This window comes from Mercenaria mercenaria, chromosome 17 (genome assembly GCF_021730395.1).
Source record: "Mercenaria mercenaria strain notata chromosome 17, MADL_Memer_1, whole genome shotgun sequence".
NCBI lineage: Eukaryota > Metazoa > Mollusca > Bivalvia > Venerida > Veneridae > Mercenaria > Mercenaria mercenaria.
In genome coordinates, this window is record NC_069377.1 from 63,135,760 (window position 1) to 63,424,117 (window position 288,358).

General features: G+C 34.4%; 5 protein-coding genes across 43 annotated transcripts; 3 read left to right on the plus strand and 2 right to left on the minus strand.

The window, feature by feature from the left end:
* Positions 1-5,723: 5,723 nt before the first annotated feature.
* LOC123536140 (insulin-like growth factor-binding protein complex acid labile subunit) lies at positions 5,724-52,126 on the minus strand. Its single transcript, XM_045318980.2, has 5 exons — positions 51,402-52,126; positions 50,994-51,092; positions 11,675-13,452; positions 9,865-9,980; positions 5,724-7,871 (listed from the first exon to the last, which is right to left on the minus strand). Exons 1-5 carry the CDS (start codon positions 51,655-51,657, stop codon positions 7,130-7,132), a joined length of 2,991 nt encoding a protein of 996 aa, XP_045174915.2. The 5' UTR covers positions 51,658-52,126; the 3' UTR covers positions 5,724-7,129.
* A 9,516-nt stretch (positions 52,127-61,642) lies between these two features.
* On the plus strand, positions 61,643-64,310 carry LOC123536487 (uncharacterized). Its single transcript, XM_053527876.1, has 2 exons — positions 61,643-63,085; positions 64,191-64,310. The coding sequence occupies exons 1-2, from the start codon at positions 61,643-61,645 to the stop codon at positions 64,308-64,310; spliced, it is 1,563 nt and encodes a 520-aa protein (XP_053383851.1).
* Positions 64,311-97,287: 32,977 nt separating this feature from the next.
* LOC123536146 (uncharacterized) lies at positions 97,288-229,346 on the plus strand. 35 transcript variants are annotated; one of them, XM_053528417.1, is made up of 42 exons: positions 97,288-98,591; positions 114,519-114,638; positions 137,156-137,223; positions 140,143-140,213; positions 142,200-142,282; positions 144,182-144,264; positions 145,212-145,348; positions 145,804-145,936; positions 147,035-147,156; positions 148,170-148,428; positions 148,976-149,086; positions 149,694-149,863; positions 150,578-150,737; positions 151,253-151,354; positions 153,657-153,782; positions 158,808-158,941; positions 159,459-159,525; positions 162,261-162,326; positions 164,176-164,283; positions 166,527-166,589; positions 168,781-168,798; positions 170,415-170,459; positions 172,544-172,684; positions 176,088-176,201; positions 176,871-176,933; positions 179,370-179,439; positions 179,898-179,921; positions 184,765-184,902; positions 186,549-186,587; positions 188,280-188,402; positions 192,748-192,822; positions 197,994-198,038; positions 202,585-202,742; positions 203,337-203,376; positions 203,731-203,874; positions 207,932-207,979; positions 208,469-208,549; positions 209,539-209,737; positions 213,928-214,033; positions 217,184-217,813; positions 222,399-222,612; positions 226,106-229,346. In XM_053528417.1, exons 1-42 carry the CDS (start codon positions 98,426-98,428, stop codon positions 226,246-226,248), a joined length of 5,007 nt encoding a protein of 1,668 aa, XP_053384392.1. In that variant the 5' UTR covers positions 97,288-98,425; the 3' UTR covers positions 226,249-229,346. The 35 variants fall into 35 exon arrangements, with proteins under 35 accessions (XP_053384392.1, XP_053384366.1, XP_053384356.1 ...); XM_053528391.1 differs by lacking the exons at positions 97,288-98,591; positions 114,519-114,638; positions 137,156-137,223; ... (3 more) ...; positions 145,212-145,348; positions 145,804-145,936 and adding an exon at positions 146,364-146,477 and having other exon boundaries at positions 222,399-222,673; XM_053528381.1 differs by lacking the exons at positions 97,288-98,591; positions 114,519-114,638; positions 137,156-137,223; ... (3 more) ...; positions 145,212-145,348; positions 145,804-145,936 and adding an exon at positions 146,364-146,477.
* An 8,376-nt stretch (positions 229,347-237,722) lies between these two features.
* LOC123537175 (probable splicing factor, arginine/serine-rich 6) lies at positions 237,723-250,579 on the minus strand. Of its 4 annotated transcripts, XM_045320788.2 has the most exons (7): positions 250,494-250,579; positions 247,908-248,117; positions 247,429-247,572; positions 245,407-245,457; positions 244,621-244,674; positions 243,504-243,541; positions 237,723-238,972 (listed from the first exon to the last, which is right to left on the minus strand). In XM_045320788.2, the coding sequence occupies exons 2-6, from the start codon at positions 248,108-248,110 to the stop codon at positions 243,520-243,522; spliced, it is 474 nt and encodes a 157-aa protein (XP_045176723.2). In that variant the 5' UTR covers positions 248,111-248,117; positions 250,494-250,579; the 3' UTR covers positions 237,723-238,972; positions 243,504-243,519. The 4 variants fall into 4 exon arrangements, with proteins under 4 accessions (XP_045176723.2, XP_045176721.2, XP_045176722.2 ...); XM_045320786.2 differs by lacking the exon at positions 243,504-243,541; XM_045320787.2 differs by lacking the exon at positions 243,504-243,541 and having other exon boundaries at positions 247,908-248,114; positions 250,494-250,547.
* On the plus strand, positions 250,465-273,262 carry LOC123537174 (uncharacterized). Of its 2 annotated transcripts, none has more exons than XM_045320785.2 (7): positions 250,465-250,578; positions 255,735-255,861; positions 257,172-257,242; positions 260,242-260,330; positions 263,730-263,830; positions 265,275-266,032; positions 268,017-273,262. In XM_045320785.2, exons 2-7 carry the CDS (start codon positions 255,811-255,813, stop codon positions 268,105-268,107), a joined length of 1,161 nt encoding a protein of 386 aa, XP_045176720.2. In that variant the 5' UTR covers positions 250,465-250,578; positions 255,735-255,810; the 3' UTR covers positions 268,108-273,262. The 2 variants fall into 2 exon arrangements, with proteins under 2 accessions (XP_045176720.2, XP_045176719.2); XM_045320784.2 differs by lacking the exon at positions 250,465-250,578 and adding an exon at positions 250,941-250,960.
* Positions 273,263-288,358: the final 15,096 nt, after the last annotated feature.

Sequence of the window (288,358 nt, forward strand, 5' to 3'; positions counted from 1 at the left end):
CTTCATACAGTTCCAATATGTACGCCTTTACACTTAGACTATAATTATGATTGAGTAACGACATTTTCAACTGACTGCTTTGGCAAACTGCGTGTATATAACCAGGCCGACCGTGTTATTTTCAAAAGTTTCTATTCCTACCGATCAAAACATCTTTCATTGCATTCATGCTTGCTTCCGTTGAGGTCGCCATGGTTTTGTCGATCAAACAGGCCTTTATTTGCTAAAGATACTTTCTTGTCCTTCATGATCATGGAGTTAAATTCAATATCTGTGAAATAGAATTCCGCTTAAGCCAGTGATAGGGTACGTGATGGATATTGCACTTTCCATTACCTGTCGTGAAAAGACTCAGGCAAACCGAGTCTGCTATCATTTTGCTTGGTTGCATTCTATGCTCCCAAAAGACAGAGTTTATCATTTTATTTCCATGTTTGTATCGATAAAAAAGGCGTTGCATTGCTTACTTAATACTTTCGCTGTGATCGCCATTTTTGTATCGATAAAACTTTGTCGTTACTAATGATACTTACTTCTGCTGAGGTCACCATGTTTGTATTGGACAAAACTTCCTTTAAAAAGGCAGTAAACAGGGGTTTTATTTTCAGCTGTAGGTTTCGAATTGGCCAGGGAGGGTCAAATGTACTAATAAGAGGCAATTTTCAGGTTAAAGCGCTTATTTGTATTTTACAATAATATTCTGAATATTGAGGTTCAGGTATTGAGTAAAATTAGTTGATTAGCCTTGAAATTCTGACGTAATGACTTGCAAGTGCGAATACGTGGCTTAAAAAAGGAGTTGTAAGGAAAATAGAAATAGTGAAAAAAAACAGTACGGATAGCACATCGTTCAGATTCAATTTTGTTGAAATAAGAAAGCGTGTAGCAGTTGGTGCTATCATTTGCGGGAATTTTCTGTAGCGATTTGAAATTGGCGAATTTAGCATTTTTGGTCATCACATTTCGCACCCTGGAGACCACAGAATTTAAGGCTTGTAAACTGAAAACTAGATGTTAGACTTGTATTGCTGATAATTTTTAATGAATTACTTATAGTCATGTCAATTTTTTTAATTTCAGGTATGTTGATACAGACTTTTGTGCGAGGTTTTGGTATCAAGAAGGTGACCGTCATCTGAGAAGTTCTAAACAACAATTTATTGCCTTACTTACTTCCACGGCTGAGTCTGTAAAAATGTCCGCCTAGGTCGCCAAAATAATGTATCATCAGGTTTTCTAAATTCAAAAATACATTGGAATAAATAATTGGATTTCATGTAGAATTGAAATGCAAGTGGTAAACGTATTGTATAATTCAAAGCAATTATGGTCCAGTCGTAAATTTTTTGTTACAATGTGATGCCAAACAAAATTGATACTGTTATCTATGTCCTTGTGACTTAAATGATTACGTTTCAATCGTAATTAAATTCAAATGCTTAGTATAACATGAATAATTCGCATGGAACCTAAACTGAATACATTGCAGTCATTTTAACTCGTCTGATACTCATAACAATACGTCTTATAAAACCTTAGATCAATTCAGGTTTAACCTGAAATGTTTCGATGTTTTGATTTGCTTTATATTTCCAACAAAGAGCTGCTTCTGTTATGAAAAAGCCATTAAATTAGGTATAACTACTAGTTATAAAACTTTGAACAACGATACGTTTCCACGTAAATTCTGGTGGAATATTTAAAATGATGTTTGCCTTTACTTTTTATCCAGAGTACAATCCGACATAATGTCATAATATTATCATGTAATACACAACTATAAGTTATTTCACCTACTCTGTTTTTTCAATTTTTAACAGGATTCTAACGATATCTGTCTGTATGCATCACTAAGTAAACTTAGAAAATGTACTTTTAAATTTGTTTTGTCAGAAAAAAACATTAACAGGGCGTTATTCTAACAATTACTTCGTCTCAGGTATAGCACTACTTGTGCAGATAGTAACAAATTTATATGCCAGCAGCTGCCAGGCGAGATTTCTAGTCTTGGCATGCAGGGCAAAGTGTCATAAAAAGACTGAGATAGAGAAAAAATAGGATTTTTAATTGATACCAGGTTATATTTTCTTTTGTTTTATTCGTTCCCTATTTTTTGATTTTGACAAATATCCATGTTTACTCACATTTACAAATTCCTTACTAACCACATGGTATATTGGCAATTGACAGTTTAAATCCGCGCGATCATGCAAAAGCGAAAATATCTCACTGTAGCATTTTTCAAAATTACTAGAAAAAATGGGGTTATTTGAGTAAAATAATATCCAAAGGAACATGTTGGCCTTTATGTGGATATACTGTCATACCATAGTACATTTATCTCATTCATTTCTAATCCCCAATTATAAATGCCCTATCTGTAACCACTTTATGAAGCATTTTTAAATGAAGGATGCCGTTAATTTTGTACCCACTTATTTAAGTAATTCTACACTTTTCGGCAAAATCTGTGAATAAAACTTACCAGAAAATATATCCGGCTTAAAGTTTACTTGAAGGAGCATTAGGATGAAACTTTATATTTCAAATTGTCTTTATCCTTTAGCCTGCTGGCGGCAATTGATTTTGCCTTTGCGACTAGTGCTGACCAAGATCAGCCTGCACGGTTCATTTTCTGTACTGTTCGATATTCAATTAGTAAATTTGCAGTGAACACCCCTTCAAATAAGAAATGGTATTGCCCAGATTGAATGACGGACCAGTCCGTGTTAGAACTTAAGCAGACTAAAGGTTAAAAGCATCATAACATTTTCATAATTGCGATGGGCCATGTTGTTGGTAAGAAGGTAGGACAATTCATATTCCCGGTTACCTGTACTTGTCACATCATATTGAAAACTGCTGAAAATACCACTATCATGCACCCCCCCCCCCCCCCCCCCCCCCCCCCACTCCCTTCCCACCAACACACACTCACAATTGTAATTTATTTTCAAAATGGGGTTGCCTGTATTCCAGTGGAACATTCGAGGAATCCTGTCCGTTTTATAGCCATACACTGAGACATTTTACTTAGCAAACGTAAATACAAAATGGAATTCGATGACTGACTGACATATTTTCACATAAAATAGTTACATGTACATTAAATAACATTCGTGCAAAGTACCTTTATATACAAAACATTAACACCAGATAGTACAAGTTAAAGCAGAGCAAAAGTTCCTTCTAGGGCACATCTATAAATATATATAATGATTATCTTGTAAAATAGTGGTTGCAATGTCTGTTTTAAATATTGGTCATCAGTATGTGGAACCCCAAAATTGGACGCAAAGACAAGACCATTCTGAAACTGAAACTACTTGATCAAACGCCTAATTTTACACATAGTATATTCACTGGTACATTACGTTAAGAAAATATGATAAAATATATACATAATGATATCAAAAACCACATATTTGACAAAACTATTATACAGTGCAAATTACAACATTGCGTATTAAACATACGTCGGTCACACTACATGGCAGTATACTCAACGTTTCTTCTATATTCTACCTTATTGACATAAAGATTAGCTTTATTTTTTCTGTTTAACATCCTAATGTAGTGATTTGATGCGCTAACAGTCTACGTCCTCGCACACAACAGACTTAGTGGTCATTGATCAAGTAATTCATGGCTATAATTTAGTAGTATCTGTCCTAAATCTCATGACTGTGACTTCCGGCCATTCGAAGCGTAAATTTGTTGCGCACAATGAGAGGGTCGCAATGGGGTTTGTTTTCACATATTGGCAATGCATTCGAAGGTAACGACAAATAAGATGTTTGCCGCATGTTTCAACAACGCCACATTTCCATCCTTGGGTTTAGTAATATGTAATCCGCGGAGCGCGATCAGTCAGAGTCGCTTCAATTGGGAAAGAATAGTTTTAACGTCAGAGGTTATTTCTAAGGTCACGGAGTTTGATTGGCCAACTTGTAATGACAACAGTTTGCGAGGTCAGTTGTTCAGCCAAGTGTGACTTACCAATTCTAAGTGTTCCTCCCCAAGAGAAGAGAAGGAACAATGACAAATTGAATTCATGACAAAGATTGTTACATATTTTGCTATAGGTAGCAGAGTATATTGATAATTGCATTACTGACGGGTCTTTGAAAAGTGCTTTCGTTTTGATAAAAACAACAATTTTACAGTTTTTTCAAAATTAGAAGATGCGATGGTGTCACTAAGCAGACTCAAAACCAGTGAGAAGAAAACCACAAAAAAAACTATGATTACTAAAACATTTTGTACACTGTGTTTGTTTAAAGAGTCATTATAGTTATTGGATACTGATATTCACTTACATTTAATCTTGTTCGTTTTTCATAAGTATAGATTAATGCATCGTTTGTTACCACTCTGTTTGTCATTCTGAAATGAAAGGTGCGTTCATTTTTTATATGTATTTACTTCTTAGGAACCACTTACTTTGATAACGATGTATATATTTTTTAAACATACTGTAAATAAAAAAAAATATCATGAAAATACATCTAGACGAAAATGTACTCGTGTGAATGTTTACGAGTCATACTTGTTGTTTTATCAGCTTCCGTGACAATTGCGTTGGACCATGTTTTTATTATAATGTTGACAATTCATATACCCAGCTTTGATAAACCTATACACAGTGAGGAAAACTATTTCATTCGAGAATGCTTACTTCGCGTATACTAACATCAGAATTTGTGAGATGATTTATACCCATGTCTTTACGTTCTATGCATTTTTCAGTATGGTGTTTAATAAACAGTTTATGAAGTATACGTCATTATTGTTTAGAATAACATAAGCTGGAATTAATTAACTCTATGTGCGGCTTACTTCGCCCTCAAATATTTAAAACTGGGATTAGTCAGAAATCATTTATTGCTATTGGAAAAAAAGGAGTTTAGAGTCGAAATAGGAGCGTGGTTTTCCAGAATGTAACAGTACAATAAGCAGTAATCATTTGAAGCTGAAATCGGAAACATATGTATCAATTTTGAAAAAGGGGCGTAAATAAGAAAGTATACTCACTAGGCGACGACAGTGTACATACAATACATAATTCCAAAGCCATTGTGTACTATTGTGGGGATAACTTTAATTTACAATGTCCAGTTACTCAGGGACATATTGGGGAAATATTGGGGATAAAGGGGCCTCCGTGGCCGAGTGGTTAAGGTCGCTGACTTCAAATCACTTGCCCCTCATCGATTTGGGCTCGAGCCTCACTCGGGGCGTTGAATTCTTCAAGTGAGGAAGCCATCCAGCTGGCTTACGGAAGGTCCTTGGTTCTATTAAGGTGCCCGCTCGTGATGAAATAATGCACGGAGGGGCACCTGGGGTCTTCTTCCACCATTAAAGCTGGAAAGTCGCCATATGACCTATCATGTGTCGGTGCGACGTTAGATCAAAAAAAAAATATTGGGGATAAAGAGAGTAAAGAGGTAAAGAGAAGGGGTTTGGGCTGTTTGACCCTTCCAATGCGTCCCATTGTTCATTAATGTTTCTGTTTTCTCGTTGTTGTCTTTATGTTATACTTACGCCTACGTGTTTACGTGTATATGTATATAGGTAACACATACATACATATGCTACTGTGATGTTTTGTTTTGGGAGGCTTGGAATGGACACTTGTTCTTGTTTGTTATAAAACAGTTGTTAATCCTGACGCAAGAACTATTGCAGAACATTAAAAGAAATATGAAATCGTCAAAAAAGAGTAAACTCAAAACTTATATATTTATTCATATCTTATCTAATATGTACAAGATATGCGTCATATACAAATCAAAAATTGTTTTCAACATAAACTTATATACATAAAACACTTTCTGTTGAACATGCATATTATATACAAAGTTCTTTCTAGAGAAATAACGACGGATAATCTGTTTCACTTGAGAAAAAAATATATACATCTTGCCGACACACAAATGCTCTGTGTGTTAAAATCAGGGTACAAAAACATAATTTTGCTCCAAATACATTTCAAACTTAACATTGTATTTGGCCCAGGCATTTCTAATTTGACAGAAAGGTTTAATTCACAAGAAATGCCATTGACAATTAATGACTTAATTCGATATGATTTTGAATTGGGAGGTATTATTTTTTTTTAAATTTATATTGCAGTGTAACCTTTCATAGTTAGCTTCCAATTTACCAGTTTGTAACTATTTTGTTAGCCTTGTTGTTCCTTTCGATTGGTTATGTATAGTCCGCATGTACGTCCTACTGGATTTGAATAGTTAAATAGTTTAAATTCTGCATTACAAATTATATGATGTTACCCAAATTGTATTGAATAGATCAATCAAAATTTCATAAACAATTTCGATACAATATACACCATAACAAGGAATATGTTTGTGGTTTAGGTTAACAATAGTAATAAAAAAAATTAAAAAGATATTTATTTGTCAGCAAATTTGGGTCAATGGGAATCTTATAAATGGTGGCATCTGCTGCACTTTGGGTTTTAACTGAGGCACTGCAGACATCATTGTGGTAGAACACCCATTGTAGTTCAAGCTCGTAAGGTAGGTCCGTCCAGGAGGGGTATCCACCTCCTGCAAGGGTGTCAGGGAGTCTCCTCTTGGAAGTTTTAGGAAAATAGGTATAAAACGGTGGCATCTGGTACATTTTGGTCTAAATACAGAGTACAAATTATCTGGACGTAGGAACAGACCGAGGAATATAACTACCTCTCTGTAAACATCATTTTGGTAGAATCTCAAAATGCTGTTCTACCTCTTTAAGGTACGTAAGGGAGGGTGTAACACCTCTTGTAAGGAGGTCGGGAAAATTTTATAATATAGATGTATATGTATGTTGTTTACACAAGAGAGTTAGTTACCCAGTAACATTACCAGGCTTCAAAATACATATGATGTATACAATTGTACTCATACTTATATCAAATATGTTTATGTTTTATTTTAAATATGCCATCACATATCTGTGACAGAATCCTACCATTATAGAGTCGGCAATATGCAGTAAATAAAACGTCTTGTAATAATTTGCATTACAATCTTGTCTTGTCAATTTTTCCATAGTTACTGATGGGTGAGCTTATTCAGCTTTCTTTCTGAATAATAGTTTAAGTGAATGCCATTAAACTCACTTAAACAGACAGAACTTGATCAGTTTTCACGACTCCTTTCAGATTTAAATTCTCGCACAAAACGTTTGTCTTTTTATGTTTTGTATGGAAGCGACATTTAGTGTCAACTTCGTGTATAGTTGTTGCTATCCACTCTTTCACTGTCCAAAGCGGTGTAAACCTTGGGAATTTGACCTCAGTTGAATTTGCTGTTGTTCCTAACCCTGCTAAATACCAGACCCCTTGATAACGAATAGACAAAGGTGAACCCTGCAGGTTTAAATCGGATGATGACTTAATGTTTAAGCAAATGTCTCCGTTATTATCACATTTCTTAACCATTTTTCCTCTTTTCGCAAGAAGTCGCCATTTTCTAGTCTCGTTTACATATCGCCTCGTTGTGAATACCGCTTCCGGTATTGCGAGAGATAACTGATGATATTGTGAATGTGTAAGAATACAAGGTAGAAGGTCAGACTCGGACTTTTTGCTCGAAACCAGCCTTACTAATCGTAAATCAAAGTCAGCAGCCATTGAATCTGATGCATGGTCGATATTTAGTGCAATTTCTCGTGACTCTTTTCTTCCTACTTTTGCTATAACTTTTGTAGTATTATAAGGTATGTATGACTGTGAACAGGCACGTCTCGTCAATACCCAATCGTTTGATAGGAGCATCCCATAACAGACACGACTCATATTACTCCTGTTATCGTCTGATCGGAACGTTACATGCCAGTTTCTTGTCTCACGTTTACTCTTCCTGAAATGCAGTATGATATATGTAAAGTATCTTGATATCTAATTGGTAAAATATGCATTCCATGCACTATACATGACAAAATATTGATGATATTTGTTTGTGGAGAAGGACTATAAATACGAATTGATACACAATTTCACTTAGCATACAACTACGAAAAATTAGAAAACGCAAGTGAATAATGCAATAATTTTTTTTCATATTACTGAAAGTTCACAGCGCAAATGCTTTCGTTTTGCCTAATTTACGTACTAGTATTACATATCATTTTCACATATCAATAATTCCATTAACTTAAACATATTAGGTATTTTCCGAAGGAAGTGATCTTATGTCTTTATTTATGTTCATACGCTGCATACAGAGGGCAGTGCAACTTTCCTGACTCTGGCTAAATTTTAAAGTAATCTCAAAGTAAACTGTATTACTTATAAAAGTGTTTTGGAGCGCCGAAAGTATTAAGAGTGATAAATATAACATTATTCTGATATTGTCATAAAATTGCAACCCGAAAAGTCTTGACTTGTGTTACAAGAGCATGTTTGCCTACTTCGAACCAAGGACATCAATGTTCACATAAATAAAACTTTACTGCTATATTTATGTATTCACGGAAAATGTTTTGTGTTCTCCATGCATATATTCTAAATAATGTAATATACAATCATTACGCATTTAATGAAGGCAAAATGCCACCAAATTCCAACATATAAAAATCTGTATATAGTAACGTTTCTTTGATGTATATTGTCAATTGTCACTACTAAACTTTCTAACAGGGCCTCACTACAACTTATAAAATAACTGTCAGTGTAAGCCATGAGAAAAGTGTGCATGTTGTATACTGAATACAAAGAGATTTAAACAAATTAATGTAGGTCATATTTTGTCTGCCTGGTCAGTTGTTGGGAAAAGGACCTATCTGATTTTTCTTTCACTTTTAACCAATGTTTTATTTTGGCTTCAGTTTATTGGTCAATTCAGAGTTGTTTCCCTTAGATTTTCTTGGGTAGGTACCATCTCTACATTGTGTTGTATTTATATCTTTTTTATGTGTTTTATATTGCCATTGTGTGAGTTAGGGGTTCACGTGGCGGAGATAATTTTTATTTACAAAAAGTCAAAGAGAAAAGCTCTGTCTTACAGTGATCTATGTTTGTATTAAGTTTCATGAAGATCCATCAATGGAATACTTTGTTATCGTGGAATTTATGAATTGTGAAATAGTTAAAGGGCAATAACTTTAGATAATGAATTGATCCTGACAAAAATGCGCACGCACCGCAACGCTATAGTGATCTACATTTGTGTAAAGTTTTATGAAAATTCATCAATAGGTTACTTAAGATACAGTCAAAAATCCCTTTTTACCAAATCAAAGGGGATAGCCCCTGCTTTTACTAGGTCAAGGGGGTTAATACATAATGCAAGCAGAGGTCACGTGCTAATTAATAATTATATTAGGTTTGGTGACTATAGCAGAATATTTTTTGAATTATAATCATTTTCATTTTTTAAGCAAATCAAGGGAAAAACTCTGTTTTCTAGGTCAAAGATAATAGTACTATATATGAGCTACGGTCATGTACTTATTAATAATTATGTGAGGTATGGTGATTCTAGCTGAAATATATTTTTCAATTGTTTTCGAACAAATCAAGGGAAATATTTCTGCTTTTACTGGGTCAAGGGGCAATAATACTACATGTGAGCAAAGGTCATGTGCTAATTGATAATTATGTGAGGTGAGGTAATTCTAGTTTAAATACTTCTTGAATTACAAGCACTTTCAAGTTCGGTCGAATGCACGGACGAACAGCGGACCGTATAACGCCAAAACAATATCCATCTTCCTTCGGCGGGAGATAACAAGACTGTGACATCGCAAATACGGCCTACACCAACTGACCCTGTACGTGGCTGGAGGTATTAGAAGGTGGTGTTCTCTAATAAAGAAAAGTTGTTATAGTGGGGGTAGTGGAACAAAACATACCTTATTACGCTTGCTTGAGCTTTCTTGGAGTACCGAATCTGTAGATTCTGACAAGTCAACGTTTTTGAGACAGTACTGTTATCGCAGCGGAAGTTATTGATAGCAACGTCGGTGACCTGAATAAAAAAATGAAAGTGAGTGATTTAGATTTTACGACGAATCGGCAAAAAAGGTCATATATCGCCAGGAAAAATATAAGATAAAAGAGTAATATTAGAATCAATGGCAGAAATGGAAATATAAAAAACGTAACGTGAGTCAGCCAGACAAATAAAGATTTTTGTTTAAATTATGTTTTAAAAGTGAGCTATCGGCTATTTATAAATCACTGCATTTTACATTGATATTACATAGACTCGATTAGCGAACAATTCAAATCAAATAATTTGGGAACTTTAATTTCGCGTGTCTAAGCTATTACAGTAACAGAAATATGTGTACCAACTCAAAGAAAGTTCCAACTTAACAAAGACATTTAAAAGAACATTTCTCTATTTTTTTAAAAAAGAAATAAAGATAACCATTAATCATCGAAGAATGTTTTAAGGTCTAAAATGGTCTATGCTTCGGGCAAACACAACGTACCTAGCGAATACCCGAGGGTTTTAAAGTAATTTAAGAACGGTTTTTTTATAATCATTATTTTACTTTTACTATAATTCCCCTTGATATTGCAATAATATTTAGTTAGATTAAAAAACGGCCGTCTTAAAGGCCTAGATTCACTACTATATAAGTGCCCCCCCCCCCCCCCCAAATCCAATATACAACTCCCATCTTATCTACTGCTTATCAGCGATTATGTAACAGTAACTGATTAGAGGACAATTAGCACAGCAGGGACCCCAACTAGACCATGAAGATGTGTGCAGTGGAGTTGAAAGAAATTAATTTTTCTTCAGTGTGTGTGGAATGATGATAATAATAATTATTATTTTGACATTACATAGATGATAATAACCATTACTTTAATGTTATAATAATAATAATAATAATTATTATCATAATTATTATTATTATTATTATTACTATATTACATATAGGATGATAAAAGATAAGTAATAATATTGAAAATAATAATGATAATAAAACACAAGTATAGTGAAAACTTCACGAGTTCTTTGTGCTGACAAAAAAAATTAATATAAAATTATTGTGTTCCATCTATACTCAATTTTCATTTTCAGTATATTGCCAAAAGTGTCTTTTTTCATGCTTTGCTTTGTAACTTTGAAATGCACATACTGTTTTTAATTTTAGACAAATGTTACATAAAGTATTCTGCCAGCTTTAGATGAGTGAAAGTCACATTTTTCTAAAATATCACAATTCTCCAGACAGAATTTGAAAAAAATAAAAACTTACACACTCCTTTATGAAAGTTTCTCATTATTTTACTATTGTAAAAATAAGTTTCTGATTATTTTATTATTGTGTTTGATCAACAATATTTTTCTTTACATAGAAATGCCAAATAAAATCTAGTATAACTTTAAATGTTATTAATCATTCATTAATTTAAAATAAATTACATTGTTTCACCTTCTCACTAATTGATACACTTGAAAGGTAGACTGACTCTCCAATAAACAATGACCCTTGTTTATTGGAACCATACTGTGATGGTCATTAGCCCCCAACTGTGCTGGTGAAGACAGAAATCCCTTGGCCCACTGCCAAAATCTAGGCCTTTAAGAATTCGCGAATGGTTTCACTGATCTGACATGAATAAAATATTTAACCCTCAATTCCTAACCTATCTAGCATTTTTGAGATCGTTCCCGTAAACAAAGAAATATTCTGGCTATACCTTTATTCCATGGAGTGATGACGGCGCCTTACAGACTGTGTCATAACTAGATCTTCCTAGGCGTAGTCTGTATTCTGAGATATATCTTGGTAACCAGTCCAGCCTACAATCACATGACCACGGATTGTTATCGAGATAAGCACTGCTACTTGGCGCCAAAATGTTTATGATATTTGAGGTGATCGTTTGCAGTTGGTTGTAAGACAGTATAAGCTTTCTAATTGTGTGTGTCCTCTGTTCAGGAAATTTCGATTGAAATAGACGATTATTCCCAAGATCTACGCTTTCAAGTTTCTTAACCAATATCAAGTCTGCAAAGGTGAAGGTTGACAAAAGGTTATTGCTAAGATGAAGGTGCGTCAGTTCTGATAAGTGTCGAAAAGCGTTCGGTGATATGGTTTCAAGTCCATTCGATTTTAGATTGAGATCATCTAAATTTCTTAATCCAACAAATGTATTGTCCGAAATCACGGACAGTTTATTGTTTTCTAACGAGAGTGAGTACAAATGTTTCAAATTTGTAAATAATCCATCTTCCAGTGACGAAATTCTGTTGTCGTTCAGCATAAGATTTTGTAAGCTATTCAAAGCATAAAATGATTTCTTGTGGATAGACTTTAGTTTGTTATGACCAATATTTAGAAATTTCATATGTGGCAGACCATACAGTGAGTACGCGTTAAGTGATTTGATGCGGTTATACTGTAGACTAAGCCATGTGATTTTAGACAATTGATTTAATGGTGCTACAATAAAAGCATCGTTTTTGACTTCTGATATAATGTTATGCTCTAGATTTACTTCTTTCAGTTCCATCAAACCAGTAAACGTTTTACTCTCGACGGCTTTCAGTTTGTTATACGATAGATCCAATTCCTGAAGAGCTGCCAGAGGATGCAAAGCTGCCTCTTCAATATCTTTAATTGAATTCTTTGACAGGTGCAGTGCTCTCAGTAACGGGGTAGATGTGAATGTTTTATTGTTTATGAACGAAAGCCTGTTAACGCTAAGGTCAAGGTTATCCAAAGCATCAAGGCCAGCAAAACACTCTGGTTCCAGTTTGTTAATATCATTTGTTCCAAGGTCTAAATTTTTCAGTTTTGACAGGTTTCTAAATGCCTCATTTGAAATGATATTGATTATATTTGCAGACAGGTAAAGGTCTTCAAGGCTGGTCAAAGTGTTAAACGAACTTGGATCTATACGTGTTATTACGTTAGCTCGAATTTCAAGTCTTCTCAGTTTGGACAGCTTCTCAAACCATCGCGATCTGATGTACCAAATTTGATTCTCATTAATTAACAGCTCTTGTAGATTTACAGCACCGTCGAATACAGAATCAGAAAATGTTCTGAAATTATTCCTTGACAGATCGAGGTATTCAAGATGTTTAAGCCTTCTCAACACAAGAACGTGCAATCCTGACAACTTATTGCCGTTGAGGAAAAGATATTCTAAATTTACAAGCTGGCTAAACACGTTTGGTGATAAGAATCGTATCATGTTGTCTGAGAGACGTAACTCTATCAATTGATCAAGAGATGAGAAGGAGGCGGCTGAGATATGACTGATGTTATTATTCTGTAAAGCGAGATGTTGTACACCAGGTAGGTTCCGGAAAATGTACGGATATAAAATCTGGATGTTATTTCCAGAAATGGTTAACTGACCCACACCTCCTCCGTTGTCAAATGAATTCTCACGGATAAAGGTTATCTGAGCGTGCATGTTACCATTCATATTACTGCTATCACCGAAAAGTGTGAGTCTCTTTACACCTGAAAAATAATAAGAATCAAAATTATTATTCTTTATGTTAGAATATACAGTGCCCTTTCAAATTTAGCGTTGAATGGTAGGTGTTCTACTGAATGAAAATGTAAGGAAACATAATCAAAAAAAAATGATACGAATGACTCTATTAAAGGATATTAAATAACATTGCCGAATCATCAATATGCCTTTTAGTTTAACAAAATTATTCTCCTCTGTGTCCCATAAAATGTGTCAAAATTGTTGTTTTTCTTAGAACCTAAGTGAAACCAATGGAGATATTGCATTGTAACTTCCAACGAGGTTGTAAGGATCATTGGCCAAGTTCACATAGCAAGGTCAATAACGCTGACTTTTGATAAGACAAAATACTTTCCCTCTTGTACTTTGAAAGTGTCCCAAAAACACATTATCCTTCAATAGTCCTTAAACCTATGCATGGAAAGAATTGGAATTTACATAACTCTGGGATAAGTATGCATTTGAAATTCAAATATTGCTTACGGACTTGCTAATGCGAAAATGTAACAAAAATATTGTTTTCCTTAAATAGCTTTGAAACCAATTTAGCTATTTCATTGGATCTTTATGTAAAAATGTAGGCTCCTACAGCAAGTTGACATAAAATCTTTTATAATTCTGACTGCTTTTTTGTACAATTTTTGTCTAATTTTACAAACCCTGACAATATTATAGAGAATTATATTAGAACCACTGAAGGGAATTTTACATGATTTGTAGTACGTAATCTTCCGCATTTTATTCACATTTTAAAATTTTATACAAGAGCTTTACATCTGTTGACAACAATTCTATTAAATCGCACTGTCTCTGTTAGAAGATAAATGGTACAGTGAAAAGTTAATGTAATTTGATACGATTATACATGTCAACAGCCTAATTTCTGCCCTGAGTAATGGTGTAACTATCTTCTATTTGTACTAATATTTTAGGCAGTATCTTTGACTGATGAAGAGAATTCAATATGATTTTACACAAAGACAGATGATAATAATTGGTATTCTAATATGCTTGTCTCTGTTAAAACACGCTTACGCTAGAATGACGTCACGTTAACGTGCGGTGACGTCAAAGTTTTTGTTGCGACCAAGAAAGAGCGCTACTATATTTTATCTATTGTTTTAGATTAAAGGCATATTAGAATTGAAATAATTTATAGCAAACCCGTCTTTAATACTATTTATACACTCGGGCGCTCTTTCTTGGTCGCAACAAAAACTTTGACGTCACCGCACGTTAACGTGACGTCATTCTAGCGTAAGCGTATTTTAACAGAGACAAGTATATTAGAATACCATTTATTATCATCTGTCGTTGTGTAAAATTATATTAAATTTTCTTCATCAGTCAAAGATACTGCCTTAAATATTCGTACAAATTACACTATTACTCAGGGCAGAAATTACTTATAACCGCATAAATAGTGTTAAAGCACTCTTTTGCTATAAATTATTTCTAAAATGAAGAGTAAAAGAACCTTAATTTTATCTAATTTTATCTATTTTAAAATTAACTCTCCTTTATCCTTTCTTAACACTTTGCATTTTTCAAACATTTTACAATTAATGACAGTAACGTTTAATCCACTGAAAGCATTTTGTATACATTAAAGTTGTTATTATAGACTCGGTTTCAAACAAACGTATTTGTGGATGTACGAGTCACCTTCAGTGATAGCTCTTGTTGACGATATGTATTCTAAATCTACCTGATGTTCAACATTTTGGCAACTCAGACAGAAAGGGTTTGTTCGAAACTAAATGACATGTTAATGCCCAAACACTAAACTGTTACAATCGGTTTATGATCTTGGGTTATCTCAACGATGTTTATATCAAAGACATACACGATATGAATGTCAGGAACACCTTACAGTAGGATTAGCTGTAGTATAAGGTAGGCTATAGAATTGCTGGAAAATATGCATGCTATGTTTTCGTGAGTGTATTGCTGCAGAATGGATTACAACAAGTGGATAATTATTGAGATCAGATGCTAATTAGTGGATCTTACTCAAGTATTTAGGGTTCCTGTATGTTTTGCTACTAACAGAAGTGTATCATTAATTTATTATTATTCCTGGCAATTCACATTAAACGAATACCTTATCTTGTCTCCTTTATAAATTGGAAAATAAGTATAAGCATTTTGCCAGGTAGAACAAACGTTAAGTGGGCTGAATATAATACACGAATGGTGTGATAGGGATAGTTATTATTAAACATTAGCATGTACTACAAACATGCAACAAACAAAACTTTAAAATATTGATTATCTGTTGAAAATTCTGAATCGTTATTTTCGCGCATTGATATTATAGCTGATTCATAAAAAAAACTTATTGGTTATAATTAGTTTTCTATCTTTTATATTCTTTTTCGTCATTTTTATGAACAATGTTCTTCAACTGATCGTCAAATTATTGTTTTTCACGTGAAATATATTTAGGTTCGGTGACACTGAATGTGGAAATTGCAAATGAGTTACATTGATGTTATCCTTAGATGTTTGATGTGCTCTGTGTTTCTTGTAAATACCACTACCTTTCAATTTTCATAAATGTCTTCAATGCAAGCGTTTTATATTTAGAGTACTTGTGTAAAACGTTCACTACTGACAGGTAACATGTGTACATAGATATTGACTTCCTCAATACAGTCTTTGGATAACAATTTTTATCCTAACACAATCTGCAGCAATTGGTATATAAATATATAGCGAAATCGCCTATACATGAATCTACGACAAAATATGGTTGGCTGTTACATTTCACCCCCTATGATTGTGGCATAACAGATTCTACTTCAGTTCCATTACATACAAATTATTTTGGGGCCAAACGGTTGAAAACAGCATCTTAAAAACATAAATATGATAAAATGTCATACTGACTTTTGTGTAGGACCGTAAAACACGTTTCGATCTCTACGAGCGAATTCAATTAGCTTAATTAAGATTCAGCGGTGACGTCATAAATGTATGACATAAAGTACGACGTCATAATGATGTGACGTCATATAAAGTAAAGCTAGTAACTTTAACACAGGGTCAACTCGCCTAATTTGATGATTCTCTTCATAATTAGTTTGCGAGCTGTTAGATTACTAAATTATAAATACTTCTCAAAATTCTGATAAAAGATAACAAATATCTATACGTTCCATTGGCTATGCAACTCTTTCTAACCATAGGGGGTAAATTGTAACAGCATATGACCCGAATGACGTATTACGCTGAAATGTAGTACTGTAAATTGCGAATTATTTGCATTGTTAGAATCGAAATAATAAATATGTTTCAATAATTTTATCAATTAATAAAACATGGGCAGTCGTTTGGATGCGAATAATCTCCTGCCCATATCTTATTAACTGATAAAATATAGGAACAGATTAATTATTTCTTAAATAAAAACTTAAAACTTTCCTGTAATTAGTTTTACGTTGGATGAATGTGAACATGGAAATTCGCCTTAACTTACTGCTATGACTTAATTTTTTATTCCTATCGGATCATGGGATCCATTAAATTTTACTGAGCTAGTGACTTTAGTACCTCTGGCGAACCGAATCTGCTATTATTTTGCATTGCTGAGTTCTATGCTTTTAGCCGATTTTCTTGTATTTAATTGATGAAGTAGTTCTTTGTGCATTAATAAATGACAGGAGATGATGATGGCAATATCAATTATGCTCAACGTTTTTAAAAAGTGACTGCTTAAAAAATAAGTAATTATGTTATAGATCTACTTAAGATATACACTTTTGCTAATGGTTTAAAACACGTAACACCTAGTGCAGAAAAACTTGTATCCATTAATATTAACTGCATATTTCTGAAAGCTTCAAACCTTCTTACAGAGTAGATAATAAATCAGAAACTTTTTGTGTTTCCAGCACAAATGCACCCTATGTTTTGTTTTGCAAACATCCCAAAGTCTAAATGGATTTTCACAACATTTTTGGAAGGTTGATGTTATACTTATACTTTTATATTTTCGTGAACAGAAATGCATCCGTCTAGAAAATTGCATCAATATTATGGTTATATGCAAAATAATTATGCTAAGTTACTACATGTAGTATGGGTCAGTTCTTTTCATCAGGCCATGGCAAATTGGTATTCATTGATTAATTTAGTTTTTCATATACAAATAATGTGAGAAGTAACCATAACTTGAGCTAACACTGACACGGTGGTCATTCTTGCAACTGTGATAACTGTGATACCACAACGACCATAGAAAAACTGCACAGATACCGCCAATGATTATTATCTTCTTTTTATCACATGAATGACTAGTGCATTATCGTTTTACGAAAATGATCTTGGATTATTTCAAACCAGAAGCCCGACAAAGTTAAACCAAGAAATAGTAGTGATGAAAGTAAATATTGTATGTAAGACTCTGAAGCGAGGTAAAGGAAAACTTTTCACGAAAAAGTGAATTTTGATTCACTAACAAGCTTCTACATTTAGACAGTACATCAACCTATACGTTTTGGAAAGGTATGACAAATCTCCAGATAGATAAAACAACACTGACTGTGCTTATAAGTATAAAAAAGATATAGGTCATTAAAATAATGAAATACCTTATCCATCGTCAATGTTCAACAAGGCTTACAGATAATAGTAACATCTATACCAAAAGGTCCTATTGCATTTCATACACCAGTCCCCGTTTTAGGGAACTGTGTCGCAGATGTTAGAACACTATTTTTTTCAATTTTGTGGCGTTTTTGTATAGTAAATTTGGTACAACCAAATATTACTGCAGATATCAGAGTGGGAAATGTATCTGGAGACAAATATCATCATTCTCTTACACGACCTGTATGCAATTTTACAGTTTTAAAAGACTTACATTTTTATCAACAGTTACAGTCATGATAATTTCAAATTCAAATCTAAACTGTAAAACCACTGTACAACAGTTCGAGTCATGTAACTTAGATACAACTGTAAAAGCCTCACAGCTGTATAAATGAAACAAATACAGCTGTAAATATGCCTACAAAGTCACAACTGTAGAATGCTTTGAAAAAAGGATATTATTTTAGGGGACAAAATCAGAGGTACAAAATGTTTAGGATGAATAGCAATTCTATAGAAATGGCAGCAATTACTACAATCAAGAGGGTCATGATAACCCCTAGATTGCTAGCTTTGAGGAATTTGTTAGAGGTATCTTCATTCTCAGTATTTGCGACGGCTTTTTGTGAGTGCAGTGCAGTGTATGTCGTAAATGACGATTTTTCTCCTTTCGATTTGCAAAATTTCAAATTTTTATTTTTAATGTCTGATCTGGCCCATAATAATGGCATCAGATTTAACAATACAAACGAGAAAGATAATACTAGAAACAAAGAAGCAGGAAAGAAATCAAAGAGCAGAAAAGAAAACAATTGGTGTCGGACATCACGTGGAAAATTCCTTTCGTTTTAAGTTTGATGAATGCGCCAGAAAAAAAGGTTACCTTTTTCGTATGTAATAATCTTATTTTATTTTTTTTTAAATATTGATTTATTAAATTGTAGGCATAGTTATTTGCCACATATATTTAATTTGAAAGGGGGTATGGGCCTTTTATTCCAACCGAAATTCCGGATATTGCTTTGTAAAGTAAATTTATGCTAATTTTTCAACCCACTGTACTGTGTTCCTTTTATTGGTAGGTATATAAGTAAGATCTGTATAAGTATTTGTTAAGGATTGTTGTATGCTGTGTTTCGTGTTGTTTCTATGTATTCGGACATCTTAATGTAGGCTTGCTTTACCCATTCCTCTAAACTTATTACACAAAAGCCTACGTAAGTCTGGAACAAACATCAGAGGTGAAGAAAACAACAACAATATTACCCTCTAAGTAAATACACCAACGTAATTGTGAACATATAACACGTGGCTTATAATTTTCTTGTTCCTTTTAAACTGAGTTTCACGCCCCTAGGCGGGATAAAATTATGTTTGTTGTGTTTCATTTTAATCTTCTTACAGTAAAACATTTAGTGTGTAGAATAAGGTCTCCTGCAGGGGATCATCTGATAGTAGCATGGCCCTAGCGAAGCGCGTCTTATTGGTGCTTTTATTTTCTGTTAAATTTATCGAAATCAGTCAACGTCATCCACCTACACATCACCGTTTACTTATAAAAACAAATGGTAATTGTTAAACGTTACATATTGTTTCCTAACGGCTAATTTCTTTTTTGCTTTGTACAAAACTACAAGATAAGCCGTAGCTAAAGTTGTTGATATGAATAGTTTAATACAATTATCTGACCTCATCCAAGCGGTCACTCTGACGGATGAAAACGGATTGTACAGTCACCGTTTAATACACTTGGAACTAAGGTGAATTAAGATACGGAAACTCAATTATGAAATTATTTTATTGCTAAACAGATATTACCTGAAATACTAGTACAGAATTAAATTGCTTTAGCTGTCATACCAGCAAACATAGCGGACAATAAGCCAGAAATTATCTTAATATAAGGAAATCAGTTATGAATCGAAATTAATGTCACATGTGGTTGAACCTAACGATTTGTAAGGTAAATTGTTGAAAGTAACGCCATATAAAATTACAAAATCCTAGTAACTAAATAGCTTTGTAATGACAAATTCAGACATTTAGCTTATATGTTATTAAGGATACAAATTAATGACCCGTGATCAAATTTTAACGACTGAAACAAAAAAAAAACCTTGATTTGTAAAATAGTTCGTATCATTACTGAAACTACCGCGCTTGTAAAAAATATAACTGATTGCAGTTTTAATTTAGGGTTTGTTAATCGTTCACTAAACTATGTTTATCCTAATGACATTAAATAAAGACAAATATGTTCTTTGAAGTTTTCTTGAATCATGCATTATGTATTTATATTAAATTTTACAATTATTTAGGGGAATAAGTGGTATTTGCAAATATCTAAATGACTTTTAAATAATAACCTTTTGCACGTCATTTACAGCTCGCTTTGGGTGTTTAACTCCCTTAGTATACTAGTAAAAAGAAAAGGTTCACCATGTACCATTACGCGGTGTTTCAAATCTAGACATTTATAGAAACAAGTTACTGTGATGTTTTATTGATTCAATATCTGATTAAACAAATTTTGTTTGAAAAATAATTTAATAATCATTTAAAGCTTTACTAATGTTTTCCTTTCACTAAAATACTTTATCATTAGATATAATCTAAATCGGGAAAATCATCATCAATTATATTTAACCTGCTAAACATATAAATTCACTGTGTATACAATTTAATGTCATATCTAACAGCCATTTTTTAAAATACTTCTAGGTATTTTAATAGTTTAGATATTGATGCGAATACGTATAAGAATCAAGCGGTAAATCAAGACCAGTATTAGTTTCTTGAAAGATTGCATTATTCGTTATTCATAATAAAGAAGATCGAAAGGTATACATGCTTATTATATAAACATAATCAAATTACATAACCGCACTTAACAGGACACGAGAAGCCTTATAGGTATAAAAGATAAAAGGTAAAGGTAGATTTCCCGGAAGCACAGAGCACCCAAACACAGCCATAGAGCCATGCATATAAGTTCTATATGAGTAATTTAAAATATGACCAAAACAAAAATTGAATCTGGTCAAAAATCTGCTTATTTCGCTTGTAGAAATGTATGGCAAGGGTTCTTGCGGGGTAAATGCCATAGAAAATATTGATTTGAAGGTGATATGGAAATTTATACTAAAACAAAATGCGGGATATATGAAAAGACTGTGCAAATATTCCACGATTACAAAATGCCCGAATGCTTAGTTAAAGTGCCACACTATTATACACTTCATCTAAAGTAAGCAAAGTAAACAACATAACTTATAATAATACGACAAGGCAAGATAACATTAGAATCACAATTAATTATGCAATCAAACAATATAATATATTTTGTATGAAGGAAAAGACTAAAGTTAAGTTCGTTGTTCAACCTACATTACTTGTTTTTATTTTGTTATGTCCGTTTTCAAATGCTTTTATAACTGAAAGTAAAAAAAAATTGTATCTGTTAATAACTTAATTTCATTACAAATTTGAAGTACAAATAAACACGAGGCTTGCGTGAATTCTTGGCGTGTGTTCTGCCCTGACTTCGATATAAGAGCATATTTTATACAGCTTTTGCATAAAGTATGTATTCATCAATTCCTACAATTCAGCACTTTAATAGCATAGACCTAAATCTTCTTATATAAAAATAGTATGAACAAAAATCATTTGAAGTCAGACTGTTACTGAACATATGTTTGTTAAATCGTGAGGAAAATATTATCAAAAGATTCTCCGATAAGTAATGTATTAGCCTTTTTCCTAACAGTTTTACAGCACGAACACGTAGTAGATCAAATGTTAAAGAAGTGCACTGAATAGGTAAAATATGAGATCCAAATCAGAGGATTTAACATGAATATCCCGCAGTCTTAACTGTATTTAGATATTTTGGGCAGTATATAGGTCTACAAGTACTTGATGTCAGAGATATTCCAAGCGCTGCTAGTGTAGTAAGTCCTATAAATTACATACAATCAAACTACAATATTAGTTACTTTATGTTGAATGTGTATTTACAATCTATCTCAGTTTTACTAATTGGGTTAAACTGTTTTTTCTCATTCGTTTAGTTGCTACTGGATTGGAGAGAATGCTACTACAAAAACAAGTATATAGATTAATGTAATATTTCTCCTTAGCTGAATTAACATGATGCTACGTTGCTTCTTTATTTATAACTGGTTGTTCGTATTCAAACAAAATAGCATATTGAAACAATACTGAGAGATATTTAAGAGATATCATTTCATTTGGACCGGGTATCTGATTACTCTATTAAAAAGCTATCTGGAAGCCTCAGCACGTAACAAGGTGGTACATTTGATCATCCTAAAGCATGCAGGTATGCCTTTTATATGGAAGGTACAGCTATAGACCTGAATGCCTTGGTTTATCTATATTCTTTGCTGCTATTTGATATTATGTCTTACAATTCATTTGACTGCATTCACCGCAAGCCTATATACCATGTTTCACGGCATGTATTCTTCAATGATGCTCGTATACAAAGGCATATACATATTGCTTAGTGTACATACATGTTGTGCATCTCGTTTCATCATAGTGAAATAGTACAACAAGCAATATAACTAATGGTTATAAAACGAAAAGACTTCTATTTTAATAATAAAGACATTTTACTCATTTTGTAAATTTATTCAAATGTACCATACCTTAACTTCACAAACTTTTAAAAGTTTTATCATCCTAAACAATCGTCCAGCCTTCCCTAACCTATACTTTACACATATTGTATAATACATGTGTACACAACTTCGTGCAAAATGATTAATTTACGTATGAGGGAGACTTTATTACTTTACAAAATACGCTGATTTCCATAAAACTAGCAGTAATAATTACAGCCTATACTTTCCTCTAAAAAGATATTCACAAAATAACTATGAAATAAAGAAACAATATACTTCCTCGGTCGCGTTTAACATTCTTGTCCGACAGTCAACAATCGTACTTAATAGTTTAATGTCTGTCAATATGTTTGACATTAAAAACTTAAAATCAGTTTTTATAACGAGATCGGACTTAACTTATCTAGTAGATTACAGGTCAGAAACCGGAATTCAGTATCTTTGGCAGTGAAGTTTCAAGCAATATAATGCATGGAGGCAAGAGCCATTCTAATGCACACACGCAGACACACTGTACATTGTATAATCAGATAAGCACTTGACAAAATTATCTTCTTCATATGAAAAGTAATAGATGATCAACAAAAATAATGTCTTGTTTAATTCATTCTTAAATGCTCATTCGAATATTATGATGAAATTATGATGAACATATGTGTAGTAATGAACCGGACGTCATGTGGAAATTGTGTTGAAATGCATTGTCCAAGTAATATAAACCGGATGTCATGTGGCAATTGACGTCAAAATGTTCATATAACTGGACATGAAATGTGCTCCAGAAAACAAATACGAAAATAAGCATTATGAATTTAACAGTGATCACATTCCAGCTACCAATAATATAAACGACCAAACTTGTTAATGTCAGATAAAACCGGTCTTATGTGTATTTCGCAGACATTTCCGCCCAGCGTATAAAAATGATTTTTTGTGAGAGGAGACTTGTTAAGGATTAGGAAACGTCTGTCGTAAGACGTCTTTATTAACTCGTGTTATTTAGTGGCTTACTGAACTTCGTTTGATACAAAGCAAAATACCACTAATGATTTTTTTAATACACCTGTGAAAGAAATCAAAATTTTGTTAATCAAGTTAAAATAACATGTCCCTGTCTAATCAAACGATTGGCCGATAAGCAGGTTCTTAGACGTTTTCTAATAGCCTGAGTGCATAGACTTAGTAGATTATATCTGTATGATTTTCCAAAACTTTCAGATTACGTAGAAGATAACAAACTGATTAGATAGATAAATCATTCTGATAAGTGATTTTTAGGGTATAAAAGAATATTTGATTTTTTTCTGTACGCTAAAAAGGCGTGGTATATGCTGCGGACGGGTGAGAAAAACATTTCGTCAATTGTGACGTACAACTGCAACATGACGTGCCGATTATCGCTACTACGATAATTACAGCTCATCATATTTTTCATCGTAATATTACATTAATATAGGGCTGGAAGTCGTGTTTCGATGTATGAAACTCGTTTCAGTTTCGAAGGAAAGACAAAAGTACTTATTTTGCAAATTGCGAAAAGGAATATGATATGTTTACAAGTTAAATAATTCAAAAAAGCTTGAAAACAAAACTGTGAATTATATTCGTATACTAATGAAGGCCTTTTGGCAAAAATAGCTTAATATATTGAGTAATTTAACAAGGACACTTGCCTCTATCTTTCCTTCGATTTAGTATTTATCACAAGTTTGACGTCGTGGGAGTGAAATAAAAGAGGTATTACAATAATGTTATAAAGCTTCAACGTTTACACCGTTTTTAAGTAAAGGAGATGTTGGTCGTACTGACTTAGTCTCTAACATGTGATAAAATGTGTATTACATTTGTGTCTTCTGACTTTGAATTTATTAAACCGGTTGAATAAAATCTATAAAATGTTGTTTAAGAAATTTAATATGAAAAGATTCTCTAAGTTATGTCCTCTCTCTATATAAGTTATGTATCTCAGAAGGGGTGTTGTTTCGCCATCGCGTTGTCCGAGTTCCCAGCTATGTTGCAATAAAGTAATTCAAACAGAAAGCTGATATGTTGTATAATGGGTATGGACCCCCGCAGTATCAAAGAAGACACGTTCTTGATCAATCTATATATTATGCAAGGCGACAAATTAATGACAATTACAGTAGGGTACAGTGTCACACCTGAGTCAGAATAAATATGAGAAAATTCATTTTTTAACAAGCCAACACAGCTATCTTTCCGTTTTAACGCCACATCGAATCGAACTCCAGTAATGTAGGGGGGTTGCCAAAACTAAATTACAATACATCTTAAATGAAAGTATCAGACTCGCTTGTTAAATAAAGTTTAATTTAAACAGCATTCAAAAACAAATTGTAAAATATTCATTCATCGCACTTGCTTCGCTTGTAGGAAACAACATAGAAAATAAGTATCTTGGGGGTCGTAATAATGAAAATTTAAAAACGACCAATTTAACCCATTAACTCTCTCTAAATGTTTTATACAAAAATAAAAAGTAGATTACCACAAGTCACGAACTTTACGGCATTGCCGTGCATAGTTTAAACATTTTTTAATATAAATGTCATTCCAATTCCGAGCTACTTTTGCTATTGCAACATTACAAATATATATTTAATGTGATTGCATGGTGGCTATTCCGACTGTGGGAATCTGCACACTCTACAAAAATATCCTTACAATATCAAATAATTACTGATTGATCCACTAAATCAGTAAGTGGGTTTATCGGGTATAGCAACAATCATTTTCAGTAATCATTATATCACATATTTTACATATGTTTGATATTTCATTTACATAGTATAAAGTATAATTAAAAACATTTTATAACCTCCCTTTATGACCCTGGCAGTGTATGCGAAGTAATGAAAGCAGTGCTTTTCTAACAATGTCATTATTCGTCCGAATCTTACAAGACAATTGCTTTGGAATTGTCAGACGCCGAGACGTCATATAGTGCAATGTCAGTGTTCAGTATGAATGTTTAATTATACAATACGATTTGAAGATATTTTAAAAGTCAAGTTTTCTCATTCATTTATATTAATTGAGTGAGTTAGCATGCAATTTCTGTAGCATTATCCATGCCAAAATAGTAGTGTAAGCAAAACATAGTTGTAATAATAAAACACTTATTGCTGTCCTTATGTCATATTTCCTCTCGTTTTAACGGTACAATTTTATTTCTTTACGACCAGAGTTATTGCTCTTGCACATATAAAAAGTATATCATTATCATCTTGAGATGTACTAATGACTTGCAAGCATCAAGTAACTGTATTAAAATATCATAAAGAAGTCTTAGTATTTATGTGATTCATCCTTTTTTGTTAGCATGCAGTTTATGAGATGGAATATCTACTGACATAGAAATGCTAGGCACTCATCATATAAAGATTCCACAAAAAGATGTATGTAGTACGTATAAAATACGCATAACATTGTTTAATTGTGACTCACATAATGAATAAGTAGAAAACTTCGAGCGGGTATTATATTAGGAACTTAAACAATATAGGGAATAAATATCAGTGTATGCTCCGGACAATCACCCAAGAAAGATTCCGCATGCACATTTTACAAGCATCTGTCGATTAAGAGCAATCGCTTTGTGTTTTGTCGTTAATTTGCAACTTACGCAAATACAGAATACACTCTCCTACAGATCATGCTTTTGTAATATTTTGTGTGTTTTCTTCCAAATGTTTTTTCTTGCTATATATTTATTTGTTTTGTTACTTTGTGATCAGAAAAGTGATACCATAATGTACAGTCAAACTTCGTTCACTCGAACTTGAGGAGACCGGCAAAAATTGTTCGAGCTATCAGTAGCTCCAGCCATCGAACATTTTACGTTATACAGAGACAAATTTTGACTGTAAGTTGACAGGAACACTTGCCGATGTATTTAGCAAAAATCTTGTCTGGAGTTCTGGTTAGAGCAAAACTTAAACACAATGACCTTTCAAAATAACATGTAAATAGATGTACTTGGTTTGTATTTACTACTGTCGGCCTAGTGACCAGGTTTCATGAAGAATTATGATTCGTATCTTGAACAGTAGGTTTTAACAAAGTAATGGCTCACAGGTGCAGTGTTATCAAACATGTTGGCTTCAGTTTCTGCCATAATTAAATGACTTGGCATCAACAATTTCAGATGCATTCTTCTTTTTCAAACAGTGTTGCATAATTAATTATTCTGTGCTATGATTGATTTGGCTGCTTCAGCTACTGTCAGGTGACTCCCATTTCCTCTACTTTCCTTCAATGAAACAAATTATTTAATTTGTTTGTTTTACTAGGGAAAATCAGCGAAATTTTGACATCCAGGCAAGTGTTTTAGGAAAATTCCCAATTAAGATAATGTTTTCGCCTAAAGAAATAATTCTAATGTGTTGAATTTGATTCCTCACAGTTGTAAAATCATGGGTTTGCCTAACATGCATAATTACTTTAAAAAAATTATAAAGTGCCTGAAGTTAACCAAAAGTGTGGATCAACACCTTAATTTTCTACAGATCATAGCTTCATTAATTCCTTCTGACAAATCAAGAAATATACGTGTATTACATATAGATTTGCGTTAAAGCGTAAACTTGTTCATGTTTATTCAGAAAACTTTTATATTGTTTGAAACAGTATACACTCATAGACATTTATAATGGATCACCTATGATTTTCATATATTTCATTAAAACTACGCTGAAAATAAAACAATAAAGTATACCACGCATGGTTGATTTAAGCCATTTTAATGGAAAATTACCCTCACGAAAAAATAGCGTATGGGAACAAAGGTGATCGATTGTAATTTAAATATTATCCAAGTTATCGCAATTACAACAGTGCCGATTATAAAAGTTATATATACTATGAGTGTAAATATCTTGCTTTAGGCCGTTATCCTTAGAACATATTTTTTATACTATTTATGGATCTAAATGTGTGATGAGAATGAATAAACCACATACGGTAATTAGAGTAATGAAATAGCGTTAATTCGTGATGCAGCACAACATTAAGTCACAATTGCAAACAAAACTTACGAGCAATGATAGCTTGTCGAGTTACCCTTCTAGAAAGAGAACTACTGTTGATAAGAACTAAATATTGTTAAAAACATTAACAGCTTGAGAAATCCTGAAAAGTGTAAATAAATCTGGAAAATACTATTTATATTTAACTGTAATATATAACTGAAATTTCTCACCCTTCATAACTGTTACGATTTACACTGAGAATAAATTACTACACCTTTTAACAGATGTATGTTGTAGAACTGATGTTGCGAAAGGGTGCTTCCAAATCTACAACTTTTACTTTCCTGATGCATTTGTAGACATACTGCTATATGGTTTCCCAGCGATGTCAGTAGTTTAAAATGATATCTTAATGAGCTCATTTTACTTCTAAATAAACGTGCTTTCTTTTTTCAAGTGTTTGCAATTATCAAAAGATAGCACGAGTGCAAACATATTTACACATCAATATTCATTTCTGAAAACTTTCCCGGGCAATCCTGAAAGACATGTACCAACAATAAAAAGCGCTTCTGCTGCCTATGATAACAACATTAACGAATTTGGGTAAGTTTTCATTTTTAGCTGAATTGTAACGTAGTGACAGGGTGAGCTTTTGTGATCGCATTTTGTCCGTCGTCCGACCGTCCGTCGTCCGTTCACAATTTCTTGTGAACACGATAGAGACCGTATTTTGCAATCAATTTTAATCAAACTTGTACACAACTTGTATTGCCATTATATTTTGGATCCTCTCGAAAACTGGCTAGATCTCATCATTGGTTCCAGAGTTATGGGCCCTTAAATGACCAAAATTTGCTATTTTGGTTTGCGAACACGATAGAGACCACATTTTGCAATCAACTTTAATCAACCTTGCACACAACTTGTATTAGCATAATATCTAGAATCCTTTAGAAAACTGGCCAGATCCCAGTGGGTTCCAGAGTTATGGCCCCTTAAAGGGAAGGGCCAAAATGTGCTCTTTTTGGCTTGCGAACACGAAAGAGACCACATTTTGCAATCAACTTTTATCAAACTTGCACACAACTTGTATTGGCATAATGTCTCGGTTCCTGTCAAAAACTGGCCAGATCCCGTGGTGGGTTCTAGAGTTATGGCCCCTTAAAGGGCCAAAATTTGCTATTTTTGCTTTTGCAGCCATATAGAGACTTCATTTATGATTTGATTTGATACAAACTTGCAAAATATCTTCAGCAACATTATATCTTGGATTCCATGATAAATCTGTCAGATCAAATCATACGTTCCGGAGTTACGGCCCCTGATTTACCCCTGAAAGAGCCAAAATTTGTTAATTTTTACCTTTTGAACACGATAGAAATTACATTTTATAATTGATTTTAATCACACTTAAAAACAACTTAAGTCACAATAAGATCTTGTTTCTTTCGAAATCCGGCTAGATTCCTTTATGGGTTGAAGAGTTACTGCCCCTGAAATGTGCAAACTTTTCTATTTTGGCCCTTTCAGCCATATAGAGGTTTTATCTATGTTTTGATTTGATACAAACTTGCACAGAATGATTATCTTGATGATCTCTAGGTCTGAATCGAAACTTGGCCATTATGATTCCTTCACTTAAAGTGTTACTACATTTGCCGTGGATTTTGAGCCTCGCTATTACCTTTACCTGACTGACAATATTTCTAAAATCCGATAGAATATATTTCTGCCGTTAAATAAAGCACACAAATTGGGATAAGGTCAAAACAAAACACAGAGAAGAACCTAAAAGTTATGTCACACTGAGATAATCGAAGAGTGAGTGAGTGAGTGAGTTGGGTTTTACGGCGAATCGACACAAAATGGTCATATATCGCCGGAGATAATCGAAGAAGATAATCGAAGAAGACTGTACTGTTTTTGAAAACTTGTTGCATGTGCTTACGTCTTAATGCATAAACACGGGCAAACTTGCACTTTGACATAGGCGCAACACGCTACGACACGTAGGGCGTATGTTCTGCTCTGAGTAAAACAGGGTTTAGCAATAGCCCATGGGTTACATTATGCTGGAAAACAAAATTTAATGCTTTGCCATTTAAAATGATGATTATAAATATCTTGAAGTGAGTTTGATACAGAATTTGTATGTTCTAATTGCCGAGTCTGTTAGCCTGGCAGTATTGTCAGATTTATATAGCAATACCTAGACTGATACGGAAATAACGCTTTTGATTTCAGTTTCATACACAGCTCTTCATTCAAATTTGAGGAGTATTTCAAATCATTATGTTTTATTATAAAATTGCCATAACGATATTTTGCCAATTATATTATAAAAACAATAAAATCTTTGGAATGTTAAAAAGAAACATCATCACCTCTCTTTATTTTAGTAAAACGATAAGTGAAAATTGGTTGACAATTTGCTTAGCAATTTATAGACAAAAGGTCCTTGACTGCATTAATACTCAGCTGTTAAGAAGACATATGTAAGCTTGAATATAGCAGCAACCATGATTGCAAACGGAAAATTCAGTGAAAGAAAAACACGATTTATTGTCGAGATGTGATTAAATTTAACACGTTTTGCGGTAATATGTTTACGCCATTGAGGTTAAGTTTAGTGCTGCCGCATTTTCAGCAGCGAACAAATAATCTGAAAACAATGAGTGAACTCAGACAACATTTTCTCTATAGTACCTATAGATTTTCAGAGAAAATGATAACCAAAATATTTATAAGATCGGCGAAAATGCTAATATCATTTATTATACTGAACATAAGACGCCACACAATTGTGTGTATCTCTTTTTTTTTCAAAATAGATTTTTGGCTGGGTTTTATTTTGGTGCAGTTTTGAATATACGACAAATTTGAAATTAGCGCATTCCAAGAGTTTATTAAGCTCATATTAGTAGTACTGCGCAAAATGTAAGCACCATTTATTTATTTTTTATTTTGTTGGGTTTAACGGCGAACCGACACAATTATAGGTCATATGGCGATTTACCAGCTTTGATGGTGGAGGAAGACCCCAGGTGCCCCTCCGTGGATTATTTCATAACGAGCAGGCCCCTGGGTAGAACCACCGACCTTCCATAAGCCAGGATAGCTGCCTCACATGAAGAATTCAACACCCTGAGTGAGGCTTGAACCCACATTGATGAGGGGCAAGTGATTTAAGGTCAGCGACCTTAACCACTCGGCCACGGAGTCCCCCAAATGTAAGCATCAAGTGACTTACTTTATTGATAATAATAAAGTAACGCTGTACAAACTTTTTCTCTTTTTTATTTCACTAAGATACATTTGTTATGTGAGTTGCTTTAATATGTATTTTATAACTAAATACAAAAACATGAAGTGTTGTATTTTCTGTAAATATATTTGAACAAAACATATATTGAAATCTGTGCTTTCGCTTCGACCCTTACAAATAAAGTTTCCAGGCAATATAACTGCTTCTAAAATTAAGTGTTATACAAAGCCTTTTTTATAGAAGTTCCTATGTTTTTTATAAGTACAATCAAATCGCGTATGGAGATTCTGATGAATAATGATTTCTTTTACAAATATATATACCAGTTACATTGGAGTTTGTTCATCAGTTTATATTGAACATTTTTGTTACGAACAGTAACGTGTAAATCTCTTAAACCATTCTTTACTGTATCGAAAATTGATCAAGGTTTTGCAAAATAATCTCATCTCATCTGTGACAACCTTATAATGGTGTTATCGTATTTTATGACTATAAAAAGGGAAATTTAATTTCGAAATGATGTTTAACAATCGTAAAACTGTTAACACATTAACATGGGGCAGGCAAAATATGTTTCAGATTGTTAGTATAATGATTTGTAATCATTTATGAATGGTATGGGAAACTAAAAAAAATCATGAGCTTTACAAAATCATGTACTAGGAACATACAGTGTAATAATTATCAACCAAAGTAAGACAAAAAATCAACACTTTGCTGTATTCACAAGTGTTGTTCTCGTCGTTCAGTCTGAAGTCAGGGTTTATCAACAGGATCTTTTTTGCTTTGCTGGTGAATTCTAAACAATGTAAGGCAACAACGAGATTTACTGGGATTGTATCATTTCTTTTCTTAAAACTGACACTAATCTGATCACAATCAGCGTGAAGTTGGCAGTACAGCAGTAGCAGCAGTAGGAGCAATTAACTGCTGCTACTGCCAGCAGTTACAGCAGTTAACTGCTGCTACTGCCAGCAGGTATACAGCAGTTAACTGCTGCTACTGCCAGCAGTTACAACAGTTAACTGTTCATACTGCCAGCAGTTACAGCAGTTTATTGCGTATCGCAGTCAACTTCCAGCAGTGACAGCAATTCATCGTGTGTACTAACACCAGTTAACTGCTACCACTGCCAGCAGTTACAACAGTTAATAAAGCTGTATTACCAGTTAGGTGATGAGAATGGCATAATACAGATGTATAATAGGCCGTCAAACCTACCCTTCACACATACATTTGTCCGTATCGTATACTGAAGCGTTCTTAATCTATTTCTATCTTCAGACTTGTAAACGAAGTCTCGTGCGCGTTCAGTTGTTCTTTTAAATTTAATGTTATTGGATCGCGCAAGTGCAACGTCCAAGGATATTCATTTTTTTTTTTGTTACAAAATTATTCAATGGTCTTTTCTTTTACGGACAAAAACTTGGTATGTTCTGTTGCCAAGTGTTATGTGCAATGATTTTTACATCTGTGCTTCTTCCACGATAATGAGGCGGGAAAAGTGCCGAGTCGGGATTCGAACACTCCTCAGCCCGTTACAGATGTTATCGCCAGCAGGTAAATGATGTTTCTACGACATGCTTTATCATTTCTTTGTGTATGTCACTGTCAGCAGTTACATATTGTCACTTACTACAGTTTCAGCTGTTTTCTATATGTTTTTGACAGCTGTTAAAATATACGAATTTTTGAGTTTTCTATATTTCCTATAAACATTATAATTATTATATAATGATAGCAGTTAAATGACGATATCTGGTATCAGTGTCAGATAAATGTTACTGTCAATAGTTAAAAGTTGTTTCTGCGATTACCTTCATCAGTTTCATGTATATGTTACTACAGGTAGTTAAATGATATTTTTAAGAGCAGGATATGCAACACCCAGCAATAAAACAGAATTACTAAGTGCAGTTTTCGTCATTTTTCTTACTATTTTACTCTCAGCAGTTAAATAGCTTATAAGAACGTTTATTTGAACAGATAATCAGGTTTTTATGTCTGTTATTGCTAGCAGTTAACTGGTATATACGAGCAGTTTAAAATTCTCATGCAAATTATGTAAGACCAGCAGTCTCAATTATGTTTATGCCAGCAGTTAAGTGGTCTATGAGAGCAGTTTACCAGACTTCTGTTACTTCAAGCAGTGTAATGACCAATGAAAGCAGTTTCCGAGTTTTCTTGTGTTACTGTCAGCAGTCAAATGGTTTATAAGAGCAGTTTACCAGTTTTCTACGCGTAACTACCAGCGGTTAAATATTTTATGAAAGTGATTTACAAGGTTCCTGTTACTGCTAGCAGTAAAATGGTTTATGACAGCAATTAACAAGGTTCTTGTTACAGCCAACAAGAGCAATAAACAAGTTCCGTATATATTTCTGGTGTATTTACTGCTGAAAGAAAGCCACTCCAACCACACTCCGCCCCGATTTCTTAAAAACAAGAGTTTTCCGGCAAACACCGCCCGACCTCGCCTCGAGTTTTCCCGGAATGGCGGCCACCCGTGCCTGGTGGGAAAAAACCCTCTCTACAACGGCCACCCAGTCCGATCCGCTAATAAAGGTCTGGGACGGAGCTGGGGGCGTCCAAACTGGAAAAATTGAAAAATTCCGAAAATGGCCTGAAACCAACTTTGAGACCCGCTCGCGAGTAAACAAGAGTTTTCCCGGAATAGCCACTATGCTGGCCCCCCATAGACCGCCACCCTCTACAACGGCCGCCCGGTCTCAACCCTAGATAAAGGTCCCGTAGGGACCTCCTATTAACTGCTGGAACGATTTTAGGCCACCCCCGACCCACCCCCGCCTCACACCTCGACCCGGGTTCCTCCCAAACGAGTTTTCCCGGAATGGCGGCCACCCGTGCCTGGTGGGGGAAAACCCTCTCTACAACGGCCACCCGGTCCGATCCGCTAATAAAGGTCAGGGGCAGAGCTGGGGACCCCCAAACTTTGCTCGTTTCCTAAATCTATCGTGTGCGTAGGATTGTTTCATTGTAATTGTCTATACGGAGCCAGGAAATCCGATTTTATCGCAAGCAACTTTATGTCAATATTTATTCATATCTTCACTTCAATAATCATTAAAGATAATCTAATGAATATTTATGCCTATAAAATACATTTATTCATTTTATTAAGAAAACATACCCGGGCCACTTACGAAACCATTTACATGTAACTGTCTGGAAAATCGCGATTTTTCTACTTTCGTTTTCATAACGAGTAAATCAGGGGAATTAATTACATCAAACTTGTTGAAACTTACTTTATCATGTGCGTAGGGGCATGGGTGTGGGGACAGGGAGCGCATCCCTCGGTAAAATAACAGTAAATAAAGGGAAAATGGCAATATGAGACAGCATTTTGATGTACTGATATGAATGTCTATTGTGAAGAAAGGGAAACAAAATATCTAATGTCAGTAACATAAACTAGTGTAACAACTTTTTAACTGCTGGCAGTAGCAGCAGTTAACTGCTGTAACTGCTGGCAGTAGTAGCAGTTAACTGCTACTACTGCTGTTACTGCTGTACTGCCAACTTCACGCCGATCTGATCACAGGGTCAGTATCTAACTTCTATAGGGACAAATAGTCTGCATATACTATATAAAATCAAAACAAGAGTTTGATACCGGATGAAGACCCATAAAGTCGAAAAGCGTCGTAAGTGGGATTTTGTTTTCCTTTCAATTCTGAGGAGATACTGCATATCGGCGGGGCCACAGGGAATTTAAAAAGGGCAATGGATTCGCTCAATTTAGTGGCAGCGATTTGATCAACAAAAACGAAATAAGTGGAAAAATGATTGTCTAAATTTTACTATTATATCTCACAAGTACCTGATCGCATTAGACATAAAATAAATAAATAAATAAATGATAAATTATTAAAAACGAAATTCACCTCCTTTATAAACTGAACTAATCACCGCGAGAACCTCGTGTCAGAAGGTTTAATATCTGGATGAATATTTGTATTTATAAAATTCAAGTTGCAAGTGAAAGATCATTTCGATAAATATAATAAAAAAAGTAATAAAAATGTTCAACTGCTTAATGGTGATATTGTGAATCAGGTAATGGACTTGTTATAACTCTGATATCGTATCATATTTTATTACATGAATTTATTGTAGTTGTTTTGTTGTGTTTTGTTTATGTTGAGTTTCAAGTCGCACAAACATAATTATAGGTCAAATTACGACTTTTCAAATGAGACCCTATGTGTCCATTCAAGGGCGAACACTGGCCTGGATGGCTTCCTCATATTAAGTAATTTTACACACCATGCGAGGTTTAGAATCCACAGCGGTGAGCGACAAGTGATTGTAAATTTTAAACTATATAAAAAATTAACGTCGTCTCATGTGTTTATAAATAAACTGTCACTTCTAGCAAAATGAATACTAAAAGCCAAATTTCAAATTTGGAATCAATAAACGTTTGTGATTATCACATAACTGAAATGTTGTTACTCTGTTTTTTTTACATCGGCCATATATAACTTGAAATCTTTTGCACGTGTATCGGCTATCCGAGGAATATGTAGAGCTATTGCATTCACTCATTGCCGACCTCGGAGTCCCGATTTGGTTAATTTTTTGTATGCAAGTTTGTATCTCTGTAGCCATTGAAACTTCGAACACTTATTTACTGTGCAGTGCACAGGTTCCATAACTCTATTGTTTACAAAGTTATACCCCTTTTACGACTTCGTAATTTTGATTTTTTTATGTCAGCTGGTGTCTCAGTACCCGCTTATGGGAATTAATAGAAAATTTACATACGTGGTTCCTACAGGTTTCATAGCTCTACTTTGCATGTTTACTAAATAATGCCCCCTTTTTTGACTTTGCAATTTTTGTTTAATTTTTGTATGTTTCTCAGTACCGACTAATGGGAATGAAATGAAACTTCACACCTGTCCACTGTGATAAACTGACATGCATTGTACAGTTCCATAACTGTTTTGCATGTTCACTAAATTATGCCCCTTTTTCGAATTTAGTGTATATTCAAATGAATTAACTTTCTTTATCAACCAGTCTGTTGAAATGTCAAACGTTGCTGTCTTCCGAATGTTCTTGTTAATATTTTTTGTAGAAACTTTATAATTTCAGAAAGATACACATATCTGTATTGTATCAATGGTGGCCTGATTTAAAACTGGTCTTGTATCGTATTCTTGACATTTATTTTTTTCATTATCGTTGTCTACTGTTAGTCTGTTGAGAAGCAGACATTCATTTAGAGTGTGGTTTATTGCTCTATTGAAACAGTCTTAAATATTTATTGTGTTTCAAATTGCTTTAATCTATCAGCCTTCAGCAAAAAATGTTCATAAGCTGATATACCTTAATGAACAATAATAATTGCTAAATTTATCTGTTTCCCATCAACACTGATTTATGTTTATTGGTTGATTTGTGTTTTACTGCGCACAGACACGGTGCAGCTTATTAATCGAATGTTTACGTTTCGAATCAATTTGATCAATAAATTGTCAGATAAAACCCAACATATAATTACGAAGCAGCATTATATATCGTATTTGTGACGGTTGCTTTACTCGTGATTCAATATAGCAGTGATTTACAGAAGAGGACTTCTTATCTGGTGGTCGCGGGTTCTAATCCCTGCGAGAGACTAATTTTATCATTGTACTGGTTTTCGGTGACAGCAGGAGCGAAGTTAACCTGAACTATTACAATATTCGTAAGCACGATTTCAATAGAAATTACATGTTATCAGGTGCAATAAATTAGATTTATGAAATAATTTACAGTTTTGACGCACAAAAATAACGGATGTTATCCTTGATACTAAGATAATGTGAAATGTCGCAACATGTTGTTCCGCAAACCAGCAAAAGATAACACCAACCCGACCCTATTAGCCCTTATGAAAGATCGGTTTATGAGTTATAACTTATGGCTTGCAGTATATCAAATTTAACAAAAACTGCTTGCAATAGGTTATTTAGTTTTTCCAACCGGTGAGAACAAATGTGATTACAAACTTTGAACGTATTTTTCTATAATTTTGTTTCATTATTTTCCAATCGTACTCAGTTTCCCCTTACTAACGAGCACATAATACTAAATGTCAAACATAAGTTATCTAAATTGATATGCCTCTTTATGACTCGTCATATGATATGTTATGTTATACCGACTTGCAAAATATTTTTAAAAAAATAACCTTATTCTTTCTTATTACATTTTTGGCTTAACTAATACTTGTTGTTTTTTTTGTACAAAAACGAATCAAGCTGTTGGTTACATAATACCGTCCCATAAAAATATTGTAATAAATCAAATTATCGATAATTTTTGTGTTTCTGCATGGAAGAGATGGCCCATGATCATGATTGGTTATATTAAACAACTCTACACAATTCTATTATATCCTATTTAAGCTAATGGGTCATCACAAACGGCACAGGCATTAAATAACTACTTATAACATTTGCCTATAATAAAGTTACGTTAAAGTGAAATCTCAGATTGTGTTGACATTTAATGTCGGGGTGATATAATGGTTGCAGTTGATGGTATAATACTTTATACAATGAAGTTAAATAATTATTTTCCCCTCCTTTTGTAATATATTTGACATAGCTTTGCAAAGGCGGGGAATAAATGCCGAAAAAACCTCCTAATCAGAGTACCCGTACATGTAAAGTAAATTTGCCCCATAATTCGACGTTTGCCCTCTTCTTTACTCCTGTGAAAATTTTTTGTTACATTTTAAGTCATTTCCCTTTCATAATTCTGACGCTATTAGTATCATTTTGAATACGTCCGTATGCTTCCTCGCAAGCAGATTTACATAAACTGAGCTCAAAGTTATTGTGCTTTAAAATACCAACTTAAACAGCACAAGGCGAAAGTATTATCTGCACGAAGTTCTTATCAGTCGTGAATGATACAAAAGCCTCCTCTGTGTGAATAAAACAGTTATGGTTGTTACAAAAGTTAGGTATCTAATATATACAAGATGCATACATTGCAATACTTATCACCCTTCCATACACCTCCCCCCCCCCCCCCCCCACCACACACACACACAAACAGAAAAAAAACTCGGCACAGAATCTATAAGAAGTGCCTTTGGAAGCAATTTCTTTTTTTCCAGTGACTCTTTTCTCAGTCTCCTTTTTTTATTTTACATGATGTAAGGCAACAAGGACACTGTCGAAATTTGTCATTGCAGACCTATTTACACACTGACCTCTAAACCATCATTTGTAAGGTGATATTTTACGCATTGAAATGTAGGACCCATGTGGGAATGGAAGCTTCGGTTGATGAATTTAAACCTAATGCAAGTAAAGTAACTTCCATAACAAAAAGAAGATGCAGTAGAAAGATTTTATATGACACCATCATGATTCAGAGTTAAGCTATTCCCTCTTCTATGGATAATTACATTTCCCTCGAATTTGTAGGCAGCTGCTGAACAAGCACACAAGATATTACTATTTTTGATGGTGTTTTAATGTCGGGTTTTATCATATACGTCTTTCTTACATAAAACATAATCAACAAGCTTTTTTTCCATATTAGAACCAGAAAAATTAATATCTAAATGCATACGATTATGTCGATTCTGTATTTTACTTAAGAAATAATTTATAGCAAAAGAGTGCTTTAACACAATTTATGCACGATTGGCGGTTAACGTCGGGCATAATAATTGCACGAGGGCAAAAATTATTTGTACAACGTATTACCGCCCGAGTGTATGAATAGTGTTAAAACACTCTTTTGCTATAAATTATTTCAATTCTAACAGTCCTACAGTAAATCTAAAACAGTAGATAAAATATAAAAGCGCTCTTTCTTGGTCACAACAAAAACTTTGACGTCACCGCACGTTAACGTGACGTCATTCTAGCGTAAGAGTGTTTTAACGGAGACAAGCATATAATATGAGAATTTACTTTGCCGAAGTCATCAGTTAATCGACAAGATGCATACTTCTTGAAAAAAAATAATTTAAGCTTTTCATGAATCATAATGTCGCCATGATACAGATCTACATTCTTTTTTGTAAATAATGACACATTTATATAGCACTATCTTCATCACAAACGCGTTCAAAGGTGCTTTACATTCATACATACACGTATACAACGATAGCCACTCAAGATCGCCATTTCATTCTTTAAGACTTTACCAGTGCAGATATAGTGCAATCTGCATAGAATAGAATAGAATTTAATAGAGAAAAGGAGAGAGATAGAGAGATTTGGGTACAAGCATGTCCGGCTAACTTAGCTTAGCTCTTTGTGAATATTTCACGTGCCTTGTGTAGAACACCTGGGAAGAACCAGTACCAGCCTCTTACTTGGGTGGGACATACATGTTTACTTTTTTATTGTATTAATCGAAATTATCTCCACTCATTAGCTGAATTTTATAAATAAGACAGCAATTCAGAACATAGGGATATGTCATTCTTATAATGGTCCAAAATTCAAGTTTAGGACGTTTTAACATAACAAAATAATATTCCTGAAACCCTTATATCTGATATTTTTTGTTATACCCAAAGCATAATGAATTGTAAAAGTAATTAGGTGATTACAACAGTTAACGTGTTTGCTTGCGGAACTCTACGCAAAGGAGTCCTGGAAGATCTCTTAACATAGATAACAGCTTTTTCAAAATTGGAATCAATTAGCTTCTCATGTTTTTGCTTAAACTTTCTTTTCAGGTGAAGACAGAACAGAACCTTTGTTTCTCCGTTTGTCTTTGGGAGCTTAAGGGTAATTAAAAAATATTTAATTGTTTGTGGCTTAAAATCGTTGGCACATGCAGCGCCAAGTCTTACAACTATTTCTCTAGAGCAACTCGAAGATTTATGCTTGTGAACTAATAAAGCATTTAAAAGTCTCGGTTTATAGCAGTTATTCCGTTTGTTTGACTTAAAGCTGGCCTTGTGTTCCTATTTATGATAATCTCTTATTATGTTAAGGAATCGGAAGCAATCTAGAGTTTCCACTTTTTCTATTTTATCTGTAACTTTTTATCTTTATAAAAAGTCAAACTTTCGTATTCGTTGTCCTTTTAAGTTACATTACAGAATATTTACCTTACATTTATGATTCTGGTGTCATCGATATCAGTTCAATTAACTTTTGACTGTCATGATTAAATCTTTTATCAGTAGATAAACTGAAAACTTACACCTTATCCCTTTTCTCAGATACATATTCGTTAATAACCAGTGTTGTACAACTACAGAACATCTTATAGGACCTATGCAACTAAATTTGAAATCTTCTAACATTTCATACAAATGGCAAAACCTTTAGCATAGTTCTTCATAAAACTCTAGTAATAATCAAAGACAGAGAGGGCTTTAAACTGTATTAAAAGATAAGCTGTCTGGCACTGTCCTTGCATTTTATTCCATGTATGTTTCGAATAAAGAAGTGTCATTCTATAATTGCCAACGTAAAGTTTACAAGCGAAACATTGAACATTATCCACTATAAATATGACGAGAGACTAAGTAATTCCGCAAAATTGATTTGGATTTATAGCAGAGTGACTGGAAGTTCATATTATCAACTACAGTGTTTAAGTGTTGCTTTGCGGTCGAAAAAAAGATGTCAGTACTTGGTCTCTGTGTCTCTTTAGGAATATGCAGTGTATAGAGGATATTACATGAGTGTCTTTTCATACTGAATTTATTAAACGAGTTGAATAAAATAATAAAATGCGAGGCTCTGCCGAGCATTTTATAAATTTTATTCAACGAGTTTAATAAATTCAATGTGGAAAGTCACAAATGTAATATTCTTTTTATCACATGTTAGCCTTTTTTGTCGAAACGTCAAAAATTCGACCTTCTTTTACTATATAAACAAGGCAATTTGGCCGGCGTCGCCTATAATATTAATGACGTCGACGTCAAAGCTTTATTACACTAGTGTATTATCATTTTTGAGTCGGCTAAAGGCTGAAAGCCTTTTGACGAGTCCTTGCTATCCAACGATTCTCTAAATGGACCAAATAACACAGTGAAGGGATGTAGTTCCATTAGATTTCTCAGACTTCAAACAGTTCACTGCATGAATGAAGTTAAGTTGTGTCAATTCCCTTTGCTATGACCAATATACGATGTAATCTGTCATATTTATGACTTGTAATTGTACAGTTCTCGAATGTAACTCATTAAGCATAAATGTGCATTTTAAGAATTGCGCAGGCTTACAAAGCTTGGGTAACATCCAGCGAAAGACAAAAAATAGTTCCAGCAGGGCTCCAGATAAGATGCGTATTAGCGTAAATTACGTATAGAAATAATGCAAATACGCATGTCTAATAATTTCTAAGCGTATAAAAACGTATATAAAATTACAGAAACGCACACAATGCTTTTTTAAAAACAAAATCTGAATCGTCTGGATGCGTTAGGTAACATAGCCGATCAGCCTTAATTCTCCCACATTGAACGTAAACACGCATCGTATGATTCCTATAAACTTTGCGTGGGTTGAATTTTGCAGTCAGTAAACGGATAAATTATCGGAAGAAGAAGCTCTTACTGGTTTGTTTAGTTACTATTGATATCAAAAATGATTTTAATTCTTATTTTTCGAGAAATAAACAAATCGGCGAAACATTAAATTGTATTTTCTTGTAGTTTTTGAAATCGAAAGTAGATCGTCTATGTTTGGCGAAACGAAACAACTTTTTTATGAAAAGATTTAAATAAGAGGTAATTTAACCGTAAACTTCAATGTCAGATACTGCCAATTGCTGCTAAATGTCTTCGTATCATCACAATTTGTAAAATATATTGTTCAAACTGGAGAAAAGTGTAATCGTATCCGGATATAATATTTTGGGTAAATATCGAGCTGTGTTATGAAATTTTAAGAAAAAAACTAAAAACAAACTGAAACTGGTAGACTATACTGTCAGTACATCAATCATTAGCCGACTCAGGCCATTCAGGCCTTTGATTATTTAATGGCTTTATTACACTCCTTGGTTGGTTTCTATGCTTCCAAAGGATTTTCATTAGATTTGAAATAGCAGTTATGAAGTGCCACGTTGTGAGTAAAGATTTGACTCAGTGATGTTATACTTTCTAACGTGGAGTTCGGTTATGTATATCTGAATAATGGAATTCCATTTAAACCGGGGTGTTAGTGGAGCGTTTACAAGTTGTGTTGCACATTTTATTACCTTTCATAACCGACGCTTGCTTGTGTTCTATGCTTCCAAATTATCTTCCTTAGATTTTATTAACTACCACAAAAAGGGTCTTCAAAGACATTTCCTAGAACGTTTCTATCAACATATTTTTTATATCTTTTTTTACATATATCTATTTTAATACATACGTTATAAATTTCAACGATCATCTGGGTATTTCAACATGTCTGGTTTTAAGGTAAAGGGCAGGATAAGTGCATTACCATTTTGAAATTAGTATTCGAAACTGAAGCAAACTACGGAGTACATTTTATTACAGATTCATTTAATTTTCTTAAATTTTCATTTCTGTATATAGAATATTGCATGTTTGATACAAATAATTATATGAATTGCAAAACTAACATGAAAAAGGTGTATTTCTGAGAACAATTTTCGGATATACTAAAATTGCATACACTGTATTTATGTATTAAAAATAATGGACAGCTCTTTTACTGTATAAGTAAGTTTATATCATGTACAACAGAAAAAATATATAATCTGTAACTACATTCTTTGGAAGCCTAGAACGCATCCAACCGAAATAATAGCAGACTTGGTTTGAAATTGCATCTATTAACGATATGTTGTACTACTAGTATCCCTATGGATATACATTATTTTTATCAAATATTTGTTGAATGTGTTAGAAGGTTTATCAAAAAGGGTACAATGCGAAAATCGTAAAACACAGACCATGTTTTATGACTGACCATTCTACAATAAGTCAGTTCGATGACTGATAAAGTGCAATGTAATGCTTTTCTCCTAACTCCTTCTAAAACGGACTGAGAGAGTGGAATTTTGTCCTGCAACTTGCTTAGTCGTGCCCTTAAAAATAGGTTATTGGTGTTCTGACCTCCCTCAGACAAGTTGTTGAGTATACTGGTGTACTTGTACCTCAGATTGGCCCTATTGAATGTTGTGCTCTATGTTTTCGGGAAGTCTATCATTGCTTTTTTTTTTTGCTTTTGACTAAAATAGGTACAAACAATATATCGTGACGTCATAACTTAATTGTGTGAGATAGCAATTAGTTGGTTGCAGTTGCCCTAAGTCTGCAGCCACTCTATTGATGATTAGAAGAAGTCATAGAACTTATGTGATCTCTTGAATAGTTTTGCATTCATTGTATGTGAGGTGTACAGCTGGAGATCTGAATGCCAATATCTTTGGCTCTTTCATTGCATCTGCTGTATACGTATGTCTGCATTTCATCAGAGTGATAATAACAGCATTGTCAGGTGCAAAGTCTAAAGGAAAGGTGCTCAAAGAATGGTTACACTTTCCGGTAAAGGTTTCGTTTAGAATCACAATAAAATGAAATCAAAAATATATATTCGGAACACAGCATTTTTTAAGTGTAATCCGGTACTGGATGTACGTAAAAACAAGTTTTACCGATATGATTCAGACATTTCAAAATGTCTTGTGAGAGAAGTCTTCACAGAGTCAATTTGTATCAATTTTCTGAATAACCTACCTACTATTCGAACGAGAACATGTTTCGGAATACAGTATCGGAGCATATAAAGATTCTATCAACAAAGCTTTAATTTTATAACAGAATGATTTGTCTGACAGAGTAAAGATTTACAAGATCAAATCAAACAATTGTATGATAAACCGAGCCGACCGATTTATTTTCATTAGATTCTAGATATATGGCCACCAAGTTTAAAGAATAAAAAAAAACTGGACATGTCTCTTCCAGTTCTTTTTAGACGGATGTTTTGAATTTTTAACATATTAACGTTTGAAGCAAATAAATGAAACCTGGTAAAGATTTCGAGCTAAATAAATCAATGTTTATAGACTGAGCTCTTTGTGTTTTAGATAACTAAAGTTCGCAAATCGCTTATGAGTTTTTCGCTCTCATTTCTATTACCGATGTATAGTGAAGTATTTTTTGTAACGGACTGTATCAAGAAAATCTCTATGGTACACGGCTTTATGAAATCATTTCATCTGTGGCAAACTCATAATGGTGTTATGTGTTTTGTCGATAAAAAAGCAAATTTAATATCATTCGTTAAACTGTTAACACATTGGCATAGGTGTTTTAAGTCATTAGTCTGATACATTTCATTATCTGTTATGAATGAAGAATGCAATTGTAGATCAGATGCCAACTATTAACATTAACTATATATTTTGTATGATTGTATGGAAAGGAAAACCCAACCCCGTTTATTTTCGTGTAAACAACATTGATGTAATGAATGATTACAAGCGAAATCAAAACATTCTTTCAAGGTCAGACGCCAACATTTCAAAAGAATATCAAATTATAGCGTTAACTTGACGGTAAAGGATAAAAATTGAATAGACACGATTATATAATTTTTGTTTGAATTCACAATATATTAAATAAAAACCAGGAACTGTATTTTTATTGGAAAGCGAATTACAATTTGAACATGTGCGGATTTTGTAGACTGTTTTATTTGGATGTTGGAAAGATCAATATCCGGACATCTATTTTGATTTTCTGATACTCATTGACAAAACAACTATTTTGTAGCAAGCTTAATGTCAATACAAGAAGTGAATGCTATTTTTGTGCGTTTGTACGAGTATAATCACATTTGGAATTCTTGCAAATCTTCCAGGAATCGCTAGCGCAATGTGGTTTATTCCCACATCAATGCACAAAAATAGCATTTAGTTCTTAAATGCATTCATTGTTACACCTCAAGCAAGCCATATTGTGTTCCGCTTTTGAATTCTATATGCTGTAAGGCAACAATATGTCAGAACAAACCTCCTTAGTGGGAGCCTAAACACTTGTCAACCCACTTAACTTGTACCAGCATACTCGTTTGTAATAATGACATAGCGAAAGATATCAATTGTTCTTTTAAGGTTTTCAATAAAAACTTACTTCCTTTTAAAATTTCTTATATCTCGGTATGGCAGATATGTCCATTAGGTTCCAAGACAAATGGACTAAAAATAAAAAGTCAAAATTAACTTAACGGTTAGCCAATTATTTTTAGTATTTTACTCTACAAAGCAATTGTCAATTACCAGACATACACATTGAATTTCGGAAAAGGAATGCAGGAAATGATACCTTTTCGGACTTCTCAGTGCCTTTAGAAACTCACCATTTTCAAAGAACTGTAACATATCTTCTTTCTGGTGAATTTGCAATAATGTCCCAGTGCTGAAATTTCACATAACTAGATGGAACGTAGTTTTCAGCAATTGCCCTTTTTTATGTCTTTAAAAAAATGACACTTATCTTAAAGAGGGTCAACTTTTTGTTTTTGAGAATACTAGTATTTTAGGCATCCAGTTGTAAAGGACAGAACGGTGGAAGATGTAACGGCCAGGTAGATTGTTGGTAAAGATATTGTTCATTCGAATATTTCTCGTTTTGAAGATATACTCCTAATCCTTAATATGCTACATCACCAGCTAAAAAAATACTAACCCTGCCAGCAAGAGGAGAGTTTTGTTACTTTCATTTTATGTTGTTCGTGAGTAACTTGGGACTTAACAGAATCTACAAATAAATATACGGGCAAACACGTACAAATAAACTTCGTAAACCAGTCACCAGGTGCAATTAAGCGGACTTATGAAATAATTTACGGTTATGGTTTTCAAGAATAATATGTTATGATCTTTTACAAGAAGATAATGTGAAATGTCATAATGTGGTGATCTGTAAATCAACAACAAAAACACCAACTCCACTCTGTTAGTCTTTATGTTTTCTGTCTTTTGAGTTATACCGAATGACTTACAATTATATGTCTAATTTCAGTTTTTCTAAACAATTTTGATTTAAAACACAGAACGTGTTTCATATAACCATGTATCATTATATTTTTCCCATCCTACTTCACCCCCAATCCCACGTCTCAGTATTTGGAAGCTTAATATGATTTTGGTAATGTAATAGCGTGCTTACAATGAATTATTGAATATGACTTTGGGATTTTTAGAAGATATACATGTACCATGGTTTCCTCGCGAAGGACAACTTGTCTTTGTCTTCACTCGAGATTTCTGTTTTCTCAGTACATACCATGTTACCCTCTCACCCCCCCCCCCCCCCCCCCCCCCCCATCCCTCCACACACACACACACACACACACAAACACTTTTCATTGCCACATTTATGTTCTAACAATTGATATGTATGTTTTGCATTTATTTAAGAAATATTATGAAGAAACAACTAAGAGAATACAACAAAGATGATAAACTCGCTGACGCTGATGATAATAATCAAGATGAATTATACGTGCAGTAAAAAGATGATGATGATGATGATGTGTTCATACTATATATTAAAAATACGTCTCGGAATATTTGCAGCTCAAGTTCTACCAAAAACACATCATCGGGCACGGATACAGATTGTAGCGCCGCAAATCAAGTTTCATTGCATAGCTCAATATGTGTCTGCACGTACAATATTTTTTGCTCATGAAGCCATATCTGTTATTTTTGAATAGAGACTCGAACATAAAGGGAGCGAAGTAACATTATAATGAATTGATTCATTGATCATTTTGCATGGTTCATGTCTGGTTTTAATAAAATACTCTATTCTATTCTATGCTGTTTGAGTTGATGGAATTATTAGGTAACGACACAGTGACACGTATAAAATTACTACCAACTGTCTATGATAAAGTTACTTTTAAAGTGACATGTCAGACTGGTTTGACCTTCACTGTCGGAACGATATAATGGTTGGTGCAGTTGATTTGATTTGATTTTATATATAATTTGCTCTTGTACACTTTTCTAACATATTTGAAATCTATGTGATAAATATCAGAATACACTTCCTTAATCAAAGGACATGATAGGATGGTGTCATATTGGAGTACTGGTACATATATAATACATTTGTCCCATAAAAAGTACTTGTTACATTTTAAAGGTATCCAATACCTACCTTTCGCTAAAATATTTCCTCTTTTTATATATACTTCAACACGCATAAATTCCTCATCAAAGGTGTTACTTAACAACGTTAGTATGCAAATTAATCGTGTGTAGTAGAGCTACATACATCACTTAATGCCATAAGGTAGGAGTCGTATGTTAAAAAACTTCCAATTTTTTAGTGAAATAACACACCTGTACTGTGTTTAGCTATACATGTATTAAATATGTATTTGAAACCAAATGCTTAGTACTGTTAATTAATATCAACATGTTAACTTTATGTTTACAACAACTATATTTAAGTAATTGTTCATATTTTCAATTATGAAATTTTGATCTAGTATAGACTAGTTCCAAGACTATGATATATCATTTTTTATCTCATGGAGAGTTACTGTGATCACGCTATGTTCGTCTACAGTCGTACGTGCGTCCGTTCGTCCGCCCTTCCGTCGTCAACAATTTCTTTAAACGACATCTCCGCAGAAACCACAGAATGTAGCTTATCTTTCCCCTAAGGAAAAGTTAAGAGATCTCCTACCCGGATAACCTTGTCTTTCCTCGTGTGGTAGCCAAGAAAAATTACCTACGTATTGATAGTACCACTTTTTTTCTAAAATAGAAAAAGTGGAAACTCTACAGGTCGCTCAAAATATTGCAGGCTCGGTTTGACTGAGCCTGTTCATGGATGGTAGTAGAAATGCATACTACCAATTCTCATATGCAGCTGACCATGTACACATAAAATTAACCTTGTTTTTGGATAGTTTGAAAGCAAAATTCAGCTCAATCATATATTTCTTTTTATTTATATCATTATTACATGACTAATCACGACATTTTTTTGTCTTGGCCTATATCTTTATTTCATCAATTAAACGATCAGATGCATAGTTTTTGCAAAATTAATACAAGTGCTTCATCACTAATAATATCGCCATTAGGCAGTTAAACATTTTTCTTATTTTTTATAATATATATCGACATGATCTTTCACTCGTAACTTGAATTTTATTAAAAAATGTTTATCACAGGTGGGGAATATTCCTTGGGGGTTATGTATTTACCCCCATATTGTTGGAGAATGCGAATTTTATTAGGTTTTAATGTAATAAAATCACATCGCTGCAATCTTTTAATCTTATTTTCTTCCCCGTTATATAGTTTTTCTTAAATGCTGTATTGTAATGACTTTCAACAATGTTAGGCAACTACAATATGAAACAAATACGAAAGATGCTAGGTGACATTTGTAAAAAGTTTGACTTTAATTATGCATATCAAACATTAAACACATAAATACTTTGAAAAAAAAGAATATTTATTATGTTCAAACTTGCTTCAATATACCATTAACTTTTTTGTAAGTTTCGAAACTTTTAGCTAAATTTATCTTTTGTCTAATCAGCAATTTGTGAGAATTAATCGAACGTTAATGTTTCATGTGATTAAATTATATCATTTAGTTCAATAATTGTCGGATAAAAACCCTTAGTAATATTCATTGCCACCCATAATTACAAAATAGCTTTATAATAGCAATATCAAATCATTGAACTGTTGCGATATTTGGGAAAGATGGATTAGCCGTGACTCAGTAGTTTAATAACTAAACAGGAGTAGTATACTGTCATACAATGGTGCAGAAGTAGTATTTTTATACAGTCAGCAGTCGTCATGCGTAGTGTATAAAAATGTTAGAAGTTTCTTACAATCGAAGTAAAATAATTGAAAGTTTGTTACAATTAAAGTAAAATAAGTATGTTTTAAACTAATTAGGTATTCCTAATCACTTAAACAAGCAGCATGATTGGCGTTATGTACCGTACCATTAGCGAACCTACCATACTTGTACCACAATTAATGGTGACTGAGGTTTTCATTAGGGATAAAATCATCTTTTCAACCTTAAATTTGAAACTTTACAAGGTGATTACGGCCCCTGGGGCTAAAAGTTAAGTAAACAGTGTTGCAGTTTCAAGATTTACTAAATTTGAAAGCAAAGTCATTCATATATCACCAAAATCAAATTCTAACCCGAGCCTCACAATCAACTACCAAGTCTATAATAAACTCAAAACATTTTCATACAAAGTGCAGGTGAGTTCTTGTCATATTATTTTGTTTATAGTGCATTCCATGGCGATATCGGTAAGCACGCATTTTTATCACAGGCAGTAAGTAGCTTTAGACATATCTGAGACATGTCAGAATTCTTTTTTTTTTCACAGCACAAAGAAACAGAGCAGGAAAACATTTATGAAAACTCTTACTTAATTTTCTTTTCTTAAGAAAAAGCTACCAGGTGCATAAAAGCAGATTTATGAAACAATTTACAGTTTTGGCGTACGAAAATAACTATTATTATCTTTAACGCTAAAATAATGTGAAATGTCATAATACGGTGATCCGTAAATCAACAAAAAAATAACATCTTCCCGACCCTATTAGTCCTTATGATGAATAGGTATTTTTTCTCTCTTGATTTATATCGAATGACTTGCGATACAATACACTTGTATCTGAAATAACCAACACAATTTTTCGCAGTAGGTTGTTCACTTTTCTAACCAGTTAGCAAATTTTGGTTTTAACTTGTATCTATTTTTCTATAATTTTCCTTTCATACCCAATTTACAATGTATGCAAGCTCAGAAATGAGTTTAATAGTATCATTATCATACTAAATGACAAACATAATTCATGAAAACATAAATGACTTTAATATTATTTTTCATATAAAACATTTATTATGACGCGTATGGTTTGAATTGTATCAGTGTTGTTGCATTATCAAAATTTGTTACTTGTACATTTTGGTAATGCATTAGCGTTGTTATATGAAATCAAGCTTTCGGTTTACGTAAAAGATAGTTTTGCTATATGAAAACAAACGTTTTGCTACCTAATAGTGTTGCTGTATGGAATCAAACTTTTGGTTAGCTAATAGCATTGCTATATGACATCAAAATTTTGGTTACCTAATAGCGTTGCTTTATGGATCACGTAATAGCATTGCTGTATGAAACCAAACTTTGGGTTACCTAAAAGCGTTGCTACATGGAATCAAGCTATAGGTTACGTAAATTTTAATCACATTACTATAATAAATATTTACTGTATTATTTATTGTTAGTGTTATTAACATGCCATAGATGGTTCATTATTGGTTTAACTAAACTATTTTTTTATCTGCTTCTATTTCAAGGAATAACCAAATAACGACACGCGTATTAAATGCATATTAAATTTGTAATAATGTTACTTTAAAACAAATGTCGGAGTGATTTGATGGTTGCACTTGATGGTAACGTATTTTACATACAATTCGCCTTTGTACACTTTTTCAAAAATAGTTGACATAGTTTTTTCGAAAAGCGAATGATATATAAAAGTCGGAAGAGACTTCTTAAATCAAAGGACAAATTTCCTGCTAGGAGCGTGTCATTTATAAGTACAAGTAATACATTTGTCTTCTTTATACTTAGGTATCAATTGGTGATTGTTCTCTTTATTTGTGTACCTTTGTACTTTGTTACATTCTAACGCAATAGTATACGTTTTCCTATAGGACCATGTCGTCCTTAAATACATATTTATGAAAGGCTTGCAACCAGTAGTAAAATACTAAACTGTTGTGTGTTCTCTTTTTATGTCTTTGTATAAGTACTTATTACATTTAAAGGCATCCCCATATTACCATTTCGAAGTTATAACAGGAGTGTATTTCATAATGACAAACAGAGTTGTCCGCTCGTGAGTGCCTATCATGTGCAAAAGAGATTTCGAATTAAACATAAGTCAAACTTTTATATCTGAAACAATAAAAGATGGAGAATACACTTATATACATAAAACTGTTTCAGAAGAAAACTTACTGTCAGGTAGTGGTCTGGGAACTTTGTTGAGGCCCATACACACTACATCCCGGCCCTGGAGATTTTCAGGCTCCTCCTTCCATACTGGGGCCTCCGTTCCTGCAATTATGATTAGACGTTAGTAGTGACAGGCAATGTTTCTCGCATGAAAAAGATAACCTATTCAGTTTTATAAACGTTTAGTTAATTTACATATTTCAAATTAGTAATACCAAGTCTTCACACAATTACAAATTTTCTATAGTTAGGCCAACGAAACCCTAAAGTATATATGCATGACTTCCAAGACATACATGGGAACATGCTTGTTTTGTTTTTTTGTTTTTTGTTTGTTTTTTTTGTTGTTTTTTGTATAATTTGTATTTTCTTATTCCCTTTCATCATACATTTCACAAATAATTATGTTACCTTTAAACGTATTTTGTACACCGTGCATGCGTCTCATAGATAACCATCGTTCTGCCATATCCCTGTAACTGAGATGACTAAGGGCAATACATCTGCACTGTAATGGGCAGTCATTTTGGGCCTGGCCCATTTCACCTCTAGGTCCGTGTCCCGCGTGCCGCACGGGCTCACTATGGCGGTAATAACGCACGCCATTCACTCCAATATTAAACAGAAGCACGATAATTAACACTAAATATTTCGCACACATTCTCATTTTTACTATCTTAATTTCGAAAATGGCTACATAACTGTTTCGCTTTATTTATATTTTTCAATCACGAAATATTAAACCATAATCATATAAAATAAATTATTTTCTTTCAGCTCTATAACACTCCCAGCCTATTTGCTTTTAATTTTGCTGAAATAAAAAGCACACCAGTTTGTAAATATACAAGCAAATTTCTATTAAACTCTCATGAAAGAAATTATCCCGAATCTGCAAGACGTGCTGTATCCTTAGTTAATTCCAAGTTACAGTGTTTTAATTATCCACCAGTTACATATACAGCTCTCTACTAGAAAACCAGAGAGAGAAAAAAAAGCAGCCGCCAACTGTTACATAGCGAAACCAGATTTTTGGATGAGTTTTACATTTTTTCTCACCAGTGGTTAAATATCTCCGGCTGTGACGAGCACCAAAGCGTATCAAACTAGTGTCAGCCGCAGCAACTTTAAACACAAGATCATCGCTTTGAACAATTACTTAAACATCGATAATAATTGGATTTATGTTAGATGTGGTTAATTGGTATACTTCAGAAAATGGAATTTAAAGACATCATAACCATCAGACGAACTATTTATATCAAATATAATTATGTGAAATGGTATATACCAGTACAAGTGAATGTAGTTTTGATGGTTACAAAGAATATAAGGAGGCCATTTTATCATGAAAAGGTTAAAAAGTTTAAAATGACCAACTAGTTATAACTATGTATATCACTTCGTACGTATCTAAAAATGCTGAAGGCGAATATGCCATCACGGCGAAAGTACTGAAGCTTAAAGGCAATATTACCAGTAATGGACCAAGGAGGTTTTATTTGGTCACTTTTTTACATACTAATTGCTATAGCAGTTGCAAAACAGCCTAGCTTGAACGCACCACAGATGATGCAATCGCGCTGTTAAACTGATAAATTTAAATTTAAAAGTAAAATAATGAAACTGACTCCAAATCAACTCCGCAAATCAAGCCTCCCACAGTAGTCCAGCAGAAATGATAAAACAGCAAAATCAGTACCATGCTTCCGTGCCACGAACAGCGTTCATCTACCTGCAAGACCTAGATAAAACAAGCACTGGAGAATACAATAAATGTGTTTTAAACAGAACCCAGTTTTAACAAAGGTCTGCACACATCGCTACATTTACCCTGCACACCGAATTAATTTTATGATAATCAAGGCCTGTTTTACTGTAAGAGTTTTCCATAAAGAAACCGTCTGTGGTTCCCACTTGCATATTTTCGGCGAGCAATGTCTAGTTTTTGCACCGTACATCTATTACAGGTAATTTACTAATTGCTTCTTATATTTACATCATTCCTGTAGGAATGTTAGTAAACCAACATAAAACCTAAGTATAAACTGGCGCCAAAAGACAAACACGCTTATCTTCCACTTGTTCCTTGTCGACGAGAAATGTTTAGGTCTGGTTCAGAGTAGAAGTAGAAAAGTCAATTAAATTTCGAAAAAGAAGTAAAAAATCCGTGTATATGTTCATGGGTCATAATACTTTTGTTTGTAATTTGGTTGCCACATTTTATGTTACGGACATACAATATACTGATTTCTTGTTATACATATTTTCTCATATATTTGTCAAATGTTTAATATAGTAGAAAGTACCACCGAATCCATTGTTTTCTTACCTTCTTTTATGACTCTTTAATTAAACTGTATTAGTTTATGCGCAGCATTGAAAGCCGAATTTTTCTAAACAAGTAGTTATGCATAAACCATCTATTTGGACAGCTGCTTTTTTCTGTTTCCAACATATTTAAAGACTTATGGAACTTTAGAAAAGATAATATTTCGAACAAAAATGCTAATACTACTTTCCGTCACGATGATGACTCTTATTTTCAATTTAAATGTTTTTGTATCAGTACAGTCAATTATAAATTCATAAAGTCTATTGTTACAATATCTTCTCATATAAATCACCTGTTCATATAGTTTGTGCTTTTGGCCGGCGTATGTTTTAACCTAGGTTTCAATCATGGTTTGCCGACTTATAGTCAAAACTGGCGGAAAACTCTTTGAAATTCATTTATTTTTTCATGTGATAAAAGATTTATGGAATGTTTTGCACGTCAATAAGTGTATACTGGTTCCACATTTTTGTTCGGAAGTAAATAGAGACTGCACGCACACACGTAAAACTGCTAACCTAAAAATCATAAAGTTTAAACAAATTTACATAGAAACATTTTATTGTTAGAATTGTTCTTTTTCAGCAAACAACATTTCTTTGTAAGGCTGTGTCACTCTAAACTGACTGTATTCCTGAGACTAATGCATTCAATTAGCGCCCTGTCTCAGATTCATGTTTAAAAAGCAAACCATTCCGTGGGAAAACAGATCAAATTTTAACCACAATAGCTGAAAAATATGTTAGACAAATTGACCATCGAGTTTCTCTGTATTAGCTTTCACGCTATCTGTATCGGTTTTCATGTTTTCTGTCTCGTATCGTCTAAGATCTCGTATCAGATCTTGAATTGTTTTGTTTGTCAGTTTAGATCGCCTTATTGCTTTCACACTGCACGTGTTACTGCTGGGTGGAACAGGTCAGTCAGTAAATGTGATTTCTTCAAAATATGTGTAATTTTTCAGCTTACGAACTAAATTCACTAGAGATGAAAAATAATTCTATTTAAAATTTCATTAATGATGAACGAGCTTTACGAGTTACACTATTTTGTTTGTAGTAAGAGCTATACATTTATTATTTGCATTAAAACGATTGTTAAAATGCTATCAATATACACATGAAAAATGACGAAAAATATTTAATTGGGATGTATTTGAAGTACGCGATTTCATATTATTATTTAAAGGAGGTTTTTTCGAATCAATTAAGATGTTTTCCATTATTTTAATATTTCAGTCAGCGTCATAAAGGCTTCATTGCAATTATTTAAACTGGCTGGTGCTGCCGTTGCTACTGCTGCCAATAATGTCGCTGCTGCTGCGGATGATGAAGAGGAGGAGGAGGACTATTATCATTATCATTATTGCTTATTATTATTATTATTATTATTGTTATTATTATTATTATTATTATTATTATATAAAATGTGCAAACTCATATCATTATGATGAACATTTATATATACTCATTATTCTATCAATTTTATTATCATTAATGCGAATCTAAGTGTGATGTCTACTTAAACTTAGTTGAACAGAACAAAATATCAAAGCCAACACGTGGTCATTTAAGAGAAAATATATCATATTGGTCACAATTCTTTTGAAAGAAATAAAAGCATTATTATATTACAAACTTTTTTTCAACCAATTAACAGGACAATCCCCTCCTGATGCATATCCATCCATGTCTAGATGCCCATGATATAGGTGAGTTCTCTTATAAACAATTTTATCACTCCTTATAAAATGTCAAAGGCTAATCAGCCGACGAAGAAACCGTAGCAATGACAACATTAAATTTGCTATGACGAATAGATTTGAGTCAAAATTCCGGACATCTTAAATCCATTATCGTAATTATATACTGTGGCGTATATTCATTGTATTAATCAAGAAGGCTAACAACGTCATTTTTTCAATGATGGCGGACATTTCGGAAGATAAGAAGTAAGTATCTAGCATAATTGCACAGTAAAGTCAGATTCTCATTGTAATTTAAATGACCTGTTAACTGATTTCCTATATTTATGACATCTTATTAAAACTACAGATATATACATGCTAAATAAACGACATTTGAATACGTTTAACACACCTAGGGATGGGACATTATAGAATAAGATATTGTTGGTACTTTCGTGCACATCATTTCATATGGTGGTAAAAGCCGTACAAATATACTCCTAAAGCAGAAGCTATGTTGCCGTGGCAATACAAGATTAGATCTCAACATAGAAGCGACTCAACTTCAATAAATTGGTAGTTTGCTCTGGCTTTGATTGTCTCCCGTAACAACCGTTACAACGGCCGATGTTTACATCATGTTTTATATTTCAGTGTTTAACAGTTATCAATATGCTTGGGGTGTTTTATTTCTTTTAATCAAACTCAATCAAACATAATCTGCTTTTTTAGTTCAGTAGTATATAGGGTTGAGATACGGATTTGAAAGACGGATTTGTTCACAATTGTTTAAACACTGATGCAATCATGATAATTTTAAAGTGAATGAATAAAGCAGTTCGGAAATGTCGCCCGCTTCTAATAGATTTGATTCTGAAAGTGGATTTGATCATTTATACATGCAACATTGAAAGGTATATTAACCGCCCCTCCTTCCACTGTTTAGCTACCTGAAAGGTATATTTTGTTTGTCATCCATTGATATCCTTAGTGAAATGCAACCTCAAATACAGAGGTGTTCTTTTTAACTGAATCCAAAGCAACCAGCCCTCAAGCTACCCCAGCTGCCCCAACCTCAAGCCTTAGGGAATAAAATGTTATAAAGCGTTATATGCCAAAACGTTCGCAAAAAAAAAACAGTTGTAAGTAAAGTGTTTCTTAACAACATATCACACTACACGTATCTGGATTATATATTTGATATGTTGCGTTTAAGCTGCTCCTACATCCTCGACAGCTACAGTTAAACAAAAGTATCCCTTTTGCATTTTTATTAACATCGATTTATTACAATGATATTATTTATACGAGAGGTGGTATGGATTTTAGTATTGTGCACTTCCCTCGTTTATGTGGGAATGTTAAGAGGTGGAGGCAGGTTTGGCAATACATATATTTTACCCCCGACTTTTGGCCATGAGTCTAGATCATCATCATGGACATTTTGTCTACTATATTTTGGCTAAGGGGTGTCCGTGGCTGAGTGGTTACGGTCGTTGACATTGAATTATTTACTCTTTCACGCTGCGGTGTCTTCCTCCACCATGAAAAGCTAGAAAATCCTCATATGCCGTACAAATATGTCGGCGTAATTAGTGTTTTATAGTTCCACTTAGTAAGGTTACTACCCATCTGATTTGAAACACACTGCATGTTTACTCTTTAAATCGGACGCTACGCTGACCTTTTGACTGGGTTTGAACTGCTTTGTTTTGATAATTATGTCCTGTAGAGATTCACCTGGTGGGATTACTTTTATTTACACCGTCCTGTAACTTTTGAACATGTTGGTGATAAAGAGTGAAATCTGGTGCATCCTACAAATGTTTTAAAGTCCCCAGTGGTGTTTTTGCCATTGACTGTTCTATGCGATTCCCCACTGATTCCTTCATTTGCTTCTATTGGCTTAGTTCTATGCGATTCCCCACTGTATTCCTTCATTTGCTTCTATTGGCTTAGTTCTATGCGATTCCCCACTGTATTCCTTCATTTGCTTCTATTGACTTTGTTGTCTGTAAGTTTTACTTTGTATATTTATTTTTGGGAATATGTTAAAATGTACACATCATTACATATACTGTTGTGGAGTTTCGATTTGGTGGTACAGCGCTAATTTGTCCTGTTTTAATATTTATTCTGCCTATATAGCAAAATGCATAAGCATAATCTATAATGTCCTTGCCATGCAGTGATCACTTTAAACAATATTTGTTTTGCTAATTAGCTCTGTGATTCATACAATTAAGATAAGTACACACAAACATGTATCTTTCCAGCCTATCATCTATGACTAATTCAACGTGTGTTCTTGTATATCGGTGAAATCGTTATTTGTTCGTATGTATACTTAAGTTAACATTTCATCTTATAGTCTATATTTTACTTTGTCTACGTTTTACGTGTATTTGGCTATTGTTCACACATACAATGTACGTGCATACATAAACTGCTGTAAGACTTTGTGCTGAGAGGCTGTATTCTTGGAAATTGGCAATATCTATGGTTTTAGGTTGAAACCGCGAATCGGTTGAGCTTTATAACTACCGTATTCTGGAGCTTGCAAGAATATCATACTGGCAGTTTTCACTGAAGGCAGATTAATCCGCCGTCCGAAAAACATAAATGCTTTTACCCATTTTTCAGGCTAATCGACAGATATTTGTTACTGATATAAACTGTTCTCTGAACATTGTTCTACAGTCTTTGGTATTTTCATACACATGTAAATATAAAAAGGTTAAAGAATACGTCATTTCACATGAGAAAATATGTTTTTATGTCTGTTGACCAATCATGGCTAATTTGAAAAGTGAAGGTGCATTCCTTTAAAACATTTCAGAAAACCCCGGATGGGACCGAAGCGCATGGAAACATGCCGATAAAAATAGTTCGAAACGTATTATAAAGATTTCTCTTATTTAGCCTTAATATTACATATTGTGGTCTTCCTCCACCATCAAAGCTGGAAAGTCGCCGTATGACCTATAAGCGTGTCGGTGCGACGTTAAACCCAACAAAATGAATAAATAAATGTATAGACATGCGATTCTCCCTACCTGTCCCTGGCTTTATACAAAACTGTTTGATATTTCGTCTAAAAATAGATTTGATATTTTTGAATTACTTCCCTTTATTCATAAACTTTCCTTATTTTTTAGAGCTTTTATAATGATAGGTTCATGTTATTTATTTCCTATATTTAAAGGGAAAGGCAATGTTGTTTTGATGTTACTTCTATCTGCTGGGTGATTTGCAGCTATATAAGTACAATATATATCTTCTAAAAAAACAGAGAAGAGATCCGTGTTCCTAATTGTCAAAACATTATATATTTAGCTTTACAGTAACAAGATTTTCATGTGCATAGTTCTTTTTTTATCTGAAAACTGTACGGAAGTCGAAGCAGCAAGATTTTTGGGTAGATAGATCTAGTTTGGTGTATCCCACTAACTTCTACTGTTGTTTGAGCAGGCTCGGTCGTTTGTAGAAACTGTTTTAAGGTAGCGGAGTTTAAAGGAAACAGCCCATGAATTAAAGAAGTGGAGTAGCAACACTAATGTAAGTCGTGACATCAATGCATTGTATTTCTAGGGTCGGCTAAACTATAAGTTGAGTTTGCAGAAATGTTTGAATCATATAACTCGTTGCTCCAAGAATTTGGAAGGTTGGTGGTATATGTGATTCGGTTGAAATTTTGAAAAACAATTAGATTTTTCTATTCTACTCGATACTTTCCACCTAGCTAGATAGAGCTACTTGTAAAATTATATCTTCTAGCTTCTAGTTAATAATAAGAGAAGGGATCCATGATAAGTAGCCTTATTTATTTGATACATAACGAATTGTCAAGAAAACATTCACTCAGATATGTACAATAGACTGGTGAGCATGTAAAATATTAAATATTTGGTAGTATTGATTACGTCAAGAATATATATTATTTGTTGTGAACAACTTTTGCTTGATGTAGCCCGCTGCCAACTGTAGATTTGTTCGTAAGTTTGCGAAACGCTATAACATACTGTAATCCAACGACCAACACGCAGAGGTACATCATAGATGGTATACATGTATAGCTTTTGAATACTGAACCATTCTAGAACAGTCCTGGGTATTATGAATATTTCCCATTTATATACCAGCCCTGTTAGAACAGTTGATAATCCTCGTTTAATTTACCGAGTAAGCCTCACAATTTAGCGATTGTAGAAAAAAACTTGAAACCTGGCAAACATTGATATTCTTGGGAGTTGAGCAAATTTATTATCTTGGAGTTGAACTTTTTGAGATCTGATTACTTGGAGAATGAACTTGGAGTTGAACTTTTGAGGCGTTGAATTCTTGGAGTTGAACTTTTCTGGGTGTTGTGGCTGCAGTAAGTGCATTCTGGTACTGTAGTGCATTGCATGTAGTCGTGTGATTCTACGGTATTATTTTCAAATCCTTCTAATTTACACTTGATAATCCTTTTGATTTACTGATTTATCACCACAATTAAGCAATTCTTGGAAATATGTTTTAATTTACAATTGTAGAAAAAAAACTTGACACATAGCCCCTGGTGAGCGGCCCTTTTGTTTGATATATCTTTCTTAAATGATGAGCGCAGTTTGGGAGCGTCGGGAGCGCATTTATGTACACCATGGTTTTGTAGTTACTGTTGAATAAAATTATAAAATAAACATGGTTTGGAAAACATCGTCTGCTACTGATTAAGTCATACCTAGGCTAGTCCGTCATCTGTGCCATTGTCTAGGGTGCATTGACCTACCCTCCATTGTTTTCATTGTTCAGGGTGCACAGACCTTGACCTACCCTCTATTGTTCTCATTGAAATATAATCTTCATGTTGTCTGCCCAGATTCCAGATCGATATCGGGGAGATATTATACTACTTTATTACATCTTAAACCTAGCTCTTTGTGTAGAAAAAAGATCTGAAGAGATGCACATGACTACTTATGGGGTTGACCATAATACAGTGAAACCATGGTCACGTAACTGACACACGTGATGAAAACGCTAATATTGCATAGACAGACATCAGGAAATACCTACTTTCACTTTCATTTTACCAAACAGCTTCGACTCACTTTATAATAATCAGCAGACATTCCTCTTTACAATCAAGCATCAATGAGATTTATATTTTGCATGAAAATGGCATTTACTATGCGGGAAAATTGCACTATATATTGATATGGACTACATTCGAGTAGCATATCCGGCGAATAGCTACATCCATGCATTTAATACCTGCTCTTGTGACATTAAAGGCTACATACACACTTCTTACCAGAAAAACATGTAATTCTTCAGATTATAATTTTGTTAACAGCATATTGAAAGGTTTCAACCTTTCTGTGCTTTCAGCACTTTGATTTGTCCTTGTTTTCACGCTGACTAATTCAATAGCTGATTAGATCCATTTTAGAGGCACATGCCATTTTTGAACAACGATATACATTTTATTTCAATAAGACGCATTGTTTTGTGTTTAAAAAGTGCTATGTTTACATTGCTGTGTCACAAATATATTTTAAGAATGCAGACGCAAAACGAAAAAAAAAACGGGTTGAAAGTAAAATTATTAAAGCCTTCAAAGAATTTTGATAGGTTGAATTGGGTGAAACGGAGTCACCGAGGGAGTTAAATGAACGAAAACTCGCTAACTATGTAAAATAAGTCTTACTTTGGACTTCAGCACTTTAAATAAACCCCATATTTTAAGCCAAAGCTTCTAAAACGCTGTATACTATATTTATGTGCATCATATTAAGTATTTCCGCAATTGTTATCATCTAATAGTCATCATATATTTCGTTCTACTATTACTTCAATTGTAAAATCTGATATGAAAACACTGAGCACTAAACGTCTTCTTGTTTTTAAAGAAAAAAATCATTTCGGGTCGGTTAAGCAGATAGCAAAACAGTCTAAAATATATGTGTACGTTTGAAGTTTTGTCTTCAAAACAATAAAATAGTTTATAATATAGTTTTTCAGTTAATACAAAGAGCTATAAAAATAAATGTATTTTATACTTCTTTGGTTAATATTTGAAATGTTCGAGCGAAAGATATTTGGTAATTTTACGATAAAATATTAAATTATTTTACCAAACAATAGTATGTGTAAAATTTTGTATAACTAGTTGTTGAAAAGAAATGAAAAGGAAAATTGGATTCAAACTATCTTTAACTTTTTCTAATCTTTGGTTGCGCGTTTTGTAAAAATATTGCATCTTGGTTACTTCAATTTTACAACGAAGAAAGCGAATGTCATTTTTGTATGTGTAGCTCACCTTTAAAATGAAACAAAGGTTTAGAATAATAATGACACGATGAACCTATTATCATTTCAGACTGTGATACAACCATGATGTCTGCATGTGTTCTATAACATTCGTTTTCTTGGATTCCTTCTCTTGTACAAGAACGTATGGAGGTATCTGGCAAGAGGGATAAATCGTCCCTATCATCTTCTGTTACACTTTCCTCGACCGAAGCTTTCGAATTTTACTGTGATCCTTGTGACCATGAAGGCGACCATGTGGAGGCCAAATGATACTGTAAAAACTGCTACGAGTTCCTCTGTGCACCTTGTGCCAAAGGCCATCGTAAAGCCACGATGTCGCGAAATCATATACTACTTAAAGGAGACAAGATGCCGGCAACAAGTCAGAAACCTTGTAAATCAAAGATCGGATGCTCGGAGCTGTGTCCCCAACACCCACAAGAGGTTATCATCTATTACTGCAGAACACATGATGACGTAGGATGTCACATGTGCATTGCAGATAAACATAGCTTTTGTAAGGATGAAATCATCTCAGATATTTTGAAAGACGTAGGAATTGAAACAGAATGCAAGAACTTTATAAAAGACCTTGAAGATGTTGGAAAACAAGCAGGCCTGTACAAGAAGCAGGGACAGGAAGATAAAGGAAAAATCGACAACTGTAACGACGCAGCGATTCAACAAATGAAATCTTTCCGAAAGGACATTACCTCAAGTCTAGACCAAATGAAGTCTTCTCTAACGTCTGAAGCCACGAGGAAGCAAGATGCTAAATCTGAAATAGATAAACTCATTTCTGAATGTGATTGTGTGACCAGAGAAACCGAGCAGCTCAAAACTGAAATCGAGAAAAGTGATAGAAGCAAGATGTTCGTTTTAATGAAGTTAAACAAAGATAAAATCAAAATTTGTAAAACGGCCCTTCGTACGCTTACAGATGGCAAGAACATCAATACGATCTCGTTTGAACCTAACAAAACTTTACAAAGTATACACAGTTTCGGCGAAATCAATATCAAAACTGAAATTATGGCAACGAAGAAGAGGAACCCTTTTGATATTGTAGCAACAACTAGCACACCTGTAAGTGTGAAATCCGACAGTGATAAACGTCGCTGTGAAATCAATGGTATAACAGTTGTGTCTACAGATGAAATCGCTGTGGCGGATACCGGGAATAAAACTGTAAAATTTATTGATGTAAAGGAAAATAAGGTCATTTCAGAGTTAATATTCCCAACCGCACCTTGGGGTCTCACAATGGTGACACCTAAAACACTTGCTGTAACCCTTCCTTATAGTCAAGAGATTCAGATCTTATCTAAATGTGAAAGCTGGCAAAAAGATCATCATATTAAAGTAAGAGGATATTGTTATGGCATTGCGAAGTGTAGTGATGGTAATATAGTTGTTTCGTTAAAACCTTCCCCAAGAGTAGAGATACTTAGACAAAATGGAGCTGTCCTCAAAACGTTCAAGGTAGACTCTAAAGGATTTGACATATTCCGCGATCCTCAATACTTGGCCGTAGATGTAGATGAAAAAAATGTTTATGTTTCCGATGTTGTCTTGAATAAAGTGGCCAAACTTTCTTTGGCTACAGGAGAAATAACTGCTTTACATTCAAGTCACGGTGTAAGTCTGTACGGAATTGCGGTTACTGAGAATGGAGACGTGTTAGTCTGTGATATCAAAAAGAGCAAGAGCAATGTATACATGTTTTCAGATGATTTATCCAATTCTAAAATTATGTTGGGTAAAAACGATGGGCTGGTTAGTCCATTGGCCATCTGCTACTGTATCTGGCAGAGAAAAATGTATGTTGCTTGCTTAAATGAAAGTGTGAGCAACAATATATTCATTTTCACTGTACACGATAAGTAGACGCTGTTTGTCTTTAGAATATTTTAAGGTCACATGCTTCTTCTCCTGTTGCTTTCTTAAGATATCATACAGTAACAGCAATATGCAAATAAAAACGTTGTATCATACTCAATGCTTTATCGTAAATAAGAAACATTTATGTTTTCCTAATACAAAGAAGTTAGCATATATTTTAAAAGCTTTGAGTGGGTGTTGCGCATTTCAGTACCTTATATGAACAGACTCGATCAAACTGCATTTGTTATTATTTTGCTTGGATGCGCCTGTGATTCCAAGGGATCTTTTTTTCCGAAGGAAGTTCAATCAGTACAGCAGCTGACAGTGCTTGAGGTTTGGTTTTTGAAAAAATATTAGTCCTCCGGTAAATTTTCACAATGCTGCACTTTTGATGATATTTTCGGGTATAGAAGAAGTTCCACAGTGTAGTTCTAATAAAAATGTTCATGGTTGTAGACTTACTAATTTTCGATCATGTCACCAAATAAAATGTACAGGTTTCGCCAAATATCAATTAGAGTCGGTACATTGCTGCTTATTTTATTTTATTATTTTGAATTGTTTTACATTGTCAAAATTGACCTGAACAAAGACAGAAGCGTTGACTGTTACAATTTATACGATATGATAGATTGCCAGCAAGATTTACCTGGCTATCAGACATTATTTTAGGGTTTCCGAATAAATGATATTACGGCGTAACTTTCGATAAAACAAACGTTCAGTACAATATTTACTTCATCAATACATTTTGTACATTGCATTTACTCTCAGCAATAGACTGACTGTCAAACTGGGTTTGCTGTTATCTTGCTTGGTTGGGATGAATGCTTCCAAATGATCTTGTTATAGATTTTGTTTGATGCTGTAAAGTTCATCTGGAAGTATGCCATCTAAAGTTATAGGAAAATGCTTCAAAATATTTAAAACAAAATTTATGAACTCATTACATGTATCCAGATTTTAAAGTCTATGAATTGATCAGCTTCAATTGCAGATCAAGTGGATTCAAGAAGACAAACTAGCTGTTGATACAGAGGACGTAAACGACTTACACAATCTGAAAGGCGTATTTAATGTGCGTTTCCATACGTATAAACCCTCTACAGATCTGTAGCAAAACAAATGCTGATAAATTACACAAACTATGTGAAACAGTAAAAGCATATCGGACTTTCCAACCATCTACTGATCTAGTCTGTAGGATTTGTTATTGTATAAACCGTTCCTTTGTTAATGCTCTTTTCCTGTAGTTACATGTGTTGGAACCATTATACGGAGTACATTTAGAGCTTATCAGTACGGCCCAGCGTCTTCATCAAGATTTTATTAAATTGTTTGCTCAGTTTTTGTTATCCCACTCTATCTTTGGAATGGCTAAATGAACTACCCTATGGATTAACTTCGCCAGTAATGTCATATATGGAAAGGTTCCTTACAACATTGTTTCATGAATCATGACACATTTTTACTTAAAATAACAGATAAAGATATAGCATTTCAGACAAATTTAAAAGTATTCAATGAATTGTTTCAAGCTTAAAATACTGACTCATCAACCTCACCCAAGTCGTAAATGGCCTCACTATATCATTCGCATCAAGTTCAAATTTTAATATACTTTACCCATAATTTACGTTTCCGTAATTACACAAGTAAATTGCTTTAACTTGAAAAGGTTTTGACTTCACCATCACAGCATCTTATATGACATTGGCCATAGATATGGCACCAATATTTCAAGGATTATATTCTATTTTCACTTAGAATCTAGCATTATGGTCTAGCATATTTCAGCCTAAACATTATTACTTCTCCGCGGACTTTCTTTAAACGTACAACAATGGTTCTTTATCATCAGCCAACATTATAATTATATCAGTCCTTAGTTCTGGCTTCAATTGAGATATGCCCTTTTAACTAAAAAAGTGCAGTTAAGAATGTGTGGCACTTTCTTACTTTGAAGTTACTCAGTGGATCTATCTTAGACCTGAAGGTTGTTCTTCATCATAGCAATATCAAATTTGACAAGCTTAATAACTCAAGGAAATATGTCCGATTTTACATAGAATATTTGAGGCGCTTTCACTAAAACAATTAACACATAGTAGTTATTCAAACTTATAATGATTTGATTTATTCGTATCATATATGATAAGTCACATCAATTTTTCACCAATATTTCACGCGCTCTTCGCCGTCTGGTTAAAGCGGGAATGCATGTAAAGGTATTTGCTTCTTTTCCGGCATAGCTGTCTAAGCAAACTTTTCTCCTGCTTAATTAATAAAGAACCAATAAAAGTTGTAAATTTATAATTCTTCAACCAATAAAAACAGCGGGACTGGACAGAAATACTTTTAATTGGCTGAAACTAGTATACTTTTTTTCACCAAAAGTTTCGTTATATTTCAACAGAGTATTATATAGATCCAGTGCACACTTTCTCTAATGTAGATGCAGTGATACGTTTACTGCAGACAGGAGGAATTTATAGTTTTACCTGAATGATGATTGTTTTTAGTATACGAATCTTGGTACTCCAAATCTGTATAACTTTTTTGTGTACAGTAAGCTCGGCTATCACCGTACATTGTAACGTAATAGTAAATGCTAGTGTTTGAATAAAAAAATGTCGTCTTTTTGCGGGTATATCTACCGAAATGTCAGAAATGTTGTATTTATTTAGAATTGCACAGGAATATTCGAACTCTTTTTTTGTAAAACGTCATAATTTTGTCAAGAAGTAATGCATTTCTTATTAATAACGCGGGGTCCAACATTTCCAATACATCAAAACCCCACCAACACCGAATATCTTTCTTGTTTATTGTTTCTTATTATCAGCCAAATCACTTGATGTATAACTCTGCCTGGTAAATATATACTTTTTATTTATCCTTCAACACTGAGTTTACCTTATCCGTTACTCGTTGCAGAAAGATTATAAATACGATAAGAAAGGGTCAAAATAACGAAGACTGCGAAGTTCGCCTTTATATCATTGTGGCTTCGACACTGTTTTCATCTTCGTGGTTTCTACTTTAGCTATCGTAGTTTCGACTTTCAATTTTCACCATTGGGATTTTGAATTTCAGCATCATGGTATTCACTTGCATCACTGTAGTTTCAGTTTTATTTTTTGTTTAATTATTTTGTTTTTATTTCTTGTTGTTTCCCCCTTCAAAACACGTTTAACAGAATGTCACCAAGTCAGTCCCATACCTTTATATACACTATCCGTAACAAAGAAAACAACAAAATTCTAGCTACCTATTTCTAGATTAACGTCAGCGGCACTAAGCTTTAAGCTTGGAATGAATCATCCAAAACTTACAGGGCAACGTCTTTTCTTTTAAGTTTCTGAGTGTAGCCCTGAGCGCCAGCTACTGCAATTACCTCTCTTTCTACTTCCACGTATCGGCAATCAGCACTGTGGACATATCACATGACTTACCAGAAACCATGTTGGAGAGCAGAATACGTGTCAAAAACCCTTCAGTTCAGGAAATATTTTTTTACAAATTATTTTCTTCTAACTGGATGGAATTTATGGGGAAAAAATGATGGCTTTTTCCTTAAAAAGACCTTAATTGAACTAAACATATTTACGGAATCCGTTTGTTTGCTAAGAAAATGCAACAGCGCATTTCGATCGGGTGAAAAAAGTTATTATATGATAGAGAAGAAACCAAAACAATGCGAAAACCTACCGTTCTCTGCTGTTTTTCGTGAATATGTGCGTGAAATATAATGCAATATATTGTACTTAGCATTTATGTAGCCGAGAGAAAAGTTCTTTGTCAGTCTATGCCAGTGTTTAGGCTACAGATGAAATTTCTATGTTTGAGAGCACCCGTTAGAAAAGCTATGACTGGGAGCAGATATTTCTAATACCGCTCGGTCTTGCAATCCAGCTGAATATAGGACCACTCTTGTAACTTTCGATGTCATACACAAACCCCGTTCGTACACTTGAAATTTTCATTACGGGTTTTATACTTAACAAAACTTTTTGGAATATTCAGAAGCGAAGCCATTAAGATAGTATACTACATATGTATCGTATGTATCCGGACAAACATCATTTGTTGTAATTCTTCTTTTGATATATTCATATATGTTACGTACAAATACCTGTTTTAGATCATCCCCAACTTTGAGCGTGAAATATACGAGAACCGCAACTCTTGTCGGTATTGATTTTTTGCCTTGTGCGCCGTTGTAGTTGTTTCCCTTTACACTAAAAATCGATAAACCTGCTGTTTGGCATTTATAGGTAAACTCGGCTCTACATTTTTGAGCAACGCATCATGGTTAGATAGAATTATTGAAGTATGCTAATTAAAGCAGAATATATCATATCTTTAAGCTACTGTAATTAATTTTTATTTTATGGGCTTTGCTAGATACCGACATTGTTCCATGAGTTGTAAATAATTATATTATATTAAACAATAAGAAAAATGTACGATTTTACAATAAAAATACTTGTTTATCATGCGTATGTAATGTGTATTTTCTGTCATGTATATGCTAAGCGAAGTTATAAGTTTCGTTAAATGCATGGACCGAAAATATAAAAATAGAAAACGCCACTTTTCAGTGGTAAAGGATATACATAAAACATCACACAAAACAATTCCTTTTCTTTCAATTCCCTTCTGAAAGCTTTTTCCCTTTTTGCTGCGAAGCGTAATGTTGTTAAATTATGTTCTCGAGTTATTTATTTTTTTTAGTTTTTACTTTATCGCCCTGAAAATTTCGATTTTGACACTAAGTTACTGCATATTAACTGTAAGTGTTTTGCGCGTGATGTTTTATGGACCTTTGCGAATACACCGGATGGAGACAAGATAAACCCCACGCTATGCTAATTATCCCCCAAAATACGTCTTTAATAAAAATCATCAACTGAGACATTAAGTAGAGATGTTCTGCCATATATATCTTCTTATACCTTAAACAATAAAACAGATATTTATTTATTAAATTATTTATCGGCAAATTGATCATAGATGTACTTTTTTTACTTATTATACTTTTTGCATAAAATTTTAGATGGGTGTAGAACAATTATAAAAGAAATTTAGGTGACGTTTAAGCGGAATAGTTTCGAACAGCTGCACAACTTAAACTGAATTAAACACATATATAAATTTTGGCAATTTCTAGTGTTATGTGTGTTTTTTAAATGCCTAGATCCTCTATTACATAAGTTTAACATTTCATTTGAGTCATCTTTGTGCACATATATATTATACATGCATTTGTTAAAAAAAAACAACAACACATTTTATAATTGTCTAAAACACATATTATCTTACATTTTACAATTAACCTAAAGTATCTATTTGTTATTAAAGGTGCATTCCACAGTTCGATTGAATTTGGTGAAGAAAAAAGTTATTTTTGATTAAGGTGGTCAAATTATATAACTTTCAATCCCGACACACTGATAAAGGTTATAATAAGTATACTTTTTGATATATTAACGGAATTTGACTAACTGTCGTCGACGGCACTTAGTGATTGTATAAATAACACAGTAGACCTCTAGAAAAATCAAATTTTTCTATCAATTTTTTCTAACCAAAATCTAAATGAGATTTGAGATAAGGATTTTTTACATAAATATATTATATCGTATTTGGATATCAGTCTACTTTCGATTTCACTATATCTTAAGTCCTCCATAGAAAATAAGCTGTTACAAAGTAACGGAATGAAATTTAAACATGAAAATTGCAAATTGCTAGTCTGATACCATGATCTACCATTTTGTTGAATGTTAAAAATGACTTCAATATTTTGGAAAGTAACTTTAAAATTTATTGTATAATAAAACTTCACTGTTTCACAATATTCGCAGTAAGGCCATAAAACATTTATGAAAAGGTGTCCTACACGAAAAACCAATCTAAAATCCCCGTCTTATCTGCTGCTTATCAGCGATTATGTAATAGTCGCTAATTGACGGGCAATTTTGCACAACAGGGGTCCATGGACCAAGAAGATTTGTGCCTTTATGGAATGTAGAATAATAATATAGTTATAAAAATGTCTTGGTTTTCATAAAACATTTCTGCCAATATCATGATAATGAAAAAGGTCATATACCGGTGAAAGCGATTATTGTATTTGATAAATATATATATATATTTTTTTTTTCGATTTGAATAATAAGTTTCGTAAAGTGTACCGTTTTTCATCTTCTACTGAAATGCACGCACGGGTAAATAAATCAAATTATCATCACAGTTAATATGACCATCATTCAATAATTTGTAATTTATACTTTTACGTTCACGCAGTGATAAGTGAACGTAAAGAAGCCATGGTTGTATATAATATTTTAGGCCCATATGTAACAAAATGTTCGCGAAATGTATCAATTATTGAACAGTTTATTGTACTGTCGTCAAAAATTATACCGGCACTAAGTTTGTAAAGCAGTTACATAGAATTAATTCTAATTGCCTTTTTTTTAATATAATGCGGACTTTTTAAGACCAATTTATTTTCCAATTAAAGATGTGACTTAAAGTTTGCCAATTCAAAAAAGTTTTACTTTTAATCATAATAATAAATAAATGAAATGCACGAACAGATATGCAACACATTGATAAGCATTGCCTTGTGCCGTCGTACCGTCAAGTAAATATTTGTGAAAAGCGTGCTCAAGATTGCGATTACTTCATTTTTAAATTAAAATGGAAGCAATTTGTCATTATCTAATTTTAAAATAAAAAATACCCAGACAATGTTCAGACAATGGAGAATACTTCACGAGGTTATAAAATAATGTCATTTTGATAGAAAATGTTTTTATAGCCTTTTAAAACCTGACATAACCGATCTTTTCAAAATTTCTGTATAGAAATACGTAGAAACCATAGTCATCAATTTCAAACAAAAATGGAAGCAATAAGTTTTTGTATCACATCGATAAAAAATATATTGAAATAAAGGGCAAAACATGAAGATTACTTCACGAGGTTATAAAATTTTGTTAAATAACGATAAAAATACGTTTTTAATGTTTGAAATATATTTTCCTATACAAGTCTATAGTAAATCTGTTTATCGATAAACGTTATCGGGTCCACGATCCGTGTATATTCAAGGGAGACTACTTTTGCCGAAACTACCGGTCAATGTATTGGAATGTTGGCCATGATGGCGAATTAGAAGAGTCGGGAGTGTGGTAAAAGCTTTAACAGAAGTTTCATTTTAAATGTTTAATAATGTGGTCATTGCACGCGTAACGTTTTTTTCAAAGCAATGAAAATGTTGAGGTGCAGAATTTCAAATATATGCATTAGCTTTCACTTATCGCAGTTATTTGAAGATTGTCAACAAAAGCATTTATGTTAAGCAATATTAAATTGTGTTTATTGTGTGACGAAAAGAATTTCCGTAAATGTTTAATGCAATTCGTGTATCTGTTTAAGATGTTCCTCGTTTTTGCTTCAAGAAATTCCACCAAGTATTAAATAAGAAAATAATCTGTAAAATTGCTACCTGAACTGAAGGATTTTGACACAAAGTCTTCTCCCTAACATAGCCCTTGGTTACGTATTATGTCCACAGTAAATTAGGATGCTTTCCATCCACAATTGCTCAATGGTAGAGAGCCGCTTTGAGTAAGGGAGGTCTAATTCCCGGCCGCGTCATACTAAAGACGTAGAAAAATGGTACTGCCACTCAGTATCTAAAGGATTGTACCAGGAGGTAAAATAAGCCCAGGTAAGTATCTGTTACTGGATACCACGTAGCTTTGCAGCTCATGTTGTCTGTTGATCATATGAGGCATTAAATAAAAAGGATAAAGCTTACCAACAACGAAACTGCCATAGGACAGTGACGTTGTTTTTGGAATAGTCTGGCCTAAATCGAATATCAATTTTGACTACTAGTAGTCAGTAGCAAAACATGTCGGCTTGAACTTTTCAAATCTGCAGATACCCTATCTGAGCTCACTGATGTGACGAAGCAAGGTGTGTATGAGGTAGTCCCTGGAGACTAAATAGTGTCAGGCTTTAAACGACCTTATGAAATGGTTGCATCCATACTACCGACGTGAAGTCGTAAGATTCCTAATTATGGCTGCATTTATGTAATTGTTTGTTTGCGTGGCAGTTATGTGTTGGTACTTTTTGCAAGACCAAACAGTACGTAAGGCCTAAAAAAATCTTGTTCCGGTAACAACCAACAATAGGGTAGTAGGTTGGAAAACTTTTGGGGATTTTTTTTTTTGGGACTTTCGGAAATTTTTGTTGTGTCAAAACATGAATACAAATAAGTGGTTATGCTTTAGAGCATCAGTAAGTTGATTTCTAACATCATGGCCATGTTTAAAGCATAAAAAGTGAAGTTTTGCAATTTTTTGTTAAAAGTTAAAAAAAAATATTTTCCAAGGCCCATAAAAACATTTAGGTGGGGCCCAAAAAATTTAGGGTAGGTCGGGATACCGGAAACAAACAATTTTTTACGCCTAATCTTTAATCATGCAGATCGATCTGTGATCTTAGCAATGTCAACGTTTCTTAGTTTAGGCTGATAATCCCCTTTTTGTCAAAGATACCTCGTCATTCGAATGACTGGAAAACATATTTTGTAAATATCAGTCAAGAGACACACGTTTGTCTTATTTTGTTCATTGGTAACAATCTCATCCAGCCTACTTGTAAAGCAATAATTTTATATCTCAAATGGGCACTATGATAACTGTACCTGACTTATCCACCATGGTGTAATGAACGTGATGAGATGACTACGTTGTAGTACCCATCCCATGCATAAAACGAATTGAGCCGTGCCATGGGAAAACCAACATAGTGGGTATGCGACCAGCATGGATCCAGACCAGCCTGCGCATCCGCGCAGTCTGGCCAGGATCCATGCTGTTCGCTAACAGTTTCTCCAATTCCAATAGGCTTTAAAAGCGAACAGCATGGAGCCTGACCAGACTGCGCGGATGCGCAGGCTGGTCTGGATCCATGCTGGTCGCATACCCACTATGTTGGTTTTCCCATGGCACGGCTCAATTGTTTGCCTGACTTAGTGAAATGGGGACTGCGTCGTATTGTGTTTATCTATGACGGCATGTGTATTGAAACTTGATAGTTCGCACTTGGTAGTGATTTCCCATTCTTCTGTGGACAAATGATCATTCTATGACACCATGCTACCTAGTGGCTTTCTGTGGGTGGTTCGATCACACTTAATCTGAAATCTTGGTCCAAGCCAGTTTTCATATCATCTTGTCGGTATAGGGGACTGGCGGAAGTATGTTGTGAGTCAGCTGCATGACCTAAATGTCAACTATTAACGTTGAAGATGGAACAAAAGTGAAATTTCCTCATACGTGTTAAATATGTTGAATTTATTGAGGCTACGTAGGTAGGGTTTCAGCTACTTTCTACTTCCCTATGGCATTAATAGCAAAGTATATGATACAAATAATTCAGTATGAATAGTGAGTAGCAGTTTCCACCTGGGACAGACAATCCACAAGAAATCAGTTTTCTCTAAATACAAATGCCACAATATTTTCAGTATTTAAAGCTTTGACGTACATGGCAACATTCTTTGAAATGGTACTTGCTGGTGAAAGTTTTTTATAGTTTTTTTTTTTGTAACGTAGGACAAATTGGCGCGCTTCTCCAGATTCCTACCGAATAATCGCAAGCGATGTATCTTGACATGTGACAGTCGTGCCAGAGATATAGTTTGTTTTTAATATTAGAATTTGTCTGTGCGACAAGATCCTTTCCAGAAACTCTGCAGTGTGTTATCTCAACATATTCTTTTCATTCGAGTTGAGACATAATAATAATAATAATAATAATGCCGTCGATTTATGCATAAACACAGTTTTACAAGCACTTAAACAAACTAATTAAAGTTTAGGAAGACTTAATTAAATATATGATTTTCATACATATATGAAACACCCTATACTTTAATATTTTGACTTAAGAAATGCGAAATATACATGTACACGTACATGTATTGTATGGCTCTAGTTTTTGTACAAATACCGACACTAATCCTAGTCTTTCTTTTCCCGCAATTTGTGCAACCATCTAGTTTGTACTAATTTCAATGATATATGTACGAAGTTTTTAAATTCAAAATTCAAATATAACTTGGAAAAAAAAATAAACAATTACTGTAATATTTTCTCCCAAGTTTGGTTATAAAGATATTCTGTTTGTTTGTTTGTATGTAAGCTTATTTATGGTCGCCACCGGTAACCCATATGGGCGACTCCTCCAGAAGACTGTAGGTAATGTTAGTGGGACGATTTTGGGAAGATACAGAAGATGTTCCAATTTCAAGAAGCTCCCCTGGTTCGTGTAAAGCACATTTAAACTAAATATCTGCCATATGACCCTCTTTAAAGGTCCATTACTAAGGGAAAGTGAGTTGGCAATTTTTTTTCACAGCCAGTGCATAGACTTCTGCAAGACACTAAATAATGAAGATTGGCCGGTCAAAATTTACAGAAGGTCTTTGGAACTCAAAGAAATGTATGTGTATTATGTTGAAATTTCAATGAATCGACAGAATGACCCCCAAGGTCTTTTTAACTTTCTTCATACTTCATAGAAAAATAATTGTACATATACTGCGATTTATTTCGAATTTCTACATACCAACTTTCATTTTCCAATTAAATGAAATAGTTTCTGTGCTTTTTAAAAGAAATTAAAGAATTGTAAATCATAGTGTACAGTGAAATCAACATTTAAACATGGTTAATAACTTAACTTTATAGCTATAATTCGATTTCGGTCATTGAGCTGCCGTGACTGCCCTTTAACGTATGGAACTACGTCACGGTCCCATGTTCGAAATCCAATAATAGTAGTCTATTTACAATAGTGTACATATCATTGATAACTAGTTGTAATCATATCCAGACATAACAGAATAGAGGCCACAAGCCATTTGATGATAGTGTTTGATTAACACTGCGAAATTTTGTGCATGTAATTAAGACATGATTTCATACATTTCATGTCTTCCAGCGTAACGCCTTTTTGCAGATGACTGTGTAGTTTATATAAGACTATACGTTATCAGAATGATTCAGTTCAGCTGCAAGGGACATTGGCAGTTTTTCGATCATCATGGGAGCAGAAATGGAAGATGTTATTCAATGTAAACAAATGCCAAATACTGCATGTCTCTAAGTCCTGAAAACATAGAATTACAGTCTACCACTGACACAATCAGCATCTGTCTGCTGTCAGTTAAGCCACCTATTTAGGCGTGGAAGTGTCATTAAATTTATCTTGGTCTCCTCGTGTAAAAATTTCTAATAAAGCTAGTTAGAGCTTAGGTTTTTTTAAAACGAAACATACATTTTCTTCTAAAAGTTTTACCAAGGCAGCTGCTTATAATACTATTGTAAGGCCAACTTTAGAATACTGTTCTAGTGTATGGGATCCTTACCATCAGTTTTTTTTGCATAAATTTGTTTCTAATATGATGCTCTATGATCATGCTAAGTTTAAGAAAATTCTCTCCGCTAGTTAAAATTTTCCTTCTTTGCCTATATAAAAAAACCAACACAACTGTGGCATTTCCCCTTAAAAATTGGAATACATTGCAAATTAGAAGACAATATTGTAGACTAATTTCATTTCACAAAAATGGTTTATCATCATGTAGATGTTGATCCAAAGCAATATGTTACACCTTACACAAGACAGTCTAGACACTACAATCATCTGGCATTTCAGATTCCATCTACTAAAGCTGATTATTACAAAATTCATTCTTCCTTAGAACAGTTAAATTGTACAGTGGAACACATTACCATCTCATATAGTCAGTGTTGAAAGTATCCGGATTCAAATCAGCACTGGCTACATTGATGTTTACACCATAATTCCAGTACAAATCATTCTGCTTTTATCCTGCTTTTCAAAACCCTACTATAAATTCTTCCTTTCTGCACAACAGTCTATGTGTATATATAATTTGCAGTTAAGGGGAAATGCCACAGTTGTGTGGGTTTTTTTATATAGGCAAAGAATGAAAATTTTAACTAGAGGAGATAACAGCATGGATCTTGACCAGACTGCACAGATGCGCAGACTGATCTTGATCCGTGAAGGTTGCAAATGCACTATGTTTGTTTTCTCATAGCGCAGCTAAGTAATATGGAGATAGCTACGAATGTCACACTTTAATCCCCTATAAAAATTTTCTTCCTACGGAGTGAAGTGTTGTTTTTCTGCTATGAAATCATCAGAAATGATAATTAGCTGTCAAATGGGATAAATGTGTCAGTTATGTAGAAAATGTAAGTGCAAAATTTGATGCTCTGATTGGTAATAATGACATTATAAATAACTACATAAGTTGATATCAAACATATTTACACTTTTAGACTTATCGGATATCACCAGCACATTAAATCACATAATAATTATTCACAATAGATGACTTATAGGACCAATGGGCCCAGTGTTATATGTATTACGATATTAATGTATTTTGATTATGCAAAACACAATGTCACTTTAATAAACTCTATTCTATTCTATTCTATTCTATTTACATGTAAGTTTATGCAGAACAGATGTTTTTCAGTTTATGGAACTTTCATTATTTCCCATGTAACTGATGTAAGTATTTACAGACTTTTCGGCATTAGAGACGCCATCAAATTTTAAATGCTTGCTACAAGGAATGCCAGTAAAAATAATCAACATAATACCTAACTATAGCCCTTACTTTTATTCTGAAAACTAAAACTGACTTATTTCTAGCTTCAGACTACCATACAGCAGCTGCTTCAAAAATCCATTCAACTGAAAGCTCAACTGCCAAGTCACCATTTAATATTGACAAAAGGGACTTCTTGGAAGTGTTTGACAAGACTTTGCCCACTGCATTACAAAATGTTGCGGAAAATCAGTTTCGAAAACTTCCCAGTTTCCATAATGGAAGGAGCATCATTCAGCTGTCTAATTTGGTTAGTGAAGACACAAAAAAAGTAAGAAATATCAGTAATCTGCTCTCTTCATCTTTCTACAGGTTTTTTAAAACAGCTGAAACCCGACAAGCCCTAAGTACCAAAGAAGCCATATTTATGTCATTTCATGAGAAGTCCTTAGATACCCTACAGCCTTTGATAGACCTTGTTCAGCTCAACATAGACGAAAGACTTCCATTCCGCCAGTTTTCTGCTGTACTTTTACATCAGATATTAGAAGACCTTATTGCAAGCAGAAGTGACTTGTACCAAAAGGCCGAAACCAAATCTTCTACTGAACTGTCAAATCAGGAGCAACAGATTCTTTTCTACTTAAGTTCATTTTTGAAAGACCCTGCCCCCACGCATGGCCATAATGTATTGATGTATCAGTATTGAACGTTTGCCATAGAAAAGAAAGAAAAAGCCGCACATTTTTTTCGTTGTCTCGCAATAAATATTAGAAAATAGTCCGTTGCGGAAGGCAGTGAATGGCTACAATGAAACTAAATTTAATATCACTTAAAGATTTGTATTATTTCATGTTAATCTATAAGTAAACCATAGTTTTAGTCTCTACAATTTTCTTTAATCTGAAAAGTAGCAACATCACTCGTCTCTTTGGAATTATTTTTTGACGGATGATAGCGTCTTTTTGTGTTGTTCGGTCCAAAATTACAAGTGCTATGCAAATGAAGAGATAAAAGTTTAACAAGTGAATTGATTGTTTATTCAAGCATGGCAAATATATCTTAATACATATATCAATTAAGGATTAAGTTCCTAAAGTGGCAAAGCCATAAATCAATATGAAAGGCCCTGAGAAATGAAAGTGTCAAAAAATCAACCGGCCAAATTTATCCATACGGACCATAGCATAGCTTAAGTCATGAGAGTGTAGATAATCTGGCAGGTCTATGACCATTAGCTGTTTGAAATTTTGGCTTGATATGTGTGGATACGATATAACTTAAGCTTACACTTGTTGACTTCTGTTCTAACAAGGAAATATAGTTTCTGACATGCATAGTTGGTGTGTCCAGTGACCACAAAATATATTAACTGGACACAATTTATATTTCAAACTGTAAACTATCCTCAACTGAAGGCAAATTACAATGACAGTTGGTGTTTTTATGTATGATTAAAATGATTGAACAGGATAAAGATTCAGACTACCAATATGAGGTAAGTTAATGTTGATTGCAATACATAAACAATACTAAATAGACAGGTACCAGATAGCAGACATGCGTTGGCCCAACGTTGGGCCAACGGCAGATCTTCGTTGGCCAACGAGATTTCCGAGTTGGCCCACGCCATTTTGCTAATTGGCGCAACGTTGGCCCAACGGTTGGTACACCGTTGGCCCAACGATGGTATCCTACACTCATCGTTGGCCCTCCATTGGGCCAAAAACTGATATCTACCTACTTATCGTTGGCCCTCCTTTGGGGCCAAACAACTGATATCCTTTACATCATCGTTGGCCCCCCATTGGGCCAACAGCTTTTTTTCGTCTATCACGGTTTGGCCCAACGTTGGGCCAACTCTGTTTCTTTGTTGGCCAAAGATGGATGCCAACGCTATCCCAACGATTTTGCAATTGAAAGAAGACTAAAACTAGCATTGTTTAATACATGTTTTATTTTCAATAGTTGCGATTTTGTTAACTTTTAAAAAAAAAGAATCAAACATTTATTTAAAGTTTTTTTGAAATTTTTCCCTGAAGAAATATAACAGAATATTTCAACACTACAACATGTAAAAATTGTTTCCAGTCTTTTATAAATCTAAATATTTTTCTTATGCAGTCACTAATTAAATCCTACTAAAGTGAATTACTGTCTGTATATTAACTCATTATATATCCAAGTTCTGTTTGTTTGTTTTCTTTTCTCACTGAAGTTGCAGCTTTTTATATTTTTATTTTTTTCCTGTGCACCACAGTGCTAGGCACTCCATTATAACTCCCTTGAACAGCCCTGTAAAAAACAAAAATCATAATGTTGATTAAACCATCTACGTCAAATTGAAAACAATAACCTAATGTATGAAATTAATTTTTGTCTGTATTTAACCGAGAAAATATGTTAGAATTAACAAGAAAATGAGTTATTTTATTTACAGATTTAAAAATCAACACAAATACCATCCGCGAGCTTTAGATATTAGTATTTAACATATGTTCAAGTCATATGGATATAACGTGCATACAGGACATAAAAAGAAAATTTTGTATAGATTCCATAACTTTATCAAAAAATATTTTTTAAAAAAAATTCTACTTACATTTTTTTAGCTGGAAGACCGGGTTTTTTGTTAAACCTAGACCTATCACATGTATCATAGTTTTCCCTTTTCTTTACATGTCTAAAAGCTAGAAACCTGGCCTAGAGAGTAAAATTACCACATTTTTTGGGTTTTCTTACATAACTCGGGTTACGAGAGTTCATGCTCTGGAAAATTCAACAGATTTATTGTAACATTTTTTGATTGTATAAAATTTTGATATTTGTTATAGAGTTAGTAAGGTTTTTTTTCAAAACTTTTTCACAATTTTTTCAAGTAGTAGATTTGAAAGTTCAAAATTCATTCGGCTGCAGATAAGTTTTTAGTTTAATTAGCCCAAATTTAACTGATTATGAACTGGTGGCAGAAAAGTGTTTAATAATTAATTAAATTTGCATGTTACAGCTACACAACCTGTGTATACCTGTGGGGGCTTATGATAAAACAGTGACCTGTAAATATACAATTATTATATTATTACTTCTAATGGACCAACGTTGGCCCAAAGTTGGGCCAACGATGTTTTCTCTGTATAAAATCTTTCCCTGAAAAACAATATCGGGCCAATGCAGAGATATCTGTGACTGAAAATTTTAAAATTGGTTCAACGTTTTGGCTAACGCGTATTTACAATACTTATTAATCATTGTTGGGCCAACAGTGGCCCAACAACGATTATCCTTTGACGGTTTTCCGTCGTTGGCCCAATGACTTCATGTTTACAGGGTACATGTGTAGATGTCTGTTTTTACATTCTGTCAATTTGAAAATAAATGTTATGTTTTATATTGATAATGTGAAAAGGAGATGCAATATTATAGGAAAAACTTAAGTTTTCCATCTATGATTAAGGTATATATATGTCAAAGTAAACCATTTGGCAGTCAATAGCTTCAACTTTATACTCTCCGATGCCTCTGCATGTGGACATCAACTGGAGAGGGTAATATTTTTATGAATATTTTCTACTTTTAAAGCACCATTTTATTGTTGTTGTTTTCTGCCACTGCTGCTTTGTAGTAAATAATTTTCAGGACGACATTCAAATAAAATAAAATTTCTTAGGCCTTCCGTTAAAGAATCATACAACACTGGTTTCCTATTTATTGTAATGCTCATATTGTCTTTCAATAAAAGGTATGTTTTGATTTAGAAAATTTCAGTTTTGTTAATATGCATGAACACCTTCATGTCTTGATGAAAAATGTGCTGATGTATGTCATCAAGGTGGTCTGTTATCATGATGTTATAAGCTTGACCCTACACAGGTTTGATGTGTAAATTGTTTAAACCATTGAAAATACATGAGATGAAAAGAAACTTTGCATGCCTGGATCCTGTAATTCTTATATGTTATACAAGTTGACAGCAAAGGTGTCATCATTGAGGTACCTTAGATTAGAGGAATGTACAGAAGGGGCCATCCCTTTCTGCAATACACTGGTTAGGGGTCTCCCCCTGGACATTCTTAAATGGTAGCCTGTGGCGCATTTTGGGTCTACAGATTCTAAGCGCCCAGATATTGCTACAGTAATATCTTTAACTTATGAATACCATTTTGCATCATTGCGAAGGTTGGAAAATAATTGAACCAGGGCTAGAAATTAACTCTTTTTAGCTCACCTGTCACAAAGTGACAAGGTGAGCTTTTGTGATCGCGTGGCGTCCGTCGTCCGTCCGTACGTGCGTAAACTTTTGCTTGTGACCACTATAGAGGTCACATTTTTCATGGGATCTTTATGAAAGTTGGTCAGAATGTTCATCTTGATAATATCTAGGTCAAGTTCGAAACTGGGTCACGTGCGGTCAAAAACTAGGTCAGTAGATCTAAAAACCTTGTGACCTCTCTAGAGGCCATATTTCTCAATGAATCTTCATGAAAATTGGTGAGAATGTTCACCTTGATGATATCTAGATCAGTTTTGAAACTGGGTCACATGGGGTCAAAAACTAGGTCAGTAGGTCTAAAAATAGAAAAACCTTGTGACCTCTCTAGAGGCCATATTTCTCAGTGGATCTTCATGAAAATTGGTCAGACTGTTCACCTTGATGATATCTAGGTCAAGTTCGAAACTGGGTCACATGCAGTCAAAAACTAGGTCAGTAGGTCTGAAAATAGAAAACTTTGTGCCTCTCTAGAGCCATATTTTTCATGGGATCTTTATGAAAATTTGTCAGAATGTTCATCTTGATGATATCTGGTTCAATTTCGAAATGGGTCCTGTGCGGTCAATAATAGGTCCGAGATCTAAAATAGAAAAACATTGGACCCCTCTAGGGCCCTATTTTTTCAAGAGATCTTCATGAAAATTGGTCAGAATGTTCATCTTGACGATATCTAGATCAGGTTCGAAACTGGGTCACGTGCGGTCAAAAACTAGGTCAGTAGGTCTAAAAATAGAAAACCTTGTGATGTCTTAGAGGCCATATTTCTCAATGGATCTTCATGAAAAATTTGGGGAGAATGTTCAGCTTGATGATATCTAGGTCAATTTTTTAAATGGGTCATGTGCGGTTCAAAACTTTGGTCAGTAGGTTGAAAAATAGAAAATGTGACCCCTCTAGAGGCCATATTTTTCACGGGATCTTCATGAAAATTGATGAGAATGTTCACCTTGATGATATCTAGGTCAAGTTTAAAAGTGGGTCACGTGCCTTCAAAAAACCCAGGTCATTAGGTCAGATAATAGAAAAACCTTGTGACCTCTCTAGAGGTCATATTTTTCAATGGATCTTCATGAAAATTGGTCAGAATTTTTATCTTGATGATATCTAGGTCATATATGCTCAAAAACTAGGTCACTATGTCAAATAATAGAAATAACGACGTCATACTCAGTTCAACACTGGGTCATGTGGGGATAGGTGAGCGATTCAGGACCATCATGGTCCTCTTGTTTTTTGGGTTTTTTTGCAAATTTTTTCTAGTACTTGCAAAATATTAACTTTACTTCATCAACAATTTCTTGTTAAATTTTATTATGAACATGAATTTACCCACTATTGTGCAAAGCTATATTTTATATTCAGTGTTAAACAAGAATAAACAAAACAAATAGCCAATGCATACTGGTAGTGAAAATCCTTGGTTTACAAGAAAATGGATTCTACTTGGCATATGAAAAATGTTTATAATTATATTTAGGATTACCTTTTTCAATGAGAAAATGTCTTGTCCTTGAATATTAACAAGAATCATTTATCAGCTCATATTATTATAATATTACTATTTAATATAATTTTGAAAGGGTATGCACCGAGAACTTATTGTCGCACTACAAATGTACCTGCACTTAACACAGAATTAACCAACTATATTCCCTGTTATACTCAGTCATTCTATTTGATCTTTTTTAATATCTCATTCTTATTTGCATTCAGTTGAAGTGTGTTTGAACTCTGGTAGCAGGTCTATTAACTTCTCTTCTACAAATAATGACAAGAAGGAAGGTGTGTTTAATAATGCTTGTATTACAAGTGTCTAATAAAGCCTTATCAAACTTATTAAAAGTCGTGGTTGACTTGTTCCACAGAAACTTAAATCACTCATCATTGACAAAACTACAGGAGTACATAACAAGTCAGAAGGTTCCTAAATAACCATAATTTTCATTGTTGTTAGATCTGTTTCTTTCTTCAGAAACCTTGTATAATGCCTCATTGAATTATTGTGTCATAGGCCTTAAAGTTGGTTTGTTTCAAAGTGATTTAAACTAAATATTATATAAAATATAATATGAAATTATAAAAAATTAAACTGTGAGAGAGTGGAACACACAAATAATACAGTAATTTTTATTTAATCCAAAAAATAAATAGTTTTTATACGTTATTGAATGAAGATCAAAAGTAAAAGAATTATGTGGTTTGAAACTTTCTCTAAGGTGAATGTACCACTTAAAAGATATAATAAGATTTTGACAGACTGATCAGGCTGTTCTTTGCATATCCTGAAAAGTGTCCAAAACTGGGTCTTATGAATATAAAATTGTTTCTTTACACCCAGCCAAATCCTTACAGAATTTTGAAGAACAGCAACAAAAATATTATTTGAATTTCCATTTATTTAGTATTGCTAAGTGTCATAGTAATGTATATATATAACTTGCACAATACCGGTAACCAGAAGTGGACATAATTAATATCAATTTTTTGAACCACAAGGAATATGTAAGATAATTTGTGACAATCATTTTACCAAAATGTCACCGCAATAAAATATTTAATAATGTTGATATTTCATATGATTAAATAATATTTCTCTATATTTGTGAAATACTGTGGAGAACCTTCAGAATTTTGAGTTTGTCCTACAGATTTCCCCTTTATGTAAAACAGCTTTTTGTCAAATAAAAGGTACAAAGTACTATTGCCTATAGTCAGGTCGCTGAATCTGTGTAGAGGATGAGAGATACACAATATACAGTTTCATGCAACAGGCCTTCAAAATTTTCTGGCTAGAACCCTGACCATAAATGGTAAAAATATTCATGACATATCATCCCTACCATACTTGAAAGAGAAAGTTGGTAGATTACCTCCCACAACAGTCTGAGACAATTTTGAGATAACTGACATCATCAGAATGAAAACTAAGCATACTTGATGTTCAAACTGCATCTGCGAAATATCATTTCCATATCTAGGCACACAACAATCTGTAAATGTGCAATGACTGCCAGGCTTTGCTGACTAAATCTTTTGTTGGTTACATAAATTTTGTAAACATAACTGTAATGCTCAAAAAGTTTTAATCTAATTTACATTTTGTACAAACTTAGAAAGAAACAACATTTTGAGTGCAATTAACATATTAAGCACTGATTTAACTTTTAAACTAGCTATGTTAAAAGTATTTGTTGTTGTATTAGATACAGGAAAGTTTGAAGGTTTAAATATCAACTTTGATTTATTGACCTATTTATTTTTCACATAAGACCATAGTAGTCTGTGTAAGGTTGATTAAAACTTTTCAATAGTCTTTTGTGCTGAAAGTTAATCACCTATTCTAATACACATTTTTGTAGGATCATAAATGACTGAGTATCCAGAGTTTTAAAGCTTCATAAATCAGAATTTATTTTGAAAAGTACTAAATTAAATGCGAAATTCATTACAGCAGGATGAGTTCAAGTATTAGTTACTTTGCATTCAGTTTATATTGCGTAGATATGAAATATATTCAGCCGCTATTGAAAAGTTCCATTCATAATAAAACTGACTGTGAATGGCAATGCGTCCAAATTAAATGACCACACACCTAAAACATTGGGGGGTGGGGGTAGCAGATTTGCCTTTGTCCATATGTTCCTTCATTCGACTTTGTGTTGTGCATAAATCTCAAAAAAATATTTGACCAAGAGTCATCAAACATCACCAGCATGTGAAGTTGTGCACTTAGGATTTTGATTGAGATTTCATTCTGTAACACTGTAGTTATGGCACTTTACTTAAAAACATGTATATTCCAACCCCCCCCCCCACCCACCCCAGCTCCTCAAACATGAGGTAATTAATATCAAAGTAACAGATTACCATCTTAGTACAATGACAGCATTGTCTCATATCTAGTTTATAAAAATACACAGAGGCACAACACAAACACGGGTGTTCTCATGGCAAGAGGGTTAATATAACTAAGGCTTGCTCCTCATGTCTGGGTTTTAGTTGTCTGTTTTGTCTGAATGGGCATTTCAGTGCCTTCCACTACCTCTGATAGCTAGAAAGTCACATTACCATCTGAACTGCATCAATGTGACTTTAAACCCAACAAAAAAAAATATAAAAGAACAGATACATATAATAAATATAAGTCCAACTATATTTGGTCCATGTTCAAGAACTATGTTAAAAATATATCCCAAATTTCACTGTCCAGCATTAAAATTTTAGTCAATGAATTTTGGTCTTTCGTCTGGGATAGCGTATTGCACAGGCGGGGTCAAGGTCACTATCACTAGAAATAGAAGAATGGTGTCCTTTTTAGATATAGAAAAATGATGTCCACTTAATAACTTTGAATGAATCTAGGCTCATAGGTAGCTTACAAAAAAACAAGGTTCTTGTTGCATATGGGATCTGTGGGGTCAATGTCAGTATTACTAAATTTTGCTATATACCTGAACAAATTCACTCTGGCACAGCAGGTGTTGTCCGTGTTACTTTTTAATGGGAGCGGTTACTCTGGTGCTGACATCTTTTTTTTTTTTTTCAAAGTCATGGTTACTTTAACTAAATTTTGAGGCAAACTGAAAATTATGACCCTCTTTATACGAAGAAAATTTGTATTTCTTGTTAAATTTTTTATTTAGGTCCACTTTGAAAACAAAAAAGTGTATCATTAATAGTTGTAGGTCAAAAACCATAACCATCTCATGTATGACCGTCAGGGTCCACGCTTTTAGGCGACGTGAGTGAAGTGGACGCTTTTTTTCTGATGGCTTCGCTGTGTTTGTACAGAAAAGCGAAAAACAAGTCGCCCTAACATCTGTATTTTTTTTTAATAAAACAACCATTTTGATCTAAGCTTGACTAAATTTTGCAATTTTAAAGAAAAAAGGATTTTGTGGAATTTCCATGTCTTTTCTTTGTATGACATGTAAAAGTGAAAAGTTTTTAAACAGTATAGGTTATTAATATATGCATAATTTTCATCAGTAAGCCATTCAACCATTCACCATTTCATTATCTACCCCACATCCCGCCTCACGCGCCCGCCCCCCCCCCCCCCACCTACAGAAATAATGAAATAGAATTTTTTTTAGAAATAAATCAAACTATAATGACCTTTAGAAATATAGTTTAGGTATTAAGCTAATTTTTTCACAGTTTACCAGGTATTGAAGAAATCATTTTTTAGTTATTATATATTTTGTTTTTAAGCTTAATATAAATCAATTAATCTTTTCATAACCTGTCTGTAATGGTGAGGGAAAATTAATCCTTTCTACCATGACAATAAATATAATGGACACAAGATACTTCACTTGATCTACAAAATCGCTCATTGAACAATTAAATAAGCATAAATAACCGGTTCAATCTATTATATACAGTAATTATATAGGTGTACAAAGTATTTTCAATATATATAAGTGTAATTTTATTCTTTTGAATTGTGAAACAGGACTTTTGTGATTTTCAATAAAATTATTTATTGACAGAAGTTAAAAATCATTGTTTACAATGTAGTGATAGGAAGAAATTCACTTAACGACTGGAAGAAAAATTTAATTAAGATAGGAAATCGGAGAAACGTCAAACATTAAAAGTCTCAAGATGGTTGTTTGACGTGTACCTGATTTCAAGTTAATCTATACTTTATCAAAATGGAATTAGACGGTGTTTGAATAAGAACTTAACATTTTGAACTTTAATGAATGCTTGATATATAAGTGGAAAAGAATGTCTACGGTAAATATACATAATTTTGTCATTTTGTTTTAAAACTTGCTTTAAGTTTTTTTGTGACATGTAAATACTATAATTTATGAATGATAATTTTTCCGTTGGCAGAGTGACATGTTTTGATATCATGAGTGTCATTAGAACTTTTTCAGCTTTCAGATACTTCAAGTAAAATGTTATCCTGATAAATGTAAACAAAACTCTCACGAAAAGTACAAATGCAACATCTACTGTTTAGGTGATACTTGAAGCGTGGGCTGCGTGAGCTTTGTCACATGTGCATATAAAGCCCAGGTTTTGAAGTTCATGAAACATACAGCCTGGGTGTGAAGCTTGAGTTGCATGCATTTTAATCAAATATACAGATATTCAGTTACGGAAAGAATATCCAAAAGTCCTGACGGTGTCAATTGATTAATGAATTGACCGAAATATTCAATTATAAAAGTTTGAGAAGCTTTTGACATTACAAAAGGCTTTGTATATAATTTTGACATGACTGAAAACATTGAAGTGTTGATGTCACACTGTGATTCTAGTATGTCAGTATGCCCAGTATACTTGTGGTGACCTGACTGAATGTAATTGGTCTTCTGGCGTAACCACAAGAGTTTTTAAAAAATGACTTTTACATGTGAATAAATGTCAATAACGATTTTGATAAAAATGCTCTAAATATTAGATTGGGCAATTTTGAACAAATAGTGGTTTAGTTTTACATTCATTAACATGTAATGTTGTAAATGCATGCTATGGATTCTGTATACGTACCTACCGGTACGTGATTTACAACACGAGCTCCAAATACACATGTGACAATTAAAGGTCATGCTTCGGCAATCACAAAAGAAACTGTACAACCAATATTAGACCATATTTAATGCATTGTATTAAATGGTAGATGTTTATCAAAATATTTCCTAACAGGTTGCAAGGATGAAATATTGCCATAAATAGATAATTAATAAATGGTGTTTTTACTTTTCTTGAGTAAATATCTGAAATTATTAGAACATTAGATCGAGTGTAGTGGAGAAAACATTAGTGTTTATCCTACTTCATGCAAGACATTTTCAAAAATCTTCACAAAGTGTACAAAATTTCATGATATCAGACTGAATGTATAGTATAGTTAACCTTTAGCCTGCATTTACTGTGTATATTTTCAGAACCCCTATGACAGTTTTATGCGCAAACACTTACAGCATTATGGCTACTACACAGGTAATGTACAGTTATTTTTTGTAACAAATAGTTTGTAAGCAAGCACTAAAATCCCAAATAGGTAAAAAGTTCAATGCCAGAATCTTTTTTTATTCAGCATTCTATGTTCTTGAATTAATTAAAAGAGCCAGAACTATGTATTATTAATTATTGGGTTTGTTACTGGCCCTCTACGGAAATATGTAGGGTCAGTATGCTTTATAGAGGGCGAGGCGAAACCGAGCTCACTATTTATAGGATACTGACCCTACATATTTCCATAGAGGGTCAGTAACAAACCCAATAATTGATTTGTTTTATCGACCACCTAATTACTTCTCAAAAGGTCTCTGAAGGTGGCAGTAGGGTCCTTCTGAATTTTTAAAATAATAATGTTAATTTTATGGTCAACATCATGCAATTTTGAATTGCAATTCTCATGTAGGGTCACCCACTGACCCTCTATAGAAATATAGAGGGCAACCTCGTGACACCACTCAACCAATGAAAGGGCTAGAATCTTGTGGGTGGGGGCCTCCGTGGCCGAGAGGTTAAGGTCGCTGACTTCAAATCACTTGCCCCTCATCGATGTGGGTTCAAGCCTCACTCGGGGCATTGAATTCTTCATGTGAGGAAGCCATCCAGCTGGCTTAAGGAAGGTCGGTGGTTCTACCCAGGTGCCCGCTCGTGATGAAATAATGCACGGAGGTGCACCTGGGGTCTTCCTCCACCATTAAAAGCTGGAAAGTCACCATATGACCTATCATGTGTCGGTGCGACGTTAAATCAAACAAAAAAAGAATCTTGTGGTAGGTAAGACAAAGTCCCTTGTTTTGTAATGGTTTATATATTTGTGTATATTTTGGTAGTTTAGTATAACACTTTTGTAGAAGCCACTTGAGACATCGAAATGATTTTTTTTTTCAATTTTTATGACAATTATAAGAATGATAATGACAGGACTGCAGTCTTTCCTTTTATAGCTTTTAGTGATAACGGAAAGCTCTATAAATCTAAGCTTTGAGTGCAGATGGTTGTGGCTTAGCTTCTTTGACTCAAAGATATGAAAAATGGTACCAGTAGAACCCTTGCTTGGTCAGCATTAAGGGTGGTCATGCAATCACATTTTAAGAAACATTTTATGACATTTTTAGCTCACCTGAGCACAAATTGCTCAAGGTGAGCTTTTGTGATCGCCCTGTGTCCGTCGTCGTCCGTCCTCCATCGTCAACAATTTGACTGTTAACACTCTAGAGGTCACAATTTTGGCTTAATCTAAATGAAACTTGGTCAGAATGTTACCCTCAATAAAATCTTGGACAAGTTCGATATTGGGTCATCTGGGGTCAAAAACTAGGTCACCAGGTCAAATCAAAGGAAAGCTTGTTAACACTCTAGAGGTCACAATTTTAGCCCAATCTTAATGAAACATGGTCTGAATGTTACCCTCAATAAAATCTTGGACGAGTTAGATATTGGGTTATCTGGGATCAAAAACTAGGTCACCAGGTCAGATCAAAGGAAAAGCTTGTTAACACTGTAGAGGCCACATTTAAGACTGTATCTTCATGGAACTTGGTCAGAATGTTAATCTTGGTGATCTCAAGGTCCACATTGAATCTGGGTCATGTATATTCAAAAACTAGGTCACCAGGTCAAATCAAAGGAAAAGCTAGTTAACACTCTATAGGCCACATTTATGGTCATATCTTAATGAAACTTGGTCAGAATGTTAATCTTGATGATCTATAAGCCAACTTCAAATCTGGGTCCGGTGGGTTCAAAAACTAGGTCACTAGGTCAATTTGAAGGAAAAACTTGTAAACACTCTAGTATCTTCATGAAACTTAGTCAGAATGTTAATCTTGATGATCTGTAGGTCAAGTTCGAATCTAGGTCATGTGGGGTCAAAAACTAGGTCACCGGGTCAAATCAAAGGAAGAGCTAGTTAACACTTTAGAGGCCACATTTATGACCATATCTTAATGAAACTTGGTCAGAATGTTAATCTTGATGATCTTTAGGCCAGTAGGTCAGGTGAGCGATACAGGGCCTTCATGGCCCTCTTGTTCATCTTTAGTGTATCCTATTCTAGAGATTAATTTCATGAACAAAAAGATCCATCACATTGAGTCAGATCACTAATAGAATAGTCTAGCTATTCTACTCACCCTGGCGTCGGCATCACACTTTGGTTAAAGTTTTGCATGCAAGTACATATGGCTAACATTTAAAGGCATATAGCTTTGAAACTTATTTTTCTTTTTCTAGGTCAATTACCAACCTGACTGGGTCAAGTCCCATAACTCTGACATGTATTTTGGATGTAGAAAATTCTGGTTAAAGTTTTACATGCAAGTTACTATCTCCAAAACTAATGCATGTATTGAATTGAAACTTCATGTGTCTTCGGGGCTATGAACCTAGGTGATAACACCAAGTTCCATAACTCTGACATGCGTTTTGGCCAAATTATTTCCCCTTTTGGACTTAGAAAATTCTGATTAAAGTTTTGCCTGCAAGTTACTACCTGCAAAACAAAATTTAATGCGGATATTAAATTGAAACTTCACATGTGTCTTTGAGGTTATAAAACTAGTTCATTGCATTAAGTACCACAACTCTGACCTCTATTTTGGCAAATTATGCCCCCTTTTGGACTTAGAAAACTTCTGGTTAAAGTTTAGCATGCAAGTTACTATCTCCAAATTTAATCAAGATACTGGATTGAAACTCTGTTACTAGTCTGTAGATATTTTAACATTAGGATAATATTCCTGCTTCTGGGACAACAATTCAAATAGTCGAACACTGGCTGTCTTACAGACAGCTCTTGTTTATTAAATTTTGTAATTATTCCCCTTTAATATGAAAGTATTCAAAAAGTGGACTATTTTTTTATTCCAGTGAAATTTCTAATTTTGCATTTACATTTGATAGATATCCAATGGGATATTTCAACAACAGTATGTGGCTTCCAAATCAATTAATATCCAATCTGTCTTGGCTGTGCAACCAAGATAGGCAAAGGGAGATAATAATAATGTTACAAGCTTGCATTTCTAATAAATTTTGACTATATATATATCACTGTAATATTCTTATTATTTTGTAGGCAAAGTACCATATTAAATTAAATTTACATTGTACACATATGTTAAAGTAATTGTATCTTGTTTGGAAAACCAGGATAGGGAAGTCAAATTTTAAAAATATCTCCACCAATGTATTAAGCACTCAGTGAACACAAACAAGTCTAAATGATAATTTCTTGAACTTTTAAACAAAGGATGGTTTATACAAGTTTTACAACTTGTTTCATAATCATGATGATGACCCTAAAATAAATTTATAGAAACTAAATGACTTGTAACAAAAATTTAAAGAAGCAATTATAAGACACTTTTCTTCATCATATATTAACATGATACAACAGGATCTTTGTCACATTGTAGCTTCCACAAAAATATATGTATCTGCTAGGATAATTTTATTCACTGTATTAAACTCTGATTGCACTACTTTTCTTTAAAATTGTCCAATGAAGGAAGCAAGGTGATAATAATCATATTGTTGCCTGTTTTAGAAAATATGTTACAACAATTCATGTTTGCATCAGAAAATTTTTGCAGAATATTAAATGTTGTTGTACGTAATATAATGTACATCATTGGGACAGGCATCATTGGGAATATTATTGCTTTATAAATTTGTTGATAGAATGCACTAAATAAGTATAATGTCCATAAGAATTTAAAAAAAAATGTGTTTAAAAGTATGTTATTAATGTAATAAGAATTTTAAAGAATTTGAAATGAATTTTATAAAGAAAATCTTTACAAATTTACAGTGCTTGTGTCACACCCCTAGGAGCGATCTTTCCGGATTCTTTTTACGGATCATTAGAAATCAATATAGCGATAGCTTTCTTTATCGTTATTTGCATTTTTATCTTAGATATATTTGTTAGAAGATGGCCTTCTTAATATCATAAATATCCTTCGCTGTATGTCCTGAGCTCCTTAGTAAGAACACTTGATCCATTGAAAACCGTTATCTAAGATCTTAGATCAATTCTATGTATTGATTTCAATGAAAATTCTTTCCCAATTTTGTTTCATTTTTTTGTTATAAATTGATAGAATGGGTGAAAGAATTAAATTGATAAAAGATTATTTAAGGTAAAGAAACAAATTTATACATGATATTAAAACCATAATACATTTCAAGCACAGTTATACAAGGTAAAGGGAGTGATTTTCTGCACGCTCAGTTTTACATGTCCAATTTGACTTCCGCATTGAGGTTTTTAGTAAATTTTTTGTGTATTTTTCATAATAAGCATAACTATTTGAAATATAAGCTTACATACTCGGATTCTATTATGAATATTTTAACAAGTTTTGCAGTACAGACTGGCTTCTGAGACTTGGGGTAACATTAACGCCACCAAACATGTGGTTTAAAGCAAGTTTGTATAAAGATCTACATTTGGGTTGTTTTGGGGCTTTCTTGGGTTAAACTCAAGTTTTCTGCTACTAAGTTTAGAAGATAATTAAAAGAAATAAAAATGATTTTCACTAAAGTCTTAGTAACTTCATTTTGAAAAAAGAATGAAGCTTGGTATATAAGTAGTTTACTGGTAGTAAAAGCTCGGGATGTATTTAACATTTAGCCTGCTGCTGGTAAGTGATTATGCGTTTGCGACCAGTGCAGCCCAAGATCAGCCTGCACATTTGTATAGGCTAATCAAGGTTTGCACTGTTCGCTATTCGGTCAGTAAATTTTCAGTGAACACCCCTTTGAATAATAAGTGGTAATGCCAAAATCGAATGATGGACCAGTCAATTTTAGAAATTTAGCAGAGTTAAGGTGAAACTGATATCCATTCAGTTTTTAAAAATATATATATCTTTATTTCCTCCAAATTGAAGAGCACATTTTACATACATGTTCATAAACATACAAATGAAATAAAATGCTATACATGTATTTACACAATTATAATAGTAGGCCTGTAACCCATACGAAAGTAACAATTCAAATAATTATGCATGCAATGTATTAACTTTTAACACATTTACAAAAGCTAAGGAAATATAGAATGTCACATGTTCAACAATTCGTATATTACTGTAGAATATCAACTAGCTTCTCTAAATATCAAATTGCAAGAATATGATTTTCTGGTAAAAAAAGCAGTGAATTTACACTGCCTAATTGAGCATGAATGGCTCGAGCACCAGATTCATATTGTCCTCTACTGCTTCCCTTATAGTGTCTTTGTTTGGATCATCATCAAATCAGATAACTTCACAACTGGTTTACTATAAATCATTATAAACCATCTATTATCGCTGTAATTAGTGAATTCAATGTAGCCATTATTTCAGGACAGATAATGAAAGTCTATAGAAAAGGGAAAGATATATAAACAATAAAGAATATTATTTAACAGTGATCTCCCTAGATATATACTGACCAAAATTTATTACATTTACAAAGTGCATAAATATAACATCTGTTTGTTATTAGCTACTGTAAATAGTTTTGGAACTGTAGGATTGTCTTTTCCATCGTCTGTCACTGTCGTCATTCATCAGTCTGAATTCGTGTCAGTCCAAAGTCTGTCATTCATCAGATTTAAATTACTGCATAAATGGTCTCCTATGGACAGTGTCATTTGCAAACCCGCACCCATCTCAAAGTGAAGGTCACACTTGAGTCAAAGTTACAGGTATCAAAGAGGCTTTTTGGTCTCATCTTTAGATTCAAATATGCATAATATTTTCCCATGATCAGACAGTCTGTCATGTGCAACACCCGGAACCCTAAAGGTTAAAGTCTCACTATGGAGGTCAAAGGTCAATAGGGTTTTTTATGCCCCCAGCATCTACTGATGCGGGAGGCATATAGTGATTGTCCTGTCCGTCCGCCGTTCGTTCGTGCATCCGTCCGTCCGTACGAGGTTAACCAAATGGGACCGTTTCGTCTAGCATCAGTACCCCTTACAAGAATTAATTGATACTAATACAGATGTAAACTGTGACCATTCCTCATATTCAAACATCACCTGACCTCAGTTTGACCTTGACCTCATTTTGGACTTAGGTTGCTTTATATGGGCCATCTCTTTGTTAACGAAATGGGACCGTTGTGTCTAGCATCAATACCCCTTACAAGAATTAATTGATACTAATACAGATGCAAACTGTGACCATTCCTCATCTTCAAACATCACCTGACCTCAGTTTGACCTTGACCTTGACCTCGTTTTGGACTTGGGTGCAAAATCTATCGACAAGGATGCCACTGGGGAATTCAATACAATGAATATGAGTAAATTAACAATGGTTTTGTAGAGTAATATATATGTTTTATATGCTGTTTAATTTTCATGTAAAACAATGCTTTCTTTCTATGATTTGGTGATGTTCAAACTTTTTTCTCGGAAAAATAAATTATAACATAAACATAACTCTTAAACTGATAGTAGTGGAAATGTAATTTTTCTGATATACATTAATATGACTTGTGACCGAACATTCACCAGAATTCTGATTCATAAGTTTTCGTAGTGCAATGAAGTGTAATATAATTCACGAATGTTTAAAGTCTGTTTCAATTACTTATATCATGGGCATTTGTTGTGATAAAGTGTGAAGCTTGTAGCAAGTTTGTAGGTTTAACCTGTTCAACTTTGTAATGAAAAGATATCTGTCACACTCAATGTTCAGTAGAGTAAACTAATTATAGGTAATTTGAATTGTACATAAAATTATTTTGGCTTGAAGTTAAATGCATTTTCTTAAAATAAGTTTCATGAAGATCTACGAAGCAAGACTATTAATTTTTTAAAGACTAAAAATTTATGCTAACATTAGTAGTCATACTTTTTGATTTTGAATTTCATTAAGTAGAAACATTTTTTAAAAAATGATTATTTGCATTAAGCAGCTAAATTATAAAGATACTATAAATTAATCAAGCGATGGTGTAGTCAGTCAGACTGCGCTGAATCTTGTCCTTTAAATAATCAGTATTGTGTGTGCGTGTTCAGGTTTAACTTCTTTTTCAACAATTTTCAGTCAGTGTTATGTCTACTTTTAGCAGTGAGCACAATACCCAACTTTATAGTGCTGACTCACTGGAATATCAGGCCATAGACACGGGACATGCATGATACCACACCCGGTCACTGACATCTGGCTGACCAGTTCAAGTACTATCCTCTGAACGCCAAGCGAGGGAGCTACCAGTACCATTTTTTACGTCTTTGGTATGACGCGGCCAGGGATCTAACCCATGACCTCCCGCACTCGAAGCGGCCGCTCTACCACTAGGCTACCGACGTTAAATAATCAGTTTTAGCCAGGCTAAGTTGAATCTTGTCCTTGAAATAACAGTTATCTGTCAGTCGCTGTTGAATCTTGCCTTGTTAGTTATATCCTGCATCTGTCAGGTTTCGCTGAATCTTGTCCTTGAAACAACATGCATCTGTCAGGCACTGTCAGAGTTGAATCTTGCCTTCTAAATATCTGTCCGGCTCCACAGAATCTTGTCCTCGATATACCATGTATCTGTCAGGCACTATTGAATCTTGCCTTGTTAATATCCTGCATCTGTCAGGTTCCACTGAATCTTGTCCTTGATATACCATGTATTTGTCAGGCACTGTTGAATCTTGCCTTGATTTTATTTTATTTGCAGATTTTATTTACTTCAAGGCAGATCTTATTTACTTCACAACAGCGGGTGTTATTAGTGCTGTGTGGTGGCCATGAAAAGTCGCCCGACTTCATCTCAGTGTTGTTATATTTTCTGGTCCTTCGGGATCATTGATTTCAACTCATTTAGATTTGAAGATTGAATACTGCTTAAGCCGGTGCTAGGGGGCATGGGCAGTGTTGCATTTTCCATTACTGCTCATGAACAGACTCAATCAAACCGAGTCTGCAATTTTCACTGTTTGCCTTGTTCTCGGTGCTTCCGAGGGATCTACTTTCCAGATTCAACAGCGGGTGTTAAGTGCTGTCTGGCGGTCGTAAAAAGTCGCCCTAACTTCATCTCAGTGTTGTTATATTTTCTGGTCCTTCGGGATCATTGATTTCAACTCATTTAGATTTGAATATTGAATACTGCTTAAGCCGGTGTGCTAGGGGGCATGGGCAGTGTTGCATTTTCCATTACTGCTCATGAACAGACTCAATCAAACCGAGTCTGCAATTTTCACTGTTTGCCTTGTTCTCAGTGCTTCCGAGGGATCTACTTTCCAGATTTTATTGTTTATATCCTGCATCTGTCAGGTTCCACAGAGTCGTGTCCTTGATATACCATGTATCTGTCAGGCACTGTTGAATCTTGCCTTGTTAATATCCTGCATCTGTATCCTGCAACCTTATTTCTCTGGTTCTGCTGAATTGTCTAAGGGAAATAACTTGTTTCTGTCAGGCTCTGTTGAATCTTGCCCAAAAAGTGAGATGCATCTATTAGGCTGTGCAGATCTAGAATCTTACATGGAAATAACCTGAATTTGTCAGGCTTTTCTGAAATTTGCCAATGAAATGACCTGTATCTGTCAATTTGTGCTGAATCTTGAACCTAGTTGTGCTGAATATTGCTTTGGAAATTGCATGTTCTGTAAGTAACATGAATTTGTAATGCTATTCAGAATCTTGCTTTGGAAATTACTGATATTTTTTAGGCTTTGCTGAATCTTACCTTTGAAATAACCCACATCTGCCAGGCTTTGCTGAATCTTACCCTTGAAATAACCCACATCTGCCAGGCTTTGCTGAATCTTACCCCACATCTGCCAGGCTTTGCTGAATCTTACCCTTGAAATATCCCACATCTGCCAGGCTTTGCTGAATTTTACCCTTGAAATAACCCACATCTGCCAGGCTTTGCTGAATCTTCCCTTGATATAACCTACACTTGTCAGATTTTGTTGAATCTTGTCTAAGAAATAACTGCTCTGTCTTCAGTTTTCTCAGCTATAAGGTGGAGACTACTGAATCTCACTGAAATGGATGCAATATGTAATATTAGAAGTTTTTTCTTTCAGCACCTTATATAACTATGTTTAATGCACTATATTTATACTACTGTCAGGAAATACTGTTCTGCTGACAAATAATCCCATTGTCATTGCTCTGCTGGATTAAAGTAGAACATACTGAAGTATTTTTACTGCTGTTTTTATATCATGATAGTTTGTAAAAGATTATTAATTGCATACTTGATAATATTAAGTATTCATGAAGCATCCCTTGATTATTTGATTATTGTCTTTGATACAAATTGATTTCTTGTTATCTACATCTTACGCTTGTGTCAAACTTGTCCTCAATTTTTCTCATGAAGAAGAAGCATGTTAACTACTGCAAACCACAAATTTCTTGGTTTTGGTCGAAACAACTGTTAAAAGGAAATATCTGTTTATGAATTTCAAATTTTAAACATAAATAGAATGAGACTTTTACTTGTTCATGTGCATCTCATTTTGTAAATTGACTCAGCTACAAAATCCACAAAAATAAATACTACATGAATATAAATGATTTCACAGTATCTTTTTACACAATTGTTCACTTTTTTATAACATTATAAAGTCAGTATTAATAATCTGATGGGGTTGGGCACCAATTCTGTAGTTGTTGAATACAAAAAAATGTTGTATCAATGCATTAACCTACAAAACAACAAGCAAAAGCATTTTTGTGCATCTAAATTCAATCTTATAGCAAGGTCTGTCCATCTGTCTATCCGTCACAATATTTGTCTAGGCTATTACTTTTCCAATTACTATTATATTTTTATTAATTTCTGCTTCCTGATACGGATTTGACAGACTAGATCTACTTCTTTAAATGTTAAATGGGAAAAATGTTAAAGACCAAATGGATAAGATTCCTGCAGTCTGTGTTGCAGTTTAAATGTTCATTAAATAAAATAAAATTTGCTTATACCCTCGAGGGTGGCAGTGTTCAGTGATAATCTATCGCATTTTTACGACAGTCGTAACAAAGTTGTTAAAAACCCGAACCACAACTGTATACTTATAGTCAATCAGGGTGACCGTTTTATATAACATATCAGTTGGCATGATAAAACAGTTCTTTTGTGATTTGTAACATATATGTGTAAATTGGCTGATTTTCTAAAGCTAAATTCTAAATGCTCGATTGATCGCTGTACACATCAAATACTAATAAATGAAGTGTTTATTTAATATTGATCCAATATTTACCAATTTTGTAGAAAAGTATCAAAATTTTTAAAGTGATCATGAACTTTGTAAATATTTCAGCAAACACATTTGGATACAGATACAAAAACTTGAAAAATATTTACGATTTTAAGGTATAATTTGATCCAAGATTTTTACAACAGACTTTTAAGAATCGATACCAATGTGATAAAAACAATGGATTGATGAAACAAAATGATAGTATGGATTTTAGATACATTTTTACTTTGTAGTAGACAGAATAAAGTGTGACATATTTAGCCTGAATTTGGCTCGGTCTTGACATTTAAATGAACTAAACATAAAATTTTGACAGGAGTATTGATGAAAAATTGTGGGTTTGGACTAAAATGTTGTAATGCAGGTACAAAAATTTAACAACGAAAGACCAGTTCTGTGTGCCATTAAGCAAAGGAATTAAATGATTGTGCTGAAAATAAAGATACTTTTGTGATTGAAAGCAAAGTAAATTTTTTGGTATTCGGTAAATGCAATGCGGTTTATTTTGAAAAATCTTTTGAAGTACTCTAGTTAGCAATGCAGATAGTACAAAGTAGATCTTTGAAAATGATTTATTGTCTGTTTTTATGGTGCTGTTCTATTCTACTTAACTCTTTGACATTTTACAATCAAGTATTGTTAGACCATACTTCGGTAAACTTTTGAAAGTGATTTGACCGTGGTTCACTTGGTAAAATTGGGACATAATCAGTTAAATCATGTTTAGAAACAGCCATAGGATTAAAAGTTAAAACGTTTAAGAAGAGTGACTGTCGACACATGCAGGTGAAGTATTAAAACTGAAATAACACTATTAAAAAAAAGACATTTTTTACGTTTTTGCTTGTGACTATAGGACTAGAACTGTATTAAGGTTTTGTAGTCCTATGTGATGGATATACGGACAAAATTAGTATGAGAAATACACATTTTAACATTTTGGTATTTACTCTTCAGGTGAACAAAATAGTGTTTCCTAGTTAGTCACAACATTTATGCATAATTTGACATTAATAAACAAGAAAAACATTTTTCTTAACAAAATGGAATTCATCGCTTTGAGTTTGAACCAAGGTGCAAGTTATGGTAAATTCAGCAAATAAGGATTCCCGGCAGCTAGCCAGTATGGACAATACTCCTAAGCTGCCTCCGCTGGCATGTGCACAGGTTTACTCAGAAAATCCTTATGAGATTGACCTTTCGTTTAGAAGTTGTGATATTCTTGCTTTCAAAGAACAACAAAGGCGTCGTAAGTAACACTGAAATTTTTTGTATTGTGTTCTTTCATAATATTCAACGTTTACTGACTCGGGGTCCAACAAATTGGCTATAGGGACACAGGTATTGATCAGAGAAGTGATGACTGCTGCAGAAATGACGAAATAACCTCAAGTTGCAAGTTATGGTATACCTATTTATTCATAATGTAAATGATAACAATTAAGATTGTAAAAACTGATAACAGCTGCATCATCATAAAACAATTGACATCTTCTCTTCTTCTTCCGTTAATGTACGGGGCTCACTCTGGAGCATTGTCATACATGGTGACTGTACAAAGTAGGTGTGAGGCACGCGCAATTGATGTGCATTTAAAACAATTTACAATTTCTGCAGGTGTGCTAGTATGTCACCAAACCCCTCTTGAAAGCCTCTAAGCTGGGTGCAGTGGCAAGGTGCTCTGGCATCTGGTTCCACAGGCGTACAGCTGAGGGAAAGAAGAAGTGTCTGAGGTAGTCTGTTCTACAGAATGGCACGATGAAACGGAGGGCATGTCCTCTTGTAGTTGCCGATGTATAGTGCAAGTTCTTTGGAACTGTGACTTCAATGTGCCCATGTACTATTCGGTACATCATACATAGCTTTGCCTGTTGTCGTCGGTGTTGTAGGGAAGGCCAGCCTAGGACATTATAAATATCAAAGTACATATCAAAAAAGCTGTGCTACTATATTAAATTTTTCCATTCTACAGCATTTCAATGAGAGGAAATCCACACTGAAGCTGCAAATAAGTATGGACAACAAAAATTGAAAAACCTATAATCTTTTCGCTAAAACTAGTGCACTGTGAAAATAACACATTGTGAAAATTATAGTCATCACTTTCTTAAAGTCTGAATTGTTTAGATTATTAGCTTGACTTTTCACAGAAAAAGTATAGCTATTGTACTCGCCCAGCATCGCCGTCGCTGTTGATTTTTGATCAAGTCAAATATCTCTGTTACTATCAAAGCTATTGACTTGAAACTTAAAATAGTTATTTACTATCAAAGTCTACACCAGGAGAAACAATCCCCATAATTCTATATTCCGGGCAATGTTTTTCCATGGTATTTGATGGTTGATAAAACGTGGCAGACCATCAAAAACCGTGGTGACCGTGCACATCCATAAGGTTGTTATTTCACCGGGGAACTGAAATACTGTTGAAAAACTGTGTTAAATCCAAAACAGTGAGTGTATGTCACCTGCAGGAGCTGCTCTTGTTACTTTATGAATGTGTCTGTTGAAGCTCCCAGCCATTTCAGAAGATAAATGCATCATGCTGTATCACTTAAACAAGCAACAAAGTGTCAGCTTGACTCATCGTGATAGGTGATTTTTAATGATGAAGAACTGAATTGTTCAGCCCATTGAAAGTGGAGTGTTTTCCATAAAATTTTCAGATCAGGGTATAAGGCAAGTGTAAACTACTATTTGCACAAAGTTGTATAACATGGTTTTACATGTCAGTAAATATTTACATACTGAGACGGATACGTCATTCATCGTTAAGATTTAAATATTTTCTTATAATTGATGTTGATTCAACAGAACACTTGTCAGTAAAAAATCAACAAACTAATCTTGTGAAATCAAACAAGGGGATTTTTGAAAAGTCATAAGTTTTTATAACAATCACAAAGTGTGTTAGCAAGATTTTTGGTTAGAGTTTTGATGCACTTTGTTCCACTTATTCAAGTACATCATTTAATTATTACAAGGTACCAAATACATTGATTTCATGAATTATACCCCTTTTTACTGCTGTCTCTGTTGTTACTATTAAAGTGTTAGAATGATAGTCTAAATGTTAGTCTATGTTGATTATATTATTATTAGTTACACTGCTTGTTGCCCCTGTGAAATGTTTATAGTCATTTTTCATGAAGTACTCATGAACTATTCATGAAGGTACTTCATGAAGACTTCAAGAGAAAAAAATGTGAACAGAAAATGAGACTTATTCATAAAAAGTGCATTAAACACAGTTCATGAAGTATTCATGAAGTGGTATATGCATGAATTATTCATGATGTCATGCACAGCTCATGTTCATGAAGAGTTCATGAAGTCTGAAACAGGCAACTTCATGAATTTTTCATGAAGTGGTAATATCCAGGATTTATTCATGAAATTGTTCACAGTTCTTGTTCATGAACATTCACTACTGCATGCACATGCCATTAAAAGGGTCATGAAATTGGCCTTAAGTTTTTCAAACGTTTTTAACAGTTTTAACAGGTCACCATTAAAATTCACCCATTACTTCTTACTATTTAATGGGATTTTCATGACCATAGTTTTAATGCCATACATTAAAAAGCCATGAAATAAGTATATTAAAACCCTGGTAAAATATACCTTGTTAAAATGACTTTGATGGCCATGAAAAGCTGCTTAAAATAAACCATTAAAATAAGTTAACAGGCTCCTTAAAACTCCATGAAAATTTTTAATTGGCATGAAATTAATGTGCCATTAAAAAATACCCCTTAATTCCACATTAATTAGTAAGAACTAATGGGGCCATTAATTCTTTTAATACTCTGTTAATGCCCGTTAATAATTAAAAAATTGATTAATGGTCTCATTAAATATGCCAGATTTAATTTTAATGGGTTCGTAATATTTTAATGGTATATCAAATTAAGGGCCATGAAAATTTTGCCATAAGAATTAGACATCTTAAGATAATCAACTTCATATTTATTTTTGCCATATTGATTTAAACTATGTATTACTACACGTGTAATAGTATCTATACATATGTACTGTTTTGTAAAATGCTAGAAGAATATTTGTTCCTTCTTTTTTCTCTCATTATTATACGCCCGTTTGAAAAACGGGACGTATTATGGGAACGCCCCTGGCGGGCGGGCGGGCAGCGTCCACAGACTTTGTCCGGAGCATATCTTCTACATGCATGAAGGGATTTTGATGAAAGTTGGCACAGTTGTTCACCTTCATGAGACGGAGTGTCATGCGCAAAAACCAGGTCCCTAGGTCTAAGGTCAAGGTCACACTTAGAGGTCAAAGGTCAAATTCAAGAATGACTTTGTCCGGAGCATATCTTCTTCATGCATGGAGGGATTTTGATATAACTTGGCACAAATGTTCACCACCACGAGGCGGAGTGTCATGCGCAAGAACCAGGTCCCTAGGTCAAAGGTCAAGGTCAAACTTAGAGGTCAAAGGATACAAGAATGAAAACCTTGTCAGGAGCATTTCTTCTTCATGCATAGAGGGATTTTGATATAACTTTGCACAAATGTTCACCACCACGAGGCAGAGTGTCATGTGCAAGAACCAGGTCCCTAGGTCAAAGGTCAAGGTCACACTTAGAGGCCAAAGGTCAGATACAAGAATGACTTTGTCCGAAGCATTTCTTCTTCATGCATGGAGAGATTTTGATGTAACATGGCACAATTATACACCATCATGAGATGAAGTGTCATGTGCAGTTCCTTTCTTTAGAATTACTTCCCTTTGTTGTTACTATAAATAGCTTATATTGTAACTTTTTCATTATTAGTCGTAGGGAAAAATCGAGACCACTTTTCTGTAGTACAACATGCATGCTACATCCAATTATGAGGTGTATTTTGACCAATCTCTACCTGGTAAAGATTTTTGTGTGGACTTACAATTTTTTTATGGATTTTTTTTTTTTTTTTTTTTTTGTAAGATTATCTTCCCTTAGTTGTTACTATAAATAACTTATATTGTAACTTTTTTATAATTGACCGTAGGGAAAAAACAAGACCACTTTTCTGTGGTACAACATAGATGTTACTTTCAAATTTTAGGTGTATTTTAAGGTATCTCTACCTGGTAAGGAGATTTTTTGTGGACTTAGAAAAACTAATGACTTACAATGATTACTAAACAACCACAAAATTAAAATTCCATTTGCAAATACAGGTGCTAGAGTAAAGAAATTTGCTGTGACGGGCGTATATTGTGACAATCTGGCACTCTTGTTTTGTAATGTAAACACATGTAACGGCCTTGTACATATTGTCGTATTGTATCCTTATTCTGTCATATGTTCATATGAAATGAGAAAATAAATGGATATTGTATTGTATTGTTTTGTACTGAGAAAGGTTTAAAGGTACCGGTTTAATAGATCAAGTGACCATGTGGGTAGTTTTAACTATTCAACATTATAATATTGACTAACATTCTGACCAAGTTTTTATTGGTACAGACATTAGGCATCAGGTGTATTAAACACCTAAGGGCAAATGTTTGAGGGATTGCATCACAAGTTCCCCCCTCCCCAATCAAGCGTACCACACTCTGATTCATTGGAACGAAGAAGCGATTGATCTGCCCATGCCCCAAATGAATTTAAGTCAGACTGTAAATCTTCACAATCATGTGTACTGTTCACTTCTCTATAAACCTTAGTTTCTACTCAAGGATTGGAAAATTAATTTGAAAATCTAAACTGGTCTGAACACATTTTATAATGTAAATTCCTTACCCCACCCTTTTTCTTATACAAATGCTAATTATTTGGACAGGAAAAACAAAAAACAGAAAAGTGGAATGCATCAATACATACATGTATTTACCTTTACCAAAATAATGTAGATTGATGTTATCAAATAAATCAGTATGTTTTCATCCGACTTTCATTGAAATAAATCCGATTTTTTGTAGGAACTCAATTTGGCAAACATTTGAAAAACAATGGCGTAACTGCATCAAGGAGAAATAACTTTAATGCAACTAAATATAACATCATGATATATTATAGATAATGTGTGCATAGTATGTATTTATTGTGATTAAAGTCCATTTTAGAACAATATGGGACTGGAATTATTAAAACCAAAAAAGAAAATATACGAATCACACTTTACAGAATGAAGGATTTAATGGGCATCACATTGCTGTTAAGGGCCATTAAATTTACTCTTAAATGAAATCGTACAGAATCTGAACATTTAATGGGCATTAAATAAATTTTAAGGGCCATGAATAATCCTGTTAAATTCAAAATATACAGAATTTCACTATTTTTTCAAAGCCATTAACTTTTTTAGCTACCAAACTTAATTTTTAATGGCATGATTCATGGTAAAAAATGGGTGTTTTAATGGTATTTTAACATGTAACCCATTAATATTGTGAAACCTGTTAAATAAAGTGAAGCAAGAATTAATGGGGTTAATTAACGGTTTTTCCTATTTTAATGGGTATTTTACAGGGTTTTAAACCATGTTTAATGGTATGTGCATCCAGTAGTGATTCATGACCAAAATTCTTGATAATGTACTTCATGAAGAGTTCATGAATTTTTTTGGTTCATTATTTAAATGTCTCACTTTCTGTTCATGAATATTTCATTCATGAATAATGCATGAAGAGAAATGCTTGAAACTTAATGGACAAAATTATGAGCATTTTTTTAATATTTCAAGAAGTATAGCCAAGGCGAAAATGATGGTCAAATGCCAAGCTTCAGTTTGCTTGTAGATACAGGTATTGATCAGAGAAGTGATGACTGCCACAAAAGTGATGAAATACTAGCTTCGTGAGTTACAATACCTATCTATTTATAATGTAACATATGATACCAAGATCGTGAAAACTGATAATTGCGTCATCATAAAACTATTGCCATTAATATCAAAATACAGAAGATATATAAAAAAGCACCCACTACACTATATATTATTCCTTTCTACAGCATTTCAATGAGAAGAAATACACACTGCAACTACAAATAATTATTGGAAAAAAAAGACCTACAATTTTTGCGCCCAAACTAGTGCACTGTGAAAATAACACATTGTGAAAATTACAGACCACTTTCTTCAGGAATAGTTCATGAGTATTTTAAGAATATTAAATTCATAAAATATTCATGTTTTATTCTTTGAACATTTTATGAATATTTCAAGAATTTTGTGAATCCTTCAATAATTCTTCATATCTTCATGAAGTGGGACACATGACTCACTTCATGAATAAAACTTCATGAAGTGAGCTCTAAGAATTTATCAAGAATAGTTCATGAACAATTCTTGAATATAAGAAAAATTCATGATTTCATGCATTTCATTTCGTAAGAGTGGTGACAGGATACGGGATATAGGCTGTTGAGGAAATCCATATCAGGCGAGAGCGAAGCCTGAGCCTGATAATGGATTTTCAAGACAGTGTATATATCCTGTATCTTGTCACCAACAAGCTGTGTAATGATCCTACAACAAACTGCTGTGCAACAAATATGTTAATAATTCCTTTGCTTAACGATGATTTAACTAAAACAAAATTTCAACCTGGTAACTGCGTGTGGCCGTGTCTCCCATACAGAGTTACTGTTCTTCTATTTCCACTACTTACAGCTAACTTCATGAACCTAACTAGTAAGGAGAATGAAAACGGCAAGAAAACAGTAAAAAAAAGCTAGTATGCAGCCTGTTGTTGATTTAATTTTGTGAAAATAGTTACTTTAACATGTTTTAAACTTTTAGAAAGTTTGTTTAAATGTGATTTTATGATATGCATGAGGATTTGCTTGATTTTACCAGAAATATTTATCAACACTCATCTATTACAATATGTCAGACTGTTGCTCCCCATTACATGTGTAATAAGCATGAAAATAGTATATCGGATCCTATATCTGATACAAAATTACTCTTTTTTTACACGAATATTAAGTTGATTGTTTTTTGTTTTTTTTGGGGGTTTAACGCCGTTTTTCAACAGTATTTCAGTGATGTAACGGCGGGCAGTTTACCTAACCAGTGTTCCTGGATTCTGTACCAGTACAGACCTGTTCTCTGCAAGTAACTGCCAACTTCCCCACATGAATTATCAGAGGTGGAGGACGAATGATTTCAGACACAATGTCTTTAATCAAATCGTCACGGAGAACATACGCCACACCCGAGGATCGAACTCGCAACCCCGTGATCCGTAGACCAATGCTCTCCCTACAGAGCTAAGCGGGCGGGCGGTTGATAATTAAGTTAAAGTTAATCCTTAAACAAATTCTGCCAATTTAGACATCATGTGGTCTCCGCATCTCATTCATGTGAGATTTCGAGCTTTCACTCTATCTTTGTTTTTGCTAAATACTCAGTTGAGATAATGTTCATGAGTTCATGTACTTTCATGAAAAGTTTATGAACTGTTCATGGACATTCATGAAGTGTTCATGAATTGCTCGTGATTTGTTCATAATGTGTGTTCTTTAAAAAAAAATTCATGAAAAGTTCATGAACAAATTTGAGGTGGTTCATGAACAAAACATCTTTAGCAAACTTAATTCGTGAACAGTTCATGAACTTTCATGAACATTGAAATATTCATTTTTTATACATAAAACTTAGGTTTATTACCTTGTACAATAATAAATAAGTTCATGAACTATTCATTAACATTAAATAGGTCACGTGATCAGTTTCCATTATTTTGTTGCATGTTGGGAATTTTTTTGCACATGTGATTCAGCAGTTTTTGAGAAATTTGTGTAGCAAATAAGAAGGAAACATTTATCATGCTACAGCAAAGAATGGTTTAAAAGGAACATGAAGTACACTGAATATTAAATAAGTAATTATGGTGTTGTCATTATCGTCCATTTTAGAAAATACAGAATCCTTTTAAAATGTCGCAAGTTTTCACGACCCTGAAGCAAGGTTAGTATCCGAATTTCGATCTTGAGATTAAAGTAAATTATACATTATTTAACTTAATGTTTTGCATTTTATGCAGCAATTGTTTACTTCTTATTATGCCCCCACCCCACTCTGAGTTTACTGTTTTACTCCTGTCATTTGTTAAGGGGGTAAAAGTCATTTTCACAGTGACTGAGACTAAAAAAAAACAACAGTCTCTGGCCACTAACTGAACAACACTTTGACCTATAGCTGTCAGATTTCATTGGATGTGCCATTGGCTAAGGTCAGTCTGCTAAATAATTGTAGTTTCAAAAAACAAAATGTTGTTTGTGGCCCCTGCCAAGGTCTGAGGTTTTCCCCTCCGTGGAAAATTTCATGAGCTGTTCATGAAATGCTCATGAATTATTCATGAACTGAAAATTGGACTATATCTATAGTTTTTGATCTAATTCATGAATTGTTCATGAACACATTTTATGAATTTGTTCATGAACAAATTCTGAAATGTGTTCATGAACAGTTCATGAATAGGATATAGTCCCATTTTCAGTTCATGAAATTTTTCGACAGGGTGGCTTTGATTTACCAGTATTGTATGAATTATACCCATTTCTACATGGAAGTTTCGATACAATTGTTTCTGTAATTGAACTGAAATTAATTACTCTGCGTATTCGTCAAATTAAAGTGTCATTCTTTCTTTGGATATGCTCCATTTCACTTTTCCACATCCAAATAGCCAAATAAGTATGCAGTGTTCACTCTTAGAGAAAACAAAGAGTAAAGTGATCATACAGGACAGAAAACATTTCTTCAAATGTGACTACAGTGAAACACCACTCGCTCGAGCTTCGATGACTCAAGCACCCAGGCTCACTTGAGCACTTCAAGCAGTCCCAGCTGATATCCTTCTATTTTCTATGTGAAATTACCATGGCTGGGTCGAGCATCGATAACTCGATCACTCGAGCATGACACCTGATCCCTGTGTATAACTTTACTCTTTGTTGCTTCTGGCAAACTTGAGCAGAGGTGTCAAAATTGTTCACACCTTCCGCGGTCAGAATGTATCGGTTAATTAAAAAGTTTGCACGCCCTGAGAATTGTGTGGCCTATTCCCTGACTATCCTATCTTAAATGTTTGTTTGTCGGTATATTTGATCTGATTATATAATGAGATTAATTATTGATTAAAGGTCGAAGAAAAGTTTTGTTGATCAAATAATGATCAATTACTGTTAAACTTTGTTTTAGATTAAAGCAGGTATGTTATTACTTATACATCTTTTCTGGGGGATTGAAAGATAATTTTGAGATCTTAATATTTTAATCAGCATTTGTTTTGCATGCAAATAAAGGAAATGAATAGCCTTTTCATAAAATTGAGATGGATAATTATGAGATAAATAAAAAGTCTTAGTTGTTTCTTCACATGATTGTGCCATTTACAAATTACATGTTGAAACGTATATCGTAGATAACGTTTGTAATAGTTTTTGAAAATGCCACGAGTGTTTTATTATTATGCATCACTGTTTCCTCTGCAAATGGTCCCGATGACAATTGGTAAAACAAACTTCAATTTTCTTCGTATGTCGGTCAATGTTTGGGTCGCTCGAAACCATGGATAACTCGAGCATTTTGCTCATCCCCTTGCGACCTCGAGCGAGCGATGTTTCACTGTATTTATTCAAACTGTCTGTTGCTGACACAGCTGACTACACATTGTACAGGCTTTTTATTAGACCTCTTGTAAACAAGTAAACAGTACAAATTATTGACATAGATCTCATGAAAACTTGTTTTTTATTTTTCATTCAAAACACATTATAACTGTTTTTGACATCCTTTCTGTAATCTAGAATATATTTAGAAGATACTGTGAAAGAAGACATTAAATTTTGTTAAATGCAAATTTTTCATTATATTAATTTTTTGAATTTCACTTAGTCTTCATAAAAAGAAATTAAAAATACCTATTTATTATTCAGTCATCTTTACAGAGAGCACTCAGATCTCATAAAAGATCTACAAACAAAAATGTCACAATGATATATATATTATCTATGCAGTGTTCTGCTGTTTTCCTTTTTTAATAGGTAAAGAGATATTTGCTTAAAAAACGTGTGTTTGGATTTCATTGTCAGTTTTGTCAATTTACACTTGAGCATACAGTTACTTGTTCTTTAGTGATTTACAATCAGTCTTAAAATTACATTTTGATCATATCCTGGATTAATCTATAAAGCTTATAGTGTACAATATTGTCTGTAGGAAATTTTATTTTTTTCCAAGTTTTAACGGATTAGCAAAATGATTAGTGTCTGTTTTGTCATAATTATGTTTATAATAATTATTATGAATGGATAGATTTTGATAATTAAAAAAATTATATAGAAAATCTGAAAGCTTTTTCTGACTATTTATAAGTTTTATTTAAATGTCAAAAGAAAACTTGTTATTTTTTGTGATATTTTTGTTACTTCTTTTGGATGTTACATTTCCTTATCAACACCCATAATTCCCTGTTTGATCAAAGAAATATAAAATACACAGAATGGCAACTGGCTGTAATCTCGCGTGATCTCGTGTCAGAGCGTGAATTGGCGTTATCTTAGTCACAACAAACATCTGCGAGCATGGAGTTACAATTTGTACCTTTAAAACTACATTAAAATACATGCTAGCTTCTAAAACAACATTAGTTTAATGTGAAATAGTCTTAAGACACAAAATACACGTTTCTTACCATCAAAAGAAGCGTGATCATACGGTGATAATTAATTTGCCGATGTATAATTGACCATGCATACAAAATGACGCGTGGAGAACGCGTCACTTCCGGTAAACGAGATCTCATTCAGTTGTCGTGTTTTTTTAGCGAGATTTGCTCTATATGCCTTTCAAGTTGCCAATCTATTTATTTTTATAGCTCTTTGGTTTGATATGGCCCGCAGTGTGGAAAGGAATGAAATGACCATGCAATATCAGGTTTTCATAATCATAATGGATTGAAAAGCAATGTAAAGGAGAAGATACTGTCAGGAAGCACTTCAGTGAAATTGTAAAAGTAGAGTGCCATATTCACATCAAAAGTGATCTTTTTTATAGTTATATTATACCTTTGAGATATAGACTCTTGTAAAATGATAGGATTTCTGGATACTATTGCCATGACAGAATCCAGAAGAGCAAAAACTTGCTCTTCCTTTGGTAAGCTATTCATTTATTCTAGTCCCCCTGTGAAATGTTTATAGTCATTCTTCATGACGTATTCATGAAAGTACTTCACGAAGACTTAAAGAAAAAAGTGTGAACAGAAAATGAGACTTTAATATTCAGATCATAAAAAGCTCATGAAACACAGTTCATGAAGTATTCATGAAGTGGTATATGTATGAATTATTCATGATATCATGAACAGCTCATGTTCATGAAGAGTTTGTGAAGTCTGAAACAGGCAACTTCATGAAGTATTCATAAAGTGCATGCTAATAATCTAGGATTTATTCACAAAATTGTTCACAGCTCCTGTTCACAAAGAGTTCATGAACATTCATGACCAAAACTCTTGGAAATGTACTTCATGAAGAGTTCATGATTTTTTTTGGTTCATTATTTTAATGTCTCATTTTCTGTCCATGAATGTTTTATTCATGAATAATGCATGAAGATAAATGCTTGAAATGGACAAAATTATGAGCATTTTTGGAATAATCTTATGAAGTATAATTTGACCCAAGAACTGTCTGAGATTTCGCAACTTACCATTGAAGTTCATGAATTCCTGAACTTCATATCAATTTGGTCATTTTGTATAGGTTTTCCAACCGTTTTCTTGAAAGTCATCAGATTTCACAATGTCATGTGATAAACACATCTGTTATCCTTATTCTAGATGTCAACTGCAGTCCTTTTAATTACATGTAGATTATTAATGTTTTTATTTAGTAGCTAAAGAACTTGAATGAAATCTTTCATTTCATCTTAATTTAGCTTTTAGATCTACTAAATTATATTTTAAATATGAGTAAAATTTTGCAGAAAGTAGATCAAGCATTTTCAAGATACATTGTGGAATATTAAAAAATACATCACTTGAACATTATAATGCAAGAAGAGTTCATGAATTGTCTTTTTGCAAGGGAATGTTCCTTGAATAATGTCAAAGTGAATGTTGATCATTCTGTTATTAACAATGGCAATTTGTATAAAATTTAGTTATTTTGTTGAGAAAATAATATTTTTCTTTTTCTGTTGTCATATATCAGCAATGTATACATTTTACAATATTTCACACTTCACCAAAGAAAACCAGTAAATTATGAAACAAAAACATTTTCCCTCTTTCTTTTAATGTAAAATTTCCAACCTTTTTACCAGACTGAATGAAATTACTACCAAGTATTCATGCAGGCACATTTTGTGGACTGTGTTTTATGCTGATTTCTTGGTTTGTACTGCTCATTTTTAGCTCACCTGAGCACAGAGCGCTCAAGGTGAGCTTTTGTGATCGCCCTGTCCATCCTCCGTCGTCTGTCGTCCGTCATCAACAATTTGACTGTTACCACTCTAGAGGTCACAATTTTAGCCCAATCTTAATGAAACTTGGTCAGAATGTTACCCTCAATAAAATCTTGGATGATTCTGATAATGGGTCATCTGGGTTCAAAAACTAGGTCACCAGGTCAAATCAAAGGAAAATCTTGTTAACATTCTTGAGGTCACAATTTTGGTCCAATCTTAATGGAACTTGGTCAGAAAGTTACCCTCAATAAAATCTTGGAAAATTTTGGTATTGGGTAATCTGGGGTCAAAAACTAGGTCACCAGGTCAAATCAAAGGAAAAGCTTGTTAACACTGTAGAGGCCACATATAAGACTATATCTTCGTGAAACTTGGTCAGAATGTTAAATTTGATGATTTTTAGGGTAAATTCAAATTTGGGTCATCTGGGGTCAAAAACTAGGTCACCAGGTCAAATCAAAGGAAAAGTTAGTTACTCTATAGGCCACATTTATGACCATATATTAATGAAACTTTTTCAGAATATTAATCTTGATGATCTTTAGTACGAGTTCAAATCTGGGTCAGGTGGGGTCAAAAACTAGGTCGCCAGGTCAAATCAAAGGAAAAGCTAGTTAACACTGTAGAGGCCACATTTATGACTGTATCTTAATGTAACTTGGTCAGAATGTTAATCTTGATGATCTATAGTGAAGTTCAAATCTGGGTCAGGTGGGGTCAAAAACTAGGTCACCAGGTCAAATCAGAGGGAAAGCTTGTTAACACTCTAGAGGCCACATTTATGGCAATATCTCTATGAAACTTGGTCAGAATGTTAATCTTGATGATTTTTAGGTTAAGATCAAATCTGGGTCAAGTTGGTTTAAAATCTAGGTCACCAGGTCAAAAAATCAAAGGAAAAACTTGTTAACACTCTAGAGGCTACATTTATAACTGTATCTTCATGAATCTTGGTCAGAAAATTAATATTGATGATCTTTAGGTCAAGTTCAAATCTGGGTCATGTGGGGTCAAAAACTAGGTCACCAGGTCAAATCAAAGGAAAAGCTTGTTAACACTCTAGAGGTCACAATTTTGGCCCAATCTTAATGAAACTTGGTCAAAATGTTACCCTCAATTAAATCTTGGACGATTTTGATATTGGATCATCTGAGTTCAAAAACTAGGTCACCAGGTCAAATCAAAGGAAAATCTTGTTAACACTTTAGAGGCCACATTCATGGCTATATCTCTATGAAACTTAATCAGAATGTTTGTCTTGATGACCTCTAGGTCAAGTTCGAATCTGGATCATGTGGGGTCAAAAACTAGGTCACTAGGTCAAATCAAAGGAAAAACTTGTTAACACTTTAGAGGCCACATTTATGACCATATCTTAATGAAACTTGGTTAGAATGTTAATCTTAATGATCTGATCTTTAGGTTCATAGGTCAGGTGAGTGATACAGGGCCTTCAGGGTCCACTTGTTGTCAAAAGTGACAGTGGAATTGCCCATTTTTAACATTTTTAACTAAACATGGCTTATCCCCCAAACAAAGTATCATATTAGCAAAGACAATTGACTGTTTTAATTGACTTGAAATATGACATTCATTAGTGCTTGTTTTCACTCTTGATTAAACAAAATGTTAAAGTCATTGACATTGATACGTTTTTATGCTCTCAACCATTCATAAACTGTTGTTGCACAACTATAGAACAACTTAAGAAAACAAAATTCTTCTCTGGTTTGCATGCATGCATGGTTCTTAATATACTATCGAATAGAAGAAGAACTCATTCTCAGACTGTTCTGCTGTTGTGCTTGAAATAACCTCAAGAAGCAGGTGTTCAAGAACATCACAATAACTTTTAAAGAACTAAATAAACTGTTAATTAATTATACTTAATGATCAGTTACAGTTCAGGTACTGATGTCCATGAACAGCTACCAAGCAGCACTGAGTTCAAGAACTGTTCTAAATGTTCTAGATAAATTCTTGAACTGTTCATAAATATAAGAGTTGAATCTGGCATGGGTACACCAATATATACATCTCCGAGAGGTTTCTATGGCTAATTGGTTATATGAGGTTACTAACTTCAAATGAGTCACTTGGACCTTACAGCTATATTGGTTCGAAACCTCGCTTTAGGTGAAGAATTCTTTCCTGTGAAGAAGCTTCAAGCTACCTCACAGAAAGTCTGTGTTTCTACCCAGGAGCCTAGAGGGGCACCTTGGGTCATGCATGCCTCTACCGTCAGAAGCTCACTCACAAGGGAAAGTCAATATATGACCTATAATTAAGATTTTCTATTTTAATGAAGTTTAATAATCATATAAACGCTACCATAATTCATGACATAAATCAATTTTTTTAACTGTTCAGTTTTGTAAAAATGAAAGTATTATTCAGATGCTGATTTAAGTACAAACAGAGTTTTGGTTCTATTCACATTGCCAACAGCTAGTGGCTCTTCAATTCAATTTAATTTAACCATAGAAACCAGCTTCGAAGTGCAAATGCTTCTGCTGAAATTACCTGCAATATCTGTGTAATATCAAATGTTCACAGTAGTTTAAATCATTTATCATTTCTTCTTTAAATGACCTAAACTTGCATCAGAAAATTTCAGTTTATTTTTCATTGGTAAAAACATACAGAAAAATGAATAAATTATATTTTATGCCCTTCTTTTATCATTTTGTTCAGTATTTTCTTGATATGATTTTGTTTACTTTCCTGAAATAACGAAATTGTAATAAAATGCATAAGAAAAATCTTACAAATTTAAGCACACAGTAATTTTCAATATTTAGAAATGCAGTCCTGCACAGATTAATTATCTCCACTAAATGTGATTAAAGGACTGTGACCTTTGCAACTTCACATATTTCTTTCTTACAACTGCACAAAAGAATAAACCTTGGTCGTTATATAAATATTGATCATAAATTGATTAGGATTCAAAATAAATTATCAAATTTGTTATTGCAGAAGATGATTGATTAGATACAATAAGACCCTCCGTTACCTCCTGCATTCTTAATATTAAAGTTTGTAATAGTTCTGCAATATGAAATTGTGCTGTAAACTGCAATTTTGGTATTTTTGATAAAAATCTGTGAAATACATGTTAAGAAAGGTAGACTGACATAATTTTGTTTCAAGAGCAATATATATTGCAACAGGATATGAAACAGCCCTACAGTTTTGAATTGTCTGCCACTGTCATTAGTATCTGGGTGCAGTTTGGAGAATTTTGATGGAAGCTTGACATATATACACAAAATTGCATATTCAAAGCTGCACAGAGCAAGGACTTTAATTTATATAGCACCCTTTTCATGATAAACACTTTATCTAGTGCACTGCCAAACTGTACTGGTTCAGTACTTGCTTTGGGTGAAAAATTCTTTCATTAAATTTGAAGAAACTATCTAGATGGCTTGCAACAGAGCCCTGGTTCTACCCAGGTAGCTGAAATAAAGTCTGGAGGAGCACCTGGCGTCACTCTCTGCATTAAAACTGGAATGACCTAAATTGTCAGTCAGTATGACTCAGAATGCATAGAATTTCTAAGGTTCTCAATAGAGTTTCCACTGTGGGGATCTTGAAATAACATGAAGAAAATTTTGTCAATTAGGAAATTTATGTATGTTATAATTCATTGTTCAGTAATACATTCATTTAGATGACTGTATACTATTTCGTGAAATGGTATGACTGCATGTTTGATTGTATGTTTATTATTTCAGGTCGTAACCAAGGCTACAGAAGTACATTCCAGTCTTACGCAGAATGGGAGAAGAACTTCCCTTATGTGTCTGTGTCAGAGAGTTCAGAGTCCTCAGATTCAGACTCGGATGATAAGAAAGGTAAGAACTCTACATTTAGCTTGACAGAAGTCTGCATCAAGACTAGATAGACTTGTGTACACATCTGTCGTAGGTCATGCAGTTTTAGCATATTTATAAAGTATGAAATTAAAACTAAAGAGCGGATGCAGTGGTCCAGTGGTAACACTGTCTCATACGAAACCAGGGGTCTTGAGTTTGAGGCCCCCTGCCCCCCACTCCTCCAAATAAAAATTACTAACATTGGGATAAGAGTCCCGTGTATGGATGCTTTACACCTGGCATGCTACAGAACCAGGGAAGCTTCTGGAATTGGAGTGTCTTCTGTATCTTGCACTATCCTCCTACTAACATTACTCTTCTGGAGGAGTCACCCATATGGGTTACTGGTGGCGACTATAAATAAGCTTTAACATACAAACAATTAAAACTGAAAAGCTGAACAGGCTTAAAGGTTTTTGTTCATGGTCATGAGACATGTCTTTTTTTCATGGACCTCTTCTTGACTCGAGATTTCCAAATAAAGAAAAACAAATGTGTGGACATAGATCAGTATTTGTTTCAGTTGTCTCCCTTATATAGCTATATTTAGTATTATTAAAGGAAGATAAATAAATAAGTTTGACAAAAAGTAATTCTTGCAGTGGTCTCCCTTAGACAGTCAAATAACATATTTACCAATATTGTACATAAGCACTTTGAGAAATTCTCAGCAATCTTAAAACTTAAAGATTCTTCAGCATATGAAAATATAAAGTCAGTTACAAAAATATTTGCCATTAAATCTGGTTTCCTGAATTTCTGTGACTGTTTTTATCTGGCAGTGTTATTTTTAGTCAACAAGGAGTACTGGCTCTTACAAGGACTTTTCTACTCATCAGTTGTCTTTTTTATCCAATTAGTTCTTCTATGAAAGTTTACTGTATTTACTGTATCAGTACACTGAAAAACACTGACAATATTTATCAAGCCACAAATACAGAATATTTGAAATACATGAGAAACAAATAAAGCTCCCTCCTGGAGTCCCGAAAGTGAGCAATTAACTGCCCACTGGCTCCACTGGCTCCTGGCTAGAAAGAAAATGCCACTGTTCATGTTGTACCCTACCTCTAGGTATACTTTAAAAGAATCACAATCATGATCGGGAAAATGCACTAACCCAGTTCAGTTGTACATTTCTCACCTGTAGTCTATCTTTGCATTGAGAAATGTGCACTTATTCTTTCGCAGACAAATGTTGCTCCTATCTCTGCTGCAAAAGTTGTGCATTATTCTCATTACAAATCTTACAACCTTCAGATAAACACTTGCATAATATTGCACATATTCAAATAAGGGCTTCCTTTAGGTTTGGACTTGTGTGACTGGCTGGTCACCTGCAGTATCATGGTACTACTTTCCATGTAGTGGCAAGGGCCCACTTTCACTAAAATTCTGTAACTCTTTTCTACAAGCTGGTGTCATCAAAACTACTGATATTACAAAGTTAGATAACGCTTGGCTGATTTTTAGCTCATCTGTCACTATGTGACAGGGTGAGCTTTTGTGATCGCATTTTGTCCGTTGTCCATCCGTCATCCATCGTCCGTCCGTTCACAATTTCTTGTGAACACGATAGAGACCATATTTTGCAATCAGTTTTAATCAAACTTGCAGGCAACTTGTATTGGCATAATATCTCAATTCCTTTTGAAAACTGGCCAGATCCCCTCATGGGTTTCAGAGTTATGGCCCCTTCAAGGGCCAAAGTTTGCTATTATGGCTTGTGAACATGATAGAGACCACATTTTGCTATAGATTTTAATCAAACTTGCACACAAATTATACTGGCATAATACCTCAGTTCCTTTTGAAAAATGGCCAGATCCCTTCATGGATTCCAGAGTTATGGCCCCTTAAAGGGCCAGAATTTGCTATTTTGGCTTTTGCAGCAATATAGAGACTTTATTTATGGTTTGATTTGATACAAACTTGCAAAATATCTTAAGCAACAAAATATCGTGATGATCTCTAGGCCAAGTTTAAAACTGGATCATGTGGGGTCAAAAACTAGGTCACCAGGTCAAATCAAAGGAAAAGATTGTTAACACCTTAGATGCCACATTTATGATCCTTTCTTCATGACACTTGGTCAGAATGTTTATCTTGATGATTCCTAGGCCAAGTTCAGAACTGGGTCTAATGGGGTTAAAAACTAGGTCACCTGGTCAAATCAAAGGAAAAGCTTTTTAACACTCTTGAGGCCACATTTATGACCCCATCTTCATGAAACTTTGTCAGAATGTTTATCTTGATGATTCCTAGGTCTTATTTGAAATTGGGTCGTGTGGGGTCAAACACTAGGTCACACGCTCAAATCAAAGGAAAAGTTTGTTAACACTTTATGGGCTGTATTTATGAGCCTATCTTCATGAAACTTGGTAGGAATGTTTTTCTTGATGATTCCCATGCCAAGTTCAAAACTGGGTCATGTTGGGTCAAAAACTAAGTCACCACTCAAATCAAAGGAAAAGCTTGTTAACACTGTAGAGGCCACATTTTTGACCCTATCTTCATGAAACTTGGTCAGAATGTTTAGCATGATCATTCCAAGGCCAAGTTTAATACAGGTGAGCGATATAGGGTCATCATGACCCTCTTGTATACAAATTATGGACCTTTTAACTATGCATGCAGCTAACTTTCAAGCTGTATCTCAGTAACAACTCTGTGTCTTAGATTGAAACCACATAATGCACGACTACTAAACGCTAGCGCCACCACCAAATTGTGGTGATAATGAAAAGAGCTATCGACATTTCCGTGGTGCAGCTATCGCCCGTTTCTGCTTGTAAACACGTGAGTAAAATGTATATTTTATCTTATATTTTTATTGATATAACTTTTTTCGAAAATCGGAGAATGTAGTTCCGTGTAACAACACTTTTACTACAGGTTGGCTGTAATTTCATTAAAATAATATGCAAATTGTGGTGTCAGGAGCTTTTCTCCCGAATCTGACAGTGGAACATTTTCATATCGGCCAGTATTCGAACACCATTCCGATGAATAGGCACACTGTTAGAACATTCCTGTGCATGCAAATTGTGTAGAAATGATAAACAATTATATACGCACACACACACACCATGAATAATAGAATCTCGGGTTAGAAGAAATTTACCAGGATTTTTAAAAGTGGTGGCGCTATAACTCTAGTGATGGCGCTATACAGTAGTGGTGGCGCTGTTAAGGCATTCAATAATACGAACTGCTGACGCATTCGGAACAAAACAAACACTAATATTTTCTAATTGATAATTTTCCTGCAAGGAATTATGTTATTAAAGAAAGAAAAACACGATTATAGTTTAGTTACCTTTATGAAACATTCCATAATGTTATACATGTAGATAATTTTGCGATCATGTAGAGGTTACTACATGTATTTTTTTTTGAGTAACGTATTTTTGGTATAGTGTGGGATAGGCTGATAACATCGATTATTGTAGAAATTTCCGTGGCTTGCAGACAGACATTTTCATATATTAAAATTGAATATATTAGCCACTAATCATATACAACAGCGCCACCACTACTGTATAGTGCCATCACTTTAAAAAATAGTCGTGTTTTAACTTTTTACTGTGTTTTTCGTAATTCTTTGGTGTATAAGAATACGTGTAATTCATTTCTACACCATCTGCATGCGCAGGTATGTTCTTACAGTGTGTCCATTCCTCGGAATGGTGTTCGAATACTGGCCGATATGAAAATATGCCACTGTCAGATTCGGGAGAAAAGCTCCTGGCACCACAATTTGCATAATATTTTAATGAAATTACCGCTAACCTGTAGTAAAAGTTTCCTTACACGGAACTACATTCTCCGATTTTCGAAAAAAGTTCTATCAATAAAAATACAAGATAAAATATAAATTTTACTCATATGTTTACAAGTAGAAACGGCCGATAGCTGCACCACGGAAATGTCGATAGCTCTTTTCCTTATCACCACAATTTGGTGGTGGCGCTAGCGTTTAGTAGCCGTGTAATGCTCCCATGTTATGATATCTACAGAAATAAGCAAGCTAGCTAACTTTTGGTGGAGTTTTATACAAATTATAGTCCTTTTCAGACTAGAAAATTTGGTCTACTTAGTTATACCCCCACCAAACATGTTTGAAGGGGGTATATAGGAGTCAGTTTTGTCGTGTCGCGTCCCGTCCCGTCCCGTCCCGTCGCGTCCCGAAATCTATTATCTCAGTTATTACCAAATGGATTTGATTCAAACTTAAAATACATGTTCCACCTTATCACCCACATCATGTGACACAAGGTGCATAACTCTTGACACCAAGTTTTCATGAATTATGTCCCCTTTTACTTAGAATTTAAGGTTAATTTTGTTGTATTTTCACTATATCTCAGTTATTACTAAATGGATTTGATTCAAACTTAAAATAGATGTTCCAACTCATCACCCACATCATGTGACATAAGGTGCATAACTGTGACACCATTTTTTTATGAATTATGCCCCTTTTTACTTAGAATTTAAGGTTGATTTTGATGTATTTTCACTTTATCTCAGTTAATACTGAATGGATTTGATTCAAACTTAAAATAGATGTTCCACCTCATCACCCACATCATGTGCCCACATCACGTGACACAAGGTGCATAACTCTGACACCAAGTTTTCATGAATTATGTCCCCTTTTACTTAGAATTTAAGGTTAATTTTGTTGTATTTTCACTATATCTCAGTTATTACTAAATGGATTTGATTCAAACTTAAAACAGTTGTTCCACCTCATCACCCAGATGATGTGACATAAGGTGCTTAACTCTGACATAAATTTTTTATGAATTATGTCCCCTTTTACTTTAAATTTAAGGTTGATTTTGATGTATTTTCACTATATCTCAATTATTACAAAATGGATTTGATTCAAACTTAAAATAGATGTTCCACCTCATCACCCACATCATGTGACACAAGGTGCAAAAGTCTGACACCAATTTTTCATGAATTATGCCCCTTTTTACTTAGAATTTAAGGTTAATTTTGATGTATTTTCACTGTATCTCAATTACTACTGAATGGATTTGATTCAGACTTAAAATAGATGTTCCACCTCATCACCCACATCATGTGACACAAGTTGCATAACTCTGACACTATTTTTCTTGAATTGTGTCCCCTTTTACCTAGAATTTAAGGTTAATTTTGATGTATTTTCACTATATCTCATTCAGATTGGCTAAGAGCCAAAGGGAAGTAACTTTTTTTTGACCTTTGTACTGAGTTTCTTCCCCTTAAATTCCAGGAATTAGTCTATTTTTAGAAATCCTATTTTTAGATTTTCAATATTTTAGGTATTTTTCTAACTTTTTTATTATAAGTCCTATGTAAAAAGTAAAAACATTTTTCTGTGGTAACATGGGTCGGTAAGACATTTTTTTGTATTCACTTTTAGTGTATCTCTAATATTAGAGATTTAATATATTTACTAGTATTACTATACTATTTATTATACTAGTATTACTTATATGTGGAAGCCCAGGATGAAGTACTCCAAAGTATTTTTAAGATTCCTTATGATTGCCATTCTTCTGTGACAAGACCGTATGGTGGGGGTATGAGTCACTCCTGTGACAGTTCTAGTTTTATGTGCAGCTAATTTTCAAGCAAATTGATATTGTTGAATTGAACCTTCGCACAATGCTTCCTAGTGACAGTCATCAAACCTACTGAAATAACTAAGTTAGATAACTCATGGTGGAATTGATGTCAGTTATGGCCCTTTTCTGATTTAAGAATTTCAGTTAATGTTTTGTGCACATGTTCTCCAGATAACCTACCATCTATAAGTCAGATTGCATGAAAAATATAAACTTTAAGAGTTAACAAAGGATCTATCTTATGTGATTAATGGATTGACAGACAGAAAACAAATAGATCAAGGGACAAAATAAAGATATCTGAACCTCTAGCGAAAGGACTAATAAATAGCCATTTAATTAGTAGCCTATTACAGTCTGGGCTGAATGTTATTGTTTGGTTCACTTTTCTGATAAAGGAATTTGTGTGCAATCTATAATCATTGTTTAATGAGTTCTCTGTGAGTGGTAATAAAAACTTGATGTTTTCAAATGTTTGGAGTGGTTTTGATTTTAGTATTGAGAAAATTGAATTTGCTTAAGGAAAGAAAAACTATACATATTTGGGGATAAATGTTGAAAATAAGGTTCATTGAAAATTTCAGAAATATTTGAACATAATTTTTTTTGTTAACAAAATAAAATTTTATCATTGAACTTGATTAATCACCCAGAATTTTCCTTAGCCCTTATCCCGCTAAATTTCTATAATGAACTTGTCCATCATTCAATTTGGACAGTACCATTAGCTGTAAAAAGGAGTGCTTACCAAAAAGATTCTGACTGAATGGCGAACAGTGCAGATCTTAATCAGACTGCACGGTTGGGCAGGCTGATCATGATCTACACTGGTCGCAGAGGCAGAACGAGTTGTGTCCAGCATGATAAGGGTTAAGAAAAACTTACTTAAAATTATAAAAATTCAAAATTCAAGAGGCTTCATTTAAGTGCTTATATATTAGTTGTGAAAAAAGGGAGAAGTTGACAGAGGCAAGGTGATTGGTAACACCAATGGATGCTTCCCTAAATTACTGCAGCAGAAGGGGCTTTTCAGTCATGGAGGTTGTTTTCAGGAGAAATGTGGTCAGCAAGAGTTGTGGTTCTTCAACTTCTTCAACACTGCACTCCCTCTCACTGATCTCTATGAATATCTAAATTTTCAAGTCAATACCTTTCATAATATTCGAGTTAAGCCCCGCAAAATGTTTTCAAAAAAAGGGAGATAATTTAAAAATGGAACCACCTAAGAGTTATAGTTCCTTGTCACTGCACTCCCTCTCGCTGACCTCTATGAATATGTAAAGTATCAAGTCAGTACTGGTTTAGTATTCTGTAGTATTTGAGTTATGCCCTGGCCAAGGTTTTCGAAACAAGGGAGACAATTAAGTTAATGGGACCACGGAGAGTTATGGTTCCTTGTCACTGCACTCCTTCTCACTGATATCTATCAATATTTAAAATATCAAGTCAATACCTTACATAGTATTTGAGTTATGCCCCAGACTAGGTTTTCAAAATAAGGGGGAGATAATTAAAAAACCTAGAGTTATATTTCTTGTCACTGAACTTCCTCTCTTTTGTAAAGTTACATTTTGGTACCTTCAATACTTCTTGAGTTATTCTCCGGACATGAAGTGTGATGAAGGTGGCAACATTATGCTCCCCTATTTAGGGGAGCATAAAAAAATGCCATGGAACAGAGTAGATGACTGAAAAAGTAGCTATAGCATGAACTTAGCTGTCTGATTGATTATAAAAATGCTTTATCAGTGCCAAAAATAGTTGTATTTATTAGTATAGCTGTTTATTACCCTGTTAGCTTTTTTTTAGTACTGCAAACAGACAAAAATCATCATTTTTTTAAAGAGAAAACCTTATAAATTAATACAATATTTGCTTGTGTTTGTCACTGTTTTTTACAAAAAAGGGCTAGAATAAATATTTGAGTGTCGATTCTTTTGATAATTAAACAATGCCTTAAGAGCATATATTTGTCTATTGGTCATTGTTTTGTCGCTTCAGTTTGAACAGTATCTGAAAGAATTTATCGGTAGATGTATGATCATTGTCTCGTATTGTCTGGCTCGCTCACGGTGAAGGGGAGACGTTATTGTCCAATTTGAATGTTACAAACTGATCCACGTAATGATTTTAATAAGCATTGGATGAAGGAATGTTTTTACACGTAGCTTGATTATGCATTACACCTGAACATTGTGTATATAATAACGGCAAAATTTAATGTGATATAGGCAAAAATTTATAGAATATATATGTCAAGGATTGTGAAAATGAATCAAGGAAATGGAGTGTGTTCAAGGATGAGGAGATTATATAATATATCTTTGGATTAAAAAGAAAACGAAGTGGGTGTGAATTTTAGTAAGCTAAACTTAAGAAAAAAAGTGTGAAGTTCCACTATTAGGATAGCTAAAAGTGACTCAGCAGCAATATTGTACATGATTGAATAAGTCGCCAATTCAGTCACACATGATTAACTTATTTTTCATATTTATATATTAAACAGTTACTTTTTACAATAAGTAATTTTGTTCACTTGAATAACAGATTTTTTCACGACCGATGCATTTATTAGGGGTCTTATTACGCAAGGTCTTATCATTATTGAATCAGGAAAGTTTTACTTAATTGTAGTAAAATTTGTACAAAATCACTCATGATTTTATTAAAAAAATTAAAAAGGCTAAATGATAAAAAAATTGTTTAGGGAAAATATCAGTGAATGTTTTCCAGGAATTGGGGAAGTAAAATGATAGCTACTGTATAGTGGGTTATTTCTGTGGTAAAAAAATTCTGCGTTTTGGTTAAAACAAATTTGGAATAAATTTCTGCTTGTTTCATTTCTGCATTTTCACATTAAAGGAAGAGAAATTTCTGCATTTTCAATGCCAAGGAGGAGGTAATTTTCCGCTTGATGGGTCGTCGCGAGAATGTTCGCGTGTGAAAAACAATAAACTAAATTTGTTCAGCACAGTATTTTCCGATGCTTGCACGGTCAGATGGTGTGTATAATACATATTTGCCCCTGGATTTAAGGGTCCCTGCAGTTCCAGAAGTTCCCGGGGTTGACGGAAAAAAGATTACATTCCTCAATTTATCATTTACTTCCTGAAGGACACTCTCGCCAATTAAATCCTTTGGTCCACTATATTTTTCAGGAACAACAGATGTTTCCTTTCTCTTTATGTATCGTAAGATACTCATTCTAACGTTTTAAAGTCCAACAACAATAACACAAACTACAACTGCAAACTACAGTATATGGGTATAGAGGTTATATAAAGTATAGGTAGGAAGATTTTCACAAGGGATTTAGAAGAACATGTCACATGAAATTCACTCAGTTTATTTTTTTTATTAACAAAAAATGTTTTCTGTGGGATTGACAGTTAGGACTTTAATTGACCATCACACTCAGTTACACCATTATCGGTAAATGATAGATGACGATGGTAATTTCCAGAAATTAGACCATCCTATTGTTAACTTCGGATTAGATTACCTTGGGTAACGTACATAGCGTGAAACAACAGTGTTGGAAAAAATACAGATTTATTTGTGGTTTAAATTTTTGCTTGGTAAGTATTCTGTTTGAAATATTTTTGTGTTTATACCGAGAGACCGCAGAAACGCAGAAATATTCAACCTGTAGAAATAACCTGCTATATGGTATTTGAAAGCCAGCAGCTGTTTGCTTGACAGTTGCTGTTTAGGGTTCATAAATAATTACTACACCATGATAAAGATGAAAGATTTCTTTATTTGGCTTCTTAAGAATTGCCTGCATACATACATAAAAAATGAACTTCTGATCCACTAGGAATAATCTTTGTAAAAATTAAGCGTGATTAAAGATTTCTTTAAGATTGTAAATGTGCTACTGTCGTCCTTTTAATGCTGTGCAGAGGAATTTTCCGAATGTATTGAATTGGAAAGTTAAACATTTCTATGTATTTTTGTGGATAGAATTAATAGGCTTGGTCTATAAACGGAAATCTGTTTGTTTCCGTTGTTTGCATTGTAACTTTTCATCTTTTGTAAGGCACACTTGTGGAACTATACTTGTACTAAGGTTTTTACAGTAGTACAGTATTGGGACATGTCAAATCAGATATGCAAATACAGAATTGACTTCAGTGAAAGGATACTGGTCATTGATTGTTAAAAGACAATTAGGATGATTGTACGCTAAGGGTGGGTATACTGGTTTCAGGTTGTCTGTGTGTCCGTAGACACAATCTTGTGCGCTCCATCTCTCCTCATCCCCTTGACACAATTTAATGAAACTTCACACAAGTGATCAGTACCAACAGTAGTTGTGCATAGGGGATGTTAGGTTCTTTCAGAAAAAAAAAATTGCAGAGTAACGGGACTTTGTTTTTTGTTACTATACTATATACGTAGACACAATCTTGTGCGCTCCATCTCTCCTCATCCCCTTGACACATTTTAATGAAACTTCACACAAGTGATCAGTAACAACAGTAGTTGTGCATGGGGCTTGTTAGGTTCTTTCAGAAAAAAAAATTGCAGAGTTATGGGACTTTGTTTTTTGTTACTATACTATATACATAGACACAATCTTGTGCGCTCCATCTCTCCTCATCCCCTTGATACAATTTAATGAAACTTCACACAAGTTTACATACACACTTGGATAAAATTATATTTAATATCATATTGAACAGTTTGGCAGGAAATTAATCTAAATTTATTGGACTTGTAAAGAAATAGTCTTGTATCTGACAGAGAACATAGTCTAAAATTTGACACCGAACATGGTAAATGGTATTTTTATAGACTATAAAGATGAAATCTTTGTCCATTGTCAAACATATCTTTAAAATCAGCTTGAAAAGGTGTAATAAAATTCTTGCTTATCAATATTCTGTGTAGATTATAGCCCAGATTGGCTTAAAGGGTGTAATATGATGTCTTATTGATTGATTCGATCAAATAGTAAAATCACTGTCATGATTAAGAATTTAGACAGTTTTGCATACCATATACTCCTGTATAAATTTACATTCCCCACAAATATTCACCCCCCCCACCCACACACACCATTTGCTTAAAGAATATCATAAGTGAATTTCTCAGTATAATTTTCTAAAAAGTGATTAAATTTGACGTGCCAAGCTATATTTTTAAAAAATGCCCCTAAATAAATGCCAGAAGTTTTGTAAAATGCCGGCTTATGGAAGGTTGGAAGTTCTACTCAGGTGTCCACTCATGATGAAATAATGCACGGAGGGGCACCTGAGGTCGTCTTCCACCACTAAGCTTGAAAGTCGCCACATGAGTCCTATAATTGTGTAGGTGCAATGTTAAACCAAAATGGAAAAAAAATCACCCGTAGGGGCATTAATTCCTGGATATACAGTAATTCTGTTTTTGTTTAATTTCTTCTGCTGCAGTTTTATCATTTCTCATTTCTTTTAAAGTTGATCTAAAACTTTGGCCATTATATCTTATATCACAACGCAGTTTATGCCATTCATGGTTGGTGAATAATAAGTATCAATTTGTTTTAGTAAATTGAAATATCATAGTACTCGCACACAAATACATAGGTTACATGAGCTCTCGTAAAATGAATAAGAATAAAATAAAAGAATTGGTTTGTGACTTAGCGTAATTTCAACGCTCTGCTGCAAGTGTTAACATTATCTTTCAGCCAATCATCTAGATATGTTTTTATACTAAGACAATTATTGTCCGTTATTTTGTAAATTTTTGCATAATCTATGTATCGCAGATACAGTGAATTACTTGAGGAATATGTAAATAATCAGCTCAGACAGCCGTCCTATTTGGATTTTAACAGTTTTATTATATTCATTTAATCCACGTAGGAAGATAAAAAGCAAACAGCTTGGATTTACTGTGGCAGTTCCTATACAATGTGATGAGATTGAGGAATTAGGCACAAATTAGACCTATAAGAAAGTTCAGTTTACGAAAAAAGCAATAGTTTAATAGCCTCCACAACAGAGCAGTGACATTGAGAGCATACAAATAGAAAGACGGTTCTGCTGTAATTGACAGACATGGAAATGGATTCTATAGAAATTGAAAATGCAAAGAACATTAATGAATAGATCATGGATTTACATTTCAATTTACAAGATGAGGAAAAAGATATAAAAGAAAGTTGATTTGTTGATATTTCAGTTATTAAATGCCTATTCATTGGGTGTAAACGTTCAACTTCGATGTGGTACCAGACGGTGAAAAGTTATAATGACAAATCAAGATCGAAACTAGTTGACTGGTTTTGAAGTAACGCTGCTTGCATGACATTTTATCAAATTATGTAGAGAACTTCAATAGCATATGCTTTAAATTGCATGATTTGATAAAATCATGATAAGAATATTGCATTTGTAAGTGAAATACAAATTATAATCTAGTCAATTAAGGCATATATTGCAAATTGGACTTTGGTAACTTTATGCAAGCTTGTTGAAATGTATCCATTAACTAAAGCAACAACTCAGTACAATTTTTCTGCTTTGGAGAAATGTGTAGAGGTATTAACAAGTGGAGACGTTGAGGAATATATATACGTTGATGATCCTAAAGATGGTAATGCGAGTAGTGCAGAAGAAAATGTTGAAAAGGAAGAAAAAACAAAAGTTCAGCGACTCAGTAAATCTGCTGGGCCCGCCATGTCATACATGCGCGCTAAGGCCCGCAGACTAAGCAACGAAAAGGGAGAAAATGATTCCGGGAATATTTCGGATGACTCTAGTTTCACGCTGCCCTGGAGATATGTGCCGAATAATATCATAGAGGATTTAGAATTTTTCAAAAATGCAGGTAAATATATTGTTATAGTGAGGATAATGTACTTACTGGGGTCTAATGTCATTTAAAATATAATTACATCAGTAACATCTCCCAGTGTTGGCCTGTTCTTCACAAAGTTTCTCTTTCTCCTCCTATACTGCTGGTTGATTTTTGATGAAACTTCACAGCAACGCTAGCTATTAGTTATAGTTGTACATATTTCCACACTGTTCATGATCTTTGATTATATTGTGGAATTATTAAATGCCTTTTGATGATTGCAGTTATGAAAAATTATTGCAGCTTCGCCTTAAACTTTTTAGTTAGAATTTGATGAAACTTCCAGTGATAGCTATATATGAATTTAACTTATGCATTATCTTTTCCATGTGCAGATTCAATGATACTTATTAATTGAGGTACTGCCCTTTCATAATTTTTATTATAAAAACTTGTCATAGTTTCTGCTAAATTGCTGGTAAGACTTTGATGAAACTTCTCAGATCAAGATACAGGATCTTTGAAACGTCATATCTATACCTGAATGGCAAGGGCAATAACTGTGTTTATATTTAGCAAACACTGCAGAACTTTAAATGTTAACAGATTTCATCAACAATTAATATTTGAAGTGGGTAGTCCTGTTATAACTTGTTTGACTGTCAATTCAGAGTTCAGAGTTCTGAGGGTTCAAATCCTGTTCATGCATGACACTGAAAATATCTGAGACAGTGAGATCAGAAGCTCTTGTGTGATTAATAAATCCACCAAACAAAATGGCCAGCACTGTTTTATAATCTACCCAAGAAAGAGTGATTCCCTTGTGTTGGTGCTTTATACATGTTGAAGATTTTTTTTCCTTTATACATAATTTGCAAAGAGCTGGAAATCCATTGTGAATCTGTCTCACACTTATTTGCACATGCCAAATATTTCTAGTAAAACTTTCATGCTTGCTAGTCAAAATTTCAAGAGTAACGAACTGTAAAATAGAAAAATGGAAATGCCGATTTACAACAGTGCTTAAAACTTAGTATAGTAAATAAAGATGGGGATTGAAATAAGAAAACCAACAAATCAAATTGATTAATTAAATGAATTCAAAATCACACCTTGGCAGTTCACAAAGTGCAATATTGTATCAATATTTTATGATTATTTACATAGCGCTGATTAAAAATTTTGATTGAAGCAAAATCTTAGATATCTCTAGGCATTTGGTACTAAAATAACTTTGATGTCTTTTAATTTGACCAGTACAAATAAACAAAGCAATACAAGTAAAACAGGAGACGCTGGCGGCAGACTTTTAGAACTGTTTTTAGTGTCTCCTAGATATAAATGCTTTCCAAAAAGCCTTTATTAGAAAAACAGTATATTATGTATTTACTTGCCCCAGTTTCTATCACTGTCCAAATAGCTGACTGAGCACTGTGTTTGTAATGGTGATGAATGATGATGATGATTGTAATGATGATGATGAGGTCGGCATTTTAATAACAGTGATAATGACAGCTAGGAAGATGATGATGATGATGATGTCTGTTGATCAGAACTTTCCCAGTTGTACAATTATCTGTTACGGGATTTTGGTATACTACAATACATAAATCTGAGATACCTAATTAATTGTAACGGTTGATTTGCGGGAATTTCTGTATGTTGTATTGTATGACTGTACACGATACATTTGACGTAGATAAGGGAATCAGATATTTCAGATCGGTGATCAAATTTTGCAGATAACTAGTCATTTGAGAAGTGTTATACACTTTGTGGCAAATTATCAACGATCATTCCTTTATTAGAGGTCATAGATGCAAACAATATAGATGTTAAATAGAATGAACTTTTTATGATCGATTTATAAAGAATTTTAATGATTTACCAGAGATAATTCAAAATATTTCAAAAAGCTTTCAAAAAATAGATTAAAGTTTATGAATAATTTTAGAATCTACACAAAATATATATAATTTTAAAATTTTATATTCATTTGAAAGGTTATTGGCAGGTAGGCAGTCATTGACAATAATATTTATACAAACAGTGCTTTAACCAGATTAATTTCTTGCTCCTAAAAGTAAAAAAAGACAGACTAGTGACTAGTGATTTTCTATGTGGAATCTGGTCCCTTACGAAAGACCTTCCCTATTGTCAGTGTATGGTAAGTTTATGTCCAGTTTGTTTTCAGTGAATAATACTCTAAAATCCAGTTACTTGCCAGCCTATTTCCAGAGCTGACAATAAACTGACCCAGTGTGTTGCCACTGAATAACCATCATGTGTCCATGTACTTGTCAGCTAATTTCCAGATCTGAAAACCAGCTGTACAATTTAACTTCCAGTCTGCTGTCAGTTTATATACAGTTTGTTGTCAGTGATGTTTCTAATGACATTTTAAAAAATTTCATTGATTTTTCATGTAAAATTATTTGAAGGAGCTAAATTATATAGAGGTATCTGGAAATAAAACACTGACAACAAACTGGCAACAAACTGGTATGCAGTGTCAATCTGGCAACACACTGGATACACAACTGACAACAAGCGGCTTTTTGGACTTTTCAGTCTGTTGTCCTTGTATTGCCAATGCACAGCCAGTCAACTGGAAATATTTTTCTGACAACACACTGGCATATTGCCAGAGTGTTGTCATTGTATTGTCAGTGTAAAGTCAGTCACAACATGCGAGGCTCTCTTACATTGACAAGAGAAACACTTTAGCAAACTGGAATCATTATTTAAAGTTTTAACTAAATTCCTTCATGCAGTACAAAGTTATGAGCACTTATACATTAGTGTGGCAGATGAACTAGTTTTGTTTGTTTGTTTTGGGTTTAATGTCGTTTTTCAACAGTATTTCAGTAATGTAACAGCGGGCAGTTAACCTAACCAGTGTTCCTGGATTCTGTACCAGTAAAAACCTGTTCCCCACAAGTAACTGCCAACTTCCCCACATGAATCAGAGGTGGAGGACTAATGATTTCAAACACAATGTCGTTTATCAAATAGTCACGGAGAACATAAGCCCCGTCCGAAGATCGAACTCGCGATCCCATGATCCATAGATCGACGCTCTACCTACTGAGCTAAAGATGGACTAGTATCCCAATATATCGTTTGCTTACTCAGTGATACTAATCTTATTTATTTCCCCCTAGGAAAATTGTCTTTATTACCATTGTATTGTCATAGCATTGTCAGTGTATGGGAAGTTTGTTTCCAGTTTAGTGTCAGTATATATTTTTTTCTATTTATCTTTATTAATGTTTAATATGAATTTTAATGTGACTTAAAACCTTCATTTGCTTGTGACTCAGTTTTAATACCAATTAAGATTTGCAATATTTCAATTATCAATAATATAATATTGAAACCAAAGGAGATTATGGTAAATTTGCAAGTTTAATTTTACAGGGTAGCGAAAATACATGACTTTTAAATTTTCTGTGTCTGTTTAACACAAATACTTGTTGCGGACAGAATCTGTGTTACAATGAAAACAAATAACTGTAAAATGATGAAAAAGTACCTTTAGAATATGCCCATCAATGCTGGAAAACTATTGAAAACTGAAAATAATTTTGGAGGGAAAAATGCAATACTCGGCCATTTTGATATTGGTGTCTTGTAATATTTGTTTTGCTGTGAAAATTGCTAAGATGGGTATATTGGAAGTGTATTGCCATTGTGTAGCCAGTGCATTGCCAGAATCTGCTCTCAGAGTAAATTTATATCCACTGTACTGTCAGACAGACAGAAAATCCATACAATATTGTCACTTATGTAATTTTTATCTCGACTATTCAAAGAATAGCCGAGTTATTGGACATGCCCGTATGTTGTTTTTTTTTTTAGAAAATTATGGCCTTTTTTCGACTTAGAACTTTCAGAGCTGGTATCTCAGTACTCACTTATGGGAATGGATTGAAACTAATTACACGCTTGTTCACTGTCATGATCTGACATGCACTAAGCAGGTCCCATAACTCTTTTTTTTTTTCAAAATTATGCCCCTTTTTCCACATAGCATTTTTTGCTTAATTTTTTGTATGTAAGCTGATATCTCAGTACTCACTTATGGAAATGGATTGAAACTTCACACACTTGTCCACTGCCATAAGCTGAGCCTGATATGCACTATGCAGGTTCCATAATCCTGTTTTGCAGTTTTACAAGATTATTCCCCTTTTCCGACTTTTGTCTTCATTCAATTGACAAGGCTGTTGAGGCATTGCTGTCCTCCAACAGCTCTTGTTTACAATTCCAGTGTGTTGCCATATCAATTTGATTATAGAAATTATGTTTTTTATTTCCAGTTCCTTGCCATTTTCCTGCCAGATTTCTTCCAGACACTGGAAACAAGCTGACAATATTGTCAGTGTGTTTACATGGTGATTGTTATGAGCCGGTTTATTGTCATATAGTTTGCAGGTTATTCCCAGAAACTGGAAATAATTTGGAAATAGTGACCATGTTATTTTCAGACAGACTTTTTTTCTTGGAAGTTTGTTCCCCTGTATGAGTCAGATTATTTCCAGTTACCTTTTTTTTTGACAGACTGTTACCAGATCATTGACAGTTACCTTGCAGCTTAATGCCAGCTTGTTTCCATATTTCATTTTCGTAAGGGGTACCTCTGGAATCAAACTATCAAGAGTGTAGACACTTATAAAGTAAAGTGCTAATAAATCCTCTTCATTCCTTAACAAGATCTCATTTGGTTGTCTTGACATTTAGTAAGAATTTGCTTAATGACAGTATCTGACAGTATCCGAGGGAATTCATTTTCAACAATGTACCTGCATTAAAGCTTAGTCTTGTAGACATCAGTTCGGTTGTTTTTACCTAAAATATTGGGCGTGATTCTGCCACATTCCTCTTTTTCCCTATCTTAGACAATTTCAGAGAAATGTGAGAGCTTAATTCTATACACCCCAAGCATCAGTGTCACACCTTGGTTAAAGTGTATGTGTGCTAGTTCATGTCTTAGTAACCATGCATTTCCTATATCGAATAGACTTCCTGCAGTCACAGTAACCAAATACTGAAATAACCAAGTTAGATAACTTTTTGTTGGATTTAATTTTAATTATAATAGCCATTTTCCTACTAAGAAACAATTTAATGGTAGTCAAGCAGCTACATATATATTTGACTGAAACTTCACACAAAACATCCTTCATTTCAAACATACTTACACCCCCAAACTCTTGTTTAAACATAGTCCAGATTATTGCCCTTGTTTGACTTAGAAGAAACTTAAATTGGTTGAAATTTTGCATACATCATAATAATTATTGCCACAATAAAATTCAAATTTGTTTAACAGACAGCTCCTGTTTAAATTTTTCTTTTAGGTATTTATAATGTATACAGCCCAAACTCTTACCATAAAAATGTCATGTAAATGATAGATGATACATTTTAGTCATTACTGAATAATTTTCTTCTGAAATATTTCATATTATCCCCACCAATGAAATCGGGAGGGGGGTATTGAAATGGCGTTGTCCGTCCGTCAGTCAGTCCGTCCGTCCGTCCGTCCGTCCGCAGCCATTTCTCAGTAACTACTTGGTAGAATTTCATGAAACTTGAAATAAACATGAACCAACATACTGCGATGATGCCCGTCAAGTTTTTTTTTTGATTGGTCAATTTCCCTCAGAGTTATTGCCCTTGATTTAATAAAAAATGTCCGTCTGCAGCTATTTCTCAGTAACTAACAGGTAGAATTTCATCAAATTTGAAATAGACATGAACCAAGATACTGTGCTGATGCCCGTCAAGTTTTTTTTTTTTTGATAGGTCAGTTTCCATCGGAGTTATTGCCCTTGATTTAATGAAAAATGTCCGTCTGCAGCCATTTCTCAGTAACTAGCAGGTAGAATTTCATCAAACTTGAAACAGACATGAACCAAGATACTGCGACGATGCCCTTCAAGGTTGTTTTCGATTGGTCAATTTTCCATATAGTTATTGCCCTTTAATTGTTTAAAAATCCACAGATCTGTACATAACAAACCAACCAACTGGAAGAATTTCATTAAACTTCTTTCATTCTTTTCCATGAACATTTATTATAAACATGTGATGTTGTGTACCTACACCTGGTCACCACCTTACCTTGGCCCCCCCCCCCCCCCCGGCACCATTTTTTTATTTATTTTTTTTTTTTTCATTTTTCATTTTCTATCAATATTTATAATCAACATGTAGACTGTTGTCTCCTCCCCCCCCCCCCCCCATGCCCCACCCAAACAAACCATTCATTTTCTTTTAATTTGATTTTGACTAATGAAATTATTTGCTTCTTGGTAACATTCTTAACTTTTTGCTGGATATAATTTTTTGCCATTCCTCAACTCTGACCCTTTCGGCGGGGGATTCCAATTCATCGAATTTCTTGTGCCTGACTTTTTTTAGCTAAATGCATGCAGACTCCCATCCCCTTAAAACAGAAAAAAGCACTGGAGGTTAAGAGCCTAATTTTCCAGGTCTATAAAAACGACTATAACTAAATCCTGCTAAACTTAATCATTTATTTAATAACCAGATTAATTATTGTGAAAGACTTGTTTATGAACTATTGACTAGAGTTTCTTTCAGTCTGTTTATATGACTGGAACTTATTTCTGTGTTTTATTACCAGACCTTTATAATAAGCTTTTATGTTGTTTCCATACATCTGTGAACAATTGTAGTTTGCCATTAAATATGTTATTAAACAAGTTATTAAACAAGTTAATTGAGTGTAATAGAAATCGACCATTTTGTTCTAAACAGTTAAAAGAGACCATTTAGAGAACATTGATTGGAATATTTCAAAAGCAGTTCTTTACTCCTGATACAGCCGCCCTGTAATAGAATGCCGATACCTCTGAAAAACATTATTTGTTATTGGCACAATAAGTGTTTTTCCAGGTGAGGTCTTGAAGAGGTGAAAGCCAGAGAAATTGGTATTAATTGAAATATATTGATAGAATGCCTATTATTTCTTTCCCTTAGAACCTAAAAGCTAACTTGCCCACTATTAATGTGAACATGTTTGTCTTCAGCAAGATTGGCATAAAATACATATATGGGTACAAAAAATATTGGTAAAAAGGCAAGAAGATTGTTGACTTTCTCGATTATTTCAAAAGCATTGCAGTTACTCCCTTCTGTACATTAAATATATCTCCCAAATGTATAGTGATTTAGTGCTGTCCGTCTGCCTGTCCATCTGTCAGTCTGTCTGTCTGTCTGTATTTCACAAAGTTTGTCCAAGCAACTCCTCCAACACCACTGGACAGATTTATACCAAACTTCACAAGAGTGATTATTACCAAGCCAGCAAGTTGTGCATATCATTGCCATTGTTTGATTGGATGATTTTCATCGGAATTATGGCCCTTGATTCTGTTTTGGCCACTTCTGGCATGTAATTGGGTAGATTTTCACCAAACCATAAAGAGTAATCAGTGCCAAACCTCAGTGTGCATATTGTTGTCATTATTGTCCAGATCAGTGATCTTCAGTGATTTGTCCTCTTTCATTTTGTCTGGGCAACTGGTTTGATGAATTACACTAAACTTTACAAAAAAGGGATCATTGCTAAGCTTGGTTGCATGTTCATATTATGGGCATGTTCCTGTGAGGTGTTTTTCAGAAGATTTATGGCCCTTGATTCTTCAAATGTATGATGTTTTAGCCACTTCTCATACATAATAGGGCTGATTTCCACTAAACCTTGCAGGAGTGATCAGTGCCAAGTCTTAATTATTATGCATATTGTCGACATGTTCCAATTCCGTGATTTTATCAATTATCAGAGATTAAGAAGAAAATCCTGCTCCTACCCACTTTTCCTTTCCTTTTCTAAAAAATATTTTGGATGAAAATCTAGCAATGGATTTATAATGACTTAAACAAAAAATTCTTTAATTAACTTACATATTTTTTTGCACTGTATCAATATAGATGAAGAAATTCAGTAGCCAGTTTCTAATCAATTACACAGAGAACAAATAGCCCAGATGACAATGCAAATATTTAAAACATGAAAAGATACAAAGTCAAATCAATAAGTTAATTCATGGAATGATTTATTACCACCAATAGACAATACAGTAATCCTAGAGACTGAAATTTTATACATAATTTACAGTTAGCTGTTCCATTAATATTTAAAATGTAGGTCTTTAGTTGCATGCACCTATTTGTAAGACTTTGAATACCATGCAATTAGAACATGGGTTTTAGCCATTTTTGATTGATTGAAAGAACTTTTCTGTGTCAGTGTGACTGGATGAAATCAATAAGAAACAGTTCTTCAGTTTAAAGCCAAGGCTTAATTTACATGGTATTTAGAAATGCGTGCTGTAAATATTCTTTTAATATATGTAAATTCTTTGTATAGATTTTTCTCACCTATGAGACTTAGGGTACTCCACTAAAAGCAGTTGTCATATCCCTCACACCACTGAAGGCTGTACTGCATCTTTTTAGTTTTTTAGCTCGACTATTCAAAGAATAGTCTAGCTATTCTACTCGCCCTGGTGTCGGCGTCAGCGTCACACCTTGGTTAAAGTTTTGCATGCAAGTAATATGGCTATCATTTGAAGGCATATAGCTTTGAAACTTATTTTTTCTTTTTCTGGGTCAATTATCAACCTCACTTAAGGTTAAGTCCCATAACTCTGACATGCATTTTGGCCAAATTATGCCACCTTTTGGACTTTTACATATTAATTGGTCATTAATTGTTGAAATAATAATAATAATTTTTCAACCTACTTCCTGGTTTCTAATACCTCTTTCCACCATCAATTAGCATTGCACACAGCTTGCGTAGCAAAAAAACAGTGACATATGAGCGCCGGTTAATTGGCTTCGGGCCGTAAGTAGGACCATTGAGTGAATAACTGCATGTGTTGTTGTTCGCACCTACGGCGGCAGACGACAACTGAGCGAATACAAGCGCGTGCAGCTTTTGGCACCTGCATTTTGGCAGATGATTAATGTCCACTCGAGATAACCGATGTCAAAATAGAGTAAATTTCAAAGTCGGGGATTGAAAATTTAGTCGAGATATCGAAAAAATCGAAATATCCAATATCGAGATATCCGTAGTTGATTTATATGAAATAAGAAGGAAAAAAATCAGGGACTGGGAAAATCCATTAGAGATATCGAAATATCGAAATAACCAAAGTCGAGATAACGGTTTTGGACTGTATGGCTATTACTTAAAGGCATATAGCTTTGAGACTTATTTTTTCTTTTTCTGGGTCAATTTACAACCTCACTGGATCAAGTTCCATAACTCTGACATGTATTTTGGCCAAATTATGCCCCCTTTTGGACTAAGAAAATCCCGGTTAAAGTTACCGTCTCCAAAACTAAAGCAGATATTGAATTGAAACTTCACATGTGTCTTTTGGGTTATAAAACTAGGTGATAGCATCAAGTCCCATAACTCTGACTTGCATTTTGGCCAAATTATGCCCATTTTTGGACTTAGATTATCCTGGTTAAAGTTTTGCTGCAAGTTTTTCCCCAAAACTAATGTAGATACTGGATTTAAACTCTATAGATATTTTAACATTTAGTGTAATATTAATATTCCTGCTTCTAACTAAGGACAACAGTTCGATAAGTCGAGCATTGGCTTTCTTACGGACAGCTCTTGTTTTGCTTAAGTTCACCAGTTCTGTCATATGCAGTATCAAGTTGTTATGGCCTTTTGAAAATCAGTCATTTATCTATACACTTAATGACATTGTGGTTAAATGCTATGATTGTTATATGACATCACTGGTATGACTTGTCTTGTGGTTATCTGAGTAATAGAATTTATGTTCAAGAACAGTGAGAAAATAAATCTACCATGTAATTTAAATTGTGGTTTAATATAAAGAAATCCCATCTTTGGTACCTTGGATTTTGACAAAATCTCACACTCAGTTCAACTGTAGGGATTTCTTTATCTGCATCTCAAGGTTATGTTTGATTCACTTTGTATTATTTTTTGAAAACAAGATTTTAGTTTTGTCTATCAGTAATATGTTTATACATTTTCTGTATTTTCAGACAACAAGTTACAGGACCAGATACAGAAAACAACACAGCTTGTATTTGTAGAGAAAGATGGCAAAGCTGTAAGTTTACAAAACATTTAATACAAGGCATAATTTATGGTAGAAACATAAAGAAAGACATAATTTATAATACAAGCAGTGTCAGCAATAAAAGATAACAAGATAACAATGCATAACAATGCAATGCATGTGGTATAGACATTAAAAGTCATATAGTACACTTGTAATGCAAAGAATAGAGAACATAATAATGAAAGCAAGACAAAGATGTAATACAAGCAATAGAAAACAAATAACAGTGTATGGCATAATGTAAATACAAGATATTTAATGCAGTACAAGGCATGAATACAACTGTACATGCAACACAAAACATGATATACAAATAGTACTAACATATATTACAAGCAATACAAGATATGTGATATACAAGTATTACTCTTCATATAGAACTTACACTACAACTTCTAATGTAATACAGGTAATAAGACATATAGTATAAGCAGTACAGTACAGTACATACAGACATTATACACACAATATTTATAAGGCAAATAATGCAAGCAGAACAGAACAAATGTAATACAGGCAATAAATAAAGAAGGATAATATACAAGTAATTAATGCAAAACTTGTAAGGCCAGCAACCCAGGGGAAAGAATGGTCAGATGACCATGGACTACCATGCACAACTATGGTAGTTCATGGTCATACAACCATGAAAAACCATGGTTGACCATGTTTTGTTAAATGGCACCTCAGTTTTTGACAGTCATGAAACACCACAGTCAACTGTGGTCTTTATTCAGTGGTCTACCATGATCACAGAACATAGTTTACCAGGCATGCAGACCACAGTTAACCATTGACGACTGTCAAAAACCTTGTTGCCCTTTAACAAAACATGGTTGGCCATGGTTTTCCATAGTTGTATGACCATTAACTATCATGGTAGTCCATGGTATTCTATGATCACCTATCCATCATTTTTGCATGACTTCTCATTATTTTGATTATTCTGAAAGGAGACTACACAGGGATCAGTCCAGTCATATTACCCATATTTTGGTAATACACTGATAGTAATATGGTTACCACTGCAAATCCTAGTTGTATATATTGGTGGAATGTTATAGTTCAGTGATTTTTATATACCCGAAGGGGCATATTATAATATACCCCCGGTGTCCGTCTGTCCGTTAGCAATTCTGTGTCCGCTCTGTAACTCTTGATTTCGAAGAAACTTGACACAAATGTTCACTACATTGAGATGACATGCAGAGCGCATGTTTTGGATGGCTTGCTTCAAGGTCAATGTCACACTTAGGGGTCAAATGTCATATCAGTTTGTTTTGAACTACTTGAAAGATTTTAAAGAAACTTGGCACAAATGTTCACCACTTTGAGATGACGTGCAGAGCGCATGTTTCGGATGGCTCGCTTGAAGGTCAAGGTCACATTTAGGGGTCAAAGGTCATATGAGTTTGTTTCGTGCCAGTTCTGTAACTCTTGAACTGCTTGAAAGATTTTAAAGAAACCTGGCACAAATGTTCACCACATTGAGACGACGTGCAGAGCACATGTTTTGGATGGCTCGCTTGATGGTCAAGGTCATAATTAGGGGTCAAAGGTCATATGACTTAGTTTCATGTGTATATTGCTCTTCATTGCAGTGCTGTTGTTTTTATTTGGCAGATCCCTTTTTTGTTCACTTACAAGCATTTTTTTAATTACTTCCCTTTTATGTTACTATAAATAGCTTATTTTGTAACTTTTTTTATTATTGTTCAGTACTTTCTTTTGTAATTTTCGAAGAAAAAATAGAGCTATTGCATTCGCCCCGGCGTCGGCGTTGGTTAAAGTTTTTGATAAAGTCCAATATCTCTGTTACTATCAAAGCTATGGACTTTAAACTTAAAATACTTATTTACCATCAAAGTCTACACCAGGAGAAACAATCTCCATAACTCTGTTTTGAATTTTGACAGAATTATGCCCCTTTTTAACTTAGAATTTTTAAAAAAAAAATTGATAAACTCAAATATCTCTGTTACTATTAAAGGTTTTTACTTGAAACTCAAAATAGTTGTTTGCAGTCAAAGTCTACACCAGGAGACACAATTCCCACAACTCTGATTTGAATTTTGACAGAATTATGCCCCTTTTTAACTTAGCATTTTTGGTTAAAGATTTCGATAAAGTCAAATATCTCTGTTACTATCAAAGCTTTTGACTTGAAACTTAAAATCTTATTTACAATCACAGTCTACACCAGGAGAAACAATCCCCATAGCTCTGATTTGAATTTTGACAGAATTATGCCCCTATTTAACTTAGAATGTTTTGTTAAAAGTCAAATATTTCTGTTACGATTAAAGCTTTTGACTTGAAACTCTAAATAGTTATTTACTATCAAAGTGTACACCAGGAAACACAATTCCCATAACTCTGATTATAATTTTGACAGAGTTATGTCCCTTGTTAACTTGGAATTTTTTTACTGGCAAAGCTCTAATTCAGAGTCAAGCACTGAGAAAAGTCGAGCGTGCTGTCTTACGGACAGCTCTTGTTAGGTGTACTTTGACATATCTGTACATGGTAAGGATTTTTTTGTGGACATAGAAATTTTTGTGGACTTCTTCCCTTTGTTGTTTCTGTTCTTTGGGCTCACCAGTCAATTCTTTAAATTTTGCTCCTATCCTCAGATATAACCCTTTGGGCATATATTGTTCCGCTTGGCGAAGCTCTCTTGTTCCTTGTAGTTTTGGCCCTTAATTTGTAGTATTTTACAATTTCAGTATGGTAACTAGTAGGAGGCATAACTTTTTCGTAAAAAAAATGTAGTTTGTGTTGTGAATTTATGTCATGATTTTATCTTAAACAGAGCTTAGGTTGTCTGACAGCATAGTTTCTAACTTTCTGTATCAATTCAATTCTCAAGTTATAGCAATTCTTGATCCAACACTCTTTCAATTTCAGGTTGCCCAGTTGAAGGCCCCTATCAACAGTCTGTTCCCTCGGGAGCTTGGGCCACAGCAGGCAGCAAGATGGTAATTTCTTTATGACTAGTATTATAAGTTCTTTTCATATATGCATTTTTATTCATCTAAGAAAATCAAAGCCTTGAAATGTCTGATGTTTGCGGGTTTTTGATAGATTTATTTTCTGTTTAAATGCCAGTTTATTAATATACATGAATGAGAAACAAATACAAATTTAATGTGTCTCATATCTAAGATGAACTCTGCCTGACCCAGCTTGTGATGTAACCATGGGTTGGAATGCCTTATCATTGATAGATCTTATATAATCAAAATGGTCAGTGTGAGTGGATACAGGTTGAATAAGGACTGCTTTTTCATTGATAATTCATCCGCATTGTTTATGAATGGGACTATTTTGTGTAGCACATGAACATCCTTTGGATGTGATTCGGAATAAAATAAAGATGCTATGATTGTCAGAAATACACTTTAACTTTGGTAGCGGGATAAACCCGCAACCAAAAATTGATTAACAGAATTTTAAGACTTGTTCAGTACTTTCTTTTGCAAGTTGATTTACTGATTGTGACTGCTTAATATTTAAAAACTGAATTAAATGTCATGACTAAAAACGTTTTACAGACATATTGACTTAATAATAAATTTTGAGCCGTGCCATGAGAAAACCAACATAGTGGGTTTGCAACCAGCATGGATCCAGACCAGCCTGTGCATCCGCGCAGTCTGGTCAGGATCCATGCTGTTCGCTTTCAAAGCCTATTGCAATTAGGAAAACTGTTTAAGTGAACAGCATGGATCCTGTCTGGATCCATGCTGGTCGCAAACCCACTATGAGAAAACCAACATAGTGGGTTTGCAACCAGCATGGATCCAGACCAGCCAGCGCATCCGCGCAGTCTGGTCAGGATCCATGCTGTTTGCTTTCAAAGCCTATTGCAATTAGAGTAACTGTTTAAGCAAACAGCATGGATCCTGTCTGGATCCATGATGATCACAAACCCACTATGTTGGTTTTCTCATTGCACGGCTCATATTATTGTTTAACAGTTATAATGTGGTTATTTTAAATTTCAAAAATGGTAACAATGACTGCATGATTTAGACTATTTTGTGTAACCCATTTGTTATAAACTGTCAAAAAAAAGCAAAACAACACATAATTGTTTGCAATTCTCAAAAAACAGAAAATAGGAACACTTAAAATTCTTTGAAAACTTAAAATGGTATGTTAAAAGCAGAACAAAGCAACTGTCAAAATAGAAAATCTGCATAATTATATAGTTACAAAACCACTAGTTTCATTATTGCACATGACGAAATTCAGTCACAGCCATAAAGGGAGGTAATAAAAACATTGGATTCAATAATACTTTCTGTTATGCAAATCAAATATTCAAACCTATGACAAAATATTGGGAAATCAGTTATTAAAAACAAGATTTAAGAAGAAATTAATATATTTTATGTTCAAAACAAAAACAGTGTGGTAGCCACATTATAAACAAGGCCATTTTGAGCCTTTAAAGTTTTTGTTTTTGCAGTCCTTCAAGATTAGAAATGTGATCAAGTACTAAGTAATGATGCAGTATAGATAATATATATGACATTGTTAAAGTCATTCAAATATGAAGTTTGCTACCGTGAAAGTTTATAATAATTTTAGCATCTCCAAATCGATTTAAGAATATACAAATGTACACATACTGACATATCGTCAGTTAGTAGTGAAAATTATTTGCCTGAGGTACAAAGGCAAAAAATATGATCTGGCTATTTATATTTATAAGGAGTCCTGTAATAAACTACACTGTTTACTCCTGAGTTTCTAAAAGATGACTTTTACCCACTGCTAGTCAAATCTGGGTTTGTCAGGAAACCATTCCCTTTCGGTAGTCTTTGGATAATGATAATTTTCCTTGACTGAATAGTTTAACCACTGACAACTTTAAATGTAAATTGATGTTTACTTGGTAAGTTTGTCATCATTCATTTGTTAATATCAGTATATATTGTTGAGTAATATTGTTTCAGGCCAGCAGACATACAGGTTATAGACCGAAGAATAAAACATATTCCCTATGTTCCAAATGAACCCGAAGCATTCTACAAAGTCAGTAAGTACAAATATACTAATCAGAAAAAGTTTTATAAGTTTTTAAAAAGCTTTCACAAGATTTTTCAAAGAAATCTCTTTCGATTGGTTTGTAGAAGCATTTTTAGCTCTACTTTTTATGCCCTTGAAGGTGGGCATATTAAAATCACATCCGTGTGCGTCCGTCTGTATAAAATCTTGTCTGGGCTGTAACTTCAACATTTTTAGGAGGATTTGAAAATAATTTGACACTAATGTTAACCATATTGAGGTGTGTCGCGCATATGACCCGGGTCTCTCAGGTCAAGGTTATGATCACAATTTGATGTGTGAGTTTTTTTCATGTCTGGTTCATATCTTTTAGGCACATGTAGGGATTTTGAAATAAGTTTGCACAGAAGTTCATCTAATCCCAGTGGGGTGTGTCATGTCAATGACACGGATCTCTGGGGTCAAGGTCACAATTTGGTAGAAAACCATAGCATTCTTGGGCATGCTTCGGGGGCATTTGTCACTAATAGTGACAGCTCTTGTTTTAAACATTTCAGATAGTAAATCTATTGTTGCAACAATGTTCATGGTGCTTGCATCTGCCTCCAGATACAGGTTCCAGGACTGTTGACTTACATTTCACAAATCTTGTCTAGTTTTATTACTTAAAAATTTGATTTAGCTTTTGTTTATAAGTTAGTATTTCTTCAAATGTAGAAGGATGTGATAATATATTCAATTCTAATATGCTTGTTTCTGTTAAAACACTCTAACGCTAGAATGACATCACGTTAACCTGCAGTGACGTCAAAGTTTTTGTTGCGACCAAGAAAGAGCGTTTCTATATTTTATCTACTGTAACAGTTTTAGAATTTAAAAGGGGCATATTAGAATCGAAATAATTTATAGCAAAAGAGTGTTTTAACATTATTTATAAACTGGGGCAGTAATAAGTCATACAAATTTCACTTGGGCTGTACCCGACGTATAACCGCCCATTGTGCATAAATAGTGTTAAAGCATTCTTTTGCTATAAATTATTTCTTAAATATAAAATTGAGCCAGCTTTCATTATACAGTTCTTGTTTGAAGTAGACTATATTTCTGGAGGTCTTGCCTTATTGATATCCTTATAGTTTACTGACTATATGCTAGTTGTTGAGTGACTTAACAGATATTGATCTCTCCAATCAGCTTATATTTTCTCCAAGTATTTAATTCTGTCAGGAGCATTCCATAGCAGGTATCAGCTTACTGTACAAGAACTCAGTGGATTGTTCTTCACTTCATCTCTGTTTGAACATGTCATGTTTTCATTCAACTGAAGATCAGCACTGGCAGCAAGATAGACTGTTGCCATTTCATTAGTATAAAGGCATTCATATATCTTAGGACATTACTGGACTATCAGTATGGTTATTGTTAGTACCTATTTGAGTCCAGAGCTGAAAGTAGCACTCTAACAACTATTCCAACCAGTCTGTTAGCTGCCATACAGCTGGTATCTTTTTTTCAGAAGTAACATCATTATCTGCATGAAAATTAAACCCTGTTTTTGCATCAGTTACAGAGGTCTTTATAATTACAAGTGACCATTCCATGTATTTTTGCCAAGTTAATAGATTCTGGGGAGCTTGCAGCAGTCAAACTCCTTACCATGTAGGATTTTTACCTGAAACCTTTGTATTAAGGAGTTAATGCTACATTTCATCCTTTATATATTTACAGAAAAAGAAGGTCTGTCACTTCATGAATCTGGCAAAAATTGAATTAAATGATTTCATACAGTGTGGCCTCTCTAGAGTAAGGATCAATGAGTTGGCTAGCAAGTGTTTGTTTTAAAGAGATTGTTGCTCTGTGGAAGAAAATTGACTATGATTTTATTGTGAGATATTTGCGTTGATACATACTGTATTTATTCTAACTTCAGCTGGACTTGAGAAAACTCCGATGGTACGAGGGGAAGAGAGAGGTGGCAGACTGGTGTTCATGTACGAGCCTCGAAGTACATTTGTAAGTTGTTGTTATCAAATCTTACTTTACCTTAGGACTACGAAAAGGTGATCGGGTAAAAAAAATAAAATGAAGCCATGAAAAACATACATCATTAGAAACTTAAGAATCACAGCATACTATATTAATCAACAATCAACAAAGTAACATTTTTTTGTGAAAATGTTAATAGGTAAAAATAGTTTTTGGCAAGTAAAAACCTGTTTACCATCAGAAACTTCAAAGTTACAACAACTGTAAGCCATATGCATAAAATGATCAGCTTGTGAAGATTTGGATCTATTTTCATTCAGAAATATTGTAAACAAGCTTTAGAATGTGTAAATGTTTTGAATTACAACTGCATTGTTTCACTGTGAAACTTGAGTACACTTTAATTTATTATCAGCAATGTTATTGTGTGGTAGTTTTTAGTGCCAAAAGTACATTATTGAACGTTATTGAAACCTAATCAGTTATTGATGAAATGGTTAAAAACATTTTGTTTTATTGACTATATTGTAAACTGCAACTCGAGAGGTTTTTCATGACTGCTTGTATTGCAAGACTGTGCTACATTTACAACTGCTTGAAGATATAATGTTAAAGAAGTAATATATAGCAGAAGTGTGGTTCAGTGAATTTTAACATGAGAAATAGGTTAGACGTCCTGTGGAATAATTTCTGCAGGGCATAGTCTGAGCGTGGAATATCACATGTGACATATAGCCCATTCAGAGTGTTAACACTTTCTGCTGTACATCATTGTCAGTCACTTAGTAGTAAATAAATTTCATAATCAGTGTTGATTCGACTTTTTACTTATACTTAGTATATAATATAGTAGATCAAATACAGTAGAACTATTTCTTCATCACTATAGTAGGTTGATGTGACAACAATGCTATTGTGTGTTAATCAAAATAAAGATTATTTATAAGATAAGAATTTGAAATAATTATTTACAGTTTGTGCGTTCACGTGTTGGTGGAATCAGAACAGGGCCAGAGCAATGTGCCGTCAGCATAGATCGCTCCGTCAATGATACAACATTAATATTTGAGTCAAGATTTGAAAGTGGCAATCTAGCAAAGGCAATACAAGTGTAAGTTAAATGTTCTCTACCTTTCATATATTCAGATTTATTTTAACCTTTACCCTGCTATATTTCTAAAATGGACTGGTCTATCATTCAGTATGGGCTGTATTCTGTGGAAATTTATATGGAACAACTTATATATTACGTGTGATGTGGACAGTTTAAACAGTTTTGTATGAACTTCTTTATATTCTTGAAAAGTCCCTTTGGTGCAGAGAGATTATCATATATAATATTATGGTTTTAAGATTCACTTGTTAGTAACTTCAGTTAAAATGTTAACAAATGGTACATGAGATGTGACTGTTTTATTTCCTGCTATGTCTTGAAAAGTTCAGACAGCAGTTTACGTTCAGGTAAGTGTCATGACTTGGATCAAGATTCTCGTACATTATACCTACTGTAAGGATGTTAGAAACAGTTTTTAAATGGCACAGATTTATTTGTTTGTATATTTACAGTGGGGAATATGAGTATGAGCTGTGGTTGCGCTATGACCTGTACACCAACAAACACACACAATGGTTCTATTTCTCTGTATCAAATACAAGACCTAATGTATCATACAGATTCTCTATTGTCAACTTTATGAAGGTAAGCATATTTAGGTTAACTGTACCCCACAAACACACATGTTCATCTCTTACAATACAAGACTAATGTACATACAGCCATTCAACTTTATGAAGTAGCTATTTAGGTTCTGTACACAACACAACCAATGTTATTCTCTGTATCAAATACAAGACCTAATGTATCATACAGATTCTCTATTGTCAACTTTATGAAGGTAAGCATATTTAGGTTAACTGTACACCAACAAACACACACAATGGTTCTATTTCTCTGTATCAAATACAAGACCTAATGTATCATACAGATTCTCTATTGTCAACTTTATGAAGGTAAGCATATTTAGGTTAACTGTACACCAACAAACACACACAATGGTTCTATTTCTCTGTATCAAATACAAGACCTAATGTATCATACAGATTCTCTATTGTCAACTTTATGAAGGTAAGCATATTTAGGTTAACTGTACACCAACAAACACACACAATGGTTCTATTTCTCTGTATCAAATACAAGACCTAATGTATCATACAGATTCTCTATTGTCAACTTTATGAAGGTAAGCATATTTAGGTTAACTGTACACCAACAAACACACACAATGGTTCTATTTCTCTGTATCAAATACAAGACCTAATGTATCTTACAGATTCTCTATTGTCAGCTTTATGAAGGTAAGCATATTTAGGTCAACTGTACACCAACAAGCACACACAATGGTTCTATTTCTCTGTATCAAATACAAGACCTAATGTATCATACAGTTTCTCTATTGTCAACTTTATGAAGGTAAGCACATTTTGGTTAACTGTACACTAACAGGCACACACCAAGCATGTAAGTAATTTTATAATCTTACTGGTTTTTATATAGAACAGTCATGTATACTTTGAAGTTGCCAAAATATTTCATGTTAATATAGAAAATACACAAGCTGCAAGTTCAGTTTTATTTTTTCTTTCTTTCACATTGTTTTATTTAATTTGTTGATGCAGACTGTTGCTAAAACAACAGAATTGTCAGCTTAGGACCGCTGTTGTAATGCATGTCTTAATTTTTGAAGAAACTTCATTATTACATAATGTGTGACATTGTTTTATCGTTAATGTATTTCAGCCTGACAGTCTGTATAACTATGGTATGAAACCATGTATGTACAGCGAGAAAGACGCACTACAGAAGAAAATTGGTTGGCGAAGACATGGGACCAATATCAAATACTACAGAAATAATATCAAGTTTGTATAGCAAAATTCTAGTCATGAATTTCTAATACTATTTTTGCCAAAATTTACTATTGTTATTGTAGCTTTAGATAATGGATTTGTTACATTAGGATTTGATCATCTATGCTTCTATAAAAAAAGTGAAACTCATGTTTATATTTTATTTGTTTTTGATTGAAAACATAATGCACTAACAACCAAACAAGTTACTGGTATATTATATCTAATTGACAGATACTTAAGATAACTTTATGTCCTCAAAAATATTGGCACTTGGTGTGCTCCTCCTCTTTCATAAATCTTGAAAGTCCCTGTATAAACTAAAACTATGCAGATGGACATCAGTCCTATTAAAAAGAAGAGACAAAATGAAAGATGTTGGTTTGAAGAAGTCTGGTTTAGGATCAAGCTTCAGAATTACAATTACAGTAGAAATGTACAAAGGTATGCATGTTTAAAAAAACAAGATAGTTGATTATACCAATTACTAATGCTGGCCCTTTTGTTCTTGCTGAGTGTGGTATTAAGTAACACTTACACAGTATTAAGTCAGAGAGTGACTTCCCAGCTTTTGATGGTGGAGGAACACCCTAGGTGCCCCTCTGGGTGCTACTTCATGCTCTGGTGGGCATCTGGGTAGAAACACTGACATTAGGTAAGTCAGTTTGATGACTTTCTTACATGAAGTAAATCCTACACCCCAAGCAAAGTTTCAAACTCACATTGGTTAGGGGCAAGTGAATAGAAGTCAGCAACCTTAGGAAGCCCTTTGATCCTAATGCAGTGGCATCAAGCGTAAATTGGGTCAAAGGTTATTAACTAAGTTTTAAGACCAGTCTCCAGTCCCCAGTATTTGATAGGTTGAATCTGAGCTTGAACTTGGAATTGGCCAGTCGCAGGACAGCTTTCTGAGACTGGTCTTAAAACATTTGTTTTTTCAATCTTGGACACTGGTAAGAAGTTCTTAACACATTACTATGCCTACTTAAAAAAGTTTCTTAAAAGGAATAATTCTTTGTTTTCAGATACGAAACTTCAAAAGGAGACAGACCATTTTATTCATTAACATGGAGTACAGAGTTTCCTCATAAAGGGGACACAGTGTATTTCTCTCATTGTTTTCCATATACATACACAGACTTACAAGACTATTTGTTAGATCTATCCAATGACCCAATAAAGTCAAAGATATGTAAACAAAGAGTGCTATGTAGAACTTTAGCAGGAAATCTAGTCTATTTGTTAACTATAACTTCGCCATCAACCAATCCAGAGGATATTAAGGTAAACATGTTTCTACGTTTCAATTTATTTGACAGAACAATCTTGTGAAAATATAATCACATTACAGATGTCTAAGTTTGACCATAATATAGCCAGCCCAGTTAAGATTGGGTAAAGAGCACTGGAATGTCAGTCTCTGGTAGACTTGGTAAGTCTGCACGCGATCCTTGGCTGAGGCATATGATCTCTGTGACAATTTCACAAAAGAAAATACTATATTTAGTTATTTGTTCTCCACCTTTGATATATGTTTAGAAAGTTGTTAATTACTTAAAAAAGGAAATCAGTACCAGTTTGAAATCCTTGGACACTAGTTAGACAAATGGACCAAAGTAATAGAAACAGAATGTCGCAGAAAATTGGTGTTGGTGTTTCAAACAGATTGAAAGTAATTCATAATGTCTCTGTCCTGTAATAAGTGTAGCAGCTTAACCCATAACCATGTAACTCAACTGAATGTATAAGATTGTCTATAAATGATTTGAAAATGAAATATATATTAAATGTAGCAACTTTTTTTGATTGTACAAAATTTTGACTATTTCAGCACAAGAAAGCAGTAGTATTGACAGCGCGGGTACATCCTGGGGAGAGTAACGCTAGCTGGATGATGAAAGGTTTCCTTGACTACCTCACCAGTAACTCAGCTGATGCCAAGGTAGCTATAACGTTTATGCATAGTATGCAAAATTGCAAGACTGTCATCATAAACTTATGTATAAAACACCCCATGCTGTAACAGAAATGACAAATACCTTTTATTCCCGTACCGGTGGAACACTGAGCATGCTGTAACTCATAAGTAAAACAAAATTGAAAGAAAATGAATACTTGTCGGCAAAATATCCACTTAATATTAGATTTTAAATAGTTTCTTTAGACATAAAGCAATCTCTTGGGATTCTGCAGATGACACAAAAAATATGCATTATCCCTACATTAGGAAATTTGGGATATACATTTGTCCCTTGCAATACTATCAGAATATCTGAACATCTGTCTTCTTCGCTGTTTTGGAACTGATGTTCTTTCCAAGAATTCGACGGCATTTTGGAACCTATATGTCTTAAGTATTTTAAATCATGTATGTGTTGCCTGAATTTTGGAAATAACTTCTGTATTATCTATTTGGTTAAATAACATATGTTTTATCTATTTGGTTATGTTAAGTCTAAGACATGTTATAATTGTTTGAGCTACAGAACTGGTGTTATTTAACACCAAAATGACATTTGACTTACATTAACCACAATTTTTTATTTCAGTTACTACGAGACACATTCATCTTCAAAATCGTGCCAATGTTGAATCCTGACGGTGTTATTGTCGGGAATTATCGGTGCTCCTTGGCTGGACGAGATCTCAACCGGAACTATAAAACAGTGCTCAAAGATGCCTACCCCACTGTTTGGCACACCAAACAGATGATCAGGAGGTATAACTACATTATAATCAGAATAATTTGTGAGGAACTAAATTTTTCAAGATTATCAGTTTTGTTTATTATGTGAAAATTATTCCTTGAGAGAACCCAGATTTAATCAATTTGAATGCAAAAGTATACAGCTTATGCCAAAATTTAAACCTTACACGATTCGATGCATAGGAAGAAGCAAAATGATTTCACCCAATTATAGGGTCGTTTGTGGTGGAGGATATGAAATAAATAAGGAGAAACATTTTATTTTTTTCATACGAATATTGTCCTAAATAAGGTCAAAGTATGTACATGTATTGCCATAACAAAAAAAAGATCAGGTGTAAGATTCTTCAAATTCATATACCTAGTGTCTAATGATAAACAAATATTACTCCTTAAAATGGAGACCTGAAACCTCTGTAGCCCAATGGTGACCTTGAACCACCGATGTGAGTTCAAAATCTTGCTTTGGTTATAGAATTTCATGTGAGGAAGCCATCCAGCTGGTTTATGGAAGGTCAGTGGTTCTACACAGATGCTTGCCCTTATCTGAAATAGTGCCTGATGGATCACCTGGGGTCTTCTCCTTCAAAAAAAAAAGAAAAATGCCATATGTCCTAAAAGTGTAGGTATGATTCAAAATCCAGCCAAATGACAGGAATACCGGTGTTCAGACTGTAAATAAAAACTGTAGAATAATGGTGATAAGCTCTGTTACCTAAATTTTAGATTATTACAAGAACGTGAGATTGTAGCATACTGTGATTTACACGGTCACAGCCGACGTCAGAATGTGTTCATATATGGCTGTGAAAACAGACATAACCCAGAGAGGCGTCTACGGGAGAGAATCTTTCCTTGTATGCTGCAGAACAACTCACCAGATAAGGTACTGATATTTACATATAATTGGGTTATTGAAATTAATACTGAAATTAATATTGATGTGTTCTGGAATTAAGATAAATGCCACTGCAGAACATTAAATATATGGCCTATATGGCTGAGTGGTTATGGTTGTTTACTTCGAATCACTTGCATGTTACCACTGTGGATTTAAAACCCTGTCAGAGATTCAGTTGTTTACTTTGTAAGATATCCAGCTGGCTTGTGGAAGGTTTGTGATTCTACCCAGGTGCCCACCCATGCCTGAATCTATGTTTGGAGGAGCCCTGGAGGTCTAATCCTACACCATTAATGCTGGAATGTCAATGTGACTTGAAAAAAACTCTACAAACAATGCAAAGTAAAGATAAGTATGAAACAAAGACCACACCAAGTGTTATAAAGGAAGGAAAATAATGGCTCTGAATACGCTGAAATTTAAGTTATTGCAGTATACAAGTGCATACACTTTATATTCTAACAAAGATGTCTGTTGTATATAAGTTGGTGTATTTTTAGTTTCACTATGAGGCCTGCAAGTTCAAGATACAGAAGAGTAAAGAGGGGACTGGTAGAATTGTCATGTGGAACATGGGTATCATGAACAGTTATACCATGGAGGTAAACTTGATGAATATTGGCAAATATTCAGTCCAAATTTAACATGACACAACTGTTCCTAAAGCAGATACAAAGACTTAGATGCATATATCTGAATAAAGATAACATCTCACAAATAGTGTAGATATACCGGTAAAAAGTTGTAATCTTTCTTCCTTTTCTTATGTACTTTCTCAATAGTGTCCTATTTTCTTTTACACTGCTAGGTTTTAGAACTTATCTGTAACATTCTGTTGAAATCTGCTTGTCAGTGTAAGAATTTTAAGTCCTAGCTGATAAATGACACTGAAATTAGCTAAAAGTAGTTAGTTTAGGGAGGCATAACTAACATAAATGCTAACACCCCTTTTTCTTTTACTTTTTAGCTCACCTGTCACCTAGTGACAGGGTGAGCTTTTGTGATTGCCCTTCGTCCGTCGTCTGTCCACAATTTCTTGTGAACACGATAGAGACCACATTTTGCAATCAATTTTAATCAAACTTGTACACAACTTGTATTGGCATAATATCTCAGTTCCTTTTGAAAACTGGTTAGATCCCATCATGGGTTCCAGAGTTATGGCCCCTTAAAGGGCCATAATTTGCTATTTTTGGCTTGTGAACACGATAGAGAGTACATTTTGCAATCAGCTTTAATCAAACTTGCACACAACTTGTACTGACATAACATCTTGGTTCCTTTCGAAAACTGGCCAGATCCCATTGTGGGTTCCAGAGTTATAGCCCCTTAAAGGGCCAAAATTTGCTATTTGGCTTTTGCAGCCATATAGAGACTGATTTGATACAAACTTGCAAAAAATCTTCAACAACAATAAATATTGGATTCCATGATGAATCTGTCAGATCCAATCATAGGTTCCGGAGTTACGGCCCCTGATTGACCCCTGAAAGAGCCAAAATTTGTTTATTTTTACCTTGTGAACACGATAAAAGTGACATTTTATATTTGATTTTAACCACACTTACACACAATTTAAGTCACAATAAGATATCGGTTCCTTTCGAAACTGGCTAGATTCATTCATGGGTTCTAGAGTTACTAGAGTTTCTATTTTGGCCCTTTCAGGTTTCATTTATGCTTTGATTTGATACAAACTTGCACAGAATGATTATCTTGATGATCTCTAGGCCTTGATCGAAAATGGGTCATGTTTGGTCAAAAACTAGGTCATCAGGTCAAATCAAAGGAAAAGCTTGTTAACAACCTAGAGGCCACATTTATGATCCTATCTTCATGAAACTTGGTCAGAATATTTATCTTGATGATTTCTAGGCCAAGTTGGAAACTGGGTCATATGGGATCAAAAACTAGGTCACACGGTTAAATCAAATGAAAAGCTTTTTAACACTTGACGCCACATTTATGACCCTATCTTCATGAAACTTGGTCAGAATTTTTATCTTGATGATTCCTAGGCCAAGTTTGAAACTGGGTCATATGGGGTCAAAAACTAGGTCACCCGATCAAATCAAAGAAAAAGCTTGTTAATATCTTGTTCATTTGATGTGCATGAAACTTGGTCAGAATATTTTCTGCATGAAATATCGCATGAATTTTTATCTGGGTCATGTGGGATCAAAATTAGGTCACCAGGTCAAATCAAAGGATAAGCTTGTTTACACCCTTGGGGGCACATTTTTTATTCTATCTTCATAAAGCTTGGTCAGAATGTTTGTTATCATGAAGTCTTGGATGATTTCAAATCTGGGTCATTTCGGATCAAAAACTAGGTCACTAGGTCAAATCAAAGGAAAAGCTTGTGTACACTCTAGAGGCCTCTTTTTTGCTCCAATCTTCCCCAAACTTTGTCAGAATGTTTGTTTTCATGAAATTTTTGACAGGTTTCAATCTGGGTCATGTGGGGTAAAAAAACTAGGTCACTAGGTCAAATCAAAGAAAATGCTTGTTTACACTCAAGAGGCCACGTTTTTTTTGGTCCAATCTTAATGAAAATTGGTCAGAATCACTAGGTAAAACATGTTTACACTGTTATGATGTGTTACTCAGATGAGCGACCTAGGGCCATCTAGACCCTTTTGTTCTATAAAAGAGATATAATTCTTGATGGGAATAGAAGTCTCTGAAAATCTGATATTCTAAAAATAGCATTATTAAGTAAAACAACTGTGTTTCAAATTGTTTAGTACTGTATATTATAATGGGTTATGGCAACTTTAGCAAAATACCTTTACCAGGTATCAGTTTAAAGTAAAATCTGGTTATCTCCCAGTTAAATACTCATTCATAAATACATATAGAATTTGAGATACTGAGTTTCAGCTGTAAATATTAACCTTCCAGGCAACATTCTGTGGTTCAAGTCTAGGCAAGAAGAAGGGTTATCATTTTACTACACGAGATTTCGAGGAGATGGGGTACGACTTCTGTGATACACTTCTAGATTACTGTGATCCTGACACTACTAAGGTAAATATCATAGAACTAATTATAGAAATGTGCTACACATGCCCTGCCAAAGGTTTTGCACACAGTTGTGCTGTTTTGTGATGGAAGTTTTATTATAAATATTTCTTATTGCCAGAGTGGCACACACATGTTCAAGTGCAAAATCTAGAGTATGATGCACAGAATCTAACATCACATTGTTTTGGGTTATTAAGGAATTAGGGATTTGTGTAATTATAGAATGGAGTCACGGAGGAACTGAGTCATTAAGGTATTAGGTTATTAAAGACGCTGCAGTTTCTTTTATCAGAGATAGGGCAAAAATTTCCCAGTATTAGAATTTGTTCAAACTTTGTATATGAACACAGTTTCATGTTAAAAACAGAAAAATGCAAAAACAACCATAGGTCACTGTGCTTGTTTAAAAGTTATCTACTCTTAAAACTGGATTTTTCTTCAGATTTGCATATTCAAGGGCAGGTAACTCCTGAATAAGCATGGTGACCTTCAATTTTCTTTTCATAACTTTGTTTCTAACATGACACTTTGTTCATATACAAAGTTTGAACAAATTCTGTTATTGGGATACATTTGTGTATATTTTACCCAAAACTGCAGCATACATCCTTAAAGAATTGATTTAATTGATTAAAGATTTAGTAAAAATTTAAGTTAATAAGGAGTTTAGTTATTAGTAAACCTATTTTGAAAGATATAGTGTGTCTCTGTAAGGTTGCCAATATAGGCTTCAAAATTTTCATTTAACTTTTCATACAGAATTTTGAATGCAGTGGAATTAATGCAGTCCTGCACGAGTTGTTAAATTTTTTTCAAAAATTCATTTTAATAGCGGTTTCATTAAAACATAAAGTCTGTTACTATAGTGTAGCTATTTTAACAAAGCATTCAGCATGTAAGAAATAATTTGTTTACTTTCATGTGTATAATTAGAAACAAGAAATCCTCAGCTATATTAATTCAACGGTAATTATAAAGAAGCACCCCTGTTGAAATCACCAATTTTTCACCTGCACCAAATTACAAGTTCCAATTTTAACATTGATCGATTGTCCATTCACAACTCACTAAACCACCTATAGTTTGTTTTAAAAATAGCATTATATATCCTTTTATTTTGAATTTTGCATTTTTGTCCTTGTGTATTGTTTGATTATTTTGTTATATATCCCATAGTTTTCATCTTTGCATTTTTGTGTGATCCATACTTATTGTGCATTTTGTCATTATATATTAGTTCCCTTTTCTTTTTGGTTGTTTGATGAAACATACAGCATGTACTAAATGTTTGACCACTTCCCTATGTAGTCGGTCCTTATGACCCTTCCATAATCTTGATATGTAACTTAATGTCTTCATTTTAGTTGATCTGAGCACAAAGTTCTCAGGCTGAGCTATTGTGATCACTTACTTTCCGGCGTCTGACTTCCATTGGTGTCGCACTATCATGCTTTCTTCAAAGGACATCTCTAAAACAATTGTATGAAACTGGATGAAACTTGGCATATGTGTTTCTTGGATGGTCCTCTATAAAGATTTCCAAAATATTCTGATTCATCAAAACCCATGGCCATCAGAAGGAGTGGTCACTTTTCCCTATCTGTATGTGGTAGAATCATTAAAAATCTTCATACCGAATTTTGAAATAATTCCACTCAGTAAATCCTTAGGTATCCTTCTATCATTAGTTTTCAAATTACTTCTATCAGTTTTCAAATTATTTTGACTTGTCAAAAAATAGCCACTAGAGGGACTGGTCACTTTTCCCGATATGTATACATTTTAAACTTTAATGAATCTTCTCAGAAACCATTGGATCTATTGCAAAATAATTCCGGGTATGTTTCTTGGGTGACCATTCAGGCTGTATTGGTTTTATTGAAAGAATTTCAAAATCTCTGGCCAGATTTCAGTGTAATTTTACAGGAATATTCCTTTGGTGAACTTGTACCAAAGATATTCAAACTATTGTGATGGGTTGAAAAAGATTTCAGAGGTGTTTGTTTACCTGTTTGAGCTGTTGAACTGTGGTGAGCGATTTAGGGTTTTCACAGCCCTGTTGTTATTTACCCTTTTTCCTTGGTTTGCTTGATATATATCCCTATAGCGTTTGGTTTTTGCATGTTTTTAGCTCACCTGTCACAAAGTGACAAGGTGAGCTTTTGTGATCGCGCGGTGTCCGTCGTCCGTCGTCCGTCCGTAAACTTTTGCTTGTGACCACTCTAGAGGTCACATTTTTCATGGGATCTTTATGAAAGTTGGTCAGAATGTTCATCTTGATGATATCTAGGTCAAGTTCGAAACTGGGTCACGTGCCGTCAAAAACTAGGTCAGTAGGTCTAAAAATAGAAAAACCTTGTGACCTTTCTAGAGGCCATAATTTTCAATGGATCTTCATGAAAATTGGTCAGAATGTTCATCTTGATGATATCTAGGTCAAGTTCGAAACTGGGTCACGTGCGGTCAAAAACTAGGTCAGTAGGTCTAAAAATAGAAAAACCTTGTGACCTCTCTAGAGGCCATATATTTCACAAGATCTTCATGAAAGTTTGTCAGAACGTTCACCTTGATGATATCTAGGTCAAGTTCGAAACTGGGTCACGTGCCTTCAAAAACTAGGTCAGTAGGTCAAATAATAGAAAAACCTTGTGACCTCTTTAAAGGCCATTTTTTTCATGGGATCTGTATGAAAGTTGGTCTGAATGTTCATCTTGATGATTTCTAGGTCAAGTTTGAAACTGGGTCACGTGCCATCAAAAACTAGGTCAGTAGGTCTAAAAATAGAAAATCCTTGTGACCTTTCTAGAGGCCATATATTTCACAAGATCTTCATGAAAATTGGTCAAAACGTTCACCTTGATGATATCTAGGTCAAGTTCAAAACTGGGTCACGTGCCTTCAAAAACTAGGTCAGTAGGTCAAATAATAGAAAAACCTTGTGACCTCTCTAAAGGCCATATTTTTCATGGGATCTGTGTGAAAGTTGGTCTGAATGGTCATCTTGATGATATCTTGGTCAAGTTCGAAACTGGGTCACGTGCGGTCAAAAACTAAGTCAGTAGGTCTAAAAATAGAAAAACCTTGTGACCTCTCTAGAGGCCATATATTTCATGAAATCTTCATGAAAATTTGTCAGAATGTTCACCTTGATAATATCTAAGTCAAGTTCGAAAGTGGGTCACGTGCCATCAAAAACTAGGTCAGTAGGTCAAATAATAGAGAAACCTTGTGACCTAACTAGAGGCCATATTTTCCATGGGATCTGTATGAAAGTTGGTCTGAATGTTCATCTTGATGATATCTAGGTCAAATTTGAAAGTGGGTCACGTGCCGTCAAAAACTAGGTCAGTAGGTCAAATAATAGAAAAACCTTGTGACCTTTCTAAAGGCCATATTTTTCAATGGATCTTCATGAAAGTTGGTCTGAATGTTCATCTTGATGATATCTAGGTCAAATTCGAAACAGGGTCATGTGCGGTCAAAAACTAGGTCAGTAGGTCTAAAAATAGAAAAACCTTGTGACCTCTCTAGAGGCCATACTTGTGAATGGATATTCATAAAAATTGGTCAGAATGTTCACCTTGATGATATCTAAGTCAAGTTCGAAAGTGGGTCACGTGCCATCAAAAAGTAGGTCAGTAGGTCAAATAATGAAAAAACGTTGTGACCTCTCTAAAGGCCATATTTTTCATGGGATCTGTATGAAAGTTGGTCTGAATGTTTATCTTGATGATATCTAGGTCAAGTTTGAAACTGGGTCAACTGCGATCAAAAACTAGGTCAGTAGGTCTTGATATAGAAAAACCTTGTGACCTCTCTAGAGGCCATACCCTTGAATGGATCTTCATGAAAATTGGTCAGAATGTTCACCTTGATGATATCTAGGTCAAGTTTGAAACCGGGTCACGTGCCTTAAAAAACTAGGTCAATAGGTCAAATAATAGAAAAACCTTGTGACCTCTCTAGAGACCATATTTTTCAATGGATCTTCATGAAAATTGGTCTGAATGGTCATCTTTATAATATCTAGGTCAAGTTCAAAACTGGGTCACATGAGCTCAAAAACTAGGTCACTATGTCAAATAATAGAAAAAACGACGTCATACTCAAAACTGGATCATGTGGGAAGAGGTGAGCGATTCAGGACCATCATGGTCCTCTTGTTTTTATCAAATATTACTGGAAAGTTATATATAATATACAGTCAGGGGTTAAAAAGATTAACAAATTACTTCTGTCAGATATTTTACCTAGAAAAATTAACATAATAAACATACATTTAGTGTCTATAAAACAGCTAATTTAAAACAGTATTTTCTTAAAAATGATATAGGTTATTAATTTTCATGTACTGATCATTTAAGGTAACATGCCAGTTAGGCAGAACAATGTAATCGCATTTATTTGACATGGGAGAAGAAATTATAAACCTTTTTATATTTAATTGCTCAACTGACACATTATCTTAAATGATTTGTACTTCACTGGGTTGTAATTTTTCCATTAAGGAAATGTCAGTTAGAGGTTATCTCTATGCTTTTAATTTTGTAATATGCATGAAAAAATGACTTTTGTTTTGGAGAATTTTGTAATAAAGTTGTCAGAAGGAACTGTTTATGTGTCAGGGAAGTGTCAAGGAGAAGTCAGGGAATTTTTTATCTGGTAATTTGTTGGAACCCTAAAGAAATTTCTAGAATATATTAGTTTCAAGTTCAAATCTAGGTTAACCTTTAGTCTGCTGTCAGCAAGTCGTTTTGCCTTTGTGATCAGTGCAGACCAAGATCGGCCTACACGTCCATGCAGGCTGATCATGGTCTGTACTGTTAGCTATTCAATCAGTAAATTTTCAGTGAACACTCCTTTGAATAATAATTGGTACTGGCCAAATTGAATGATGGACCAGTCCATTTTAGAACTTTAGCAGGGTAAAGGTTAAATATAGCAGTATTATGCAAGTATTTTCAACCTTGTTCTGTTCTGTTTAGTTGACAGAATGTCTGGTATTAACTGTAAGTTTGTATATTTCAGTGTGCTAATGTGTTGTATGATCTGGAAGAACATCTTAAGCAGGAGATCAGAGTGAAACTACAACAGAAAGGTGTTAATCTAGAGAATGTTGATCTCAATGTGGATGATCTCTCTGCATTTGAACTAGAGTCTAGGTATGTATATCAAAGCACTGTAGAAAATTGTGGTGTTTGAAATTGTATCTGTATCAAACCAATGTATTAATTGTCTAAATGCAGATATAATCCTGTTCTGTTTGATGAGAATGGAGACTTTGACCTCTGAACTATTGTCTTTTGTAATTCTTAAGTTAACCTATTTCCATGGTTATAACTTTGAGTTTGGAGATTAGTTTCAGACAGCAACGTTATCTTTGGTTAGTTTCATGATTGTACTCAGAAACAGTCAGTTAGATGTTTGAGGTGCTCAGTCTGAGCAGTTTAAGTAGGCATAGTGGTACAGTGGAAGAGAGATGAATTTCTGATATGGAGGTCACCTATTAGAACCTTGGGTGTTGGGGGAATCTGCACACAGTCTCGTCAGTCCTTTACCAAGACATGAGCACTGGTCAGAAATCTAGGAAGCAGTCATTGAGTGCAGAATATGTTGTTAGAACTTACTGTATAATATATATAAAATAGATAGGTTTAATAATTTAATGATTAATTTCAGTGATGGTGGATCAGACAGTTCAGTTTCTGACGGACCACCTGTACATCTACAGTTCCAACCACAAAGGGTAGATATTGTTTTCTTTTTAACCATTCCTGTATTAATTATAGAAGTTCTAAAGACTTTTATATAAGTGTTAGCCATCTTTTTGTTATCTTAAAATATGTACTTTAGTTTTACTGGGAAATGACATACATATAGGCATAATGAATGGTGGTGGTAGTTTGTTTTTGTCTTTTACTAATTGAAAGAATTATATAGAGGATATTACATGAGTGTCTTTTCATATTGAACTTATTTAACAAGTTGAATAAGATAATAAAATGTGAGGCACTGCCGAGCATTTTATAAATTTTTTTCAACAAAATTAATAAATTCAATGTGGAAAGATTCAAATGTAGTATTCTTTTTATCACGTTAGCCTTTCCTGCTGAAACATCAAAATTTCTTCTTTCTTTATCAATTAAAGACCAAGTTAATTTGACCAACATCTCCTATACTTAACCCTTTACCAAACAGAACAGAAGCCAAAGTAACCTCTTTTACATAACACTGATAAGTGATAATCAATAATCAATAATCGGTATATGGTTGATAAGCGTGACTGTCTTATCTGAACACAGGTGTTGGCATTATTTTGTGATTACACACACTTATGTTAAAAATGTCATTATATTAATTTTTTCTGTAAGTTTGATATTATTTTTGTCAATATAAAGTTTATAGCAATTTAAATTCTCTTTCCGATGATACAAAATTTATTGTAGTTTCTCTTCGAGTTTCGAAGATATAAAGTGTTAAAGTAAGGGAAATATATTTTTAGGCATAAAATTCTGTTTTGGATTACTTTCACATTGAAATTCATATACAATTTCATTTTGATGTTTGAAAGTTTGGTTTATAGTTAATAGACTCATCTTCCAAATCCGAATCGGTAAGTATTTATATAAAAAACAACCATCAAACTGAATAACACTACATAAGTAACGGATCATAAAATTTCTGAAAGTGCAAAAAGATCGCTGACATCGAGACCCGTCACCGACTACAGTATTCGTGTGCTAAAAATTAAAATATTTTTTGATAATATTACGTAATATTTGATGATCAAACGTCGGTACATCACGGGTGACTTCCGCCGCAATTAACTCTTGGGGTGTCATAAAATATTTGGAAGCCGCGGTCCTTCTGTTTTGATTAACACTTCCCGTTATGGAAGGCCATAAATTCCAAACCATCGTATACACAAATTGTTGTTTAGGGGAAATCCACATATATCATGCGTGACCTTCATGACCTAACACATTTAAAAATACTTAGATGTTAAATGGTTGTTATTTTTAGAACGAGGAAAGCCCCGCGAACCGGCCAGTTGCAAGTAGTTTTCTCAGTAATTTTCCAAGACGTAGCGTCGTGCACATGTAGGATAAATTTAAATAGTAACCACATGATCTTGTACATAAATAATGATGACGAAATCCCATATTTTGAGTTAGTAAACATCCGGAATTTGTTTCTTTAGGAAAAGAACGAAAATAAAGCGATTGATTATGAGACATGGGGTAATACGATTCTGTTCAAATGGCCGTTAATCGGTATTACACGTTTCTATCGGGTAATCGATAGACACGGGGCAATACGTTTCTGTTTGGTAATCGATAGATATGGTGATAAACATATCGATGTGGGAAAGGGTTAAAAGGAGGTCAGTGTCAAAGCTTTATTACACTAGTGTAGTACCAAAATTCTGTAATGGCTTTATTTTACTCCCACAACGTCAAACGTGATATATTAACATACTTATTACAGAATATATGAGTAAGTTTAAAGTCCAAATCTCTTAAATATTAGTTCGAAATAATAACCACTATTCTGTATTTCTTGGATACACAGTGAGCCACCTGTTTAAAATCTGATTCTCATAACATTATGTCATTTGTAAATAAAGAACACTTATAATGCTTGATGGATTTAGCTATGTTGCAGACAACAAAAATAAAAGATATTAGGATTAAATATTTAAATGACTACTTACTGACCACACCATTTAAAGACTTAATAACAAGTATCTAGGGGCCTCTGTGGCCGAGTGGTTCAGATCACTGAATTCAAACCACTTGCCCCTTATCGATGTTGGTCCAAGCCTCACTTGGGGTGTCAAATTCTTCATGTGTCATCCAGCTGACTTACAGAAGGTCAGTGGTTCTACTCAGCTGCCTGCTCATGATGAAATAGTGCATAGAGGGGCACCTGAGGTCTTCCTCCACGAATTAAGCTGGAACCTATAATTTAGACAGTGCAATGTTAACAAACAAAACAAAAAATAATAACAAGTATCTACATAGCTGATTGCAGACACAAAGATTGCAGGATGTAGTAATGAATATTTACATGGTTAGTTACAGACCTTAGAACTACATGACTTAGAAACAAATATTCACATAGCCGGCTACAGACAATAGAATTACATGATTCAGAAATAAGTATTTACATTGCTTGCTACGCACAATAGAATTGCATGAATTTGAAGTAGAAATTTATATGACTGGTGACAGAATGCAGATCACAGAAATAACATGATTTGATAAAAAGTATTTACCAGGATGGTTATAGACCATAAAATAATATGATTTAGTATAAATATTTATGTGGCTGATAACAGAGCACAGAAGAATATGATTTTGTAATGAATATGATTACAGACCATAGATTTACACAATTGAGTAACCAATATTTATATGGCTGGTTACAGACCATAGATTTATACAATTCAGTAATCAATATTTACATGGCTGGTTACAGGAAGACAAAGGGACTGCGATGGAGGTGTGTCTTGTATCTAGTTTGGACATTAGTACACAAACTAATGTAGATATATTAGAATAATTGAATTTCAGCTTCATACTAATAAAGCATGTTGCCTGTATACAGAAATAGAATTATAGATAAATCATTGCTGTTTGTATGTCAGTGCTGCTGCTGTCACTGTGTTTGATGTTTCTTTCATCACTGAAATTGCTGTCATTGATTTACATGTACCATTTGCATGCACCTTTTGACAACAAGTTGAAAAAATGCTGTTGTAATTTCTTGTAGAATTTCACACTCTCGTGCTTTACATGTTTTGTTTGTATCTTGTATATAGCTGCCATAGTATAACCAGTAGTTTTATAATTGTAAGCTATGTGCAAAAATTATCTACAGCCTTTTTAAAGATACTGCAGGGTAAAAACTCTTCCTTTCTTTTAATGGACCAGGTATAAAAAAAACAACTTTACTTTGCAGACATGATAACTTATGTGTTGTATCTATTAAAGCTAAGCTGAACGAAGAGTTATGGGTGACCTTTGCCAACAATTTTATTTAAGTATGTTATCTTCTGAAATTGCTGGTCAGAATTATGCTAATTTTGTCTGGAGCATCCTAGCATTGTCCTCTTTCAGGTTTGTTCAAATGGTTCTGCTTGAATGTATTTAGGGGTTGCCAAAGCTGAAAAAATCTCTTTGAATGAATTCTTCTAATGCACCAAATTTAAGAAAGGTAAAAAGGTCCAGGTCAGTTGAGCAACTTAAGGACATGTTGGCTCTCCATCTGTCTTTGATATTAATTGGATTTACTTTTTATTTTCACTCTTGCCTATCATGGAACTTTTATCATTGTAAGTATGTTACAAGTGTAATAACAGTTGCATGAAGAATGCACTTTGTTTTCATTAATACAACACTTATGTTAAAGGATGTAGTGTAGAAATATCTCAAAAGTCTGATGCCAGCAATTCTTATGCTCTCAACAGTCTTTGAACTTTGTATAGGAAATATTTCAGGTGGCTGAAATAAGATTAAAAGAAATTAGTTTGTAAAAATTAGTTTGAGCCTTATGAAGAAAAAGATATTTTTCAAAGTATTGGTTGTTTGTATGCTATAATTACTAGTGAAAGTTATGAAGAGTAATTTGAGCATGCAGAGTTAAAATTTCATTAATATGTTCACTTCCATTATTGAACAAGTAAGATCATGTGAATGAAAATTATATGAGTATGTTCACTTCCATTCTTGCTTAAGTAACACCAAGTAAATGAAAATTTTATGAGTTAATATAATGTTCACTTCCATTCTTGCTTAAGTAACACCAAGTAAAAGAAAAAAATATCAGTATATGTTCACTTCCAATTTTGCTTAAGTAAGACCAAGTAAATGAAGTAATTATGAGTATGTTCACTTCCAGCCTTACTAAAGAAGACCAAGTAAATGAAATTTTAATGAGTATGCTCACTTCCAATTTTGCTTAAGTAAGACCAAGTAAATGAAATTTTAATGAGTAGGTTCACTTCCAATCTTGCTTAAAGAAGACCAAGTAAATGAAATTTTAATGAGTATGTTCACTTCCAATTTTGCTTAAGTTAGTAAGACCAAGTAAATGAAATTTTAATGAGTAGGTTCACTTCCAATCTTGCTTAAAGAAGACCAAGTATATGAAATTTTATGAGTATGTTCACTTCCAGTTTTGCTTAAGGAAGACCAAGTAAATGAAAATTTATAAGTATGTTCACTTCCATTCTTGCACAAGTAAGACCAGGTAAATGAAAATTTCATAAGTATATGTTTACTTCCATTTTGAATACACAAGACTTGGAAGATCCAAATTCTATGCTCCAGTAAACATAGCCACCAACTGACTTGGCCACCAAATACTTTTATATAAAATGAATTTTAATCAGGTTCCCAAAAAGAAGAAGAAACTGAAATCAAAGAAGGAGAGAGACAGATTGAAAGAAGGAAAAGATGCAGGCAAGAAATCTGGGGATAACAAAGAAAAACCCACTATTGTAAGTATCATCATTAATATCAAGTTATCATTTAACAGTAAACTGATGATCAAAAAAAACTGATATGAAATGGGTTTTAAGAAGATTATTGGTGCAAATGAACAGAACCCTATCAATTTGTCACCTTATTTGTGAAGTTTAATGTGCTGGTCACATAATGAAAGACAGCAATATTTGTTAAATACTTCTTTTTAGCTCATTTGACTTTTTGAAAAAAAAATGATGAGTTATTGTCATCACTTGAGCGGTTGTTGGTGTCAGTGTCTGCGTCGGCGTTGCCTGGTTAAGTTTTATGTTTAGGTCAGCTTTTCTCCTAAACTATCAAAGCTATTGCTTTGAAACTTGGAATACTTGTTCACCATCATAAGCTGACCCTGTATAGCAAGAAACATAACTCCATCTTGCTTTTTGCAAGATTTATGGCCCCTTTTGTACTTAGAAAATATCAGATTTCTTGGTTAAGTTTTATGTTTAGGTCAACTTTTCTCCTAAACTATCAAAGCTATTGCTTTGAAACTTGGAATGCTTGTTCACCATCATAAGCAGACCCTGTACATCAAGAAACATAACTCCATCTTGCTTTTTGCAAGAATTATTGCCCCTTTTGGACTTGAAAATCAGTTTTCTTGGTTAAGTTTTATGTTTAGGTCAGCTTTTATCCTAAACTATCAAAGCTATTGCTTTAAAACTTGCAACACTTGTTCACCATCATAAGCTGACCCTGTACACAAGAAACATAACTCCATCCTGCTTTTTGCAAGATTTATGGCCCCTTTTGGACTTAGAAAATATCAGATTTCTTGGTTAAGTTTTATGTTTAGGTCAACTTTTTCTCTTAAACTATCAAAGCTATTGCTTTGAAACTTGCAACACTTGTTCACCATTATAAGCTGACCCTGTACAGCAAGCAACATAACTCCATCCTGCTTTTTGCAATAATTATTGCCCCTTTTGGACTTAGAAAATCATTTTCTTGGTTGAGTATTATGTTTAAGTCAACTTTTCTCATAAACTATCAAAGCTATTGCTTTAAAACTTGCAACAGTTTTTCACCATCATAAGTGGACACTGTACATCAAGAAACATAACTCTATCCTGCTTTTTGCAAGAATGATGCCCTTTTTAGACTTAGAAAATCATGGGTAGGACAATATTTCTATTATACAAAAAAAATCAGATGAGCGTCAGCACCCGCAAGGTGGTGCTCTTGTTTGACTTTCTCACCCTTATTGTAGCATAATTATAGAAGCATATAATTTTCAGTACCAACTGAGAAAACAGAAAAAATCCATATGGAAAATATGGAATCAAACATAATATAATTATGGTCAGTTGCCTTAGATTGAAAATAGTACCCTTAGATAAAGTTTCAAAGCACTTATCAGTAAAACAGTCAGTCACATTGGTAACTTCTATGACTGTTTTGAAAAAGATTTTGAAACATTACAATCATAAGCTTAGGAACAAATATTACCAGATCTCTATTTCTGTGAAAAATCCCAATTCCAAATAACATACATAGTAAACGTGATATAAATAAATTCTTCATATTCTACAATGGTTCCTTTTAAATTGAGATTACTATATTCATTAAGGATGTACAAGTTTGACTTGAATTCGTAAAAGATATAGATATCTTTGTTATTTTAGTCAAGAAATAGTGATATCAAAGTCAGTAATAGTGATATTAAAGTCAGTAACTTATTATTTTTACATGTTTTAGCTGTTTTCTTGTCATGTTAATTATCATTTAACTCATTTGTAACATTAACATGTGTATTGAAGTGTCTAAAATGTGATTCATATAAACATTACATGTATGTTGTACATTAACATGTATAATCAGCTGTCTCATAAAATTTAGATTTGATACAACAAAAGTCCAGTTTTTGTGTTGTTTTCAAGGAAACAGGCAATTTTTATTTTCTGAATCATAATGTTGCCAAGGAAAAAGGCAAATTTTGTTGTCAGAATAATATACATCACTTCCTTATGAAGAGAAAATTCACTGTGGCAAGATTAATATTTCCCATTGAAATTATTGATAAAAAAAGATCTTTCCTCAGAATTTCATGTTGAAATTGGGATGTGTATTATACACAAGTGCATATTGTATATGACATATTATGGTAATTGTTTATTAGATATTTTTTACTGTTGTTATGCTTCGGATTTATCACATTCTATGAGACGGCTGCTTTATAAATAACTCTGACTTTAAAACTTTTAACCTAACATAACAGGAGGACTCTAACCAGCGTAAGCCCCTCAGTGGTCATCAAACGTCACATGCTAAACAGGAAAAGGTAGGCCCTTTTGTACCTGTATAAAATAGCATAGACACCACACAGCCCCCAAAATATATTACCCAACATGCACCACTTCTTCTACTTCTCTTGTATCAGTTTCTTATGAGTTATGTTCCTTTCTGTAAAATGGGAAATTGATGCAAGTTTTCTTTATATGATGAATTAAGATTTTTATTTTCAAAGCATTAAGTAATGTTTTAGTGAAAAACATTAAAGGGGCATTGCTTTCTAATGAAAAGAAAATAGACAGCAAATTTAACATAGAGTTACATGTGCGGTAATTATAAATTGTAATTATAATCATCTGTAATTGATTACATTCTTTTTAAGTACTGTAAACCTAGAAATGTTCGCGGATACTATATTTCGCGTTTTGCAAAACGTAGACAATTTCGCGGCTAAAAATGTTCGCGGAATCATATCCATCGCGAATCCTGCGAAAATGAAGTCGCTAGTGCATGTATTTAGTATACTAAGGTAAGTATCACGGCATTATTGCATTTATAGTATTATCGGAAACATACAGTTTTACTGTACCCCTTAGTTATAAATCCACCCCAAGCCCTAACGGTAAATCATGTATGCATGAAAAGTTTCGTGAACAGTTGTTACGTACTTCTTCAAGTTGGTCATATTCAACGGAGCAATTGATATTTTATTTCCCACGTTGAATCATTACTAATTTTGCCGGCATAATGTCCATGCGTAGTTTTTTTTTCACCTGAAAAATCTGAAAGACCTAGTGATCCTTTGGAAACTATCTTACCTTCATGTAGCACGAGTGAGGAATCTGTGCAAATTGCGAATGAAAATGTGAAGGATATTATTAAGAAAACTGCCAAAAGAAAAAGAGGGAATTACATTCACTATGATGATGAAACACGAGCTGAGATCGGCAAATACGCTTCATCGACAAGGTTCTGTCCCCTTAATTAATGAAACACGTGAAAATCTTGATCTTGCCCTCAAACATCCTGCACTGTTGATCTTTGACTGCTTTGCAGCGCATCGTGTTGATACATTCCTACGCAAGCTAGAGCAGAACAATTACAAGTGTGTGTTTATACCTGGGGGGTGCACAGGGGAGCTACAGCCCCTTGATTTGTCTGGCAATGCGCAACTCAAAGAGGGGGTGAAAACACAGTTCACTCTTTGGTATGCCGACTTAGTTCAGAGGCAGCTTGATAAGGGCGGGTCAGTTGACAAGCTAGACATTGACTTAAAACTGTCTTCCCTCAAGCCAATCCATGCTAAATGGATGATTAGTGCGTTTGAGAAAATCAAAAAACAATCAAACATGATCAAGTGGTTGGTATCGCTCAGGAATGCTTGCTAAGGAGTAGAGAATGTGGTTGACCACTACTGTCATATGAACAAGAAAGTTTAAAATGTTCACTTGTTTGAACTGTTATTTAAAATGTTTCACGTTCTTCTGTATATAAATGTTTTGATATACGAACAATAATGTTGAAAACGTTAACTTGTTTGAACTGTTATTTAAAATGTTTTATGTAGTATCCAAAATGAAAGAATAGAAATGGTTTTCATTTGATCGTATCTGCTGCTGACTAAAAATTATATGTTGTTCGATAGATGCATCTTGTTTCTGTTTTTATCCCCTGTTCACCTGACTGACCGATATTGAAAAGGCTATTACATCATACAGAGTCACCTGTCAATCAACTGAGTTAATGTCGATTTGTGCACTCATTTTATATCACTTTGGTACTAGAATTTGAGATATTAAAGCGGATTATTTTTATGACTCCTGTAATATTTAATACATTAACACTGATAAGAAAACATAAACTGCATTAATCTATATTATTCAAAGGAATTGAAAGGATTTACGTCAGTGTCCAGGCATGTGTAAGTACAGGATCACTTAGTCGCGATCTATTTAAGCTGAAGCTAGAATCTTTCGCGTTTTTGTTAAATCAGAGTTTTTCGCGGCTATTTAATTTCACGGTTATATACCACCCGCGAAAGGCGCTAATTTAAAAAGCGCGAAAACATTTCTAGGTTTACAGTAATCAGTAGTAATCTGTAATCATAACAAATAAGTGGTTATGAAAAAGACCCAATTTAGAAAACAATGTACATAGTCATTTTTATTTCCCAATTTACAGTTGAGCAAATTTATATGTTGTTGAATTCAGTATGTATTCTTTATTTTATGGTCTTTCAGCATCTGATACATAATGATGTATGGTTGGATTTAAATGAATTATTCCTAAACCTTGCTTTTGGCTACGAAATACTTGCTTTTAAAACCCTGTCTGATTTAATTTTGCCATACTTGCTTTTAAAACCCTTTGCAATTGATACTCTTTATTAGAACTGATGTTTTTATAAAACTTGCTTTGGCTATTCTTTGATTTTATACAAAATAGTAAACCCAGATATTTCGTTTGTTTGATATGATTTGAGTTCTGTTTGTTTATATATTTGAAGTTTCAAGTTGTATGTTTTTGTTTATTCACTGGTAATGGGTACTTTAGTGTCTGTCTGCTTTTCTCTAACAAAAGCATGTAATCTTAATATTTGAAATATTTTAATATAATAATCTGTTCATATACTGATATTTCAGCATTTTCAAATTATGAAAAATGAAAAAACAGGGTTGTATAGGTGGTTGCAATCTTTAAATTTGACTTTTTCTGTTGGACTTTTGTCCTTGTTTTTCATTACAATTCTTAAAATATTACAGTCTTATTTGTATTGCAAAAAAGCTGCAAGTACAGTTATAGAGCCAGCCTTGCTCTCATGATCACTGATTTCATTTCATTTACAGTCACCTTCAGTTTAAGAACACTATTGGCTACACAGCCTTAATTTTAAGGTTTGCCTGTAGCCCTAGATTGGAGTTCCACTGTATTTGTGTAAATGCTGAAATAGTTTGTACATGATTTTGATAATATACTCTAATCCTTCCTTTCTTTCATATCAACTTTGGGGATTTCTTTGCAGAACCCTGTTTGTGTTATATGCAAATTCACTTGCTGGAGACCTCGCTGGACTTGATTGGATAATGGACTGACCAATCAAAACAAGTGACATAAATAGATAAAAGGATTGACCAATCGTAACGAGTGTTATAAATAAATCTGAATTTGAATTGATTGGCTATTAGATGAACTTTTACTTCTGGAATATTATACCATTTGTGATAAAATTATCAGTCATTTTATCAAAGACAAGTTGACATACATGCTTGGTACTGAAAAAGAACATACTAATATTTAGCTGTCTCAAAAGTTGATTTGAACTGTGTTTCTTACTATACAGTCTTAAGTAAGAGGAAAGCCTTTGACCTTACTTTGCATTACAGAATATCCTTCTGCTAATTCTAAACACTGAGGAGCACTTTCTTTGTTTGGAACATAACACTTTATTACAAATATCATGTTAATTCCTTTTCATTGTTATCATATGGTAAATAGATGAAAAAATAAGTCTTAAAACACTTTTAAGTTTTGACCAAGTTTCTCTCTGAAAGTGAATATGATTATATTCAAAGGCCAATCTCTTACATAATCATTGACTAACAATCCTTTAAAAGTTCAATTTCTTAATAAAATAATAAATCTTTATTTAATTTTTATTTAATTTTCATTTTTTATTTCATGTCATAATCTTACAGTTAGATTTAGATTATAACTTTTTGTAGTACATGCAAGTTTGTAACTTACATGCTATTTTGTCCTACCTTTGTGGAAAAAAACCCTAAAAGAAAACACCTGATTTTATTTTGTAAAAATTGTAATAAAAACAGTTGCATATTTTTTACAAATTTACATGTTGCATTATGTTTTGCTGCAGTTGATGCAGTATAGTGGGAATGCTCCTGATAGACCTTGTCAGAAGGTAAACATGTTACACAACCCTTATATTGTTGTCAACACCTCATACTATATATATGGTGGAATATGTGGCATTCATCCATGGTGTCTTTGTTTGCACAAAATATTAAATGAGTTTTAATACCAAAGGTGTGTCATTAAGGTGTTGTTATGTCACTTCTTTTCTTTTTTTAAAAGACTTAGCGTGATTTTTCCACAAGTAATTTAATGTTGGTAAAGGTAAATTGTGCAACAGTTATCATAAGCTGTGTACAGTTTTTGAGCAACCCTATGTTAAGGAAAAATTAATCCCAAATGCCTTACCCACAGCAATTCGGGGTCAATTTATAGCTGGGTCAACTGATTCAATCATGATAAGTGCCTTGCCCAAGTACAAACTGCGGTGGGAGCAGCTAGAATTCAAACATGTGTAATAAATTATCTTAGTCATCTCAACTGTGTTGTCATATTTTTTTAGTGACAAAACCATTAATAATAAAATATAATAGAATATAACAACAGCAGTTATGTTGCAAGTCTAGTTTGAATTCCCCCTTTCATTCCTCCCCTCTGACCCACTCCAGTCAAACACACCCAAAATCATTGTTAATAATTGTGTTTTGTTCCATCTTTAAATTGCAATCCAGTGTCATTTTCAAGAGAATCTGCTGGGGTGGGTTGATTTCCTTCACTACTTCCAAAGGGTCTTAAACTCTTCTAGATTTGATTTCAAACCTCTTTGGTAAAGATGCAGATACTTTATTCTGCCTGCGTTATCAGGAGAAATGGTTATTTATTTCAAATTTTTTAATTTTCCCTTTAAGCTCATCTGATTTTTGAAAAAAATGATGAGTTATTGTCATCATTGAACGTTGTCGCGTCGCGTCACGTCTGCGTCGCGTTGCTGTTAAGTTTATGTTAGTCAGCTTTTTCTAAACTATCAAAGCTATTGCTTTGAACTTGGAGTACTTGTTCACCATCATAAGCTGACCCTGTTAGCAAGAAACATAACTCCATCTTGCTTTTGCAAGATTTAGGCCTTTTGTACTTAAAATATCAATTCTGTTAAGTTTAGTTTAGGTCAATTTTCCTAACTATCAAAGCTATCCTTTGAAACTTGGAATACTTGTTCACATCATAAGCAGACCCTTTTGGACTTAGAAAATCAGTTTTCTTGGTTAAGTTTTATGTTTAGGTCAGCTTTTATCCTAAACTATCAAAGCTATTGCTTTAAATCTTGCAACACTTGTTCACCATCATAAGCTGACCCTGTACAGCAAGAAACATAACTCCATCCTGCTTTTTGCAAGATTTATGGCCCCTTTTGGACTTAGAAAATATCAGATTTCTTGGTTAGTTTTTATGTTTAGGTCAACTTTTTCTCTTAAACTATCAAAACTATTGCTTTGAAACTTGCAATACTTGTTCACCATCATAAGCTGACCCTGTACAGCAAGCAACATAACTCCATCCTGCTTTTTGCAATAATTATTGTCCCTTTTGGACTTAGAAAATCATTTTCTTGGTTGAGAATTATGTTTAAGGCAACTTTTCTCATAAACTATCAAAGCTATTGCTTTAAAACTTGCAACAGTTTTTCACCATCATAATTGGACACTGTACCTCAAGAAACATAACTCTGTCCTGCTTTTTGCAAGAATGATGGCCCTTTTTAGACTTAGAAAATCATGGGTAGGACAATATTTCTATTATACAAAAAAAATCAGATGAGCGTCAGCACCCGCAAGGCGGTGCTCTTGTTTGTTTTTGTTTTTTCTTCAGTTTCCTTGGTTAGAATTATACTTTATGTATACTTGTTCTGTCAAAATATCACAATATCTTATCTTCCAGTAGAGGTAATTTTAACTTTCACTGCGGTAATTTGTTCTTCAAATAGTTGAGCACTGATCCTTTGTCATATAGAATCGTACTAATACCTAATAATTCACTGCATGTTGCTTGAATAAATTTATTATAATTTCATCATCACAATTCATGTCTTTATAATATACAGTTCAATGTGTTTAGTATATCCAACTTCTATATGCTATGAGTGTTCAAACACAGTGGTTTACAGTAGATTCTCACGTTTCTTTTCACACTGTTCAGCAAAATGCACAGGTTCGTTACATGCAGGGGTCACCAAAACGACCCAAGTCACATGATGATCGTGCAAACAGCGAGACACGTTCAGCACGTAGCGGTGCATCGGCAACAAGGGAAAACACAGAAGAACATCAGCTGAAGCCGGTAAAAATACGGGAAATGTTGACCTAACCATATTAACCCGTATTGATATAGTACAACCTAGATTGTAGTGAGGTGTTGTGTTGTATTTTTATAACCATGTAATATTATGTTGTTTCCTTATAAAATAACATATACTTTATCCTTTTTCTGCCAAAATTTACTGATGCATGAAAAGTGGCATTGAAACAACTAGGAATAGAATAAAATGTGGAAAGCAATGGCAAAATGCAGAAAAAAATAAAAAAATAAATAATTTCCTGTTGGTATTAAAAAGGTTCATGAAGTTGAAGCATGTACTACATGCTAAATGCAATGCATACATTTGGTGGATAAATGAATAAGTTTGAATAACCCTCTAAAGTAAACATTGATGAAATGAATTAACCTAATGTCAGCCTGATGTAAAATTAGAGAAACAGTTAAAATGCAAACTAGTTTTAAGAACTATATAACTATCTTGATCCTAGATAAAATGATACCACTGGTCAGAAATGTTGTAGATTTATGGTGTGATATACCATTAATAAGGTTCTAAACATGGTTTTCTAGTTTTGACAGTTGCTTAAACAACTATTCCATTGGACCTTAATGGCATAAAACAGAAAGATGCCTCACTATTTAAGATTGTATAAAGCAAAAAAAGTGCTATACTCTTTTTTTTGTCTATATGTAGATAACACCTTCAGGCCTATTTTTCATAATTTTGGGAATGCCTTAAATTCTTGTGAAATTGGGAATGGTTGAAATTAGGAATTTTTCAAAAATTGAAACTTAACATTATATTTAGAAGCATTTGTTATCATTAGCTACTAGTAAGTTTAAGCAACAGGTACATTACTTTTACTTTAAGTTTCACTTTCAAATGTTACTGTAAAGTTTTGCTTGTTTAAATAATTAAAATATGTAGATTTTTTATAGCTGTCTGTCCGTACCTAATTTTTTTTCTTTTGTATCATAATTTTTCATTGAATTGATGAATGGCATTTTATTTTTTTCTAGCTTCAGCAGAAATTATTCTTGTTACCTGATCTAAAAAGAGGAAAATATTGCCGGAGTGCTATGTTTTTGCGTGGATTTACGCAGCCATAATACATTGTAAAATACTCATTTTATGGATATTTTCGGCCATTGCGATAGCAAGGATTTACTTTCGGAAGATGCTTGACAATGTGATAACAGAATTGAGGATATAAATTTACAGGAAAAGACATATTAGAGAAACTTTTGTAAAACTGAAAAAAGAAAAAATATGAGCCGTGCCATGAGAAAACCAACATAGTGGGTTTGCGACCAGCATGGATCCAGACCAGCCTGCGCATCCGCGCAGTCTGGTCAGGATCCATGCTGTTCGCTAACAGTTTCTCCAATTCCAATAGGCTTTAAAAGCGAACAGCATGGAGCCTGACCAGACTGCGCGGATGCGCAGGCTGGTCTGGATCCATGCTGGTCGCAAACCCACTATGTTGGTTTTCTCATGGCACGGCTCATATATATATTAATTACAGAGATTAGTTAGGAATTTATGTTCAACAGACTTTTTTGCATTTTGAATTGCCTCTGTTTACCAGAGTTAACTTAATAGGGAAAAAAGGCCTGACAATTTTGCTTTGAGCCTTTGAAATGCTAGTTTTAACTAGCATTTAGGTATCAAGGAAACTTACAATGAGATCAGTCAAGGATTTGTAAAATAGATATTAATTTTATTTACTGCAGAAAGTATACAAAATAACCCTAGGATTCAACAAGAGGACGGTAAACTTTCATTTTTGTTTTTATAGAGGTTGCAAAATGGTGTCCCAGAAATTTTGATAGAAATGCAGGATAAATTGTAGTTACACATAAATAACAGTAGGAAGTACTGCTTTCTTAGCTCAGTAAGATAACAATCTTTACAGGTCACAAGGAGATTAGTAAAATTCTCGAGTAAGCAATCCAAATATAAAAAATGTAAGGTGAAAATTGCTATAGAGTACAACAGTTGCTCAAGTGAGCCAAGGTGTTGAAGGTAGGGTTGCTTGAGTGATCTCGAGCCATGTCTCACTATATATATTATATTTTAAGGGTTATTTTAAAGTGTACGGTAGTCAAAGCATAACTTTTAATGTTAGTGTAAATATATATACCATGTGTCGGTGCGACGTTAAATCAAAAAAAAAAAAAAAAAAATATGTACACTATTTATGGCCATCTTCAGACGATTCTATCTTGACCTTTTATTTTTGCTATTTTTCAGAAATGCTTCTCAGTAGTTTTAAACCCTTTTCAGCAGTTTATAATATTATGAAATATTTTCATTTGTTACTTGAAGAATTGTCATGCTTTTACAGAAAGTGTTTTTTTGTTGTTTTTTTAAAACTTACTCAGAAAATGGTAATGGTAACTGTGATGTATTATAGAATCTTCCCGTCAGGCATTTATCTAACTGAAATACAAGATTGTTTAATTTAAAAATTAAGACATTTTTAGCTTTTCTAATAATGCACGATTGCTGTTTTTGTTTTGCCTTTAATAAACGATATCTTATTTGACTTAAATGTAGGCATTAAAACTTCAGATTTCCATTCATGTTATCAATGCTTTCTAATCATATATATTGTCTTAATTTACTTTAATTTATGCAAATTATAGTTCTTTTAATATTTTAATTATGTCTCCCACCACACAGTGGTGTGGGAGACATATTGATTTACTCCAGTCTGTTTGTGTGTCTGTCTGTCACAAAGCTTGTCTGCACTCTAAGTCGAACATTTCTCATTTGATCTTCACCAAACTTCAACAAAATGTGTCTAGCAATAAGTGCTCGGCCAGGTTTGATAACTAGCCAAATCGGCCTAGGCACTTCGGAATTATGGCCCTTGAGTTACCAAAAACACCAGATTTCTTGTGCAGTTTTACCCCTAAACCGACGCCTATACTACTAGTAGTATAGGTGTCCTTTTGGTGTCAAGAAAGCGCATGCACATGTGGATTAAGTAAACAGTATATAAAGACTGACTTACTATTTAGATGATTAGGCAGTTGTGGGAGACATGCGCTTTTCTCAAAAGCATCACTAGTTCTAAGTAATTTTATACACTTTTACCAGAAGAAAGGAACAATTAAATCTTTAGTGTTAATCAAAGATTGATTGTATTAAAACTGTCTTATTTTTTTAATTTATAATTGGTTGAAGGGAGCCTCCATGTCTGTAATATATTTTTAGGTATTTTTTTTATAATATTAATACTTTAGTATGTGAAGGTTATCTTTCTGAGATATTGAATGTTAGTTACTGTACACATGGGTTAATTTTAGTTAAGGAAAATCTGATTGATTGTAGTTGTATTTAACCAAGAAACTTGATTGGTTGTTTCAGTCAAGAGATTTGAAAATTTTAAGAAGGATTTTGATTGGTGGTTTTCAGCCAAGAAAGTTGTTAGAGACAGCAAAATGTGATGCAGAGGATACGCAAGCCCTAGCAGTGAGCCTGAACAGTAGTAACACGCCACCTAACATAAACACATCGCCGATGTCGGGGGTAACGTGTGACACTGCGTTCTGTCTAGCACTCAAATTGTTATACAAATATATGGCTGTTTGATGAATTCTCATACAAAGTTTACCATGAAGAAACTTTAAAGCACTAATGTTAAAAAACTTTGCTTATGTATATTTATGATTAAAATTAATTCTCGTTCTCTTTAAAATTAGAAGTAAGTATATTACTTGCGATGCCAAAAAATAGAATGTTTTGTGAATAATGTGAGAGAAGTGTTACTACTTGATTACGTAATACCCAATTTCAGTATGAATGTAAGCTTTTGGTTCAAAATAGTCTTTCCTTTCTTTTTTCGTAAAAGATAAGTTAACTGTTTTGTATAAGATTCATCAACAAGTGAAAAATGGTTTCACGTCACTTTTGTACTGAACTGTGTATACATGTATATATCACAATAACATGTATATACTGCACAATTTCCACAATGTTATAATTTCTGTGTGTGTAGATTGATTATTTCCTATGATGTAACTATTCATAGATTGGAATTTTTTAATCTTATTTTTTTTTAGATTGCTTCTGTTTTATATTTTATAAGTTTTATTGTACACAGAACTTTCGATTTTTAGATTTGTGTCAGAATCTTACCTTATAACTTCCTGTCATTTGTAGACAAAGAGTTACCCATGTGTTCTGTTTTATTTGTAGGACAATTTCTTTCAAACAGTAGGCTTAATGAAACAGCAAGAAAATACAATAAATGCATTTTCCGTATGTGTAAATTATAAAGTTTGGTTTTGATAATTTAATATAGGTTAGATTATTTTATTGTGGAAGGCATGTTAGAATACATAACACATACAGAAACACTGGTTTTAATTAATTTATTGTTCTGTGAGCTTTCCTGAGTTTGAATAACATGAAAATTAAACCTTTTATACAAATATCTGTTGTAAAAATCTTTACCAGATGACTGAAATAGAAAAATTCTATCAATTTCAAGTAAATGTAAAGACAGAAAATTCAAATCTGTAAGATATAGTTATATTGGATTGATTTATGCTCAAAGAGTTAAAAATATACTGTGTTTATGCACCTATAAGGCTGATCACTTATAAGACTGGGTCTGGACTTTGTCCCTAAAATTGATGGATTCTATCCCAGTCTTACAGGCGAGTAAGGGGCCTCCGTGGCCGAGTGGTTAGAGTCGTTGACTTCAAACCATTTGCCCCTCATCGATGTGGGTTCGAAACCTCATTTGGGGCGTAGAATTCTTCACGTGAGGAAGCCATCCAGCTGGCTTACGGAAGGTCGGTGGTTCTACCCAGGTGCCCGCTCGTGATGAAATAGTGCACGGAGGGGCACCTGGGGTCTTCCTCCACCATTAAAGCTGGAAAGTCGCCATATGACCTAAAATTGTGTCGGTGCGACGTTAAACCCAACAAAATAAATAAATAAATAATACAGGCGAGTAAACATGGTAAATATTGAAATTCAGGCATTTCTGTGATTTACAAGTAAAATGGTTTCTTATTTACATATTTGTTTTCTCAAAATAAATTGTTAGAAATAATAAATAACATTGAGTGTTTAGACAGAAAACCACACTTACCACAGCTTACCATAGTTGATGATGTGATATTGAAGTTCTTTTTACAGCTTACCTAACAAAGTGTTGAGAACACGCATACATATTTATGAGTGTTTAGATAGATGAAAACCACATTTTACTATAGCCTAGTTGATGGTGTGATACTGACGTTCTTTTATAGCTTTCACGAAAAAAATCTAAAGAAAAAGCACATAATATTATATATTTAGAGAACAGCACTTTTTTCCATGCACACATTTTCATTGTGACATTGACACTATATCACAATATGTATTTAATTAGAAAGGTAAACTGATTTCATTCAGTGGGTACCCAGTATTAAATTGAAATTTCATAACATTTTCATAATTCAAGTGAATGTGTGGCTGAAAAATTTCACTGTGTGAATATAAAATCTTGTCAGCCTTGTCATCTGAAGAATTAGAAGTGATGTTGGGTTAGTGTTATTCTTGTTCATCATAATTAACTGTCTCTATTGATGGTCAATTAAATTCAGACTGTGCTGACTTTTAAGGTATTTACTCCTTTTATTGAGACTAAAATAAAAAGTTCATTTATGACTGAAATCCGTGTCTTTCTTCATATTTCTACATTTGGCCTGAATGTCCTTTGAGGTATTTTTAGAAACAGATTGGGTTCAAAATTTAAGTAACATATGTATGGTATATTGTAAATGGTCAAATATTTGAATACCAGTACTTTAGTACATAATAAATGTTGTTTATTATTTTGTAGTATGTTGTTATTCAAAGATTCATTGTGTTTTATGTGTATGATGCATTTGTAAGCTGCAGACTATGTGTGTATTTATGTGTTACTAACTGACCTTGGTTGTTGTAGTGCTGCTAATCAATGTAAGTGTAGTCTCCTGCTAGATGTAGACCTATGATTATTAAAAGTTTGGACACCAGTCTCCAGATGCAACTTTGCCATTGGTTAGTTTCAAGAATGAGCTAACCAGGAATCATCCAATCAGATTCTTGATTTGAGACTGGTCTCCAAACTCAGGTTTTATGACCTTTAACCCAGTGGTCACTTGCGTGAATGAAAAAAAAAGTTGCTTTTTATCTGTTTTGACATGTAATCTTCTACTTGTATGAATATAATTGAGCCGTGCCATGAGAAAACCAACATAGTGGGTTTGCGACCAGCATGGATCCAGACCAGCCTGCGCATCCGCGCAGTCTGGTCAGGCTCCATACTGTTCGCTTTTAAAGCCTATTGGAATTGGAGAAACTGTTAGCGAACAGCATGGATCCTGACCAGAATGCGCGGATGCGCAGGCTGGTCTGGATCCATGCTGGTCGCATACCCACTATGTTGGTTTTCCCATGGCATGGCTCATATTACAGTGAATTTCTTTTACACATTCTGCTTTTAAATTTTTGGTTGTGTATTAATATAAAGGTAACAGAGAAAAGCAGGCAGACAGCTAGCAGTTTCTTTTTAAAAAAATAGATGTTATGAAAAACTGAAGTATCTGATTAATCATTAAAATGTTTGCTGATGAAAATCTGTCAAAAATACTGTAAGAAAAATTATCAGTGTTTACTACCTGTTTCTCAGAGTAATACACTTTAACCTCCATTTTTCAGAATGAGTATCTGGAGAACCTAACAGCTGCCTACCTGAGAAAAGGAATTTTACAGAACCAACAGGATCAAGGTACCTCCTTAAAATATACATCATTTTCATATTTCATTTTAAGTTACTGTCATTTGGGCGCACTAAATAAATTGATAAGTTCATACATCATTTATTTGTTTGACAAAATAATAATGTAAATTTAAGGGTCTCCAACATAATGAAATTACTATGACAATATTTAAAATGCAGTCATGTATTGGAATTAATTTTATTTTGCAGAGAATAACAAGTATATATAAATTATGATATCTAAACTTCCTTTTTTTTTTCATATCTATAGATCGTCCATCAATTCCTCGAATGTTATATGACATAGCTAGCGGTTTGTAAAATTTAAATAATTACTCTTAAAGGGATTTAGATATCAGTTATAACATTTATTCTAATTGATGGAATAGGGTTTTTTGCTCAAATTTTGTACATTTTATTAGTCAACAAATTGTAGTGTTGATATGCTTATTGCATTTTGTTACCAGCAGCAAGACGGTTACAGGGAAAAGGTAGAAACTTATATTCAGAGTGACCTTATTGTCCTGAAATCTGGGGATGGTTACAATCAGATGATTCACAATATCTTGGACAATTCTCATTTACAATTTTAACTGAGAAAAACACTATCCAAAGTTTCAGGTTTTAGTATTTGACTAAGTTCAGATAAATTTTAAATGCTATTTTAAAATTTGATGTAGGGTTGATCAGATTTCTATGCTTTGTTTGGAGAAGCCCCAAAAGCCCAGATTTTGCAAAATTTGTTCCAGATTCCTTCAGAAGATTCCTTTATACTAGCTGTCTCTTTAACCTTTACCCTGCAGAATTTCTAAAATGGACTGGTCCACCATTCAATTTGGCCAGTACCAATTCTTATTCAAAGGGATGTTCACTGAAAATTTACTGACTGAATAGTGAACAGTGCAGACCATGATCCTCCTGCATGGATGTGCAGGCTCATCTTGGGCTGCACTGGTGACAAAGGCAGAATCACTTGTCGCCAGCAGGCTAAAGGTTAAAATGCTGTTTCTTAACATAAAAAAAATGTTATAGTTGTTTCCTAATATAAGGCTGAAGGACTTTTTTGAAACTTTGAGAATTGCCCAAAATTTGTGAAGGCCCCTTTTTTAATTGGAGAAGGTTGATTTAGTAGAGCTAGAAAATTTTGTCACAGAATGATTTTAGCTTATAGCATCTCAGTATTTTCTGTTTGATGATTCCATACAATTTTATATGTCTTGCATTGCAAAAAAATAAATTAATTTTAAGTCTTTATAACTTAATGATGCATGCATTTTGAAATACTATTTCACATATTTTCTAAAAATACATTATTCATTCAAAATCTTTTTTTCTAACATTAAATGTTGCTTTCCTAGAGTCTTTGTCTAAGCTTTCCTAAATTCCATGTTGTTTGAAGATTTCATGTGTATAAGTCATTTAACACTTTTATCATTTTTAGAATAAATGTTTTTCTTATACTAGTTCTTGTGTATAGATTTCTTACATAAATTTATATAACTTTCCTCATTCTCTTAAAGTTGACATATGTGACTTCATAAAAAGAAGTAAGAATCGAGTTTACCTTTACAGAGGAATGGGTTATTGTATATCAAATGGGATGGAGCAGTTTGATTGTTTTGAGGTTTTTGTTTGGAAATGGCAGCAGGGAGGTTAGAAGTTGAAGTTGCAATGTCAGTGTTAAAGCAGTTTTAGCCTCAATGCAAGTTGTGTTAATTTTGGGTTTTAAAGAAAATCAATAGGGATTAATATGTAATTGATAGTTTTAAATATGTAAGACATGTGATAGTTGGACTTTAAAGAAAATCAGTAGGAATTACCAGTAAATTGACAGTGTCAGATATGTAGAAGACATGATATTTGGATTTTGAATTATCAATGTAGGGTTAACGCACATTTTTTATACATGTCAAACGGACATTCTTGATGTGGTAATTTCTTTAATATCCTTTCCGCAGCCTTAATGTACTAAAACGTATAAGCGTCTGATGGCCCTTTCACGCTTCCATAGAAACAACATTTATTACACGAAACTTATTTTGAAAATATTTCTGAAATGTCTAGGTCTGCAGCTCTCAAATACGGTTATATCTTACATCTGAGGCATATACTGACACTCTCAGACAACATAAAAAATGACATTTTGAGCGATTTGATGAAGTTCCAAAATTATCAATGTACCCTTGGTCCGTTACGGACCCCTGTGGGATTTCTGTTTATCAGGAGCTCAAATATTTTTTCATAGATTAAAAGCTGACATGCAGTACTAAAGCCCAGGTAATTTCAATTCGTAATAAAGTGCTGAAAATTGGCTCCCCAATAGTAAAAAAAAAAAAAAAAAAAAAAAAAAGTCCACACACATACATTTAGATGGGGTGACTCCTGCGCGTGACCCCTGACTATCTACAAATCAAAATGCGGCTTTCGTTTTCAAGTTTAGCATTTCTACATTCATTTTTTTACTTCCGGAAATAGCTGAAGGTCGAGTGACGTTATTTTCTGTGTTGTCAAAAACATACATATGCCTGGCGAGATTGCATAAATATGTGCTGGCCGTCCTAAGGATATTAAATATATGTAAAATAAGTATGACTCCCCCTTTTTCCAATATATCGGTAGGAACTTTAGCTTTAGAGGCTCGGAATTATGAGAATAGGGCATACACGGCATCCTGTCTTTACACAATTTGCAGGTGAGGTGCCGACAGAACACAATTCTGCTCGGTTTAAATTAATAGTCTGTCCCTTACGCTTTTTAAATGTAAACATTATCGTTTAATAGAAATTGGTATCGATACCTATATTCTTCATATCGTTAAAAATGAAATCTCTAGGCCTATAACGTAGAAAATTTTGCTTTGCACCCCACCCCATCGCGATCAAAGTTTGATAAACACAGAAATTTGAATTTTTCCGACATCGATATAATCAACTTAGATTGGATTTATAAACTCAAACATGGTTGGTGAGATCTACAAATAAATTGAAAAGTATATGATAAATACCTTCTGTTCATCAAATGTTCATTAATTATGGAAAAATCCTTCAAACTTAACGCTTTGTCATGTTTATGCTTTACATTACACACCATCACTACATCAGTAGACTGCACAGATGTGTAAAGTAGACACAAACATTTTTTAAAAGTTTTAGTTTAAGATTTAAAGTTAGCATGTCAACTTTCTCGACTCATACTAATTTGGAAAACGAAATTGTATTTTTATGCCCCCGAAGGGAGTCATGTAGTTTTTGAACCGTCTGTCTGTCTGTCGGTCTGTCAGTCTGTCGGTCTGTCGGTCTGTCCGCAATTTTCGTGTCCGGTCCATATCTTTGTCATCGATGGATGGATTTTCAAATAACTTGGCATGAATGTGTACCACAGTAAGACGACGTGCAGTGCGCAAGACCCAGGTCCGTAGCTCAAAGGTCAAGGTCACACTTAGACATTAAAGGATAGTGCATTGATGGGCGTGTCCGGTCCATATCTTTGTCATCGATGGATGGATTTTCAAATAACTTGGCATGAATATGTACCACAGTAAGACGACGTGCAGTGCGCAAGACCCAGGTCCGTAGCTCAAAGGTAAAGGTCACACTTAGACGTTAAAGGATAGTGCATTGATGGGCGTGTCTGGTCCATATCTTTGTCATCGATGGATCGATTTTCAAATAACTTGGCATGAATGTGTACCACAGTAAGACGACGTGCAGTGCGCAAGACCCAGGTCCGTAGCTCAAAGGTCAAGGTCACACTTAGACGTTAAAGGATAGTGCATTGATGGGCGTGTCCGGTCCATATCTTTGTCATCGATGGATGGATTTTCAAATAACTTGGCATGAATGTGTACCACAATAAGACGACCTGTCACACGCAAGACCCAGGTCCGTAGCTCAAAGGTCAAGGTCACACTTAGACGTTAAAGATCATTTTTCATGATAGTGCATTGATGGGCATGTCCGGTCCATATCTTTGTCATTCATGCATGGATTTTAAAATAACTATGCATGAATGTGTGACACAGTAAGACGATGTGTCGCGCGCAAGACCCAGGTCCGTAGGTCAAAGGTCCTAAACTCTAACATCGGCCATAACTATTCATTCAAAGTGCCATCGGGGGCATGTGTCATCCTACGGAGACAGCTCTTGTTGTAAATGTTGTTTGCCTATCATTTTCAGGGATTAAATCGCGGTGTGTAAACTTTGAGTCAAATACGCGTAATAATACAATAATACGGAACGTCAATGCAGTCGCGTATCAAGAGAGGTAGCACTTATTACAAAGTAAAGTAAAGTTAGGTTGAAAAATGATATTTTTAATAAAAGTGCAGATGAAAAGATTTCATAAATATCGGACCTTTCGACTTTGGCCAAAATTGATTCGGGATCCATAATTTGCTTACGTTGGACCCGCAACAGCATATCCTTGTTTGTACATGTTTTTTCCCTGTTTGTGCATGCCCGAAATTGGCAAAAAACAAAGGTTTTATGCAAGAATAGGCGTTAAAGTGTTTGATGATGGTTTCAAATCTGTGAAAGATGACATACTTTACTTTTAATGAAGATCAGTAGGTGACAGGTTCAGGTCTTTAAAAGACTTGATATTTGAGTTTATAAATAAACGATTAAGATTAAAGTGTTCTCAAACCTGTGAAAGATATGAGGGAATTAAAGTCTTAATTGACAGCCTCAAATATGTGAGATTGTGAAACAGAATTCTATTTCTTTTTGTGTGAATAAAAACTTAGCAGTGGGTATCAAAGTGAAAAATTCTGTGAAAGAAAAGGCTTTTTTAGTATTAAAATCTTGATAACATATTTTGCATTGCACTGGTTTTGTTTATCTTCAGTCTTTTAAGGGTAAAAAGAAGCACTAGAAATGGCAAACATGTCTGCACTCAAGGGTATAAATGAAAATCATAGCTTTGTTTTAGTTACAACTTAGGTTACAATTCTGACTTAGAGAAATACAAACAAGAGAACTTAAATATGTTCAGTCATTTTATGCCTTTACTCCTTGGACCATCATCTTTGGCTTTGCTATTCACATCACACAGTATAAAAAAAGAGAATGTTAGCGCTTGACATACACTGAAATCAACTGATAATGGAGTCCAGTTTTTAAGTTGCATCCAAGCTCAGAGAATTCTGAGTTTCCTGTCAGCCCTAAAAATAGAAAGGCCACTGTACCAAGGTCTTTAGGGTTGTTGGGATGTTAGAAGTGTAGACTGATTGCTAACCAGCTTTTGTTTGATAACAATATATGTGCATGGCAGACTGTACACGTGTCTCTGGCAAGTGTGATGCATGTTGTGTGTTTTCTGTCTCTGATCTCCAGCTCCGGCACATTTACGATATTCAGGGAATTCTGGGAAGCCTTCCGGTTTGCCGTTCAATATGGAGGGTTTGTGTCCACACCATGAACAGGCCTTTGCTGCACAACTGATGGCCCAGCAACTTCAAAATATGACCGGAGGTAACTTATATCGCTTATAGCATTGATGCTTAAAAGCTGCTTACGTCATGTAAAAATGGCTAATATGTTTTAGGTAGACATGACCTTAACTGTATATTTACTGTAAAAGAATTATATTATTTAAAACAGCTTACTGTATCATGCAATGAACATTTAGGAGTAAAGATGCTCCAAATAATTGTTCTGTGATTTATGTAGTAGTTTTACTAGTTTTAAAACATTTCTAATGTTAGAAATTTCGTTCATACTTCTGTCGCCAAATAAAAATAGTTGTGAGGCATACCTCACATCTTAATAAGGGAAATTTCAAAAACACATAATTAGAGAAAACAGTTCCCGTTTTAAGGTCTAATCCTGTGTATATTTAGTTAAGGGGTTTAAAACTGTTGTTCAAATAGAGATATAACTATGATATACTTAGTTCAGGTTGTGCATGTTTGCCTATTTCTGTTCCATGTATACATACACAGTTGAGACTCGGTATCTTGCAACTTGCTTGAGTTAAAATTTTGGGGTTATGTCTAAGAAATCTTTAAGTCCAATTTCCTTTTAAAATACAGATTTTCAGTCCATTTTAAACAGCATTTGACCTACTGAGAATTTGGTTGTGTGGAACAGAAGTTCCTGTGTATTTATATAAAAAAAATCCAGTTCATGAATATATTATGGCATTATGGCACCTGTATGAATTGGCATTTTGTGTTACTGAGCTGGAGTAATTATTAAATCATGTATACATTTTCATGTATATAAATCTGTGGCAGTTGTCTTGAAGTAAAAAGGTACTGAGTTTCAACTGTAGATTCTGTTATTTTAGCAATGGTTGAGGGTAGAACACGGTTTTTAGGGCTTTTTGGTATATAAATTTATATGTGTGTTATGGAGGAAAATATGAAGTTAGATGTTTACTTCATACATTGCTTACCTGTAGATAGAGTTTTGTGTTTGTCTTTTTCTTACTTCATGCTGAAAACACTTTTTATTTTATTTCAGGTATGTAGCTCTTTCATGTTTAAATATCTCATTGACGAAACTGTTTACTCTAGTAAAATTTCATTGGTCAAAAAAATTTATATCTCATTGTTTAGCACTGTCAGGTTGTTTGAGAAGTGAAAAATACTCATTAAGTTATTAGAGTGATGGAAGTTGAAGTATGTGTACCCCAAGATGGACATTGTTAAATTCTGATGGTTTATAATCATTGATTAAATGCCAGTATAAACTTTCCTGTAAGGTGGATCATTTATAAGACAGGACCCCATATTTGTGCAATATTTTGCTTAGACTTATAAATGGGTTGATATTGACTTATTTAAAAGACAAAGTGTATGACAGAAGTCTTGATTCTGAGGAGGAAACCTCCGGGTGTATAGGCACATATATCTTCAAGTTGGCACATGTTAAAATATGTGAGTTTTTAAACTTAAGAAATGGGGTACACAAACACAATGATCATTGGAATTTATGAATTTGAGGCAGTTACACATTTATCAAAGATCGTATGAAATCCTACAAAATACACATGAAAATTCTAAAGGACAAAATGTTTTTGACTGAAACTTCAAATAGAGTGAACAGTTTTACATGTGAGTGACCGTTGTTAAATGATATTAAAGGCTAATTGTTGTTAAATTGTTTAATGACAGGAAGCCTTCTTAGGGATCCCAATGAGATTGATGCTGAAGGCAAGTAATAAAGGGAGCTAATTCATATACAACTTTAGATGTGGGAGACATTTTATTTCATTTTTAAACAGATTTTGATATTAATAAGCTTTGGGTTTTTAAGTTTTGTTCAGTTAGATTTTACATTTTTTTAGGTTTCTTTTTCTTTTTTTATGTTTGAAAGAAGTAGATTTTTGTAAAAGCTTAAAAACTTTGTTTCACAATCTTTTGATAATTTTTAAATGCTTTGGTCAGGTGTCAGACAGTCAAGTCTGTGAAATGTTGAACAGTTCCAAACATAAAAAACGAAAGAAAAGAAACTAACATGAGAAAATCTCAAATTAGATTCTTGGAAAATTTAAATCAAATATGAAACAACTTTTCTTGATGTTTATTTACTGAGATTTAAACTAGAGATTTTTAAATATATAGATGTATAGTTTTTTTTTTAATTCTTAATTTAATTATAAAATATTAACAAGGTGCAACCCTTTTAAGTGAAAAAAAAAATATGAAAAAATTGGTATTTACTTTAAATCATTCTGTCATTTTTAGCTCATCTGATTTTTGAAAAAAAATGATGAGTTATTGTCATCACTTGAGCGGTTGTCGGCGTCGGCGTCTGCGTCGGCATTGCCTGGTTAAGTTTTATGTTTAGGTCAGCTTTTCTCCTAAACTATCAAAGCTGTTGCTTTGAAACTTGGAATACTTGTTCACCATCATAAGCTGACCCTGTATAGCAAGAAACATAACTCCATCTTGCTTGTTGCAAGATTTATGGCCCCTTTTGTACTTAGAAAATATCAGATTTCTTGGTTAAGTTTTATGTTTAGGTCAACTTTTCTCCTAAACTATCAAAGCTATTGCTTTGAAACTTGGAATACTTGTTCACCATCATAAGCAGACCCAGTACATCAAGAAACATAACTCCATCTTGCTTTTTGCAAGAATTATTGCCCCTTTTGGACTTAGAAAATCAGTTTTCTTGGTTAAGTTTTATGTTTAGGTCAGCTTTTATCCTAAACTATCAAAGCTATTGCTTTAAAACTTGCAACACTTGTTCACCATCATAGGCTGACCCTGTACAGCAAGAAACATAACTCCATCCTGCTTTTTGCAAGATTTATGGCCCCTTTTGGACTTAGAAAATATCAGATTTCTTGGTTAAGTTTTATGTTTAGGTAAACTTTTTCTCTTAAACTATCAAAGCTATTGCTTTGAAACTTGCAACTCTCGTTCACCATCATAAGCTGACCCTGTACAGCAAGCAACATAACTCCATCCTGCTTTTTGCAATAATTATTGCCCCTTTTGGACTTAGAAAAATCATTTTCTTGGTTGAATATTATGTTTAAGTAAACTTTTCTCATAAACTATCAAAGCTATTGCTATAAAACTTGCAACAGTTTTTCACCATCATAAGTGGACACTGTACATCAAGAAACATAACTCTATCCTGCTTTTTGCAAGAATGATGGTCCTTTTTAGACTTAGAAAATCATGGGTAGGACAATATTTCTATTATACAAAAAAAATCAGATGAGTGTCAGCACCCGCAAGGCGGTGCTCTTGTTTCTACATAAATTTGGTCAGAACATTCAATTTAGGCTTCTTCCAGTTGAAAGAAGTTTTCACAGACTTGACATGATTTCTGTTTACTTCAAAGTTTCAAGCTTTTTCAAAACCAAAAAAGTGACTATTTTTTCATAACAGCATCACATTATACCCCAAGTAACTGGCTGCAGACAGGTATACGAGGCCAGCCTAAGAGTATAAGACCTTTCGAACAAAAAACTCAAGATGAAATCATGACTAGAATACTGGGAATGCCCTCAGGTAGAAGGCAACAAAGATCACGCAATGGCACGTGTTGCAGACATTCCCGCACGTATTTTGAGAGTTTGCACTGTTTTGTCATTGACCCACATTTGAACACCTTGCCATATCAAGGAGCTATTACTGGTTACAACTGGTGTATGTTACAACAGATTACTGTAATGTTTCAAATACTTGAAAACCCATGCATTTGTTATATTTCTTTAAAATTTCTTTAATTTTGCCTCTTTTTTGAAGGCCAATGCTTGTTATCAACATTAGAAACTGTGCAGTTTTAGATTAAAAAGAAAACACAAAAAGTATTGTTTCTCTCCAAGAAAATAGTCAAAATATATGTGTAAAATAAATAAGAAAATATAGCACTCAGAGGGAGGTAAATGTGACGGCACAGGTCATCTGTATGTCTTTATAATTATACATAATTATGTCTGTCTGTAAGTGATCTCATTTCTGCTCAGTAACACAATGCCTTAACCTATGATCCATCCTCAAATTTGGTTTGAACAATTGCTCTCGGGTATAGAATGACTCTTACTGATTTTGAGTTTAGGTGCTCAGGTGTGTCTGTTATATTTTCAGTATAATAACACAGTATTTTGGCATTTTAAGAAATTATAAGAAATGCTCAAATTTTTGATTTTTGAAATGCCTGGGTATGTTATTTGGAGACATTACAGTAGAATTTTACATCATAGAATCCAAGAATTTAATAGACTATCAAGAAAATATATAGAAAAGACTGCTTGCACATATTGCATGTTCAGAAGAAGAAAGCAAAAACTATAGCTATATTTACTTTCTGCATGGTTTATATCTGTATTCAGAAAAAGTATTTATGAATATTCCATTATGCATGAGTCTTGACACGTATAAACTGCAAAAATATTGATAATAAGAATGCTTTTATGGTTATTTTAGATAAATTATAAGACTGATATAGTTTCTTGACATGATATGTCCAGTTTTTCCAAGAGTCCATACCTAACATTCTAGATGACTGAAATTAATGCAACCATGTTAACTATGTAATTTGTGCTTCAGCTATACAAGGATTAAGTCCCCTTTTCCTGTAACTGACCCTTAATTAACTTAAAATATCCTGCCTTACCCAGTAAAATGTATCAGAGTGTCAAGCAGAATACTACTTTGACTGCCATTTTCATGTGTTAATGCAGTAAGCTAATTAAAGCTCAACCTTGACCACCTTGTTCTGAGAATGTGATTGTTACGTTTTTGTGGTGAGTAAAAGGTCAAAGTTGAAGGCCACCATGACCAGTCGTACAAAAACTAAGAAACTTTCACTTTTACAATGTCCATGTCAGAATTACTGTAGTAATTTTTTTTTTCAAATAAATTTGAAGTGTGTAAATTGTAACATGTTTTCTTTCATATTCCTTGGTAGTGTTGGCATAGAGGTTATAAAATATAGTTGCTAAGGGGTTCTGTAGTTGATTGTCACAAAGATATTCTATTTTAGATGTTTGCAGTGATGCGGGGACACAACTACCATAATCTACTGCAATCTGTAATATAACTACCACAATCTACCAAAAGACAGACATTTTTAGCTCGACTATTCGAAGAATAGTCTAGCTATTCTACTCACCCTGTATGCGAGTACATACAGCTATCATTTAAAGGCATATAGCTTTGAAACTTATTTATTCTTTTTCTAGGTCAATTACCAACCTCACTGGGTCAAGTTCCATAACTCTAAACATGTATTTTGAGCAAATAGCCCCCATTTGGTACTTAGAAAATTCGGTAAAGTTTTACATCAAGTTAACATCTACAAAATTAATGCAGATATTGAATTGAAACTTCACATGTGTCTTCGGTTTATAAAATAGTTTGAAGGCACCAAGTCCCATAACTCTGACCTTCATTTATGCCAAATTATGCCCCCTTTTGACCTTAGATAAATTTCTGGTTTAATTTTTGGTGCAAGTAACTTCAGCTATTACTAATAAGGCATATAGATTTGAAACTTAATTTTTTTTTTCTAGATCAATACCTACCTCACTGGGTCAGTCCCATAACTGACATGTAATTTTGACAAATTATGCCCCTTTGGACTTAGAAAATTCTGGTTAAAGTTTGCGTGCAAGTACATATGCTATTACTAAAAGGCATAAGATGAAACTATTATTATTTTCTTTTTCTGATCAATACAACTCATTGGTCAAATCCCATACAATCTGACATGTATTTTGGCCAAAATTATGCCCCCTTTTGGACTTAGAAAATCCTGGTTAAAGTTTTACATGCAAGTAACTATCATCCAAAATTCTACGATATTAAATTGAAACTTCACATGTTACTATCGGTTTAAAACAGTTGATGCACAAGTCCCCATAACTCTGACATGATTATTGGAATTAATATCCCCGTTTGACTCTAGAAAACCTGTATAAAATTTTGTGTGCAAGTACATACAGCTATTTACCAAAAGGCTAATGCTTGAACTATTTATCTTTCTAGTCACTTACCAACCTCATGGGTCAATTCCATAACTCTTAACATGTATTTGAGCAAATTAATGCCCCCTTTTGGACTTAGAAAATTCATGGTTAAAGATTTACTTACAATGTCTATCCCAAAACTAATGCAATATTGAATTGAAAAATTAACATGTATTCTTCGGTTATAAAACTAGTTGATAGCTATCAAGTCCCATAACTTGTAATGTCCCCTTATTGACTTACAAACTTTTGATATTTACTTTTTGGTAATAATTTCAGTTCTGTGACACATATTTCGAATAGTAGACTTGGCTGCTTACGGACAGCTTTGTTTCTATGTTGCAAGGGGTTAGGCTAAAGCAATTTACATTGCAGTAGGTTGTGATAGAGAAAATGGTGTCGAGTAGCAGAAAAAATATTTAGAAATCATTTCATACATGCATGACAAACTCATTTACATATTTTACCTAGTCTTAATCATATCTTATTATAATGTTCACTTTGTTACATGTTTAAGAACATTTTGCATATTTATATATATTATATTTCATTTAAAAGAGGTATTTATTTCAACAGTAATGTCATTAAGGTGAATTTATTTAATTATATTTTAATGAAGAAATCTTAAAAGTTAAGTAGCATGGTTTCTGAGTCACCTATTTCTCAGGCTTTTGCTCTACTGTTTATAGGCCTAAAAGAAATGTATGTGTATTTTATGTGCTCTTTATGCATAATATACACATGAATTTTTACATATGGGTCCAGATTCGTACATATATAAATAGGGAGTTTTTATGTAACCATAGTTATAGGTTATTAGCTTTGTATCGGGCAATATGCACGAGTTTTTCAGCGGAAATATTGCACGACTTTAGGAGCGCAATATTCTTCCGCTGAAGAACGAGTTATTAGCTTTGTATCGGGAAATATGCACGAGTTTTTCAGTGGAAATATTGCACGACTTTAGAAGCGCAATATTCTTCCGCTGAAGAACGAGTGCATATTTCCCGATGCAAATTAAGATAATAACCTTTTTATTACATACGCATCTACATGTATAAATATTATGTAAATATCATAAATATGTTCAATAGCCTGAATAGGATTGACAATACTGAAATAAATAGAAAAAAATAGTGCAACAACACACTGAATTATGTCACGCACCCGATATGAAATTCAGGCGTCAGTGTATGGAAAAATTTGACGTTTCCGGTACCAGTGTAACTTAACGTGGAATAGAAAAAAGTATGTAATAATTATAGGTTATTAGCTTTGTATCTGGAAATATGCACGTGTTCTTCAGCGGAAATATTGCGCAACTTTAGGAATAGAATTGACAATTCTGAACTAAATAGAAAAAGAATAGTGCAACAAAACGTACTGAATTATGTCACGCATCCGATATGAAATTCAGACGTCAGTGTATGGAAAAATATTGACGTTTCTGGTACCAGTGTAACTTAACGGGGAATAGAAATGAGTATGTAATAATCTAGATTATAGAACTTTATTGTAAACTGAACATGAATGGAACTTTGAATTTCCCATTATAGTGTTTTAGGGTTACTTTCTTCCTTCTTAGTTCAGAAACATAATGTTTTGATTTACAATGATTTTGTTATGATCAGCCTGAGAAATAATGGACACTTTCGTTAAATTACTCTTTAAAGAAAAGCAGTTCAAAATCGTTCACTTGCTTTCCTTTAAATGCATCAAGATTAAATGACATTACTGTTACGCATTAATTTTGATAGCTTTGCTGATTGTTTTTGCCATTGTTCTATTTTTGACAGTGCTGTTACTTTTTATGTTTTAAAAGCAATATATTTATACTTGAGTATATTGAAGAGTTTGTAAGTGAGATTTTCTCTCCGCTACAGTTGTAGGCAACTCGTTTGTAAGGGTATGGAAAGACTATCTGCAGAAACAACGCGGCATGCCGCCAAAACTCCAACGTAAGCTTTTTCTGCATCCAATACTTGGCTTGTTTTAAAATGACCCTGTTTAGCTACCTCGCAGAACTCTGTGTACCAGATATGGCCAGGAATAGACAGTTTCCAATAAATTGTCTGGTTTTAATACTGCCACTAACTTAACTTGACTGTTTGATCTACCTATCCCTAAAAAGGATTATATGTGAATTGCAGCGTTATTTTACAAGATCCATATAATTTATTATAAACTATATATCTTTCTGAAGGACAATAAGGGTAGTTTTAGGATCTTTTTGAATTTTTAAACTTTCAAATGATTTCAATTTTATGGCCAAAAATGTATTTTTCCTATTGTAAAAATCGGACAGAATTTCAATTTTGAGAAAAATGAAATTTTACACGTTTTTTTGCATCAAAATGTTGCTTTCATGCTAACTAAGATGTCCTGAAGGTTTTATAACAGTCCAGTCATATTTCAAATCGAGATTGAATTTTGTTGTAATTTTGGTATCAAAAATGGCTGAAATTGGAAAATGCCCCATCAAAATCATTGTTTTTAACCAGGTTTTCGTAGAAAACCAGTTATTAGATTGGGGTATGTTGTCGGTCGGGTTGGGGGGGGAGGGCGTCAAACTTGGTTTCTGCACAATAACTTTAGTTTGGAACAAGCTATAGACACCAATCTTGGCCTGTAGATAGATGATAAGGATACGAAGCTTGGGATTGCATTTTGGGTCATTTGGATCAAGGTCAAGGTCGCTGTGGCTAAAAATAGAAAAATTGGTTTCTGCACAATAACTTTAGTTTTCATTGATGTATTGAAATTAAACTTGGCCTATAGGTAGCTTATAGAAAAACCAAGGTTGGGATTGTATATGGGGTCATTGGGGTCAAGTTCAAGGTCAGAATACCTTATTTAATCTTCACACTTAGAAAATTCCATGGTGGCGCAGTGGTCTAGAGCGTTGGGTCAAAAGCTACTTTTTAGTCAATGGGACGGAAGGGCGTCGGTTCAAGTCTTACTGAGATAAAAAAAAAATGCTTTCTTTTTTTTTTTTTTGGTCAAGGTCTTATAGTTACTAAAAATAGATTTTTTTCCCCAAAAAAAAAAAAAAAAAATTTTTTCTCTAAAAATAGATTTTTTTCGCAATGTGATGATCATCATAAAGTAAATGTGGTTTCTGCTTTATCATTTTAGTTTGGACTTAGTTACTGCCACCAAACTTTGTGTACAGCAAGCTTATCTGAAAAATTAGCTTTGAATGATATTTGGGGTCACTGTTACTAAAAATAGAATAATTGTTTCCACTCAATCTCTTTAGTTTGGGTACACATATTGTCAGTATACTTGGTGTGTAGATAGCTTTTATCAAACACAAAAGTTTGGGAATGTATTTGAGGTCGCTCAGATCAGGGTCAAGGTCAATGTAGCTTTGTAATTTATTTTTTTTTTTTTTTTTTTTTTGTGACAGAAAGGTCGTTTTAATTGGGTAACTAAAAACAGAAAAAAATGGTCATAGTTATAATAAAAAATATATGTTTAATAGAATATGACCATTTTTTTAAAGAACCTGTTGGCATGATGCAATTGAAAACCTGGTTTCCACGTTTCTTGTTTTATGATGAATTGAAAATTAATCAAGATACTTAGAAAGTTGAAAAATTTTAGTTTCTATTACCACAATTGGAATTAATATGGAGTGATATGTCATATATTGAAAGACAAAAAAAAACAAAAAAACGGAAAATCCTTGTTATAGAAATCTAGATCAAACAGTATTAAATTGAATTACCTAATTTTGACTAAAACTAAACATTGCATTGCACATAAAATCACTTCATTTATAGCCGACTCACATTATGTCCTTTATTTTAACAAACATATTTATCCTTAATTTTGAATACATACAATTTATTGACACTCTCACTGCCTTGCATATTTTTTTATTTTGGAATTTACTTTCACTTAGACCTTTCTTTACTGATATACTTTCACTCAGTATGCATCAAAATGCAGCAGAAATTTCCTTCTTGCTGCGTAGTATCAAAGCTTTGTAAGACGTTTTTTTAATAACCTTAATTATTTTCAAATGAATGACTGCCGGGGACTTTACGTTTTACAGTACTGGTTGGGAACCGGTTTCCGGACAGGACCAGTTTCCGGACACATGTAATATCCGCTTTATATCATTGTTTTTCCTGTTATTGTTTCATCTAGATCATTTAGGTGTTTCTTCTTCATGTCTACAACAATCCACTATATTACAAAACTGTTTTATGTTAGTTTTTTATGATGATAACTCACCTGTGTTTACAAAACAACTTTCGGTCTTAACGGGGCACGAATATAGCATTGCGCATGCACAGTAGTTCACACTTGCCGAGGTATCAAGTGGGGAAGAAATAATTAAACTTCATATTGATTGTCTTCTGATAACATGTGCTACTTATAATTTCACGGTAATAGTTACATAAAATGCAGGGCTGTCGATTTTTGCACTAATTTTATTCTATATCTATTGGAATTATCAAGAATTCGCGTTAGATGAAATTCAAGATTTTTATTGTCAACTTCGGTTTGCTTTCGTAGCTGCTATTGAACGTCAGGTTATGTTTCGTGTGCATTTTTGAAGAGATGACTGATAAAGAAATGTGTAAAAATAGTTTAATTACTTATTTCGATATCAAATTAACAGCAAAATACCGTCAAAATATTTGTCCGGATACTGGTTTACCTTACGTGGAAATTAACTTCTTTTAGTGACCCATTTGAGGCCCCATAGACCCCATGTTTTATGTCACAACGGGATGCTGATTACAACATCGGATGCAGAAGGAGCTGAAGTTTGTGCAGTGTGGGCTTCATTTATGTCAAATATTTTTTTAGGGAATAATGGAAAATGAAAATGTGTCCGGAAAATGATTCCCAACCAGTATAGAAGTATTTTTAAGACCCCAAAAATATTTTTTCTTACAATTTTTAAGTAAATATAAACTATAAATTCAACTTAAAATGAATGAATTGTAACAGTTATAGCACTATTATTGTGCTAGTATTCACTTACAACCTAAATTAATTTTAGATTTTTAAAATTTTGTTTTGAGGGAGCCTCGGTGGCCGAATGGTAAAGGTTGCTGACTTTAAATCAGTTTCTCTTCACCGATTGTGTATTCATGTGAGGAAGCCATCCAACTGGCTTACAGAAGGTCGGTGGTTCTACCTAGATGCCCGCCCTTGACGAAATACACCTCTACCGTCACCAATATATTACCTATTACTGTGTCGGTGTGACATTAAACCCAACAATTTTTTTTTTAATGTATGGGGAGGAAAATTAATTTGGGATTATACAGAACTAACAGCATTAAAATCTATTTACATATTGTAATAATTAAGGTTTATTTTACACTTTTTTCAAGTACATTTATTACCATGTTGGATAAGAACATGTTGCACATTTCACATTTTATTCACTTAGTCTTGGACACATATCTATATGAGATCGGGTTCACTACCTCAAGACAATCAGAGATGCAAGTTTTTCGGTTTCCAACAAAAATATCAGTACCATTTTCATGGGATAATGGGCTTGTTTTAAAAAGGATTAGATGTAACAAATTCTTGCCCAAGAAATGCATCATCAGAATTCCCTATTCTACAATAATTACAAAGTAAAGAACATAACACTATGAAATCACTTACAGAATACTTTGTGGGCCCAAAATTTTGTGGTGTGTTTAGAAATGGCTATTTTGCTGGGAATATGATCAGGGATATTTCACCTCTTTGAGAGTTTTACTAGTTCATTGGGATTTCATTCCAACCATGGTATCCTCCAGAATTAGCCCTCAGTTAATATCAGTGATGTCACAATTAATGAAATGTAAATGATGTGCAGAGCACTTGAACCCTCTCTGTAGGTCAAATGTCAAGGTCACAAATTGAGCTGAAAGGTCAGAACTGTCCATTATATTTTGTGTCCGGAGCATAACTAAGTAACCATGCAAGGTATTGACTTCAAGCTACACATGTAGGAAGGTGGCAGTGAGACAGTGTGCAGAGTGCCAATGAATTGGGTCTGTAGGTCAAAGGTCAATGTCATATTTCATGTCCGTAGCATAACTTATTAACCGTTCATTGTATTGACTTCAAACTTGGCATGTAGGTGGGTAATGATGAGACCATGTGGTGAGAACATTAGTCTGGTCTGTAGGTTGGTCAGTGTCACAAACTGAGCTCAAAGGTCAAATCTGTCTGTCATATTTAGTGTCTGGAGCATAACGTATTAACTGTCAAGATATTGACATCAAACTTGAAATGTAGGCATATGGTGGTGAGATGATGTGCAAACCAGTGTGGTAGGTCAAAAGTCAAGGTCACAGCAAGGTCAGATCTGCTAAAGGTATTGATTTTAAACTTTGAATAAAGGCAGGTGCTGATGAGACTATGTGCAGCATATTGCAACAATCTATATTACAATACCTCAACCCCACACTCCCCCTGCCGCTCCAAAAAAAAAGTCATTTAGTTTCCTGCCACCGCACACACACCCTCCTTTCCCCCACACACCTCCCACAAAAAAAAAAATCTTTACATTTTGCTTCTGTCCTCCTCCGATATAACTCTTCAGGCGTATATTGCCCAACTTTGCAGAGCTCTTGTTACTTAAAAAATTTCTGGGCATTGAAAACTGAAATATTAGCATCTGTGATAGAAAGATATATATATGGTATAATCTGGTACACAGAGGACACAATGCCTGCCTCAGTTAGCTTCCTTATATGGTTATAACAGTTTTATAGTTGTAGATAAAACAGTAGCTAGTCTCTACTAGTTCCTAGTTCACCCTCACTAATAGTAATCTGTTGACTGAAAATTTGAAGAAAAAATGTAAAATGAAATTGTTCTTCACAATCAGTAACGTACATTATCTTTTCTGCGCTTTTAAAGTGGACATAAATTATTGCATAGAGACATTTTACCATATACATCATTTGCTAAGCAAGTTTGTGTTAGGTGCTTACAGGCTTTCATGTCAGTGCTTGTACATAGTGCCGGAAAGATTTTGAAAGTTAACATTTAAACATAAAACTCATCATTCTTTTTAAGGCAGCACAGAAATATAGAAAAGAACACTTCAGAATTTGAGAACGTTTTATTATGTTTATATTTGAATATTTATATTTGTCAGGAATTTCTCCAATGATCGGAGAAAACCATACTGTTGTGTGGCGAGGTATTTTTTTTAAACATTAATTTTTGTTATATTGCACGAAATAACTATATACAATCTTACCACTTAAAATGTACTTCTGTATACCTTAACTAATTTTACTTAATTCATTATATTTGTGTATTTTTGTAGTTTTTACTTGAGTACAACAGTAAGTTTTACATTAGAATCTGATTCAGTTTGGAGGAAAATATAGAAAAAAAAAAGATTTATGCCTCCCTTCTGATTACAAATACATTGTGCCATAATGTTTCTCTGTCCACTTCGGATCCTCAATTTTCACTCAATCATTGATTTTCATGTCCATATAGCAAGGTCAAGGTCTCGCCTAAAAGTCAGCATTTGACACTGTTAAGTTTTCTTTCTTGAAATGAATTTGGTACATATTAATTCCATCTTGCACTTCATATACATAAATGCTTCTGCAGTAAAAATTCCAGACTTTCATTTCCATCTTTGAAGAAGAGGTAGTGTATCGTATTGCTCATGTTAGTTGATCTGTCTGTTGGCAGGCTCTGTCCGTCTGTCCTTTGGTCGGTAGACACTGCTTACTGACCAATAACTAGACAATGCTTTGGTCTATAATTGTCAGACTGCATAGAATAATTGCCTGTAGTCAGTAGATGTCCTTAATAATGTGGGGAGCAAAAAGTCAAAGGTCAAGGTCACAACAGCCTTGAGGTTTGGAATTATTTCCAATTAATAAATAGAGAACAATTTTGGACCTACAGTAATCATACTTCATAGGATGGTTTCATGAGGTCACTAAGTGACTCAAAGTGCTTTCGGAATCAGTTGGACAACGGTCAAGGTCACAGGGACTTCAGGGCTGAAAATATTTCCAAATTAATAATTAGAGCATGCTTCGGCCTAGGATTATTAAATTTCATAGGATAATTATTTTGGGGGTCACACCAGAAGTCACAGTGACCTTGAGATGGAAAACTATATGTGATCAATAACTGGAGAACACTTGAGCCTACAGTTGTAAAACTTCATAGGATAATTGTTTGTGGTCACTAGATGGCCCCTATTGCTTTTGAGATCAGTAGGTCAAGGTCACAGTGACATTGAGACCAAGTTAACATCAGCAGGCAATCAAAGGGGGCAGGGGCATAGGTATTTTACAAACAGCTGTTGTTCAAGTCTTGTTTTTGAACCAATGTTTAAATTAATTCTGTACTTGTACATTTGTTTCTGAAGTACTCCACTTGTCTGCGAAATTCAATGTTCAAGAGTTTTGCCTCAGTGTGAAGACATTCTTCCCAATCCACTTTGATTTCATTGATTTCAATGATTCTTAAAATAGAGAAAGGCCAGACTATATTGAGACATTTATTGTGTAGAGGTAGCTTTACAGTGTACCCTTACTAGTTTTTTTTTGCTAGACTCTTAAAATGGGTGTGTCTATCATTGCTCTTAGTTGCACAATCATGGGGTTAAAGTCTTTCATTGGTGTTGAAAAACAATCAGTCATTGCAAAATACTACCCATTTAAAAATTTGTGTAAAACAACAAATGGGTATATTTTTTTTTGAAAAATACTTCTTTTGTGTGCTCTTTTTTTTAAAGAAAATTTTGCAAAAGGTAAACCCATATAATGTAAAAAAAGAATTGTTTAAGAATGTTGTTAATCCAGTAACACAATTTCCTTGTTAATGTATGATTGTTTTTCCGAGAATATTAAGTGTTGTAATAGAAAGTTTTGGTTATTCAGTTTTAAGAATTTTCCCCATATTTCAAGGAAGAAGTTGTCAAGAGTTGTAAAAATAAATGCTAAACAATATTTCATCCAAGTCAGATTATGTAGTTTCATGTAAGCTAGTGTATTTTAACTTATTTTGTAGGAGTATATAAAATTAATAGCTATAGTCTTGAATTAAAATGCTTTGTGTCAATTCCTGGATTATTATCCAGTTGTTCTTAACAACTTTAACATTTGTCAGAGAATTAGAAAGAAAAAATGCACATTTAAAAAGATTTTTAAACAGAAATTCAATGTAAATGTGGGATAATAACCTAGGAAAGAAGTCTTGATATTTAAATAGTTTAGGTATTTTAATCATATATTTTTATATTTGTATCATTATTCATCATTAGCAGTATATATATTCATTAAGTAAAGTATCATATTATTGTAGCTGGTTATACATTTGTTGCAGAAAATGGTGAGTTTGTTTGCAACAGCTTTAGAGATGTGCTTCTCTTTCTTGTGAAGAAGTTTGTTCAGTGACCTGCCAAATTAAAATTCATAAAATGTATTTTTCTCATAGACTTAAATGTACTTCCCAATTTTTAAAATCTCTGATGCAGTACTTTCTATTGTTCCAAAATTCGTAAAACTCATGCATTTAGAAAGATCATACATTTTTGTGTCTGCACATTTTATATGCAATATTTTTATCAAATGAATACATATATGTAATTCTGTAAAGATGAAACAATCTGAAATTTCTGAAGTTCCATTGACATCAATGGTAAACTGATGGAAAAAATGAAGAATTTCCACCCTTTAAATGAAATGTCATAAACTTCAGTTTACTGGGGTTTTTTTTCTTGGGGTTAAAGTCACTCTGACACAATTTAGGTCATTTTGGCTTACTTTTCCAGCTTTTTGTGGCAGAGGAAGATCCCAGGTGCCCCTCCTGACATTGTTCCATGCATTAGCAGGCAACTGGGTACCACCAATCTTTGATGGCTTCCTTGCATGTAGAATTCTACACCTAAAGTGAGGTTTTGAACCTATATCAGTGACATAATTTCCAGGAAAATATATGAGAAGATAAAAGTTGGAAATGCATATAGGTCTATTGGAAAAACTGTTTTGTGAATTTAAATTTTGAGCATAACTATACAAAATGTTCATGGATTTTGTTTTACAGAGGAATGAGTTGTTACATAGTTTTCACCAAAATATAGTAAATACGAGCATAGTGCTCCAGTTTAATATATTAGATTTCACTGGTATTATGCTTATTTAAGTCTGATTTAAGTTACTTGTATATAATATAAACCAAGACATGAAAAAAAGACATATTTCAGGAGTTCTTTAACTTTGTGCAGTTCCTTTTTTCCCTTTTAACACAAGCCTTTGTGTGAACAGAGACACGTGTGTGTTTTTTTCCAGCTTTTTTTCTCTACAATGATAAATTTTTAGCCTTTTATTTCTTGCAGATTAAAATCACTGAAAATGTGTTTTTTTCTTAAATGACCATTTTGTTGAAGGCTTTGAAAAATAACACGAGCTGAGCATGTTTTTATTAAAACTATACTGTGAAAAGAGCTGAGCACGTTTTTATTAAAACTATACTGTGAAATCACGTGGTTTTATTGGCATACAATTTCATGGTTTTGGGCAAAATTAATGGATTTTTGTGGATTCAAAATGTTAAAGATAAGTAGGGATTATGTTTGTTTGTTTGTTTGGATTTTATGTTGTGCATTGATGTGAGTGATCACTATAAACCTACAGAAATTGGTGCTTCATCTCATTTGGAGTGATTTCACAGTATACAGAAAGAATATCAGAATAGAAAAGAAATAAAGTTATTATAAAAGTAATAATGATAATTTTAGATATATTCCAGTATGTTCCTTTAGTTAATGGAGATGGTAAGAGTTTAAGACAGTTCTGCACATTTGGATCAAAATTTGTTCAACAATGTAGAGTTCGACTTTACTTTAACTTCAGGATATTGTAAAAAAATTATATTAACAAAGATTGGATCATGCTCTTGATTTTTTGCTAGGCAAATTTGGAACACCACATCAGTTTTCATAATAAGAACCACATTTTTGATGACATTTTCGCAAATAGAATTTTTGTCTACAATGTGAAGGTCTATTTTGCTTACTTTTGAGATATTTGCCCTTGATTTTAGAATTGCAAATTTCAGCCAGATCAGTTAAAGCAACACATTGAATTATTTCATGTGTTAGCTTTTATGTTTATTATTTGTTACCTTCTGAAAGAAAGTACAGTTACTGTAGCTTTTTTTATAAATGTACATACAGGAAAGATGATATTCCTTTTCCTTTCCCAAATCCATGTTTTATTCTATGTAATGTGGTTAAATAATGTAAAACCATGATTTGCAATTTATCAGATGTGCACAACTACCTTAAATCTCTTTAACTGGTCTCCTGTTATAGGTATTTCTTTTTGCATATGAGAATTATAAGAGAAAAGACCCTTCAAATGACTGTGCTCATGCTTTATGATATGGTGGAGGGTTTGTTTCCACTATGAGTGACAGTAATGCCTTCTTTTGCTGCTGCATTTGAATTGACTTTTATAAATATTAATTTTACTTTAATATGTGCATGTAATTTCTGCAAATTTAATATCTTGAATATAACTTGTTTATTTTTCAGCTACATCCATGTTGTCAGATTTGCTTGTTTCTATTTCCCCCCAGTTCAAATAGCTGGAATTGGTAAATGCAGATTCATCAAAAGTTCCTTGCTTTGTCCATGTGCCTAGTAAAATTTATGCTATTTTTATTTCTGGTTCCCATCTCAGATCATGTGACTGGTATTCTATTTTTAGAAATGAATATGGAGGAACTGATGGCATCTGGAATGTTGAGTTCTTCAAGTGCATCTCAGACAGAGCGCCGCTCAAGCCGTCACCACATTCTGGAGGTGTCAGAAGCTCAAAAACGTCAAGAGTTGCTGCAACAACAACAGTTGCAGGTCAAAAGGCCAGTAAGTAATTTATTGGCAAATCAGGATTATGACGATACGGAGTAACTGTGAAACCATAATGAAAATTGGCAATTTTTTGTGTGGTTACGTATTCTGCAGTTGCTTGTATGACTTTCCATATCAGTCCAAGAATGCTGAAACCAAATGCATATAGTTTGTAATTATAGTGAAGCTATTGCAAGCCCACAGCTGTAAACCTTAAATCTGCTACTTGGACTGTTTTGTGTGTATGAGATACCTCTTTGAAAGTTAGTTACCTACTTGTTTATGTACTTCTACTTTGAAGCAATGTTTTGTATCATGGCATTGTACGTCTTTTATGCTAACTTCCCATGTTTTTTTTTCTAGGTCTGTATTTACTACTTTGTTTTGGATGTAGCACAATTTTCAACATCATTTGAGTTATATAACAGTGGGAAATTAATCAGACTAGTGTTCATGGATTCTATACCAGTGCTAATCTGTTCTCTGCAAGTAGCTCAACTGCCAACTTCTCCACATGCATCAGAGGTGGAGAGTGAATTATTTCAGACACTTGGCTTGTTGTTCTGTTAAATTCAAACTGCTTCCATAAAACCAATTCTCTTGTTTCAGGAAAAAAGTGCTTCCAAAACTCATGCAGATGACAAATTAGGTAAATATTCTTTGGAAGACTTTTCATGGGTTATGATAATTATAATCTGAAATTTAAGGATATTGCCAATAAGCTAGCATTCTATGTTAAAATGTTTACATGGTGAATGATACAAAAAATTGATATTTTAAATTCGAGGCAACAATAAAATAGATACTTTGTGATAAAAAGAATGAGACAAATACACATCATGTAATGACTTTTTATCTGCTTCTATTTCAGATTATAATTTTAGGTACGGTTGTCTTGTTTGAAAATGTAAAACATCTTGACAGTTTTCAAAAAATTACTTTTTTTGTAAAAACAAAATAAAAAGGGGGCAGAAATAAAAATTTAATTTTATCATTTGTTCAGGTGGATTGTCCAGTCGCCTGCGTGCCCAAATACCATCCGCAACATTTGTCAACTACGACACATTCAAGATCTCACAGATGAATATTGACAAGGACGGAAAGACGACGGAGGATTCTGCAAAGGATGAAGAAACTAAAGAAAAAGGTAAATTATTTCTCTGTTTATTATCTGTTTTTATTTCTGCTGTTGAATTTTTGAGAGGTGACAAGGACATTGGAGCATTAATAAATTGCATGTAAGAGCAAAGGTATATATATTTTTGCCAGTTTCTGTAGCATTAGAGTGTAAATTAAAAGTAATGTAGCTAGTTGTGTGCAATGAAAGGTAAATCAAGGGAAAATGTTTTGAGGTTATTGAATTGTATGGAGAAATATATCACTGATAAAGAACATAATTACTCCAGATGATAGTGAAACAAAATATCTTAATTTCTTTGTATTTTTTTTTTTTGGATATAACATAGTGGGTATATAATGTAACAGTTGTAGACTGACATGTCATGTTGAGATCAATATACAGTTTTGTTGACCTGCCTGAAAATAATGTTGACCCTGAAAGTAATATTGACCTTGATGTATGTCCTGGGTCGATATTACTTTAGGCAGGTGAACAAAATCACTTTGGCTTAAGTCTGCAAATGTATCTAAGAACAACTACTTTTGTACTCCTTTCATGTAAATTTTGTCAGATAATTTCATAAATTTTGTCAGATGATTATCTATATCAAGTGGCAATACATAATCTGAACTGGAAAGGTATGCCCATATAAAGATATTTCACCTTTTATATTTTTCTATATCTTCCGGGTGGATGTTTTCTGTTCTTATATCTAGTGTATTTATAGATATAACTTTGATAGATGTTACCAGAAATACGTTACCATTTTTATGCCCCCGAAGGGAGGCATATAGTTTTTGAACCGTCTGTCTGTCAGTCTGTCCGCAATTTTCGTGTCCGGTCCATATCTTTGTCATCGATGGATGGATTTTCAAATAACTTGGCATGAATGTGTACCACAGTAAGATGACGTGTCGCGTGCAAGACCCAGGTCCGTAGCTCAAAGGTCAAGGTCACACTTGGACGTTACAGGTAATTTTTCATGATAGTTGGGCGTGTTCGGTCCATATTTTTGTCATCCATGGATGGATTTTCAAATAACTTGGCATGAATGTGTACCACAGTAAGGCGACGTGTCGCGTGCAAGACCCAGGTCTGTAGCTCAAAGGTCAAGGTCACACTTAGACATTAAAGGTCATTTTTCATGGTAGTGCATTGATGGGTGTGTCCGGTCCATATCTTTGTCATTCATGCATGGATTTTCGAGTAACTACGCATGAATGTGTGGCACAGTAAGATGACGTGTCGCATGCAAGACCCAGCTCAAAGGTCAAGGTCACACTAAATAGACGTTAAAGGTCATATTTCATGATAGTGCATTGATGGGCGTGTCCGGTCCATATCTTTGTCATTCATGCATGAATTTTAAAATAACTACGCATGAATGTGTGGTACAGTAAGACGACGTGTCGCGAGCAAGACCCAGGTCCGTAGATCAAAGGTCCTAAACTCTAACATCGGCCATAACTATTCATTCAAAGTGCCATCGGGGGCATGTGTCATCCTATGGAGACAGCTCTTGTTTATTCTATATCTATTTTATTTATCCAATCGTGAACATTTATTTGCAACACATGACCGTACAATATATTACCGTATTGCACGCACGTGTGTACAAAAATCCTGTATTTTTTCCATATTTGGACGGTTCAGCAGTCCCATGTTAAACATACGATAAAGCTAGAAATGCGTGAAAATGTTTCGATTGTAAATCAGGTGAAGTAGGCGCTCTATGTACAGAATTTGATTCTGTGTCTTGAAATAAGAAAAGGGAGAAAAACAATATTCAGTAAATCATTTTTAATTTAAACTAAAGTAAAATAGATATAGAATAAAAAGGTTATTTAGCATTGTACTGTACAATACGAGATATATTTGGACTCGTACCCAGCTGAGAAAACCATACTGGACTAGTGGCTCGTCCAGTATGGTTTTCTCAGCTGGGTACGAGTCCAAATATATCTCCCTATTGTACAGAACAATGTTAAATAACCTAATTAAATGGTAACTTTTGTTTTTGTTAGGATCAGATATTGTCAAGGAAAGGAGTTTGGCTGTAAATTTAGATGGTAAAACGGTCAAATACCATATAATGTATACTACTTCTTTTATGTTTCATGTCTGGTATATATTTTCAGCACTTAGGTCACATTTAATGCCAGTGAAAAAGAGATATTTTTGGGGGTCACAGAAGGGCACAATTTTCACAAAATGGCTGTATTTGACATCACATTGAAATTATATCACAAAGTTGTTCAATTGATGTGTCATTGGAAAGATTAGTTAGTAATACCAAAAATCCAAATTTCATTTAGCTTTTACACTTTATCGTGAAACTTTGGTTACTAATGACAGTTGTTAAGTTTCTGGACTGAGTGAATAAATCTGTTATGCTTTTGAATATAATAAGTAATACTATATGATGTTAACATTTGTGCTTTCTGTCACAAAGTTGTGATGACTTTATAAGTATGTAAAAAGAAATAGGATTTTTGTAAGAGAGCACTTCAAACATCACAATTATATTCCCCTTTTTAGCTCGACTATTCATAGAATAGTAGAGCTATTGGACTCGCCCATGCGTCGGCGTCCGCGTCGGCGTCCGCGTCGGCGTCTGCGTCGGCGTCCGCATCGGCGTCCGCGTCCCGATTTGGTTAAGTTTTTGTATGTAAGCTGGTATCTCAGCAACCACTTGTGGGAATGGATTGAAACTTCACACACTTATTCACTGTGATAAACTGACTTACATTGCACAGGTTCCATAACTCTGTTTTGCTTTTTTACAAAATTATGCCCCTTTTTTGACTTAGAAATTTTTGGTTAAGGTTTTATATGTAAGCTGGTATCTCAGTAACCACTTGTGGGAATGGATTGAAACTTCACACACTTATTTACTGTGATAAACTGACTTACATTGCACAGGTTCCATAACTCTATTTTGCTTTTTTACAAAATTATGCCCCTTTTTCGACTTAGAATTTTTTGGTTAAGGTTTTGTATGTAAGCTGGTATCTCAGTACTCAATAATGGGAATGGATTGAAACTTCACACACTTGTTCACTGTCATGATCTGACATGCACAAAGCAGGTCCCATAACTTTATTTTGCTTTTTTTACAAAAGTATGCCCCTTTTTCAACATAGAAATTTTTGGTTAAGTTTTTGTATGTAAGCTGGTATCTCAGTATTCACTAATGGGAAAGGATTGAAACTTCACACACTAGTTCACTGTCATGATATGACATGCAGTGCAAAGGATTAATAACTCAACTTTGCATTTTACAAAATTATGCCCCTTTTTCAACTTAGGAGTTTTTGGGTTAAATTCTTATATGTAAGCTGGTATCTCAGTACCCACTAATGGGAATGGATTGAAACTTCATACACTTGTCCACTGTCATGAGCTGATAAGCACTTTGCAGGTTCCATAACCCTATTTTACTTTTTTACTAAATTATGCCGCTTTTTCGACTTTCTTATTCATTCAAGCGACAAGGGTGTTAAATAGTCGAGCGTTGCTGTCCTCCGACAGCTCTTGTTATTGAATGCACTTCATAATTATGTTGATTGACCACATTTAACATAAATGTCACTATTGTTTCGACAGTCAGCCTGAGTTTGTGTTAGCAGTAAAATTTGGTTCCAAACAGATCAGTGTTTAATAATATTGTCAAGTAGAAGATGTTTCATGAAAATTATATTGAATACTGCAGTCAGTGTTTTCATTTTAAGCTTAATCCAAGAACCTCTTTGACATTAAAGTGCTGTCATTTGGCTGCAGGATTCTTAGATCTTTTAAAATTAATGTGAAACATTGCAATACAAGTTGACAAAATCTATATGTATAAGAGAGCTGCTGACCAAACTAACAAACTTCTGTGAAACAGATCTCTAGGAATTAGAAATATTTTGAACTAGTTTACAAAACGTTTTGGTCTTAAGTTGATCTCATTAGCTCAGCTTCTATATTGTGTTAAATGTTATTGACTTTAATATGAGTAACATAGAGTTAACCGTAAAGTTTTTGACTAGTGTCCTAAAATGTTTTGCACATGTTCAATACAAGCTGTATATGTGTACTGTAGTACTGGACTGGTGTTTCAAGTGGCTTCCAGAGGGATATTTAGAGGGAGGTAAAATGAGTCTGGCGTGAGCTTCCATGTGTAACACTGGTTCTTTTATAATAGTATTATATGCATAACTTGGAAGCTCTGTGTAATGTACAAATGACTGTTCTTTTTGTATGTGTCGTCATTTTGTTGAATAAAAGATGTATTACATAGTGAGTTGAATTTGGTGAATTTTTAACTATGATAGAGGGTATTTATCATAACTGGAACTAAATTTTAGTGAGTGCTTACTTATCCTGAATAGTTATAATTTTAAACCACAAAATCACTGGAATATATTGGTATTTTATATCCCTAAGTTTAGTTGTTTTGTAGAATGTTACATTTTTTGTTTTATTGCTTAAACTGACAGTTTTGAAAATGCGTAATTATAATGTTACATGATTATTCTGGGGCAAGGTTTTTGTTTTAGAGAGAGTTTTGTGTTTGGCTTCTCAAGCGAAAATTTGGCTTCCATATAGTGCAAGCTTTGTATTTTTTCTCTGCTCTTAGATATAGCGGATGAGGCTGCTAGAAAGGAAAGTCAGGGCCACAATAAAGGTCATAAACACAGTGGACGCAAAAGTCGAATGGGTGGGTACATCTAATTTTATCTCTGTAGAGTAAATTTGAATATGGAAATTTGTGAACATTTTAATTATAATACCGTATTTTCCCGAATAAACGCCCCCGGGGGCATTACATTTTCCAAAGAGGGGGGCGTTCATTTGAGGTAAAAAATAAAAAATGAAAATTTTTACAAAACTTAAAAACATCGTTCAAACCAACTGTAAGGTGTTTCTGTGTTGTTTAATTCCCCCAGAACGTAATTATTTGGCATCCAATTTAATGCAGTGTGTCTTAAAATTATGCATTTAAATACGGTACCTCATGTATTCTGTGACACGCTCGCGACATTACAGTAACACATTACGTCATCATACCCAAACAGCTGTGTACTCCGATAACATTTTCCTTAGTACATGCGGGTAGCAATACACAATGTCAGTGGTTTGACACGCTGCTTATAGCCAGCTTTTAAATTAAAAGTTAATAAAACTGCCGAAGAAAAGGTTAACACTTTGCAGCAAATTTGTTTAAAGTTGACAGGAAGCTTGTGCGCGGGTGGTGCAAAAACATATCAAAAATGGATTTACCATTTAATTTTCTATTTGATGATTGGATACGTTCCGTACTTAGTATAAACGTTTTGGATTTATGGTACATGGACTGTTTAAAAGTGTGTTTAATTCTTAATACATTGGATACATACTGTAAATTACTTATTATGTTGATTTATAAAAATGAGGTAGGTGATTTTTTTTTCGTTCTTGTTGACTTTTTTTCCCCTCCAAAAGGAGTGGGGGGCTTTAATTAGAGGGGGGTGGCCTAAATAAGGGAAAATATAGTTTATGTGTGCTCATTCTGGATTGTAAGAAAAGAACTCCTGTTGTAAGAAAATATTTTATCATTTTATTGCTGCTTTGTGGTGATAAAGGCCAATACATATTTTTTAATGCTTATTGCTAAATGTTTTAGCATTTCAGGCTTATATATTTATTTAATATGTTTGCATTGATCAGGTATGCATGATTCTGATGATGAGGAAACCAAGAGAGAAGGCCCTGATTATGTACAGGATCCACACAGCCATAGACCACCAAGGGTGAAGTCTGCGAAAGCCGGAGGAGAGGAAATTAATAGTGCAATACAGAGTATAAAAGATCTACGCCAGTCACTCACATTGTCAGCTGCCAATACAAACCTCAGTCCTACTGCAGGGTATGTGTAGTAACAGTTTCTGATTCTATATATAAACTTCTCTCCTACTGCACAGTATGTGTAGTAACAGCTTCTGTTTCTATATATAAACCTCTGTCCTGCTGCACTGTATGTGTAGTAACAGCTTCTGTTTCAATATATAAACCTCTGTCCTACTGCATGGTATGTGTGGTAACAGCTTCTGATTCTATATATAAACCTCTGTCCTGCTGCACAGTATGTGTAGTAACAGCTTCTGATTCTATATATAAACCTCTGTCCTACTGCAGGGTATGTGTAGTAACAGCTTCAAATTATATATATAAATCTCTGTCCTACTGCACAGTATGAGTAGTAGCAGCTTCAAATTCTATATGTAAACCTCTGTGCTAAAGCAGTGTATGTGTAGTAACAGCTTTAAATTCTATATATAAACCTCTGTCCTAATGCAGGGTATGTGTAGTTACAGCTTCAGATTCTATATATAAACCTCTGTCCTAATGCAGGGAATGTGTAGTAACAGCTTCTGATTCTATATATAAACCTCTGTCGTACCGCAGGGCATGTGCAGTAACAGCTTCTGATTCTATATATAAACCTCTGTCCTAATGCAGGGAATGTGTAGTAACAGCTTCTGATTCTATATATAAACCTCTGTCGTACTGCAGGGCATGTGTAGTAACAGCTTCTGATTCTGTATATAAACCTCTGTCGTACTGCAGGGCATGTGTAGTAACAGCTTCTGATTCTATATATAATCCTCTGTCGTACTGCAGGGCATGTGTAGTAACAGCTTCTGATTCTGTATATAAACCTCTGTCGTACTGCAGGGCATGTGCAGTAACAGCTTCTGATTCTATATATAAACCTCTGTCCTAATTCAGGGTATGTGTAGTAACAGCTTCTGGTTCTTTATATAAACCATTGTCCTTCTGCATAATATATGTAATAACGGCTTCTGATTCTATATATATACCATAGTCCTTCTGCATAGTATGTGTAATAAAAGCTTCTTGTTCTAAATTTAAACCTCAGTCCTTCTGCGTAGTATGTATAATAGCAGCTTCTGATAATATATATAACTTTTGTCTTTCTGCATAGTATTTGTCATAACAACTTCTGATTTTTAGCTCACCAGAGCATGAAGTGCTCAAGGTGAGCTATTCCCCTTCATGCTCTGGTGAGCTATTGCAGGGTTCGAATTTAGCCAGATTTTCTACTTGCATTTTTTCGCAAGTGGTATTTTTTTTAACTTGCTAAATGAAAAAACAACTTGCATTTTCCGTGACTTGTCACTTTATTAGAACATTAACACAAACAAAAATTCCACGTGACGAGTCCAGCCAATCGTATTTGCGCTATATAAATAGTAACTTATTATAGATTACCTTATTATAGATTACCTTATTATAGAAAACCCACCGGATGTGGTAAACGTCATCAAAATTGGCGCAGGTACTTGTCAGCAGTTGAAAAGACATGCGCACGGGACATGTATTGAGTGTAAACTTCTGTTTACGACGAAAGATGAAAGAGTGCTCCGAAATTCGTTCTGCAAATGACAATGCGCTGCAAATGACAATGCTGGTGTCTGAAATCTCACCTTGCAGTTTGAAATTTGCACTCGCATTTCGCGAGTATGCGAGCTTAAATTCGAACCCTGCTATTGTGACCAATCATTGTCCGGTGTCTGGCATCATGCCTCGTCCGTCAACATTTGCCTTGTTAACACTTTAGATGCCACATTTTTGACCCAATCTTTATGAAACTTGGTCAGAATGTTTGTCTTGATAATGTCAAGATCGAAACTTCTTCATGTGAGGAAGCCATTCAGCTGGCTTACAGAAGGTCGGTGGTTCTACCCAGGTGCCCACTCGCGATGAAATAATGCATGGAGGGGCACCTGGGGTCTTCCTCCACCATCAGAGCTGGAAAGTTGCCATATGATCTATAATTATTTTGGTGCGACGTTAAATCAAACAAAATAAATAAATTGTCCAACTGCTGGGTATGTTTTTATAACAGTTTCTGTTTCTGTATATAAATCTTGTCCAACTGCAGGGTATGTTTTTATAACAGTTTCTGTTTCTGTATTTAAACCTTGTCCAACTGCAGGGTATGTTTTTATAACAGTTTCTATATATAAACCTTGTCCAACTGCAGGGTATGTTTTTGTAACAGTTTCTGCTTCTGTATTTAAACCTTGTCCAACTGCAGGGTATGTTTTTATAACAGTTTCTGTATATAAACCTTGTCCAACTGCAGGATATGTTTTTATAACAGTTTCTGTTTCTGTATAAAAACCTTGTCTAGCTGCAGGGTATGTTTTTGTAACAGTTTCTGTTTCTGTATATAAACCTTGTCCAACTTCAGGGTATGTTTTTGTAACAGTTTCTGCTTCTGTATTTAAACCTTGTCCAACTGCAGGGTATGTTTTTATAACAGTTTCTGTATATAAACCTTGTCTAGCTGCAGGGTATGTTTTTATAACAGTTTCTGTCTCTGTATATAAACCTTGTCCAACTGCAGGGTATGTTTTGATAACAGTTTCTGTTTCTGTATATAAACCTTGTCCAGCTGCAGGGTATGTTTTTATAACAGTTTCTGTTTCTAAATATAAACCTTGCCCAACTGCAGGGTATGTTTTTATAACAGTTTCTGTATATAAACCTTGTCAAACTGCAGGGTATGTTTTTATAACAGTTTCTGTATATTAACCTTGTCCAACTGCAGGGTATGTTTTTATAACAGTTTTGTTTCTATATATAAACCTCAGTTGTACTGCAGGGTATGTTTTATATCAGTTTCTGTTTCTGTATATAAACCTTGTCCACCTGCAGGGTATGTTTTTATTAACAGTTTCTGTATATAAACCTTGTCCATCTGCAGGGTATGTTTTTGTAACAGTTTCTGTTTCTGTATTTAAACCTTGTCCAACTGCAGGGTATGTTTTTATAACAGTTTCTGTATATAAACCTTGTCCAACTGCAGGGTATGTTTTTATAACAGTTTCTGTTTCTGTAAATAAACCTCAGTTTTTGTTATGTATAAACCTCAGTTCTGCTGCAAGGTATGTGTTATTGAAGTGTGTGTATGTGTCTGTGTCTGTTTATAACATCATTCAAACTGTAAGGTGTGTTTGATAACAGTGTGTGTTTCTACATATAAATCATAGCTCAGTTCTAGGGCATGTGTTATAACATTGTTTGATCTCAGTCCTACTGCAGTGTACAGTTGTGTAATAACAGTATGTCTTTTTGTATATAAACTTCAGTCCTCAGTGTGTTGTCTGTATATGTAAAGTTAATTCCTAAAGTTAATTCCTACTGCAGGTTACATGTAGTTACTGTTTGTTTTTGTGTCCCCAAGAAGATTAGGATGGGGGCACTTAGATTTGCCCTTGTTTGTCTGTCCTTCCATCTGTCTATCTGGCTGTCTATATTTGTGTTGTGCATATCTCAAAACAAAAAGTATTTGACCTAGAGTCAACAAATCTCGCATGATTGTTATTCGGTATGTGAAGTTGTGCACCTGGTGTTTTAGTAAGGATTTCACACAGCCTGACCCGAGTTACATTCCTTGACTTAGTAAAAAAAAATAGGCATACAGTGACAGGAGTGGGTGCACCAGTGTCCTGTACAGCATGTGTAATATAAGCCTCGTGTGTGTAATAACAGCTTCTGTTGCTGACTCCTTATACAAATTGCTGGTTTAGCTTACATCAGCCTTGGGGGGAAAGTATGGAAGTATGAAAATATATTTCTAATTACCATCTGAATGACTTGCTTGTCAGTAGTCAAAACTCTTTACCTTCAGTTCCTTGTTCTTTGGGCTTATTGTTTTGATTATTTGCTAACAAGATATTTTTTTAGAAATGCTTATTCTATCCTATCAAAATCTTTTACTTGCAATAATTCTTTACTTACTTAATTAGAAACATAATTATCCTCATTTTAAATAATTTGATGCTCTTTGCAGATTTGAATTCAGGGTGTATGCTATTCTGTTATAGCCAGCAAGACTTTACTTTTATTCAAGTCCCAGTTATTAAAGGTACATTAAACCAAGATATTATAGTCTTATTACATGCCTCCATTGGCCACTGGCTTCCAGTTTTCCACATCAAAAATTAATATCAATAAAATGCAACCTGTAATCTTGAACAACTTGAAATGTTGAAACTTACTGCTGTATGTTTGCTTTTATTTCAGGAACTACATTAAGAAGTTACTGAAACAGGAATTGAAACAAACTGATGATGACATTGATGAAATCACTGCCAGACTTCAGCTTAACATTGATGAAAAACAGAAACAGGTAAGGGCAATTAATTCTTGCAGTACAGAACATGTAAGGGCAATTAATTCTTGCAGTACAGAAACAGGTAAGGGCAATTAATTCTTGCAGTACAAAAACAAGTAGGGGCAATTAATTCTTGCAATACAAAACAGGTAAGGGCAATTAATTCTTGCAGTACAGAAACAGGTAAGGGCAATTAATTCTTGCAGTACAAAAACAAGTAGGGGCAATTAATTCTTGCAATACAAAACAGGTAAGGGCAATTAATTCTTGCAGTGCAAAACAGGTAATGGCAATTAATTCTTGCAGTACAGAAACAGGTAAGGGCAATTAATTCTTGCAGTACAAAAACAGGTAAGGGCAATTAATTCTTGCAGTGCAAAAAACAGGTTAGGGCAATTAATTCTTGCAGTACAAAAACAGATAGGGGCAATTAATTCTTGCAGTACAAAACAGGTAAGGCTTTTGTTATACTGGGTATCATCATAGCTTTTTTTCTTGTAGCTGAGTTGATGATATTCTTGTGGAAGATAAAAAAAAATGAAGAAGTTGAGGAAATGTTTTAACCCTTAGCCTGCTGGCGGCAAGTGATTTTGCCTTTGCAACCAGTGCTCTGCACTGTTCACCATTCAGTCAGATTTTTTTGGTAAGCGCTTCTTTTAACAGTTAATGGTACTGTCCAAATTGAAAGATGGACAAGTTCATTATAGAAATTTAGCAGGGTAAGGGTTAAGGGAGTAGAGGATTCATCCAGTTGAAAGGCTGTGTTTGAAAAGTATTTGTTATCTGTAGGAGAAGAACAGAGTATGGATGTAAGAGTTGTAGAGTATTTGTTTGTTGAGGTGTTAAACCTATGCTATATAAGGAAGGTGGAAGATTTTGTTACATATAGTAGGAATAGGTGAATATATAGGCATTTGTTTCAGTTAAAAGCTTTACTAAGCTGATAAACAATTATATGGAGTGGATCATTTAAGGAAAACTTGGTGTAATAGGCCTCTGAATTTCACCAAAAGCGTACATACGACTTGATAATGTAAGCTTTAAAGCAATGGTCACATTTACGTTCACGCACGTAGTTGGTCGTTGTTCATTTTAAACGTAGTTTGTCGTAGTAATACGACGGTCAACTAGGTTGAAGTACGCTCGAACTAGGTTTAAAAGATGAAATATGGAAAGTCTAAGTACGTTGAAGTACATGTAAGTACGAACAACTACGTTCAACTACGAGTAAATCGGGTAGGGTTAACTAGGATATTACTACGTCTTACCGCGAGTTACTACGTTACACTACATATATACTACGATTGAAGTACGAACAACTACAACAAATTACGGTCAACTACGTTGAGCTACGAAAAGCGTTGTGGTTGCGCCTGCGCAGGACGGGAAAGCTACAGTCATTTTGCTCTAGGAAGTTGAAGAGATAGCATCATTTAAGCTTCAGTTTGCCGATGTTATAAAACAGAATGGCCGAAACACTGAATTTAAAAGTAAAATGCATAAAAATGCGCAATTTATACCACAGATTTGCTAACTAATGCAGAGAAAATATTATTTAAATGCAATATATGAAATGGATTTTCCCCGGTCTTCATGGTAAATGAACAGTTGATTGCTAGCGCGATTCATGTACATGTATTTGTCAATCCAAATCTGTTGTTCATTTCGCATGAATACCGAAAAAATTCTATTTTTTTTTTTAATTATTTATAATTAGCGATATAATACTAGAATTGAAATTAATTTATATAACAGTAAAGTTTTTGTGTAATCGGCTCTCGTTTCATATCATGTTTGTACTTGTTCTACGATCAAAAACGATACACACTACTGTTAAGTACGATCAAGTACGTTTAACTAAGATCAACTACGTTCAAACTACGGTCACAGTAGGGTTAAAACATCGTAGTTAATCGTAGTCATATTTTGAACATGTCGAAAAATTATTTGCTTACTACGGACAAATCATAAGTTCGAACTACAATCATTACTACGTTTAACTACGATTATCTACGTGTAACTACGCTTAGTACGATCAACTACGATCATTCCTTACTACGATTAACTACGTGTAGTGTGACCACGCCTTAAAAATGTCAAACGATAGAAATAAGGTGCATATTGACAAGTTATATAGTGACAGAAGTTCTCAAAAATTTCCTTTAGACTACCTCCCCTGATAATTTTGGTTTTTCATGAGTTATCTCCCCTGAAAACTAGAAAAAGATGATTTTCTCCTTTTCCCTACAGGGAATTTTAGATATCTTTTTGATATTTGTATCAGAATCATATAATGCAGCTTTCTACCGCAAAATTTTCTCGAAACTCAAGTTCAGATTCTCATAATCAAAGAAATTATATATTTCCCATAGGCATCAATGTTAACTTCAATACAGATTATCTCCCCAAAAAATGATAAAATTTGAAAAATCTCTCGGTGAAAAGTTTTTAATTTTGAATGTCTTTAAAGTGACCAAATTTCATTTAAATATTACCATCCAGTTACAAGATATGAAATATGGCTATTACACCATGTTATCCTTAATTCTGTGAAAAAAGTTGTTGGGGATTTTAAGGGGGAAAAGTAATTAAAAGTCTTGGTTTATTTGCTCTTGAAACTATATTGATATGACAGCATTGAGTGTCCAGCACAGCCCTTTAAAATTGAATAGCAGTCTTTATCATATGCCTGTGTATCCTGTGCTTTACTATTCAGCCAATCTATTTTAGCTTTGATATATACCTGTAATGTTTGATGTATCATTTCCTTGTCTCAAATGACTCAAATGGCTTTCTGCTGTATTTAAATCTTTGGCTTGATTATTTGTATGAGTATTTCTGTTTTTATGCCCCCGGCATCTACTGATGGGGGAGGCATATAGTGATTGTCCTGTCCATTCATCCGTACGAGGTTAACCAAATGGGACCATTTCGTCTAGCATCAGTACCCCTAACTAGAATGACTTGATACTAACGCAGATGTAACCTGTGACCATTCCTCATCTTCAGACATCACCTGACCTCAGTTTGACCTTGACCTTGACCTCATTTTTGGACTTAGGTTGCTTTGTATCGACAAGGATGCCACCGGGGGCATCAAGCGTTTATTGAACGCAGCTCCTTGTTCATTCTACTTTGCCTATATTGTATCACTGCATTTTCCAGTATGATGACTTGATGCATCAAGCTAATTCTAAAGAAGGCTCAAACAAAGCCGATGTTTCTTCTCATCGAGAAGATTCTAAAATACGTTCAGCTCCAACAGGCTCAGCTAAAAATCGAAGTAACAATAATAGAGCAGAGAAATCAGATCACACTGTAAGCGCACAAGTGAAAAGTAAAACGGAGAAAAAAGATGTGCGGAAAACAGAACGTGTTGATAATTTAGATAATCTGAAAAATTTGAAATCAGTGACGAGTGTTAACGGAAATGTTGCTAGTGATAACAGCAGACTTGTTGATGCCTATCATCTACCAGATTCTACTCAACATGGGCATAATAAACAAGAGGGTTTTCGAGGTGGAAAGTTAGACTCCGAAAATGGCCTTGGAAAATTAAGCAAACTTACAAAAGTAGAGTCCTCAATCAATGGTAAATCAGAACTTCACTACAGCTCGGCAACAGATTTGTCTCAGGCACAGCCGTATCAGTCTAATGGGACGACAAATGGTTTGAAAAAGAAGACAAATCCTGTGGCACCTCGTAGTGCCAGCAGCAGCAGTAGTAGAGATGAAAGCGATCCAAAAAGTTGGAGCGAAAGATTTGAAAGATTTATGGATAAAGACAAGTCTGAGGTATGTTCCTTGCTTCGGAAGAGGCCCTTACCTTATAAGTGTTGTTTTTTTAGCTCACCTGTCACATAGTGACAAGGTGAGCTTTTGTGATCACCCTTCGTCCGTCGTCAGTGCGTCAACAATTTCTTGTCTGCATAATAGTGGTTTCATTTATGATTTTATTTTAACCAAACTTGCACACAACTTGTATCACCATAAGATCTCGGTTCCTTTCTTGAACTGGCGAGATCCCATTATGGGTTCCAGAGTTATGGCCCCTGAAAGGGCCAAAATTAGCTATTTTGACATTGTCTGCACAATAGCAGCTTTATTTATGATTTGATTTTTACCAAACTTGCACGCAACTTGTATCACCATAAGATCTTGGTTCCTTTCTTGAACTGGCCAGATTCCTTTATGGGTTCCAGAGTAATGGCCCCTGAAAGGGCCAGAATTAGTTATTTTGACCTTGTCTGCACAATAGCAGCTTCATTTATGATTTGATTTTAACCAAACTTACATACAACTTGTATCACCACAAGATCTTGGTTCCTTTCTTGAACTGGCCAGATTCCATCATGGGTTCCAGAGTTATAGCCCCTTAAAGGTCCAAAATTTGCTATTTTGGCTTCTGCATCCATATAGAGAATTCATTTATGGTTTGATTTGATACAAACTTCAACAACAATAAATCTTGGATTCCATGACGAATCTGTCAGATCCAATCGTAGGTCTAGAGTTATTTTATATCTGATTACCTCCCCTGATTGTAATCAAAATGGATTTATATCAGTAAGTTCTCACAGGACTTATTTGAAATTTCATTATTGTCATTAGTTGGACTGAGACAATCAGGGTAGATAACTATGGACTGATTTTATATCAAATTACCTCCCTTTATTTCAAATTAAATCTCCGTAACTAATGAAGATACTGAACTGAAATTTCATTTATGTCAACAGATGGACTTGGACAATCAGTGAAGATACTTATTGACTGCATTTATGACAAATTACCTCCCTTTATTTTTTATCTAAATGAAAACACCTTAGCAGCTTCTAATGAGATTGGTTTGAAACGTTATTTATGTCTTCCATGGTAAGAAATAGTCATATTTAGATAACTCTTGATTGAACATTTATCAGAAAACTTTTACCTGTCTTTGACAATTTTATTTTATATTTGAAACTACGAATTAAAATAGAACAGGAAATAGCCACAATACTTAACAAAATAGAACAACACAGGCAAAAATGGTCAGTTTTTGATAGTATTGGAGAAATAATATGAGCTGTCTTAATAACATTTTGTATGAGCTAAAAAAATGCATTTTTCCATCAATAACAGTATATAAATTCTATCGAGAACATCCAAATCTTCATTTTCTTTATTTTTTTTTCATTCTTTTCCTCCCTCTCCTTTAATTTATTTATTTTTTTTTTTTACCCTCCTCCTTTTTTATCACATTTTTCCAATAATATAGACATATATAATAAAAATAAAATGAATATTGAAGATTATTTAAGAAAGTACTTTGTTTATCAATATTGAAAAGAAATAAACTGTCACTAATGTATTTGTTGTAAATGTGCTGTATTTATTGGAAATAAAAATATATTACAAAAAAAAAAGAAAAAAGAAATTGACATATTTAGATAACTCTTGATTGAACATTTATCAATACGAGTACTTTACTAATATATTGTTGTGTAGGCTTGTACTCTGTGTCTTCTACATGCATATACCAATGCATGATTACCTCCCCTGATAATAATAAAAATGGATTTATCTCGGTAAATATTTATAGAACTCATTTGAAATTTCATTATTGTCTTTGGTTGGAATGAGGCAATCAGGGTAGGTAGCTATGGACTGATTTTATGTCAAATTACCTCCCTTTGTTTCGAACTAAAACGGGTGTGTCTCAGTAACCAATGAAGATACTGATTTGAAATGTCATTTGTGCCATCAGATGGACTTGGACAATCAGGGTAGATAACCTTTGACTGAATTTATGACAAATTACCTCCCTTTATTTTATGTAAACAAATATATCTCAGCAGCATCTAATGAGACTGGTTTTAAATGTTATTTAAGTCTTCCAGGGTAAGGAATAGTCATGTTAGTACAGAAATGCAGCATTTTAGCCTAGGACCCTCCAACTTGATATGTAAATTGGCCCTGACTAGGTCAAAAGGGACTGTTACAAGAAAATGTTTATCCTGATGATATTTAATGTGATGCCTATGTGCTCTATTGTCAAAACTTGATCATATCATTTTGAGAAATGGTACTTAGGTGAGTGATACAGGGCCATCATGGCCCTCTTGTTTTACTTTAGAGGGAAAATGGCCTTTTCTGAAATGCTTAGCTCACTTACATGTACAGCAGTTCAGTTAGTGTTGATGATCTTGCGCCTTTGGCATGGATTGTAGCTCAGTATAAAGGATATATATCAACCTTTATGTGTAGCCTGTCACTATTTCCTCATCTTGCCTTTATCACTGGACTAATTATAGCGCTGCCCAAGCTTTAATTAGGACCCATTCCCCATTTTTCAACAGAAAATGTACATTTTTCGCTTGAAATAGTGTGACCTCTTTGAAAAGTCCATCCTCGAATTTGCAAGATCGGCCTACCATTTAGACGATGATTTTTTAATGTCCCTTTTAATATATGGGAATCTTACTGTTTTGCCTTTTTTTACTTCATGAATCGTAAAGCCTTCCTCTTACAAATGTTCTTTTAGATGACCCTATGTCAGAAAGACTATAGTAAAACAAAATTGTTAATATTTAAGTGTACATATTGTAATGTACGTGCTGTAGTTTGTGTGTGTTGTCTGTTAAAATGAGGTCATACCCAATTGCATCTATGTTGTGCATCTCCATTGTTTTTTAAAACCAGTCTACCAGGTAATACAGTGTAACTTCCGAAAACCGAACGACCTCCGGACCAGCCCAGAAGTTCGATATTTGGAAGTTTCTGGAATTCAGAAGTTTTGAAAATTTGTAGGCAAAGTGGACATGGTGCACAAGAGTTATATTTTCTTATATGTAGGATGAAGGAGATTATTATTGTTTATAAATAAGTTAATACTAGTATATAATAATTAATGAATTGATTGATTAATTATTTAATTACAAACATTAAGGATAATAAATACATAACAAATATAAATACAACTACATACCTATAATAATAGCAATATTTTCCACTTAATTTTACCATCTCTTTGAGTCCTATTTTTGGCAATATTTAATTTATGTTGATAATGCATATTAAAGTTTAATCGCTGTAACTAAATCAATTAAAACACCGGTCTTTCTTTCATTCAAACCTCAGAACGTTTTTCACAGGAAAGATATTTAATTAATGACATTTTCATGAATAGAATAAAAAATGAAAGTAATCGCCTTTCTTTCTTTTGCATCAAATGATGATTGTGATTATAAAGCATGTCAAAACAAACGACTGCTGCTAAAAGATAAACAAAAAAACATGTTGACAACTTGCCACGGGCATTTTTGGATGAACAGGTGACACTTTTAATCTGGCAAATATTTTGCTGTTCGGTTTTCAGAAGTCAATTTTAGTGTTAAAATATAAACGGTCTTTCAAAAATCGTCCGGTTTTCAGAATTCAGAAGTTCCGGTTTTCCGAGGTTAAAATATATAGAAATAAGAACAGAAAAAAACGGGACCTTGAGTTTCATGCGGTTTTCAAAGGTTTCCGGTTTTCAGAAGGTCCGGTTTTCGGAAGTTACACTGTAGCTTATTACTAATGTCATAATTCCATAATAAACAGAAATGGCAGAAAACCTCAAGCGAAGAACACTGAACATAAATCCAATATAGAATGACCTGAGAATGAAAATTTTAGTTTTGCTGATAATAAAGAAATAATAAGTTCCCAAGTGTGGTTTATCATAGGATAACCCATGTTTTGAGTTCTTATGCGTAAGAATATATCACGAAGGCCGTAGGCCTGAATGACATATTGTTTCGCATAAGAGCGAAAAACTCGGGTTATTCTACGATAAATCACACTTGGGAACTTGTTATTTCGATTCTAACACGATATACTAGTATCAACAGTGTTAGAAAAAATGGTAACTACTTTTTATGACCATGCTACGCACCTGGATCGGATGACATCATTGCACGCGAGTGGTTTATTGCAGAATAACCCGAGATAGATTTTACTTTACATGTATGTAGGTTATATTCTCTGGTTGTGTTAGAATAAAATTTAATCTATGTATCATAATAATAATATTTTTATTTCTTTTATTCAGTTTTGAAGTGATTTACATGATGGAGAAAGAGCAGTACTGATACAATACCACTAAGTTAAAACATAATTTTCAGTTTTAGATTATGTATTCATGTAAAGGTAATATTCTCTAAGAAATTAAATAAATGCATAGCATTTCCTAAAATCAAAGATATTATATCCAAAGGATCAAACATTTTACACGAACTTCAATATGTTTTTTTTGTACCTTTCATGTTGTGTGAGACAGTTCCATATGCCAACAGTTGTTTAGTCTTAATAACAATGAAAATGGCCCAGGTTAAACATTGAACCTTTTATTTCATTTCAGCCATCTCAAAGAGTGAAGTCCGCTAAGAACAGTCGTCAAGTCGTAGGTAAGCGCTTCTACATACAAAATAAGTATCCTAAACGGCACCAACCTGCTATGAACATGCTGAAAATTGAAGGCGCTACATGCACTCCCGCTACCATGGCACCTGTTGCCTCATCACCCTCTCCAACCCCGCGATCTGTCACCTCAACGCAGTTGAACCCACTTTTAGGTAGTTCTCGATCCTTGGGCTTGAGTCGACTCGGTGTCATCGGGAAAAATGGTGGAGGAGTGTGAGTTCTCACAAAATGAATGATGGTTGAAGTGGTGCATTGTGGTAGTTGAAATTTGAAGTGGTGCATTATGGGTAGTAGTGTGAAATGTGAAGTGGTGCATTATGGGTAGTTGATGCTTATGAGTTTGAAGTTGCTTTTGCAGTTTTTGCATAAATACAGCTTTATTTTGATCTTACTAGGAATTTCACAGATTGCTTCAAAACTCATGATTGCAATAATTTATTCAGTGGCCCAACAGAGTCTAGCAGATTGTTAATTTAGACCAATATATTCCATGTTGAGTGTCTGCCTTTTATTAAGTCTTAACTAAATTTTGCTTGATATTGCTAAATACACTTTAGGGACTGTGATCGAGGGTGAAATATTTAAACAAGGTAACCTAGGTTTTTAGTAGAGAAATTTCTGTGTTAGGAATTGCAGTAAGGTAGTTCTGCACATTTTTAAGTTTGAAAGTATAGTACCAATAAAACCATGACCATGAAACATGTCACAGATATATTGCAACTGTTGTGGAAACTGATAAAACTAGCGATGTTTAAATTAAATAGCATACGGAATAAATCCAAATATTTCAGATGTGGGAATATCTTTGATCATGGACAAATCTATCAAAAGTAAGCACAGAACAATATAGTGATTTTACTATATCACTTGAAAATGGGTAAATTAACAAATTATGGGAATTTCAGTAATATCTGATTTCTGGGATTGATTTTGTATTCAAATAAAATCATCAAAATTGTGAATTTTGCCATGTACAACCATTGAGAAACTTGTTTAAGGTCCAAATTTTTTTCAAGTTAGTTCAGCAAAGAAGCAAGCACACAACACTTCCTTTTAACTTCTGAAATTTTTTAGTGTATTAGGATGCTTTGAATTATATTCTACATTGGAGACAAGGTATTATTCCAAACAGGCAGAACTACCTTAGGATAATTTGGCAAGTTTAGCAATCTTTTTTTTCTTTATCATTTTAGAAACTTTAGTGGGTAAGGTTTTCAACTCATTCTAATAAGTAAGGTTATACAGGTCTGCTTCAGTAAGCCAGGGTCATATATATTGTCAGTTACTGGTAGAAAACTTGTCAACAAACTTCTATATTGATACTGTTGGAATTTTGAACCTAAAATATGATTATATAGGCACCTTGGCAGAACCTTACTTCAGTAAGCCAAAGTCATAAGGGCACCTTGGCAGAATGACACTTCAGTAAGACAAGATCATATCAGTACATTGGCAGAACCACACTTCAGTAAGCCAAAGTCATATCGGTAGTACAACAGAACCGCACCTGAAATCCAAGGTCATATTGGTAGAAGTTCAAATTAGCTGCTACTTGAAGAAAAATGGAAGTTAGTCCTTGCAACACAAACTTAAATGAGTAACAGTCTGTTAACAGTGATATCTATTAGTAAGTTTAGATACTTCTATCATCAGCTGAGATGTCTCAAGTTTGATCCCAGAAGGAGAGCAGTCATTCTTTGAAACTCTGGTATTGAAAACAGAATGTGCATATTAGTGACCTTGTTTCATAAAGGATATAGCCGAAGTGGAAGAAAACATGTAAAATGTCCAAGGGCACTCCGAGAAACTGACTGTTGATAAAGCAGAAATACTGTCAAAAATTGTTATAAACTCCAACAAACTAGCATAATGAAACAAGGGCAGGGATTCTATAAAATTCTGGTTTTGGTTTCTTTTGTTTCATTTTTAGAAGGCTCCTTTAATTTTTGTTTTAAGACTAGATATTGTAGTTAAATTCCATAATGTAGGCCAGCTATGCATACAAAGGGGAAAAAGACTCTGAGATAGTGGACCCATAATAAAAATCGTTAATTTCATGTGATTGCATATACATACTGTTTGGTGTCATAATTACCAGGCCCCATGTTTACAAAACTTTTTCCGGTCTCAGCTTTTGTGATTGAAATTATTATAGAATATTTTACTAGAACTTTAAGATTAAATCCCAGTTGAGACTGACAATCGGAGTACAGTACTGAAAAGTCACTTAAAAATTGTCATTAACAAAGCATTTCATTTTAAGCATGCAATTTGGATATAAAATAACAAATCAAGTTTCATTATCAAACACAGCTGAGACTGAAAATGTTTTGTGAACATGGGGCCTAGCTACAGGTAATCACACTGGAATGTACCATGTTGTTATGGTTCTTCTACCTTGCATCTTACTGGCCTTTTGCTTTCTGCATTTGAAAAAAGTAACAGCCTTGCTTTTGTAATGATCCATAACATAGTGATATTTTGGATTGTCAAGTTTTACTAAAAATTGGATTTCCAAAACAGTAAGAAATGACAAAATAGCTTAACAAACTGTCACAACCTTGAATTATTTCGGAAAATGGTAGATTTGTATAATTAAAAAAAAAGATTTTAAGGTTTAAGTTTTCTTTTTTTTTTAAATAACATATTTTAGTAAAATTTTATGTTACATCCCCTTTTAGTTCATTAGAAATTTTGTAAATGGAATTGCATATATAGTATAAAAATGTAATTCATCTTAGGTATTTTCTATATATATGTATTACCGGTAGTTTGTACTGTCACAGTTTTGAATTCCTGTTGTTAAGCGATGTTCCACAGACAATAATTTAGAAGAATTAATGAAATGAAATTACTGTTTTATTCACAAAATCAGTCCAGTGGTAGAATTTCGTCTTAATTACCTGCTACACAAACACAAACTTAATAAAAGTTTCTGGTCATTAAAGAGAAGAGGAAACCTTTAGAAATTCTGAGTTGTATGCACTTAAACAAAGAAGAACATGATTTTAAGCCCATGAAAATTGAAAAAAGTAATTTTGCATAGTAGATGGTCAATCCTGATTATAAAAACTATCTTTGGGAAATGAAAAAAGTGGTCTTTGTTGACAGGTGGTCTCACCACACAGGTAAATATGCAATATTTATGGTTAAAGATGAAGAACAAAAAGTGACCTATATAAACTTGTTATATAGAAGTGGCCTTTATTTGTAGGTGGTCTTTACCACAGGTTTTACTATAGATAGTATTATGACTTTATGAAAACTTATACATTGGAACAAACATATGTATTCCTACAACAGATCCGGAAAAAAATACAAAAAGAACCTGTTTTGGAATAGATGAATCAGACAGTAGTTTTGTTTTATATTTGTATTAAATGCCATCAAAACAGAAATAATTTAACATTGTATTAGTAAACTTCCATTTATGCATATGTTTTCCTGCTTCGGAAATCTTTTATTATCCGTATCGATACACGGGGATATAGCTTGTGTCGCATAGCAGAACTAATGTATATAATCTGGTATAGAAAAATATGTTATAAATAGAAAGTAGAATATTTATGTGTGTGATAATGTTTTGTTATATATTATACATTATAAAGATAAATCCTAATCTGTATTTATAATTCTTGTTTTCAGAAACAATTCCAACAAAAATCTCGCTAATGATAACACACGACCATGACGACAGTCCTTACGCTGGTAATCAGTTCCTGCCGCTGTCTAGGACTGTACGAGGCACGTACAACAAGTCTGCACAGGTTCAGCCGAAACGCAAATAAAAATACAGTTACCTACAACATTTAAATTATCGTAACTGGTTTGCCAGCTCCAACTCTAAAATTGGGTTATACAGTCATCTGAATTGGAAAATAGTGCTTGCAGGTTTGACACACTGTGAAATGATCGTTTATATTCATGGGGAACCAGTTTTTATGGTTGTGTCAATCCATGAAATTAAATGCCAGTGGACAAGTAAAATTCCCATTCATGTGAAGTTTCATGCGTACGAAATTAAATTGTTTGACATACCAAATGCTGCCTTACACTGTACTGTGCTAATGTACATTTATTATGCAAAATGCATTATGTACTGTGATGGAATGATCAAATACTGTGAAATCATTATATTCATTTGGGATTCACGGTTGAATGAACCCACTAAATTAAATCTCAGCAACCCACTAAATTAAATACTTTTTCTTTGAAATTTAAATGTAAAAAATCATTTACTAACCAAATACATGTTTTAGCAGAAGTCTGAAGATTTTAAGCAACATTACTAAATGTTTTCACAATATTCAATACCATTGTTAAGTCCTGCCTTGGGATGAATTATTTCAAATATTGTAGGAAAGTGTTACATGTGTCACTGCCATCAAGGTATTAATGTAAACCTTCTGACCTGTGACAAAATCAACATGAAGGTTAAGGACCAGTAATGACAATCAGCAGTTTCCATTCCGTTCTGTATGCTCCATTATACTATTACAATATTTTCCAGTTGTTGTGAAATAGCAATCTGTTACAGTCGGGGCAACAAAATAACATCATGTGATTGGTTGGAAATTGCCGGTTGTCAGAACAGTTCCATATCCTAAAGCTTTTATTCACATTAAATGAATCTGATTCAGCCATCGTGCCCTAGGTTTTCACCTTAATACATTAAATGTATACAGTGGAAACTCTAAACCAGAGTCTGTCAGTAGCAGACACCCCACTGAACTGAACATGTTTTGGGCTGGAATAAGCTAATTATAAAAAAATAACCTGTCTAAACTGAAAACTCCTCAAAACTTATCTTCTCATTTGGTCCATACAGTGGTCAGCTAAGAAGGTTTACACTAAAGAAAGAACCAGCATGCAGGTTTCATACTAAGGCAATTATTGTGATAAGGAAACTGCTCAACTTAATACAAATGTATTTTTTATTATGTTTCTAAAGAGATTATGTTTTGAGAGTGCAATGCAATAATGGTGTAGCTAAAAAGGGTGTATATCTTTTTTTGCATTGAACTCGCAAATATTGTTATGTAACTGCATTTAAATGTTATGGTTTAAAAATACTTGTAAATTTATCTTGTGCCTTATTAGTTTTAGGAAATAACAGTGAATATGTCATTCATAAGCCATATATTTTTATAATAATATTATATACTTCATAATCTGTGATTTTCGTTGTTTCTTTGTTTGTTTATATTTTCATATTTAACAATACTTTCATGATACACATGCCAGTATTGAACATATAATTGAGCCGCGCCATGGGAAAACCAACAAAGTGGGTATGCGACCAGCATGGATCCAGACCAGCCTGCGCATCCGCTGTTCGCTAAGAGTTTCTCCAATTCCAATAGGCTTTAAAAGCGAACAGCATGGAGCCTGACCAGACTGCGCGGATGCGCAGGCTGGTCTGGATCCATGCTGGTCGCAAACCCACTATGTTGGTTTTCTCATGGCACAGCTCATATGATTACATTCTGTCTTATTCTGTGCCAATATTTTATTAATTCTTATACAGCTCTGGGTGGCAAACCTGTCTCGGAACTCCAGTCTCTGATTGGTTGTTTCTGAACACAGTTTTGAAATTGACCAATGGCTAAGCAGATATGTTATCTTGGATCTATGTCTTGTATTAAATAATGTTTGAAAGAAATCAGCTTCTTTTTAAAATATTTTAAAATACATTTTACAAGTAACCAGTTATTTTTTTGTACATTTTAGTTTGTTTTAAATTAGTAAGACTTGCATAATACCAGTTTAATTTAAAGGTTGTTCATAAAATTCAGTCTGAAATTCTGAGTTTGGGAAAATTTTATAACAAGACCTTAGATTATTTATGTAAAGAATTATTTTATGTTGTTCTTAGTTATACACTTAATTGTTTATAAATTAGAATCTCTTAAGTGGTAATAATTCCTGCCTTAATTTCTGTCTTTTATTCACTGGCAACATAAATCCGCTATCGTATATTTAGCATAGATGATAGAATTCTCAATCGCTCATAAACGAGTTTAAATATCTATTGATTTTTTACATCATTTTTTTTACTTTTAAAAAGTGCATATTTCCATGTGTGTTTCCAATATATTTAATGACTTTGGGTAATTTTATCGTTTTGTAATCCAGCCATGTTGTTTAGTTATGTACATCAAATTTTGCTACCTGTACTAACGTGTTACACTTATATGCGTTTTTTTACCTTGTAAAGAAACAAACTGCAAAAAGTAAATACACAAACTGCAAAAAGGCATTCAGACCAACAAACACCAATTTTTCAAGCAGGTATTTTTCTACTCTTACGAAAACTTAAAATGAAAGGTTGGCCAGATAGGACTTCGGCAAAGCAGTTAAATGTTTTTTTCACACAGTGAAACTTTGGACTTATATTTGCAAAAATCCAAGAAAAATTACAAAACATCATTTACAATCTGTCCATTTTCATGAAATTGTTCAGGTGCATAGCTAAGCTTGAAATGATATTGAAGTCCACTGAAGATGGTGATTCCAGATGTATGCCCAGTCTCCAATATCTTATGCTCTTCATATGATTTCCTGCCTTTTGGCAACATTTATAGTAGACCTTCATTAAATATTTGAAACAAATTAATTTTTCAAACAGTATGAACAAAAAACTTGTCTAGTCAGATACAGGTTACTGACTGGGTCTACGTCTTGCTACTCATCTACAGCTTTTCTGTTTTACCTGTGGTCTGCTGTGATATACATATATAATGTCATCAGATAGACAGACGTAAACTTTCTTGCTTTGTTGTTTCATTTGTAATAAATATTGTTAACATTTTGTTGTGTACAGTCAAATATATTTATCACATAATAATATTGACTAGAAAATAAACCAATTAAAATATAATTATTGGATGTTTGTTGAGAGTTTATGGCCAGCCCATTGTATGACCTTGCTCCGTAAGCAGATTCAAACATTTATTTATTTATTAATCCCCCGCCGTGGCGGAGAGATTATGGGAATGGTCTGCGTCTGTCCTTCCGTCCGTAACAAAATCATGTCCGGTCCATATCTCCTAAACCCCTTGAAGGATTTTCATGAAACTTAGGTCAAATGATCACCTCATCAAGACGATGTGCAGAACCCATGAGTCAGCCTTGTCGGTTAAAGGTCACAACTCAAGGTCAAAGGTTTGAGCCTGCCATTTCGTGTCCGCTCTATATCTCCTAAACCCCTGGAAGGAATTTTATAAAACTTGGGTCAAATGATCACCTCATCAAGACAATGTGCAGAACCCACGAGTCAGCCTTGTCGGTTCAAGGTCAAGGTCACAGCTCAAGGTCAAAGGTTTGAGCCTGCCATTTTGTGTCCGCTCTATATCTCCTAAACCCCTTGAAAGAATTTTATAAAACTTGGGTCAAATGATCACCTCATCAAGACGATGTGCAGAACCCATGAGTCAGTCATGCCGGCTCAAGGTCAAGGTCACAACTGAAGGTCAAAGGTTTGAGCCTTCCATTTTGTGTCCGCTCTATATCTCCTAAACCCCTTGATGGAATTTCATAAATCTTGGGTCAAATGATTACCTCATCAGAACGATGTGCAGAAATTATGAGTCAACCATGCCAGCTCAAGGTCAAGGTCACAACTAAGGGTCGAAGGTTTGAGCCTTCCATTTGGTGTCCACTCTGTATCTCCTTAACCCCTTGAAGGATTTTCATCAAACTTTGGTCAAATGATCACCTCATCAAGAACTCATGAGTCAACCATGTCAACTCAAGGTCAAGGTCACAACTGAAGGTCAAAGGTTTCAGCTCTTTATTTCCTAAACCCCTTGGAGGATTTTCATAAAACTTTGGTCAAATGACCACCTCATCATGACATTGTGCAGAATTCATGAGTCAGCCATGTCAGTTCAAGGTCAAGGTCACAGCTAAAATCAAAGGTTTACCCTTTCACTATCCATAGCAGTGGCGGGGGATTAAGCTGTCTTTCAGACTGCCTTGTTTATTTGGGTTTTACGGTGCACCAACACAGTATAGGTTATATGGCGCCAAACAGGACTACAAATTTTGGTTTCACATCTCATTTACATCGAAATAAAAACATGAGGTATGGAATCAAAATTTGCATACCTGCTGGAATCACAGAGTTACACCAAGTGTTAAGACCTTATTAGTCGCCTCTTACGATCATGCAAGGGTAAGGCAGTGATTCCAATTCTTTTCATACACAGATCGTCCCAGACCACAGGAGCTGTAGACTTGCGTCCCTTTTAGAAAGAAATTTGGTTGTTTAGTATGCCACCACAATGTCTGATGTAGGAAATTCTGTCCTGTATTCTATAATTATGGTGTTCCATACAGGAAATTTTGTATTTTGAGGGCTGAGCGCGAAACTATTGTATCTTGTTCTTTATTTATATACAGTTACCATAGTTTCGCACTCAGGCCACAATTTGTCTTTTTTTACAGCAATAAATATCTTGCTTCCTTTTAAAATGGGGCATAACTATGCTGAGGTAGAGGCAGTTGCCTAGGGCGTTTTCCTGAGAAAACTCTGAACCTCTGCAACTTAGGTTCTACCTTGGTGTTTATTCATGTAAGGCTGTTTCACTACTAAATGTGGCTGCCAACTGTAGATCAAACAGACAGATATCTGTGTATGTCTCCTTATCTTCCACTTCGGTACAAGTCTTGGATCCATTTTTATTATTCATCACTACCTTATCTAGTTGCTGCCTTGTCCCAAAATCCTTGTCTAGACAATTTTTACAGTTTTTAAGGGTCTGGCCAAACATGCAGAAATGTATCACAATGAAAGCTTGTGCATACGGATTGGATGTGGGTCCAGTTCAAGGTTTATAAATGATGAGCATTGTGCTGTATTTTGTGCAGTTAGAATGAAAGGGTTATTGTGATTTCTCTTGCAGTTTTCAAAAAGCTACAGTGACTAAAATTTCAAGGAATGTATCGCCGTAGAGTAAACTTATCCACGTATAATGACTGAAATGTACACCACATTGTACTGGTACTTTATGTAGCCTTGATTTTTCAGTCACTGCAATAAGTTTCCAATACCTTCCAAATTACGAAGGGTGATTCAGAATAACAGAAGAAGACTGCCACGATGGCCCTAAATCACTCACAAGTGTTACACTGCTTGCTTGAACAGTTTTGGTGGTGGTTATGCATGGAAATAATGTCTGAAACTAGGTGTTTTTGTCACAAAAACATATGTCTTCCCCCCATCCATGTTTACCTTTAGCTCTGGCAGCCATTTTGTGCAGCGAAGTGGAATGTGTCGGCAATAAACATAACTTGTAAGGCTTCGTACTGATCACTCCTGTGAAGTTTCGTCAAAATCTGTCCAGCAGTTTGACCTGTGAAAGCCAGACAAGACTTTTTTAATTTATAGCTCTGGTAGCCATTTTGTGCATCAAAGCGGAACGTGCCAGTGATGTGCACAACTAGGCTTGGTACTGATCACTCCTGTGATGTTCCGTTGAAAACCAGCCAGCAGTTTGACCTGTGGAGGCCGGACAAGATTTTTCTATTTTTAGCTCTGGTGGCCATTTTGTGCAGTAAATCGAAACTTGCCAGCGATATGCACAACTAGGGTTGGTACTGATCACTCTTGTGAAGTTTTGTCGAAATCCAGCAAGCAGTTTGACCTGTGAAAGCTGGACAAGATTTATCTTTTTTTAGCTCTGGTGGCCATTTTGTGCAGCAAAGCGGAACGTGCTGGTGATATGCACAACTAGACTTGGTACTGATCACTCCTGTGAAGTTTCATCGAAATCCGGCCAGCAGTTTGACCTGTGAAAGCTGGACAAGTTTAAAGCAGACAGATGGCGAAGGCAAAAACAGTATGTCGACCCCATTTTATGGGGAGACATAATTATCATAAAGTAGTGCCAGCGTTTTTCTGACTACAAAATTTCAAAAGTTTCTACTAAATAAATAAAGGTCTGTCTAGTAATATGCGTGTGTGTTGGGGAAGTGGGGTAAGAGGTTGGGGGAATGATTACTTTGGATACTAACAGACAATATCAAACAAGACTTTTAAATATTCCGCTACATACATATAGGGGAAAGTGGCTACCTGGCAGCCCTGTTTTTTGACGAAACAGAATAATTTGTACAATGGGTCACCAAAGAAATGTGTAAAGTTATTTTAAAATCGGGCTAGCAGTTTCTAACAATAAGATTTTCCACTATGTGAATATAGAGGTGACCATGCCCCTTAGCAGCTGTTTTTTGTTGTTGACAAATAATAATTTGAACAGTCTTCGTGCAAGGTCACCAAAGAAACATAATATATCGAGTGGTGAATGCGAAAGAGTTCTAAGTGCTTCTTTATTTATATACACTTAGAACTCTTTTGCATTCACCCCTCGATATAGACTTACCCTAAGCCTTCTTTACACAAGGGAAACAATCTGTTTATATAGCCTAATCATGCCCATGTTATATCAGTGCAAAGGAAAAGTAACTTATCTATGTTAAATGCCATGCATGATAACACAGTTATGCATCTAACAGTCTTGAAATTGATTTCTTCGATTTTCTCATATTTCTAGATATTTTTCCCATACTTTGATGCATATGTATGGGTAGATGAGATTGTTCTCTTTCAAGCAGTAGCCTTTTTAACATATTTCACCTTGTGAAATTCTATGGGTTTTGATTTTTTAAAAAAATTCATCTGTTTGTTGACAAAATTCACCACAGAAAATGTCCCACTTTCCCCAGGGCAATCAATTATTTGATCTTTACATAGTTTTGTATTCAGATTGCTAATCCATGTGGCAAGTATGCATGCTTTTTCCATGGTTAGAGGTAAAAAGTGCATAGTTTGCATGAGGTTCTAGGTCAATAGCCACCTAAGCCTATCATAAAGTCTTTGCTGAGTTGTCTTTTTTTTTCAGCTCAAATAACTCTTTTTCAGGACATGATATTTAAATAATTTTTTCAGTCCTTGTATTTCGATGCAGTTAACTACATATATATCTAATATAGATAGCTCCTACTTGAAGTTTGTATTTTTATTTACAATGCCTACATAATACATTTGTGTAAAATAATTTCAAAATTAGGTCTGCTGTTTCTGACATGAAGATTTTTAAAGTTTCCACTATAATACAGGGAAAAGTGACCATGCCACCTGCAGACCAGGTTTTTTGCTGAATCAGAATAATTTTAACGATCTTGGTAAAGGATCACGCAAGGACCATTTGTGTGAATTTATTATAAAATCGGGTAAGTAGCTTCATACAAGAATTTTAAAGTTTCCATTATATTCAAGCCTTTTGGTGGCCATGTTTTTTAATGAATTGAAAAAATTTGAAGATTCTTGACAATCTCACAAGGACCATTTGTGTGAAATCATTTTAAAATTAGGCCTGCAGTTTCACACAAGAAGATTTTTAAAGTTTCCACTACATACATGTAGGAAAAAGTGACCAAGCCCTATAATGGCCACTTTATACATATAGTGGAAGAGTGACCATGCAATCTGGTTGCCTTGTGTGACTAAGCAGAATAATTTAAACAATCCTGATTGACAGTCACACAAGGACCATTTGTGTGAAATCACTTTAAAAAGTCCAGCAGTTTCATACAAAGAGGATTTTTAAAGTTTCCACGATATACATGTAGGGAAGAGTGACAATGCCCCATGCAACCAGGATTTTGATTAATCAAAATAATTTGAACAACCTTGGTAGAGGATCTCACAAGGACCATTTGTGTGAATTTATTATAAAATCGGGTAAGTAGCTTCATACAAGAGTTTTAAAGTTTCAATTATATACAAGCCTTTTGGTGGCCATGTTTTTTAATGAACTGAAAAAATTTGAAGATTCTTGACAATCTCACAAGGACCATTTGTGTGAAATCATTTTAAAATTAGGCCTGCAGTTTCACACAAGAAGATTTTTAAAGTTTCCACTATATACATGTAGGAAAAAGTGACCGAGCCCTATAATGGCCACTTTATACATATAGTGGAAGAGTGACCATGCAATCTGGTTGCCTTGTGTGACTAAGCAGAATAATTTGAACAATCCTGATTGACAGTCACACAAGGACCATTTGTGTGAAATCATTTTAAAATCAGGCCAGCAGTTTCATATAAAGAGGATTTTTAAAGTTTCCACGATATACATGTAGGGAAGAGTGACAATGCCCCATGCAACCAGGATTTTGATTAATCAAAATAATTTGAACAATCTTGGTAGAGGATCTCACAAGGACCATTTGTGTGAAATTATTTCTGGAGGCCCCTATGTGCAATCAAGTGGAACCAACTGAACAACTTTGGAAGAAGTCCACCCAAGGAACATACAGGCCAAGTTTAATCAATTTCTACCCCACAGTTTCAAAGATGTCTCTTGAGAAGAAGTGTGGAAAGACTGAAGGACGGAGGACAGATTACAGACTGTGGGTGATCACAATAGTTCACCCCCAAGAACTTTTTTACAGATTTAGTTGATCTTCTTTCAAAGTCTTTTGATATATAGGATCAGTAAAAAAATCCACAAAAACATATTAAGTTCACAATTTAGCTCTTTTATTCCATTTAAATAAGACATTATTTACAAAAGATACATTTATAAAATCTTTTATCAACAACTGGCATGAAACAATGGCTATTCTACAAATGATAAATATGGTATACACATTCATGTTCTATATTACACGCACTAAATAAAAAATATAAACTGTCCTCTTTTTGACAGTTCAACTGTTAACTTATTTCATTACAAGTTTCAGTAAAGTTAACTGACCTATCAAAATTAACAATTTCATAATCTCTATGTAATTACACCATTCTGTGGCTAGTCTAGAAAGCTGGGCGCTCGAAACAGCTGAAAAATGATGAAATATCATACAAGAACATAAATTTGCAAGCAAATTGGCATTACAGATCTCTTATTTGAAAAGGTGAATTCTCTCATTATTATAAGAACTTTTGAAGGAGTACGAGCAAATTTACCTTCAACATTTTATCTTCATTTAGAGTATTTTTCATCTGAGATTTGGGTCCAATTAGTAAAACAAATATCTGATTCAACTTGGTTGCCAAACCAAGCTAGGCATAGACAGGTATAAAAATCTGACAAACTTTCTACTGAATTTTGGCTAAATATGTACATGTAAGTGTTGATGTAAAACTTTGCAAAGTGCATTTCAATTGCTCATATCTTCATATCATTCTTTAGAAAAAGAATGTTTATCAAATTTATATTCCTCTACAGTAATAAAATCTGTAAAAAGATCCTTTGGAAGCAGAGAATGCAACCAAGAAGAATAATAGCAGACTCAGTTACTCATGCTACAGAAAAATCAATTATTTTGAAAAACATCCAGTGAAATTCTATTATGCAGTAAGATCTAAGCCAACATAGGTAATATGAAATGATGAGATCTTTTCGAACAAAGCCGTTACCTGAACAAGATTAACCACCTTTAACTCACAAATAGTTCAGATTTTTCAGAAAGTATTTCATTTTAAAATGATCACTTTATTTCAGCCTACTGTTGCTACAGTATTGACTAGATTGTGTTTTGTGTGACAATGTGTTTGACCATATGACTGAATAATGTGTGTATTTATGCCCTAGAGTCCTGATATCAACAATAAAACACCTGACTAAAACTTTCCAATATTTAAGTAGAACTAATTGGCACTGCAAAAATATACTTTATAAGAAATATTTTCAAACAAACAAAGCCTTAAACCAGATTTTTGTCAAGGTTTTGAAAATTAAAAAATGTTGATTTTAATTCGTTATTGCAGTATAAAGTAATTCCAACATAGAAGGAAATCAGAAAATTGTGGATTTCAATCATACATGCTAAAATATCTGGTTTGTCTTATTTCTCCATCTGATATCGTGTTCTGTCAAAATTTTTCATGTTGTCTTGAGGCATGTTGAAACAAAAAAAATGTGGAAGAAATGTATACTGGTATTAAATGCTGTTCTAATCTGTACCTTAAAGGTCCAATACTAAGGAAAGTGAACATTTTAATTTCTTTTAAAAAGCACAGAAACTATTTCATTTTATTGGAAAATGAAAGTTGGTATGTAAAAATTCGAAATAAATCCCGGTATATGTACAAATATTTTTCTATGAAGTATGAAGAACGTTAAAAAGACCTGGGGGGCCATTCTGTCGATTCATTGAAATTTCAACATAATACACATACATTTCTTTGAGTTCCAAAGACCTTCTGTAAATTTTGACCTGCCAATCTTCATTATTTAGTGTCTTGCAGAAGTCTATGCACTGGCTATGAAAAAAATTGCCAACTCACTTTCCTTTAGTAATGGACCTTTAAAAACTGCGTAAATTTTCAAAATAATCCTGAGGTATAGCCAGCAAAAAACAGATCTCTGTAGTTAGTAACAATACAGTCATTTAATTTTCAAAATCCTGGATTCAGGAGGATTTAAGCTTCAAAATAAAATAAGAATTTGCTCAAAAAAGAAACAGAAGAAAAAGGTTAAGAGAAAGTGAATAGTAACAAAAAACCTTTTAGGCATATAGACATAAAGTTACAAGTGCACTTCTTTCTGTTAGCAACATTCAAAATTCACAAAAAAATAAAATTTACATATACACGTGTATGTATAAGAATTACATACAAAGGTAGCTGCAAAACTGCAAAGTGAACACAGTTCAAATGTATGTATAGAAACCAAGATAAAAACAGCAAACAAATGTAACACATAAATATCACTGACAAAATCCCATCTCAAACTGACTAAAATAGACAATCACTAAATACCCAACCCCAGCCCTGTCCCCTTCTTCGATTTTATCTAAAATATATCCTAATTATCAATTCAGTCTATTTACAAACACATTATTCTCAAGTTCAAAATCATTATTTTACATTTACTTTAAGATATTTCTTCTTTAATTTTAAAGTTTTATTTAGCAAAATTAAGCAGGATTATGTTTGTTATGGTAAAATTGAGCAACCAGATTTTGTCCAACATTTAAATATCACAAACTTACATACATAATGCTTCCATTTTGGTAATATATCTTTAAAAACAAATAACGTTACAGGCTCTGACTCATTCTAGAAATTTTTTTGTATAAAGGCCATCATACATGCTCAAAAGCAAAGATGATTATGTTCAAAATTGATATTATTCTAAGTACAAAAGGGCCATCAAATCTAAAATGCATGATGGAGTTATGTTTCTTGCTATTCAGGGTCAGTATATGATGTGAACAAGTATTCCAAGTTTCAAAGCAATAGCTTTAATAGTTTAGGAGAAAAGCTGACCTAAACATAAAACTTAACCAAGCAACGCCGACGCCGACGCCGACGCCGACGCCGACGCCGACAACCGCTCAAGTGATGACAATAACTCATCATTTTTTTTCAAAAAATCAGATGAGCTAAAAATAAATAAGATGCTTGACAAATTTAGAAAATCTATTTTGACTTAAATGCCTCAACAAAGTGACCTTATTTAAGGCTTAAGCTTGTATTCACTTTTTATTGGCAAGTAAATAGACATGCAATGAATAGTGTAAGATGAACTGATTATACCCTGTACTTAAAAAGTTACAGTTGTATGAATAACGTTTTTGTATGAATAAATGAAATCACTTTTGAAACATTTAAAATTCTATATTAGGTTCATTCCACATACCCAAAAAATCTCTTTACTTAACATTTTCCTTATGCCCTTAAACTGGCCTAGCCTTGTCACAAATCTAAATACACTGATGGTCTCCATTTAAAATGCCGAACCTACATTTTGCCACCTTGAAGTTTGTCACCATTAAGTGTGGGAATTTACTAACTTAAAGCCTATCACTGGAAAATGATGTTTTTTTTGTTTTGTTTTTTTTGTTGGGTTTAACGTCGCACCGACACAATTATAGTTCATATGGTGACTTTCCAGCTTTGATGGTGGAGGAAGACCCCAGGTGCCCCTCCGTGCATTATTTCATCACGAATGATGTATCGCTTATCCAATTACAAAGGCCTCTCTTGATGAAGATAAAAAATATCAAACTAGCACTGGCCGAGAAACAAATGCAAAAAATAAACCTGCCAAAAGAATTGCAACTGTATCATTTTTCATAATTTAAACTTACAATTTAATCTGCTTTTCTTGATTTTTTTTGCATGTTTGTCATCTTCAATGGAGAACACTGACATGAGAATAAAAATAATTACACTATTTGTCTGTCTGAAGTAAAAACTTAATAGTCTTAATCAAAGTTATGAGCAGACAAACTGAAGCTGTGGAAAACAGTACAGTCTAGTAGTTTTTCTAAATACAATTTCAGTTTTACATCTTATTACGTACAAAACCCCCCAAAAAACAACAATACACAGACTGTACAATATATAAACACATGTAAATGATATGACCATCATTTTGTATAAATATACACATATTACATCACATGACACTTAGGTAACATCAGATGATCCAAGGTGTGATGACTGACAGTAAGTACAAGGTGACAGTTTAATCCCATTCTCTTCTACCAGTACTCCTGAAAAATTGAGACAAACTTTTTACATAATTATTGTGATTAACATTTTCTTAGAGTAAAATTATGCCACATATCTTCATACCAACAAATTATAACAAACATTTTTAATTAGTGAAATTATGACAAACATGTTCATATAATAAATTATGATAAACATGATCATACTGTAAGATTATGATAAACATGTTCATACCATAAAATTATGATAAACATCTGTATACAGTAAGATTGAAAAGGTATGTTCATATGGTAAGATTGAGTAAAACTTTAAATTTCCATGTATATAAAATTAAATAAACATGGATCAACACTGAAACTAACAAAACAATCCTTTATGTAGGGATAATACACGTTTTTTTTGTGTATTAACGTCTGCAGAAGCCCGCGGGATTGTTTGTGACCAAGACCGAAGGTCGAGGTCACAAACATATCCCAAGGGCTTCTGCAGGCGTTAATACACAAAACAAACGTGTATTGTCGCTATTCTTGCATAAAAAAACATTACACGACGACTAAATGCATTGTTTTCATATGTGATGACTTGACGATTCCGGTACATTTTTTATTTACCATTCTTGTTGTTCTTGGAAAAGGTAAACATGTTTTAAATATCCATAACCGGGGCACACATAACAACACTACTAAAAGCGTGATTTGGAGGTTATTGAGCATCTTATTTTTATTTTTAGTTATTACAAACGTTAAACTAGAAAATGCTTTTGTAAAAAAGCGCATGTCTCCCCCAATGCAAAGTCCTATAGGCAAGAAGTCAATAGGGGTCAGGAGCAAAAGTCAAAGAGACACTGATCGCTGGCTGCAATAGGGATCATCTATTTGGCATGTCCAATCATCCCGCTAAATTTCAACACTCTTGGCCTAGTGGTTCTCAAGTCACTGTTGAGGCTTCTTTGACCTTGACGTTTGATCAAGTGATCTCAAAATAAATAGGGGTCATCTACTCTTTATGATCAATCATCCTATGAAGTTTCAACATTCTGGGTCAAGTGGTTCTCTAGTTATTGATCGGAAATGGTTTTCCATGTTCAGGCCCCTGTGACCTTGACCTTTGACAGAGTGACCCCAAAATCAATAGGGGTCATCTACTCTTCATGACCAATCATCCTATGAAGTTTCAACATTCTGGGTCAAGTGGTTCTCAAGTTACTGACCGGAAATGGTTTTCAATGTTCAGGCCCCTGTGACCTCGACCTTTAATGGAGTGACCCCAAAATCGATAGGGGTCATCTACTCTTCATGACCAATCATCCTATGAAGTTTCAACATTCTGGGTCAAGTGGTTCTCTAGTTATTGATCGGAAATGGTTTTCCATGTTCAGGCCCCTGTGACCTTGACCTTTGACAGAATGACCCCAAAATCAATAGGGGTCATCTACTCTTCATGACCAATCATCCTATGAAGTTTCAACATTCTGGGTCAAGTGGTTCTCAAGTTACTGACCGGAAATGGTTTTCAATGTTCGGGCCCCTGTGACCTTGACCTTTAATGGAGTGACCCCAAAATCGATAGGGGTCATCTACTTTGCATGTACAATCATCCTATGAAGTTTCAACATTCTGGGTCAAGTGGTTCTCTAGTTATTGATCGGAAATGGTTTTCCATGTTCAGGCCCCTGTGACCTTGACCTTTGATGGAGTGACCCCAAAATCAATAGGGGTCATCTACTCTTCATGACCAATCATCCTATGAAGTTTCAACATTCTGGGTCAAGTGGTTCTCAAGTTACTGACCGGAAATGGTTTTCAATGTTCAGGCCCCTGTGACCTTGACCTTTAATGGAGTGACCCCAAAATCGATAGGGGTCATCTACTTTGCATGTACAACAAGCAAATTCGATGAATTGGTATCCCCCGCCGAAAGGGTTTGTGGTCAGGAATGGCCCAAAAATGTATCTGGCAAAAAGTTATGGATGTTACTAAGAAGCAAATAATTTCATTTGTCAAAATCAATTTAAGAGAAAATGAATGCTATTTTTTGGTTGGGGAAGCGGGGGCAGCAGGGGTGACTGGGTGAGGGTACAAAACATCGATTATTGATGTTGATTATAAATATTGAAATATTGATGGAAAATTAAAAAAGAAAAAAAAAATGGGGGGGGGGGGGGATGACTTGGTGGAGGAGTGAGGTGGGGGAACAGTACAACTTTGCATGTTGATAAATATTCATGGGGGGGGGGGGGGGGGTTGGGAGGGGGTGTGACGAAGGCAAGGTGGTGACAGGTGTGGGTACACAACTTCACATGTGTTTACAATAAATGTTCATGGAAAAGAATGAAAGAAGTTTTATGAAATTCTACCAACTGGTTGGTTTGTTATGTACAAATCTGTAGATTTTCAAACAATTAAAGGGCAATAACTCTAAGGAAAATTGACCAATTGAAAAAAAAAATGACAGACATCATCGAAGTATGTTGGTTCATATTTATTTTAAGTTTCATGAAATTCCAACAGCTTGTTACTGAGAAATGGCTGCAGATGTGGATTTTTCATTAAATCAAGGGCAATAACTCTAAGGGAAATTGACCAATCCAAAAAAAACTTGATGGGCATCATTGCAGTATGTTGGTTCATATTTATTTCAAGTTTCATGAAATTCTACCTGCTAGTTACTGAGAAATGGCTGCGGACGGACATTTTTGGGCATTTTTCATTAAATCAAGGGCAATAACTCTAAGGGAAATTGACCAATCCAAAAAAAAACTTGAAGGGCATCATCGCAGTATGTTGGTTCATGTTTATTTCAAGTTTCATGAAATTCTACCTGCTAGTTACTGAGAAATGGCTGCGGACGGACGCACGCACGCACACACAGACGCACGGACGTGACGGACGGACAACGCCATTTCAATACCCCCCTCCCGATTTCATCGGCGGGGGATAATCATCCTATGAAGTTTCAACATTCTGGGTCAAGTGGTTCTCTAGTTATTGATCGGAAATGGTTTTCCATGTTCAGGCCCCTGTGACCTTGACCTTTGATGGAGTGACCCCAAAATCAACAGGGGTCATCTACTCTTTATGACCAATCATCCTATGAAGTTTCAACATTCTGGGTCAAGTGGTTCTCTAGTTATTGATCGGAAATGGTTTTCAATGTTTGGGCCCCTGTGACCTTGACCTTTGACAGAGTGACCCCAAAAACAATAGGGGTCGTCTACTCCAGCAGCACTACAACCCTATGAAGTTTGAAGGTTCTAGGTCAAATGGTTCTCCAGTTATTGCTCGGAAATGAAGTGTGACGTACGGACGGACGGACGGACGGACGAACAGGGCAAAAACAATATGTCTCCTGGGGGAGACATAATTACACATAATTTTGCATATAACGTAAAAATTTGATAAACAGGAACACAATTATTTTAAGAATAACAACTTTACATTCGAATTATTTTGAGTACGAACAGAGTACGGATGAGTACGAAGCTAGTGACTAGCTTTCGAGGTTTATTATACGAATTCTGCGAACAATCAGGTAAAAACAAACCGACTGATACTAACAAAAGTCATTAATATAATACCTAAAAACGGGCAATAGCACAAGTTACACGCGATACTTATTTATTCACAGTTATTTATAATAACTGAACAGACGCTTTGTAAAGGGAGTAAACTCTTAAGAGAAGCTAGTGCGTACATTGATGGGGGCAGTATGTTTGGGGTTGGAAACGGATACAGCTAAACATACTATGGATTACATTGTGTCTATAATGCTACAAGAAGAGGTTATTATGGAAGATACAAGATGCAGATGCCAAATATCAGTCTGCGCAGAAATACATACATAATTATGTCCCTGGCAAAGCATTTCAAAAATAAAAATCGGGTATTAACAGCACATGAATTGCCTTGTTTGCACACCATTTTTCTCCTGTTAATACATGGGCGGATCCAGTGAAAAAAGTAGTTTTGATGCAAGAATAAATAAAATTACTTAATTGGAAATCAGCATGATATACAGAAATAGAGACAAAACCTGTCTTTAATACTGGACTAAATGACACTATTATTCTGAGCCAACTCCTGAAATTATACCTAGGTTATACCATAATGAATTCTATTCTTAAACTGAATAAAAAAATACACTGTAAGTGTTGAAGAGCTTTCACTTGCATTCTTTTTTTCCCAATATGTAGACAATCAACTGATGGCTCAATTTATAGATTTACGATAAAGACACAGAATAAGCTGTATGTACGTACAATATGGAGACAGACATTTTACAATGAAGAACAAACTTACATTTTAGTATCTAAAATACTGGCAACAATTTCCAAACCTGCTGAAGTGTTTATGGTTATTTTTTTCCAGAACAGGAAACTTTTAAATCATGTAAAAAGTGTTTATTATTACATGACAGCTTAAACTTCCAGTCTACGGTTTGAGCTATTATATAACCAGTCTATATTGAATAATGTTTGCTGGCAAAAAAGTTGATACATAATTGTGAAAATTTATTTCTGAGGAAATTTAATGAAATACTTTGGACCGATGGCAAGCAGTTTTCACTACTCACCAGAAAGTCCTTACTGCTACACAAGGAATTGAGTGATACTAAATAAATGAAGAGAAACATCTATGAACAAGAGCTTGTAGAATATGAAATGCCCCCCTTGATGCATTCAGTAGCTGCACAAGAAACAAAAATTATTTGGTTGCTGTGCACTGTATATTTGACATACTGACCTCAAACCAATAATTATGGGTCATTTACCAGTCATAAGTGACCTCCGTATCAAATGTGACTTTAAACCAAAGCATTCTCTAGCTATCTGGCAAAAAAAGTTCTACTGTTCTGGGTCAATGTGACCTTGACCTTTGACCTTAAAATCAATAGAGGTCATCTGCTGGACATGATCAACCTCCCTATTAAGCTTCGTGATCCTAGGCCCAATTGTTCTCAAGTTATTGTCCAGAAACAGTTTAACTGTTCCGGGTCACTATGACCTTAAGCTTTGACCTACTGACATCAAAATCAATAGGGGTCATCTGCTGGTCATGACCAACCTCACTATCAACTTTCATGATCCTAGGCCCAAGCGTTCTTGAGTTATCATCCGGAAACCGTTTAACTGTTCTGACCTTTGATCTAGTGACCTCAAAATCAATATGGGTCATCTTCTGGTCATGAACAACCTGCCTATCAACTTTCATAATCCAAGGTTCAAGCTTTCTTGAGTTATCATCCAGAAACCGTTCAACTGTTCAGGGTCACTGTGACCTTGACCTTTGACCTACTGACCTCAAGATCAATAGGGTTCATCAGCTGGTCATGACCAACCTACCTATCAACTTTCATGATCCTAGGCCCAAGTGTTCTTGAGTTATCATCTGCAAACCGATTGGTCTACGGACCGACTGACCAACCGACAGACCAACAGACATCTGTAAAACAATATACCCCTCCTTCTTCGAAGGGGGGCATAAATATTGGATTATACTGCGATGTTCCTAGAAAACTGTAAAATTCTAGATCCTGAGAAAACCTCTTTTTAACTTGTAATAACCTCAATTATACTAAGAACTCCAATGAATGTCTTTGACAGGCTACATTTGTATTTCAATGACATAAAATATAAACATTGCAAGGCCTTGTACTTTAAAAGCGTAACGGCTTAAACAAATCTGCATACCTTCTTTCAGGGGACTTTGATACAGACTGATGTTTACGGATTGGAGATCTGGATCTGAAATAAATATCATACAAACACTTAGATATTCCATGTCCAATGCAGAAATGATTTGTGAAATAATTTATTTTGATTTTTCTAACTCTTCTAGTTCTCCATGAATATGTTTCAATACCTTGGAAATCTGTACTGTTACCCAAACAACATACTAAACGTTAAAATAGGAAATAAAACCATCAGTCTTAAGAGTGAGGCAATCTCTGTTCAGAGGTAGTCTTAAGCACAGGTTTAACAGTAATGACATCATCATAATATTCAGGTCAAAATGTATCACAGTTTGATGTAATTTATCTTTTTACTTTGTTAATATGAATAAGCTTTGTATCCATGTTCTAGTTTGAAATAAAATAAATCTAACACAAATTGTCACTGGTTTATTTTTTGATAAATGATAGAAAATATCCGAAATACTGTTGGTCCGACAGTTTCTCATGACAATGAACAAGGTGGTAACTATTGAATATGGCTAAAATTGCAGACGTTCAAACACTTGCAACCTACAGCTGCGGGTTCGAGACATGGTAAGCACTCAGTATCTTAACCTAACTACAGCTTTCCAATAGGCATGAGCAAGGTCAGTAGTTTTACCCTGGAGCTAGTTTATGCCTGGAATGATAAGGGATGGGGCACAACGGGCCTTCCTTCACCACTGAAAACAGACAGACTGCCATATGACATAAACTGTGTCAGTTGCACTTATTTCAAGACAAACAACCAAGATTTCCATACCTGCTTCTGTATCTACGTGGTGATGGTGACCTTCTTCTTGGTGACCTTGACCTGTAATCATAGCAGCAGATGAAAATACTATAACAAACATAATACAGAATGTTCTCACCTGAATGATTTGATGACAATGAGTGAAAAATAAAAATGAAGCCATTTGGAAAATAAACCTGTATTTCTTGACATACCTATGAAATTCTATGTTATATAGATTGGAAGTGAACTCTTGTAATTACTGAAATTTACAACTACTCACCAAATGAAAAGGATTCATAAAATAAATAAACTACCAAAAAGCAAGGCCAACATTACCTTAGACTTAACCATACGTGTGAGGGGGTGCGATTATGAGCAGACATAAAATATTTTCACGTTGGATTTAGGTTTATTTATTTTCTTCTGAATCATTTCAAAGTCTCATTTAGGTAAGCTGCATTGTAAAACTTTGAATTAAAAATTAGTTATACTGTATTACTAATTTGTAATGTTACAAATTAACAGTAAAACTCAAAACACATTAATTATCAATACTGAAAACTTAAGCCTTGCGATGCTTTACAAATTCATTCACTTTTAAGTGATGGAACATATCATCAAACAGAGCTATAAATTATACGACCAGAATGGCCTCTCAATACTACAGTCAAGCCTGGAGAACCTTAATGTATTCTCTCAAAGTAATAAAACACACTCCTATAAGTTCTATCAGGTGAATAGACTGAAACATTCTTTTATATAATACAGATAATTTTATTATATTTTTCTTCTGAAAATGTAGAATTTCCTATTTTTTCTTTGATTCAAAATTTAGAAGTATTGAAAAATCTTTCTGCTATATAAATAAAGATTTTATGCGAAACTGAAATCCAGCTCAAAAATACAGACTAAAATTTGTTCATTTAAGATACTTTCTGTAAAGCAACGGGGTTGTAATAGCTTATGGATGTATAAATGTTTAATGAACAATAATGTAGGTACAACACTGGTCAAACTAATACTATTTTCCGTTTACAAATTTTTACCTGATCATATAGCGTAGCCAAGTGCGTTTGCAGTGTGCTATTTTTAGAATGATAACAAGTCGAGAAAACATCGAGGGGTGAACGAGGAGGTGTGACATACATCGGAGAAATGAGGATGGATGTACACAATCTGGACGATTTAAAGAGTTGGCAGATGAAGACGACATTTTGTACTGCAGATCATTATTAAAAAATATTGCCTGGTACTGAAAAATTCTTGTCGACCCTAATACAGTCAATAAACGACAAAACAGCTGATCTAAAAGCAATTTTGAAGAGCAATCTTGTTCCACCGACGGAGCTAGCAGCATATTACTTTATGTGAAGAGGTGGGATTTATTCTTGGAGAACAGTCGAATACCCATTGTGCTGAAGATTGAAGATCAGCCCTGTATTTAGCAGACAGAAATTTGACGTATATGAGTTTTGGCCACTTTTTCCATCCATAGGACGCCTTATTGTGAAGAGTTTGTCTAGGAGCAACTTAAAACATAGTCGACTACAACTGAAGACCGGAGGTGAGGTGTGGGATGTATACTGCCTCTTCACTTGTTGGCGACATTGACGAACTTTGCAGCGAAGAATATTGAGTGATTTTATGAGGCATGTAAACTATCTGCAGCAAATTTGACCCTATCCAACAAAACATGAATGCAGTTCATTATTATTCATAGTACACAAAAGTACACAAGACATACAGTGTAAAAAATGTTCATGAAGTCAGATATCACAACACAAGATATATACAGAAATTTACTATTTTTTCCATCATCAAGTATATGCTGAAAATGCTCTTTAAAAACAATTTTCCACCAATAAATAAAGAACAGTAACAGTATACTATTCTTTTTTGCTTTATTTAAATTAAGATGAAAGGCTACAAAACAACACTTCCCTTCAAAAAAAGTATAACTATTAAAAAGCATTTTCTTACAATATCTACAGAAATAATTTACCCAACATATTCCAGAGATATCTGCTTAAAATTACAAAAAATTCTCACCTTGACCTTCCTCTGTAACCACGTCTACCCCCTCCTCCACCGCCACCACCACCACCCCTACCTCCACGTCTTGGCGGGCCTCCACGACCCCAGCGTGTTTTACCATTGGATGGCTCTACTCTTACTCGTCTACCATTTATCCTCCTAAAAAGTGGAATCAACATCAAAAAAAGGTAGAATCAGATTCAACCTACTTTCCGCTGCAAAAACCAGTATTTCATATTTTTTTCACAAGTGTAAGGCATGTCTGCAAATCAATAATTATATATATTTTGTCTTTTCATTACATTTTCATGGCTAGGCTATCCATATATACTGCTTGAGTCAGCCCTGGTACACAAGTCATCTATCTATGTTGGAGCAAAAGTGTTTCAATGTGCATTATTGTTAAAAAATAAACATTTCTTTGTTAATTTAGGGGAATAATTAACAACAAGCTAAAACAGCCAAAGAAAAAAAAACACTGATGACAGACTTACGTGCCATCTAATGCTTTACAAGCATCCTCAACATCTCTTGGGTCTTCAAACTCAACAAAGGCAAATCCAGGAGGATTTCTGGCTACCCATACATTCCTGAGCGGACCATATCGCTGGAACACTTCTTCAAGCTCCTGCTTTGCGGCACCATAACCAAGGTCTCCAACGTAAACCTTGCAGTCACTGTTAGATCCTCTAGACATGATGCTGCTGAAAATAAAATCATAAAGAAAAGTTACCTCAGCTACAACCTAAATAAGATAATGAAATAATGAAAAATAAGTAAAACTGTAATAAATTTAAAATAGCTGGTTTAACCAAATTCATATTGTATCACTAATAAGATGGAAATAGTTGGATTGAATAAAGAAGACTTGGCAGCAGACAACGAAGTTCGCCCCAGACTGACTACACATTTTTCTGAGACATATTGCCTGCTGCATAGTAAATGGGCCAATTATGCTCACATCAAAGGCAAAATATAAGGTTTATTATTACTTTTCATTATATTCAACATTTTTGTGAAGGTAAATATGGTCAAGGTCACAAATATAAAAGAAAAGATAACTTTGTACCAATCTGTTTCAATACATCTATCATTTTACTTCAGCAGGTAAGCATGGGGATGAACATTTCTTAGTAAACTCTAAATATTACATCCGGTTTTATATTCAAGTAGCGGAAAATCTCACAAAAAGTGATTTTATGGATTATTTAAAGCAATGTGGCAGACTTTTTACGGTTAATTTTACTGAATCTAACATGTCAAAACTCACTGTGAAATCCTGCTCAGTTATCTAAACTTTGGTGAAATACAATAAAATGAACTTATAAATTTGATAGATTATTTACCCCCAACTGAACAAACTTGGTAAAGGACCTTAATAATGATGTTCCAGTTGATGTGAAGATCCATCAAGCAGTTCATGGGAGAAGTCATTTAAAGGCATTTCTATTTTTAACTCTAGCTTCCTGTAAAAGTTTAACTCTAGCAGTGTTTTTTTCCACAGATTTAGGAAGGGGGCCGGGGCCTTTACATTTGGGAAAAATGCATCGTAAAACGCCTAAATTGGGAATTGTTTAAAATCGTATTTTTTATTAAAATGTCAAATCTAAGAAAAGAAATGGTCACAAAATTTATCATTAAGCATCAAGTTGGCAAAATTTGTCTTGTTTAAAATGTTTAAGGTTTATTTGTACAGTCTTGTTTGAAAAAAAGTTAAAAAATTAAACTTTGGGAATTTTAGCTTTGAGATTGGGAATAAAACATACTACCGGGTATTTGCCATTCGGACTGGGGCCCTATTTCGTCCCCAAATTGGCCAGAAAAAAATCTGTCTAGCTTCCTTCAAAAGGGGCCAAGCTCATGCACTCCCCCCAGCCCATCCCACCAACTGAACCTTTTGGAGAGGACCTTATAATGATGCTACAGACCAGGTTTGATGAAGATCCACTGATTGGTTCATGAGAAGTAGTCGTTAAAAGGCATTTTTATTTTTTGCCCTAGTGGCCCTAAGAAAGGGCCAAGTGACCCCATTTGCTAAAATTTGAGAGAGGACTTTATATAATGATCCTACAGACCATGTGTTGATGAAGATCCATCCAGCTCATGAGAAGAAGTCATTTAAAGATATTTCTAATTTTAGCTCTAAAGACCTCTTTTAGTGGACAAGTGCCCCCATTTGTATAAGGTTGGGAAAGGACCTTATAATGATGCTACAGATAAAGTCTGATGAAGATCCATTGCGCGGTTCATGAGAAGGTATTTCAATCTTTTTAGCTCTAGTGGCCTCAAAAAGGGGGCCAACTGCCCCCATTTGAACAAACTTGGGAGAGGACCTTATAATGATCAATGCTACAGACCAAGTTTGATGAAGATCCATCCGGCAGTTCATGAGAAGAAGTTGTTTAAGTATTTCTAATTCTAGCTCTAACGGCCCTTAAAAGGGGCCAAGTGCCCTCATTTGAATAAAATTGTGACAGCACCTTATAATGACGCTACAGACCAAGTTTGATGAAGATCCATAAAGAGGTTCATGAGATTCTGATTCTGTGGAAGTTCTTTAAAGGTATTTCTATTTTTAGCTCTGGCGGCCCGTAAATAGGGCCAAGATGAATCATTTGAACTTGATAAAGGTCCATGCCAGACCTTGTTGCCATTTCCAACTTTTTAGCGAATATTTCAACTTCAACTTGTTACTGCCACAAAACCAGTACTGATTACACTTGGCAGGCGCTTGTCTGGCTATGGTTCTGATTTACATCATGTAGAGAGCGGTCATAATGTAGGTGAAGTGTTTTTGGGACTTACTAAATATCCACCAAGTACAACATATATCACATTGCATCTATGTATAAATTTAGCATAATTAACCTCATGATAAATCTCTTATGACGTGTTGTAGTCGAAACAGTTAATGCACGAAACTGAACATATTTTCGTACTAAAAATTTTATGTTAGATTTGCAGACATTTTCCAAAGAAACCTAAGAAAAAAATGTGCCTAAAAATATGTAAAAAGGAAATCTGTAGTTTTCATCTCTATCATTAAATCAATACGTTGGATTTCGATGGTTTTTCTTTACCAATTTCTAAGTCAAAAAATTTTCTCCAATCGTCCGGTGCTAGCCGTAATAACTGCTATTCGTTAGAATTGAAACTTGTGAATTGGTCAGTATCATTTTTATTTGTGTTTTTAATTAGTTTTAAATGAAAGAAATAGCACGAAACACTATTTTCCAGGAAGTTAACACAAAGTCAAAGTTTTAATGCACAATTTAACGTTGATCAAAGCTATAGGCCCCCAAGACGTTTCAACCTCAACTTGGCCCAAGACACTTCGACCCCAAAATTGAATTTCCTTTGACATTTCGACCCCAAAGACATTTCAGCCCCAGGACATTTCTATCCCACAGAGATATTTCTTTATGTTTTGATCCAGTATAACTTCGACTTAGTTTCTGAGGACAATTACGACATTAAAAACACAAGTGAATCTTTTTGATCAGGTTACCAGATGGAAGAATCTGATTCTATTAGGGGTTTTCTAGGGGTAAGGACCTCCGTTTTTCTAGAGATTAAGAGTCATTTACATTTCAAATTTTGTCAAAAATGAAATAACAAATAAGACTTCATCAGTATTCACCTTTTAAACTTGGATCTAAATGGTTTACAGATAACAGTACAATTAATGTTCACCCGATCTTTCGAAACGTAAATAACCGAGGAACACCAAATAAATCATGAGGTTTCGAACTGGCAGAAAAAAAGATATAAAGATTAAACAAAATAACGTTAAATATGTTGTGAAAAAAACTATTTTTAATGATAATTAACCCTTAGGGTATTTATGTTTGCCATTGTCTAGGTAGCCGGTTCCGGTTACCTGGGCTAAATATCTAGGTAGCCGGCTCTATATATATATACATATTGTATATGAACAGGTAAGTCAATGTAGCTGGCCTTGATTAACTAAATTATAAAGGATCAATATTATTTGTTAAATAAATTACATTTCATAGGGATGTACTGTTTGTGATTTACCTGTTTATTTCGCTAAGTTATCAACAAATGATCAGAGTGTCGTGATCGTCAATGGCATGTTTATAAATTCTTAAAATAAAGTTTTTATGATTTTTTTTGTAGTTCGCTTTATCATGTTTATATTGAAAAACATTTTGTTAGGTGATGTCAGTTGTCGGCGATCATTTAGAATTAGGTCTTTTGATATGTAATTATATTTCACAATTATATATAGTATACGCTGCCTTAGAATATCAATCAATCAACTTTATTAGCAAAATCGGCAATTAAATTTGCCTTTGGCCTTTAAACATACAACATATAATAAACATGGCAAACAAAAAATATCATATATTGCATAAACATAGCACATTCATGAGAATATCACATGTTATAAAATACCAGACAGTAATGAAGCAAGATTTGATAGGGTATTATGTCTTATCGTCATAGATTCTTTTATATATCATTATCTACAAATGTTTACAAGACGTTTCTTATTTCTTGTTGACATAATATTTTTACACATCTGAATTGTAGGCCAAGCTGTATTTCCCAAATACTTATTTCTAACATCTGTATATGTACCATTCCCCCACCTCACTCCTCCACCCAGTCATGCCCACCACCCCGATCATGCATCACCCCGTCCCCCCACCCCACCCCCACCACCCATTTTTTTCATTTTTAGCCCACCATCATCAGATGGTGGGCTATTAAAATCACTCTGCGTCCGTGGTCCGTCCGTCCGTCATTCCGTCCGTCCGTCCGTTAACAATTTCTCGTTATCGCATCTCCTCAGAAACTACTGGGGGGATTTTGACCAAAATTTGTCAGAATGATGTATTGGTACCCTAGTTGTGTCCCCCTGAAAATCAGACTGGTTCAACAATTTATGGGTGAGTTATGGCCCTTTGTTTATTTCTACAATTTACATAGATTTATATAGGGAAAAACTTTGAAAACCTTCTTGTCCAAAACCACAGGGCCTAGGGCTTTGATATTTGGTATGAATTATCATCTAGTAGTCCTCTACCAAGATGATTCAAATTATTTCTCTGGGGTCAAATATGGCCCTGCCCTGGGGGTCACATGGTTTATATAGACTTATATAGGGAAAAACTTTGAAAATCTTCTTGTCCAAACCACAAAGCCTAGGGCTTTGATATTTGTAATGTAGCATCACCTAGTGGTTCTCTACCAAGTTTGTTCAAATTATCCCCCTAGGGTCAAATATGGCCCCGCCCCGGGGGTCACATGCTTCATATAGACTTATATAGGGAAAAGCTTTTAAAATCTTCTTGTCAATAACTACAACATTCAGACTTGGACCACATGTATATTTTTGAGTGGCAGATGAACCTGGACATGAGTTGACCTTGATTTTGACCTAGTGACCTACTTTCACATTTCTGTAGCTACAGCCTTCAAATTTGGACCACATGCATAGTTTTGTGCACCGGAAAAAACTTTGACCTTGATTTTGACCTAGTGACCTACTTTCACATTTTTGAAGGGACAGGCGTCAAATTTGGACCATATGCATAGTTCCGTGTTTCAAAATGAAATTTGACATTGATTTTGACCTAGTGACCTACTTTCACATTTCTCAAGCTAGAGTCTTCAAATTTTGACCACCTGCATAGTTTTATGTACCGAAAAAAACTTTGACCTTGACATTGACCTGGTGACCTACTTTCACATTTTTGAAGGTACAGTCTTCAAATTTGGACCACATGCATAATTTTGGTTTCGAAATGAAATTTGACCTTGATTTTGACCTAGTGACCTACTTTCACATTTTCTCAAGCTATACAGCCTTCAAATTTGGACCACATGCATAGTTTTGTGCACCAGAAAACACTTTGACCTTGACATTGACCAAGTGACCTACTTTCACATTTTGTTGTTGGTACAGGCTTCAAATTTGGACCACATGCATAGTTTCGTGTTCAGAAATGAAATTTGACCTTGATTTTGACCTAGTGACCTACTTCCACATTTCTCAAGCTACAGCCTTCAAATTTTGACCACATGCATAGTTTTGTGTATCGAAAAAACTTTGACCTTGACATTGACCTAGTGACCTACTTTCACAGTTTTGAAGGTACAGGCTTCAAATTTGGACCACATGCTTAGTTTTGTGTTCCGAAATGAAATTTGACCTTGATTTTGACCCAGTGACCTACTTTCACATTTCTCAAGCTACAGCCTTCAAATTTGGACCACATGCATGGTTTTATTTACCGAAACAAACTTTGACCTTGAAATTGATCTAGTGACCTACTTTCACATTTCTCAAGCTACAGCTTTCGAATTTGAACCACATGCACAGTGTTGTGTATGGAAATGAAATTTGACCTTGAGCTTGTCAATAAGTCTTGAAATTTGGAACACTCAAAAATGGCACATTGGTGGGCGCCAAGATCACTCTGTGATCTCTTGTTAATTTTCCATCAATATTTATAATCAACATGTGATGTTTTGTACCCTCACCCGGTCACCCCCGCTACCCTCCCCCCAACCAAAAAATAGCATTCATTTTCTGTTAAATTGATTTTGACTAATGAAATTACTTGCTTCTTAGTAACATCCTTAACTTTTAGCCGGATATATTTTTTTGCCATTCCTCACCACAAACCCTTTTGGCGGGGGATACCAATTCATCGAATTTGCTTGTTTAAGTAATATAATGATCCTTTATAAAACAGTTTATTAAAGCCGGCTAACTTGACCTACATGTTCATATAAGATATGTACATATAGAGCCCGCTACCTAGACCTTTAGTCTAGGTACAAATGTAGCTGGTTCCGGCTATATAGATTAAAGGTCTAGGTAGCCGGAAATGGCAACCTAGCCACTGCCTTTATGTTTTCCACACATTTGGTAGCCGTTATGAGATACAAGGGACGATTTCACAAACAGTTTCTTTTACTTAATGTCCGTTAATGGATTATTAAACAATCAGTTCCTTGTCAATTATCATTATATCTTGCTAAATAACAAAATAAATATGTGCATATTATTATGCCTAAATTTTTTTCTCCTGAATTTCAAATATAATTCATTCAAGGGTTAGATTCACTCATTAACCTGTTATCAACAGTTTATAATCGGCATGGAACAGTGTATTCATTTGGAGTTCCTCGGTTATTTAGGTTATGAAAGAAAAGATAAACAATCTGGTGAACGCTGGTATCTGTAAACCATTTAGATCCAAGTTTTAAGCAAGCATCTAAACTCAGGTGAGCGATATAGGGCCATCATGGCCCTCATGTTTAATTCATGACGATCCCTAATACATGCAAAAAGTCTACTGGTAGTTATAATCTATTCCAATATATATGTACATACTAAGTCTTCTTTTTCCAGTAATGTCTATAGCATTGTCATACATTGATGATGTTGGTATGGCTATAGATGTTTCTATACCTCACCATGGTCACATTGGTCAGCTTGCTCTGCTACCATCTATGTTGTAGAGACGGTCATCTAATGCCTACAGACGGCACAGTTGTACTATAATGAGATTACATTCATTTAACCTTTAGCCTTCTAAAATGGACTGGTTCATCATTCGATTTGGGCAATAGCATTTATTATTCAAAGGGATGTCCACTGAAAACGTACTGACTGAATAGCAAACAGTGACACCATGATCAGCCTGCACGGACATGCAGGCTGATCTTGGTGTAACTGGTCGCAAAAGCAGAATCACTTGCCACCAGCAGGCTAAAGGTTAAAAGAAAAATCTTTTATATTCATTTTCCAAAGGTGGTCTGTGTAGACAAAATTAACTAGATCTTGTCATGAATTGACAAGTAAGTAGAATTTTCATTTTTTACTTAGAATTTGTAACTGATACAAAATCAAGAGCACTTTATAGTGAAAAAACATAGCTAAACAACACACCTTACTGGGTTCAAGCTAGCCCAGAAAAATTGGGAGAAGTGACTTCCCCCTCCAGTGAAAATAGGCTTATCCTGGTGTCCTAGACAGGTACCATGTAAAAATGCATACTTAGATATTTATCACTGATGTTTTACCTCAGAAATGTGTTTATTTTAAATAATTTCTTTATTCTTACAGCATAATATGCCTGGTACCAAGATGAGACTGTGAGTCCTAGAAGCTACATGTCACATTGTGGATTGTTAGGCAATAGATTTTATCTTGATATATAACCATGCAAGGACAGGTTTACAACTGTGTCACCTGGTAGCTGAATGTGAACCACCTTGCAGAAAGGGTAGACAACTTGCAATTAATATAAACAAAGTTTTTTCGGTGATTTACATTACAGTTAAAAGCCTTCCTTGGTTGGTGCTCGGAGGAAAGATTGCAATTTGTTTGGTCACTATAGCAGCAGCAAATAAAGGATGTCTTTCAAGAGAGATGGAGATGACAAAAGTGCCTTGGACAATCAAAGGGTAATTATTTCCCCAACATATGGGGGAGACATATTGATTTAGTGCTATCTGTATGTTAGTCTGTCTACACAAAGTTTGTCCGCACAATTACTCTGACACCACCATACAGATTTACACCAAACTTCACAAAAATGATCATTGCCAAGCCTTGTTGTGCATATCATTGGCTTGTTCTGGTTTGGTGATTTTCAGCAGAGTTAAGGTCCTTGATTCATCAAATTTTATGTTTTGGTCTCTTCTCTTATATTATTGGGTGGATTTCCAACAAACTTTACAGGAGTGGTTAGTGCCAAGCCTCATTGTGCATTTTGTTGTTGGCGTGTTCCGGTCAAATGTTTTTCAGTGGAATTACAGCCCTTGATATATCAAATTTTACCTTGTCTTTGCAACTTCTCCGATACTACCAGGAGGAATTACACCAAAACTTCACAAAAGTGGTCACTGCCGAGCCTAGTTGTGCATATCTTCAGCATATTCAGGTTCAGTGATTTTAAGTGGAGGTATGACCCTTGATTCATTAAATTTTATAATGTTTTGATCATTTCTCTTATATATTGGGCAGATTTCCACTAAACCTTACTGGAGTGATCAGTGCCCTAATAGCCTTACTGTGCATATTGCATGCATGTTCCAGTTAATTTATTTTCAGCAGAGTTATGGCCATTGGTTTGTCATATTTTGCAGTGTATACACTACTTGACATACACTATTGGGCTGAAGCTCACCAACCTCAGTGTGATGCAAAATTGTGCAAGCTTATCATTGACATGTTCGGTTTAATTATTTTCAGCAGAGTTATGTCCCTTGATTTATAAAATTCTATGATGTCTCTGCTACTTCTACTATACCACTGGTTGAAATTTCACCAAACTTCACAGGACTGATAAGTGCCAAGCCTAATATTGATGGAATGTTATGGTTCAGTGATTTTTACTGGAGTTATGACCCTTAATTTGTGACATTTTACAACGTTTGCATATTAAGTCGTGGGAGACATACATGTTTTGTGAAAACACTTGCCTTAATTCAAGCTCGTGGAGGACATTTATTTGTTGCAAATATAGAAAATCTGGATACTTTATATGTAAAGAGTACTAAAGACATTTGATCTTAGATTAATACCAAACTTTTTTTGTTGATGTACTTTAAAACCTTTTCCTGTATTCCGACCCTTTTAGAAGCAGCCTATAAAATGTTTAGAGATACACATACCACTATACAGGGCTTAGACAATCTTCTTTTTTCCTTGGTTTTATGGATTCTACACATTAAAACTTGTTAAATTCTGAAATAATTGTTTTCAATTGTAGAAGAGAAGGGTAGCAGATTTGTTGTATGAGGACATAGATGAGGAAGAAGTGACAAGACTGAGTAATGGAAAGTATGTAACATACAGCACACTGCTTGGGTCCTTATTCATTAATGTTTAAAGTCTGAAATTTAGGCTTAAATAGAAAAGAATGCCAAAATTTCAGCGTGCCTTTGCTTTATTATGTCTCCCCTCCACTGGGGGAGACCTATTGTTTTTGCCCTGTCCGTCCGTCCGTCATACTTCATTTCCGATCAATAACTGGAGAACCATTTGACCTAGAACCTTCAGACTTAATAGGATGGTAGGGCTTATGGAGGAGACAAACCCTATTGTTTTTGGGGTCACTCCATCAAAGGTCAAGGTCAAAGGGGCCTGAACATGGAAAACCATTTCCCATCAATAACTTGAGAACCACTTGACCCAGAATGTTGAAACTTCATAATAGGATGATTGGACATACAGAGTAGATGACCCCTATTGATTTTGGGGTTACTCTGTTAAAGGTCAAGGTCACAGGGACCAGAATAAGGAAATCCATTTCTGATCAGTAACTTGAGAACCATTTGACCGAAACCTTCAAACTTAATAGGGTGATAGCACTTACAGAGTAGATGGCTCCTATTGTTTTTAGGGTCACTCCATCAAAGGTCAAGGTCACAGGGGCCATCTGCCTGTCACACTTGATTTTCAATCAATTACTGGAGAACCATTTGACCTAGAACCTTCAAACTTCATTGGGTGATAAGGCTAACAAAGTAGATGACCCCTATTATTTTTTGTGTTACTCGATCAAAGGTCAAGGTCACAGGGGCCTGAACATGGAAAACTGTTTCTGATCAATAACATGAAAACCACTTACCCAGAATGTTGAAACTTCATAGGATGATTGGAAATGTAGAGTAGATGACCCCTATTGATTTTTGGGTCACTTGATCAAAGTTCAAAGTCACAGGGGCCAGAAATTGGAAAACCATTTCAAATCAATATCTTGAGAACCTTTTGACCCAGAACATTCAATCTTCAGAGGATGATAGGACTTACAGAGTAGATGACCTCTATTGCTTTAGGGGTCACTTGAGCAAAGGTCAAGGTCACAGGGGCCTGAACATGGAAAACTCTTTCTGATCAATAACTTGAGAGCCACTTGGCCCAGAATGTTGAAACTTCATAGGATGATTGGACATGTAGATTAGATGACCCCCATTGATTTTGAAGTCACTTAATCAAAGGTCAAGGTCACAGGGGTCAGAACATGGAAAACCATTTCAAATCCATAACTTGAGAACCACTAGGCCCAGAATGTTGAAACTTCTTTGGATGGTTGGACATGCCGAGTAGATGATCCCTACTGCAGCCAACCATTGGTGTCTCTTGGACATTTGCTCCTGTCCCCTATTGACTTCTTGGCTATTACTACTATGCAGAGCAAACTGATATTAACCTCAAAGTTTCGGACTCCTAAACATTGATGAATACAAGCACAGGAATTGTTTGATAGGGAATCTTGTAACAGTTGACTAAGTGATAGAGGTTGTTGGTTCCAGTTCTTGTGAGAGTGGAATCTGACGACATTCTCCAGTATTTACTCAGGGGCAATAGATGGTCAGAAAATGTGGGAATCAGTAATGTAGCTAAGTAAACATTAGTTGATAGAAGTTTCTCTTGTAAACTTTTTACAATAGTTAATAGTGATAGAGAATTTAATCTTGTTTATATTAAGGTAGTCAGTCCATAATTATAATGCCAGTTGGTCATTTCTGTGCAGTTACATATTAAATAATTACTGTGTGTTGTTTTGGCCATTTTTTGGCCATTACGAGCACAGTTAGTGGCTTTCTGTAGCAGCTGAGGAATGTAGAACTTGCATTCAGAAAACAGAAATTGCTGATTGACATTCTGGGTTGGCTACCTGTATTTACAGAGTTACCATTGCTGGGTTCACACTAGTGATACAGGAACCTGATAGGACAGTTACTTATCTTATGCTTTACCAAACTACTGTCATTTGTTCTCCACAACTCATTCATGTGAGAAAGTTGTCAGGCTTTTTGCTTGAGATATGTACCGATGTACCATATTTTAATGAAGTGAAGATGTTTTGAAAAAATCAGTACATACTAAATACCAGAAGAATCTGTTGCGTAAATTTGCAACATTTTCTAATAATTTCTCAACATTATGGACATTACAGTAAAATCTGTACATAAACTTTGGAGAGACATTTATTGGCAGTCTCTTTGCACAGGCTAAAGTACACAGGAAATATTAAATCAGAAATGAAACTAGTACTCTTTCAGAGCCAGGTATTCCCTGGTCACAGATGTACTGAGCACATTTTTAGCTTAGGGTGAGCCATTAGTATAGGTGGGTGGTCTGGCATCCGACCTCCAGATTTTCACTTAAACATCTTCTCCCTTGAAACTACTGGTCAGAATTACACCAAATTTGGTCAGTAGCATCCTGGCATGGCCCTCTATCAATTTTGTTCAAATGGTTCACCTTGGTCCCATTTAGGGGCCGCCACAGCTAAAAATAGAAAAACCTTTCAAAAAAAACTTCTTCTCATGAACCGCTTGTTTCACAAATTTGTTCACATGGGGGCAGTTGGCACGCTTTTTAGGGGCCGCTATTGCCAAAATTAGAAATTTCTTTAAACAACTTCATCTTATGAATGGCTTGAAGAATGTTCATAAAAATTGGTCTGTAGCATCATTATAAGTTCCCCTCCAAAATTTGTTCAAATGGGGGTACATGGCCCCTTTTAGAGGCTGCTGTCTGCTATGGCCAAAAATTAGAAATACCTTTAAATGACTTCTTCTCATGAACCACTAGAAGGATCTTCATCAAAGTTGGTCAGTAGCATCATTATAAGGTCCTCTCCCAATTTTATTCAAATGGAGGCAGTTTGCTCCTTTGGGGTGTTTGGCTCCGTTTAGGGTCAGATGGTTAAGGTCCCCTTCATGTGAGTGACTTAGGCCCATTTTTGACTATAGAAGTTTGGGTACATTTGTCTGTATCTCACTATAGTATTTAAAACATTTTCCATAAATATATGAACTATTTTTCAGGTTTAAGTGCAAGTTGTGTTCACATCAGCCTATATTTGACACACTCAATATGTTCTATGTTCATAAACAAGGAAAAAAGCACCAATACAGTAAGTTTTTCTTTATGCTCCCCAGCTCCTCCAAATTTTTTGGTAGAGACACAGAGGTTAGAACATTTACCTTTGTCTGTCCGATATTTGTCGGTCCTTCATCTTAATTTGTGTCATGCATATCTCAAAAAATATTTGACCTAGAGTTTTTGAGACATCATAGGAATATTATTCCACATATATGTAGTTGCATACATGGGTTTTGTTTCTCATTTCACTCAGTAAAACCGGAGTTAGATGGCTTTTGACTTAGTCATAAACATGCATCAAGGACCTGAAAGTTCATGTTGCTCATATCTTAGAGCCATGAAACTTCAAAGGATTTTTGTTCATCATGAGGGTTGTGCACCTGGGGTTTTATTTGGGATTTAACTCTGTCTGACCAGAGTAATGGTCCTTGACTTAAGAAAATATGCATAAAGGGCCTTTAAGTTTGTTTTGCACAGATCTCAAGAAGTGTTTGATCTAGAGTCTGCAACAGTAAAGGGACCAGTTGTTTTACTTAGAAATAACTGGAATTGGATTTAAAAAAGAAGCTTAGTCCAGGTATTTTGCTGAATTGCACATAGCTTATTATGCCCCCCTTCGAAGAAGGAGGGGTATATTGTTTTGCAGATGTCGGTCTGTCGGTCGGAATGTAGACCAATCCGTTCCCGGATGATAACTCAAGAACGCTTGGGCCTAGGATCATGAAAGTTGATAGGGAGGTTGGTCATCACGAGCAGATGACCCCTATTGATTTTGAGGTCTGTATGTCAAAGGTCAAGGTCACAGTGACCCTGAAAAGTGAAATGGTTTCCGGATGATAACTCAAGAACCCTTGGGCCTAGGATCATGAAAGTTGATAGGGAGGTTGGTAATGATCAGCAGATGACCCCTATTGATTTTGAGGTCAGTATGTTAAAGGTCAAGGTCACAGTGACCCTGAACAGTAAAACGGTTTCCGGATGATAACTCAAGAACGCTTGGGCCTAGGATCATGAAAGTTGATAGGGAGGTTGATCATGACCAGCAGGTGACCCCTATTGATTTTGAGGTCAGTATGTTAAAGGTCAAGATCACAGTGACCCTGAATAGTAAAACGGTTTCCGGATGATATCTCAAGAACGCTTGGGCCTAGGATCATGAAAGTTGATAGGGAGGTTGGCCATGATCAGCAGATGACCCCTATTGATTTTGAGGTCAGTATGTTAAAGGTCAAGGTCACAGTGACCCTGAACAGTAAAATGGTTTCCGGATGATAACTCAAGAACGCTTAGGCCTAGGGTCACGAAAGTTGATAGGGAGGAACGCCATGACCAGCAGGTGACCCCTATTGATTTTGAGGTCAGTATGTTAAAGGTCAAGGTCACAGTGACCCTAAATAGTAAAATGGTTTCCGGATGATAACTCAAGAACGCTTGGGCCTAGGATCATGAAAATTGATAGGGAGGTTGGTAATGATCAGCAGATGACCCCTATTGATTTTGAGGTCAGTATGTCAAAGGTCAAGGTCACAGTGACCAGGAACAGTAAAATGGTTTCCAGGCAATAACTCAAGAACGCTTGGGCCTAGTGTCAGGAAAATTGATAGTTAGGTTGGCCATGACAGATGACCCCTATTGATTTTGAGGTCATTAGGTCAAAGGTCAAGGTCACATTGGCCAGGAACAGTAAAATGGTTTCTGATCTTCTTGTCCAAAACCATAGGGCCTAGGGCTTTGATATTTGGTATGTAGCAAAATCTAGTGGTCCTCTACCAAGATTGTTCAGATTATTTCCCTGGGGTCAAATATGGCCCCACCCCGAGGGTCACATGGTTTATATAGACTTATATAGGAAAAAACTGAAAAACCTCTTGTCCAAAACCACAGGGCCTAGGGCTTTGATATTTTGTATATGACATCATCTAGTGGTCCTCTATTAAGATTGTTCAAATTATTCCCCTAGGGTCAAATATGGCTCCGCCCTGGGGGTCACATGGTTTACATAGACTTATATAGGGAAAAACTTTGAAAATCTTCTTGTCCAAACCACAAAGACTATGGCTTTGATATTTTGTAATGTAGCATCATTTAGTGGTTCTCTACCAAGTTTGTTCAAATTATCCCTCTAGGGTCAAATATGGCTCAGCCCCAGAGGTCATATGGTTCATATAGACTTGTATAGGGAAAAACTTAGAATCTTCATGTCCATAACTTACATCATTCAAATTTGGACCACTTGTATAGTTTTGAGTGGCAAGATGAACCTTGACATGAGTTGACCTTGATCTTGACCTAGTGACCTACTTTCACATTTCTTTAGCTACAGCCTTCAAATTTGGACCACATGCATAGGTTTGTGTACCGAAAAAAACTTTGACCTTGTTATTGACCTAGTGACCTACTTTCACATTTTTGAAGGTACAGCTTCAAATTGTGCCACATGCATAGTTTTTTGTTCCAAAATAGAATTTGACCTTGATTTTGACCTAGTGACCTACTTTCACATTTCTCAAGCTACAGCCTTCAAATTTGAACCACAAGCATTGTTTTGTGTACTGAAATGAACTTTGATCTTGAGATTGACCTAGTGACCTACTTTCACATTTCTGAAGGTGCAGGCTTCAAATTTGGACCACTTGCATAGTTTTGTGTTCTTAAATAAAATTTGACCTTGATTCTGACCTAGTGACCTACTTTCACATTTCTCAAGCTACAACCTTCAAATTTGAACCACATGCATAGTTTTGTGTACTGAAATGAACTTTGATCTTGAGATTGACCTAGTGACCTACTTTCACATTTCTCAAGCTACAGGCTTCAAATTTGGACTGCATGCATATTTTTGTGTTCTGAATTGAAATTTTAAATTGATTTTTATCTATTACCTACCTTCACATTTCTCAAGCTACAGCCTCCAAATTTGAAGCACATGCATAGTTTTGTCTACCGAAATGAACTTTACCTTGAAATTGATCTAGTGACCTGCTTTCACATTTCTGAAGTCACAGCTTTCAAATTTGGACCACATACACATTGTTTTGTACTGAAATGAAATTTGACCTTGATTTTGACCTTGAGCTAGTCTTGAAATTTGGAACATTCAAAAATGGCTCAGTGGATGGCGCCAAGATCACTCTGTAATCTCTTGTTAGGTTAATAGGTTAAAGGTCAAGGTCAGATTAAACCAGAATGGTAGAACTTTTGTTTACAGTGAGCATATAATTTCTGTTCCTTGTGCACTTACTGAATGCATTAAGGGGGGCATTTCGTGTTCGACGAGCTCTTGTTATTCAAGGAGATGTATACCTGTGTTCTGCATTTTGAATATTTAAGACAAGCGGGTCAAAAATTCCAAATATCAGCTGTAAGTAGGTGTCTGATTTTTATTTGTGTTTGCTTATTGCCTGGTATAAAATTATCATTCTTTATGTAGGTATGGAATATGCCACTCAGCAGAAACAAGAGCTGGAAGATTTGATTAAAAAGAGAAAACATGAACAGCTGGCAAGATCTGGACATACAGTTACAAATCAGGTAAACATAAATAATGTACATACATTTTGATTTCTGATTTTTTAGCAATTTCACAATTTAATGCCCTCCTTTGTAGAAGAGGGGGTATATTTGTTCTGCTCATGTTGATTGGTCTTGGTTAGTTTGTTGATCTTAGGCACTTTTGTTTCCAATCAGTAATTGAACTTTAAATTGAAAATGTTTCCACTCAATAGCTGGAAAAGGCTTGGATCTGCAGAAGTCAAACTTCATAGGATGAATGCCAGTGGTCAGTAGATGACCCTTACTGTTTTTGAGGTCAAGTCAGATGAATTGCTACCTTATAGGAGAGTATTCAGCCCTTAATGCTTTTCAACTAAGCTTTGCAGGGATGTCCGGGTACAGTCTTGTAAAGTGCTTATATATGATATTCTTTCTAAAAAAGTCCTTGTAAATGTCAAAATGTTTTGGAAAGTACTAAAATTTATCTGTGAATGGTAAAAGTGCTTAAAAAGTCCTTAAATATGGTTAAAAAGTCCATTTAAAAGTGAAGTTTGTAACTTATGTTAACTATATGAAGAAATATTGAAAAACATGTGGTAAATCTGGTCACATTTGTATAGCAGCTAGATATATTATTCATATCAGGATCAAACTAATAGTGGGACGAAAACACTGGTTCCTAGCTTGCGCATTCTTCACTGCATTAAGTTTGCACTCAGCAAGTCTAGGTCATCCAAATCAGCTTGTTATTTGATAAAAAGTGACATTCAATTGAAAGTCCAATGTTTGAAGATGATGACAATTTTTTTGCTCTGTTATTCACATGCCCACATCCAAAAACAATGATGTCTGTTGGCCTCATTCATACTAAGTAACAGACCCTTGTTCAAATGTTTCCTTTTTGGTAGTGGATTTATAATGACAATAGACAATTTCCATGTTATTACCTTTTCTTGTATGCTAATTTGGCATCCTTAACAGAAACTAGCTTTTTCATTACAACAAAAAAATGCTAAAATTTGCACGCAAAGAATACGTAAGGGGTCCACTACCTTGATTCCTGATTTTTATCCATATTTAGAGGCAGGAATTTTTTCAAAGCAGTGAAAAAATTAACACTACTTATGCTGTTAGAGTTAACTTGATTTCACGAGTAAATTTCAGTCAGTTTTACCAGTATGCTCCTTTTCCATACAAACAACCTTTCTTGTATGGTGATAATTTAAAATGGCTAACATTTAGAAGTGTGCTGTCGGAACATAATGGAGCAGTTTACCCCGAAAGACATTTTCTGTGACTTTATTATTTCTGCTGATTAATCTTGCAGAGAAAAATTGGATGGCGTACAAAATATGAAGTTTGTACCATTGATAAAAGACAACTTATGGATGTTTCCTATTCATTTCAAACTTGCAGAACTACCTTAAGCTGACAGTAATTTTCTTTAAATATACTAATAAGGAAAGGTTGATTTTTTTAACAGAGTCAAGAAGAGACTGGTACTACAGAGGACATCAAAAACACTGTCTTGGGCATGAAGAAGCCAAGGAGACCTTATGACAGAAAACCAGTGATAGATTTTGATATATTTCCTTGCAACAAAGCAGCATCTCCAGTTACTATAGAAACAACAACTAGCAACCAGTTGCCTGGCAACAGATTCAGCAGTTTTTGCACAACAAAAAATCCAGAATCTTTCTCTGGCCATGTTAGAATGGGTGGAAACTCAGATAGAGACAAGTTTGCTGGTGGAAAACTTAACACAAGGTCATTTGTTACAGTAGAAAGTAAACATGATTTTAAAATGCAGTACATAAATAGGTCAGCATCCAGAAATTGTAGTGAAAATTCTGTTGTTAATGCTAGAAATGTTCATAAACTTGTTGGACAGTCAAATGCTGAACATAACAATAAGTATTATCTGTCAAGAAAGAAAGAAAGAGAAGAGACAAGCAGTGTTTTAAGAAACACGGATGGAGGAATATCTGACAAAACTATAAACCAGCCAACAGTATTGCCCACACAGACATGGGAATTTTATAAAGACTTTAAAGGCAAATTGCCATTTAGGATGAAGTCTGTAGAGAAACCTTTACACAAATGCTCGACAGACACTAAAGAGGAAGAGAAAGTACAAGGACATGACAGTATAAGAATAGAATCTGTAAAATTAGAGAATACTGCTGGTGGATCCTGCACAGAAAAGAGGGAGAAAGCTGAGAAATACTTGAAAGCTTTAGGGTAAACAGCTTGGTGTTTTATTGTATTGCCTTTGTTTGTAGGAATAATTTAACACTTTTCTCAGTAAAAACAGCAAGTCCTCTAGAACTGTTTTATAGATTCTTCACAAAATCTGGTTTTTAAAATATTAAACACATGATCATTGGATCAAAGATACTGGGATGTTGTCTGTCTGGCAGTAACTGTAATTATCTTCTGATAGGTACCTGAAGTCCCTCTCCATCAGTAAAGATGAAAAATAACAATGAATATGATACCAATTTTAGTGGTGTGACATTAAAAATAAAACCCAGCAAAAGCAAACAAATAAAACATGATATATCTAGTACACTCAGAGGTAAGAAGGTTTATCTGTATAAGATATTTTCTACATATCTCTCTTTCTTAATAAGTTAAGGGCTTTTTATGCCCCTGGCATCTACTGATGCGGGAGGCATATAGTGATTGTCCTGTCCATCCGTTCGTCCGTCTGTCCATTTGTCTGTTCGTCCGTCCGTACGAGGTTAACCAAATGGAACCGTTTCGTCTAGCATCAATACACCTTACTAGAATGACTTGATACTAATGCAGATGTAACCTGTGACCATTCCTCATCTTCAGACATCACCTGACCTCAGTTTGACCCTTGACCTTGAACTTGACCTTGTTTTGGACTTTGGTTGCTTTGTATCGACAAGGATGCCACCGGGGGCATCAAACGTTTATTGAAAGCAGCTTCTTGTTGTAATTAATGGATTGATGGTTATCTAATTCTACACACCGAGTAGGTTTGGAATGAACCAACAGTGACTTGTGAGAAAGTGATTTTAGACCAGTGACCTTTCCACTTTGCAACAAAAGCACCACAAGTGTAGAAGGCTCACCTTAGCCCTTTTTCTAGATACAAAAATTACATGCTGTTTTTAGTTTAAAGGAAGTTTCTTCTTTACAGTTGTAGACCTGTATTTTAGAATGTATTGTATAAAGCATGTTTATTTAGGCATAAAAAGAGTCCTGAGTAAATATATTATAACGAGAATAATAATTGAGCCGTGCCATGAGAAAATCAACAAAGTGGGTTTGCGACCAGCATGGATCCAGACCAGCCTGCGCATCCGCGCAGTCTGGTCAGGATCCATGCTGTTCACTTTCAAAGCCTATTGCAATTAGAGAACCTGTTAGCGAACAGCATGGATCCTGACCAGACTGCGCAGATGCGCAGGCTGGTCTGGATCCATGCTGGTCGCAAACCCACTATGTTGATTTTCTCATGGCGCGGCTCATATACTATTAACAATATTGATAATAATAAGTAGACATTGTATTAAATGACCACTCAAGGGACTACCAAAATGTGGTCGCTTTATAGAATGGTCTTGATGCAATTTGCTAAAATGCCAGATCACGACTGTCCTTTTTGTGCTCAGTTGCAAAAATAACTGAAGATGTTTCATTTCATTAAAATCTATCAAGTGTCTCTAAAATATCAAAGTGACAACGAAGACCAGGTACCATGTTGTTTTTATGTTCATTTGTCAAATGTAATATTTAAACATAAAGGAAAAATCTGGTCATTTTCTGTGATAAAGGTGGTCGCATATATGATGTGGACTGTACAACAGAAGGTGTAACAAACTAACAATACAAAAGTGGTAATAATACTATATGATTAAAAGCTGTCAAAAAATAGAAGGCCTGCACTGAGAGCAAAAAAAAAATAAATAAAAAACACAAACTATTAAATCATTTTATGTTGCTGGCTTAATTTTTTTTTTTGCCAAAATGCCTATTACTTGAGGACATGTGCTTACGTATTTAAACTTTCTGAACATAATCTGCATGATAGTTGTAGTTATTGGGTTGGGACTTAATTTCATGGTTTGACTCAGTCATGAACTGATTTGGCCTCCAGATATATTTAATGATTTCACAGTAGTTAAGATGTTGACAATTCCTGCACAATGTTTATCTATTTTTGTAAAATTTTGGTTTCCATGTGTTTCAGGTCAGGTTGGAAGAAGGATTGGACAGGATCCTGGATTAAAGATGACGATGCCGAGTTTGATTCAGATGAAGAACCTCCAGATATACCATGACACACAATTTGTGGGCTCGCCAGATATACCATGAAACACAATTTGTGGGCTCGCATTATAGACTTATTAAATAGCTTGCTGGCCAAAACTCATAACTATTTCCCCAAATACAAAAGGAATGAAGGCAAATAGTTTTGACTTTTGACAACAAACCAGCCATTAAGTGTTTTATTAGATAACAAGCAGAAATAATTTTTCGTACCCATTTTCTTCAAGTTTTGACTTGACTATACTCTGGTCAGAACCACAAACTAAGGACTGCATGGATTTATTTAAGAAGTCTTGTAATAATGTGATATATTGTGAATCGCTGGTATTCTGTATCACAAGTCCTAAACTGGGTAGTTGTTACTTGTTTAACATTGATACCTGCTGCCCCAGAAAATTGACCAATAATTTGTTGTTTGATAATTAAAAATGTGTTACAGGAATCTTGTTGTAGGAAAGTTTTTTAGCATCTAGCCACAGTATTTGTTATATGATGTACTGTATTAGCATTAGATATTTTACATTTTAAGCCCACCTGAGTACAGAACACTTGGGATAAGCTATTGTAATCACTCGCTATCCATACATTCATCCATCTGTCTAAACTTTTCTTCTGATGACATATCCTCTGTAACTAGTGGTCAGAATTGCACCAAACTTGGTCAGTACCATCCTAGCATGGTCCTCTGTCAGGTTTATTTAAATGTTCCAACATGGCTGCTGAACTGATACTCATAGAAAATAAAACCATGTTCCAATCTGGATGACACAAATGACGGTGCGTATGTGCCCAACATATATGTATCTGGCGGCAGTGAAGTGTCATGATACAGACAGTTTGCACGTGGTCTGTCTGACATAGGAAAATCATGCACTTCATCCGTCAGCCTGAAACAATTAGAACCAAACGTTGATGACAAGAAAGGCCCTCTTACAACATTCCAGTTGCTATACTTCGCTTAGCTTCCGACATTCTGGGTATTGTGAAATCTTTATATTTCAGTTATGAATTGATACATGTAACAATATATATGCTCATACATGCTTTAAAAATTAATTTGATCTGGTTTAGTGCCCACGAGGTCCCAATGCCAAACAAGAAAATTTGTAACTGGCCAGAGTTTTGAAACAACTTGATACAGGGTTCAGACAAGTGCAGGGTAAATATCCAATAGGGAAAGCCACGTTCCAAAAACGCAGTCTCCCAAAACATAAACCCAGCGTGCGTCCATGCACACGACCAACACTCACACACTCACACAGAGCAAACACACTAGGGCAAAACGAACAAATAAAGGAACACAGTGGGGTACCGTCTTTGAACGGTCAGTGGCAAAACCACCACTCTGGAGTTAAAACCAGTTTATGGTGCACATAACCTCACTTTTACCCCCCACCATGTTTCAAAGTCACAGGACAGTGAAAATAAAAGTTATCCCCGCCAGGTGAAACCCTTACATATACGCATTTGCAACAGAAGGCATGTTATGTAAAACACAAAAGTGCTCTTGTATGTTTATATAAAAAGCAATTCTTAAGAACGTAAAACGCATGTACTCATTGTCTTTGCAGAAGGAGCAACAAAGGAAACACCCTTAAGGGTCTTACGAAACAGGCCAGAAGACAGAAATCAAAATAGCTCAGTCCAAGTAGGATGTAAGAAACACCTATGATAGAGACCTCCGCCTTTTCCATCAAACACTATCAAAAAGGACCAACTGTTAAAGGGCTGAACACCAAAAATGCAGTGTGTCTCAAAAACAGCTGGGTCATAACCTCTTTTAATAAAAGTTCAATAATTTTACTAAATACAATTAGAAAATTGCCATGACCCAAAATCTTCTAAGTTTGAAAACCCCTTGTTATACGCCAGAAGGGACGTATTATGTTATGACGCCAGTGTCCGTCCGTCTGTTAGCAATTTTGTGTCTGCTCTGTAACTCTTGAACCCCTTGAAGAATTTCGAAGAAACTTGACACAAATGTTCACCACATCAAGACGATGTGCAGAGCGCATGTTCTGGATGGTTCGTTCAAAGTCAAGGTCACACTTAGGTGTCAAAGGTCATATGACTTTGTTTCATGTACGCTAGACTGTAACTCTTGAACTGCTTGAAGGATTTTAAAGAAACTTGGCACAAATGTTCACCACATCAAGACGCATGTTTCGGATGGCTCACTTCAAAGTCAAGGTCACACGTAGGGGTCAAAGGTAATACCTGAACCCCTTGAAGGGTTTCGAAGAAACTTGACACAAATGTTCACCACATCGAGACAACATGCAGAGCGCAGTTTCTGGATGGCTCGCTTCAAGGTCAAGGTCACACTTAGGGGTCAAATGTCATTTGACTATGTTTCGTGTCCGCTCTGTAGCTCTTCAACTGCTTTAAGGATTTTAAAGAAACTTGGCACAAATGTTCACCACATCAAGGCGACGTGCAGAGCGCATGTTCTGAATGGCTTGCTTCTAGGTCTAGGTCACACTTAGGGGTCAAAGGTCATACCTTCGGGCGTAAATGGCTTTGCATTGCAGTGCTCTTGTTTTATATGCGATAACAGCAGATGATAGTTTTTTAGCTCACCTGTCACGTAGTGACAAGGTGAGCTTTTGTGAACACGATAGAGACCACATTTTGTAACCGATTTTAATCAAACTTGCACACAACTTGTATCGGCATAATATCTCGGTTCCTTTTGAAAACTGGCCAGATCTCATCATTGGTTCCAGAGTTATGGCCCCTTAAAGGGCCAAAATTTGCTATTTTGGCTTGTGAACACGATAGAGACCACATTTTGCAATAGATTTTAATCAAACTTGCACACAACTTATATTGGCATAATATCTCTGTTCCTGTCGAAAACTAGCCAGATCCCATTATGGGTTCCAGAGTTATGGCCCCTTAAAGGGCCAAAATTTGCTATTTTGGCTTTTGCAGCCATATAGAGACTTCATTTATGGTTTGATTTGATACAAACTTGCAAAATATCTTTAACAACAATAGATCTTGGATCCCATGATGAATCCGTCAGATCCAGTCATAAGTTCCGGAGTTACATCCCCTGATTGACCCCTGAAAGAGCCGAAATTTGTTAATTTTTACCCTGTGAACACGATAGAAATGACAATTTACATTCCATTTTAACCACACTTACACACAACTTAAGTCACAATATATCTCGGTTTCTTTTGAAAACCGGCTAGATTCCATCATGGGTTTTAGAGCTACTGCCCCTGAAAGGGGCAAAATTTTCTGTTCTGGCCCTTTCAGCCATATAGAGGTTTCATTTATGCTTTGATTTGATACAAACTTTCACAGAATGTTTATCTTCGAAACTGGGTCATGTGGGGTCAAAAACTAGGTCACCAGATCAAATCAAAGGGAAAGCTTGTTAACACCCTAGAGGCCACATTTATGACCCTATCTTCATGAAACTTGGTCAGAATGTTTATCTTGATGATTCCTAGGCCAAGTTCGAAACTGGGTCATGTGGGGTCAAAAACTAGGTCACCCGCTCAAATCAAAGGAAAAGCTTGTTAACACTGTAGAGGCCGTATTTATGACCCTATCTTCATGAAACTTGGTCAGAATGTTTATCTTGATGATTCCAAGGCCAAGTTTAACAGGTGAGCGATATAGGGTCATCATGACCCTCTTGTTAAATTTTTGTAAAAGTTTTTACATTTCAGCATTTATATTTTCAAGGTTTATTAAATTAAATGTACTTGCTGGTACAGGCTCTATGGGTAGGGTAGTGTGTAGTATTTCTATTTTTTAAATAATAAGTGATGGCACCATTAACTAGGGGGTTTGATTCAAACCTCTATATGCAGCCTGTCTGGGCGTACCATGTAAGGCTAGGCTTTAAGCACTGGTATTCGGCAATAGGGCCTCAGGGGGCAGGGTGCTGTCATAACTGTTTGTTTAAATAAAGTTATTATTATTATGTACAACGCCATTGAATATGTCATTGTATAGAAATAGGCGTTTAATCAAATTATTAGCCTCATGTGGTTCTGGGACGATCTGTGTATGAAAAGAATTGGAACCACTGTGTTACCCTTGCATGATCGTAAGAGGCGACTAATAGGGTCTTAACACTTGGTTTTGCTGTAACTCTGTGATTCCAGCAGGTATAAAAAATTTGATTCCATACCTCATGTTTTTATTTCAATGTAAATGAGATGTGAAACCAAAATTTGTAGTCCTGTTTGGTGCCATGTAACCTATACTATGTTGGTGCACCGTAAAACCTAAATCAAATCAGATAATCAAATTATTCAGTTTCAGGTTAAAAATCTGGTGTTAATATATCTTATTACAGAAGTGTCATTAAGTTACTGTCATATTTTAAAACCAAAGTACTATTTAGCAAAGTATTCACGTAATTCATGAAAACTGTAGCCTTGTTGAAGAAGCTTATTTGTAATACATTGTTTATTTTCATTGAAATCCTCAATATGACTACACTCTTGCAAACGGAACTAATTGAGAAATATATGTCCCATAAGATGTTACCTCGGGTACATCCCCATCCAAATGGAGGAAATTTACAATACTTAAATTAAAATCCCTCTTGTCATAAATTTTGGTATGTATAAAATCGTCATAAATAGAGAGATGTAAATTTAGAAACAAAACAGTAGTATCCAAATTGTTAGTGTTATTTAACTGGAGCTCCTGAGGATAAATAGAATCCAACAATTGAGCAAAAAATGGATTATCCATATTAAGAATATCATCCAGATTGCTTGATTTATTATTAAATGCAGTAATAATGTCTGCCTGCTCATCTGGACAAAGGTTCATCGTAAAATCTCTTTCATAATATAAAAACAAATCTGCGACAAGGGGTGCACAATTTCTTCCCGTTGGAATACCAATTACTTGTCTGAAAACTGCATTCCAAATCCTGACATGAATATTGTTCAATAAAAAGGGAAGGGTTTTACAAACTTCGTCACAGGTCCACATATCACAATTTTTAACTATGCAACTAGTAACAAATGCTTTATCGAAATTGCAAGCGAGAAATGTAGCGTTTTTCCTGGCAAAGTTTTTAGGGCAGTTAGTTTTGCATGTATTAAATTATGTTGTAAAGTGGTATACAATGTAGAAAAATCGTATGTACTGAATAAAGACACCTTGTAATTATTAATTCCAAACTTATCCAGGAGTTCGTCAGAATTTTTTACCGACCAAAATAGTTGTTTACCTGAGTTTTCTTTTACTTTATCACAGTATCTTTTCACGTGGGCTTTTGCAGCAGTAAGGCATGATGTTAATAATTTTGAAATGTTTGTAGTGGTACAAGAGCTTGAATTAGCGATAAAACGAGCTTCATATGGTTGTTTATGTAATTTAGGAATCCAATACATAGGTGGAAGTTTAAATTGCTGGTCATCAATACGAACTTTCAAATTAGAAACTTCAGTGATGTAATCATTGACCAGATGTTTTTCAACAGAAGGACTCAAAGTATAAGCTTTAGTACTGTTCAGTTCGTTTCGTAAAGCATTAATATACATGTAATGTAGGCGTCAGATGATGATAATATTGTTGGCCGCCTTGTCTGCTGGAACTAAAACATACTTTGAATGAAATTCTTGGATTTCCTTTTTCAGATGTCTTGAAGTAAACTTAGGTTTAGGTGGAAGTAGGTGTTCATTTGTTTTGTAAATTTTTATACGAGAATCGACAATGTTAAAAATATTACATTTCCAAGACAATAATGCATTGGGATCAGCATTCTCACGACGGCAGCATTTAACACAAAAAGTTTCGATGGATTCCGCAATCTGACCACGACAAGCATCAAAATCAATATTTGAAGGAATTCTGTATTTCGGCCCTTTAAAGAATAAATTACGTATACGCGGTTTTTGATAATATCAAAATTACCAGTGATGACATGACCTGCTTCTGAAAATGTCTGTCATGGTCAGATTAAGTGTCAATATGTGGACGGAGAATGTGTTTTGTGTAACTTTAAATAAGATACGATACAGTGTAAAAAGGATGTGTTTGAATAACATACTAGTCCGCTTCCTCGTCTAAGTTTTTTAATAGACTGTACAGATAAAGATGTGAGACGAGAAAGCATTGAGTGTTTGAAAGACTGATTAAATTAAGGTCTGCAACAGACATATTGACTATATAGATTTGCGCTTCATATTACCATTGCAATTTATTCCATGAGACCTAGATTTATGTTTTCCGATGTTTAAAATAGAAAAGATATCAATATCAGGGTTTTTAGAGATATTACCGTCTTGATATATATTATCATTTAGTTTAAAATTAATTGTTTTGGGTTTAACGCCGTTTTTCAACAGTATTACAGTTATGTAACGGCGGGCAGTTAACCTAACCAGTGTTCCTGGATTCTGTACCAGTACAAACTTTTTCTCCGCAAGTAACTGCCAACTTCCCCACTTGAATCAGAGGTGGAGGACGAATGATAACCGACACTATGTCTTTTATCAAATTGTCACGGAGAACATACGCCCCGCCCGGAGATCGATCTCGCGACCCCGCGATCCATAGATCTGCACTCTCCCTATTGAGCTAAGTGGGCAGGCTTATCATTTAGTCCTCCACGGAAACGGTGACTGTGAATTTTTTATCCATTTGAATTCTGCTAAATGTCTGACTTTAATTTAAAAACCAGAGGTGGAATTTATATCATATACGATTTGCTCTACTGGCTGAATTGTTACCTGATAAAGAGTATGTCCAGATTTATGAAAGTGTTGGTATAAAAAGGTATGAAACTTGTTCTGACTACGCATTGTTTACGAATGTTCTCAGAAACAAATTTTCAGACTCGTTATAACAGTAATTTGTGTCTTTTTTCATTGCTGATTGCTGAAGAAAGAAATCAACTGGAATAGAATGAAACCAAAAAGCTATTTAATATTTTATTAACTGTATAAAATGTAAAATAAGGAAACATAAAACGTAACCAAGACGATTTATTTCCTTCCGCTTAATAAGCTACTGAATCAATAGTTTTTATGCCCCCGAAGGGAGGCATATTAATTTTCAACTGTCCGTCCGTTCGTTAGTTCGTTTGTTCGTCACAACGTTAACTTTTTGCATGAAGGCACATTAACATAAAACGTAACCAAGACGATTTAATTCCTTCCGCTTAATAACCTACTGAATCAATAGTATATTAACTTTCAACTAGCCGTCCGTTCGTTAGTTCGTCACAACATTAACTTTTTGCATGAAGGCACGTTACTCGCGAACCACTGCACCCAGGACCTTCAAACTTCACTTGCTGATAGTACTTATTGAGTACACCACCCCTACTGACTTTGGGGTCACCAGGTCAAAGGTCAAGGTCACAGGGGCCAACATTAACTTTTTGCATGAAGGCACTTTACTCGCGAACCACTGCACCCAGGACCTTCATACTTCACATGCTGATAGTACTTATTGAGTACACCACCCCTACTGACTTTGGGGTCAAAGGTCAAGGTCACAGGGGCCAACGTTAACTTTTTGCATGAAGGCACTTTACTCGCGAACCACTGCACCCAGGACCTTCATACTTCACATGCTGATAGTACTTATTGAGTACACCACCCCGACTGACTTTAGGGTCACCAGGTCAAAGGTCAAGGTCACAGGGGCCAACATTAACATTCTGCATGAAGGCATTTTACTTGCGAACCACTGCACCCAGGACCTTCAAACTTCACATGCTGATAGTACTTATTGAATATACCGCCCCTACTGACTTTGGGGTCACCAGGTCAAAGGTCAAGGTCACAGGGGCCAATGTTAACTTCTTGCATGAATGCACTTAACTCAGCAAGGTGCTGTGGGGGCATTTGTCACCATTAGTGACAGCACTTGTTTCCTAATATCTTTAAAGAGAACAAGTAATATCGCCAATCTGATTTAATATATTGCTTACTTAAAGACCGACCACGGCCTAGTGACCTACTCCCCCGCACATGAACTTCGTGCAAATCATTCTGATAATACAGCTATTCTACAAAATGACAGGTGGACAATTTAGGCCCTCTCTGAAATAATGTTTTCACAACTTCATCTGCAAACTTGTTCAGTCATTCTCTTTTCAGTATAGTTTTATAAACATAGAATAATAACTATCTTACACTGCAGAAACAAAGTGTGGTCTAAACTCACCTTAATACATCAAGTACTTTGCATACTACTACATTAATATAATAATATATTTAGACATTAAACACATTGTCTTGGCCTTATATATGTCACTGTCAATTTGTAACTAGATACTTGTTATTTCTCATTTTCTTCATGCAAAGCATGTATAATTACCATCATGGAAATACAAAAGAATACAGTTATTTTATGGCGCGTCTTTAAAGCAAAGACTGAATGTCTATACTGCAAATTCACATTGAAATTATTACGAAATGATATTGTCATGTGTTGCATGTTGGCATGTACATTTCTTCAAAAACATACAATGTCCGTGAAACGTATCTTAACATCTACATTTCCATTGCTTCAATACAATCAAGCTGGCTATAGTATGGATCATGATATTGGGGGCGCAGATTTAGTGACAGATGTTAGAACAACAATTCCGTCGTTACCGTTATTTCTGGTAAGAGTAGTCGGCTTCTGTTGCCTATGCGTGTGTTAGGGATTCACCTGGCGTAGATTACTTTTATTTACACTGCCCCGTGACTTTGGAACATGGCTGGGGTAAAAGTGAGGTTAGGTGCGCACCATAAACCGGTTTTAGCTCCCCGGTGGTGTTTTTGCCACCGACCGTTCCGAAGCGGTGCTCCACTGTGTTCCTTTATTTGTTCGTTTTGTCCCTGTATGTGTGTGTGTTGGTCGTGTGCATGTCTGCCTGTTGTGAGTTGTGATTTGGGGAGGCAGCGTTATAGGAACAAGGCATTGCCTGTTAGGTTTTTTTTTCCTTTTTTGGAGGGAGGGGGGTGGGGGTGGGGGGTTAGTAATGTTTTAATAACTTAAGGCCCAACTCTTATGTGTGCATTTGTACGTATGCTTCTGTAAATGTGATATATGCATGTGTTTCTTTGTACAAACTTTTTCTCCGCAAGTAACTGCCAAGTTCCCCACTTGAATCAGAGGTGGAGGACGAATGATATCCGACACTATGTCACAATCGTCACAGAGAACATACGCCCCGCCCGGAGATCGAACTCGCGACCCTGCGATCCGTAGATCTGCACTCTCCCTATTGAGCTAAGTGGGCGGGCTTATCATTTAGTCCTCCACGGAAACGGTGACTGTGAATTTTTTATCCATTTGAATTCTGCTAAATGTCTGACTTTAATTTAAAAACCAGAGGTGGAATTTATATCATATACGATTTGCTCTACTGGCTGAATTGTTACCTGATAAAGAGTATGGCCAGATTTACGAAAGTGTTGGTATAAAAAGGTATGAAACTTGTTCCGACTACGCATTGTGTACGAATGTTGTCGGAAACAAATTTTCAGACTCGTTATAACAGTAATTTGTGTCTTTTTTCATTGCTGATTGCTGAAGAAAGAAATCAACTGGAATAGTATGAAACCAAAAAGCTATTTAATATTTTATTAACTGTATAAAATGTAAAATAAGGAAACATAAAACGTAACCAAGACGATTTAATTCCTTCCGCTTAATAAGCTACTGAATCAATAGTTTTTATGCCCCCGAAGGGAGGCATATTAATTTTCAACTGTCCGTCCGTTCGTTAGTTCGTTTGTTCGTCACAACGTTAACTTTTTGCATGAAGGCACATTACTCGCGAACCACTGCACCCAGGACCTTCAAACTTCACATGCTGATAGTACTTATTGAGTACACCACCCCTACTGACTTTGGGGTCACCAGGTCAACGGTCAAGGTCACAGGGGCCAACGTTAACTTTTTGCATGAAGGCACTTTACTCTCGAACCACTGCACCCAGGACCTTCAAACTTCACTTGCTGATAGTACTTATTGAGTACACCACCCCTACTGACTTTGGGGTCACCAGGTCAAAGGTCAAGGTCACAGGGGCCAACGTTAACTTTTTGCATGAAGGCACTTTACTCGCAAACCACTGCACGCAGGACCCTTAAACTACACTTGCTGATAGTACTTATTGAGTACACCACCCCTACTGACTTTAGGGTCACCAGGTCAAAGGTCAAGGTCACAGGGGCCAACATTAACATTTTGCATGAAGGCACTTTACTCGCGAACCACTGCACCCAGGACCTTCAAACTTCACATGCTGATAGTTCTTACTGAGTACACCACCCCTACAGACTTTGGGGTCACCAGGTCAAAGGTCAAGGTCACAGGCGCCAATGTTAACTTCTTGCACGAATGCACTTTACTCGTGAACCACTTCACCCAGGACCTTCAAACTTCACATGCTGATAGTACTTAATGAGTACACCACCCCTACTGACTTTGGGGTCACCAGGTCAAAGGTCAAGGTCACAGGGGCCAACGTTAAATTTTTGCATGAAGGCACTTTACTCACGAACCACTTCACCCAGGACCTTCAAACTTCACATGCTGATAGTACTTATGCTGATAGTACTTATTGAGTATACCACCCCTACTGACTTTGGGGTCACCAGGTCAAAGTTCAAGGTGCTGTGGGGGCATCATTAGTGACAGCTCTGTTTCCTAATATCTTTAAAGAGAACAAGAAATATCGCCAATCTAATTTAATATATCGCTTACTTAAAGACCGACCACGGCCTAGTGACCTACTTCCCCCCCACCCCCATGAACTTCGTGCAAATCATTTTGATAATACAGCTATTCTACAAAATGACAGGTGGACAATTTAGGCCCTCTCTGAAATAATGTTTTCACAACTTATCTGCAAATTTGTTCAGTCATTCTCTTTTCAGTATAGTTTTATAAACATAGAATAATAACTATCTTACACTGCAGAAACAAAGTGTGGTCTAAACTCACCTTAATACATCAAGTACTTTGCATACTACTACATTAATTTAATAATATATTTATACATTAAACACATTGTCTTGGCCTTATATATGCCACTGTCAATTTGTAACTAGATACTTGTTATTTCTCATTTTCTTCATGCAAAGCATGTATAATTACCATCATGGAAATACAAAAGAATACAGTTATTTTGTGGCGCGTCTTTAAAGCAAAGACTGAATGTCTATACTGTAAATTCACATTGAAATTATTACGAAATGATATTGCCATGTGTTGCATGTTGGCATGTACATTTCTTCAAAAACATACAATGTCCGTGAAACGTAATCTACATTTCAATTGTACTTCAATACAATCAAGCTGGCTATAGTATGGATCATGATATGGGGGGGCGCAGATTTAGTGACAGATGTTAGAACAACAATTCCGTCGTTACCGTTATTTCTGGTAAGAGTAGTCGGCTTCTGTTGCCTATGCGTGTGTTAGGGATTCACCTGGCGTAGATTACTTTTATATACACTGTCCCGTGACTTTGGAACATGGCTGGGGTAAAAGTGAGGTTAGGTGCGCACCATAAACCGGTTTTAGCTTCCCAGTGGTGTTTTTGCCACTGACCGTTCCGAAGCGGTGCTCCACTGTGTTCCTTTATTTGTTCGTTTTGTCCCTGTATGTGTGTGTGTTGGTCGTGTGCACGTCCGCTTGCTGTGAGTTGTGATTTGGGGAGGCAGCGTTATAGGAACAAGGCATTGCCTGTTAGATTTTTTTTCCTTTTTTGGAGGGAGGGTGGGGGGTGGGGGGCGGGGTTAGTAATGTTTTAATAACTTTAGGCCCAACTCTTATGTGTGCATTTGTACGTATGCTTCTATAAATGTGATGTATGCATGTGTTTCTTTGTACAAAAATATTGTTAAATTAAACACTACGTTTGTATCTGGTCCGACTGCACACGGCGGGAGGGTTTTCAAGATGCGGATTCCTCGGATATATACAATTGCAAGTTGAATAAGGTGGTCTAACTGGTCCAATTTGACTAGATTTCATTTGAATTTGTAGGAGAAAAACATTTACAGTATACACATGTACTAGTATTAACTACCAACACAATATGTTATCAGTACTAGTTTTCCCCGTACCATTTAAAAATTTTGCCAATGAATGTTTGACTAGAAAAAATATACTTCCAAAGCTTCTTTTATAAGAGAATCGTTGAAACATTTCGATTCGATTATTTTCAACCATGTGAAAAAAATATTCCTCGTTTTGACAGTCTTAAAGATCTGAGTGAGGAAGAAGTTAGAAAACTTATAAACCAACTACAGACGAAATCATGTGAACTTGATATTCTGCCAACAAAAGTGCTAAAATCGTACTTAGATGAACTATTACCTGTTATTACCAAATTAGTAAATTTGTCGTTGCGTGACGGCATTTTTCCAACAAAATGGAAACAAGCAATTGTAAGACCTTTGTTGTAGAAAGTGGGACTCGAACTTGAATTTGCAAACTACAGGCCTGTTAGTAACCCCTCGTTTTTGTCAAAACTAACTGAAAAAGCAGCTCTGTTCAGACTCAACGATCATGTAAATGAACACAACCTTCTACCCAAAAACCAGTCTGCTTACAGGAAAAACCATTCTTGTGAATCAGCACTGTTACGTCTAGTAAATGATTTACTGGATGCTATGGAAACGAAAGAAGTTACAACGCTAATTGCCATCGATCTCAGCGCCGCCTTTGATACTGTAGACCATGACATTCTCGTTGATGTGTTGAACAAGCAGTATGGCGTTTGTGGAACAGTACTGAGCTGGGTTGATTCCTATCTGCGCCCCAGAAGTTGCCGTGTAAGTGTCAATTCAGTCATGTCCTTTCCACACCAGTTACATTGTAGCGTTCCACAAGGGAGTTGCTTAGGACCGTGGTTCTATTTGACATATGCTGGGACACTGTTTGATGTTATTCCGCCATCGATTTCAGTTTACGGCTTTGCGGATGACCACACTGCTAATAAACGCTTTAAACCATCATCTTCAACAGTGGAATCCCAGGCAATACAAGAACTAGAACAATGTGCTATAACAATCAACAACTGGATGAACGAAAATAAGCTCAAAATGAACACTTCCAAAACCGAGTTCATCATGTTTGGTAGTAGGCAACAGCTCTCTATGTGTGCAACTGACAAAATATGCATTGTAGGTGATGTAGTGAAATCAGTGAGCTTTATACGATATTTAGGTGCATACCTGGACGAAAACTTGAATCTAAAAGAGCATGTAAAACGAAAGTGTAGAGCAGCGATGCTCAACTACTTCAGAATAAAATGTATCCAGAAATATCTAACCAAAGAGGCTGCTGAAACTCTTGTGCTGTCATTGGTGATATCCCATTTAGATTATTGCAATGTCATTTTGTATGGTATTGCTCAAAGCGAGGTAAACAAAATGCAACGAATTGAAAACATGTGTGCAAAACTTGTCCTAAAACGAAGGAAATATGACAGTTCCAAACAAGCGCTCTATGATCTTCATTGGCTACCCATCAACGCCAGAATCACATTCAAGATGCTGACCTACATGTATAATTGTTCAGTCGGAAATTCTCCGGAATATCTTTCAGAACTTCTCATAAAACAAACTCAGACAAGGAACTTGCGTTCTTCAAATTCCGTTACTGGGTGCTTCGTTGTTCCTTTCAACAAGCGCAAAACGTTCAGTGACAAAAGTTTTAGTACTGTTGGACCTAAACTCTGGAACGAATTGCCTCTCGAAATAAGGAACTCAGACACATTAGATGTTTTCAAAAAGAAGTTGAAAACTCATTATTTTAGAAATTACTTTGCACTCTTTTAGAGCATGTGACTGTGATTTTGAAGATATTGTGGTAACATGAACTGGATGATTTTTACTGTGTAAATACATTCGAATATGAACAATTTATCACTTTTTAATACAAAAGTATAGTTGTTTGTAATAACTTATGGACATGTCACAATTACTCACTTTTACTTACTTACTTACAAACAAAACAGCTATCTTACTGTATCTCAATATTCTAATATTTTATTAATCTTATCTGATGCCTGATCATTTTTTTAATACTTACTAAATAGTTTATTCACAATGATAGTTATGCTCATTTATTTCTTACATCTTTAAAATGTCATAATTTTTAGACGTAAATTTTTTATGTGTTTGTAAAACGCCATTGAATATGTTTTACGTAAAAATAGGCGTTTAATGAAATAAAACAGTTTCAGTTTAAGTTTTTCTTTTACCAGTTCGAAACTTGCCGTATCAGCTACTCATACCACTCCATATCTGGAAAGGAAAGATCTTTCGACTGCATGAGGTCTCAAAGTGTGTGTCAATTTCTTCCCAAAAGATTAACACACATTCAATTCTTATTCATCCATAGTATTTTAGACAGTCTTAGATGGTCTGAAACCTGTCCTATCTCTCAATGCCAATGAAGATGTAAATGTCATGTTTGTTACATGCGTGGCTACATTAATCAAAGGCCTGAAGGGCCTGAGTCGGCTAATGATTGATGTACTGACAATATAGTCTACCAGTTTCAGTTTGTTTTTAGTTTTTTTCTTACAATTTCATAACACAGCTCGATATTTACCCAAAATATTATATCCGGATACGATTACACTTTTCTCCAGTTTTAACAATATATTTTACAAATTGTGATGATACGAAGACATTTAGCAGCAATTGGCAGTATCTGACATTGAAGTTTACGGTTAAATTACCTCTTATTTAAATCTGTTCATAAAAAGTTGTTTCGTTTCGTGAAAGCAGCCAAACATAGACGATCTACTTTCGATTTCAAAAACTACAAGAAAATACAATTTGATGTTTCGCCGATTTGTTTATTTCTCGAAAAATAAGAATTAAAATCATTTTTAATATCAGTAGTAACTAAACAAACCAGTAAGAGCTTCTTCTTCCGATAATTTATCCATTTACTGACTGCAAAATTCAACCCACGCAAAGTTTATAGAAATCATACGATGCGTGTTTACGTTCAATGTGGGAGAATTAAGGCTGATCGGCTATGTTACCTAACGCATCCAGACGATTCAGATTTTGTTTTTAAAAAGCATTGTGTGCGTTTCTGTAATTTTATATACGTTTTTATACGCTTAGAAATTATTAGACATGCGTATTTGCATTATTTCTATACGTAATTTACGCTAATACGCATCTTATCTGGAGCCCTGTGGAACTATTTTTTGTCTTTCGCTGGATGTTACCCAAGCTTTGTAAGCCTGCGCAATTCTTAAAATGCACATTTATGCTTAATGAGTTACATTCGAGTATTGCACAATTACAAGTCATAAATATGACAGATTACATCGTATATTGGTCATAGCAAAGGGAATTGACACAACTTAACTTCATTCATGCAGTGAACTGTTTGAAGTTTAAGAAATCTAATGGAACTACATCCCTTCACGTGCTATTCGGTCCATTTAGAGAATCGCTGAACAGCAAGGACTCGTCAAAAGGCTTTCAGCCTTTAGCCGACTCAAAAATGGAGTTGGGATTTCTCCTGTACCTCGGTCCCAGATGCAAACTGGAAAATTTACCAGTAAAATCCATTTGAAATACTTAAAATGCACTAAACGTCTAAAATACTAGATACAGTTCTGAATAAGGAATGATATAAAACACAAGGATAAATATCCAACAATAGCGTTCCAAAAATCGCAGCCTCCCCAAACCACAACCCAGAGCAGACGGACGTCCACACGGCCAACACGCACGCACGCACATACATTATATTTTTTCCAAACCTCTATACGTTATTTATTAGTTCTGAATTTCAAGTCATAAAAAGTAAAAAAGGGCGGCACACACTGCCGTGAGGGCGAACTGCAATTTCTTGGGAGGCTAAGATGGTGGACTACCATTTCTGTGGGGACTGACACTAAGAGTGGACAATTTTCGTGCTGCAATATTTCAACATTAATACATCTAATTACTTATTGACATGTTTTTCATATTATATCAAAATAAAATGAGAAATATATTCTTTTGGTCGCGAAATGAACTCAAGACTTTATTTGTTCTTAAGCAAAAAACAAGGACGGAAATATTTTAAGATCGTTACTCCAAGTAAAAAGCTAATGAAGTGGTGACCTTTGACCATTAATTCTATATGATCTTTTGTTTCACTAAAACACAACATCAGTCCTCTTAGCCGAGTCATTGCACAAACTTGCACAAACTAGTCACCAACTCCAGCTTGTGTCGCACACCTATTGGGAATAATACACAAAGTTAGCTTTTAAAAAAAGCAAGAATGCGTCTCGCTTGCTGCCTCCCGGATGCTAGCCAACTTTTTAGAATAGTGGTTAAGATCTCTCAGTCCGTTTATAAACATTATATATATATGACAAACCATTTTTACGAGAAACATGCGTCACACGCTTTTTGGCAGGGAATGTGAAATACAAATACCGGTAACAACAGTTGATTTTGCATAATACATGTATATGCTACTATAAAAATACACATATTGATTTAAGTAACAGGACAGCCGCACTTTCTATAGAACTTTGACTGAAGAGGAAACGAGTTGCAAAAATTAATTATAAATTGACATATGCTATTTTTTTGCTTTGTTGCATTTTATGCTACCAAACGGTCGTCTTACAGATTTATTGAAAATGTGAGTTTAAAACGGTTAGAAATAATAACATCCATTGAAAGAAGTGAAATTCAGTTCGTCGCTGAATATTTGTATAGAAATGGTATTCAAAACAACATAAAATGTGTAGCAAAACATTAAGGTCAAGGCACAATAAAGTGAGGTTTATTACTCAAGTCTGATAAATTCTGAAAAGTTAAAGTTTCTAATTCATTAATGAATTCTGACGGTAAATTTTGCGTCACACACTTGATTTTTAATTTGGTAAAAGTAAATATATACACAATGTGAACGAAGTTTATACATAACACTGAAAAGTAGTCCTCATTGAAAACACATAATAAATTCTAATAGTTTTCTTAGGTGTTTTTTTTTCGTAATTAATAGAAATGTACACGCCTGCTGATAATACAGATCTACATTGGGCTTTATTTGGCTACTTTTTGCCATTTACGTATGTTACGTTGTATGTATAGTAAATGCTGTCGACGACGTATCTCCAGCCAGTCCCGGTCTGGTAATAAACGCCACTCTGGGAAAATGTATGGTTAAAGCTAACTCTTCTCTTACGTCTCCAAATAGTCATATCTGTAACGACAGTTGACAGAAAAAATGAGAGGCCTTTAATTGAAGTTATATATTAACAAACGTCCTTTAAATAAGGACAAGGAGCAGTCTTACTTATTCACTAGAATAGTTTTTAATGGTAATGTTATAGACGAATATGTTGTTAAATTATTTATATAAAGGATACGGGTGTAAAACCAGCTATTTAACTGAATATCAAACCTTACCAGCTGAATCAGTCGTCATGAAATAAATGTTGATATCGGCACACATGTTTTGAGCACGTTCAGACAGAACGTTACGCTCAACAGTAGCATTTCTATCAACATAATAGTCAACCTCTTCGGTATCAACATAATCCCCTATCTGAAAAAATAATGCTGTACAGAACAGGCAAAGTATGGAACTTTCAATATAAATAACGCATAATATAGAGGACATTTATGTTTGTTTTAGTGTAAGATCGAAATATATTTCACCAAATGAACAACGGATGTAATATTACCAACTTGTGGTAATGTAAGATCTGTTGTTTCTGGGTAAATAGTCGCAATTTTTGTGAAATACCTCAAAATAGACAAGCGATCTTCAATCCCAATAGGGAGATAAGAGGTTTGAATTCCGGTCGAGGTGTACTAGTTTCCCCTTGATGAAAAAGACACTACGTCTCAGGCTATCGTCATGCACGTCTCATCGATATGTGGAAGTTGCTAGTGACATGTATTGAACACTTGTTAGGAATCAAGGTTACCTGAACGCTGTTTATAATTGTAGCACTGGTGAAAAGGTGCGTTTAGCCCAACAAAGTAGAAATATCTACGCTTACCTTTGATCGAAATCCATCAGCAGGCGGTGCCACTAAGTTTTTTTCTTTCAAAAGTTGCTACGTAACAAGTACTTTGGGCTTCACTTTCCTCATCCCTCACCACCATGAGTCCCTGTTATCAAGTTAGATAAATAAAGATGTACAATTACACGATCCCAAAAAGAAATTTTTCATAGTTTATCTTTTGCAATTTCTACGAATCAGATAATTTTGCGCTACAATAAACGCCTGGAAATCGAAATTTAATCTTTTCGTAACACGAACGTGTGTTCTTTGATTTTCCTGAGTTTTTCTACGGATATTCTTAACATTTAACTGAACAAAGGGAGAAATTGAAAGTGAATGTCTACTGTATTTCAATGATTATCTTAACTTCGTATGTGTTTGTTATTTATTATGACTTTTGTGATAATTAATACCGATTATGTCCACCCCTCCTCTAGGTGCCTTCTCATTGAATTTATGTACCTTTGTTACAGAATGTTGAATTTACGTACTTTTCTACAGAATGATTGGCATGGTAATCCATTCTGTTACATAGGTAGCAGCAAATTAATTTATTAATGTTATCAACCCATAATGACGACGTACACATCTCCCAAATCCATCCATGCGCGCCATTAACAAAGAGATTTCGTATTGATAGGTGCGCAAAGACGAAGTAAAACGCTTCATTGTCTCGCGTTTGGACGACACTACGAAATATGCTACGCAGCCGCGTGATCGCCAACGTGACACAACGAAACATTATATTTCGTCTTGGAGCGCCCGCCAACATTGCAGAGCAATCTCTTTATAAATGGCGCGGACGTCAACGCGAAATAAAATGTTTCGTTCTGTCGCCGTCTATGTTTCGTTATGTCGAATTGTTTGTCATGACGGATTTCGCAATTAGTTTTGCTCAAGTAATCACAACTACAAGACAAGGTGCTGCGTACAAAGGCCATGTCGACACCTCAAACGTCAAGGACATGGTACAAGTCTTACCTTACATCTTTTATATATGGTGTAAGGGGGAGGGGGAGGGGGGTGCGTCCTCAGTATGCACCTGTTCTTACAAATATCGCTCCATTTCATGTCAACTGAAGAAATCAGTTACCTACCGCACTGTGATTTGCATGATATCAGTTTTGCTAGTATCCTCGCGGTATGGATTTGGTGCACATAAGGGGTAAACTAGTAAGACCGTTGTTTAATCAATCAATCTTATTTTAGACAACAAATGGAGCCCTGTGCTTATCTTTCATGTAAAAAAATGAGAAATTTATTGTACAAAACTTGTGTATTTCTTGCTTGAATACGTGGACCCCACTTCAGGGTATTTTAATACAAGGGTATATGAAATGGCACACCCTTGATTGTATATAGATACATTGAAATTTTCTTGTATTTTCCAAGTTATTTCGAAGTAATTCACGTTTCTTGGCCAGTTAAGAAAATATATAAAAAGATAGCTGAACATTTTGTCAATATAAAACATGCTCATTGAAATTAATCTCTTGCCCGAAATAAATTTTAGTGTTTTATCGCTTATTAATTTAGGAACATAACTGCACATAATTTAGGAACATAACTGCACAAATGATTTAAAACTTCAGAAATATATATTTCAAAACTGAAAATAAAAGATAATAGTATACCCAATCACACAAATTTAATATTTTTCTGATTTGTCAATAAGGAGATGCTTTACCTGGAACTGAATCTTCACCAGGTTATATTAAATGTCATTAAATGTAATAATTGTGAAATAAAAGGTGGTTACATATTTATATGTATATCTCTGCTAAAAACTGTTTGTTTCAATCAGGATTTTAAAAGTTCAAGAATAAAGGCTCAAAAAGTAATAAGAAAAAAAAATTAGCGTACCTATGCATATTTCTTAGGTTTCCATTTTTTATGCACATTTGTTTTTCAATATTTCATAATTTACTATCAGAAAACATTCGTTTGAACAAATGATGAAGATTGCGGGACTGAATGTACAGTTAAATTGACAGTTATAGCAATCGAAAGTGGTGCCCCAAAACAAATACCCCACCATTCCTGATACATGTATCTGGAGGAAACATAATATTTTGAACATTGTTGGCATTTATCCGGATACTGTAACATGTGAAGTATTGTATCAGATTGCTATGAATATGGCTAATGGGAACACAATTCCCATGACTGCTTAAATACTGCATTTAAGTAATTCATGAGAAAAAAATAAGTAGTTTAGTAAAACAACACATTTGGTAGAAGTATTTTGAATATTTCTGGTAGACATA

Bases quoted from the DNA above. Each gene is read 5' to 3' on its own strand.
- LOC123536140 (XM_045318980.2), bottom strand. From the start codon at position 51,657: ATGAGAATGTGTGCGAAATATTTAGTGTTAATTATCGTGCTTCTGTTT. The intron at 13,453-50,993 runs GTAAGTTTTCTT...ATTATTTTTCAG, and splicing joins TCCCAGACCACTACCTGACA to GTGTAAAGAGACTCACACTT. The intron at 9,981-11,674 runs GTATAGCCAGAA...TTTTTTATTCAG, and splicing joins CATCACTCCATGGAATAAAG to GTCACCGACGTTGCTATCAA.
- LOC123536487 (XM_053527876.1), top strand. From the start codon at position 61,643: ATGTCGCGAAATCATATACTACTTAAAGGAGACAAGATGCCGGCAACA. The intron at 63,086-64,190 runs GTTAGTCCATTG...CTTCAATTGCAG, and splicing joins TGGGTAAAAACGATGGGCTG to ATCAAGTGGATTCAAGAAGA.
- LOC123536146 (XM_053528417.1), top strand. From the start codon at position 98,426: ATGGTAAATTCAGCAAATAAGGATTCCCGGCAGCTAGCCAGTATGGAC. The intron at 145,349-145,803 runs GTAAGTTAAATG...GTATATTTACAG, and splicing joins CTAGCAAAGGCAATACAAGT to TGGGGAATATGAGTATGAGC. The intron at 192,823-197,993 runs GTAAGCTTTTTC...TATATTTGTCAG, and splicing joins CATGCCGCCAAAACTCCAAC to GAATTTCTCCAATGATCGGA.
- LOC123537175 (XM_045320786.2), bottom strand. From the start codon at position 248,110: ATGTCTAGAGGATCTAACAGTGACTGCAAGGTTTACGTTGGAGACCTT. The intron at 244,675-245,406 runs GTATGGAAATCT...TATTTATTTCAG, and splicing joins CCACGTAGATACAGAAGCAG to ATCCAGATCTCCAATCCGTA. The intron at 238,973-244,620 runs GTATGCAGATTT...TCAATTTTTCAG, and splicing joins TCAAAGTCCCCTGAAAGAAG to GAGTACTGGTAGAAGAGAAT.
- LOC123537174 (XM_045320785.2), top strand. From the start codon at position 255,811: ATGTCTTTCAAGAGAGATGGAGATGACAAAAGTGCCTTGGACAATCAA. The intron at 263,831-265,274 runs GTAAACATAAAT...TTTTTTTAACAG, and splicing joins GACATACAGTTACAAATCAG to AGTCAAGAAGAGACTGGTAC. The intron at 266,033-268,016 runs GTAAACAGCTTG...CATGTGTTTCAG, and splicing joins AAATACTTGAAAGCTTTAGG to GTCAGGTTGGAAGAAGGATT.